General features: G+C 32.1%; 10 protein-coding genes, 3 long non-coding RNA genes and 2 pseudogenes across 13 annotated transcripts; 10 read left to right on the top strand and 5 right to left on the bottom strand.

The window, feature by feature from the left end:
* The first annotated feature begins 1,087 nt into the window (after positions 1-1,087).
* On the top strand, positions 1,088-3,255 carry LOC123895270 (peroxidase E5-like). Its single transcript, XM_045945525.1, has 4 exons — positions 1,088-1,407; positions 1,514-1,705; positions 1,814-1,979; positions 2,605-3,255. Exons 1-4 carry the CDS (start codon positions 1,189-1,191, stop codon positions 3,081-3,083), a joined length of 1,056 nt encoding a protein of 351 aa, XP_045801481.1. The 5' UTR covers positions 1,088-1,188; the 3' UTR covers positions 3,084-3,255.
* Positions 3,256-10,247: 6,992 nt separating this feature from the next.
* On the top strand, positions 10,248-23,984 carry LOC123896247. The gene is made up of 9 exons (XM_045946660.1): positions 10,248-10,477; positions 11,413-11,604; positions 12,204-12,369; positions 12,885-13,352; positions 19,973-19,997; positions 20,146-20,407; positions 22,644-22,835; positions 22,913-23,078; positions 23,247-23,984. Exons 1-9 carry the CDS (start codon positions 10,262-10,264, stop codon positions 23,729-23,731), a joined length of 2,172 nt encoding a protein of 723 aa, XP_045802616.1. The 5' UTR covers positions 10,248-10,261; the 3' UTR covers positions 23,732-23,984.
* An 8,726-nt stretch (positions 23,985-32,710) lies between these two features.
* On the top strand, positions 32,711-35,735 carry LOC123897661 (peroxidase 15-like). The gene is made up of 4 exons (XM_045948378.1): positions 32,711-33,103; positions 34,225-34,416; positions 34,729-34,894; positions 35,086-35,735. Exons 1-4 carry the CDS (start codon positions 32,882-32,884, stop codon positions 35,571-35,573), a joined length of 1,068 nt encoding a protein of 355 aa, XP_045804334.1. The 5' UTR covers positions 32,711-32,881; the 3' UTR covers positions 35,574-35,735.
* Positions 35,736-46,958: 11,223 nt separating this feature from the next.
* On the top strand, positions 46,959-48,580 carry LOC123897662 (peroxidase E5-like). Its single transcript, XM_045948379.1, has 4 exons — positions 46,959-47,177; positions 47,274-47,465; positions 47,562-47,727; positions 48,068-48,580. Exons 1-4 carry the CDS (start codon positions 46,959-46,961, stop codon positions 48,550-48,552), a joined length of 1,062 nt encoding a protein of 353 aa, XP_045804335.1. The 3' UTR covers positions 48,553-48,580.
* A 6,700-nt stretch (positions 48,581-55,280) lies between these two features.
* LOC123896246 lies at positions 55,281-227,610 on the bottom strand (annotated as a pseudogene).
* Positions 55,948-58,877, top strand: LOC123898807 (zinc finger BED domain-containing protein RICESLEEPER 2-like). The gene is made up of 4 exons (XM_045949821.1): positions 55,948-56,073; positions 56,430-57,699; positions 57,776-58,518; positions 58,647-58,877. The coding sequence occupies exons 2-4, from the start codon at positions 56,433-56,435 to the stop codon at positions 58,683-58,685; spliced, it is 2,049 nt and encodes a 682-aa protein (XP_045805777.1). The 5' UTR covers positions 55,948-56,073; positions 56,430-56,432; the 3' UTR covers positions 58,686-58,877.
* On the bottom strand, positions 89,508-90,851 carry LOC123898819. Its single transcript, XR_006805441.1, has 3 exons — positions 90,826-90,851; positions 90,470-90,534; positions 89,508-89,834 (listed from the first exon to the last, which is right to left on the bottom strand). It is a non-coding gene; the product is annotated as an uncharacterized LOC123898819 (long non-coding RNA).
* Positions 92,097-94,493, bottom strand: LOC123898818. Its single transcript, XR_006805440.1, has 5 exons — positions 94,391-94,493; positions 94,125-94,201; positions 93,602-93,684; positions 92,562-92,773; positions 92,097-92,320 (listed from the first exon to the last, which is right to left on the bottom strand). It is a non-coding gene; the product is annotated as an uncharacterized LOC123898818 (long non-coding RNA).
* On the top strand, positions 97,548-100,485 carry LOC123898817. Its single transcript, XR_006805439.1, has 4 exons — positions 97,548-98,058; positions 98,430-98,526; positions 99,333-99,422; positions 100,242-100,485. It is a non-coding gene; the product is annotated as an uncharacterized LOC123898817 (long non-coding RNA).
* LOC123898815 (pathogenesis-related protein 1-like) lies at positions 177,685-178,245 on the bottom strand. The gene has a single exon (XM_045949829.1). It carries the CDS (start codon positions 178,243-178,245, stop codon positions 177,751-177,753), a length of 495 nt encoding a protein of 164 aa, XP_045805785.1. The 3' UTR covers positions 177,685-177,750.
* Positions 188,911-199,214, top strand: LOC123898806 (annotated as a pseudogene).
* On the bottom strand, positions 206,645-207,198 carry LOC123898816 (pathogenesis-related protein 1-like). The gene has a single exon (XM_045949830.1). It carries the CDS (start codon positions 207,191-207,193, stop codon positions 206,708-206,710), a length of 486 nt encoding a protein of 161 aa, XP_045805786.1. The 5' UTR covers positions 207,194-207,198; the 3' UTR covers positions 206,645-206,707.
* A 3,887-nt stretch (positions 227,611-231,497) lies between the features above and the next one.
* LOC123898813 (peroxidase 15-like) lies at positions 231,498-233,287 on the top strand. Its single transcript, XM_045949827.1, has 4 exons — positions 231,498-231,794; positions 231,984-232,175; positions 232,292-232,457; positions 232,600-233,287. The coding sequence occupies exons 1-4, from the start codon at positions 231,576-231,578 to the stop codon at positions 233,082-233,084; spliced, it is 1,062 nt and encodes a 353-aa protein (XP_045805783.1). The 5' UTR covers positions 231,498-231,575; the 3' UTR covers positions 233,085-233,287.
* A 15,576-nt stretch (positions 233,288-248,863) lies between these two features.
* On the top strand, positions 248,864-251,319 carry LOC123898811 (peroxidase A2-like). The gene is made up of 4 exons (XM_045949824.1): positions 248,864-249,199; positions 249,548-249,739; positions 250,352-250,517; positions 250,647-251,319. The coding sequence occupies exons 1-4, from the start codon at positions 248,975-248,977 to the stop codon at positions 251,126-251,128; spliced, it is 1,065 nt and encodes a 354-aa protein (XP_045805780.1). The 5' UTR covers positions 248,864-248,974; the 3' UTR covers positions 251,129-251,319.
* A 1,132-nt stretch (positions 251,320-252,451) lies between these two features.
* LOC123898812 (peroxidase A2-like) lies at positions 252,452-254,563 on the top strand. Its single transcript, XM_045949825.1, has 4 exons — positions 252,452-252,777; positions 253,011-253,202; positions 253,515-253,680; positions 253,892-254,563. The coding sequence occupies exons 1-4, from the start codon at positions 252,553-252,555 to the stop codon at positions 254,368-254,370; spliced, it is 1,062 nt and encodes a 353-aa protein (XP_045805781.1). The 5' UTR covers positions 252,452-252,552; the 3' UTR covers positions 254,371-254,563.
* The last annotated feature ends 8,604 nt before the right edge of the window (positions 254,564-263,167 follow it).

The following is a 263,167-nucleotide window of genomic DNA, read 5'->3' as shown; positions in this document are numbered from 1 at the left end:
TATTTCTCTTTCGGACTTAACTCTTTTTTTTAAAAAAAGAAAAAGAAAAAAAAGAAGATATATGCATGCCCTTTACATATACAACAATATATGATTTAAAATCTTAATCACAGATAATTTAGATTTCTTAAAGTCAATACTTTTTACATTTTTTATATTTAGACAAAATTTTCAGATATTTTTATCTTTACGGCAGACATAAATACATTTAACATGCAACATTTTCTCTTTCTTAATAATTTTTGGTTAAATATATAGGAGAGTTTAGAAAACTCAAATGAAAAGAATCCATATCCCCTAATCACTTTTAAAGTTACTAGCGGGTCAGGCAAGCACGGAAGCGTTCCGTGCTTGCCTGTGTCTAACTTATGTCCAATTAAAAAAGATATGCCTTATCTTATATACGATGAGTTTGTTAATAAAATATTTTTACTGCTAAGAATATAGATGTGCCTTTATTATGGTGAGTTTGTTAATAAAAGATTTTTATTGCTACTAAAAAAATCAAGGGTATTTTTGGTATTATAAAAAGTCCACACCAAAACTCGTGTATCCTCTTTATACATAGTATAGATATAGATATAGAATAGAATATATATATTACCTTCGTCCCTAATTATAAGATCCTGTTTGACAAACATGTACTATTTATTTTCCTTGTTTTGACCGTATTTTTTTTTTAATAATATATAAATATAAATATTAGCATATAAGATCTTGTTCAATTTGTTTTGATGAGTATTTCAAAATATTAAATTTTTATATTTTTTACTAATAGACCATTAAAGATATTAGTGATCAAAATTGTGCATTGGCGTATGTGCAGTGGTCAAACAAGATCTTATAATTAGGGACGTAGTAGTATAGATTTCAAAGGAAAAAAAAAAGATTACTAGTATATTACAAGTGTGTGGTGTTGAAATTCAAGGTGACAATTTTTACTTACGTCTCCCTAAATTGGTGTATATATATTATATACTATTTATTATTTTTTAAAGACTTGATATAGTATTTACAAAAATGATTACTAAATTACAAGTGTGTCTTAAATATTAATATTATATTCTCATCAAATGTCTTTCATGGCAAGCACAAGCCACCTCCATAGTCCTATAAATAAAGGCACATTTCTGGCTCTCAAAACACATCAACTTCAAACACATACATATAGTTCTGTAAGGGGTAAAAATGAATTCCCTTAGTCTCATAGCAACAACACTCTGCTGCATAGTTGTGTTTGGAGGATTACCCTTCTCCTCAAATGCACAACTTGATCCATTCTTTTACATCAAAACTTGTCCCCAATTGCATTCTATTGTGTATAAAATCTTATTCGACATTTCTAGGACGGATACTCGAATGCCAGCGAGTATCATCAGACTTCACTTTCATGATTGTTTTGTTCAAGTATGTATTAATTCTTGCTTTGTATTTATCATCCATCCCTAAGTTAATTATTTAATTTGCATAAGTTGAAAGAGCTAATATATTTATGAAATTATGAATGAAATAGGGTTGTGATGCATCAGTTTTGTTGAACAAGACTTCGACTGTTGTGAGTGAACAGGATGCTTTTCCAAATATCAACTCTTTAAGAGGAATTAATGTTATAAACGACCTTAAGACTGCGGTGGAAAAAGCTTGTCCTAATAAAGTTTCTTGTGCTGATATTCTTACACTCGCTGCTGGAATATCTTCTGTTTTGGTACATATGTTTAGACGATTATTTTTAGTTTCAAGAAATGTGTTTTATATTATAAGAGACATTTCATCTTTTTAAATTAACTGAATACAAATCTATATATATTCACAGACTGGAGGTCCAGGTTGGTGGGTTCCACTCGGAAGAAGGGATAGTCTTACGGCAAACCAAACCGCTGCTAATATTAACCTTCCAGGTCCCAATTTCAATCTTACTCAACTAAAAAAAGCATTTGCTGATCAAGGCCTCAACACGGTTGATCTAGTAGCACTCTCAGGTAAATATACATGCAATATTTTCTAGATAAGTTATCTAAAATGACAAAAATAAAATTTTATGTCCGACTATAATATTTAGATAAAATAACAGAAGTCTCTTTCAATATAATTAATATGTCAAATTTAAATATAATCGTAAATTATAGTTATGTTATGTTGAAACTTAAACCGAGAAGGAGACTTTTCCACCACTTAATGAATTTAGCCTATGCAAGTACGGTTTACTCAAATATAAAATAGAAATGTTTTGTTTTAAAAACAAAAATCAATTGTATTCAAAAATAATAATTTTTAATTTATCATTGAAACTAACTTGCTTTGACTTTATATATTTTTTAAGACAAATATGGTAGCATCCCATTGATCAAGGTATTCACACACAAATAGTTGGTTTTATCAAAGCAGTAAAATATTTATTCCACGTTTTCACCCAAGTTTTTTTTTTTGTTTTTTGAATGGCGTTTTCACCCAAGTTTAAATCCGGGTCTTTACAGTGTATTGTGATTTATAAAAAATTTCATATCTTGCTTAATTAAGTACCAAAAATAAACCTCACTTTAAATTTTTCTTTTAGGCCTAAAAGTTTTGTTGGGTGAGACTTATATGTATACACTTCAATTTCAGGTGCTCATACATTTGGAAGAGCACGTTGCCTTTTCATTGTTGATCGATTATATAACTTTAGCAATACTGGTAAACCCGATCCAACTCTTGATACAACATACCTAAAAGAATTGCAAACACAATGTCCAAGAAATGGAGATGGAAATAACCGTGTCAATTTTGACCCAACTACTCCTGATAAATTGGACAAGAACTTCTACAACAATCTTCAAGTTAAAAAGGGTTTACTTCAAAGTGACCAAGAATTGTTCTCAACGCCCGGTGCAGATACCATTAGCACTGTCAATAGTTTCGCCGCTAACCAAAATGTTTTCTTTCAGAATTTTGTGAATTCAATGATTAAAATGGGTAATATTGGTGTGCTTACCGGAAACAAAGGAGAAATTAGAAAACAATGTAACTTTGTTAACAAGAAATCTTCTGAATTGGATCTTGCCATAGAATTATTAGAGGGGGAGGATATGGTTAGTTCAATCTAAATGAATGTTGGTTACTTTAGTTGAAATATGGTGATTGGAAGTCACTAATAAAGAAGTGATGGCTATCTAGGTACATTTGTGCCATGAGCTATTGTGTGTTATGTGCTTTGTGTGTGTAAGATAATCTTCTTTCATGTAATGTTCTTAATAATACCCAATCTTTCTATCACAATTTGTTTGTATTTGTTCCCTATTATCGACTATGATAGGAAGTAGAGTTAAATTGCCATGGTATATGGTTGGAATAATTCAAGACGGTCAAGTGAATAGAAAATGTGTAGAAAATAATAATTAAATATTTCAATTATGAAACAAAAAATTGTATAAATTTATAATTAGGATGGTGATTAATTAGTTCCATTGAAAATAGTAATTGGTTAACTAAAATAGTGAGACTAAAAGAGTTTCTAAGCAATGCAAGTTGAAGTTCAATTGGTTTAAACATTTTGGACGATGAATTTTAACTTAGACCATTAAATAAAAATTCAATACGTAAAACACCCCCTTTCAATTGGGCTTATGCTAAATATATGGTTGGAATATTTGAAAAAATTTGGGCTTATGCTAAATATTTGAAAACGGAATCAGATTCCAAAACGGTATAACAATATACTCTGAATTTTAAGAAATACTTTGCTTGAGTTCTAAAATTTGAGCACCTCCAATAGCATATATATATATATATATATATATATATATATATATATAAAGATTTTACATGCTCGAATTTTATAATTTTTACATTCAAATTTAGAATGAAAATGCCTCTTATACTTTTTTTAAGCCAAAAGAAGGTTGGTAGTAGAGAGCTAACCAACCCAAAATATGTTATGAAAACGAGCAAGGATCAACAAAACAAAATGAGGGGACATAGACCAAAACTCCTTCAAGAGTTACAAAATCTAAAACTAGGAATTTCTAACTTGTTTTTGACAAAACTATCATTAACAAACATAGGTACAACTTGCTAAGAGGTTAAAGTGGGAATAGAACAGCCAAAATTAGCGAGAGAATCAATCATTTTCGCATTGTGCCATCTATTTCTTAGAATCCAAGAAACATTTGAGTTTATGTTTTTGAAAGCTAGCGGCACCAACATTGAGTCGGTCTCTAGCTAAATATTGTTCCAGTCTTATACATATCTGAAATATCATATTTTTATATGTTCAACATCTAGAACTTGAAACATATTTTTTATTGAGATAATTCTAGTTCTATCACTGGAATGATCAACAATTTTAAAATAACATAATTTTCAATTTTAGACCTTGTCTGACTTTTCATTGGCGCGGGAGAATCACAAGGAACATTAATATCTTTTTTTCTTTATATAAGCAAAGAATGAATTATAAGGAGTACAAGGGGTACCCAACCCTTACAATTCTAAAAGAAGCCATTAGATGCTAAAAATGCAAGATAATAGATCTTTACACCAATCTGAAAATACAAGAGAAGACTTAGAAGCTATTCTCCCAACAAACCAAAACCAGGAGATATAAATAATTTGATCCACTAATGATTGCAAGTTAATGACATCTCCTCTAAACATTATATTATTACGGGCTCGCCACAAACTTCATGTGGTTGCCAGTCAAATTACATGTCGAGCTTTTGCATATGACTTATTCTTCACCAAAGCACCAAAGGAGATAAAGTGCTTCCAACAAACTTCAAAGGGGATAAAATCCACATTCAGCCAGACGAAAATTCTCTTCCAAATTTATTGCGAAAAAGAACAATTGAAAAACACATGGTCAATATCTTCCTCTTCTCTGAAACAAAAAGCACAACACAACTCACGCGGATTAACAATAACACCTTTTTTCGCCAACGCCATACGAGTTGGTAGTCTAGATAATAATAATCTCCATCCAAATATACTCACTTTAGATGACATGTCATTTGTCCAAAATTGATTCAAAGCTTCCACCTCGTTCTTTTCAATTGCCAAAGTAACAACACGAGATAGTAAGAACACATACGTCGAATGGACCGAGAACTGGCCGGTTTGATGTATGTTCCATCTAACGCTATCTTTGTCATTCGGGTAAGGGAAAAATCCTGTCAACAAAGTGTCTAACTCTTGCGCTAATTCCTGCTCAGCTGTAGATAAGACCGAACTCCATTCCATCTTCCACACTCAAGTGTGATCTTGCCACATACCACTAGCACCTACCACTATATTTGGATACAAAGCTTTATTGAACAAAATAAGGAATAAACTCTTAAAACAAACTGGTCCCAACCAAACATCATGCCAAAATCTCAAAGAAAGACCATCACCCAACACATTGCTCACGTTTTTTTTTTAACCAATCTCCATTCACAACTCCCCCAATCTTCATTATATCGCGTCACCACAATAAGGAACATTAATATCTGAAACAATGTAAACAACTTAAGAAAACCTAACTATCTTAGTAAAAACATGTTTAAAGTTTTCTAGAATCCCCTTTCAAAAAAAGAGTTCTCTAGAATTCAAAATAGATTTCACATCATAGAACTTGAATGTGTAATACTCTTAAATATCAACGTATAAATTATATACTCAAACAATTGCACGATTTAATGATTATTTATCCCTTCAGCCTTTTGATATAAGAAGAAATTCATTTTTCATATAAATGAAAAAAAATTATAATAAAAAGGTTTTTTTAATTTTTTTTTATAATTGATACCGAAGTATTAACAATGTAAGTAATTTTTTTCCTCCACAAGGTGTTTGTGATCTTCTTAGAAATGTCGTAATAAGAATAACCTTCTTTTTTTGTTAATAGTTTTTCTTCTTAGTTTAGTTTTTTCTTTCTTTCTAGTTTCTTATAAAAATGTAACAAATCTTTAAACTTTTGGAACATATCAATTAAAATAAAAATATAATATGTACTTTCGTAGAAAAGAGAAAATAGTAGCATGTCTTTTAGCTAGCAAAGCATATTTTGGGAGGTGGGGGTCAAGACTTTATCACCCACTTCAAGTGTAGACTATAATTGAACTCATATTTGATGGGTATGATGTAAAAAATACCTATGATATTTTTTTTTTAATAACTCGCATATTAAAAATATATATTTAATTACAAATATTTTTTTAAATAATAAATTACATTAAATTAAACTAACCTAATTTATATTTGATTAATTTATACATATAATTATATAAAATATCATCACACTATTATCTAGTAATGTTTTGGCACACACGGGTAAATAAAAATGTAAAAAAATATAGTGCTCTAGTTTCTATTGTTTTCATCTACATTGCAATGAAGTTATGAAGTTTTTTCTTCAATTTGCCGGGTTCTTTCTACATTGTTGAGTTGCATTTCATTTCCTTTTTATTGAAAAATTAGGATGTAACATAAAGAAACTTATCAAAGAGTACTTTTTTTTTGGCAAATAAAATATATTTATAAATATAATAACGAGAAAAATACAAGAGAAAGTTCATAAAATCAAGAGGTATCAGTAGTACACTCCACCCAAACCTAACATTCTCAAAGGAAAACAAACGAAAAAACGATACAAGGAAACAATGAGACACACCACCAAAAAAATTAGAATCCTTAAAAAGCACCACCACGAGAAAGAACATTCATCAGAAAGAGAGAGGCAAGGAACAATCACAAGTAGGACAAAGCAACAAGATGACCTCTAATTTCCCTGACCAATCGACACCCAACATGACACCCAAACAAACTCTACCAGTTCCAGCATAAAATAGGTGATGCCCCACTCGTGAAAGGACTTATCAAAGAGTACTAACCAACACTATATTTCATAACAAAAATTATACAAATACGCAAGCAATAGAATATTGTCTAATATTATTTGAATTAGCATAACATTTGAATTGTAATTAATATAAAATGTTTTTGTACAAAAACTAGAAAAATAAATTATTGAGCAAATTAAAAAGATAAATTACTCAAACGAAAAAAAAGAAAGACTAAACTGCTACAGAAAATAAGATAAATAACCACAAACGAAATTTTTTTCTATAGTTAAAATGTAGATAACGAATATGAGCATAATATAAACTTAAAGTTGTTAACCACACATATATAAATTTAGATAATTTTTTTTTTAAACCGTAAATATAAAGATTAGTGTCATTATACGCTATCAATATACTATACTACCCTAACCATTAACATCCCTAACCAATAAACTATAAGTGTTTCAAATTAAACACAATAAATCAATTTTGATGATGAGTTCAAAATCTCAATTTGTCCTATACTTTAGCAAGTGACTCACCTATTTTACCACCCACCCTCCCCACTTGTTTTATTTTGATTGGATGGTTAATTCATCGATATATGATTTGTTAGATGGTTATATCACCAAGATATGCTTAACTTGACTTTGTTTAGAAGACTATACCTAATCTTTAATGGTGACAAGGATGGTTGCAAACGATTGAACAATTAATAGCAAAAAAGAAGATAAGCAGCCCATACTATAAAAGGAAGGCCAAAATAAATGTCACTATAACATAGATTTCTTCAAAAATGAATAGCTAGTACCATTTTCAATATGTAATATTACGTTTTTTTTGTCTTTAATACTTTGGTTAGCAATTCAAAATTCATCCGTAAGTTAAGTAAAATCTGACTAATAATTGTTCATATAACATGAATCGAATTCGAGTTCTCCGAACAATTTATCCTAGAGGAAGTTTATTATAACCACTTGAACCAAATGCTTTGTTAAAATCATTCTCAAAGTAATAAGTATTCACTTTTTATTTGTGGTAGTGTAGTGAAAAGTACATTAATATCTCATATTTGTTGAAATTACTAATTTTTTTCTTTTATTGATTGCAACTAACTGTTATTGTTTCTTTCTCAAGTGAGGTAACAAACTTATACCAACAAATAGCAAACATACTAACTAACTATGTTTCAATTAAGCAAATAATTTTATTACAAAAAATATTACTTGATGTAAAGCATATTTTAGGCATGGGTTACTCACAACAAACATAAATTTAAAAGTTAAAAGCTAAACATGTTTTAAGAATAGATAAAACACACTTAGTACGATGTGTCTTAATAGATAAAACATGTTTGGAGGCTGTACCAAAAATTAGGCCCAGTTGAATAAATTAACAATGCATAGATATGACAAAGAGAGAAAAGCCAATGCTAAAAATAAACAAAAAATGAGTGAGGGGAAAAATTAAAAATGCATCTATACATAGACTAACACGACTATATAGTATTTAGTCAAAAAAAAAAAAAACGACTATATAGTATATTTTAATGCAACACGTACCATTTGTAGAATATAAACAAAATCTATACATAGACTAAATTTTATGTTTTCGATAATATAATTACAAAAATAACAACTACATTAAGTTAATCCTTCCTTTTCAAATGTGCTAAAGTGTATACGCTTCATCATAAAATATTTTAATCCTAACTTTGTAAAGTACTCTAAAACAGTATTTGATTTTATGAATATTTCAAAAATATTTTTAATTTTATTAATATATTAAGTTAGTCTTTGTATTTAGATTCTTACTATAAATTTAATATTTATTTTAGGATTGAAAAAGAGTTGAGTCGAACCTTTCTGAGTCCGACTTATCTTGATAAGAATTGGTTTGACTCAAAACTCAGCTCGAGTTTGACACAAACTCTTGTTTCAGCTCGATTTAGGATCGTTTAGAGTTCACGATCAGTTTGGTTCTCCTCGTGAGATTCAGTTTGTTTTCAACCTGAAATTCAACTCAAGAGTTCAACATGATTTTTTTCCTTCTATTTATTCTCCATTTTTTTATATACACTACACTAAGACTATTTATTTTTCAAATTTGTAAAAACTACATCGTTATACATGACATGACGTTGTTTATCAATTTTAATGTTACTCATTTATCTTATAATTGTTAGGTGTTTGTCTTAGTTTTTTAAAGTATTACAGTAGAAACTCTTTAAATTAATAATGTCAGGATCAGAGAAATTTATTAATTTAGAGAGTTATTAATTTATCGATAAATTAATAATTATTAATTTAAAGAGTTTTTAAGTAATTATACTTTACATACCAAACAAAAAGGCAAATTAGTCTATGTCTCTTAGAATTACGTTACAGCGAACCTTGGGACTCAACGTAAATTAGTAACTACCGTGTTCCTATGCATTGGAAATCAATAATGACTTTTGAAGTACGGTAAATGTAAACAAGAGGAACAAATGTGTTCAATATATTTTTTTCAATTTCTATGAATTATTAATTTATGATTTTCTTGGGATCGAAAATTATAAAGGGGATTTCCCGAAAAATTATTATCTTATTATTTTATTAAGTTTTTCAATTTTTTACATTGGCCCAAGTCGGGACTGGACAAAATTATTATTTTAGAGAGTTTATTAATTTACCGAGTATTAATTTAAAGAGCTGAACTATATATAGCTCAAGTTCAAGTCATTTAGTTAACTTAATTTTCACCTCGAGTTCGGCTCATTTGATTCATGAAACAAATTCAACGAATCAATTATCGAATCGAGTCTCAAACTTTGTTCGAGTTGACTCGGTTCATTTTCAACTGTGACCTATTTTTAAATTAACTTACTATCAACTTAATTCTTAACATATTCTTAGAACATCCTTTTTAAAATATTCATAATGTTCGGGATCTATTTAAGAACATCCTACCAATTAAATTAAACATCAATTTGATAGTTTATTCTATTCTAAAGATACCAAATATAATTAATATGAGAATGAGAGAGTATAGTCTTTTTTTATAGAAGACAGAGTATGTACTCTATTATAATTATGGAGGCAAGGGGAATAGATTAACATAGTATATATATACTCTATTCCCTCTAAAGATACCAAATATAATTAATATAAGAAAATATTATGATTTATTTATTTTGGTGTTAATTTTTCGATTTCTAAAAATATTTTCTAGTAATCTGAAACTCAATCAAGAGGTAAATAAAATCTGAACAAGAATTATTTCATTTAGGAATGATTTGTTTATTAATTTTTTGAAGACTTGATAGTAGTAGATTAAAGAACATGATTTTAATTTACAAGTGTACCTTAAATATATTGATATTATATTCTTAATCAAATGTCATTCATGGCAACCACATGCCGACCATAGTCCTATAAATAAAGGCACATTGTATGCCTAATCACATATAGTAAGGAGTAAAAATGAACTCTCTTAGTCTCATTGCTCTTTGTTGTGTAGTGGTTGTGTTTGGAGGGTTACCTTTCTCCTCAAATGCACAACTTGATCCATTGTTTTACAGCAAAACATGTCCTCAATTACAGTCCATTGTTCAAAAAGTCTTAGGGGATGTTTCTAGGACGGATACAAGAATGCCTGCAAGTATCATCAGACTTCACTTTCATGATTGTTTTGTTCAAGTATGTATCAACTATTCTAACTCCAGTCAATAAGTATTATATTCTGTTAAAAAAATCAATATTTTTTTTGTTGGTCTGTATAGCACAAATAGTAATTTTACACACCATATAGTACAAAAGGTAAATATTTAGATCTCTTAATCATTTAATTTAGAGTTTGATTTTTGTCGAGTCGAGATCCTCTCTATTTTCTATCATTTCCATTTTTTCCATTATCAAAGTTTTTAAATGATTTTTGGTGTATAAAACATATTTGGACCCACTTAATATCACATTTTTGCATTTATATTCCCAAAACTATATAATAATGAAGGAAATGGAAAGAATGAGAAATGAAGAGGATCTTAACTCGTACAATAGTTCTTTCTTTCTTTTTTTTTGACTAAAGTACAGTAGTTCCTTAGTTGATAAAAAAATAGGATTTTTACACAATCATCGAAGATGCTCTTATACAATTTTAGCAACTTTATGTTTCTTTCAGCACATGCAAACAAATAATAATTTGGGAATGAATGATAAAATAAATTATATACACACACACAAAGCATATATAATAATATAGTGCTAAAAATATATTCTCTAACACACACATTTTTCAAATTACATTCTTTTTTTTTTTTGATACATTTTCAAATTACACTCTAAATTCTACTTTAACGGTACTATAATAACTGTCGTATTTGCTTTGCCAAAAAAAGTCACTTAGAGCATGCAACATGAATTTTCAATATTATTTTAATTGATTTCTTTTTCTATTGTACTACTTCCTGGTTAATAATTATATTCATAACTTATTATTTTCAACCTTATATCCATGAGAATGAAGTAGATAAATTCTATGTAGTTTTTTTTATATATATATATAATAATTAATCTATGTAATTTTTGAGAGGGATCACTAAATAACTTGATATTAATATATACGATTAAAACAGGGTTGTGATGCATCGGTTTTGTTGAACAAGACTTCTACTATTGACAGCGAACAAGATGCTGCTCCAAATAGCAACTCCTTAAGAGGATTGGATGTTATCAATAACATTAAGACTGCAGTGGAAAAAGCTTGTCCTAATACAGTTTCGTGTGCAGATATACTTACACTTGCTGCTGGAATATCTTCTGTTCTGGTACATATAATTAGCTAATTATTTTTAGTTTCAAGAAATAAATAAAATCATAATATTGGTATTAACATAATGGTTGCACCTATCAAATAGTTACAAATTGACAAGAAATATATTGAATATCTTAAGATCCAGAGTTAGACCCAACTCAACCCTACAAAATCGGTTGATAAGGTTAAGATTGTCTTCACTTATAAACATATATTTAGGTCATCTCGTAAAGGATGTGGAACTCTTAACAAACCCTGGCCCCTCAAGCCCAATACTAAGGAGTTTGTTGCGCGAATATAAATGGTGGGTGTTCTGATAAAAAAAAACCTGATAGTGTGTTATCCGCTGTATTGTGGAGGAGACTTTTGTACCATCTTAGAATTGAGATTGAGTCTAACTCAACCATACAATATCGGTTTGTAAGATTAATATTGCCCTCACTTAAAAATAAATATTCAGGTCATCTCGCAACGAATGTAAAACTCTTAACAGAATAAAAAATCCAAGTCCATCGTATTTTAAAATTAATTATTCCATTTCAGACTAGTTCAATGTCTAAGTTTGTTATACATTTTAATTAGTTAAGAATACAAATCTATTTATGTTCACAGACCGGAGGTCCAGGTTGGCTGGTTCCACTTGGAAGAAAGGATAGTCTAACAGCAAATAAAGATCTTGCTAATCAAAACCTTCCAGGTCCCTCTAATTCCCTTGATGGACTAAAATCTGCATTTGCTGCTCAAGGCCTCAATACAGTTGATCTAGTATCACTCTCAGGTATATATACTTGCAATGTTTTCTAAATAAGTTGTCTATAATTGCAATAATAGAATTTTTTATTGAATAATAATATATAAGTAAAATAACACGAATCTCTTTCAATATAATATCAATTCTCAAATTCAAATCTAATTATGAATTTCAGCGATATTGAAACTGAGACATTTTCGGCCACCACTTTCATGGGACTTTATACGAATTAGATTATGCAAGTATGGGTTACTCCAATATAAAAACTAGATGTTTTTTTAAACAAAAATTAATTGGATTCAAAAAATTAAATTTTAAATATAGTCATGAATTTTTTATATTTTAGTTTATGTAAAAGTTTTATTTGAATTCCGTCCTTGAAAACTCAATAATTGTTATTTTTTATTTGAATTTGCAAATTCAAATAAAAGTTACGGTTTTAAAAATTTAATTTTTAGGCATGCAAGCCTCACTTAAAAGTTTGTTGCTATGCCTGAAAATTGTGTTGGGTGAGACTTATATATATTTACTTATAATTTCAGGTGCCCATACAATTGGGAAAGCTCGTTGCCTTTTCATCACTGATCGATTATATAACTTCGACAATACTGGTAAACCCGATCCAACACTTGATAAAACATACTTAAAAGAATTGCAAAAACAATGTCCTCAGAATGGAGATGGAAATAACCGTGTCAATTTTGACCCAACTACTCCTGATAAATTGGACAAGAACTTCTACAACAATCTTCAAGTTAAAAAGGGTTTACTTCAAAGTGATCAAGAATTGTTCTCAACACCAGGTGCAGATACCATTAGCATCGTCAATAGTTTCGCCAACAACCAAAACGTTTTCTTTCAAAACTTTGTGAATTCAATGATTAAAATGGGTAATATTGGTGTGCTTACGGGAAAGAAAGGAGAAATTAGAAAACAATGTAACTTTGTTAACAAGAAATCTTCTGAATTGGATCTTGCCATAGAATTATTAGAGGGGGAGGATATGGTTAGTTCAATTTAAATGAATGTTGGTTACTTTAGTTGAAATATGGTGATTGGAAATCACTAATAAAGAAGTGATAGCTTGGTACATTCGTGCCAAGAGTTGTTTGTTGTGTGTTTTGTGCTTTATGTGTGTAAGATAATCTTCTTTCATGTAATGTTCTTAATAATACCCACTTTTTGTGTTACAATATCTAATGCAAATGTTGTTCAATAAAAAATATCTAATGCAAATGTTACTTAAATAACAACTCAATTATACTATACCTCAAAATCAACTCAACTACTAAAAGACTATTTCAAGGGATATTAGGGAGAGTGTGTTGCCAACAGAAATTCCACATTAAATAAAATAATCCTTTAATTAGGTGCTAAAATATTTCAACAACTTCACTATCAAGAGAAAACAAAAGTATTTTTAACTATAATTTATTTTTTTAAGTCTACCTTTAGATCAGTTTGCCACCTATTAATACTATCAATATTAAAAGAAATTAAAATAGCCTTGTTGACACCCTATTTTGTGCTCCTTCTTATAATATGAATATGATAAACCCAATTACAATTGGCGTATGGCTTCTTTAACCCAAAAACATTAAAAAAGGATGAATATTAAAATAAATATTGCAAAAATTCATAAAAAATAAAAATAAAACAGAGTCAATGAATGCGACATCATGCACAATATTTTTATCGAGAATTATAAGATTAATTTGATGATAAGATGAAAAAATATATTAATGAAATGAATAATAAAGTTGATCTCGAATTTTATATTGTCACCACCATCCAAATAGCATGGATAAACAATAATTTTGATTTTTAAATGTGTGAGACACTGTCATTATAATATTTAAATATATCAAAATTAAAAAATATCTTAAATGTCTCGTTTGAATGTAATTTTATAGACAAAATTAATCACCATAAAATATATTTTTAAGAACTAAATTAACTAATTCAAAATACATTTTAAAATCAAAGGAGCTTAAAGCCCATCTTGTGTATTGTGGTATTGTTCTAGATTTAGACGTCATTTGAATTATTTTCATTTAGTAACAATATCATTGGCTGAGATGCATAGGTTGGGTTGATCAGATGGCACCGACAATTGTTTGGCTTTGAAAAAAAGTTCATGAGTGTTGTACGTACTTTGTTGGAAAATCGTATTTTTGCAGGTTGATGATTATGATACTTAGAAATGAACCTTAGGAGACAGTGAGCGACATTTTCAGGGACTAAAATGACCGTTTATTCTCGATTGAAGTCTATTCAGCGATAGGAGTTTATTGCTTCTTAACTCACGTCACTCAGGAGACTATCTTGGTGCACAAAGATATTATATGGAATAAGTTTGTTCCTTTGAATGTTTCTTTCTTCGTCTGGAGACTTATCGACAATAAATTTTCATCAAAGGATAATCTGTATCGGTGCGACATATTAAACATGAATTCTTTGTTATAGACAAGTGGTAGTACGTGGTAGTGATGAAATAATTTGCTTATTGATTGCGAATATTTTGGTATTTGTGGAATGCGATATATCCTTGTTTGGTTAAGGCTCGTGCTATTCAATTTGACGACTCTCATTCATTTAGCAAAGATATTAGTAAGGGTTTAAAGGTTCTATGATTAACTTGTTGGTAAATATGAAAGATAAGGAACAACAACTTGTTTGAAAATAAGGTGGAAACATTCGAGCAATTGGTAGATAACAGGTTGAAATTATTGCATCGCAGTGGTTGAAGATTAATAAAACGGACTTTAGTTGTTACTTTAATCTTTAGTAGATAAATTTTATAGGTTGTTTAGGTATCGTGCTACTTGATATATTTTGTTTAATTTTTTGAGGGATTTAATTTTTTTAGCTAGAAAGCATATTTGGAGATCCATGAATTCTAATTCAACTGATTAAAAAAAGTTGAAATTATAAGATCAGACGTCATGTTTAGAATTCGAACTTCGAATCTCTCACATACGTATGTGAGTTTATAATGATTTTATAATTTCATCTATAAAAAAAATTGGGGAAAGGAGGGTCGTGACTTTATCACCCTCTAATAAATTTAAATGGTAAAGTTCAAAATCACAATTCATTTGATAATTAAGACTATAGCAGACTAGTCCCACACCCGTGCGATGCACGGATGTTATGCGGTATTTTATATTATAATGTTGAAAAATCATTCGTATAATAAATTGAAACAATAAGTATTATTATGAAAATTATAATAATAACATCAACAACAATAAAATAATAATAATAATAAAAAAAAAGTTATGTAAATATAAGATAAATATTAAAGATGTGTTTATGCATTTCGAAAAGATTACAATGGATCTTATTGCATCTACCAAAATAAGTTGGTAATCCATAAAATGTCACTATGAGAACGGTTTGTGGTCATACGCATACATTGTGTATTTGATTCTTAATTGGACACTATATATATATATATATATATATATATATATATATATATATATATATATATATATATATATAAGATTAATTAGTGCGTATAATTTAATAAAAACTATTATTATTAGTTGACCGGGTGTATAATGAAAAGTCATAGGTATATAAATGTAGGCATGTATAGAGATGACAATGATGTAAGTAGAAGTGATGTGGCATTACTGAGTGGTTTAATTGGATATAAGTGGCTGACGTGGATTAGGGTTAGATTAGTGGAGTCTAGCTAGACACTTACCCTGCGATGCACGGGTCTTATGCGCTGTTTTATCAAAAAAATATTTGTATAAGTAGTAAATTTAAAATTGAAACAACAGGTATTATCAAAATAATAGTAACAATAGAAGTTATCTAAATGTGATATAGATGTTAAATATGTGTTTATACATTTAAAAAACTTATTTATACATAACATTTGAAGTTACTTTGGTATCTTCTTCGTTAACATTGGTTAGCAATATCTTTAATCCATTCTTTAACTATGGAAATGACAACATATAATTAACCTTGGAAAATAATTGATGTTGTAACATAAGTTTTTTTATATTATAAATTTCATTGGAGGATTCTGAGTTGGATAAACTACTTCATTATCCCTTACCAGAAAACTACTTCATTATCGAATTTGACATTTATATTAATTTGAAACTTATTGGAGCAAAGATAAATCAACTTAACTCATACTCAAAAATCGAATATCATAAAAATCATACAGGGCATAACATCCATTAGTAAATTTTATTTTATCTAATTTTTTACTAACATTAGGAAGTAGTCCTGACAATCGACCAACTCCTTATATACACAAAGATTGGACAAAAGATTATTAGCAAAAACATTAACTATTTTGGAAAAAAACAATAAAATACACAAAATAATAAAATGAAAAAAAATTAAAATGAATAATAACCCAAAACAACAACAATAATAATAATAATAATAATAATAATAATAATAATAATAATAATAATAATAATAATAATAATAATAATAATAATAATAATAATAATAATAATAATAATAATAATAATTACAATTAGTACCCCACATTAAATGGATGTAAGTGGATGATGTGGCTAAATAAAAGGTTTTGATTAGTTTATGAATTAGGGTTTAGATATGCAATTCCACAACTATCTAGGATTTATATATATAGATATGGATAATTTCTTTTAGAATCAGTAGTTGAGTCTAACTCAACCCTATAAAATCAGTTTGTAAGGTGAAAATTGTCTCTTACTTATAAATGCATAGTCAGCTCAACTCACATCCGATGTGAAATTTCTTGACACACCTCTGCACGTCTAGCACTACATATTGGGCTCGGTGGGTAAATGGTGGGTGGCTCAATAGTGGGTGACCCAGCGGATCTTGAAGAAACTCTGATACCAATTTAGTATTATTGAGAGTTGGACATAATTCAATCCTTACAAAACCGGCTTGTAAGGTGAAAATTGTTTTTTATTTATAAACTCATGTTCACACCAATTCACATTCGATGTAGAACTTCATAACAATCACTAATAAAAGATAGAAATATATTAAATAAATAATTTAAAATTTAAGTTAGTTTAGAATTTATATTAGTTGGTTCAATAGATACATCTATATATTTTTTTGTGTGAAGTATATAATATGGTGGTTAAAAATTTTATCCTTAAAATAAAAAAGTGGTATGTCCAAAATTCGAACTTAAATTCCAACATATATATAATATAATATGGCAAATGCTAAATAGTGCCTCCGGGGCACTCTTTAAGTCCTTAAATAGTAAGTTTTTTATAGAATTTTTATGGAAATACGTAAAGTCAACACATTGGAAATTAGAGTGTTTAATTTTTTAAATAAAAAATTTCTTTTAATAGAATACTTAAAGAGTGTCCCGAAGGCACTAGTTAGCAAGACCCATATAATATTTCTAATGATTGAGATAAATTTACTGACACATTTTACCACACGGTGCTTAGCTTGTTTTACTTTATTTGGACGGTTGTGTCACCGAAATATGCTTTGTTTTAAATGGTTATATCACCAAGATATGCTTGACTTGACTTTGTTTAGATGACTCTACCTAATCTTTAAAGGTGATCGACAATGATGGCTTCAAACAGTTGAACAAATAATGGCAAAAAAGAAGATATCCCATATTACTCCGGTCTCGTTTGTAAGTAAAAATTCTTTTTTGGACATTTATTAAAGAGTATTATTTTTATCTTAATTTTATATGATATTTTTATTGAAATTCTTAAAATAACATAACAATATAATATTAAATATGAATCGGGACTCTAAAATCATGTTAAAAAATAGAACGGGTACTTTTGAAAGAATTGCATTAAAAGAAATTGATTTTAGTAACTTTTGCTTATATTTAAGAGCAAAATATTTTGTTGATTTTTGCTTATAAATAATGTCGGAGAAAGTACTAAAAAAGAATATCTCGAGAAATTATAGCTTCGTCATTTTTTAAATAAAAATGTCACCATAACAAAAATAATTGTCTTAAAATAAATAACATTTTCAATTCATCCTAATTAATACTATGTTCATTATTTTCTAAAAGTATACTAATATTATCTCTAACAAGGGACCAATGCAACTTGCAACTTTGTGTCCGAGCTTTGGAAAGAACGTCTTATTCTAAAGCAACACGTATGCTTTGTTAAATTTTATACTTCCCACCATGCCATTTAAAGTAAATAAATTACGACTACTTTTAAAATGTAAATTTTTTAAAAAAAATTACGTACAAATTTGGGTCGTGCCGCCCACGTGTAGGTTCAACTTACTTTTTTTTTTTTTTTGGTTTTGAATTTTGATACAATGGATTTCATCGGAGGACAATTATGTCGATGTCAATTGTCAATTGTGGTTGGCTAAACTTTAATATGGGTCCACACATACCACTTGGCACTTGCAATTTAAAGGGTATGAAATACATTATTTAATTAATTAATTTAAATAAAATTTAATTTCACTTGGCTCCAATGGATTTAAAAAAATTTGTTTTATTGAATTTCAATTTCAATTTTTAATATAATATTGATGATTTTGTTAATAGATATACATAGATTTTGTATATAAGTTAGCTGTAACTTGAAGTTATAATTTTGTAGTTTAAAATTGAAATCGTTTTCAGATTTATCTTTTTGGGTGTCTTTGGTTTAAATGATTTTATTAAATTTGAGTTGTTTGGTTGGATTATTTGGAGAAGAGAGAGTAAGAAAATGAATGAAACAAAATCGGAAATTGTCCCTCAATCTAAAAGAGGAGGGATTTTAAATGGAGATGATATGTGTTTTAATTTTTTATTAACCACAATCCACTTCAGTTGGTTTGGTGGTATTAGATTGAGATCTGAGAGTATGCTTCTCCTTAAAGTTTTGGGTTCGATTCTTTTTTGTGTCAATTTGGATGAACTAATTTAACTTATTCAAAAATTTGTTTTTATTAACCATCATGTTTTTAATGTAAAAAAATGTCCTATTAATTTAAAGTTCAGCCACGAGATAAATAAAATTTAGTTAAAAATTTATTCTCACCAAAAATTAAATTTGAATTATTCCAAACAATTCATCATATGAGAGCTCATCAACCACTTAAATTCAATTTCTTAATTTTTACGACATAAATATCATATTATTCAATGTGATCTTAAATATAACAAATGTAAAAAAAGAAAGGTAATTTTATATATTTTTTTCTCCATTTAAATCTTTCTTTTATCTCACGGAAAACAAAAACACATCTCCTCCTAAACACAAATGCAAAGATTTTAAAAAATTTCCTTTTCTTTTTTCCCTTTCCCTCTCGCTTTAACCAAACATAGCTTTTATCGAGTGTCTCCAAATATAACTTATTTTTTATTTACCTCTCCCATTTTTACTATGATAAAAGAAGTTTCATTTATTAATAATTGAGATATAATAATAAGGTATATATTATTAAAATAAATGATTAATACTTTAGTAATATATGTATATCAAATGTCAAATAATATGATGAAACAAATAAATGCTCTAAACATAATACTTATAAAGTTATAATACGAAACAGAGGAATTTTACCAAAAGAAAAAATGAAACAAAGGAAGTAACTTAGATAAGATTGCAAAGAATTCTTCTCATACATTTGAACTTTGCTATATTTTCAGAGTTTATATATGGAACTCAAATTAAGTTCACAAAAACTTAACATAATTTGGATGAGATGACAAAATTGAGCGCAGACAAAAAAAAAAGATTGTTGCCATACTATTGCAATTTGCAAACTCAAACTTTACAAGTCATGGCCATTAAAATATAATTTTATAGCCTATAAATAAAGGCTTGGTTTATGCTTAGTCACACTCACAAACAACATCAAAATGAACTCCTTTGGTCTAACATTAACAGCTCTATGCTGCATAGTTGTTGTGCTTGGAGGGTTACCCTTCTCCTCAGATGCACAGCTTGACCCTTCCTTTTACAAAAACACTTGTCCTAAAGTCCATTCCATTGTTCGTGAAGTCATAAGAAACGTTTCTAAGACTGATCCTCGTATGCTTGCTAGTCTTGTTAGACTTCACTTCCATGACTGCTTTGTTTTGGTATGTATATATAATATACTCTCTATATTCATTCTTTCTCCATTAGTAACATTTTGGATCGAAGATATGTTCGATCTGACAATAACACCACTGGCACTCACAAATATATAATAGTTATATTGGTATTGACATGTTAGTGTTAGGTTTAGTGTCTGTGTTCTTTAGTCGAGTACTTCAACTTAACATATCTAATTAGGATTAATTTATAAGGTTAGATATGTTTTTTGATGTTTAAATATAGAAAATTTCATTGACAAAATCAAATTAGTTCATAATGTAATGTCAAGTACAAGATATTGCTATTGAGTGAGAGGCTACTATATAAAAAATCATTCATTTCCGGTCAATAAATAAATAAATAAATAAATAAAAAATCATTCATTTGAATTGGGCCACACCTAAAGGGGTAAATATGTTTACTCACAAGCACAGCTGTAGTCCATAAATATATGTTATGATGCGTGTCATTTTTATTTTTATTTTTTGAGAAAAGGGTTCTAATTAATAATTTAATATTCGATTGCAAAATAAATAAAGAATGACCTATATAAATATTTCTTCTTAAAATTGAACTGGAGCTGAACAATTTATCCTAAAAAGTTTATTATCCACTTGAATTCAATCACTTGATTATGATGAGTGTCTAACATACCATCAGATAAACGCATCAACGAAAATATTTCTCAAATTCTATCGTAAAGTCTTTTTGGTTTTTGGTTTCTTCTACTTATTATTTTAAAGTTCAAACAACACACTGCTAAAATAATACAAGGGTAAATGATCATTTACCCCCCTGCAAAATAAGTAAATTTTCGTTTACCCCCCTATGCAGATTTTTTTTCTGTTTACCTCCCTGCAAAAAATAGATTCACTCATTTTGCCCCCTGTGTGTACAGCAGGACATGTGATTGTGCAAATTTGCTGACGTGGCTTGTACACGTGGAAAAAACATTTATATTTATTTTTAACTTCCACGTCAGATAATATTTTTTTCAAAAAAAAAATTTAAATGTTTTTTCCTACAAAATTAATAAAACGAATTTTTTTTCCAAAATAAAAAGAAAATCCTACAAATAATTTTTTTTTCCCTACAAATAGTTTTTTTCGTACAAAATTATTATTTTTTTCCTAAAATAAAAAAAACGAATTTTCATATTTTTCTCCCAAATAAAGTTTATTTTCAAAATAAAGATATTAAAAAATTATTTTCAAATCTTTTTTATTTAAAAAAAACAGAATCTTCGCCGGTTTGCTTCCACCGTCGTTATCATATTCGTCGTCATCTTCTTCAATCACCGGAATCGTCTTCTACTTCGTTATTGTCTTCTGCTTCCTTCTATTTTTCTAGTTTTAGGACAAATGATTTTGGTATAAGAGGAAAATACGAATAATGTTTTGTTTTTAAAAAATAAAGATCATGTTTTTTTAATTCAAAAAGATTTGAAAATAAATCTTTAAAGTTTTTATTTTGAAAATAAACTTTATTTTGGAGTAAATATTTATTTTGGGAGCAAAATAAGAAAATTCATTTTTTTTGTTGCAAATTTTTTTAAATTCTTTGTAGGAAAAAAAATTACTTTTTTGCAGGAAATGTTTTAAAAAATTTTGTAGGAAAAAAAATTTATTTGTAGGATTTTTTTGGGAAAAAAAAAGAAAATCCGTTTTTTTATTTTGTAGGAATTTTTTTTTAAAAAAATATATTATCTGACGTGGAATTTAAAAAATAAATATTAATTATTTTTTCCACGTGTACAAGCCATGTCAGCAGATTTGCACATTCACATGTCCTGCTGTACACACGGGGGGCAAAATGAGTGAATCTATTTTTTGCAGGGGGGTAAACAAAAAAAAAATCTGCATAGGGGGGTAAACGAAAATTTGCTTATTTTGCAGGGGGGTAAATGATCATTTACCCATAATACAAATATATGTACCAAAAAAAAAATAACACAAATATTAATTAGAAAAATTTAGTGAGTAAAAACGAATTTGACTATGATTTTGTAGCTAAATTTTGTTAGAGAAATTTAATTTTTCAGTCACTAATTTTTGTTGATCATTTTATTTTCTTTAAGTTATGTTTTTTTTTTTTGTCAAGTGATCTATGACTAGAATTTTACCTTTTAAAAGTGAATAAGTGGAGTGTTTAGAGTTGAAACCCCAACTTCTGCATAAAAATGTGATGTCCCTACTAATTTAATATTTACATTATGTAATTAATCTATGTTCGTAACAGGGTTGTGATGCATCTGTTTTGCTGAACAAAAGTGACACTGTCATAACAGAGCAAGAAGCTTTTCCAAATATCAATTCCTTAAGAGGTTTGGATGTTGTGAACAGAATCAAAACAGCAGTGGAAAAAGAATGTCCAGACACAGTTTCTTGTGCTGATATTCTTGCCCTTTCTGCACAAATATCATCTATTCTGGTACACCTCAATCTCTATTATGAAAATCTTTCATTTTGATAAGTGATTATGTAATTAATGCTAGTATGTATTGACAGGCAGATGGTCCTAATTGGAAAGTTCCCTTAGGAAGAAGGGATGGTTTAACAGCTAACCAATCACTTGCTAATACAGCTCTTCCAGCTCCTTTCCACTCATTGGATATACTTAAATCTAAATTTAAAGATCAAGGCCTCGACACAACTGATCTAGTGGCTCTTTCAGGTATAAAATGTTTAATAAATATGACTGTCTTTGTTGTTACAACCTAGTAGTTCGACTGTGAGAACATTTTATGTGTGTATCCAAGTTGGATCACCTACGGGTTTCCACACTTTTCCGTTCTGCATGTGTTATGTGTTGACCATTATAATAAATATGTTTCAACTATAGGTGCTCATACATTTGGAAGATCTCACTGCTCTTTATTCGTTGATCGATTGTACAACTTTAGCAGTACAGGAAAGCCTGATCCAACTCTTAACACAACTTATTTACAAGAATTGCGCAAAATATGTCCTAACGGTGGATCAACAAACAACCTCGCCAATTTTGACCCAACCACTCCCGATAAATTTGACAAGAACTACTACTCAAATCTTCAAGGTAAAAAGGGTTTGCTTCAAAGTGACCAAGAGCTTTTCTCAACATCTGGTGCTGATACCATTAGCATTGTCAACAAGTTTAGTGCCGATAAAAATGCTTTCTTTGAGAGCTTTGAGACTGCAATTATTAAAATGGGAAACATTGGTGTCATTACTGGGAACAATGGAGAGATTAGAAAACATTGCAACTTTGTCAACAAAGAATTTGCTAAACTTGGTCTTATCACTGTGGCTTCTGGAGAATCAGAAGAGGGCATGTCTAGCTCGTTTTAATTATATTAGGGGTCCCTACACTTGAAATGTAGTGAATGAAAAAGTACTAATAAAGAAGATATAACTAGGCATATTCATGGCATGTGTCATATAGTTATTAGGTGTGGTGCTTTGTGAGTGAAACTATTTGTATATTTGAATTAACGATAAAGTTTGATAAAATCACGGTCATACATTGATTTTATTGAAACTTTAAAGTGCTAATTTCATCAATATCATCATTAATTTAAATATGCATGAAGTCTTTTTTTAAGTTGTGTTTATATTCAATTTTCTATTTCTTGTTTCAGACTTTCTTTGGCATAAATTAATGGGTTACATAAGTAATTATTTATGTGCAAATTAATCCACAAATGATTGAGTGTGTTTAAATTTTTTATTTATTTTATAAACATTGCTTATAAAGGAGTACTCCATGTTAGGAATAGGCTTATGTGCTTAGGCTTAGTGGTGTGTGGCTTGGCTTGTGCAGCAAGCAGCATGTTGCAGGCGCGCGCGCAAGGCTGGCCTGGCCTGCTGTTGGGCTTGGGCTTGGCTTGGCCAATTTGCTAGTCTAAACAATTGAGTTGTAAATAAGCCTATATAAGGCATTGCCTATGATGAATAAGATGAGAGATTCCACTTTGCAATTAACAAGTGGTATCTAGAGCCTAAAAGATCTCAAACCTGAGAAAAGAGAGAAAACTGCAGTTTTCTCAAGAAAACCGTTATAACCGTTTTTTTTTCGCGCGAGCTTCTTCTTCATCTTCAAGCTTCTTCTTCAAGCTTCTTCCTTGATCAATTAATGGATGAATCCAAACACTCACAGTCTCGTGTTCCAAAGTTTGATGGACATTATGACCATTGGTCAATGCTCATGGAGAATCTCATTCGTTCCAAAGAACTTTGGTCCTCAATTGAAGATGGAGTCACGGTGGCACCTGCAAACGCCACAGCTGAAGAAATTCAAGCTGCTAATGCTAGCAAGCTGAAGGATTTGAAGGTGAAGAATTACTTGTTTCAATCGATCGATCGTTCCATTCTTGATACGATTCTTGATCGTAATTCCTCCAAAAGTATTTGGGATGCGATGAGAAGAAAGTATCAAGGTTCTACAAAGGTAAAGAGAGCTCAGCTGCAAGCTCTGAAGAGAGAGTTTGAGGTTCTTGAAATGAAGGAAGGAGAATCTGTGGAAGATTACTTTTCAAGAACCCTAGCTATTGCAAATAGAATGTCTGCACAAGGTGAAAGATTGCAAGAAGTTGCAATTGTTGAAAAGATCCTGAGATCCATTCCAATAGAGGTCGAGGAAGAGGTAGACAAAGCAAAGAGATGGTTGAATGCTACAACTGTCACAAGCTAGGTCACTATCAATCTGAATGTCCAGATTGGGAAGGTAATGCCAACTATGCTGAATTTTATGATGGTAATGAAGAATTATTGCTTATGGCTAAAACTGAACAGCAATTCTCTGATACAATTGGAAAATCTGAAAATTGGTTTCTAGATTCTGGTTGTAGTAATCATATGATAGGACACAAAGAATGGCTGTTTAATTTTGATGATAGTTATAGTGACTCTGTGAAGTTGGGGGATGATTCAAAGATGCCTGTGAAAGGGAAAGGCAACATCAAACTCAGCATTAATAACATTGTTCATGTGATTAGCAATGTATATTATGTGCCTGGTTTGAAGACCAATCTTCTGAGTATTGGTCAGATACAGCAAAAACAAGTTTCAGTGGTGTTTAAGAATGATGAATGTAAGGTGTATCATGATGATAGAGGCTTATTGTTCACTTCACACATGTCTAAGAATAGAATGTATGTGATCTCTGCACCTGTTATAATGCCTATGTGTCTGCAAACTGCCAAGCAAGAAAGCACCCAGCTATGGCATGATAGATATGGCCACTTGAGTTTTAAAGGGCTCAATACCTTGTCTAAGAAGCAAATGGTGAGAGGTCTACCTGAGCTAGAAGACTCTGATGAGAATTGTAGTGATTGCTTGACTGGTAAGCAACACAGAGATATCATCCCTAAACAAGCCAATTGGAGAGCTAGTGTGAAGCTTGAGCTCATTCACTCTGACATCTGTGGGCCTATATCACCTCAATCCAATGGTGGATGCAGGTATTTTATGACATTCACAGATGACTTTAGTAGAAAGACTTGGTGTTACATGTTAAAAGAGAAATCTGCTGCATTTGAAGTTTTCAAAAGTTTTAAAGCATTGGTAGAAAAAGAAGCTGGTTGTCCTATCTTATGCCTTAGATCTGATAGAGGAGGAGAATACACCTCTAATGAATTCAATGATTTCTGCAGCAATGAAGGGATAAAGAGGCAATTGACTGCTGCATACACACCACAGCAAAATGGTGTGTCTGAAAGAAAGAATAGGACCATTCTGAATATTGTAAGAAGTATGATCAGTGCTAGAAAGGTACCTAAGTCATTTTGGCCTGAAGCAGTCAACTGGGCAACATATCTTATGAACAGGAGCCCTACTTTTAGTGTTAAAGACATGACACCTGAAGAGGCTTGGAGTGGTAGAAAACCATCAGTAAATCACTTTAGAGTGTTTGGTTGTCTAGCTCATGTTCACATACCTGACAGTCAGAGAAAGAAGCTTGACAGCAAAAGCAAGAAATGTGTTTTGCTGGGAGTAAGTGATGTATCCAAGGCCTATAAACTCTATGATCCAATTGACAAGAAAATAATCACTAGCAGAGATGTTGTGTTTGAAGAGTCAAAAGGATGGGAATGGAACAAGCTATCACAGACACAAAGTACATATAATGATGACTGGTCCAATGATGATGCAGAAGATGATTCAGTTCATGAAGATATTCCAATTGAGCCAGTCAATGAAGGTGATGTAAATGCAGCAGGCAACAGTGAAGATGATGACATGATTATAAGTAATAACACCAGTGATAGTGAAGATAATAGTGATGGAGTAACACAGCTTCCTCCTAGAATCAGAAAACCACCAAGGAGTCTTGACATATATGTAACTGAAGAGATGCAGAAGAAGAAAGAGAACTTCATAATCTAGCCATCTATAGCACTGGTAAAGATCCCAACACTTATGCTGAAGCAATGAAACTTGATGTTTGGAGGGCTGCTATGGATGCTGAGATGGATTCAATCAAAAGAAACAACACCTGGGAGCTCACTTTGTTACCAGATGGATGCAATGCCATTGGTGTGAAATGGATCTTTAAAACAAAATTTAATGAAAAGGGTGAGATTGAAAAGTACAAAGCAAGGTTGGTGGCTAAAGGCTACACTCAGAAACAAGGCATTGACTACAATGAGGTGTTTGCACCTGTGGCTAGATGGGATACAATCAGAGCTATACTGGCTCTTGCAGCTAACAACAGATGGAATGTGTTTCAGTTAGATGTGAAGAGTGCTTTTTTGCATGGAGATTTGACTGAGGACATATATGTGGTTCAACCTGAGGGGTATAGTAATGGCAGCAAGAACATGGTGTACAAATTGAAAAAGGCTCTGTATGGATTGAAGCAAGCCCCTAGAGCTTGGTATAGTAAGATTGAAGCTTATTTCAGTTCTGAAAAATTTGTGAAATGTCCCTATGAGCACACTTTGTTTGTTAAATATGGAAAGAAGGATGAGATACTCATTGTTAGTCTCTATGTAGATGACTTAATTTTCACTGGAAATGATGTCAATCTAATAGAAGACTTCAAAAGCTCCATGAAAGGTAGATTTGCTATGACAGATTTGGGCAAGATGAGATATTTCCTTGGAGTTGAAGTAATTCAAAGCAGTGATGGTATTTTTATGCATCAACAGAGATACATTGCTGAGATTTTGGTTAGATTTGGAATGGAGAGCTGCAACAAAGTTACTAATCCAATAGTGCCTGGGTGTAAGCTTGTCAAAGATGCAAATGAAAGAATAGCTGATGGTACTACATATAAGCAAATGGTAGGGTGTTTGATGTATTTGCTGGCTTCAAGACCTGACATTGCTTATTCTGTATGTTTGGTAGCTAGATTCATGGACAGGCCTACTGAGATGCATGTGATTGCTGTAAAAAGGATCATAAGGTATCTAAAAGGAACACTGGGATTAGGAATTTTGTACAGAGCTGGTTCAAGTGAGGATCTGAAGCTCATTGGCTGGAGTGATTCAGACTATGCTGGTGATCTAGATGACAGGAAAAGTACTAGTGGGTTTGTGTTTATGCTTGGTTCATGTGCCATCTCCTGGTCCTCTAAGAAACAACCTATAGTGACTCTTTCCACAACTGAAGCAGAGTTTGTATCAGCAGCATCATGTGCTTGTCAAGGAATATGGCTTAGGAATATTTTGAGTTACTTGAGAGTGAAGCAACCTGAATGCACTATGATCTACTGTGATAATAGTTCTTCCATTAAGCTTTCTAAGAATCCTATTATGCATGGTAGAAGTAAACATATTGATGTCAGGTATCATTTCCTTAGAGATCTCACTAAGGACAATGTTATTGAGCTGGTGCATTGCAGGTCAGAAGAACAATTGGCAGACATCCTCACCAAGCCTTTGAAGTTTGACAGTTTTTGCAAATTGAGGGAGGGACTTGGAATTTGTGATCTGAATGATTTTGTAAAGTAAATTGTATCTGTTGGGGATTCAATTTAAGGGAGGGTATGTTAGGAATAGGCTTATGTGCTTAGGCTTAGTGGTGTGTGGCTTGGCTTGTGCAGCAAGCAGCATGTTGCAGGCGCGCGCGCAAGGCTGGCCTGGCCTGCTGTTGGGCTTGGGTTTGGCTTGGCCAATTTGCTAGTCTAAACAATTGAGTTGTAAATAAGCCTATATAAGGCATTGCCTATGATGAATAAGATGAGAGATTCCACTTTGCAATTAACACTCCAATCCTAAACAAAGGTCAAGATATTTTCCACGAAATATTGTAATTAGACATTTTTAACTAAAGAAATGTTGGTTGTCACGAACAAAAACTTCGTGAACAGTGATATGATTGATCAATTCCACCACAATCCACATGTGTTATGTTTAATTTTCGCCAAAGAGCAAGTTGATTGCTCTATAAAAGAAAAACACAGATTAGTTTGTTGACATATAGCGGGTTTTTTTTTAACTAAATAGACTTGATAAGAGATTTCCTAATGATAACCTTGTTTATGGGTTTTACAACAACAAACTTATCTCTGTGTTCGTAAAAAAAAAAAAAACTTATCTTTGTAATTTTGTTACGAGCTCTTTGTATTAGCTAGTTTCCATGTAATTAAAAATTTGAATTTAAAATAGTTCAATTTGAAACGGACTCGAAGACTTCAAAAAAGGTCTTCCTCTCCTTCTTCAGTTCTTCTCCTCCAAGAGACGGTATCTCTTCTCCGTCATCTTTTGATCGGAGAACATCTATTACGCATGTGTGTCGCAAAACTAATTATTGCGCAAACTTTCTTACCAATAAAGAATGTACTCCCTCCGTCCCAAAAAGAATGACCCATTTTGAATATATGCACTATTCATATATATTGTTTTGACCATATTTTTCTACTAATAAATAAAAATAAATATTAACATATAAGATGTTGTTAGATTCGTCTCGATGAGTATTTTCAAAATATCAATTTTTTATAATTTTTACTATTATACAATTAAAGATATTAGTCGCCAAAGTTATGCATTGACATGCGTGTTTCGGTCAACTGGGTCATTCTTTTTGGGACGGAGGGAGTAATTTTTTAATGATTTAATTAAGTTTAACTTTTTTTCAATTGTTTCTATTGTAATGATGATAATAGAGGTGTTTCTTTAACTTGATTAATTTCTTAATAAATTCCTTCTTTTCATAACAAAATAAAATTTTACAAACTTTTTGGTTACCCCTTTTACAAACATTATTCCTTAAGCCCTCAATCCTAAGTAACACATGAATTATACTTTCACTTACTAGTAGAATATAGTATTAGATATTCATGAATAATCATGATATAGGCAAAATCTACTTTTGTGTTACTAGTATACTAAAATGCTTTTGTACCTAATGTTTAAACTTTAAAGGTGGCAATAATGATTGTACCATAACAGAACGTTGTGGTAATAATGAAAAGATAAGTCTACATAGAAAAATCAAAATGAAGGTGTAGAAAAATGAAAAGGAGAGCTCTTTACAGACCAACAACTTGGTGGACAGAGATTGGAAACCATTACTGCTTCCTTTAATGCACCACTACTTTCCAACCCTATCTCACCACTTGAGGATATCAATTTGCACATAAGCCGGTGCTATTTTTTATTTTATTTTTTAAATCGAGTATATATGTGCGCAATTACAAAGATCAATTTTTCGAATTTTGCTGTTCTTATTTAAAACCAGGATGTGGATTTAGAAGAAACAAATCATAGGTCTAACTAACGAGTGTTCCTAAGAGCATCCACAACGGAGCTACTCATTTTTTAGTACTTAAGTGAGTCATACGTGTACAAATCACTAATTTATAATTTTTTAATAATAGTACTTAATAAGTATTCAATTCCTCCATCCCAAAACCTCTTAAAAAGTTCTAAATTTGTCTCACTAATAACACATCTCTTCAATAACTTTACATCATTATAAATGAGTTCCACAAAAATTATATAGATACTATGTCTTATTGCAGAACCAATACTTATTAGGTATCATTATGTTTTTGCTCTGATGGGAGTACCTATTAGGTATTAATACTTAAAAATATTAGTACTATCATTGGAGATGGTCTAAACACTCTTTAAGAATTTTATTTAAAAATTTTATCTATTTATTTCAGAAATTAAAACACTTTAATTTTCAATACCAGATATATTTTGTACCGGTGAAGGGCACAAGGCACAAACTGACCGTTGAAAAACAAAAAATTCGAATACTTATTTAAAAATCCTAATACCAATTAATTTTTTTTTGTTATTAAAATATCTTTTAAAAAATATTTTAAACGGTTTATCAGAAACAAGTGGGGGTGCAACATTTATATGTATTGTGGGGACAAACAATTGTCACTATTTCTATCAACATATATTCTCTTTTCTAAAAGAATTTGAATTTTATACTCTTTTTTTTTTCTATATTATTAAAATATACAATTTTCTCTTTTGAGAAGTAAATATGTAGAGTAATAATTTATTATTTATTTTTTTTTCATTTTAGATATTCTAAACTTTAAATCTTCTCCCTTAAATAATTAAATAAGGTAATAAATTTTATTTTATATTTATCAAGTAGCTTAATGATTAAAGATTCACCACTTGAGTTCGAACTTTAGTCCCTACTAATTTTACCTGATCGGAATCGACGTAGCCTATGAATGTCCTCCGCATCACAGTTGTGGTGAAGGGAGGGTTGTACCTGAAGACACTCCAACACTCAATTTAGTTTATGCGTGAAATGAATATTTTAGAGATAGAATGTAAAGTAACCTATTTTTGCATGAGAAAATTTATATTCCAACGAATTGCCAAGACCATTAATGTGAAGACAAATACAATGTCCTCGCCATTAACGGCTGTCGGAATAACGATTGAGAAGTCATGATTGACAATAAATGTCAATTATTCTGATGTCGACCCCGTCACGGAAGGCTGACTTCCTTGACCATTGGAGAAAGAGACGCGTTCTTGGGCCTCTAGTGGGTTGGACTGAGTTCGACTGTCAGATGGTTGCAATCCTTGTAAGTTGGATCTCAAGGTTCAGTCCAAAACATCTACCAACAGAGTTATGCTCACAAAAATAAAATATATTTTATTATAAAGTAAATTTTAACTCATTCCAACACAAAAAATATTGTAAAAATCATAAATAACTATTTTTTATTATAACAATTAACTTTAATCCACCCTTTAATAATTTTAAAATTTTTGTCAATTTGTTCAAGTTTTTTATTTTAACTTTTAATCAAATAAAAAATAATTTTTTGACATGTATTTACTTTCATAGACTAAATTCAAAACAAATCCGTGCTACCCGCGTGACGCAGTCCAGAAAAAAATGCGGAACCATTAGTTTTGGTTAAGATACAGTGGATTTCATTGAGTGACAATGAGTTACATCGATCGTGCGATTGTCTTGGTCCCCACACATCATGAGAGTAGCACACTAATTATATATATTTTACAAATTTAAATTTAGGACGAGAAGAGAAGATAATGCAATCTTAGCAGCGACGGATTCAGAAATCAATCACACGGAGGGTTGAATTTCTTTTTAATAATAAATAATTGAGGTAAATATATTTTTTGTCCTTATAAAATAACGAGTTTTGATGTTTAGTCCTATTAAATTTTAACTGAAAATATCCTCTAAAATCTTGTAGTTTGATAAGAATAATCCCTATTTTCAAATATTTTTACAAAAAATTGATACTTTTAGTCCTCAAAATAATTGCTATAAAATATAAATATGAACTAAAAGTAAATTTTTTGAAGGATAAAATTTAAAAACTCTTAATTTTATAAAGACAAAAAATATATTTAACTCAAAATTATAAGATAAAATCACAATAATTTATTTAGAAGCACCTAAAATAAGAGTGAGTAAATTAAAAGGTGTCATTAGCAACTCATATACATTAAAAATTATATATATTAAACATATATGCATGGGGGAGGGGGGGTTGGAGCCCCTGCTTGCCCCCCTTGGGTCCGTCCCTGAATCTTAGAGAGTATTTAGAATTCTCCGATAATAATATTAACAGAATAAAATTTAGATTTTTTCTGAAGTGGATAAAATAGAGGATAGAGATTTCATAATGATAAATCGGGTGGACCCAACGTTAAATTGATCTTAGTCCAATCTAAAACTTGTACAAAATAAAACTCAAATTCAAAATTTGTATCGTAGACCTATCTATTTATCAGTAAATTAAGTCTATATTTTAGAAAATTACGGTGAATCATGGTATAGTATAATAATATTAGAGATAGGTTAAATCTTTGAAATTGAAAGTATAGCACAATATGCTAGTGGTACTATTTGGACCTTTGTTTTATTCGGTCAATATTTGCACCTCAATGTGTAGTAATAAACTAATAATAATGTTCTCACTGCAACCACACGCCTTTACTAGGAGCCATTCATGACTCATACCCATTTTATGTGTCTATAAATAAAAGCTTATAATATAATCAATATGCACATTCTCACTCTCTCATAACAACAATGAACTCTCTTCATGTTATAGCAATAGCTTTGTGCTATGTTGTGGTTGTGTTTGGAGTGTTACCTTTTTCCTCAAATGCACAACTTAGTCCCTCCTTTTACAGCAAAACTTGTCCTAATGTTAGTTCCATTGTTCGTGAAGTCGTAAGAAATGTTTCTAAGACAGATCCAAGAATGCTTGCTAGTCTTATTAGACTTCACTTCCATGATTGCTTTGTTCAAGTATGTACACTTTCTTCTTAATTCATATTCATTTGATTCACTCATTCACCACCATGTTTTGTGTTTTTGGTTAGTGAATTGGATATATATGCTATAAATTTTACGCGGATAAGTTGTAGAAGATAAAAATTAGAAGAAATATAAAGATAAAAATAAACATACGCGATTAGATTAGAGACCGAGGCAAAGTATTAATTTGAGGGAGTTTAACTGAAGTTTCAATTTTAAAATTAATGTAAATATAATCTTATATATTTGGCATTTTGAACCTCTTGAATTAATTTTTTTGCACAACTAGCCCAAAAGATTTAAGAACTCAAGTTTGAACCTCTAGACTAGAGTCATACTCTACCATTATATATGATGTATATGTATTTTGATGTTCAAATAATACGACTAATGAAACTATTATTAGATTAGATCTAGGTAAAATGACTGGTCTTCGATATGATTTTATTTTCTTAAGGGTTTAGACTTTCATGACATGGTGAGTCATGCTTTAAATTTTTATGTTGAGGTGTTCACGGTTAGTGTCCTAGTGCTTTTGTTTTTGGTCAAGATTTTATTGATTGAAATTTATGTAGATATGTTGATCTTTTGTGGAGCCTACATAATTTAGTGACATCTAATTAAATTTTAATCAATAAAGAATGTATTTTTCAGAGTGTGTTAAAAATTGTGTGGAAGCACTCTAATTATATTAGTTGAAGGCAACATGTAGAAACAAAAGGATCAAAATTTGTTACTATTTTAGGAAAGCAATTTCCCACCTCAAACATCAGTCATTCAAAACTCTGTTTTTTTGGACATTGTTTAAAATTTAAAACTATGTTATCTAATGTGCTTTGTAATTTTTTTTATACATACCGTAATTAATAATTAATTGTTAATGTTATTATTTTTTATCTTCACCGAAACTTGAACTTGAAACCTTTAATTCTTTTCATCCTTAGCTCAAAGTTCAAACCAATTGAACTTGTTTTCTAATTCTAATACATGAAACAATTAAGTAATCAAAATATTGCAAACTGAGTTTTGTTTATTACTTGTAAAGTAGATAATTTTGATTAGGCTTTTTTTATAAAAATATTGTCTAATTATTTGATCCATTACTATAACAGGGTTGTGATGCCTCAGTTTTGCTGAACAAAACTGATACCATTGTGACAGAACAAGATGCTTTCCCAAATATCAACTCTTTAAGAGGTTTGGATGTTGTGAACCAAATCAAAACAGCAGTGGAAAAAGCTTGTCCTAACACAGTTTCTTGTGCTGATATTCTTGCACTTGCTGCTGAATTATCATCTACTCTGGTATGTATACCCTATCTTATATTATACTCCCTCATGTTTTATATATAATCAAAAAATTCTTTTTCAGACTCATATATATACCATGTCTTATATTCAATGAATCTGAAAAAGAAATCTTTGCTTATATATATATATATATATATATATATATATATATATATATATATATATATATATATATATATATATATATATATATATATATATATATGAGACCAAAAGAAGTATAGTATTTTCATTTATCCATAAAAGAAGTATAGTATCTTTGCTTTTCAATGAATTCTGTTGTTGTTCTATGATGAAATAATACAGGCTCAAGGTCCTGATTGGAAAGTTCCTTTAGGACGAAGGGATAGTTTAACCGCCAACCAATCACTTGCTAATCAAAACCTTCCGGCTCCTTTCAACTCATTGGATCAACTTAAAGCTGCATTTGCCGTTCAAGGCCTCAACACTACTGATCTAGTTGCTCTCTCGGGTATGTAACATTTGGTTTTTAATAAAATATATATGAAATTGCCCTGACAGTCTTTTAAGTTATTTTAACGAAACTTAAATTGATCCATTAAGTTTTTGATTAAAAAAAATTCTATGTGGCTATTATAGTGATGATGTGAATGTTGAAACAATAGTATATGATTATTGATCTATATATGTTTCGATTTTTAGGCGCCCATACAATTGGAAGATCTCATTGTTCTTTATTTGTTAGCCGATTATACAACTTCAGTAATACTGGAAATCCTGATCCAACTCTTAACACAACTTACTTACAACAATTGCGCAATATATGTCCCAACGGTGGACCTGGCACTCCCCTCGCTAATTTTGATCCTACAACTCCTGATAAATTTGACAAAAACTATTACTCCAATCTTCAACTTAAAAAGGGATTGCTTCAAAGTGATCAAGAGTTGTTCTCAACATCGGGTGCTGATACCATTAGCATTGTCAACAAATTTAGTGCTGACCAAAAAGCTTTCTATGAGAGCTTTGCGGCTGCAATGATTAAAATGGGAAATATTGGTGTGTTAACTGGGAACAAAGGAGAGATTAGAAAACAATGTAATTTTATTAACTCAAAATCTGTTGAATTAGGTCTAGCTAATGTGGCTGAAACAGATTCATCAGAAGAGGGTATGGTTAGCTCAATATAAATGTAGTGATTAGAGGCAACTAATAAATAAGCCATAACTAAACACATTCATATGGTATGTGTTAGATAGTTATTAGGTGCTTTGTGAACAAAAATCTATTTGTATTTGGAGTCTTTCTCTTTGAGTTGTATTTCATAACTAATTTAACCTTTTTCTTTCTTATTTTCAGACTTGTTTTACATTGATACGATTTACATCACTAATTATTTATGGATAAAATAAATAAATAAATTTGGATGCAAAATAAAAATGACTTCATCCTTATAAAATAATACACAGTAAAGAGATGTCAATTTGCATATGTTAATGAAATTTTCCGTGAGAACTATCTATTTGTAGCTCCGAAATTGGAGATTTTCCCCCCACAGAAACAGAAATGATGGGAAAAGTTGCTCCGAAGACATTTTGGGCCGGGGATCGAGGAAGTAGTTTTCGCCACCGCGGATTTCCCGACCCAACCGTATTATTTAAGTTATATATAATTATACAACTTTACATTTTTTCTAATTACTTTTTATAAAAAAATAGTTAGTATGTTAAAAAACAAAGAGTCTATCAGTAGGGTGATCATCTTATTTTCTTGTTTCACTACACAACTAACCTTAGAAAAGTGCACCAAGTACATATACAATTTACACACTATCTACTCCTCTTATTTTTTCTGTTATTGATGGAAAAAATGTTTTTATTTTTTTAAAAGTTACTGATGTCATGCTTTTGATCGAAAAGTAAAGTTTTTATTTTTTTATTTTTGATGTTCATGGACCTCCGTGGGTACCATGGAGATCTGTGGGGATGGCGATGGAGAAAAAAATTCTCCCATAAAAAAGATCGAGGACAGGAACAAATTTGAAGGTGGAGCGAGAAGCGGAGAAGCATCCTTCGCACATTCCCTTCCCTGCCCCATTGACATAAAAATTATGGATTTTTATCCAAAACTGGTTAAGGAGATTTACTTTTGACGTTGTTTCGAATATTTTGTCTCTTCCAATCTTGAGATCCAACTTGCATTTATTTTACTATAAAATTTCTCGTTCACTTTGAGCCAGTGTTTTAAAAACCGGACCGGCCATCGAACCGGCGAGGCACTAGGTCATTGGTTTATTGGTCGAACCACTGGGTCACTGGTCGAACCACATGACAAACTAGATTAAATCGTATTAAATCGGTAGAATGAACCGGTCTCTATATAGTTATTGAACCGATCTATATATATATATATATATATATATATATATAGTTAAAAAAATTCATAAACTCATAATGTCACATGTTCTTAAATTCAAATCCTAAACATCGTCGTCATACACATTAAAATAGTACAAAATACAAATCAAAATAAGTTTTAAACATCAAACACAAATAAGTTTTAAACAATGTGTAATTGTAACATAAAACATAAACGGAATAACAAAGTATGTAATAAAATAATAAAGTGTCTAATATATATTGAACCGAGTCGGTTGTACAATTTCGTCTCTATAAAAAATTAAAATTTAAATATAAATTAAACTGTATAAATATTATTTATGATATCATCCCATCTATCATTAATCAATTAAAAAAATTAACTTGTCAAAGACATAAAAGAATGTTTAGTTTTTTCTTTTAGAAAACTTTTAAAAGAGTTGAAATTTAACACAAAAGAAAGAAAAAAACTTAAGTGAAGGAACCCGTTTGGAATCGTCATATTTTATCCTCAAATAAAACCATAGATTCTATTTTCTTGAAAAGAAAAAAAAGAAAGGAAAAAAAAAAACGTGAGCGAAGTAAAAGGTTGGTAAATTTGTTCAAAAGCAATAGTTTGATTATATATATATTTGAAGGCAATTTAAGAATCAACAATTTCTACTGGCGTCGTGGTTGAAAGCCTGATCCAAGCTTCTTGTTGGTGGGCCGCGCGTGTACGATTCCCATCCTAGGCAAATATTGAATTTTTTTCCAAATAAAGCTGCACGTGTTTGACCGGTTTAATTAAATGTTGACCGGTTCAATTGCAAACCGAATCAGTGATATGTCCGGTTGCCGGTCGGACCGGCCGATCCGGTCCGGTTTTTAAAACACTACTTTAAGCCTTTAAGTTTTTTTTCTCACAAAAAAGTTACAAAAATTCTATCTATTTTTCCTCCACTTTTTCTCTAAACTCTCAAACACAATCTTAGAATTAGATAAGATTGAAGGGAAAAATCTATTCTATTTTTTATTTTTTTATAATTAAAATATAGGTACTTTGTTTACCTATTGTTTATAGGTGGCAATAATAATTGTACCATAAAGAAAACAGTTGAACTAATAATAATGGTAAAGATATATATGTGCACATAGAAAAACCAGAACGGTTTCAAAAATGAAGACTATAGTCAATAAAGATTATTAGATCAAAACAACATCAACATGGTGTCCGAAGTTGTAAGGCACTCATTACTTTAGTGCAACACTGCCAACCCCACCTCACATCACATTAGGACGATGTTGATTTGCATATCCAAGTGAGAATTGTGTTGGGACCAATGTTTCAAAAATCGGACCAGACCGGCCGGTCCGACCGGCAACCGGACATGTCACTAGTTCGGTCTGCAATTGAACCACTCATGCAATTGAACCGGTCAATATTTAATTAAACCGGTTAAACACGTGCAGCTTTATTTGGAAAAAAAATTCAATATTTGCCTAGGTTGGAAATCGAACACACGCGGCCCACCAACAAGAAGCTTGGATCAGGCTTTCAACCACTACGCCAGTAGAAATTGTTGATTCTTAAATTGCATTCAAATATATATATAATCAAACTGTTGCTTTTGAACAAATTTACCAACCATTTACTTCACTCACTTTTTTTTTTCCTTTCTTTTTTTTTTTCTTTCAAGAAAATAGAATGTATGATTTTATTTGAGGATAAAATATGACGATTCCAAACGGGTTCCGTCACTTAAGTTTTTTTCTTTCTTTTGTGTAAAATTTCAACTCTTTTAAAAGTTTTCTAAAATAAAAAACTAAACATTATTTTATGTCTTTGACAAGTTAATTTTTTTAATTGATTAATGATAGATGGGATGATATCATAAATAATATTTATACAGTTTAATTTATATTTTAATTTTAATTTTTTATAGAGACGAAATTGTACAACCGACTCGGTTCAATATATATATTAGACACTTTATTATTTTATTACATGCTTTGTTATTCCGTTTATGTTTTATGTAACAATTACACATTGTTTAAAACTTATTTGGATTTGTATTTTGTACTATTTTAATGTGTATGACGACGATGTTTAGGATTTGAATTTAAAAACATGTGACATTATGAGTTTATGAATTTTTTTAGCTATATATATATATATATATATATATATATAGATCGGTTTAATAACTATATAGAGACCGGTTCATTCTACCGATTTAATACGGTTTAATCCTGTTTGTCATGCGGTTCGACCAATGAGCCAGTGGTTCGACCAATAAACCAATGACCCAGTGCCTCGCCGGTTCGATGGCCGGTCCGGTTTTTAAAACACTAGTTGGGACTATCTCATTTGAATTTTGGAGTGAATTATGTGAGGGGTGGGTTTATTTTTCTTTACTTTGTTTTAAAGAAGTTAAATGAAATTAAATATATATATTAACACAAAATCAAACAAAAAATGTGCATAATATAATAGAAAATACAAGAGTTTAAAAAGAACAACATAAAAACACGTACTCTCCATTATTCATATCTACATCTCAAATAAGCCATAAGATTATATTACCACATATTCAAACCAAACTTAAAATCTTTCATTTATTTATCTTGTTAAATTAAGAATACTATAAGATATTTTTAAAATAATTAAAAGAATAATATAATTAATGAACACAGTATTTTTTTTTGGTACATTGGCTAAAAAGAAAAAGACAAAAAGAAAACTAAGCTCTAGGGTGGAGTACCCTTAAAGCATCAGACAGAAGAATGCTCTTTAAAGCTTCAGGAGGGGACTCCCAAATTTTTATCTTGGTATCATTCGCCGAACCCAACTTAGCAAGCCAATCAGCACTGAAGTTTCCTTCCCTGAGAGAATGAGATAAAGTAATGTCCCAATTCAACTTCAACATATCCTGGATGTTAGTAATAACAACAGCGTAGCAATGATAGATGTTATGTCCCTTCAAAATAAGATCCAAGACTGTTTGGGAATCCGAATAACACAATGCTCGAAAAACCCAAGTCTCTCGCAATCTTCAAGCCATGGTAAATTGCCATAAGTTCCGCAAAAGTATTGTCTTTTAAGCCCAAGTAGCCACTGAAACCAATGATCCAGCTACCATCGCTTCTACGGATTAAACCTCCAAAACCGGTTCTGCCCGAGGTGCCCAAACAACTACCATCCACATTTAAAACATATCCCTCTTGTCGAGAAGGATGCCATGAAATCCATCTCATGGAATCATTAGTCTGAATTGAACCAGGAAAGCAAGAATGAATAATATCAGCAAGTTTGTGCACTTCCAACACAATTTTGTACAAACTGATGTTTTCTTTACCAACACAGACAATATTCCTCGCTCTCCAATTCCACCACAACGCTGCTACAAATAACTGAGCACCTGAACCTTTCACATTATTATTCAGCCAAAGATCAAGATTCATTTGACTATAGAATTCACCATTTCGAAAGCCAATAGCATCCCAAATACGAGCAGCATCTGGACAATCTCTAAGGCAATGCAGAGTAGTTTCTACATTTGCTAAACATCTGGAACAAATATTACTTTGGGCAAGATGTCGATGATGCAACATATCAAGAGTTGGAATGGAATTATGACAAATACACCATATAAAAAATTTAATTTTTTCCGGTGCTCGAAGATTCCAAATCCATTTCCAAGACTTATTGTTAGGATTTTCTTGCTTCTTTTTCAACAACCAGCTATAACCAGAAGATGCAGTATAAACACCATCCAGACTACCATTCCAAGTAAAACAATCGGGTACACCAACGTTCAACATAGGATGAAAATTTGAGATGAGATTCTTTATGTCAATCGTCAAAGGAGTGTAAAGCTGCTTTAAGTGCCAAGAATCATTAAAAAATACATCCTTAAGGCGTAACTGACTATCCTGAATTGCCACATAATCTAATGATTTGCAGAGAGGATCCTTAGACATCCAAGGAGTGTACCAAAAAGATGAGTTTCCATCACCAATCCTGTAATAAAACCCGTCAAGGAGGGCTAATTTAGCCTTAGAAATTGAATTCCAAATAGGGGAGCCAAATTTCCTTTTGCTATTGAGAAGAGGCCTATTGTGTAGATACTTGTCTTGAAGCATGTGAACCCAAGGCTTATCAGATTGTTGTTGCAACCCCCAAACCAATTTACCCAACATTGCTGTGTTTGCTTCTCTTGCAAGACGTACACCAAGGCCGCCATCTTCCTTAGATTTAGTGACCACATTCCACCCAACTAAATGAATCCCTTTGTTGGAGTTGCCCTTCCATATGAATTTTCTAGTCATCATGTCAATTTGAGAGCAAATAGATGAAGGGAGCCAACTAATTTGCATATAGTAAGTAGGAATCGAATTCATCACCGACTTCGCTAATGTGACCCGACCAGGCTTAGAGAGCAGCTTATTTTTCCAAGAAGCCAACCTACTATTTAATTTATCGATGATAAAGGCAAAGTCAGCTTTCTTGACTCTTCCGGTAACCATAGGGAAACCAAGATAATTACCTAAAGAATTTGTACTGCGGATGGAGGAGAGATTAGTTATCTTGTCCCTTTTGCTGCGGGGCACACCTTTGGAAAAAAGAACTCTAGACTTTACACAATTAATCTTCAGCCCAGAAGCAATGCTGAAGCTATTAAATAAATTGGCGATGGTTCTCCCTTGAGCACAAGTGGCTTTTGAAAAAAGAAGGACATCATCTGCAAAAAATAAATGAGAAAATCTAGGTCCATTCTTAGAAATCTGAACGGGGCTCCAAGAATTCTTCTGCACAGCTTCAGAGATAGCAAGAGAAAGCTTCTCCATACAAATCACAAAAAGATAAGGGGAGAGAGGATCCCCTTGTCTCAAGCCTCTAGTCGGAGTGAAATTCGGTAGTCTTTTCCCATTCCAAATCAAGGATAAAGATGAAGAACTCACACAATGCATAATAAGTTTGATAATTATCGGAGGAAAGCCAAAGTCTAGCAAGCAAGATCTCAAATAGTTCCAATTCACATTATCATAAGTTTTCTCAAGGTCAATTTTGAAGGCAACATCCCCTTTCTTCGATTTAGATTTATTCATATGATGAATAATTTCTTGGAGAATAATTGCATTGTCACAAGTTCCCCTACCAGGAAGAAAGCTGCTCTGAAAAGGGCCAATGATACTATCAAGCATAGGTCTCAATCTATTCACGAGGACCTTAGTAATGAGTTTATATAAAGTATTACAAAGGCTAATGGGTCTGAAGTCCTTGAAGTGCTTAGGACAATCAATTTTTGGAATTAAACAAATAAGAGTCTCTGCTAATGAGGGATTAAAATAACCTGTGTTAAAAGCTTGACTAACAAGGTTATAAATGTCCTCACCAATAATATGCCAATAACGACGGAAGAAGATCCCTTGGAACCCATCCGGACCGGGAGCCTTGAGCGGATGCATTTGATTGAGAGCAGCAAGGACTTCTTCTTTAGAGATTTGTTGAAGTAAGGTCGAGGCTTGATCTTCATTCAGCTTGGGAACATGATCAATATCAAACACAATAGTTTGATTGTTAGATATAGGAGCAAACAAGTTCTTGAAAAAATTATTGGCCTCCTCTTGCAGAATAATATCATCTGTGCACCAAGCACCACAAGGTAAAGTGAGACCATGAATTTTATTTCTTTTCCTTCTAATGATCGTTTGAGCATGGAAAAATTTAGTGTTTTTATCCCCAAATTTAACCCATTTTTCTCTCGACTTTTGGTACCACAATAATTCCTCTTGATACAAAACCTTGTCTAGCTCTTCCTGAAGTTGATGCTCAAGCATAATAAGTCTGGCTGAATCCACCTTCTCCATGGATCTTTGAATACCCCTTAGTCTATTCTCCAAATTACGCTTTCTTTGAAAGATGTTACCAAACACTTCTTTGTTAAAAATAATGGAATCTTCTTTAATAGCATTAAGGGCAGCCACCGGAGCTCCCCTCTCTTTAGACCACGCATTTTTAATCACTTGCTCATACTCAGAATGACTCATCCATGCTGCTTCAAATCTAAAAGGCTTCGCCCCTCTAGCAATAGGAAGCCCTCCACAACGTAATAAAATAGGATTGTGATCAGAATTTGACCTGCACAAAGTCTCCAAGAAAGCCTCTGGAAAACTAAGCCTCCACGATAAATTAGCCATCCCTCTGTCTAGTTTTTTAGCAATGCTCCTTTGCCCTCTGCAATTTCGGTGCCAAGTGAATTTTCCGCCTACACAGTTCAAGTCAATGAGGTTGCAATTGTCCATCACTGAAATTAACCCATCAGCTCTATTTTGATGAAAGTTGCCTCCTCTTTGTTCCCCTGGAGCAATAATTTCATTAAAATCCCCCATTAAAAGCCTCTCTCATTTCCTTAAATTTTAAACGTACTTAAATTTTTATTTTTTTTTAGTGTTCTTAATTTAAAAATGAAAAATAAACCCTCTCTCATTTCCTTTCTACAATTAAATCATCTCTACAAGGACTTCCGTCCATAACATTTTGCCAAAATATTCTAATATTCGTGAGTATATAAATATTTTATAGTATTTGGCATGAAGAGCCATTTTAATTTCTGACAAATTTTTTGCAGGTCAATTCAATTTCTAAAAAAAAAAACTCAAATTAATTCCTTCTATTTTAATATACTTATAACAAATTAGTCTCTAGTTCGTTATAACAGAGGGACTAATATGTCCCTAGTATAAAAATATCAGAGATTAATTTAGATTTTATTTTTGTTAGAGACTAAATTGTTCCGTCAAAAATTTGTGAGGTATCAAAATGAGTTTTCAATCTTGTATATATTCATTTTTTTGGACAGTAATGTGTATAAATTTATTTTGGGATAAAATAAGTTTTCTATCTCTAAAAAATATAGCGAATTTTGATTTTAGTCTGTAAAAATAAAAAGCGATGTTTTTGTCATTCCAAAATTTTCCATTTTTGGTCCTTAATAACCAAATTATGTACATGTTAATATCAATATATAATCCATGTTCAAGACATGTCCATGTTATATTCATTTATTATGTCAAAACTTTGTATCACTATATTATGTATAAAAAGTGTCAAGGAATGTCACATTGAGAATGCAGCCTCTAAAAACTGGTCTTATATCTTTGGCTAGAGTTTGACTCTAAGCTTGTTATCAAAACCTTCGCCAATCCTGCTATGGTGCCTTGGAAAATCAGGAATCGTTTGGCTTAATATTATGCACTTTATTGTCACCCATATTTTTGGGAAGAAAATCATTCCATTGTCACCCATATTGTCACTTCATGAATTTTAGACTTTTCTAGGAACAAAGTATACGGCTTTCTTATTGGTTTTTATCTAATATATTTCTAGGGTTGTTGTTGCTAAAAAAAATGTCAAAAAATAAAATATAAAAAACAAAAAACAAAAAAATTTAGGGGCACGGAAATATCCCTTTATTATTTTTAGGATAAAAAATAAATTATTTAACCCTTTATTTTATATATGTGATGCTTATTGATGTTATAAGACCCACGATAATATTTTAATATTTATTTGTTTGATTTTTTTAAGATGAATGATTGGGTCTTAGTATGGACGGGTACGAGAGACGATTCCCTCAATTTTAAATTTTACCGGAGAGCAGTAGGGATCTACACCCTTAAAATTCAATTTATCCATTTTTTAATTTTTGAATCAAAGGTCAGGTTTTTACTTGATTCCTTAAGTAACGGAGAGGATCTGCTCTCGATGGGGACAAGGGAAAACTCCCGAATGGAAAACGTGAATTGAGTGGGGAATGAGGGCTCATGGAGTGGGGTACTCCTCACTAATATCTCGTTGGTATTCGTAACCTCGCCCAACACACGATTAGTGAGCTTATTTTTAATAGGGTGACATCTACAATATTTCGTGATAATATGCAGGTGACATATTCTCATTGGTTGATGGCAAATATTCTCGAATTATCAAGGAGCAGTGTAGAATGCGAAAGTAGAGACAATTTGCAGAATGACTGTCGTAGAATGCTTGTAGCTATATATCCCCTTTTTCTTGTAGTGTTTGCACTTTGTTTGGATAATAAAAGAAAGTAAAGAGAACTCAAGAAAGAGATAGAGTAGAAAATGAAATATTATTATTAGTGGCCACACAGGCACGTTTCGTGTTTGTCTGTGTGATCCAATTTGATGAAAACAAAAACGTGAATGATTTGATGAAAACAAAAAATATTGAAGTTATTTTTTGTTTGAGGGTAGAAGTTATTAAGATAAAATTATTAAAATAGAAGTTAAGAAGAGGTTAAAAATATATTGTTAAGGGTATGATGAGAATTAAAAAAAAAAAGCTACATATAAAAAACTTAATTTTCCCTTATATAGTATAGATTTGTTTGTTGGTGCGGATGACTAGAAAGTATATAATCGAAGGCGTGTAGTCACTGAACTAAAAAATTATTCGTAAATATTGCACAATTTTTACAACCGATTCTTCTGGACGATAAATATGTCGAGGCTATAATACATGAGAAATAAACACCAATATATCTCAGACTTTCTCTCTAAAATAATTATTTTTTTTATAAGCTATGTTATGGTGTACCAACTTCCATCATCATCTACCAAGTCTCGTTTGTTAAATTGGTATAATGACAAGTAGAATGAGAGCCTAAAAAGAAATAGGGTTTTTTTTCTCATGTCTCGTTTGTTAAATTGGTCAATGAGAACACAACAACATGTCATTTGTCCTTCTTATAAGAGCCCCCTAGCTAATATATATTTTAGTGACTTAACATTATAAGTACCACTATTTTAAAATTTGAATAGATGATCGACCTAATCAAATCACTGAGTTGGTTGGACCCGTGGATCACTGGTCGGACAACATGACTATCGATATGTCTATATATATATATATATATATATGTATATATAATGTAGATGCATTGTTTTCAAACATCATGATTTGGCCTAGTGTAGTGGTTAGATTTGTTTATTGTATAAAAAGGTCCTTTGTTTGATTCTATGCCGGTGTAATTTGGCATTTTTTCCGAAAAAAAATTAATCCAAACTACAGACTGATGCTGTTTAATGTCGGTTCTTTCGGTTCCCCAATCCGACAACCGGTCCTTCCAACTCACACCGGTTTTCAAGTATAACCGATTTCCTTGTCGATCGGCCGGTTCGGTCAAATTTTTAAAACTGTGACTAGTACATGTCAGAGACCATAAGAGCAGTTAATTAATTTGATTTTTTATTCAGCCATACATCAATATAAGAACGGGTTACTTACATTGAGAGGAAATATATGAGTAACTCATGTACTATAAGTCTGGTATATATCATTTGGAGACATGGTGTTGTAATTCTTGATCTTTAAAGCATGGCTTATGCTTTATGGGTCTTTATTGTGGAATAAATTCTCTTAGCTTTTTCAAAAAAAACTCATGTACTATACTAAGACATAAGATACATAAGAATGTGGAACATGTACCCCTCTCTTTTATTCTCCACCTTATCTGTAGCCAAAAATATTCTTATGGTTGGAGGGAGTAAATGTGTATAGTAATTAGTACTCCCTCCGTCCCAAAAAGAATGACCCAGTTGACCGAAACACGCATGCCAATGCATAACTTTGGCGACTAATATCTTTAATTGTATAATAGTAAAAATTATAAAAAATTGATATTTTGAAAATACTCATCGAGACGAATCTAACAACATCTTATATGTTAATATTTATTTTTATTTATTAGTAGAAAAATATGGTCAAAACAATATATATGAATAGTGCATATATTCAAAATGGGTCATTCTTTTTGGGACGGAGGGAGTAATAGTGTTCTCACCCCAATTAACCACACATCCTTTATACTAGGAACCATTTATGACTCTAATTCATTTTATATAACTAGTACTATAGGCTCTGTGAGAATGTGCAAATAGTTACTTTATTAATTATGCATCAGATAATTTCTACGGCTACTATGACCTATAAGTCCTATAACTCTTTTTTTAAATGTCAAATTTATTTTATTGTTGGCTTGATAAGGACAACTTGGTTGATAGTAATAAATAAATACACACTCATGTGTAGGATTTGAGTCTAATCCATTTATGACTCTAATCCATTTTATATACACATTCTCACTCTAACAACTCTCACAACAAGTTTCAAGAAAAAAAACTCTCACAACAACAATGATCTCTCTTCGTGTTTTAGCAATAGCTTTATGCTATGTGGTTGTGTTTGGAATGTTACCTTCTTCCTCAGATGCACAACTTACTCCATCTTTTTACAGCAAAACTTGTCCTAATGTTAGTTCCATTGTTCATGAAGTCGTGAGCAATGTTTCTAAGACAGATCCTCGAATGCTTGCTAGTCTCGTTAGGCTTCACTTCCATGACTGCTTTGTTCAAGTATGTATAATTTCTCTTCTTCATATTCAGCTTAAGTGTGTATAATTTCTTACTTTTTGTTTTACTACTAATTCCATCTTACTTTTTTTCTCACAGGGATGTGATGCCTCAATTCTACTAAACACTACTGAAACCATCATAAGTGAACAAGATGCTCTTCCAAACATCAACTCAATCAGAGGATTAGATGTTATTAACCAGATAAAATTTGCTGTTGAAATTTCTTGTCAAAACACAGTTTCCTGTTCGGATATTCTTACCCTAGCTGCTCAATCCTCTTCTGTTCTGGTATATAATCTCTTTCTATGATATATTTTACATTTTCATTCTTACAATATTAAATATTAAACACTGATTTTATTTTACCTATGATGAAAAATACAGGCTCAAGGTCCTAGTTGGATAGTTCCATTAGGACGAAGAGACGGTTTAACTGCCAACAAAACCCTTGCCAATCTTAATCTTCCTGCTCCTTTCGACGTATTGGAGAAACTGAAATCAGCATTTGCTAAACAAGGCCTCGATACAACCGATTTAGTAGCACTCTCTGGTATTTTTTTTTTTTTTACAGTAAAAAGAAATGATGTTAATGTTATAAAAATTCCCACATGGTAGTTTTAGTGATGATGTTAATGTTACTGATGTTAATTATTAATTTATATTACACGATAAAGATGTTATTTCATTTCATTTATAGTTTGGAAGTTTTTTAGTTTTTCCTATTTATTAGTTTACATTTGTTACTGTACTTCAAATTTTTATTACTTTGTATATAAATTAATAGCAACTCTAATTGTAATAAATTGAGTTTTTACTTAACAATGAGAATTATTACATCTCAATTCACCAGGCTCTAATATTCAAGATTTGTGTATATATTTTGATTTTAGGTGCTCACACATTTGGAAGAGCTCGCTGCGGTTTATTTGTTAGTCGGTTGTACAATTTCAACGGCACTGGAAGTCCCGATCCAACCCTTAACACCACATATTTACAAGAGTTGCGCAAGGTGTGTCCCAATGGTGGACCTGGCACAACCCTTGCTAGTTTAGATCCTATTACTCAAGATACATTTGATAATAAGTACTATTCAAATCTTCAAAGTAAAAATGGTTTGCTTCAAAGTGACCAAGAGCTTTTCTCTACATCTGGTGCCGACACCATTAGCATCGTCAACAAATTCAGTGCTGACCAAAAAGCTTTCTATGAGAACTTTGCAGCTGCAATGATTAAAATGGGCAATATTGGTGTCATTACTGGGAACAATGGAGAGATTAGAAAACATTGTAATTTTGTTAACAAAGAATTTGCAAAACTTGGTCTTATCACTGTGGCTTCTGGAGAATCAGAAGAGGGCATGTCTAGCTCTTTTTAATTAGATTAGGGTTCTACACTTGAAATGTAGTGAATGAAAAAGCACTAATAATTAAGAAGATGTAACTAGGCATATCATGGCATATGTCAGATAGTTATTTGCTGTGCTTTGTGAGAGAAAATCTTTTTCGTATTTGGATTTTATATTTGTTTTCAGCAATCAATTGAATACAAAATACTACTTAGGAAGAATGGCTCGTGCTCTTGAATTTTACTCGCAACGACGAGGGAAAAATATCCTTCGAGAGATCTTTCAAACTACGACTTAATTATGAATATCAAACTCGTGACATTTTTTAATGAGTCCAAACAAGTAAATCAACAAATTTGTCCTTGACTTTATAGAACGCTCAAATATATCTCTAATTTTGATTCTGACTATTTTAAAATGTCTCTAATTCTGCCGAATTTTACTTATAAAGTTATAATAGTTCACATTAGAGTATGCTAGGAAATAATTAAATTGATTGCAAATGGATAAATTTATGGATTAATAAATTAACAGTAAGTTATTACAATATACTTTTTGATTCTTTTAATTTTTTATTTTTGACCCAAAACTTTGATTTTTTAAGAAATCAGATTAGTGATATTTTCTTATTAATAATCCTATGGTTCCCAGGAAATGACCCACAAACCACAATAATCTAGAGTTCGACCGCGAAGTAAGTAAAATCTGGTCTTTCACCCAAGAATCGAACTTTAAAAGGCTAAAACATAATTAAATTATATTTATTTTTTTTTTCTTAATACATGTGCAAAAATTTAAGAAGATGAAGTAATAACTTAATTGATATAAGTGGTTAAATATAAGAAGTAATTTAACAATTTAATAATTCAACAAATTTTTTTTTAACAATTTAATAGAGTTTGTGACCTTTTAAAATATTCATAACTTTAAAAGAGCTCTACAAAATCATAGATGAATTAATTTGGTGATTTTACACTATTCCAAATTTCTTTATCATTTTAAACAATTTATCGTTGGTGATGGACACCAACATTTATTTCTTCGAAAGTAAACGCTAACAACAAAATTAATTTGGGAGGCTAAGATAAATAGGACTAGTACATAGCTCAGTAGCTCACGAAATTTCCCAGAACTTCTCCAAAGGTGAAAAGGAAATTGACAGGCTAAAATAAATGCTATTTTTTATCGGTTGGTTGTGATCTTAATTTATTAGGATTAGGATATTAGGAGTATAGTTTTTTTTTGACGCAATATGGACATATAGTTTTTTTTTTTTTTTAAGCAATTTGGATATATAGTTGTTCTCCCTGATCAATATTCCCTATGTCATTCCCATGATCCCATCTATTACAAAATATCGTGCAAATTTTATTGGAAGTTATCACTTGATATACAAATTTTAGCAAAAAAATCATCGCGACTGTGTAAATCTTACGAGAAGATATCTCCCAACAATGGTTTTTTTAGTCTGGATAATCTAAGGGGCCAAAGAGCAACCATCTTTCATTACATGCTATAATATTCATTGGCCTCATATGTCACTCCTAGTATATTGGTTTTTTTCTCTTTATTCTTTTCTTAAATGAGTATGTGCGGCTAAACTCTGAATTATCAGACATTTTCCTTTATAAATCAGAGGATTAATATTAAAAATAAACAATTGAGTATGCGTGGAGCGCTCCTAAATAAGGAGTCGAGATACTTATGATCAACCAAAAATTTTCCATGAATGAGTAGTGTATTTCAGATAAGGTTGTGTGTTATATAGAAGAAAAAAATGTAAAGTTGTGACATGCATAATTGGATACATATACTACCATATACTTTTGTCAACAAGTTGTGCATCCTTTTCAATAAATTCAATAAATAAATGCGTACGTTAGAAATATTCAATATCCACGTTCATGCAATCCATTTTTAGTTTTCGTCATTGACTTTCTTTTCAACTTTGCATCTACTTTTAAGAATAGAAACAAAGATTTTGTTGTTGTTGTTGTTGTTTACCCCTCACATCACCATATGCTTTGTGAAAATCATGTGTTCTCCACATATATAATTCATCTTTCTTTGTACCAAAAATGATAAAATAGTTCATATGAGGGCAAAAATATGTGCAAGTCGCTGTCTATCATGAGCAGGTACATGTTGAAATTAATGAATAGATACTTTTTCTTTTTTCATTTTGAATCTTGTACATTTTGACATGTTTGAAGATTTTGTATTACTGTTGATTTTTTAATTCAAATCATAATTTTGTATGATTTTTTGAACCGATAAAGAGAAGAAAAATACACTCAAATTACCAAATAAAAATAAACATTCGCCAAAAATATGGAAATTATGCAAGCTAATGGTTTATAAAAAAAAAAGTAAATTTGTATATGTAAGTAACGATATTTTTGGGGACCGTTCTATTTGGCGTCTGAATCGGGCTCGTTAATTATTCAGAGCCCGCGGTTTATCGGATTTCGTCCCGCAGCAAAAAGAAGATCGCATGGGGGTCACTGTGGCTGAATGTAGAGCAGTCCGCCCCCTACTGCGTTTGATAAATTACAGGTGATACATTGATTTTACTAAAACTTTAACGTACAGTATAATTTTTGGTAATGTTATGGTGATTTCAATTTTCTATTTCTTGTTTCAGATTTTCTTTGACATAAATTAATGGGTTACACAAGTTATTATTTATGTGCAAATTAATACACAAATGATTAAGTGTGTTTAAAGTACATTGGATACAAAATAAAAATTATTTGCTTGCATCCATTTCTTTTTGGGCCCAACTTTGCTTACATCCTTTTATTCGTAATGAAACTAATTTTTTTAAAGAGATGGTTCAATACTCAAGTCAAATATTTAATAATTTCAATTTATAAATATAATGTAAAACTATTCATTTGATTTATTCTTGTATATTGACCTATAAGATCTTGCATATATAAATGGAGGTAATAGTATTTTTGGTCATTTCATTAAATTAATATTCCCTCCAACTTTTGTTCCATTTTTAAGAGGAACACTTATTTGAGGACGTCACAACACAAGCCATTTCACTTTGTTTGGTGAATTAGCAAAATGCAATCATAGTAAGCGAATTCGTCATATAATTTGGCCGGTGACGACATGGAGTATCTGGCGTACGCATAATAATATTATTTTTAGAGGAGACTGTATCAACATATCATCTTTAGTGGAGCAAATTGTTTATTTTTCTTGGTTTTGGTTTATAGGCCGAACAAGGAACAATGTTAATTTAGTTTTTTCTAAATAACATAATAATCCTTTAGATAGTTTTCAACGCATCTAAAGTGATCTATTCTGAATTGTAAGGGTTGAGTACCCATTGTACTCCTTATAATTCATTTTTTGCTTATAAAAAAAAAAGAGGAACACTTATTTGTGGGTCCACCAAAAACTTTCTTTTCATCTTGTTTTATTTGGAAAAAATAATGGAAAGCGGAAGGTTCCTCCTATTTTTTCTCCACATCTTTTCTTCTAGTTTCTTTGAAATTAAATCAACCATCATATTTTTTAAGTGGTGATATATTCTCAGTCTGAACAAACTTGTGGGCAAAACTATCTTTTTAAAATGGATAAAATTAATAGTTACTTATTAGATCTTTTTTCTCCCTTTATGATGGTTTGAACTCTCAATCTCTCACATTTGTAACCCTTTTGTTCAAGTCGATTGAACAACTCAACCCACCACAGTATTATCTGATTTAGGTTAAACTATAAAGTAATTTATCTTTTTATAAATCGTTTGGTCAAGAATTGTTCCCATCATAAATTGAATTTAATTTGGATTCTCTCGAACTATTCATATTAGAAAAAATTCATTAATCACTTGAGTTTAATGTCTTTGTTGTGCTATAAAATGAATTTTATGATTGAAAATTATAAATTTTGATTGTGATTTTTTTTTCAGTAGATAGACGAAATGACAAACCATTGAAAACTCAACACATACAGGGTTGATGGACTGTGGTTTGAACCTCCAATCATAAAATTCATTTCCTAATAATTTTGATATTTTCGCCGGTTAAAATAGAAGTTACAGATGATTGTGATTGTATTGTACGTGATCCGTAAATAAGAGATGTGACCTTAGTTTTATTGTAAATATTTACATCTTAATAAATTACTGGACAATATTCACACAATTGATGCAACCACAAGCCTATAGTACTAGTTATATTCATTTGTAGTTCTATAAATAAATGTTCACACAATTGACTGCAAGTTGCAACCACAAGCTTATAGTACTAGTTATAACTTATATTCATTTGTACTACAGTTCTATAAACAAATGCACATAAAAACTATGAACTGCCTTGCAATATATTTATCTCCCTTGAAATCTCCAAAACATTTCATTTATTTATTTATTTATTTATCTCCCTTGAATTATTTATATACTATGACCATGTCCTATATATATGACCTTTCCTATAATTCTTTTTCAATATGTCAAATTAATTTTATTGTTGGCTTGATAAGGACACCTTGGTTGATAGTAATAAATTAATTTTATATGTCAAAGGAAAAGTGTAGGATTTGAGTGTAGTAGTCTGAAATTTTATACTTCTTTATATTTAAAATTTGTTGATTTGGTAATTAAACTATTTGATTTTAAAAATTATGATGTGAATTTCTTTAAAATAATTTACCTTATACTATTTGCGCAAGTTGTGCCGAAAACTAAAATCTCATAATCCAAAGAAAAAACTGCAAAATTTGAATAAGCATTTTATTTGATGTACTAGTTATAAATGTGTCATATTTTTTAAAGACAATAATCAAAGTTGAGTTTATTTTTTAATAAAAATTTAGATAATTGAACTTTGATCATTCATCACTACAAAAAACAAGCTCTTTAGCTACGGTCAAAACTGTTGCTAAAACTACCATAGACACTGGCTAAAAAGATTATCTCGGGTGGCTTATTGGGACAATGCAAAATTTAGTCATGGATAAATTTGGTATATATTTGACATATATAAAGCGTGGTATCATTTTTACAACCATGGGTATTCATCAATTAGTCATGGTTAGACCGTGGATAAAGGCCAAATTTTTTGTAGTGCATCAAAGTCCGAACGACCTCTAAATTTTAAAAACACTAAATATTTATTTATACATTATATTTCAACAACAAATTTACGCTGTTTATAAATAATTGATTTTCCATGTCTTGTAAAATATTAATTGACTCTTTATTGATTGACTAATTTTTAATGGCTAAAAGTAAAAATTTAGAAAAATCAAAAAATAACAAAACATACGCTGAATTCTTGATAGTTTGGAGAACTTAGAAAAGAGGGATATTATTTGAACAACTTGTTTAAACAACTATGGAATAAATTTTCTTTTCCTCTTTTCTTATTGGACAATATAAATATTTAAATTTGTCTTGGCCTATTGTCAATTTTTTTTGTCATGGCCTCTTGAAACATGAAGTATTTTATTATTTTTGGTATAAACAAAGATGATTTTTTTTTGGGTACAAAAACATAAATTATACTCTGTGGAGAAAATGCTTTTCACAAAGCATATGGTGATGTGAGGGTTTAAAAATTATTTTATTGACATGAGATGTACAACATTTCAGAACTTGTTGACAAAAATATATGTAGGAGTGACATATGAGGCCAATCAATATTGTGGCATGTAATAAATGATGGTTGCTCTTTGGTCTCTTAAGTTTTGCAAGGACAACCAATGTCGCTGCCATAACTAGTGTTTCGCAATAACAAAGATTTTTGCCGTATGATGACTATTGTCGCTGCAAAATGTATTTTTGTTGACAACTAAAGTCGCTGCAAAAATGTATTTTTGTCAACAACTAAAGTCGCCGAAAAATTAGTTATTTTTTTCAACAATATAAATTGTTGTTTTATCTTTAATACCTCAACAACAAAATTAGATATTTGTTATTTTTATAAAAAAATTAGCATCGATCATCTAATTTTTGTTATTCAGGGTGCTTAAAGAGTACTTTGGGAGCACTGTTTAACATTTTCCTAAATTGTTTATATTGTGGTAAGAGATTTGTTGGTACATAAATTTAAGTTTTGATTTGAAACTCATGCTATTCAATCAAGTTGGCCTACATGCATTACCAGTAATATAAGTTGGTCTACATGCATTACTTAATATAAGGACTATTATAAGTAAAATTTGACATAAACAAAGATATTTTTGAAATATTAATATTTATTTGAGAGTGTCTTATATAAAGTCAAAGATGAATTCGTTGTTTTAATCTTTTGGACTCCTTAAACAAGTGAGACAAACAAGTTTGATCTTTGTCTCTTGCGTGTGAATAAAATTCAGTTGGAGAAAAACAATTTTGTGACTTATATGCACAAAATTAATTTGACGTTTCATAGTCAACTCGATGATTAAACATAGCCTAGCTTAATTTTGGAATTTGTTGCTCATAAATTTTATATCTATTATAATGAAAAGGTTGTGATGCGTCAATCTTGCTGAATAACACTTCTACAATTGTGAGTGAGCAAGGAGTTGCGCCAAATAACAATTCAACAAGATGTTTAAACGTTGTAAATCGAATCAAAACCGCAGTAGAAAACCTTACAGGTCCCTCTTTCAACCTTACTAGTCTAAAATCCGCATTTGCTACTCAAGGTTTCAACACTACTTATCTAGTTGCACTCTTAGGTATAAAAAAATATGTGTATATATGTGTGCGTTGCGTGCGTGCGACCTTTGAAAACAGTCACTGAGCTAATATATTACATGATGATTTCTTGTTGGAATTCCCATTCACAGCATAATCCAGTTAAAACGCTAATATTTCCCATTTTTATCATTGAGGCTACAAAATTTTCAAAGAAGAGAGTTTGATTATTGATGAAATTGTTGACAATAGAAATAGTATCAGCACCACTTGTTGAAAAAAAGCACTTGGTCACTCTCAAACAAGTCGTTACCATTTTGGAGATTGGAGTAGTAGTTTGAGTCGAATGCATCTGGAGTGGTTGGGTCCAAATTGGCGAGGGTGGCATTAAGTCCGCCATTGGGACATATTGATTGCAACTAGAGGTGGGAAGAGGCCAGGCCGGCCTACATAAGCCTATGGCCTGGCCTATTTAAGCCTGGCCTGGCCTGGCCTATTTAATAAAAAGGCTAGGCTTAGGCTTTTTAAAAAGCCTATTTAATTAAATAGGCCAGGCCCAGGCTAATAAAAAAGCCTACAAAGCCTGATAGGCCGGCCTATATCTATGTATATTTATCAAATATATTTTTTATTTTTATTTTTTATATCCTTGGAAGTTGGAAGACCTTACACAAAAAACAAATCCTTTTTTTTTTTTTTGACGAAAAAATAAACAAATCCTTGGAAGTTGGAAAGATTTGCTTTTTATTTTAATGATGATTTAATTGTATTTTCCAAAATTCATTCAGGTCACGTAAAATAGAAACTGAAGGGACTTTTTCAAAATCTACTCTAAGAAAACCCTAACTCGCTCACTCAAGCAGAACGGCAAAAGAAAAAATTTTCATTGAAGAAACTACAACGATTCGGTAAGTCGATAATCAATTGTTATACTTTAGAAAGCTTTGGTGTTTCTCTCCCTGTTGGCGTTTTTTTTTTCTTTTGTTTTTCTGTTGTAAATTTTCTTTGGATGTTTAGGTATTGGGAGACTCCTTTGTTCCCTTTGGCTACTTTCTTTTCCTTCTTTTTGCTTCTTCTCTTGTACTTCTTGTTTGAGAGTTGATTATATTTTGAAGGGACATGATCACTATTATTATTATTATTATTATTATTATTATTATTATTTCTACAAAAGGGTGACTGTATTTTTGTTACTAATTTAGGCTTATTCCAATATTTTTACTTACTATAACATATTTTAAGTCATGGTTTTTACTTTGTCCAGCAAATGGCTTCACCTTCAGACAGAAGTGACAAACAACCAGAAACTGGCACAAACCAAAATAATCAACAACCAGAAACAGACACAAATCAAAATAATGAACAACCAAATACAGTTGTTGGGAGAAAGAGGAAAAAAACATCAACTATTTGGGAAGATTTTGATGAAGAAACTAAGGAAGGTGTGAAGAAAGCCGTTTGCAAATATTGCAAGTCAGAATATGCTACTGGGGGATCGGGAGCTAGCACTAGTCATATGAGAAGACACATCGCGGCTTGCCTGAAAAAGAAGATGCATGAGTCTACTCAAAAGAAACAAGCCACCATTCCATTTCAACCTTCGAAATCAGGAGGTAACCCCTTTATTACTCCTGGTGCCAGATATTCAAATGAAAAGATGCGAGAAATACTTGCAACTGCTATAATGGTTCATGAATATCCTTTTAGTGTTGTAGAAGATGATATTTTGATGTGGGCTTTCGAATATGCAAACCCAGATTTTCGTAAATTTTCTCGTAAAACAACAAGTAGTGATTGTATGGCATTATTTGAGAATGAGAAGAAAGAGTTGAAGAAGCTTTTAGAAAGTGTGAGCAAGATAAGTTTAACCACAGATATGTGGAAATCAAGTCATCAAGTAGTTGAGTATATGGTTATCACAGGACATTTCATTGATGCTGGATGGAATCTTCAAAAAAGAGTTTTGAGTTTTGTGAAAGTGCCTGCACCAAGGCGTGGTATTGATGTGGCCGATGCTATATATAAATGTTTGAAAAGTTGGGGGATTGAGAATAAGGTTTTTTCAGTATCTGTTGATAATGCTTCTTATAATGATTCATGCTTAAGGTATCTTAAAGATTATTTATCTCTAAGTAGTAAATTAATCCTTGACGGCTCTTTGTTTCATGTAAGGTGCTGCGCACATATATTAAATTTGTTAGTGCAAGATGGCCTTAGTAAAATCAAAGACATCATTTTCAATGTCCGTGAAAGTGTCAAATATATTAACCACAATGATGCAAGACTGAAGGCATTTTGTGATGTGGTTGAGCAGAGAGGTTTAAAAGAAAGGAAACTCATCATTGATTGTCCAACGAGATGGAATTCTACCTTTAATATGTTGTCAATTGCTTTGAAATTTAAGATTGCATTTGCAGCCTACAAAGAAAGAGAGCCTCATTATGATTTGGCTCCTTCACCTGAAGAATGGAACAAAGTTGAGAAAGTTTGTAAACTTTTAGAAGTATTTAATCGTGCTACTCATGTGATCTCAGGTAATTTATCACCTATTTATTTTTTGTACTTTATTATTCTTATAATTGTTTAATATAACTACTATTTTAAATGTAGGTAGTGAGTATCCGACTGCAAATTTGTATTTGTCAGAAGTTTGGAAGGTCAAACAAATACTTGATAATGCGGATGAAGATGCAGATCTATTTATGAGAGAAATGGCAAACCCAATGAAAATAAAGTTCGACAAATATTGGGGGGAGTGTAATCTGTTGATGTCTATTGCTAGTGTTTTGGATCCTAGGTGCAAATTTCATATGGTGCGTATATGTTTTCCCACATTATATAAATCAAAAGAAGTTGCTGACGCGAATATAAAGAAGGTCAAGTGTTCATTGGAACAATTATATGATGAGTATGTGGCTCTAAGTTTGGAAGAGTCTTCAGCTACGGCTAACTTGGATAGTACTAGTAATCCATCATCCTCCCAAGCTAATGCTGCAGTTGTCAGAACCGGGTTTGATGAAATTATGAGTATTATTCAAGAAAATGAAGCCATTCCTCCAAAAAAATCAGAATTGCAAGATTATCTTGATGAAGGTCTTTACGTTCCTAACAGTACCTCCTTTTGTGCTTTGGACTGGTGGAGGAACAACAGCATGAAATATAAGATTTTGTCTAAGATGGCAGTTGATATACTAGCTATTCCAATCTCAACTGTGGCATCTGAGTCCACATTTAGTGCTGGAGGTAGAGTTATTGATGAACGTCGCACTAAACTAAGTGAAGATTCTGTAGAAGCTCTAATATGTGGTGCGGATTGGTTCCGTCATAAGTATAATGTGAAGAAAAAATTACAGGTTATTCTTTTTATTTGGATATGTTATTAAGTAATATTTATTCATTTTTATCATTTTGTTTTTATTTATTTTAATAGTATTTTTAAGTCTAATAACCAATATATATCTATTTTTTTTTTGTTTTGAAGGTTGAAAAAGAAGAGACACATATCATCTTGAAGATTTGATATCACTTTTGTACCTCTCTTGGACTCTAAAAGTGTTTTGCTAGTGTGTGTTTAAGGAGCTTTTGATACTTGGTTCTAGAATTGAAGATATTAGATCTAAGGAGCTATTATGAATATGTTATTTAGCTTTCTAGAGTTTTGGTTTTCTTTTTTAATGTTCTTTTAGTAATTATGTAATTTTGAAGTATGACATTGCTATTATCATGCAAGAATGTCATGACAATCTACAGACTAGATATGCAATTTTTAAGTATTGGGTTGTTTGCTTATCAATTTGCTTGCCGCAATTATAATTTGGAAGTGATTTGCTGTTGTCTTTTTTAAAAGAGAAAAAGCTTCACAAACAGGCCAAATAATATATAACAGGCTGCTTAGTATAATTAAAAACAGGTTGTGAAACAGGCTTTTAAATAGGCTTTCAGGCTAGCCAGGCTTTTTAAAAGGCCAGGCCAGGCCAGAAAAAAGAGCCTATAATAGGCCATAGGCCAGACTCAGGCTTAAAAAAAGCATTGTAGGCCAGGCTCAGGCCTTTCAAAGCCTGGCCTGGCCTGGCCTATTTCCACCTCTAATTGCAACATTTGTAAGTAGGTTGTGTTGAGTGTTGAATTGGGATTGCTTGCGTTGCTGAAATTATATAGTCTATTGACAAAGAATTTACACTGACCTCTACCAATTGTATGAGCACCTGAAATGTTTTCACCTCAAAACATATACAATTAGACACACATACAGATGCATCATGTAATATATTAGCTCAGTGTGATTGTTTTCAAATCTCATCAAGAATGGTTGTAAAATAGTTAATTAAGTTGATAATAATTCATCCATTTTTCTTTTAAAAAGTCACAAACACACGACGCAAACGTATATATAAACATATTTTTTTATACCTAAGAGTGCAACTAAATCTGTGGTGTTGAGACCTTGAGCAGCAAATGCGGATTTTAGAAGAGTAACGTTCAAAGGGGGACCTTTGATTAGCAAGAGTCCGATTTGCTGTTAGACTGTCTCTTCTTCCAAGTGGAACCTTCCAATCAGGACCTTGAGCCTAGAAATTGTATGTCGTTAGAAAATATTGAAAATCACCGGCAAGAGAGAGATGCCACATCTCTACACAAAATCTCAAAGAATTGTGCGTGCGTGTGAGCGTATGTGTGCGTGCGTGTGTGCAAATCTCTTCCTCTTCGCACCTCTGAATGCACAATTGTTTTTCTTTCCTGAGAACAACCCATTTTTAATATAGACTAACATTTTTTGCTTGTGATTCTCTTTTTTTTTTCTAACGTCATACAATACGTGGTCTCAAGGTCCTGATTGTAAAGTACCACTCGGAAGAAGAGATAGTTTAATAGCAAATCAGACTCTTTCTAATGAAAACCTTCCAGGTCCCTCTTTCAACCTTACTAGTCTAAAATCCGCATTTACTACTCAAGGTTTCAACACTACTTATCTAGTTGCACTCTCAGGTATTAAAAAATATGTGTATATACGTGTGCGTTGCGTGCGTGCGACCTTTCAAAATAGTCACTGAGCTAATATATTACATGATACACCTCTATGCGTGTGTTTAATTGTATATTTTTTTATTTGAAAACATTTCAGGTGCTCAAACAATCGGTAGAGGTCGGTGCAAATTCTTCGTCGAAAAATTATATCATTTTAGTAATACTGGCAATTCTGATCCAATTCTCAACACAACCTACTTACAAACACGGAAATCAATATGTCCCAATAATGGACCCGGTACCATCCTCACCGATTTGGACCTAACCACTCCTGATACATGTGACTCCGCCTACCACTCCAACCTCAAAATTGGAAAGGGCTTGTTTCAGAGTGATCAAGAGTTGTTTTCCACATGCGGCGCGGACACCATAGCCATTATCGATAGTTTCGACAACAATCAAACCCTTTTCTTCGAAAACTTTAAGGCCTCAATGATAAAAATGGGTAATGTTGAAGTGTTAACAGGATCTCAAGGTGAAATTAGAAAACAATGTAACTTTGTTAATGGAAATTCTGGTCTTGCTACAAAAGTCACTAGAGATTCTTCAGAAGGTGGGGTGGTGTTAGCTCATACTAAGTAATTTAATTAACACAAGTTTCATAAAGAATGTATTAATTCTAGAGGCACATATATGTTGTGTTTTCATGTGGTGAATATTGATAGATTTGTACTTTGTACTCTATGGCCATTGATGTAGTATATTGTTAAATTGTTTAAAATGGTAAGAAATTTGAAATGGCTTACATCGATCAACAAATTAATCTATGATGATTTATCATTTAAATTATAAATATTTAACTTTATTAAATTTTTAAATTAGACCTTATAATTAACTTTTTTTTTTTGGGTACATAATTAACCATTTCTATCATTAACTATTATTATATTTTAACAACTAACTATGAATTTGATCCATAAGCTTAATCACTTATTCGCAACAAATCTGTAGCTAACTCTGTTTTATTACAAATGTTTTGATTTGTAACTTTATAGGTGTTCATATAATTGGTAAAGTTCAATGCCAATTCTTCAAAAACCGTTTATATGATTTCAACGATACTAAAATCTTGATCCAACTTTGAACACAATGTACTTACAAACACTGCAATCTATTTGTCGGTACCACCCTCACCAATTTAGACCTAGCCACTCCTAATACATTCTAATCCGTTTACTACCCCGACCTCAAAATTGGAAAGAGCTTGTTTTAGAGTGATCATGAATTGTTTTCCACAAGCAGCGCGGACACCATAGCCATTGTCAACAGTTTCAACAACAATCAAACCCTTTTCGTTGAAAACTTTAAGGCCTCAATGATTAAAATGGGTAATGTTGAAGTGTTAACTAGATCTCAAGGTGAAATTAGAAAACAATGTAACAATATTGTTAATGGAAATTCTGGTCTTGCTACAAAAGTCATTAGAGATTCTTCAGAAGACGGTGGTGTTTGCTCGCACTAAGTAATTTAATTAACACAAGTTTCATAAATAAAGATTGTATTAATTTTTGAGGCACATACAAGTTCGCTTTCATGTGGTGAATGCTAATACACCATCGTAGCTAATCCCAAAATTTCTTGTAGTGTTAGTTTCTAGTCTTATAGGACTATTATGAGTAAAATTTGACATGATTAGAGATATTTTAGGGTGTTCTAGAAAGTCAAGGACAAATTTGTTAATTTATACTTGTTTGAACTCCTTAAACAAGTGTCACGGAGAAAATCTATCTTGTGAATTATACTCTCATCCCAACCATCTAAAATGTTTTGCATCTTTGTCTTCATTCTCTGCCTTATGGAGTATTTTTTCCCATTCTCATTTTTGTGAATCCCTATAGCTTTGACAGGACTGGCGTCATCAATTCTTTTTAAAATAAGGAGAATGTTAACATGTGCATCAAGGGCACATGTTAAGGAAACAAAAATAGAAAGTATTAAATGTTAAAGCATTAAATTTTAACTTTTTAAGCATTAAATTTTTGTATCATTAAATGTTAAATTTCTATATTAAGATACCTTAACATGTGCCCTATATGCACATGTTAACAACACCCTTAAAATAAATGTCAAATTTCTATTATTTTAGGGAGCCCCTAATATGGACCCCAAATTGAAAGGACTATTGGTGGACCTCAACAAATGACCTGTTGTAGCCGGTCACCATTTCGGAAGAAAAAATTCTTCATTTCATCTTCTTCAACACTCAAAATACAACGATCGTTCAATAATCTATCTTTGTCTAAGTAGAAAATGAAAAGGTTCAAACTCTCTATTTTCACTTGTCTCTACTTTTCTTGAAATACTCATTTATGGAAAAAATTTGGTTGATCATAAGTATCTCAACTCCTATTTAGGAGCGCACACACTTATTCAGAAAAGGTGAAAAGAAATAAAATTAAATATTATATATTTTTTTAATATTTCATTGTTATGTACTCTTTTCGGTCCTTAATATAAAAGTAAATTCACTTTTTAGATATATTGAAATATTGATGTATCTAAACCGGAGGAAGTACTTGTATAATGGGGTGAATAAAATTTGTTTGGTCACAACCACAAATAATTGTGATCATACAAGACTTTTCCATTATTTTAAGTGTACTATGGGGTGAATAAAATTTGTTTGGTCACAACCACAAATTAAAAAGATTTGGGTTCCCGGCATCCCGCACATTGTTTCTCTCGAAAAATTGAATTAATTATTTTATTAATATAAAAGTCCAATACGAAGCATCACAATGAAAATATTCTGCCATCTGTAAAAAAAAAAAGGAAAATGCTAAACAGTGCCCCAGGGGCACTAGTTAAGGATACAAATATAGAAGTTTTATCTCGTAAATTGTGCATTCAATGTTTTAATGAAGTGAAAAGTTATTCTCTCTCATCATTAACTTTATCATTTGTTTCTTTTTTTAGTATGCTTAACTAGTGTCCCATGGACACTGTTTAGCATGACCCAAAAAAAAAAATGAAAACATTCTGCCAATCTTTTAGAACGGTTGCAGAAATTTTATCCTGTTAATATGCTAGAAAATTGGACGAATAAGAAATACAAAGTCCGTAAACCACACACTCCAAGAATCTATATATGAATAAGAAACAAGTAGGAAATTTTTCCATTTCTCAAAAGATATTATTTATATAATTGATTTTTTTTTGAAAAAATAAATAAATCAATTATATAAATGAACGCCTTTTAAAAATTATTGATATTACTTAAATATTTATACAAAAAATAAATAAACAATATGAATGTTTATTTGCGTGTATCCGTAACTTATTTGTAATTGTGCATATAAAAGTATTTCCAAAATCTACACCATATAGCCAATAATTATTAGGTCGGACATTATAAGACAAAATACACAAAATAACACCCAAAAATCCTAATACAACACAAGGAGTCATAATAAATAGATAAATACAAGTCTTTTTTAATTATTTCTATTAAAAAAGTGCTACATGATATCAATAAAAATATTCAAGTCTTTTTTTTGAAGGAAATACAAGTCTTTTTTTAAGGAAATACATTTTATGTATTAAAAAGAAAAATATAAAAATAAATAAATTGGTTGAATAAAAACTAATGTATATATTGAAGGTGACCTATAAGACTATTTTACACCGTCGCTATACATCTTTAATTTTCTCTGTTAATATTTTATTATTAGGGTTTTTTATGCAAAAATAGAAGATGTACTGACAATATAAAATGATTTTTTCACTAACATCCAATAAAAATGTTGTATTCCACCAAATTACAAAGATTAATAGTTTTTCATTGAATAAAACTGTGAAACTAATACTAATTTACACCATCTGTCTATTTCCATTAAACTCTTTTTTTATTAATAGATGTGACATATGATGCCAACGAATATTGTGGCGTCTAATAAAATGACATCACAAACCGATAAAATCTTACTAACATTTGATATTTTTCGGACAAAATTAATATACTATAAAAATGACTTTTTGTATAATGTACATTATTATATCAATCGTTAGTTGGTTCAGTGGTGATTGATGTTGGACTTGGTAGGGAGGATTACAATTTGATCCTCCGCAACTGCGATCGGAAAGAAACTTAAACCACTTAATATTAGAACTGAGCCACAAATCAAATTAACGATCTATTAGATCGGATACTTGTGGTAAAAAAAATATATACGATGTTTTCTCTCCCCACCCCCCGTGATTCTTTTATACCCCCTGAATTTCCAATTTTACCCTTGCAAAAAACTTCGGTTTATAGAAACCGAAGTTTTTTTTGCCTTGAAAACCGAAATTTACTTTGAATTTGTACTAGAAAAAATTCAGTTTCTGCGAACCGAAGTTTTCTGCAAAGGCAAAATCGGAATATTGGGGGTATAAAAGAATCACGGGGGGTGGGGAGAGAAAACATCAAAATATACACTATGGAGAAATATCTCGCTTTAGAGTTGGATGGATTTCTGATCAACAAGAGGAGAAGAGCTATTGTCCATTTCTCTTGTCCTTAGCTTTTGGATGATTGGGCTCTTTATTTTAGCCTGGCAATTTCCTTTTCTCCTTTGAAGAGGTTCTGGGCAATTTCCCATGAGCTATGTACTAGTCCTATTTTTAAAAAATGGAGCAATATTTTAAAACTTATATGGACCTCCCAAAATAATTTTGTTAGCGTTATTTTATAAGAAATAAATATTGGTCTTCGTCACCAACAATAATTAAATTGTTTAAAATGATAAGAGATTTTAACTCGAATAAACTATAAAGTTAGTCAATGATGATTATGTAAATCACTTTTAAATAGGTCACTAAGCAAGAAATATTTTAAAAGTTATTGATTCTATTAAATTGTCAAATTTGTATATTCATATTTAACCATTTAGTATTAATTAAATCCTTGTATATATTTTTTGTAACAAAAAAAAAAATTCCTTGTATTTTAATAACTTACTATGAATTTCGTTCATAAGTTTATCTACCTACTATTAATTTAGTCAATATAATCTTAAAACTTATAATTAAGGACTCTTATGAGTAACATTTGACAGAGTCAAAAACTTAATTATACTATATACATATAAACAATATCATTGATTAGGCTTGACTCGCGTTTTAGGAGTTCACCACCGCTCTTTATTGTTTCCAAGGGAAAGGGGAAAAGATCGAACAAAACCCACAAATAAACATGCAAAACTAAAGAAGCAACAAGCAATGCAATAAGAGATCAAGGTACAGGGGTTAATTATGCAAAGAGGAGGTATTAGCACCCTAAACATCTATAGTACTCTATAGGAACCTTTTGTAATATATATGTTTTTGGCTAAAGTTGTTTGCTTGTAAATGTTTGGGGAGATGAGAAGAGAAATATCTTTTTATTAATTTTGATTCGGAAAGACATGAAAATCTTATGCCTACGTACCAATGAAGGATAAAAACCTCGTAGTTCGGGGTAAAAATAACAAAGTGGTTTGTTTGATTGTTTTTAGGAGAAGAGACAAGTTGTCATCTTAAGTTAAAACTCTTTTAATCCACCACAAGCATGATGAAGATTGATCTTTGCTTCACAATAGGGAAAGGCTCCAACTTGGATATAAAATCAGCAAGTATGCCACTAACTCTCCTATAGGTGGAAAAGAATCAATATCTTTCAAACTAATGTTATGGGGACTTTGAATTCTCAACCATAGATGACTCATGTCTAATCACTTTGAGAAAAAGTTTTAAAGTCAAAAGCAAAGTGGCAAAAAGTTTTGAGTGAATTTTTGTGTTTTTTAGCTTTTTGTGAAAAGAGTTTGTTTGATATACTTAAGATGTCTTAGCATTTATTACAAAAAAGAATTTTTGAAAATGCATGGACCTAAGTCAAAGTTTTTTTTATGAAAGAGGTGCAAGTTTGAAAACTAGGGTTTGAAGGATATGTAATAAAAGATAGACAAGATATGCAATAAAATACACAATATGCAAACACATGACAAAAGTCAATACACATCATTTTCCTTGGATTTAAACAAAATTAAATAATAAAAGGGTAGTTTTAATATGTTGAGAAAACTGCCCGGAGAATAACTCATGACAATATTTATTTTAATATGTTAGTTAACAAAGAAAAAAAGAAAAGAAAAATATACCAGATAACTGGAGGAGAAATTGTTAAGACAATGACAAGAAAGTAAATAAACCATAGTTAGTGAGTGTGTGATCTTTTTGGTGTTTTTATTATTTTTTGCATTTTTATATATTTTTTGAGTTTTGAAAACATAAATAATATATAAGCAAAAATAAACAAATAAAAATGACTTGAATTAAATAAATAAGTAAAAAGAAATTAAAAGGGAAACGGAGGTGCAAACCGAAGTAAGGAGTGGAAATAGCCAACATGGGGCAAGGCCCAGTCTACCAGGGCCCATCTTCGTTCAACAAAACACAACAAAAAGGCCAGGGCCAAATCTGGCTGTCTGAGGGATACGATGGCTCTCATCTGATCTGAGATGAAAGGATCTAAGCCGTCTGATGACGATCAGTGGCTGTGATGAAAGATCTTATGGCGTGCTGCGATAGACACGCGCACACAGGATCTGGTTTGGTTTAAATACCCAAAACCATCCAATTTTTTCATGTAAAATGATATGTAAACACATTTATTTGACAAAAATATAATAAATATATTTTTTTGATTTTTTTAATATTTTTTTACATACCTCGTTTTGCGTGCTTTTGAGTGGAAAGAAAATTATGTTAATTATGTGTCTCAAAATTTGTTTTTGAATAACACACATCTTTTTTCATTCTTTCTTTTCTTTTCTCTCTCCTTCTCTCGCTCTCTCAGTTCTTTCTCTCACTCATGTTCTTCATGAACAACAAGAACACCGGTGGTGTTCATATTTTCTTTGGTGGAGTTTGAAGAATTTGGGAGTGAATGGTCGATGGGGAGGAGCAGCATTGCTGCTGTGTTTTTCTTTGGATTTCCCCTCCCCCCCCACCCCATTTTCTCTGAATTATTGGCCTCTATTTATAGAGGGAATTTGAGGCTTGGACCATTGGATAAAAGGGTGTTATTTGGATATTTTGAGGCGCATCACAACCTCTTGAGCTGCATAAAACAATCATAATACTAGTAGTTAACTTAAGATGACAACATACAAACAAGTGAAATTGATTATAATTAAACAGGAATGCTAGTAGTTAATTAGTACAAGAAAGTTATAATACTAACAAGATAATGTCCTTTGACTCCTCAAATAGAAAGCATACATATTAAAATGACATGAAGGTGTCTATTAGTGCCACCTAATCACAAACACTAATAGTAAATAAATTATAACCATAGGTAACTTCATGTCATTTTAATGTGTATTTTTTCTATGTGAGGAGTTGGAGAACATTATTTTGTTAGTATTATGACTTTTTTGTACTAATTAACTACTAGGATTCCTGTTTAATTATGATCAATTTCATGTGTTTGTAGGTACTATGCACTTCTTTTTTTTTTTACAGTTCGTACTATGCATTTCTTAACAGCTATATCAATTAAAGTTTTTAGCATATCATTGGTTTTTAGCTATTTGAGAATTGATTTTACATGTCTTGTAAAATATAAATTGACTCTTTATTGATTGACTAATTTTTAATGGCTAAAAGTAAAAATTTAGAAAAACCAAAAGAGGAGTGCTAGCAACACACTCTTTAATAAATACACTCTAACACACTCTCTTCTATTGGTTAAAATTTATATGGGTCCCATAAAAGTTATATGGGTCCACATTTTTGTGTGGGACCCAAGTGAATTTCAACCAATAAAAGAGAATGTGTTGGAGTTGTTTGTTAAAGAGTGTGTTGCTAGCATTATTAAGCATATACTGAATTCTTGATAGTTTGGAGGATTTAGAAAAGAAGGATGTTATTTGAACAATATTTGTAAACAACTTTGGAATAAATTTTCTTTTCCTCTTTTCTTATTGGACAATATAAATATTTAAATTTGTCTTGGCCTATTGTCAAATATTTTTTTGTCTTGGCCTCTTGAAATTGAAACATAGTATTTTATTATTTTTGTTACAAAGAAAGATGATTTTTTTTGGGTACAAAAAGATAAATTATATATTTGGAGAAAATGCTTTTCACAGAGCATATGGTGATGTGAGGGTTTAAAAATTATTCTATTGACAAGAGACGTACAACATTTACTTATTGAAAAGGATGCACAACTTGTTGACAAAAGTATATATGGTATTCTGTATTCATATGGTTGATCATCATATGTATCTCGACCCAGCCATTCAATATATATATATATATATATATATATATATATATATATATATATATATATATATATATATATATATATATATATATATATATATATATATCGACTCCTTATTTATGAGCACGGCGGATACTAATATCTATTTTAAAATGAATCGTTTGATTCTTAAAGGAAAGAGTCTGACTGCATAAAAAAAAAAAAAAGGAAAGAGTCTGATAATTTTAAGTTTAAGAAAAGAGAAAGAATTTTTTTTAAGGGCCCTGTTAACTAGGAATCTATCAATATTTTTATACCGTTCGCACATTTTTATTAATTTTTATTTTTATACTAGGAGTGACATATGAGGCCAATGAATATTGTGGCATGTAATAAATGATAGTTGCTCTTTGGTCCCTTAGGTTGTTCACAGTAGAAAAAAATACTATCGGATATTTTTTTTTGGTAAGATTTATATATCAGGAGATTTCTCCAAATAAAATTTGCACTTACAAGAGATTTCTTCTGATAGATGGAATCATCGAAATGACATAGGGAATATTGATCAATTTTAGGGAGCACAACTATATATTCTTTTTTTTTGTACAGTAAAAAATTTAACTTCGTTCATTCATCAAAACATTTACAATACAAGATGGTATGTAACCCAAATTCCTAATCCAATGTAGTGCTTCCTTCAAGCTCCAAGCTTCGGCTTCATGAGGTAGAAGGCTACCTTTCCTCCAGATGGTTTGTGCTCTACTAAAATTTTCATGATCATCTTGATGCACATATATAAAAATAGCGGCATAACGTTGCACTTGAACGTTCCTTGCTCCGGGGCTGTCCAAACATAATTATTGATTACAGTTCGTTGTTGTCCACCTGTTACAACTACTGCACCAGCAGGTTCACACTGTTGTTCTCGCCTTCGAGCTCCATAACGCGAACAGTCACCTGCATAATCACCAATAACAGCTAGCCTGTGTTGTCTCGGCCGGCCAGCTGCAAAACAGAACCTGCATCATTTCCTCTTCTAGCGTGCACCTGCTTCCATTGAAATAAATTGTCCCTTGCAAGTTGATGCAAAATCGAAGGTCGATGCTCAATGTCCTCCCATAATTTTTCATCTCTTCATTTTCAAATACACCAAACCAAAGTGTTGGGTGGGTTCACTCCCCAAGTGGGGCCCACGCCAATTAAAGAAAAAAAAAAGAAAATAGAAAAAGAAACAAAATAAAAAGGGGAGGTGTTAAAAGGATTTGGGTTCGACTTGTTGTGGCCCATGTTGGCATTGCCTTGTCACGTGAAGACAAGAAGAATGAAGGGATTTTAATCCCTAGTGTCACAAAACAACAATACAGAGAAACACAACAACATCAACAGCAGCGCAGCACTAAGAGAAGAAAGAAAGAAAGTGCTTCGACGGCAACCGGGAGTAGAGAGGAGATTTGTGATTCAAGTGATAAAGTGTTGCTTGGTTTAAGCAATAATTTGAATGTGTGTTTTCTATCATTTAGATAATTTTATTGGTTGTTTAAATCTATCGATAGGTTGTGTTAGTTTACCCACTTGTGTGGAAGTTGAGTTGTTGTTTGATTCCACTTTAGGTGATGATTATTGGTATTCCTAGTATTTACTAGAAGACTATTGTGTACCCATTATTGATTTATAGTGGAAGAATTATCTGGCTAGGCCCGTGGTTTTTTATTCTCTCACATTGAGAGGATTACCCACGTAAAATTCTGGTGTCTGATATTTATTTTATCGTCGTTATTATTTTGCTCTGCTATTGGAATTTTCTGGTTGCCCATTTAATTGCACAAGTGGTTGGGAGAGTTAATTTCGCATCTTAAAGAGACTATTTAGTCTGGTTTCCACAACTTAGTGGTATCAGAGTCAATGATTTGACAAAGGGTTGAACTGACTCCTTGTATCGAAAGTCTTTCTGACAAAGGTGGTCAGGCGGCGAGCCCCGTTGAGCAGCGGCAATGGCGGTACAAGTGTAGTGTAGCTGAAGAAGCTTCTGCTCGAGGGGGAGCATATCCTATAGTGGATGGACTCACACATGAGGGGGAGATTGTTGTGGCAAGTGTGAGTGGTTAAGTCTTACATTGCTTAGAAAAGTGGAGGTTGAACACTTTATAAGTGGGAGGACCCATAAACCTAACACCTTAAGGTTTTGGGTAAGAGTGTGGTGTCCAACTCACTTGTGAAGTTGTTCTTGAGCCCAATGTGGATGATCCCCCTGACTGCCCCCTCATGATGACCCAACAGTGGTATCAGAGCTTTGGTTGATTTGTTTTGTGCAATTTTAAAATGGAGAAAAATTCAGAGCCGAATATGATTAAGTTGAACTCTTCCAATTACACACTTTGGAAGACTCTCATGGAAGATCTGTTATATACAAAAGATTTGTATGATCCCATTGAGGAGTATTTAAGAGAGTTTTATAAACTAATGTTACGGTACTTTAAGAGAGTTTTATAAACTAATGTTACGGTACTTTTTTCAATAAGGGTATTTAAGAGAGTTTTATAAACTAATGTTACGGTACTTTTTTTTTATCAGTAGAGTTTCATGACGTGGCATAGAGGGTATCCAAATTGATGATACTGGTATCTTAAATAAGGTACCGTATCATCAATTTAATGTTATTATTATTATTAGGCTTAGCTACACATTTGGTCCCTTACATTTATTTTAGGTTTCAATTTGGTCCCTTACGTTTAAAAAGTATCAATTTGGTCCCTTACGTTTATTTTAGGTTTCAAGTTAGTCCTTTCCGTTAGTTTTGTCACTAACACCGTTTGAACAGTACACGTGTCAGCGTGTCCAAGTGCCACGTGTCAGTCCACATAAATGACCAAATTGAAACATAAAATAAACGTAAGGGACCAAATGTATAGTTAAGCCTTATTATTATTATTATTATTATTATTGTTATTATTATTATATAAATTCAATTTAATAACTTTTATATATGTCAAAACATTAGCGTTTGACATTCAATGGGCTCTTGATCTTCCTTTTATTTTTTTTCTTTCTTTTTTTTACTAATATTAATTTAATGATATTTCATATTATTCTATATATCTATATATTACACAATTTTTATTTGTTTTGTTCTGTTATATATTTTATTTGTTTTCAATCAAATGGATTCTAATATATAGAATAATAATAACCTTCAAGCTTACATGAATTTGTTCCAAAACCAATCTCCTACCAGTAATAACTTCCAAAATTCTCCTTGAAAAAACATCAGAGCACATATTCACAAAGGAGAGCACATATTCATGAAAAAACAAATCACCGAAAACATAAAGAGGATACATGAGTTAAGGTCATTGAAAACAAATCACCATTGGAGATGCTCTAAAGTCATTGAAAAGAGGGTTTAGAGCCCAAATAATTAAAATGTTACTAGAAGGTAGGGGCGGACAGAAATAATGAACCGCCCAAACACAGTAAAACCCGGAAAAAAAAAAAAGAGTCATTCGGTCAGATGGGTCGCACATGTATTTATACTATACATAAAGAGGATACATGAGTTTTGGTGTGGACTTTTCATAATACCAATAATACGCTTGATTTTTTTTAGTAGCAATAAAAATCTTTTATTAACAAACTCACCCATAACATAAGACATACTATACATAAAGAGGATACATGAGTTTTGGTGTGGACTTTTCATAATACCAATAATACGCTTGATTTTTTTTAGTAGCAATAAAAATCTTTTATTAAGTATTAACAAACTCACCCATAGACATATTTTATTTAGTAGCAATTTTTTTTATTAACAAACTCACCATAACATAAGACATATCTTTTTTAAGGCAAATGCTAAATAGTGCCCCAGGGGCACTTGTTAAGGATTCAAATTTAGAAAGTTTTACTTGGAAATAGTGTAGTCAATACAACAAAAGTTTATATTTTGATGTTTTCTATGCACAACTTTTATTTTTTTTCTTCTTTTGGTTCCTTAACTAGTGCCCCGGGGACACTGGTTAGCAAGACCCCTTTTTTAATTGGACATAAGTTAGACACAGGCGGGCGCAGAACGCGCTTGTCTGGTCCGCCAGTTTGGATAAAATCGGTTCTAGTCGGTTTATAGCAGGCGTGTGCGGATTTAAATTTTAAATTCCTAATCCATCGGTATCCGACCTGCCCCGAACATATGTAATAAGTGAGGACAATTAATGCTCATAAGTTGATAGTTTGAGACATTGTCTTCAAGTCCTTCACTCCCAATCCCCCCCATGAGAATTGAGAATGAATTTCGTTACAGGAAATAGCAGTAGTGTAGCCGCAACTTAATCAAGTAAAAAGATATATATATATATATAATTGAATTGTATCATGATATTCTCAATTGCTCCAAAAGTGGAGTTAATATACCACTAGGTGGTTACACGAGAAATTGTGGAGTGTACAAAACGTGACACCTCACCTAAGGAATGGCATAAAATAAGCTGATATTAAAAATGAATATTAAAAATAAGTGGATATAACTATACAAGATAAATGACTGATATATGTGATATAGGTTGTTAATTTGATGTTAGCTGGAGTTGTTAATTTGGTTTTGGTTGGTCTTTTTTGGTTGTATAGTTTTTCTTTGTTTTGGGTCTTAGTTTTGGGATTTTTTGTTATTGTGTTTGAAGAAGTGGGGAAGGATCCACATTTGTTCCATCCTTTGATTTTATCTTTATGTTATATTATATATGTTGGTTGAAATTTTAGGATTTACAAGTATTTCTCCAAAACTTGTGAAAACAAATAAGTGCAACATATTTGATATAGTTTATAAGCTTTTGAATGTTGGCATTAGTCTTGCCGGTAGCAATTAATTGCAAGTGTGAAACGTGTTTTTTCAGCTATGAATTTAGTGAAGGGTCAACTATGTAACAAAATGAGTGGTCAATAGTTAAATGACCGAATTGTAACTTATATAAAAAGAGATTTTCTTGGAACAATTGACAATGATATTAGTTTAGCTCATTTTTAAGAAATGAATAGTAGATGATTTCCATTGTTTATATCTTATTTTTAGTATAAGTTAATTGATTGTTTCGTTAAAATTTTTGTCACACCATAATTTTATGTCTGGAGGCCCTGGGCCGACCTACACCACAAAAATTCCTTTGTAGAAGAAGAACAATGGCTTTTCGGATAAGATGGCTTATGAAAACTGTTTATACGAAAATAATTTGATTTGATTTTATCTTTGTAATAAAAATATCTCATTCATAAGCGCTCTATGATAAACACTTATAATAATAAGTTGCAAATTACATTGTTTATCCAAACATAAACTTTATATCACACAACTAAGACTGATAAACCAGGTTGGTATGCAAGTTACATATGATGAACTAACATAAAGCTTATTGTAAAATTTAAAAACATTAAGAACAATAAAGCACTTAGAATGGTGTTTGGCCAGGAATGTTGCCAGGAGGGTCATAATTGCATGTAACGAATGTTCCTCCATTATCACATGTAACTTTACCACATCCAACACGTTTTGAATCTTCCCACATCACCTGAGTATAATGACTACAATCACCACCATCACATTTGTTAAAATAGTGATTATAGTGAGGTCCCTCGGCCACCCACAATTTCACTGCATCGGCGCCACTGATGAAGCTGGCCGTCACCAGGAGATTTTCTCCGTAACGGCTGCCCGAGGGGATCAATTTACAATCCTTGCGTTGATTTGCATAGTTTTGTGCAAAAGTAGCAATTTTGTTGTCCCAAACAAGGTTTGAGGGTTTGAAAGTAAAAATCTTTGATCTTTCTGCATTGTGAGCATTTACATAATCACTTGGTGAGTCTTGCCTGACTTGGGCATGTGCAACGTGACTACTCACATTGAGTATTAATCCCAACAAACACAATACAAAAAATGAATTCATTTTGGTTCTTAGTGTTGATGATAAATGTTGAGGCTCTTGTCATGTATTTAAGGATTTGGATTCTCAGCTGCTGCTAATCCTGCTGCATAATCCTAGCCCTTTATTTAGTCATTCACACTAATCCATATTAATACATATCATTATCAACAGAATCAAGCACATTAATTCAGCGTATAAATTAGGCATGTATTAGCCGTTATATTGACCTTGACAAATTAAGAAAATAGATAATTCTTTTGATAACTAACAATGATTTGTTTAATAAATGCATACTATATTACTATTAGTACTCAATTTTTTTATAGCAGTATTATTCAAAAAAAAATATTACTGCAAGTATCCTGTCCGGTCAATTGATTTCAGTCCTCTCTTGATCGCAATTGTGTGAGGTTGAATTGTGATCCTCCCTACAAAATTCAGCGTAAGTCACAATTGGACAAACAACTACCGATTACTAGTAAAAGGAAGCTTAAGTAGCTTCTAGACAAGCATTGTGCTGATGTGACACTCTAAAAAATTCCTAATTTCCATTATTAAAATTTAATAATATTATTATTTTATATCTTTTTTAATTAAATTAATTAAATTGAAAAAAACTAATACATCAAATAGAACTATTTTTCAAGCAAAAATGTCATGTGGCATTCCTATATGCATTCTGCTATCAAGGCTCTCATATTATTTTCGCATTAAAGGCCATATTTTCATAACAAATGAATTAAAAATAAATATCATTTATAATATATTAATTAGGCATGTATTAGCCGTTATATTGACCTTGACAAATTAGAAAATAGATAATTCTTTTGATAACTAACAATGATTTGTTTAATAAATGCATACTATATTAGTACTCAATTTTTTTGTAGCAGTATTATTCAAAAACAATTACCGCAAGTATCCTGCACAGTCAATTGATTTCAGTCCTCTCTTGATCGTAATTGTGTGAGGTTGAACTGTGGTCCTTCCTACAAAATTCAGCGTAAGTCACAACAATTGAACAAACAACTACCGATTACTAGTAAAAGGAAGCTTAAGTAGCTTCTAGGCAAGCATTGTGCTGATGTGACACTCTAAAAATATTCCTAATTTCCATTATTATAATTTAATAATATTATTATTTTATATCTTTTTTAATTAAATTAATTAAATTGAAAAAAACTATTGCATCAAAGAGAACTATTTTTCAAGCAAAAATGTCATGTGGCATTCCTATATGCATTCTCCTCTCAAGGCTCTCATATTATTTTCGCATTAAAGGTCATATTTTCATAACAAATGAATTAAAAATAAGGTGAGCACTCCGGTACACATATTATGTGGATGTGTACCGGTACATTGTTGATGTGTATAATTTTAATTGGTCCACATATAATGATAATTTAACAAGTCATTTTGAAGATTTCTTTAAATAGAAGTTTTCTAAATTACTCTTTTAATTTACAAAAATTTTAAATTGGGAATTATTGTAATTTAGAAACCTTAAAACATGTTTCCATAATTTCAAAAGAAATCAAAATTCCTTAAAGATGTCTCTTTCTCTCTCGTGTGTCTTTGTTCTCCTTTTTTTTTTTTTTGGATACTTATTTTTAGGGATTTAATATGCGTATATTTTTTTTTACATCAATTTCTTTTATTTTTTGAAAGTATAGCACCCCTTGAATTCATCCTTCAAGTGACAAGAAATTTCATCCTTCAAGTGAATTCGTGGGATAACCGAAGTTCGAACTCCGACTCTCTATATATATAATGCAATGTACTACCAACTGAACTAAGCTCCCGGACGTTAATCTATACTATACTATAATTAATAGAACTATTTTTCAAGCAAAAATGTCACGTGGCATTCTTTTTTTTTTTTAATAAGCATTCCTATGTATATGCATTCTCCACTAATATTATTTTTGAATTAAAGGTCAATTTTTTTACCACCAAAATTCAGCCCACTAAACTGTCTTATCTTCGTTCGAGAGTCAATTCTGACATCAAGCGAATGAGTGATTCTAGTCCCCTCCTAATCGCAGTTGCGATGAATCGAACCGCGATCCTCACTAGCTATCAAATCCAGCGCCAAGACCACAGGACCAACTATTTACATACAAATAAATTAAAAATAAATATCATTTACAATATATTAATTAGGCATGTATTAGCCGTTATATTGATCTTAAACAAATTAAGCAAATATTGAATTCTTTTGATTACTAATGATTTGTTTAATAAATGCATACTATATTAGTAACTAGTTAACGGGTCATTAATTTTTATTTGATATATAAGTGTGCAATTATATTAAGGTAGAAAATTTATTGTTTATAAAAAAAAGTTATTTAGAGTTAAATATTTAAAAAAATTATTGTATAATATTGTCTATTATGTCTGTTAAACTAACCTATATAAGTCCATATTATGTGCCCGAAAAATCTATAAAAAAAAAACATATCAATTTTTTTCGTAAGGATGTAAACCATAATTCGTTAATTTTATAAGAAAGAAAAACATATTCAGCCTTAATAATTTAATCATTTGATTTTTTCTAATTACACCCTTAAAACATCCGCTTACACCCAATATATCATGTTATTTTATCGTAATACCTAAATTGCCCTTAGTCTCAAATTAACTACAAATCTTATATTTTCATCTTCCAATTTATTCACTTTTCTCGCTGACATCCATTGAAGGTTAAAAAACTTTTGAGTTTTGATAAAAGGTTAAAGTACATAATTTTTTCATTAAAGTTAGATTGCCCAGTAAAGTGAAATTTTAAGCAATTTCATGTGTTTTTTTATTACGTATGTGTAAGTGAATTGAATTAACATATATAATGTTTTAAGTTGAATGTAGAGTTTTATTACATCTAAGTGAATTAAATTCACTAAGGAATTTTTAACTTCCTTTGTTCATGTTTGCTATATGAGTTGTTTTTCCTTATTTTCCTTCATTTCATAAATAAAAAGGATAAGATAAATGGATTACCAAACAAAATCTAAAAAACGGGGTTAATAAAAAACATGATTCAATGGAACCTCCCCTTGTTTCGTTGTCATTTGAGTCTTTTGTTCCCTTTTCATAGATGCTTCCAAATCTCCCATATCAGATTCCATAACATGATACAAAGGAGATATTTAATTTAAGAAATGGAATCGATCGATATGGAGGTTGAAAATGGAATCATAGAAAAATGAAAGAAAAAAATTGAGAAAAAGAGGAAAGAGAAGACCTAAAGAAATTAGGAATGGTAATTAGTGAAAATTTAAAAAGAAATTAGGGTATTTTTGTCATTTTGGGGTGTAACCTGGAATTTATAGGGTGTAATCAGAAAAAATCTAATCATTTTCCATACGAAAGTTACTTACTCCCTCTCTCCCAAAACAAAGATATGTTTGACCACATTTATGTTTACAAATGCACATTTTTGATTGTTAATATTGTTAGTTATGTATTATTAAAAATTATAAAAGTTGCATATTTTGAAAAGGCAAATTATAACATATGCCCCAAGGGCACATTTTAAGGTGAATTTAATTAACAAATATCCCACTTAATTTATTTCAAAAATAGCAATAATCAACTTTATTAATTAAAAGATATGATCCCCTATATTTATTACCTATTTAAGAGAATTGAAAATGCAAAATATGATATGCTGCCAAATTTGATTTATGATCACTCGCTTGGTAATACGACCATAATTATATGCATCCAATTTTTTCTTGGTTTGTTAACAATCGGGCTTATAGTACTCCAGGTAATACTTGTTTTTTTTTTTTTTTTCGGTGAACAAAATCGAGTATTATAGTATTATTTTGTAATGGTAACGATTGTTAGGTACTATTTTAGTTTTTGAATTGCTAATATGTTTTAGAATTTTATAATACTTACTATAATTTGTTTTTCACTTAAAAAGAAAAGTTTTGTAGCAAAAAAAATTTGATCAAGCGTCTGATCATACATCAAGTATTTGACAAGTATTATATATATATATATATATATATATATATATATATATATATATATATATATATATATATATATATTTTGTAATTAGGCAAGTATTATATTTGTCTATGCAATTTTCTTAAAAGGGTAATAAATATAGTGAATCATGTCTTTTAATTAATAAAATTGATTATTGCTATTTTTGAAGAAAATTAAATGGGATATTAGTATATGAGATATTGTTTGATTTGTCTCGATGAGTATTTTCAAAAGGGTTATGCTAACATCATGTTAGCATAACCCTTTTGAAAATACTCATCGAGACAAGTCAAACAATATCTCATATACTAATATTTGCATCTATATATTATTAGAAAATATGATTATATGATCAATTCAAAGTATATCGTATGAATAATACACTAAGTCAAAATTAATTAGGTCATTTATTTTGAAAAGGAGCCGCTATATATTAAATTCTTAAAGTTAAACAATGTGATCTACAACAAATAAAATACATTAATACTTTGGTCGATTAATTCTTTCAAAATTATTTACTTTTTTTAGGAAACATTAATACTTTGGTCGATTTGTTTTCAGATATATTTAGAAATTAGAAATTATATGTACTATGTTTAATGCGTATATTTTGTATTTTGTATTATGAATATTCTTAAATTGTCTTTTTGTATATGAATGTGTTTATTAATTCTGATTTTATAGTGTTACCTCCGTCCCTAATTATAAGACCTTGTTTGACAAAAATTTATTATTCATTTACCTTATTTTGACAGTATTTTTTTAATAATATATAAATGTAAATATTAGCATATAAGATATTGTTCAATTTGTTTTGATAAGTATTTTTAAAATATTAAATTTTTATAATTTTTACTAATCGACAATTAAATTTTTATAATTCTTATAATTATGGACGGAGGTAGTATTAATTTTTGTATAGGGTCTCAAAATTAATCTATATATTGATACATATCTGATAATTTTTTTTGTAAGTCAAAGGTTTCCATTTAAGGGATTGACCTCTCCCAACAAATGCTTCTCCATTTGCATCGATCAAGGATCAAACCCGAGACGAAATGGTTATACATATATGATATTTTATTCATACTAGCAATATATAACTATTATTATAGGGTCTAAAATTTTTAACTCGAGACCCTGAAAATTCTGACAAAATTTTTTTATAAAACTTCTTAAATTACTCATTTGAGTCAATGGGTAGGGTACTATAGTACCCATCCCCATACCCGCAGATTGAAAAAATACCCGTACACATCCCCATACCCGCGTGGGTAACAACTTTTGCCCCCGTCCCCATACCCTATGGGTACCTAGGTACCCATACCCGTACTCGTTACCCGCATTTTTATTAAAAATAAATTGATCAATTATAAAATATCATATAATTTTAATAGAATTAAAAAAATTTCAAAGATTTTAATATTGACTAATGAAAATTATAAACAAAATTATTACTAACTTTATGTTAAAGTTCATATTTATGTTAAATATTCACATTATTTTTATATTATGTTATAAATAAATATTTTTATGAAAAATATGTAATAGTTTAGTAGAGTTGTATTGTTTTAAATTGATTTACATATATTAGAATATAATAATATAAATAAAATAAATAAATATATATTATGCGGGTATGAGGCGGGGTGGGTACTAAGGTACCCGTACCCGCACTCATACCCGTTCATTTTTGCGGGTAATTACCCATACCCGTGCCCGTACCCAAAATGCGGGTTTTTACCCTACCCGTTGTGGGTAATTTTTGCGGGTACCCTCTGGGTATGGGTCAAATTGCCATCCCTACGTTTGACTAATCTATCTATACTTTTTTTTTTGTAATGTAGTCTAGGGACAAGAAATTCCACCCTTCAAATGAATTTGTAGGATGATCGGAGGAGTTCGAACAGTGGATTTGTGGGATGACTGGAGTTCAAACTCTGATCCCTAACATATATAATGTAATGTGCTATCAACTGAGTCAAGCTCACAGGAAAACTAATTTATACTATACTATAATTAATAGAACTATTTTCAAGCAAAAATGTCACGTGGCATTCCTTTTTTTTTTATAAGCATTCCTATCTATATGCATTCTCGTCTAATATTATTTTCGAATTAACGGTCACTTTTTTTCCACCACCAAGATCCAGCCCACTAAACCGTCTTATTTTGTTCAGTGGTCATTCTGACATTAAGTCAAACTTGCTGGCATACGAGGATCTTGCCTAGTAACATTCCACATAATATCTTGAACAATAGTATGCGGTTGAGGACACAAAATCTCAAAGAATTGTGCGTGCCTGTGAGCGTATGTGTGCGTGCGTGCAAATCTCTTCCTCTTCGCACCTCGGAACACACAGTCGTTTTTCTTTCTTGAGAAATCCATTTTTATTACATATAAATTTTATTGCAATTGCATATAATATAAATCAGAATTTATTATATATCTAAAGTTAATACTAGAAATATATAGTCAAGTAGAGAAGTATGGAGGAATATAGATTCGTCAAAAAAAAGTATGGAGGAATATAGGGAATTTTATGGTACATTTGATAATTTTCAATGTACCGGTATATCAGATATTAAAATGATAGGTAAATGAATTTTTTTTAATTAAATAATTTTTTCTATCATTAAAAACATTATAATAACCAGATATTATTTATCAAAATTGTCAAAAATTTGATATCTATATATATAATTCCTACATAGTTATCCTAATGCTTATCTAAACCCTAATCCACTTAAACCAATCAAATTTTTTCATTTAGCCATGTCATCCAATACATCCAATTAAATCACTCTATCATGCCACATCACTTCTATTTCTCTCTAAAACTCAATTTATTAGTTAATTTAATTCTTGTCCCTCTTCCAATGTCTATCAATCAACATTTATGTATCAGTTTCATTTTCCTTTTCATATTGCACCATTTATATGCATTATCTTTTCATATGCTCTTTTCAAGTTTTTTTTTCTTCCTTAAATGTGTCTATCCCTTACCCCTATATATATATATATATATAGGCCTATATATATATATAGGGGAGGGATCAAATTACACCGGTGTAATTTGATCAATAATTACACTCATTAACAACCCTTGATTTTATTTTGATCTAGTGGCTATTAATTAGTCACTTATAAAATCACAACATTCTATATTAATAAATTAAAAGATCTCTTTTTTTTTTTCTCTTACCCTCTTTTTCTTTCCTTTTTGGTTTTTATTACACCTTACTCTTCTGTTGTGCCGCCATATTCCGCCAAACTGTCGAAATCTCTTTCTTGCAACTTGCTACAAGCATCACTAACGTTGCTCAAAACTTGGTCAATAAAGCATTTACTCATTAAAAGAATTAGGCACCTTTCGTACCAAATCATTCCTTCACATTAACTAAATTATTTTTTACATAATACCTTCACTAATATTGAATCACCCATGCGATGCAATATAAGTACATATATGTTCCTATGATAATAAATTGGACAAAAAATAAATTGTACAAAAGTATGCCCAAAAATAATAGATGATAAGCCAAACAGAGAAAAATAATAACCAAAGGAGAAAATAAAAAAGGAAGGTAAAGAAATAAAAAAAGGAAAGTTTTTAATTTATGATTGAAGTTATATGAGTCTATAATAACCACTAGATCAAAATAAAATCAAGGGATATTAATGAGTGTAATTTTTTTAAAGTTACACCGGTGTAATTTGATCCCTCCCCATATATATATATATATATATATATATATATATATATATATATATATATATATATATATATATATATATATATATATATATATATATATATATATATATTATCTTCATTCATGCAACTTTTATGTTTTTCTTCATTTGTCCAAATTATGTGATTATTTGTTACCATTGTTTTGTAATATTTTCTTTTTGGAGATGATGGATGACAATCATTCTTCTTCTTCATAATTTTTGTTTTAATCTCTTTCTTTTAGTGGTTTTGGTATTTTTGTGATGATTACACCCATGGATTTTTTTTTCAAAACTAAATACTTCGGATTAATTTGTGTCATTTTTCTTTTCATATGATTCATTCTCTTTTACGAATCTGCAGGTATTTTGTGAGGAGTAATTCAAATTAGCATTCCTATGGTAATTATAAACCGACATAATTATCTATTACCTATGTATCATTTAAAATTTGTCATTTTAATTTGTCATTTTTTTGTCAATTAAGTGATCTTCTATATTAACTTCCAAATAATTCAAGGTGTGAGTCAGATTACCGATCCCGTTGTTCTTCTGTTAGCCGATTATTTAATGCAAACAAAAAGAATGACTATTGAGGAGTTAGTTCATCGAATCCCCTATTTATAGATTTATAAAACTAAAAGCTCTAATTAATTATAAATTTGATATTTTTATTTGTGGACTAATTAAGCGAAAACACTTCAACCATGCTATGATTGGAGTTTGAATCTCGGATTCTCTATTTTATTATTTTAATAATATTTATTGTTTCAATTTCTCCAATTATAATATAAAACAACGCATCACACCCGTGCATCGCACGGGTTTTTGAATTTTTATTCCTTATAATAGTCAATATTGAATTTATTTATTAAAAAATTAGTGAATTGCTTGTAAACAGTGAAATTGTGATTTTTCTTGTGATATTATTATTTCTAAAATACAATAATCGGCTTAATTCATAAAAATAATCGTTAATTTATCAATTTAACGACTTAATGCACTGATACATTCAAATTGATCGACAATTCTATGTACTCCATAAATGAGAGACGTAACCTAAATGTCAATATTTACATCTTAGTAAATTAATTGGACATTGTTCACATAATTGATTGAAAGTTGCAACCACAAATCTATATTTTCTCCCGCCTAATTTATAAGTAAAATTCTTCTATTTTGCACTTATTGAAATAGTTGTTGTAGTATTTACTAAATTATCATTTACAATATATTAAATATGTATTGAAAATATGCAATCATCTTAAAAAGTGGATAATTAACGAGGATTATTTTACGAACAATAGGATTTAATAGAGTTAAATTTGGTAACTTTTGTTTATATTTAAGGTCAAAAAAAATTATTTACTTTTCTTATAACTAAGGCCGGAGGGAGTACTAGTTATATTCATTTGTATTTCTATAAATAAATTCTTATAATTAATTAAGTAAGCAAGTAATTATTTGCACATTCTCATTTTCACAAAAACCATGAATTGAGTCTATAAATTCTATTTCAACTAGCAGGAATTTCAAAATTGTTAAGTCGGACGTCATGATTGAATTTCGAACATCAGTCCCTCCATTTTGGATGCGTGAGTTTTCAATGTCTTGCCATTTCGTCTATGTCCCAAAAAGACTATCAACTGCCTAGCCAATTCTTTGTTATGTGTTCTTTTTTAATGGTAAACGATTTTATTGATAATTGGATAAAGTATAAGAGGTATTCTACGTACACCGATAGTACTCTACACAAACGAAAAGAACCCCAATCAAATATATATCATTTGATCGGTCTAAATCTATATATAATTTGAGCATGCTTGGACCGTTCTCCAATAATATATATCATTTGAGAAAGTGACAGGTTTGTGCGTTTTGGTTAATGGGTGCAGAAGAGAGATTTTGGCTTCTTCTACATGGTTCAGAGAGTTGCATAAATTGGGGGCTAGGGTTTTGCTTAATCGCGCGAGGGAGGGAGATGCTTGCCAGATTTGGCTCGCGTGTTTCTGTTTGACTCATGTGAGGGAGTTGTAACTTGTACGCGTGTAAATTTTTTACTCATATATAAGTGTTTTTTTTTAAAGCAAAATGGGCCTTTGTGATATTGGATCAAATAGGATCCAAGGATAGCAAAAGAAGAGGGAAATTCAAACATTTAAATTTACTTCCAATTTAAGCAACCAAGTTGGACCTCTAAGTTTAAAATGGTAAAAAATTTTTATTTGAATTGGCAAAGACAAAAGTCACTCTTTTATTTACTTCAAAAGTTTGAATTTGCATCCAACTCATGCATCCAACTAATGCATCCAACATGGCAAGGAAACTAAAAATGGAATGGAAATAATATTATAAAACGATGATTTGGTAAGGATGTGGTTAGAGGTGAACAAATAAGCAAATTTGCCCAAACATGGGTTTGAGTTTGTATATTATTAAGATAAGATAAATGACTAATATCTGTGATATAGGTTGTTAATTTGATGTTAGCTGGAGTTGTTAATTTGGTGTTGGTTGGTCTTTTTTGGTTGTGTAGTTTTTCTTTGTTTTGGGTCTTAGTTTTGGGATTTTTTGTTATTGTGTTAGAAGAAGTGGGGAAGGATCCACATTTGATAAATATGGTGAAATTACGCTTGCTAGATTTGCTTCAATCATTTCATTTTATCTTCATGTTATGTTATATTATATATGTTGGTTGAAATTTTAGGATTTACAAGTATTTCTCCAAAACTTGTGAAAACAAATAAGTGCAACACATTTGATATAGTTTATAAGCTTTTGAATGTTGGCATTAGTCTTGCCGGTAGCAATTAATTGCAAGTGTGAAACGTGTTTTTTCAGCTATGAATTTAGTGAAGGGTCAACTATGTAACAAAATGAGTGGTCAATAGTTAAATGACCGAATTGTAACTTATATAAAAAGAGATTTTCTTGGAACAATTGACAATGATATTATTTTAGCTCATTTTTAAGAAATGAATAGTAGATGATTTCCATTGTTTATATCTTATTTTTAGTATAAGTTAATTGATTGTTTTGTTAAAATTTTTGTCACACCATAATTTTATGTCTGGAGGCCCTGGGCCGACCTACACCACAAAAATTCCTTTGTAGAAGAAGAACAATGGCTTTTCGGATAAGATGGCTTATGAAAACTGTTTATACGAAAATAATTTGATTTGATTTTATCTTTGTAATAAAAATATCTCATTCATAAGCGCTCTATGATAAACACTTATAATAATAAGTTGCAAATTACATTGTTTATCCAAACATAAACTTTATATCACACAACTAAGACTGATAAACCAGGTTGGTATGCAAGTTACATATGATGAACTAACATAAAGCTTATTGTAAAATTTAAAAACATTAAGAACAATAAAGCACTTAGAATGGTGTTTGGCCAGGAATGTTGCCAGGAGGGTCATAATTGCATGTAACGAATGTTCCTCCATTATCACATGTAACTTTACCACATCCAACACGTTTTGAATCTTCCCACATCACCTGAGTATAATGACTACAATCACCACCATCACATTTGTTAAAATAGTGATTATAGTGAGGTCCCTCGGCCACCCACAATTTCACTGCATCGGCGCCACTGATGAAGCTGGCCGTCACCAGGAGATTTTCTCCGTAATGGCTGCCCGAGGGGATCAATTTACAATCCTTGCGTTGATTTGCATAGTTTTGTGCAAAAGTAGCAATTTTGTTGTCCCAAACAAGGTTTGAGGGTTTGAAAGTAAAAATCTTTGATCTTTCTGCATTGTGAGCATTTACATAATCACTTGGTGAGTCTTGCCTGACTTGGGCATGTGCAACGTGACTACTCACATCGAGTATTAATCCCAACAAACACAATACAAAAAATGAATTCATTTTGGTTCTTAGTGTTGATGATAAATGTTGAGGCTCTTGTCATGTATTTAAGGATTTGGATTCTCAGCTGCTGCTAATCCTGCTGCTAATCCTGCTGCATAATCCTAGCCCTTTATTTAGTCATTCACACTAATCCATATTAATACATATCATTATCAACAGAATCAAGCACATTAATTCAGCGTATAAATTAGGCATGTATTAGCCGTTATATTGACCTTGACAAATTATGAAAATAGATAATTCTTTTGATAACTAACAATGATTTGTTTAATAAATGCATACTATATTACTATTAGTACTCAATTTTTTTATAGCAGTATTATTCAAAAAAAAATATTACTGCAAGTATCCTGTCCAGTCAATTGATTTCAGTCCTCTCTTGATCGCAATTGTGTGAGGTTGAATTGTGATCCTCCCTACAAAATTCAGCGTAAGTCACAATTGGACAAACAACTACCGATTACTAGTAAAAGGAAGCTTAAGTAGCTTCTAGACAAGCATTGTGCTGATGTGACACTCTAAAAAATTCCTAATTTCCATTATTAAAATTTAATAATATTATTATTTTATATCTTTTTTAATTAAATTAATTAAATTGAAAAAAACTAATACATCAAATAGAACTATTTTTCAAGCAAAAATGTCATGTGGCATTCCTATATGCATTCTGCTATCAAGGCTCTCATATTATTTTCGCATTAAAGGCCATATTTTCATAACAAATGAATTAAAAATAAATATCATTTATAATATATTAATTAGGCATGTATTAGCCGTTATATTGACCTTGACAAATTAAGAAAATAGATAATTCTTTTGATAACTAACAATGGTTTGTTTAATAAATATTAATGCATACTATATTAGTACTCACACTACAAGAATACATTGATTTTAGGACGGATTTAATATTCACTTACCGGCCGTTTTAGCTGCCGGTAAGTTTGTGGTCGTCTAAGCCGCCGCAAAATGAAGAAAAACGGTCACAAAATTAAAAAATATAATTTTGAAACGTATCAGCCACTTACCGGCGACCGTAACTGCCGCAAAGGTTCCATTTATTTACCGGCGGTTTAGGCCTAAACCGCCGCAAAATACAAACTGCAAGTCTTGGAAATTGGTCCAAAACTTAGCGACCGCCTAGGCCTCCGATAAGTTGGTCGAAATTCAGAAAAACATACTGTTGTTACTTTTTTTTTATATTTCTATATCATTTATTTATATTAATAATTATAAGGCAAATGCTAAATAGTTCCCCCGGGGCATTCTTTAAGCCCTTAAATAGTAAGTTTTTTTTATAGAGTTTTTATGGAAATACGTAAAGTCAACGCATTGGAAATTGGAAAGTTTAATTATTTGAATAAAAAGTTTCTTTTAATGGAATGCTTAAAGAGTGCCCCGGGGACACTCGTTAGCAAGACCCTAATTATAATTGTTTTCTATTAGTTAATGACTTAATTCTATAATTTTTATTTTCAATTGGAGCTTGTTGAAAAACGTGCAAAATCTTTTCCAGTACACATTATGTTCACATCTTCTAGCATTCATTCACTTTCCTATAATCTTCAACTCCAACTACCCACCAACCTTGTTCTTCCACAATCAATACACTCACTCCACACCACAACCACAATTAGGGGTGGCAAAACGGGCCAGGCCCGCCGGGCCGATCCGTTTGACCCGCCATTTTTGGCGGGCCGGGCTGAGGTTTTCGGCTCGCTACCTTAAGGTGGCCCGCCCCCGCCTAACCCGCCTAAAAAACGGGGCGGGGTGGGGCGGGGCGGGTTAGCCCGCGGGCTTTTTAATTTTTTTATAATTTTTTGCTTTAATTGAAAATTGGGCTTGGAATGAAAGCCCAAATCTCAATCCAATGTTCTCTCATATAAAACTTCACTTCCACCGTATGCTCCCTTCTTCCAAAATTAGGTTTCATTCATTTCATCCGCCGTTTTCTCCCTTCTTCCACTTCGCCCCGTGATACTCAATCCACTCCACCGTCATTCTATTCCATCTAGCCACCGCTTTTGTTTTGTTCTTCTTCCTTCTCCCTTCTGTCACTACGACATCAACTGAAGCATCATATGTTTATGACATAGATGATGATGAAGATGATTGATGAAGTGTTTGTGATGGAGAGCTTTTGAGATTAATTAATTGCTGCTAGTTTTTTATGTTTTGTGTCCCTGAATTTCCTTAACTATGTTGTGGTCTTTGACTTTTTGGTATTGACATAGTTGTAATTTTTTGAGCCATGTTTTGGTGGAACTGGATGCATCACAGGCTGTTTGCTTGTTTCAAATGGGAATTATCACTTGCTAGTATTTATCCTTTTATCTTATATTGTAATGAATTATTTATTAACTTAGTTGATGTTTCTATTAGTTTAATTAAGGGTAATTGTAAGAAATTACTTATTAACGTTTCTTGTAGTATTTTTTTTAACATCAACTAGGAGGTAAGAATTGTGAAGTTATAATTCAAATAGTTAAAAAAAAAAAGTATTTGGCGGGCCGGCCCGCCAACCCGCCAACCCACCAATAAACGGGCGGGCTTGAGTTGTTGAGCCCGGACACCTAAGTTGCCCCGCCCCGCCCCGCCCCGCTTTTGGGCGGGCTTAAACGGGGCGGGCCTAAACGGGGCGGGCATGCCCACTTTGCCACCCCTAACCACAATTAGTATCATCTATTCATCCTTATGCACACAAAAATTAACCACCATCGATTTCCTTTTGCGCAACATTTCATAGATAATTAAATGGGTCAATTTAACAAAAATGAGAATTCGTAGCTATTAGAATTATTATAGTTTTATTGTCAAAAAAAATAGAAAAGAATTATTATATTTTTTTGGCAGTGAGTTGTTTAACCCTAAGTATACTTGATTACACGTTAATTTTTAGCAGCGTAAAAACATATTTTCAATTTTCAATTTATACCCTTTTTCATATTAGCGTAAAAACATACTAGTACTAATATCCGGACCCGTGCCAAGCACGGGTAAAAATAAAACTACAAAAATAAATATTTTAATATTATTTTTTTTATAATTATCAAATAAAAAAATGCTTAATAAGTCACACCGAATAGTTTTGTCTTTAAAAATGTTAGTTTTTAATTTGCATACAAATTAAAATGCGTATAAATAAACAATGACTTATAATTCCAAATAAAATTTAATTTTGGACCAAAATATCAATTTTAGAACGGAGAACGTAAATTTTACTTTGATGAAAATATAGAGATCAAATATACATTTAAATTAAGTTTAATTATAAAAATAACTTAACACAATTCAAATAATAACTTTCAATCCGAAACTTCACCTACACAAAAGATATATTATAGTGAATTTATAATGCTCAAATAATTATTATGATATTACTTGTACTATTGTTTGGTAGCTATAATTTAAAAAGAAGGTTAATACCAAAAAACTCAAAATCAATGTACCTAATTCTTATACCAATTCAACTCGGTTTTACCAAATTGTTATAATGGTTCAACTCGGTTTGATCTTCCTTCTTAAGTCGAATCATGAACAATCCTAGTTATGAGAGCGAAAATATAAAACTCATGTTGATGAAGCAATTAATATCAGAAGAATGATATTGAGGACATTTACTATAACAATAATACTAAATAGAGTCACTCACATATAATGAGTGTAAATAACTATAAGTACATTGTTTTTGGGGTCAATCAGAAATACACTCTTAAATATGGTACTAATAAGAACGCACCACAACATTCACAAATATGTATAGATATTTTTGAGCATAGGACTCGGTCTTACAAAAATAGAGAAACACACATCTGATCTAATTGATCCACTTCATAGAGAAACAACAAAAGGGTAGCAGAGAAGCCTGTAAAATGTTGGAGTCTGTCCAGCAAAACAAAATTAGTTAAAATAACACTGAGGTGGAGTTACCCTCAGATTTGTGTTGTAATTACGGTGTCAGGGAGAGCCATGCCATGGATTTATCAATTGTCTTATTAATGATTATTGCTGGATAAGTTGTTTGATATGGTGCCCTATCAACAATTCTGTAGAAACACAGTCATATATAGCTTGAGACTGTTATAATCTATCACTCTACTTAGGTTTGAGACTAACCCAACTTCACAAACCCCGATGAATATAGGATAAGCTCTTATGTCACGATAGGTTCTATATCAAATTCAATCCTACAAAACCACTTATCTTAATCTGTGTAGCACTAACACTTCTAGTCGAATCTGTGTCTGTTGTCTGACATGTGTCAAGTGTCCATGTAATTATATTTAATTATTTTCTTCAAATTATTATTACCAGCATCGACATGTTCGTGTTAGTGTTGTGTCTAGTGTTTATATCATTGATCTTTACTAAAAAGCCCATCTAGATTCTAGACTTTATTTCTAACTGTCTTGAGATTTGAGTTTTTTTATTTTCAATAAGTGAATTTTATTGACAAAATATCAAACAATCAAATACATTAAGATTTTCATCATTTGATTGAGAGATATATGGCTTACCTATTCTTCCTTTTCTCCAAGAACCGATGAAGTGAAGCTTTCCTACTTCTTAGTCATTGGTAAATCTGAATATATAATAACAAAAGTCATGAATGCAAAACACACAAAATAAAACCATAAAGCCATATGATTCAAATCAAGCATATCCTCTAAAATATTATACATCCAAATAAAAGCAGCATAGTTGCTGGTAGAAAAGACCATAATATCCTTGGCTTTTTCATCTGAAATATCATCAAGCACAATCATAGCCATTTTGAAAAGATTGCAAATAACCATATAAATGGTTATAGCTCAAAGATTTAATGGATACATACATAAACAAAAGTTCTAAAAGGAAAACAAATTGAACGCACCGCTTCAATTATGTTTGAATAAATCTGCATAAATGAATAGAAAAAATTCAATGACCTTAAATGAATAGATGAAATGGTCAAATTTTGGATTATAAAAGAGAACTTCTTTTAGCATTATACATGTGAATGTAAAAGAAAACAATCCCAAATGAGTTTTTAGCATGAAGGGGACGATGTGAGATTGTTTGACGGTTCTGTGCTGCGTGAAGAGGAGTATGGTGTTGCAATTTGAAGACTACGACGATTTGAGGACAAATATGGTGTAAGCGGACAATGGCAAGAGAAGGAGATCATTTGAGAAAGACGGCATGAGAAGGGAGACGGCGTGAGAAGCACTGAAGCAGGATAATAGGGTTTTGAGAATGTGTGTACAGAAAGAAGAAAATTCAAAATAAGGGACTTTTATTTTTCAATTAGATTTTGTGGTGAGTAATGTAATAGCTGGACTTTTAATAAGGAGTAAATGCAATACTGACTATTAATCCTAGGCCACTCATTAATTTATCCAAAGAACTTTCTGTAACCACCTTTTTACAATTAATCGTAGGCCACTCAAGACATTCCTTCAACTATTTGAGGTGCAAAATTCATTGGTGCACAAACAATACCAGAGAGGCAATATATACCATAAATGAAATATTTGACTTTCAATCATTTTGCACATACTACATGTTCACCCCCTTAGTTTAAAGACCCATAAACAATGAACAAATTCAGGAAAAAACTCTAGAGTCGGTAACAAAAAAGAAACACGTCAACTTAGAAAACTTGTCACCTGGTTCTTGATAGGATAGACGACTCCGTTGTTATCCTCATCAAAATCCTCCAGAAAATTATTGGAAGGGAGTATGGGAGCCTTTTGAGAGTGAGTTATAAAATTCAGAGCAAACAATGTTAGTATGTTCTGAATATTTATAGTTGGGACCTGCATAGTGAACTCCATTAATGAAGATAGAAATCACATTTAGAAGTCTGTTAAGGGAAATGAAAGAGAAATATAATAATAGAAATAATACCCCGATGATTAACATATCTAGTAGAGAAGGTGAAAGACGATCCTCTAAAATAATTGAATTCGGCCACCATGTGCATACCTAATCAATTTTTTAGGATGGAGTGCAGTTTGGATTTCTTTTGAAGAGGCAAAATAGTGAGTGTGACAGCATTATGCATAATCAAAATAGCAAGTTGCAATACCATCAAGACAACATCAAATAAGCAAAATAAGTTAAGCTTAATCAATATGAGTAATTAAATCAAATTACGATAAATTGAGATGTGAGCATGAAAGGCTAAATAGCATTTCCCGTAAAAAAAAAAAAAAAACATAATCCTCAAATGGTCTTCCCTTAATTGTCTTATAAAAGTATCCTCAAACATAATGCCTCAACTTGTAACTCTATTCCCCTGTGTTCTTGAATAATTTTGTTTCCACCTCATTCCTAACCATCAGCCCCTTGCTGCACCATCCACTAATTTCCCTTCACTACACATACTGTAAAAAACAATCCATTTAACATCACATTACAATCATTCTCCAAACACTCGTAAAACTGAAATTAGAGTGGCAAGAACTAAAAAGATTGTGGTTGAAAGAATAAAAACAAATGCATGAAACAAAAAAATCAAGAACAAAGGCAAGAACCCAGTTTCTTTCATACTTCACAAAAACAAAAACTGAAGAACAATAACAATATAAAAATGAAAGCGAAAACATCGATTGTCACTTTTTGTACCGTCCGATATAGCAAGGACAACAGCGACTGCTCTGTGATTATCACGATTTGAGGAATAAGACGGAGCAAGGTGACAACGGCAAGGAAAAGGAGAAGCTAGTTGTGGTTTGTGCTGCGATTGCTTCTTTACCAGAGCAAGAAGTTCTTCTTCTGTTGCCAAAAATGCTTTAGGATAACATCTGCTGACATTCCCTGATTTTCTGAAGTGAACTCTGCATTTAGATCAGCTAAGAATTCAGAAAACATATTAACCAAGTAAAGGAAAAAAAAGCATATAAGTATATGAAGGAACAAAAAATAATATGAAATTTATTAATCATTTACGTCACTATACTTGGGCTACAACTTGAGCGAGCAGGTTAAATAGATAAAATAAATATTCTGCAAAGTCGTGGTCAATCGATCGCCAAGAGCAAGTGCCTAGCGGTGACAGTTTGAAAACAAATTTTATAACCAATGATAAAATCATTTGATCACAAAATCAGTTCATCCCGTTGAAATTAGTTACAATCCATTGGATGCCATCCACATATAATTCCATAAAAAAAAATATCATAAAAATCCTGAACAATAAAGACGAAAACAATCATACATTGACACAAAATGTGCATTTTAGAAATACGTGGATAAAAAATTAATCATACATGGCACTCGACATTTTGCAAAAACAATAATTAAACCTTATCCCACCATCTATGTGAGTTACATAAGTTGAACAACTAACAAAAATCAAAGTTTCAATAAAACTATTCATAGATGAAAAGAAGAACGAAACCCCTCTATAGCTAAAGATTGTAAGGGTGAGAAATCAAGTTATGCCAATTAAGACCACCACTCATGGAATTTGAATCAATTTTCAATTAAACAATGATAGCCAATTAAGAAAGTAATTGGAGGTTCTTTCAAAACCAAACTATAATTTAAAGAAAAAACTTGCAAATAACATTCTTAGTTTCCTATTTTTCTAATCATACCTTCTTTTATCAATCTTATAGCTTTCCGATTCATAATGTAATTAGTTTCATCGATTTGTCACTCACCATGACCATCTTGAGCAGATTCTCTTAGCGACTTACCATCTCTCGATATTGCTTAGCTTTCTTCGTGCCAATCAGAGAGATGACTGCGTAAAATGCAAATATCAGAGATGTTGATGTTCGAAATTCAAAGTCTTCTAAAGGATGACTTTCAAGTATACCATAATGGGGTAATAAGTTCAAATATATAGCATGTGGCAAATTAGAAAAAACAAATCAATGGAAGAAACATCTGAATTCTTATGTTGTATTTCAACTGCTAAAAATATCATATTCACTATGTCATTTACTCAACTTACATCCTCATAGTCTACATATATAGATTAAAAATGTCAGTCTACATATATAGATTATTAAAAATGTCCATCTTTCTCAAGTAACATGATTTTAAGATGGACACTGAGATATTTACATAAAAAAAAATAGTAACAACAAAAGAACTATAAAATCTCAATGATTCATAATCCAAATACACCGATACACAAAGATATACATAAATTTGAATGAACAATCATTATAATCATACCTCTTCTTTCAATAATCAAGCAATTATGTTCCCTTGTCTATTGGATCAGATAGTAAAACACAATATGTAGATTAAACCTGGAATTTGTAAACAAAACCACACTATTATGTTTCAAAAGAGAATTTCATAAATTAAAATAAAATATCAAATCAAATTTTATTTGTAATCATTAATCTACAAATCAATATATTTAAAAATAAGATTCATTTATTCTAATTCTAAATAATAAACCTTAAATAAAGAAAAGAAGGAATGAGAAAACAAACATGCCTGCATTCTCTGGATCATGCGGCGAAATCTTTGTTTCATAAGAGGATTTTGAAGCAGCATGCAGCCCATTCTTTTTTGTGCACGTTCATCCAACTATCTATATTTATTGACAATGAAGAAATTGATTAGGTACAATCTAGTGTCTACCGACTCTATCATACCACCTTTTGGTTATAAACTATTTACATTTCAAGCCACACTAGTCTCACACCCGTGCGATGCACAGGTGTTATGTTGTATTTTATATTATAATGTTGAAAAATTATTCGTATAAATTGTAACAATAAGTATTATAAAATGAAAATAATAATAATAATAATAATAATAATAATAATATAAAAGCGATGTACTTATCACTTCCTCCAACCAATATATATATTCTTATATGTATAGAGAATGAGTACGGACCATCAAAATTGAATGAAATATGATAACGATAATGGTTATATATTTCAATCCAATAACCTAACTTTTTGCATAACCTTCACTCTTCTATACAATTATAATGTAATTAAGTCAATAATGTATACACTCTTCGTATTTTTTCGTGTGACTAAATTATAAACTCTTTGTTGTTTCTATGAAAACGGTTGACATTTAAATGGGATAAATGTTGAAAGAGAATCCAACTATGTTCATCTTCATTGTCACTAAGGAATCTATATATATTCGTATAAGTATTATAACAATAAGTATCAATAAGTATTATAAAAATGATATATCTTCATTGTCACTAAGGAATGTTATAATAATGTAGAAAAATGTAACATCTTGTGACATCAATTTTTGGATAATTGGAGAAGCATAATTCTTTATTATTTATTATGAGATTGATATAATATAAAAACAAAAAAATAGAGATGAGAATGATATAATATAAGGAAGTGATGTGGAAACAAAAAAAATAGAGATGAGAATGATATAATATAAAGAAGTGATGTGGCATTATTGTGTGATTTAATTGGATGTAAGTGGGTGATGTGGATTAGGGTTAAGATGGATAGTAGGAGAACTATCTAGGAATTATATATATATGCAACTAAGTTAACTCTAATTTTCTTTGCAGTTTAGGCGAAAACTTTTTCACATAGCTTTATTAAAAATAATTAGAAATTTGTCAATCATGGGAATCGAACCCGGATCACTTATCACTTACTTAGAATAAAGTCTTTCAACCACTAAAGCATATATATCAATCAATTGTGATTAAAATTATGTCATCAAAGTGTTAAGCATCTAGCAATATTATAATTTGGAACAAATTTTTGACTCACATCTTTGACTCACGTTAATGGTTATAATGTGGTTGCATATTTCTTGGATAATCAATTATCATTAATCAAATAAGAAAGATTTCATAGGACAATTAAGTCTTTCGGCGGAAACAATTTGTTCATTGTGGAATATCAATTTTTTAAGCGAAGCATCGCTGTTCTATATATTCTCATCCACCACTCATACTAACATCTTTCACAATATTGAAAACTATAAAAAAAAAAAAAATTATAGGATTGTTTGTACTTTCATGTTTATGTAAGTTGGTGGAAATAAATTAGACAATAAATATTTTTGATTTTTATGCGTATGAATTACTTTGTTTATTAGCTCAAAAAGATATAATATTACTTTTACAATTACTTTGTTTATATTTGTTGTAATTTATATATGTTCGTTTGTTTTAACAAGGTTTCGTTCCAATTTTCCTTCTCCATACTCATCGAGCCGTTCTCCAATGGAGCTTCCAACATTCAATTTGAACCTTTAATTGCGGTCAGAGGTAACTTTTTCTCAATCTGCTTTCAAGACCAAACGTGTTGCACAAAGAAGGTGGAGTTAAGCTAATTGGCCATGTTGATAATGATTTAGGCTAGGAAACTAATTAATGTTCAAATTGGTAACCTATCTTAATTCTTAAGTGCTTCAAAATATATGTAGATAGAAACATTTTAGGCTTAATTACACTTTTGGTCTCTTATTTTTATTTTAAGTTTTAAATTGGTCCCTTATATTTTAAATATTTCAAGTTAGTCCCTTATCTTTTCTAGCGTTCAATAAGTTATTCTCTCCCGTCAAATTTTTGACTAACACTGTTAGATGTGGACACGAGGCAAAAGGAAAACATACGTGGACATTACTTACCCAGTCATGTGCCACATCAATTTCTTTTAATTTTAAAATAAAAATAAAACAAAAGCTAAAAATAAAACAATTTAAGTATTGAAACTTTGCCTTCCTTTTTTAAAGAAATAGAAGTAGGCTTTGGTTTTGAATGGTAATCTTGATGTACATGTTTTTTATGCTGGGGTAGATGTTCTGAAGCGAGTTTTGAGCACAAAGTTAAAGGAATATAGGTACATTTTCATTAAAGCTTTCTAGTGGAATATGAGTCTCATTTAGTTCATGTATTTTCTGAGAGAATATGAGTCTCATTTTTCTATTCCAAAATAAGAAATCAACATCTATAGCAGTTGCAGATGATAACCAGACCATTCATCCAGTTGATTAATATTCTGCATAATAGAAGCAAAGTTATTGAAACAACTAATCATCGACTTGATTATTATTCTACAAATCTTTCAGGTCTGATCAGTCATTGGCTTGATTAATATTCTACATTTAATTACAAGATTTTATTGACTTGTGTGGTGGGTCTCGTGAAATGAAAGAAAACCAACAAGAGAGAATGGTTGCAACTCATTTTGCCAAAGGTATGTTTTGTAACTAATACTGATATTTGGTCTATGAATCAACTTATACTTACTGCATTATTCAAACGATTTATTCTATAGTTGAGCTAACGAGAAAAACTAATAAAGACATAGTTGGTAACATCATACTCTAACATTCGATACTTAAAAGAAAATATGAATTACTTGATAAATGAATCATTTGTTGTACTTGGAATGATCCGTTGTAACTACTACAAAATTGAGCTTTAATAGCGCATATTTAATAGCGCTTATTTAACAAGCGCTATTAAAACATAACACGGAGCCCTTATAACAGCGCTTTTTGTAGTAAACGCTATTAAAACCTTGAACTCAGGTATACTATTATAACGCTTTTGTAAAAGGCGCTATTAAAAGTTAAAAACGCGAACTCTTTAATAGCACTTTCGAGAAAGCGCTATCAAAGTTGATACCCTATAATAGCACTTTTGATATAAGCGCTATGGTTAATGAAATAAATAAAAAATAATTTGTGGTTGGTGGGTGTCGAACCATTGACCCATTGGTTGATGAATAAAAAAAGGAAATAGAGATAAAAATTAAAAAACTAAAAACATTCCCCATTGTTCTTCTACTCACCTACATAGTTCCTTCTACCCTTCTCCATAGTCCCATCGCTCCTCTTCTCCATTGTTCCTCCACTCTCACAGCAAAATCTCATCAAACCCTAAATCGTTACACTCTTGTTTAACCTCCATCTCCGTTGAACCCTAAATCTCGTGATTTCTCTCTCAAACCAACACCTCACTATCGAACCCTAATTTCTTGCTCTCAACATCTTTGTTGTTCTCACCTCCTTCTTATACTTCTTTTATGTGTGTTTCAGGTTATTGCAAGAAAGGTCGAGAATCAATATACCTCGAAGGGAAATTCTCAATGTAACAACCGTTATATCTCCACATTTTCTATACTTTTCGCCCCTGGACCTGTACAAGGTCAGTCATTGATTTGATTGATACACTTTGTAATAACTGACGGTTGTATTGTTATTGTTAATTTTTATTTGATTATTATTAGTATTTACAAAAATTATTAGATTATTTTGATTTCGGCAAAGACAGGGGGAACTTTAAACATTAAACAGAAGGAATCACTCCCTAAGCTTGATTCCAGCATAGACAGGGGGAACTTTCAATTTCAAGCCTGGTTTCAGTTTTAATTTTTATTTTAATTTCATTGATTCAAACTGTATGGAATTGTTAATTGTTAATGTTTTAATAATTTCTTGCTCTCAACACCTCGGTTGCACTCACACCCTTTTTCTACATCTTTTCTATATCAAGAGGCAATTCCTGTTTCTTTACAGGATATACTAGTTGGTGCATTTGAAAGGGTTATTATGGTGTGACTTTGAAATTGAAATATAGGCCATTGTAATAAGCTTACATTGTTCCTCGAAACCTGTAAGTTTTGTTTCATGATGCATTGTCCATAGATATTCTTTCTCTTTTTTTCCTTTGGCTTTTACTGCCTTATTATATTATTTGTCTTCATTCCCTTGTTTTTACTGCATTCTTCTGTTTGATGTGGCTACAACAGATCTTGCATGATTGACTTGTTTGATAGTTGATAAAAGGTTGACTAAGGGTACAAAGTGTTGTATCAAATGAGATTGGTTGATTAAGAAACCTTATTGTAATGTTTATGTTTTTACGTTATTGTTTGTTTAGTTTATGAATTGATTAATGAAACTTAGTTTGGATAGCAGGTTACAGTACCTTATTTAATGGTTTTAGGCCTTTTGAAATGAGTAGTAATTTCTTGTGTGACTAGTAGTTCTTTATTTAACATTGGCTATGAGTTTGCAATTTTATTGGCTTGTATATCATTTGACAAAGTCATCTAAATGTCTTGACTTCTAGCTACTAGCCTTATAGGTCATATGACATTTTACTTTGAGATAAATCCTTCCCCATTTTATCCATTCCTAATCATTTTATGGACTGACTTCTAGCTCTTCCTTTCATACTCTTACTCTGATTAGATCTTAGATTTACTTTTGTGAAAAAAATTTGATAAAGCTCTGGGTTAAAACTTAGGAATATAGATATTCATGTTTTAGGCAATTGCTTTCACTGCTGCTCTATAAGTTCAATTTAGACACACTTGAAGGTTCGATGATATCTCTATGTTTAATGATTGCAGTAAATATATAAATATATGTCGAGAAGATAGGTAGTTGACTTTTTTGTTGGGTTAATGTTCATAGATTGGACCATATGTATGGAGGACATATAAGAAAGCTTTTGACGAAGTTTTGCAAATCTATTCTGCTATAAGAGCTTCTGGTGTTGAACATGTAAGTGTTTAATTTTCAAAAGAGCTAATTCACCCATGATGTCTACTTACATTACAATAGACAATTAGTTTGTCTTCCTCATCGACGGCATTAAGTAAGCTGACATACTCAAAATCTGTGTAATATTAAGTTTGCGATTTGTCCGTTGTAATATTCATATGGGTTCATATAGAATGGCTATTGTCTTTGACTAAGTAATAAAACAGTTCATATGAGTTTTGTAGTCATTCAAGTGAGAGGGTTGAATATTATTAGCCTTTGGATTAAAATAAAAGGTGGAGATTAAAATACTCATTAAAAGAAACATGTGATATCTGAACTTTGAATATACACGCTTCCAGCAGTTATACAAAATATTGCTGGGATGAGAATTGTGTTAGGGAAAAATTAAATAGATATAGTGTGCAAAGACAAAGATAAAGTATGTTCCTTTAGATCTTATGTATCAGCAAGAGTTCAAGTAACAAGGACAGAGTTCAAGTAACACTAGATTTTATTTAGTTTTTACTACCAAGAATTGATTAGAAATATAGTCCCAGGAATGACTACATGTTCTTATATTTTAGTATATTTGTGTTATTATGTTACATGATGGACTGTCGTCTAGCCTTAGGATCAAATTTATCATATGTTATCACATGTTTGAACTTTGAACAAATGAAATATATTTTTGAGCAAAACAAGGTTCTCATGGTACAATTAAATATAAGAAAAATGAAGAAAGTGAATTAAGTGCTTATGTATGTCCTATTAATGCTTTTTTTTTTCTTTCTGGTTTTTAACATGTTTCAAGATTTGTCTCTGCTCCCCTGTTTCTAGATATTTAGCTGACGGTTTTAGCCCTTGATGTTGGATCACTTGTAAGTCCCCTGGCAGGGTGTTTTTCTGGTGGTGTTTGCGGCTGCTTTTGTCCTCTTGCTATGTGCGGCGGCTTTGCGTTTTTGCTGTTAGTTATGTTGAGTTGTAATGTCGTGTATATATAGATAGGATCGATCATTATATATTGTTTATGAATTGTTTATGAGATGTGTATAACTAGTTTTTGGATCAATACAAATGATTGATTGATCATGTTATATGCAATGAAATTGTGTTGAAAATTGAATGTATTTTCTTTTGATACATGTTCTGTTCATATTTGCATTATGAGAAGAATGAATATGTATAGTATTGAGTTAAAATAACCTCTGAATGTATGTTTACGTTAGCAGAATTATAAAAAACAAAATACAATTGAAGACTTATAATAGCACCTTTTTAAACACCGCTATTAAAGATCTGACCTATAATAGCGCTTTTCGGTGCGGGCGCTATCAAATCTTGTTTATTTCGAAAGATACTACAGCGCTTTATGTTCGGGCGCTATTAAATACCAGCCCTATAATAGCGCTTTCTTAAAAGGCGCCATTAAAACATGTTTAAAAAGCCTGTTGTAACAGCGCTGAAGTAGTATATGATAGCGCTTTTTAAAGTGTTATTATAAGTACATACCTATAATAGCGCCAACATTAATAGCGCTTTTAAGTGCTATTAAAGACCAAAATAAGTGCTATTAAAGCCCTTTTTTGGTGTTTTCTTGAAAATGTACTCTTTTAATATCGTTGACTGTGAGCATGCTTGCTATGTGTGTTTAATGCAACAGAGACAACATGCTTGGAGAATATCAAGGATGATGACATTCTTGAGCAAGAGGACAAATATGTTAGTCCTATGATCAGACTCTTCAGAGAAGTATAATACTCGTCATTGTCACTTCAAAATCTTGGTGAAGCTTGATCTTTTCAAAATCTCGCTTCAGCTTCAGAACTTGTCTTCTATTTAACCAATCTTCAAAACTCATTCTTCAGATGCAGAAGGTCCTCTTGATTCTTCTTGAGATATATTGCTCAAAATTTTGACTTTGTTGGATCAATCGTTGTTAAATTTTTTATAGAATACATTAAATAGATATTATTTGAACATATTATTTTTTTATAAGAATTTAAATTAGCTGACCCAATTGGCACCAAAGATAATCGAACCTTAAACTTTAAGGGGGAACACATTTTCAGATCCAAGTCAATATCACCAGACCGATGCAAGTGAGTTTATAGAAATTTGATATTTTAAAAATATACATCGAAACAAATCAAACAAGATCTTATATGATAATATTTACATTTATATACTTTTAGAAAAATACGGTCAAAACAAGACATATGAATAATGCATTTAGTCAAAAAAGGTTTTATAAAATGGGACGGAGGAGTATAAATCATACTTCCTTTAAAATGAACCGATCTGTATTATTTGTTTGTCCTGTTAGACACACGCCTCACATTTTCATGCCTACGAAAATGACCTATAAGGTGAAGATTGTTTTTAACCTGTAAAGACATGTTCAGAGCCTCTGATCGATATCGTGATACCATGTTAAAATTAGAAGTTTGGCCTAACTCAACTCTACCAAACTGGTTTGTAAAATGAAGATTGCGTCTCAACTCATAAACTTATGTACGTCTAGACCATCTCACATCCAATGTGATAAAATCTAATAAAAAAATGAGATTCAATCAAAACAAACAATACCAAACCAAAAATTAAAAAATAAATCAAAGGATAATATTCTCTCAAACCAAATGTCGTGAGTTCAATGATGAAAATTAGATCGGAATATTGCCAGCACCATTTCAGTTTGAAAATGAGCAATGGGAGCATTGACCACATTTCTGGTGAAAATAATTCTTAGCGCGTTTATACCAACAAATAAATTGTTTTATAGCTTATTAACCTAAATCAAATGGTATTGCAGTGGGTTGGATTGTTCAATTAATTACTTGAGCAAAAGATTATATGTGAGATAGATTTAGAGTTCAAACTTTGACAAAGAGAAAAATATTAATTTAACAACTACGGACTAATTATTAATTTTAGCCGTTTTTCAAAAATGGTTTTGCCTAAATCGGAACGTGGGCAGCACAAGTTTTTTTTTTTACAATGAGTTGGAGATCGAACCCAAAACCTATAACATATTGCCAAAACTCCTCATAACTAGACTAAACCTAGTGGCTTTTGGATTTGGGCAGCACAAGTTTGTTCAAACTGAGAATATGCCAATTTGCTGGCACTCTCTACCACTTAAAACATATGTTTGATTTAATTTCAAAGAAACTATAGAAAACGAGTTATAATATATTAGTTTGAGTTAGGTCCGCATTAGTTTACGAGTTAAACGGATGGCCTGCGGACTATTACAAAATAAAATATAAAAATCACTTTTTATAAAAAACATATTAAACTAAAAATTTGAATTATAAAATTCTTTTTTTTTTAAAAAGTTAAAAACACTATTATTGTTAATAATTATATGTTATAACATATATATGAATTTATCATTTTTTTAAGTAACAATTTAAAAAATAGTTTGTATCATTTTTTTTAATAATAAAATAAATGTGTATTAGTCATTTTGTATTTAGGTGTAGACAGTTTTTTAGAGAAAGGTTTAGATTTGACATGAGCAGAATATAAGTAAGATTTTTGCTTTCCGTCCCCCAACATCAGCTCAGTCCCCAAAAAATCAAGAAATACCCCTGAATTTGGTATTTCGTAAAGTTAGGAACCGAAGTGTTGTTAAAAACTACTTTCCTCGTAAAACATGGATTTGGTATCTAAATACCGGAATGTGTTTACGTTAAAAAAAAAGGGGGTTTGGTACTGTTTACAATGATTTTTGGTAAACAAGCGCTAGTTTAATTTTAATTACTTGAAGGATCAACTAGTAAATCCTAGAACATATTTATGTGTTATTTTCTAGAAAAATATCAATGTTCATCATTTTTACTTGAACATTTATTGTTTGGTTTGCATTAAATGCATTAAAAATAGACTGCTTCGACGAAGTCGAATGATCATATTAAAATACAAAAAAAGATTAAAGGAAATTTGCAGAAATTTATTAAATGAATTGCAAATAAAAGTTAAAGAACCTGAAAATAAATTGCAATAGAAGGATAAAGTGCAGAAACTTTACTAATAATTAATTTGAAAGATTACATGACATTTGAATGTAAATGGTGGTTGAAATCCATCTATATTCGTCCCTTGAACTCATTTGCCACCGGGGCGTGGGTGTTGTAAGACTTTCATAAAATAGGATTCCACCATCCTTAATACATAGAAATTACAACTATTTATAAAAAACTAGCAGGACACCCGTGCGTCCGCACGGGAGTCGCGGCGTTGCCGCTCCTCACTTGGTAAGATGAAAGGATATAATATTTGGTAAAAAAAAATAGAAAAAGAACAATGGTAAAACCATCACAAAAAAACTTTAGGTCTCCGTATTAATTTAGGAATATAAATATAGATAATATAGAAATTATGAAGAAAAAAAATAGGCTACCTTATTAATATATTAGTAAAAACATAGGTGTTGAAAAATCACAAAAAAAAACTTATGTCCATGTATTAATATATAAGTATAAATATAGTCCCGTAAAAATTGTTAAAACATAGGCAATCATATTAAAATGTTAGTGAAAATATAGGATAGGTCTCGCAACAGTCATCAAAATAATTAGGTCATCGTATTAAATATGAGTATAACCAGAAAAATTGTAAAAAAAATAGACAACTTAATTTTTATTTTATTTTTGTTTCAAACAACTTAATTAATATATAATTAAAAGTATAAGTCCCGTAGAAACCACACAAACAAAAAAAATTTCATATTAATATATGAGTTTAAATATAGGTCCCGCAGATGTTATAAAAGAATGAACAAACTTATTAATATGAGTAAAACACATAGGTCCACATGTACCAAAAAAAAAACACATAGGTCCCCAGAAATCACACAAAAGATTAGGATCTCGTATTAATATATAATTATAAATATAGGACTAAAAAAATAGTAAAAAATTGAAAACTTCACTTGATAACATAAAATAGTAATTTATTGGGAAGTAGATTAAAAGATTAAAAAAATAGAAAGATATAATAATATTTGGTAAAAAAATAGAAAAAGAACAATGGTAAAACTATCACAAAAAAACCTTATGTCTCCGTATTAATATTTGAATATAAATGATAATGTAGAAATTATGGAAAAATAGGTTACCTTATTAATATATTAGTAAAAACATAGACCTTGTAAAAACCACCAAAAAATTAGGTCCTTGTATTAAATATATGAGTATAAATATATCCTTTTAAAATTATTAAAAAATAGGTAACCTTGTTAATATGTTAGTGAAAATATAGGTCTCACAAAAATCATCAAAATAATTAGGTCACCGTATTAAATATGAGTATAACCCGTAAAATTGTAAAACAAAATAGGCAACTTAATTAATATATAAATAAAAGTATAAGCACCGTAGAAATCACAAAAAAAAAGTTTCCATATTAATATATGAGTATTTTATAGGTTCCGTATATGTTATAAAAGAATGGACAAACGTATTAATCGTATTAATATGAGTAAAAAACATAGGTCCCGCATAAACCACACAGAAGATCAGGTTATCGTATATTAATATATGAGTAAAAATATAAGTTCACAAAAAATAGTTAAAAACTGTAAATTTTATTAATAAGAGTAAAAACATAGACCCTGCGTACGTGTATGATATAAACTGTTGTTGTTTTGTTTGGCACACCTTGTGCCAATCAGGGCTCATTATTAATAATAAAATTCATTTTAGTTTGTTAAAAAAAATACACAGGCACCGCAGAAATCACACAAAAGATTATATCCTTCTGTTAATGCATGAGTATAAATATATGTCAAGAATGAGCAACCTTATTAATATATTAATAAAAAAAATATATGGCTCGTAAAAATGAACAAAATAATTAGGTCCTTGTATTAATATTTGATCTAGTATAACCCGTAAAATTATAAAAAAAATAAACAACTTTATTAATATATGATTAAAATTATAAGTCTCGTACAAATAAAAAACAGGTTATCTTATTAATTGATGAGTATAAATATATAGTCCTACATAAATTATTAAAGAACATGAAATCTTATTAATAAGAGGAAAAATATATGCCACTTTTTGCTTTTTCATAGCCGCCCCACAACAACAACATAATAAACCCTACTTTTTGCTTTTTATTCTTGTTCATCTTTTAAAGAGGGGTGATTTTGGAAAAATTTTGATCTAAAATCACCCCTTTTTGATTGTTTTATATATTTTTTTTATTTAAATAAGTGATTTTTCACACATTCTTATGTTTCATTTGAGTTTTCTTTTGTTGTTCTTGTCTGATGTTGTTTTAATCCCGTCTTAGTGCAGAGGTTTTTTGTCTTGAGTTCGCGTCTTGGTACGGTGTCCGGTTTAATTCCGTTGTAGTACAATGTTTGTTTTGTTCAGATTTGCAGATTTGCTCCGATTCAGATTCAGTGCAAATTCACACGTACTATACTTACTTGAATAAATGAATATTGTTTGTTGTTAGTCTAAAAAAAAAAGAAAAACATAGGTCCCGTAGGATTCACACGAAAGATTATGTCCCCATATTAATATATGACTATAACTCGTAAAATTATAAAAAAAATAAACAACTTTACTAATCTACTATATAAGAAAAGAAGGTACATAATCAATTCCTAATTTGCCCCTTTTTCATTTTTTGACACATAATCAATTCAGGGTTATTTTGTGTCTTTATTAAAAAAAGTTAGTAGAAAAATGCTAAAAAATTTCTTAGTAGGAATTGAACCCTTAACCTTTTAGTTACACTTCTTATTAGATTTACCACTAAGCCATATGAATTGAACCCTTAACCTTTTAGTCCTACATCTTATATTTTGACAAGTGTCTTATTTAATAACTTGCTATATCTAAGATTGACACATGTCCCTTTGAATATCCTCTAATATCTTCTTCTTAGGAATTGTTTTCTTGATCGAAGAACCATGTCAATATTCGACTCTTTGAATGACTTCTTCCAATGTGTTATAACACATGTCACTTCTTTTTGAAAATGAAGCCTTCGACAGCAAAATAGTTTAGTCGAATTCCACATAAAATGACTAACTTCGACAAATCACGTTCCATGCTCATCCAGTCGAAATGAGTTTTCTTCTTCTATTCAAATTATAACACCAAGTCAAAATGAACATTATGAATATTATAATTTTGGTGTCAACAGTACGTAAATACTAAAATGTATATTTCTCCATATTGCAATAAATTTTATATGTAATAAAAATGGATTGTTCTCAGGAAAGAAAAACAATTGTGCGTTCCGAGGTGCGAAGAGGAAGAGATTTGCACACACGCACGCACACATACGCTCACACGCCCGCACAATTCTTTGAGATTTTGTGTAGAGATATGGCGTCTCTCTCTTTCCTTTGCCTTTTCAAAAAAATTCTTGACGAGATTTGAAAATAATCACTGAGCTAATATATTCAATGATGTATCTATATGTGAGTGTTTAATTAATTTTATATGTTTTGATTTGAAAACATCTCAGGTGCTCATACCATCGATAGAGGCCGGTGCAAATTTTGTGTTAATAGAGTGTATAATTTTAACAATTCTGGCAATCATGATCCAACCCTCGTCACAAGCTACATCCAAACACTGAAATCAATATGTCCCAATAATGGACCCGGTACCACTCCCACCAATTTGGAAAGGGCTTGTTTCAGAGTGATCAGGAGCTGTTTTCTCAAGTGGCACAGACACCATTGCCATTGTCGATAGTTTCAACAACAATCAACTTTGAAAACTTTAAGGTCTCAATGGTTAAAATGGGGAATATTGGAGTGTTAACATGATCTCAAGGTGAAATTAGAACACAATGTAACTTTGTGAATGGAAATTTTGATCTTGCTTCAAAAGTCACCGGAGATTCTGCTGAAGATGAAGATGGTGGTGTTACTGTTAGCTCATACTAAGCCTCTATGTGTTAGCTCATACTAATTTTGAACTTTGTTATTGGACTTGTTTACACTAGTACAAAAAGGGGTATCTGATTTTTGCATTAACTTTTATTTAAAATAATGGGGATTCCACGTCGGTTTTTCCATTTCCCCGTAGTGAAATATGAATTTTTCACGTCTGTTGAAGCTGAATAACAGTAGTGGTATGTTTGGTTTCCAAATTTTTAATTAAAAATGGGGATTCCACGTCGGGTTTGCAAATTCCCCGAAGTGAAAAGTGGGGATTTCACGTCTATTCTTTATCAAAACTGACGTGGAATCTATTACTTTTTTAAAAAAATAGAAAATTTGCTACTGAAAATTTGCACGCACGCACGCACACATACGCTCACACGCACGCACAATTCTTTGAGATTTTGTGTAGAGATGTGGCGTCTCTCTCTTTCCTTTGCCCTTTCAAAAAAATTCTTGACGAGATTTGAAAATAATAACTGAGCTAATATATTTAATGATGTATCTATATGTGAGTGTTTAATTAATTTTATATGTTTTGATTTGAAAACATCTCAGGTGCTCATACCATCGATAGAGGCCGGTGCAAATTTTGTGTCAATAGAGTGTATAATTTTAACAATTCTGGCAATCATGATCCAACCCTCAACACAAGCTACATCCAAACACTGAAATCAATATGTCCCAATAATGGACCCGGTACCACTCCCACCAATTTGGAAAGGGCTTATTTCAGAGTGATCAGGAGTTGTTTTCTACAAGTGGCACGAACACCATTGCCATTGTCGATAGTTTCAACAACAATCAACTTTGAAAACTTTAAGGTCTCAATGGTTAAAATGGGGAATATTGGAGTGTTAACATGATCTCAAGGTGAAATTAGAACACAATCTAACTTTGTGAATGAAAATTTTGATCTTGCTACAAAAGTCACCGGAGATTCTGCTGAAGATGAAGATGGTGGTGTTACTGTTAGCTCATACTAAGCCTCTATGTGTTAGCTCATACTAATTTTGAACTTTGTTATTGGACTTGTTTACACTAGTACAAAAAGGGGTATTTGATTTTTGCATTAACTTTTATTTAAAATAATGGGGATTCCACGTCGGTTTTTCCATTTCCCCGTAGTGAAATATGAATTTTTCACGTCTGTTGAAGCTGAATACCAGTAGTGGTATGTTTGGTTTCCAAATTTTTAATTAAAAATGGGGATTCCACGTCGGGTTTGCAAATTCCCCGAAGTGAAAAGTGGGGATTTCACGTCTATTCTTTATCAAAACTGACGTGGAATCTATTACTTTTTTAAAAAAATAGAAAATTTGCTACTGAAAATTTGCACGCACGCACGCACACATACGCTCACACGCACGCACAATTCTTTGAGATTTTGTGTAGAGATGTGGCGTCTCTCTCTTTCCTTTGCCCTTTCAAAAAAATTCTTGACGAGATTTGAAAATAATCACTGAGCTAATATATTTAATGATGTATCTATATGTGAGTGTTTAATTAATTTTATATGTTTTGATTTGAAAACATCTCAGGTGCTCATACCATCGATAGAGGCAGGTGCAAATTTTGTGTCAATAGAGTGTATAATTTTAACAATTCTGGCAATCATGACCCAACCCTCAACACAAGCTACATCCAAACACTGAAATCAATATGTCCCAATAATGGACCCGGTACCACTCCCACAAATTTGGAAAGGGCTTGTTTCAGAGTGATCAGGAGTTGTTTTCTACAAGTGGCACGAACACCATTGCCATTGTCGATAGTTTCAACAACAATCAACTTTGAAAACTTTAAGGTCTCAATGGTTAAAATGGGGAATATTGGAGTGTTAACATGATCTCAAGGTGAAATTAGAACACAATGTAACTTTGTGAATGGAAATTTTGATCTTGCTACAAAAGTCACCGGAGATTCTGCTGAAGATGAAGATGGTGGTGTTACTGTTAGCTCATACTAAGCCTCTATGTGTTAGCCCATACTAATTATGAACTTTGTTATTGGACTTGTTTACACTAGTACAAAAAGGGGTATCTGATTTTTGCATTAACTTTTATTTAAAATAATGGGGATTCCACGTCGGTTTTTCCATTTCCCCGTAGTGAAATATGAATTTTTCACGTATGTTGAAGCTGAATACCAGTAGTGGTATGTTTGGTTTCCAAATTTTTATTTAAAAATGGGGATTCCACGTCGGGTTTGCAAATTCCCCGAAGTGAAAAGTGGGGATTTCACGTCTATTCTTTATCAAAACTGACGTGGAATCTATTACTTTTTAAAAAAAATAAAAAATTTGCTACTGAAAATTTGCACGCACGCACGCACGCACACATACGCTCACACGCACGCACAATTCTTTGAGATTTTGTGTAGAGATGTGGCGTCTCTCTCTTTCCTTTGCCCTTTCAAAAAAATTCTTGACGAGATTTGAAAATAATAACTGAGCTAATATATTTAATGATGTATCTATATGTGAGTGTTTAATTAATTTTATATGTTTTGATTTGAAAACATCTCAGGTGCTCATACCATCGATAGAGGCCGGTGCAAATTTTGTGTCAATAGAGTGTATAATTTTAACAATTCTGGCAATCATGATCCAACCCTCAACACAAGCTACATCCAAACACTGAAATCAATATGTCCCAATAATGGACCCAGTACCACTCCCACCAATTTGGAAAGGGCTTGTTTCAGAGTGATCAGGAGCTGTTTTCTACAAGTGGCACATACACCATTGCCATTGTCGATAGTTTCAACGACAATCAACTTTGAAAACTTTAAGGTCTCAATGGTTAAAATTGGGGAATATTGGAGTGTTAACATGATCTCAAGGTGAAATTAGAACACAATCTAACTTTGTGAATGAAAATTTTGATCTTGCTACAAAAGTCGCCGGAGATTCTGCTGAAGATGATGATGGTGGTGTTACTGTTAGCTCATACTAAGCCTCTATGTGTTAGCTCATACTAATTTTGAACTTTGTTATTGGACTTGTTTACACTAGTACAAAAAGGGGTATCTGATTTTTGCATTAACTTTTATTTAAAATAATGGGGATTCCACGTCGGTTTTTCCATTTCCCCGTAGTGAAATATGAATTTTTCACGTATGTTGAAGCTGAATACCAGTAGTGGTATGTTTGGTTTCCAAATTTTTATTTAAAAATGGGGATTCCACGTCGGGTTTGCAAATTCCCCGAAGTGAAAAGTGGGGATTTCACGTCTATTCTTTATCAAAACTGACGTGGAATCTATTACTTTTTAAAAAAAATAAAAAATTTGCTACTGAAAATTTGCACGCACGCACGCACACATACGCTCACACGCACGCACAATTTTCTTTGAGATTTTGTGTAGAGATGTGGCGTCTCTCTCTTTCCTTTGCCCTTTCAAAAAAATTCTTGACGAGATTTGAAAATAATAACTGAGCTAATATATTTAATGATGTATCTATATGTGAGTGTTTAATTAATTTTATATGTTTTGATTTGAAAACATCTCAGGTGCTCATACCATCGATAGAGGCCGGTGCAAATTTTGTGTCAATAGAGTGTATAATTTTAACAATTCTGGCAATCATGATCCAACCCTCAACACAAGCTACATCCAAACACTGAAATCAATATGTCTCAATAATGGACCCGGTACCACTCCCACCAATTTGGAAAGGGCTTGTTTCAGAGTGATCAGGAGTTGTTTTCTACAAGTGGCACGAACACCATTGCCAATGTCGATAGTTTCAACAACAATCAACTTTGAAAACTTTAAGGTCTCAATGGTTAAAATGGGGAATATTGGAGTGTTAACATGATCTCAAGGTGAAATTAGAACACAATGTAACTTTGTGAATGAAAATTTTGATCTTGCTACAAAAGTCACCAGAGATTCTGCTGAAGATGAAGATGGTGGTGTTACTGTTAGCTCATACTAAGCCTCTATGTGTTAGCCCATACTAATTATGAACTTTGTTATTTGACTTGTTTACACTAGTACAAAAAGGGGTATCTGATTTTTGCATTAACTTTTATTTAAAATAATGGGGTTCCACGTCGGTTTTTCCATTTCCCCGTAGTGAAATATGAATTTTTCACGTCTGTTGAAGCTGAATAACAGTAGTGGTATGTTTGGTTTCCAAATTTTTAATTAAAAATGGGGATTCCACGTCGGGTTTGCAAATTCCCCGAAGTGAAAAGTGGGGATTTCACGTCTATTCTTTATCAAAATTGACGTTGAATCTATTACTTTTTAAAAAAAATAAAAAATTTGCTACTGAAAATTTGCACGCACGCACGCACACATACGCTCACACGCACGCACAATTCTTTGAGATTTTGTGTAGAGATGTGGCGTCTCTCTCTTTCCTTTGCCCTTTCAAAAAAATTCTTGACGAGATTTGAAAATAATAACTGAGCTAATATATTTAATGATGTATCTATATGTGAGTGTTTAATTAATTTTATATGTTTTGATTTGAAAACATCTCAGGTGCTCATACCATCGATAGAGGCCGGTGCAAATTTTGTGTCAATAGAGTGTATAATTTTAACAATTCTGGAAATCATGATCCAACCCTCAACACAAGCTACATCCAAACACTGAAATCAATATGTCCCAATAATGGACCCGGTACCACTCCCACCAATTTGGAAAGGGCTTGTTTCAGAGTGATCGGGAGCTGTTTTCTACAAGTGGCAAATACACCATTGCCATTGTCGATAGTTTCAACGACAATCAACTTTGAAAACTTTAAGGTCTCAATGGTTAAAATTGGGGAATATTGGAGTGTTAACATGATCTCAAGGTGAAATTAGAACACAATCTAACTTTGTGAATGAAAATTTTGATCTTGCTACAAAAGTCACCGGAGATTCTGCTGAAGATGAAGATGGTGGTGTTACTGTTAGCTCATACTAAGCCTCTATGTGTTAGCTCATACTAATTTTGAACTTTGTTATTGGACTTGTTTACACTAGTACAAAAAGGGGTATTTGATTTTTGCATTAACTTTTATTTAAAATAATGGGGATTCCACGTCGGTTTTTCCATTTCCCCGTAGTGAAATATGATTTTTTCACGTCTGTTGAAGCTGAATACCAGTAGTGGTATGTTTGGTTTCCAAATTTTTAATTAAAAATGGGGATTCCACGTCGGGTTTGCAAATTCCCCGAAGTGAAAAGTGGGGATTTCACGTCTATTCTTTATCAAAATTGACGTGGAATCTATTACTTTTTAAAAAAAATAAAAAATTTGCTACTGAAAATTTGCACGCACGCACACATACGCTCACACGCACGCACAATTCTTTGAGATTTTGTGTAGAGATGTGGCGTCTCTCTCTTTCCTTTGCCCTTTCAAAAAAATTCTTGACGAGATTTGAAAATAATAACTGAGCTAATATATTTAATGATGTATCTGATGGATAATTTTCGCAAGTGAACGAATTACCACGTAGTAATAAAATATCGATCCACAGGGATTGTGTGATTAAACTAGTCTAATAGTGTTCATAAACATTATACAAGAAATACACATAAATTGGGGGTATGTTGAGTGATGAATTGTTAGAAAACGTGCTTTGATATAATGGAAAAGCGAGGTAGAATCATCGGAATCACCTAGTCTATAGCTAAACCACATGCAATCTACTATATCATAGGAATTTACTCAAGTGTTCACAACTAGATCGACAAATTAGTGAATCGCAATCTCTTGTCAAAATCCACTTTATTCGTTGTCGATACTTCCCCGATCTCTCGGGCGGAAGCTACCTACAACGAATGATATTAAAGCGCGTCAATCGTTCGCTACACTCTATGTCTCAATCTCTCGACCGGAAACACTCGAGTGCTCAATGCAATTTAGTTCAGAAATTAAATCAATACTCTCGCACGTGACTTAACTCAAAATCATTACAACACTAATGAAGGATCATAAAGCATTAAGAGACGAATTGCATTAAGTAAACACTATTAACAGAGTAAATCCTTACAATTAAGCAGATTACATGAAATTCATCTACATCCTAAGCTATCCTAGATCCTACCTCCACAAGGGATTTAGCTCCTCATGTTGCAGAATTTCCCAACCCTCTAACAGAATTATGCAGAAACCATATATACTGAACGCAATCACGCCGCGCGCCAGATCTATCACGCCGCGCGTGGTTGCAGATCCATCAACTACGCCGCGCGTGATAACGGTATCACGAGGCGCGTGATCAAGTCAGAGAGCAATCCACTTCTTGAACAAGGCTTCACGCCGCGCGTGATCAGGTATCACGCCGCGCGTGATCAGAGTGAAAAATTTGGCTCCCTGTGATCTCCATCACGCGGCGCGTGATGGGCTACGCCCCCAGCGTAGTGAAAATCAGCACTTTCCTGCAATTTTTCCTGTTTTCTTGCAAAACAAGTAATCAAGCTTATGATTAGATTTCTCTTATATTTATTGCTAAAAACCTACTAAAATGCATCTAATGTTGCTAAAATAGGCCCGGAATAGAGAGTGTGACGATCCGTCATCACAACCCCAAACTTAAACCTTTCCTTGTCCTCAAGGAAACAACTTTTACCTCAAGCTTTTGTGTCAAGACCTTGGCATTTTCCTTAAATTCACTCGAATCATACATACGTGAGAATCACCTGATGATCAATGATCCACCTGCAAACAATGCTCAATCGCACAATCGTTCCCGCAAGACATTTTCAAGTAGTTCACACTTTTCGACCAAGGCTCTATGATTTCATCACACTACTTACATGCACTCTTCAGTTTTTGGTACTTCACTCAAATCAACACATCAATGCAAGTCAACAATAATTTTGCAAGTAGTCTAAGAATTCATTCGGTTCACTTTGTGCACACACATTAGAGGTCTTTTAGGGTTATAACGTGGCTTGGCTAGGGTGGATGGTGACATTTTGGATAAGTAGTAGAAAAACTTGGAGTTAGATCCCCCTATTAGTCAAAGAACAATTTCATAAACCAACCCTTATTCTTTTGAAACATAGTGGACTAGAGAACATTTTTAAATCATCAACAAAGTTTTGCAATTCTTTTGAATTCAAGGCTATCACTTCTTTTAGTACTTCTTTTCTATTTTTTTTTTTTTTTTTTTACATTCATCTCTTTTTTTCATTTTTTCATTTCTTTTCAACATATCTTTCTCTAAGGCCTTGAATCTTTGAACAATTTTAAATTTTTCAACCAAAACTTTATGTAAGTTCTCTAGTACCCTCACCCCAAACTTTATTTGTTGCTAATTCCAAAGAGCAACCCCAAACTTAGTGGTGAGCAATGCGCATCAACCACTAATTAGGTGCCTAACCTCCAAGAAAGTCATTCCTTTTTGTTTTTCATCACAAATTTTCTTAAGGTTTTGCCAAATAACATTTTCTTTTTCAGCTCAAAATGGTTAAGCAAAGGATAAATATATGTAAGGGTGGATAGAAAGGCTCAAAGGTACCAAGGAACATGCCTCGTGTGTGCTACAAAAGTACCAATCAAATAGAAAGACGACAAGCAAAATCGAGAGACAATACAAGAGTGGATATCACACATAGAAGAAAAAGGAGTGTTTGGCTCAATACCTCTCGGTTGGGTCGAATCAAAGAACCGGTCAAAAAGTGTGCGTTCCCTTCCTTTGCCTCTTGATCACATGAGTGCAACAAGCTATTGCACTGCAGGTTTCACATATCACACACGGAGAAAATCAAGCAATTGATACTCAAGTAACAAGAAGGAACATGCCAAAGTATTGAAACAAACTCTAAAAGTAAAAATCATTCCACAATCAAACATGACAAAGTTCAAATTCACGGTTAAAATAGTACAATCCAGCCAAATCCAAGCAACATCAAATTATTATTACAAACCAACAAAAGTAAAGTAAACGAAAGTAAAAGTAAAGATAGAGTAGTAGAGTAGTAGCAGCAGAAAATCATAACCAACGACGTCACATGGTGTCATCCGGCTGGCCAGTGAAGTAGTTTGTGAAGGGGCTATTCAAGTTCAGATTCAGCCCGTCCACATCCAGCATCTCCCTTTCCATAGCAGCTGCCTCATCCTGCTCAACCCGGCGGCGTCTCTCGATCTCAGCCAACTCAGAAGTTCTCAGACCCGAATTGTAAGCTTGTCTGGCCTGGAATGATGTCAGCTCCCTCGCCTGATGTGCCCCCCAATCGGCATCATCCGGATACAAAGTCCCAAAAGTAGGAGGAGGGAAGGTAGAACGGTACGTCATCGCCTCGGTGTACATGGAAAAGGCGGTATCAAAGTAGAGATTCGGCAGCCCGGAGTATTGTGAAATTTCCATCTGATGCAACATCGAAGCCAGCTGATTCATATCATGAGAATAAAGAGGAGGGGCCGGCTCCGGCATCCCTTGAGACTCATGTACCGGATCCCCCTGTTGATCCGGATGATTACCTTCTTCAAACCGATTAATCTCTTCTTCTTCCCTCAAGGCTTCCTCCCTTGCAGCATTCCCCTCACCTCGGGGCACAATAGGACCTCTCTCAAATTTTTTTATGAAGTAAGATAATGACAAAGGACGAACAGGATGAAGATCACCTTCTTGCACATTCATTGGAACATTATTCGCCCTACACAACGCAGCGATGAGATTACAATGTCCCAAGGTAAAAGTAGGATTCGGATGATTGGCTATCTCATGAAGATCTTTTTGTAACCAATACCCAAGATTAATGTACTTCCCTTCAACCAACAATCGGACCGCGTAAGCATTATCAAGCTGAATCTCTGAATTGTTACCAACAACCCTCACATTCTTCAACCAGAATTCACCCAAAGCTCGGTGAACGGGATTAAAACTTGTTAAGCTCAACCTTCTAGGGAGAGAAGCTGGTGAGTGTGCCAGCCACATTGCTCCCGGTCGACACACCATACTCTTCAGTTCCTCCCTAACTTCGATACCACTCTTGTCGATCCTCTCTCTATCACGCAAGAATTCACACACACCTCCCGCAGCACAACCAAGCAGATTGTTTATAGTTTCAAAAGAATAACTCACCTTAACACCCCTAACCACAGAAGTATATTCCGGAAACATAGGTTGATCCGGTAAATAGGCATTTGCAAAGAACTCCCTAGCCCACATCTGATTGCCAGGATTAACTTCATCTTTAATCATCAACTTATTAAACTTCTCCCATCCCCTAGACTTGATCTCATTCCCTATCTCAGCTACACCATTCAGCAAATCCTCACCAAAACCTTTCTCTTGATTAATAGTAAAGGTTCGAATTTGTGTGTACCTTCTCTCATGCACTTCACTGATGAAGTGAGGGTGGACCTGTGGTCGAGTAGCATTGCTCCGGCGAGGAGGGGAAGCTTGAGCGGACCGAGAGGATTGGCCTTTGCTTGCACTCATCTTGGTTCTTGCTTTCTTTGGTGGCTCTTGTGTTGGATTAGCATCACTCTTCTTCTTCCCTTTTCCGGTTAGCCGTGTCAACATGGTGATATTAGGAAGGTTGAAATGGGTCAATTTGGGAAAGTGGTGAAATGAGGAATTTGGAGTGAATTTGAAGTGATTGAAATGGGTTGTTTGTGAATGTGAGGAAATGGGATGATTGGGAGTGATTAGAGATGAAATTGGAGAGGTTTGGAAGATGAAAATGGGTTAACAATGGGGTTTACCGTGTGAGAGGGCGTGTGGATTGATGATGGGATTGATGGAGTGGTTGAGAAGATGAAGAAATTCAAATTTGACACGCTTTCATGTGCAGCCACGCCGCGCGTGACCCCTGTTACGCCGCGCGTAGTACCAATTGTAACGGTCAAGAACTTCTTCATAAGGACCACGCCGCGCGTGATGACCATTACGCGGCGCGTAATCACTAGTCAGAGAGTCCATCTTCCTCCAGGTTTTTGCGCAGCGCGTGATACATTCCCACGCCACGCGTAATGTAATCAAGAAAACTCCTTCCTCTGTGCTGAAGGATCACGCCGCGCGTGATTGTACTGCGCCCCCGGCGTAGTAGAGCTATATTCTGCACTGTTTTGCTTCCGTCCTTGCTTCTGCTGCATACCTACCTACATACTTCAAAAACAAAACACACTAAAACATTAGAACCTGTTGGGTTGCCTCCCAACCAGCGCTTGTTTAACGTCCCGATGCTTGACGTTCCATGCCCCTAGGGGCTAAGGAAAGGTAGTGCCACCATGTGGCAAGTAGTGTGCATTCCAAGGTAACTTAAGAGCATCTTTAACAATATGATCATAAACCTGGATTTTAAAACATTGTGGGTCTCCATCATCACACTCCATCTTTTCAAAGACATTGAATGTGACCTGCTGATCATCGGTCCTTAGCATGAGCTCACCCATTTCCACATCAATTAGGGCACGGCTAGTTGCTAGGAAGGGTCTACCAAGGAGCAAGGGCTCCCAATCCCGAGTTTCTTCTATGTCTACAACCACAAAATCTGCGGGAAAAACAAACCCAGCAACCTTAACCAATACATCATGGAGAATCCCTTCCGGATGCACAATCGATCTATCCGCCAAAGAGAGACTCATCTTTGTCGGCTTTGCTACCGCTCCCGGTATTTTCTTCATCATTGATAACGGCATCAAATTTATGCTAGCACCTAAATCACACAACGCCTTTTCAATAGTGAGATTTCCAATAGAGCATGGAATTGTAAAGCTCCCCGGATCTTTCTTTTTCTGAGGTAGCTTCCGTTGGATGAGGGCGCTGCACTCTTCCGTCATACTTACCATTTCGTCATCTAACGGTTTTCTTTTCTTTGTAAGCAGCTCCTTCAAAAACTTTGCATAACTTGGCATTTGTTCCAATGCCTCAACCAATGGTATAGCCATCTCAAGCTTGTTCAACACCTTCATGAACTTCTTGAACTCCTTCTCTCGCTCAAGATTCTTAACTTTCTTTCTCCTAGGGTAAGGCATCCTAGCATATGGTGATTCATCAACTCCCTTACCTTTCTCAACCTTCTTGCTCTCTTTTTCTTTTATCTCCCTCTGTTTTTCAACTTCTTCTTTCTCATCCTCACTCATTTCCACTTCCTTAGACATATTTTCATTTTCTACTTCTCCCTCATGTCTCTCATTTTCAACTACATCCTCTTGCTTATTTTCAACCTCTCCCTCATTGACTTTCTTTTTCAAGGGCTTCTCTACAGCTGGCCTTTCCGGTATCTCTCTACTCCTCAAAGTGATTCCATTGCAAGTTTCATTTTTCGGATTATCATGAGTATTTCCACCGAAACCTCCTTGATTTTGTAACATCGAAAACTGTCTTGACAGCTGACCCATTTGCACCTCCAAATTCTTGATAGAAGCTTCATGGTTCTTGTTAGAGGTTGCTTGACTCGATTTCATCGCTTCAAAGTTGCTTTGGGTCATGAGCATGAACTGATTTAGAGTCTCTTCCATCCTTGATGGAGGCCTTTGCTGCTGTTGCGGTGCACCTTGACCTTGCATACCGTTCCCCCACCCGGACCCGTTGTTATTGTTGTTGTACGGCTTCCGGAAATTGGCTAAGTAGCGAGCTTCCTCTGAACCCTCCGGGAAACATCCGCCATTTGGGTGGTCCTGCAAACAAAAATCACAGCGCACATTGTCAATTTTACCTATTGGAGAAGATTGAACTTGTGGATTGGACAGCAGCTTCATCATTGCTTCCATTTGGCTAGTCATTAGCTTTTGCTGTGCTAATAGTGCTGTTTGAGTATCCAATACCAACACTCCGCCTTTCTTTTTGGCTCCTCTATCATTAGTAGCTCTATACTCGTTTTGAGCCATACTTTCCACCAACTCTCTTGCTTCAGTTTCGTCACGGTTTTTCAACGAACCACCGGCTGATGCGTCAAGTATCATTCGCGTTTGAGCCCTCAAACCTTGGGTAAACATTTGCATCTGATTGTGGCCATCGAAACCGTGATTCGGACACCTTTTAAGACAAACTTTGAACCTCTCCCAAGCATCATACAGCGTTTCCCCATCCGCTTGCTCGAAGTTGCTAATTTCGGCCCTTCTTTCCAAAAACTTATGAATAGGGAAATAGCGGTCTAAGAACTTCCGCTCCAGCTGTCTCCAAGTCTCAATAGTTCCGGCTGGTATCGTATCCAACCAATCTTTAGCACGGCCGGTGAGAGAATGCTTGAATAATCTCAGTCTTTTGTCCGATTCACTCACCCCCGGTGGGCGGATCGGTATAGTCGCAAGCTTCATAGAAGTGAGACAAGTGTAGGTTCGGGCATTGAGCTTCCGATCCCGAATAAGGATTCTCTTTTAGGGCGGAGAGGACCGTGTTCTTGATGTCAAATGAGACAGGATTCGCCGGCTGAAAGCCTTGATTTGCCAACGCGTCATTGTCTCTTCTCCCATAATCACCGAGCGTACGCCTTTGTGGTTGAGGAACCGGTGGAACCTGCTCTTCTTCCATTGTGGCTGAAATCTGTCCTTGACAGTCAAATGTATCCCTTAGCAAAGTTGTTCCCCTTGAAGCTTGAGCTTCCCTTGTTGCCTTCCGAATTGCGCGAGCTGTCTTTTCAATTTCTGGATCGAACTGCAGCGCAATGGAACCTGTTCTCCGCATGCACAAGGAAACACACAAGTAGAACGCTCCGGGAGAAAAATATAAAACAGAAAAATAAGGAAAACACAGAAAATATGAACACTATCGCCTTGTCGAATCAATCACAATCCCCGGCAACGGCGCCAAAAACTTGATGGATAATTTTCGCAAGTCAACGAATTACCACGTAGTAATAAAATATCGATCCACAGGGATTGTGTGATTAAACTAGTCTAATAGTGTTCATAAACATTATACAAGAAATACACATAAATTGGGGGTATGTTGAGTGATGAATTGTTAGAAAACGTGCTTTGATATAATGGAAAAGCGAGGTAGAATCATCGGAATCACCTAGTCTATAGCTAAACCACATGCAATCTACTATATCATAGGAATTTACTCAAGTGTTCACAACTAGATCGACAAATTAGTGAATCGCAATCTCTTGTCAAAATCCACTCTATTCGTTGTCGATACTTCCCCGATCTCTCGGGCGGAAGCTACCTACAACGAATGATATTAAAGCGCGTCAATCGTTCGCTACACTCTATGTCTCAATCTCTCGACCGGAAACACTCGAGTGCTCAATGCAATTCAGTTCAGAAATTAAATCAATACTCTCGCACGTGACTTAACTCAAAATCATTACAACACTAATGAAGGATCATAAAGCATTAAGAGACGAATTTCATTAAGTAAACACTATTAACAGAGTAAATCCTTACAATTAAGCAGATTACATGAAATTCATCTACATCCTAAGCTATCCTAGATCCTACCTCCACAAGGGATTTAGCTCCTCATGTTGCTTCGTTCGCGTCCTCCCTTCAACTTCATGGCTTGAGAATCCATGCTATTGATGTGCTTGGAGCTATCCTCTGGAGTCTTGAATCCCAATCTTGAAGTTTCCAAACCCAGAATGTAGATCAAAATTGCAGAATTTCCCAACCCTCTAACAGAATTATGCAGAAACCATATATACTGAACGCAATCACGCCGCGCGCCAGATCTATCACGCCGCGCGTGGTTGGAGATCCATCAACTACGCCGCGCGTGATAACGGTATCACGCGGCGCGTGATCAAGTCAGAGAGCAATCCACTTCTTGAACAAGGCTTCACGCCGCGCGTGGTCAGGTATCACGCCGCGCGTGATCAGAGTGAAAAATTTGGCTCCCTGTGATCTCCATCACGCGGCGCGTGATGGGCTACGCCCCCAGCGTAGTGAAAATCAGCACTTTCCTGCAATTTTTCCTGTTTTCTTGCAAAACAAGTAATCAAGCTTATGATTAGATTTCTCTTATATTTATTGCTAAAAACCTACTAAAATGCATCTAATGTTGCTAAAATAGGCCCGGAATAGAGAGTGTGACGATCCGTCATCAGTATCTATATGTGAGTGTTTAATTAATTTTATATGTTTTGATTTGAAAACATCTCAGGTGCTCATACCATCGATAGAGGCCGGTGCAAATTTTGTGTCAATAGAGTGTATAATTTTAACAATTCTGGCAATCATGATCCAACCCTCAACACAAGCTACATCCAAACACTGAAATCAATATGTCCCAATAATGGACCCGGTACCACTCCCACCAATTTGGAAAGGGCTTGTTTCAGAGTGATCAGGAGTTGTTTTCTACAAGTGGCACGAACACCATTGCCATTGTCGATAGTTTCAACAACAATCAACTTTGAAAACTTTAAGGTCTCAATGGTTAAAATGGGGAATATTGGAGTGTTAACATGATCTCAAGGTGAAATTAGAACACAATGTAACTTTGTGAATGGAAATTTTGATCTTGCTTCAAAAGTCACCGGAGATTCTGCTGAAGATGAAGATGGTGGTGTTACTGTTAGCTCATACTAAGCCTCTATGTGTTAGCTCATACTAATTTTGAACTTTGTTATTGGACTTGTTTACACTAGTACAAAAAGGGGTATCTGATTTTTGCATTAACTTTTATTTAAAATAATGGGGATTCCACGTCGGTTTTTCCATTTCCCCGTAGTGAAATATGAATTTTTCACGTCTGTTGAAGCTGAATACCAGTAGTGGTATGTTTGGTTTCCAAATTTTTAATTAAAAATGGGGATTCCACGTCGGGTTTGCAAATTCCCCGAAGTGAAAAGTGGGGATTTCACGTCTATTCTTTATCAAAATTGACGTGGAATCTATTACTTTTTAAAAAAAATAAAAAATTTGCTACTGAAAATTTGCACGCACGCACGCACACATACGCTCACACGCACGCACAATTCTTTGAGATTTTGTGTAGAGATGTGGCGTCTCTCTCTTTCCTTTGCCCTTTCAAAAAAATTCTTGACGAGATTTGAAAATAATAACTGAGCTAATATATTTAATGATGTATCTATATGTGAGTGTTTAATTAATTTTATATGTTTTGATTTGAAAACATCTCAGTTGCTCATACCATCGATAGAGGCCGGTGCAAATTTTGTGTCAATAGAGTGTATAATTTTAACAATTCTGGCAATCATGATCCAACCCTCAACACAAGCTACATCCAAACACTGAAATCAATATGTCCCAATAATGGACCCGGTACCACTCCCACCAATTTGGAAAGGGCTTGTTTCAGAGTGATCAGGAGTTGTTTTCTACAAGTGGCACGAACACCATTGCCATTGTCGATAGTTTCAACAACAATCAACTTTGAAAACTTTAAGGTCTCAATGGTTAAAATGGGGAATATTGGAGTGTTAACATGATCTCAAGGTGAAATTAGAACACAATGTAACTTTGTGAATGGAAATTTTGATCTAGCTACAAAAGTCACCGGAGATTCTGCTGAAGATGAAGATGGTGGTGTTACTGTTAGCTCATACTAAGCCTCTATGTGTTAGCCCATACTAATTATGAACTTTGTTATTGGACTTGTTTACACTAGTACAAAAAGGGGTATCTGATTTTTGCATTAACTTTTATTTAAAATAATGGGGATTCCACGTCGGTTTTTCCATTTCCCCGTAGTGAAATATGAATTTTTCACGTTTGTTGAAGCTGAATACCAGTAGTGGTATGTTTGGTTTCCAAATTTTTAATTAAAAATGGGGATTCCACGTCGGTTTTGCAAATTCCCCGAAGTGAAAAGTGGGGATTTCACGTCTATTCTTTATCAAAACTGACGTGGAATCTATTACTTTTTAAAAAAAAAAAATTTGCTACTGAAAATTTGCACACACGCACGCACACATACGCTCACACGCACGCACAATTCTTTGAGATTTTGTGTAGAGATGTGGCGTCTCTCTCTATCCTTTGCCTTTTCAAAAAAATTCTTGACGAGATTTGAAAATAATAACTGAGCTAATATATTTAATGATGTATCTATATGTGAGTGTTTAATTAATTTTATATGTTTTGATTTGAAAACATCTCACGTGCTCATACCATCGATAGAGGCCGGTGCAAATTTTGTGTCAATAGAGTGTATAATTTTAACAATTCTGGCAATCATGATCCAACCCTCAACACAAGCTACATCCAAACACTGAAATCAATATGTCCCAATAATGGACCCGGTACCACTCCCACCAATTTGGAAAGGGCTTGTTTCAGAGTGATCAGGAGCTGTTTTCTACAAGTGGCACAAACACCATTGCCATTGTTGATAGTTTCAACGACAATCAACTTTGAAAACTTTAAGGTCTCAATGGTTAAAATTGGGGAATATTGGAGTGTTAACATGATCTCAAGGTGAAATTAGAACACAATGTAACTTTGTGAATGGAAATTTTGATCTTGCTACAAAAGTCACCGGAGATTCTGCTGAAGATGAAGATGGTGGTGTTACTGTTAGCTCATACTAAGCCTCTATGTGTTAGCTCATAAAATCGGAAAATACGTTCCGAACCATTTTTTTAGTGTAAAATTTACACTATAAAAAATTCGAAAAACGTTTTCCGAATTGCTAGGAGGGTAGGGGAGAAAGTGAGTGGGTGGGATGAGAAAATTTCATTTTTAATTCCTTCAAGTGGCCCAAGGCCCAATTGTTATTAGAATCATTATGGAAACCTTAGCTCTATTTAAGTGTACTGATGTGCTGCCTCCTTAGAGGATCATGCTTGAATGAATGAAGTTGAATTAATTTAGTTTTAAATTTCTGCCTTTATTTTTCAGTATAATCTTAGTAATTTTGATCTATATGGGTGGTTCGACTACTATGGTATTATGGTTAATTTAGTGTTGAGAGAATTCCAACAAGAAATCATCATGTAATATATTTGCTCAGTGACTGTTTTCAAAGGTCGCACGCGTATATACACATTTTTTTTTTATACCTGAGAGTACAACTAGATTAGTAGTGTTTGATTAGCAAGAGTTCGATTTGTTGTTAAACTATTTATTCTTCCCGAGTGGAACTTTCCAATCAGGACCTTGAGTCTTGGAATTGTATGTCGTTAGAAAATATCGAGAATGACCGGCAAAATTGTATGTCGTTAGATATAAGAGTTGAACTCGGGACCTTTTGGTCTCAAAATCACTTCCAAACCACCACACCATCGGCACAAGAAACCGTGTTAGGACAAGCACTTTCAATGCGGTTTGGTTTCGATTCACAACATCCAAACCTCTTATTGAAACATACCAGAACAGAGGAAATTTTAGTCGCAAGTGCAAGAATGTCAGCACTAGACACAATATTGGGACAAGCACTTTCCAATGTTGTTTTGATTATTCACGACGTCCAAACCTCTTATAAAGTTATTGTTTGGGAAAGTTCCTTGTTCACTCACAATTGTAGAAGTATAGTTAATTTTGTTAATTTAATGCAAAATATGAGTTAAGTTTACTATATTACCTTTTGAAAAGTGATTTATGTCTTGGAAATCACATAAACTTTTGAAAAGTCAAATGATTAAATAAGGATATATTAGGAATAGTAGTATTAATTAGTTTAAAAGTAGTTGGCTTTTGCTTATATTTGTATCCAAAATTTGAAGTATTTTTTTTCTTATATTTGTGTTCGGAGGGAGTACTTCTTTATATCTAAAATGTGTCGATTTGATAATTAAATTATTTAACAAAAAAAAGTTATGATGTGAATTTCTTTAAAACAATTTACCTTACACTATTTGTGCAAGTTGTTCCAATAACTTCCAAAGCCACAAATGCAAAACACAAAAAAAAAAAAAAAATAGAAATTTCAGATTCCACGAACAGAGGTTTCTTTCCAAAATCGATACTTGAGACACAACAAATAAAACTAATAAAAAATAGCCAACAACAAATACACACTTTTATTTATCTTCAAAAAATTGCTAATGGATTAACCAAGTCCTTTAATACCATGTTAACTATTGAGATTATTCAAAGAGAAAAGGAGGCTAGGGTTTGCATTACAATAAACCAAAAAACATAAGGAACAAGAGTTACAATAGAGTATATAAACTAGAGATTATAAAAGACTAAACTACCCCTACAATAATAATATAACTATCAACTATTATTTAACAGTGTGCTTGTGACATTTTTAAAAGAAAAATGGATGAATTATTATCAACTTAATTGACTATTTTACAACCATTCTTGACGAGATTTTTCTGCAACCCCAAATTTTAAGTGTCCTATTATACTTTTGTTAGTTTGGAAAGTGCTTATTGTTGGATTCTCTCAATAACAGGACCAGATATTATATAGCACTAACTAGATGTTAATAGTTTTATTCTACTGCATAATTTCGATTGTATAGGAGGTCTTAGGGTGAATAAACTGTTGGATTGTAGTTGTGGGGTATTAGAGCTTTTTGAAAATTGTCTTGTAATGGTGTCATTAAACCTTCATTGTACTGGTGTGTGTCTTTTTGTTTGTACTGGTGTATGACTTGTTCCTTGAATTTCTCCCTCTTAGTACACCTTGTACTTGAGGGTTGCTTGATTAATAAAACTTTCCTTTGCCTTTTCAAAAAAATCCTTGATGAGATTTGAAAATAATCACTCAGCTAATATATTTAATGATGTATCTATATGTGAGTGTTTAATTAATTGTATATGTTTTGATTTGAAAACATCTCAGATGCTTATACCATCGATAGAGGCCAGTGCAAATTTTGTGTCAATAGAGTGTATAATTTTAACAATTCTGGCAATCCTGATCCAACCCTCAACACAAGCTACATCAAAACACTGAAATCAATATGTCCCAATAATGGACCCGGTACCACTCTCACCAATTTGGAAAGGGCTTGTTTCAGAGTGAACGGGAGTTGTTTTCTACAAGTGGCGCGGACATCATTGCCATTGTCGATAGTTTCAACAACAATCAATTTTGAAAACTTTAAGGTCTCAATGGTTAAAATAGGGAATATTGGAGTGTTAACATGATCTCAAGGTGAAATTAGAACACAATGTAACTTTGTGAATGGAAATTTTGATCTTGCTACAAAAGTCACCAGAGATTCTGCTGAAGATGAAGATGGTGGTGTTACTGTTAGCTCATACTAAGCCTCTATGTACATGTTAGCTCATACTAATTTTGAACTTTGTTATTGGACTTGTTTATTTTATTTTAGTATTAATTTTAATTCCTTCGAGTGGCCCATAGCCCAATTGTTAATTAGCTCTATTGGCCCATAGGCCACTTGAAGGAATTAAAAATACTACTAAAATAAAATAAACAAGTCCAATAACAAAGTTCAGAATTAGTATCAGCTAACACATAGAGGCTTAGTATGATCTAACAGTAACACTACCATCTTCATCTTCAGTAGAATCTCCGGTGACTTTCGTAGCTAGATCAGAATTTCCATTCACAAAGTTACATTGTGTTCTAATTTCACCTTGAGATCCCGCTAACACTCCAATATTCCCTATTTTAACCATTGAGACCTTTAATTAGCTCTATTTAAGTGTAATGTTGTGCTGCCTCCTTAGAGGATCATGAATGAATGAAGTTGAATTTTAGAATTTCAGTTTTAAATTTTTGCCTTTATTTGCAGCATAACCTTAGTTTTGATATGTATGGGTGGTTCATCTACGTAGTATGGTTAATTTAGTGTTTGTGTTCTTTGACCTGCTAGTGAAGGAGTTATATAAAAATGTTACTGTATGTAATAGAGAGTATTGATATTCCAATAGAAGAGAGAATAACCTGTGTGATTTTCGATAATGATTCAAGGCAACTGCTGATGTTAAGTAAATTGAGTTAAATTCTTTGTTGCTTGTAACAGATGTTACCAAGTTAGTTAGTTAGTTTTGATTGTTATAAGCAGTTTTAGTTGGTTGTAACTCATCTTCATCTTGTACCTTGCAAGATCTCTTTCATGGCATAGGCATACTTAGCTCACTATACCTACTCTTTTACAACAACGAAGATGAGAATTTCAATTTGGATGATTCTTTGTATATTTCTTCGTTGAGAGTTTGCGGCAGATTGTTATTTCATTATGTTGCTTTGATTATTTGAGTTCACCGGCATTGACAGTAGTTATTGGTGAGATTGCAGTCGATTTCCATCTTTACATCCTGATGATATGTTAGCTCGCTGTGATGTGACTGACGGTGGTTTCCACCATTTTTATGCAAGGGAAGAGAATTTTGAAGATTGTAGCTCTCTTCAATTCTTGAGGTTTGTCTACATTGTTCATCAGATTTTGTTGAAGGTTAGGCTATTTGATTTGTCGGTTTGGTGGTGTATCTTTCGATTCTTGGAGTTTTGCAGAAGATTCCGTTTGATTCATTTCCAAGACCTCTTTCAATGGATGATTTGATAGTTTGATTGTCTGATTTTTCTATGTGTTAGTGTGATACAATTTGTCATTAATTTTCTTTTAAGCTCTAATGAAGTTTGGACAAATATGCATCAGCATCAGAGGCTGTTTTTGGATCAATTTTAGCTTACATTTTTTTATCAAAGATTCATTGGCTTTGAATATTCTTGAAGTATAGCTCCAGCAGCATTTTGTGTCACTTTTGGATTAATGCAAGGCTTGTACTTTTCCCTCGGATCAATTATACTTGCTGATAGTTTTGTCTGCAATTGAAGATTGAAGACATGTTTTGTTAAAACCGTAGCAGAAGAGGTTTAGAAGTTTACTTTGACTATAAGCTACAACTGGCTCAACCTTAGTATAACTGTCATGCTTAACTGTTAAAGTGTTTGTTAGGATTAGTTATCTAACTGTTTTGAGTTTGTATCTTTCAAGTACCTCATAGTATATTAGTGAGGGATAGTAAAACTTCATTTTTGGCTCTATCTGCGCCTAACAGTTTCTGCATTCTTTGCTTACGATAGTGTTAGTTTTCTTCTACAATGGTGAATCACTCCTCACACTAATAGGTAAATATTATAACAAAGGGTGACGTGGCACCAATTGATAGGAGTGTGTTTTAAGGGGTGTGTTTCAGGATGTGATCCTAGCACTCCTCACACTTATAATATAAGTTGCAAATTAAATTGTTTATCCAAACATAAACTTTATATCACACAACTAAATGCAAGAATACCAAAGCCAAACCTATAGCCCCATCTCTAGACACGAAAAACCTTCACTCACCACGTTGTATCTAAAATTTTAAAAATGCTACAATTTTTTTGATGGAATAAAATATTCTTTGATACGGGGTCAATTCTGACATCAAGTGGTTCAAGTCCTCTTTCGATCACAGTTGCGAGAGATCGAACTGTGGTCTCCCTACCAAGTCAATGACAATCACCACTAACGCTAATTATTAATGATTGGTTAATTAATTTTATTTTTGTCATTATTCATAGGTTTAACTATCCTATATATATATATAGAGTCAGGATCCGTTGACACCAACTAGTTTGACACCAAATGTTACACCTCTCAATAACGTTTTAACCGATATAAATTATATAAAATTCACCGTTGGATTGAAAGTTTACATCATATAGATCATTTGTGTAAAATTTCAAATAAATCCAAAATCATTTGATATGTTATTGAGATACATCAAAATTAACGGTTTTTGTATTTTTTTAAATGCCGTTAATCTTTATGTGTCTCAATAGCATATCAAATGATTTTGGATTTGTCTGAAATTTTACACAAATGATCTATATGATGTAAACTTTCAATCCAACGGTGGATTTTATAAAATTTATATCGGTTAAAACGTTATTGAGAGGTGTAACATTTGGTGTTAAACTAGTTGGTGTCAACGGATCCTGACTCATATATATATATATATATATATATATATATATATATATATATATATATATATATATATATATATAGGGGGCTGCTAACTTAGACCCAGTTGGGTCTAAGTTAGCAAGGTGCACCTTTTCAGTTGGACCAAAATACCCATTCTTTTTAATTAATTAACCAAATTACCATCAATGGACGCGGATCCAGTGTCACGCGCGTACCGCAGGACCATGGTTACAGGCCGTTGATTTCCATCAGACAGCCAAGCACTGATCTCATCAAGACTGTCTGATCAATCAGAAATCCCAGATCATCCGAATCCATCAGATTCCAGCGCGTGCACCACACTGGATTACACCCTGGAGAGAGAAGAATCTACTTTTTAAAAGCAGGACACGTGTCGCTGTCTGATTGGCTGGGCGTGATTTTTTTCCATTTAATACTTTGAACTCAATTATTTCGTTGTAAATTAATTTTTTATTTTTTTTTTATACCAAAATTCATAATTTTTTTTTCTCTACAAATAGAGACTTGGTTCGTTTGATTTGGACACAGAAAAAAAAACCCAATTTTTCACTACCTTAATCTCATTTTTCACTACCTTACATCAACTCACTGAAACCATTCTACCAGGAAAATGGTTTCAGAGTACAAATCTCTGAAACCATTCTACCAACTAAATGGTTTCAGAAGCAAACACAATTAATAAATTACTCACTGAAACCATTATACCAGTAAAATAGTTTCAGAGTACAACTATGTGCAACCATTCTACAAGCTAAATGGTTTCAGAAGCAAATAACTAATAATCAACTTACTGAAACCATTCTACCAGCAAAATGGTTTCAGATTACAACTCTCTGAAACCATTGTACCAGATAAATGGTTTCAGAAGCAAACACAATTAATAAATTACTCATTGAAACCATTCTACCAGTAAAATGGTTTCAGAATACAACTATGTGCAACCATTCTACCAGTAAAATGGTTTCAGAAGCAAACATTAGTTTTTAATTACCGTTTTATCTCATTTAATTAACTAAAAATAGTTTCAGGTCTCCAAAAATTTCATAAAATATACCAAAAGTTCCAGAATATTATCTACTATTTTCCTGGTATAATAGTTTCAGTGAGTTGGTTGAGTGGTGCGTGTTAAATTACAACACACAAGTAACGTATTTAGTAGACAAAAAATGAGATTAAGGTAGTGAAAAATTGCATTTTTTTTTCGGTGTTCAAATCAAACGAACCAAGTCTCTATTTGTAGAAAAAAAAAATTATGAATTTTGGTATAAAAAATAAAAAATAAAAAATTAATTTACAACGAAATAATTGAGTTCAAAGTATTAAATGAACAAAAATCACGTCCAGCCAACCATTGTGTGACACGTGTCCTACTTTTAAAAAGCAAATTTTTCTCTCTCCAGGGTGTAATCCAGTGTGGCGCACTCGCTGGAATCTGAAGGATCAGGATGATCTGGACTGTCGGATTGATCAGACAGTCTTGATGAGATCAGATGTTGGCTGTCTGATGGAAATCAACGGTCTGTAACCATGGTCCTTCGGTACGCGCGCGACACTGGATCCGCGTCTATTAATGGGTATTTTGGTTAATTAATTAAAAAGAATGGGTATTTTGGTCCAATTGAAAAGGTGCACCTTGCTAACTTAGACCTAACTAGGGTCTAAGTTAGAAAACCCCTATATATATATATATATATATATATATATAGAGTCAGGATCCGTTGACACCAACTAGTTTGACACCAAATGTTACACCTCTCAATAACGTTTTAACCGATATAAATTTTATAAAATCCACCGTTGGATTGAAAGTTTACATCATATAGATCATTTGTGTAAAATTTCAGACAAATCCAAAATCATTTGATATGCTATTGAGACACATAAAGATTAACGGCATTTAAAAAAATACAAAAACCGTTAATTTTGATGTATCTCAATAACATATCAAATGATTTTGGATTTATTTGAAATTTTACACAAATGATCTATATGATGTAAACTTTCAATCCAACGGTGGATTTTATAAAATTTATATCGGTTAAAACGTTATTGAGAGGTGTAACATTTGGTGTCAAACTAGTTGGTGTCAACGGATCCTGACTCATATATATATATATATATTATGAGTTAGGATCCGTTGACACCAGGTGTCAATATTTATTTTGACACCAAATAATATCCGTTGATTTGTTTTGATCTAAAGGCTTAAATTTATTCGCTAAAAAAAGTCATGTGAGGAGATCTCTTTAGATCTTTTATCGTCTGGTTTTACTCTATCCCCTTTTCTCCTGAAAATAATTTGACGTTGAGTTGCATTGCTTCATCGGACTAAAATAAGTAAACTTCATTGTTACTTTGTGTGTAGAAAACCTTATAAAGAACAATTTGAAATAGCCACTACATAGGACAATTTCATTGTCAAGGAACTGCGATTAAAAATGTTGGAATCACACAAAACTACAAAATTCGCAGCGTTTCACATAACCAGTTAACCACTGTGACCCAGAATGCAATTAGGAAGCCATTAGCCATCCTTGACAAGTAAATTACATGGGTATTGAAATAAAATAAGATCGAAGCCGCCGTGATGGAGTGAAATAGGTCAAAAAATTCTTAACAACAAAGATACACTATATGACCCTCACGTGATTTTTTTAGTGAATAAATTTAAGGCTTTAGATCAAAACAAATCAACGGATATTATTTGATGTCAAAATAAATATTGACACCTGATGTCAAAGGATCCTAACTCATTATATATATATATATATATATATATATATATATATATATGGGGGAACTTCAAGTGAGAGGAGAGTTTTATGGTGAGAGATGAGAGGAATAAACAATGACCATCAGATCAAATTGTACGGTGGAGATTAAAAGTTCCACATAAAATTAACCGCACATAATTTCTACAACCTTCCCCTTCCTTGTTCTCTCGGAAATGGTGGTTGATTCTTCCCTACAATTTCTCTCAGCAAACCTAGCAAACTGGGCAGAAAAATAATACGCTAATATCTTGAAACATTATTGCAACGGGTATGGCTATCCCAATCTATGTCAATTTAAGACACAATTCAACTCCATATCTCCAATGATTTTGTGCATTCCAATCAATAATAGCCATGGATTTTTTTTTGTTGTTGTTGTCAAACCTGAGTTTATTTCTTATTAGATGCAAAAGTGGAAATTGGAAAGCATACAAAAAGGGTTGGGTTAATTAGATGCAGGGAAATTGTTTTCGTATTCCTTGTTTCTTTCTTTATTCCGATGAGATGAGACTGGTTAACGGTTTCCAGAAAATAAATGGAGGAGATGGATAAGAGTGGGAGACCAAGACGAGAAGACGGTTCACTGCGGAGGGAATATACAAGAGTAATTAAATCTTAGCTGTGTATTATCATCCAATGGATGTTAATCATCCCTCTCATCTCTCATTATAAGACATGCTCTCACTTGAAGTGCCACATATATATATATATATATATATATATATATATATATATATATATATATATATATATATATATATATATATATATATATATATATATATATATAGAGGATGTATATTATGAGAATGACAAAGTTATATGAGAATATGAGAATGAATTTTCAGCCATTTGATTAAAATGAAGGGTTGAGATTAAAAGATTCCACTAAAAACCTGTTTTCATATACTTCACACAATTGTTCAATTGCACAACACACTCTCGCCGTTTCACTTTATTTCAGCAGCTATCACCATTTTTCACCATTGATGAAGCTATTATAAAGGTAACAAATTCAAAGCCTCTCCCTTAATGAATCAGGTTCATTGCTCACTGTTCTTATTATGTTTGTGACTTTTTGAATTTGGGTTTCCTTCAAAGATTCATATAGAATCCCATAAATCCCATCAACAAGTCTCTAAATCCCAAAATGATTAAAAAATCGAAATTAGATTATTGAAATTTAAGAAGAAGAAGTTGATGAAGTGTCGGGTGAGGAATTGGATATGACAACGATCGGGAGAGGAATCGTATGAAGTGAATTGTTATCACTTTCCTATTGTTTTTTTTCAATCCTTCAACAATCGGAAACGGCAACCCATTCTCAAGCCGGCGAACTACGACGACAATAGGGAAGAAAGCCACCGGTCGGAACTAGTGGTGGAAAGGGAAGAAGAAGAAGGGTCAGATCTGGTCGTGAGAGAGTGATGAATATGGTGGGTCGTGGACTCGTGGCTATGTGGAAGAAGAATAGGAGATTTGGGTACATTGCAAAAAGAGAGGCACACGTTAATCTAAGCCATAAATTTTAATCTAAAGGCTGAAAATTCATTCTCACATTCTCATATAATTTGTCATTCTCATAATATACATTCTCTATATATATATATATATATATATATATATATATATATATATATACTCTCGATGATATCAATTAAAGACAAACATAAATGAATATAATTATGCATAATGACATAAACACTCTTTTTCTTTTTCGTTCAAAATGATAGAAATATTCTATTCTATCAAGATCTGAAGTTCATATTGTCCTCGAAATCTAAAGTTTATATAATTGTCACCACTCTCACTGGAACGAGGCGGGGGGTTTCAGGAAGGAGAATGGGTGCTAGTGGTGTTTTTTCTCTTGTTGGGGAAGGGTGAGAGAGTTTGTTATGAAGATTATTTCTTGGAATGTTAGAGGGCTGGGAGGCCCTGAAAAGAGGAAGGAAGTGCGTAAGATGGTGGGGGAATTGAAACCCTTCATTCTGTGTATTCAAGAAACTAAGTTGCAAATTTGTGATACTTTACTTAGCTCGACTCTTTGGGGTAACTCCTCGCATGGTTTTTCTTATCGTCCATCGGTTGGGGCATCTGGAGGGCTTCTAACTTTGTGGGATTCTTCGGAGGTGGAGGTGTGGTCGACTGAGAGCCGAGAGCATGTGTTGTGGTGTCATGGGCGGTTCTCAAAGACATGGGAAGAATTTTATGTGGCAAATGTCTATGCGCCCTGTGAAGATGGGGCTAAGCAAGGGCTGTGGGATCTTCTTTCGGTGCGGCTTCACTTGCTGGCAGGGAAGAAGGTGTGTGTGTGGGGATTTTAATGCGGTCAAACACATTGATGAAAGACGATCGGTTAGGGATGGGCATCGATCCTCGGATCATATTCCTTTTAATCGGTTTATTGAAGATAACACGTTGATTGATCTTCCCTTAATTGGACGTAAATTTACTTGGTTTAAAGGGGATGGTCGCTCGATGAGCCGTCTTGATAGGTTTCTTCTCTCAGAGGAGTGGTGTTTGAATTGGCCTAACTGTAAGCAAATGGCCAAACTAAGGGGGTTGTCTGATCATTGTCCTTTGGTCTTGTCTGCGGATGAGGAGGATTGGGGGCCAAGACCGTCGCGGATGCTTAAGTGCTGGAAAGATATACCTGGATATAACTTGTTTGTCAGAGATAAGTGGAATTCGCTCCAAGTCGATGGTTGGGGTGGTTATGTTTTAATGGAAAAACTTAAGATGATTAAGGTGGCTTTAAAAGAATGGCATAAGACTCTCATAATCTTCCTAGTCGTATAGATAATTTGAAGATCAGGCTGGCATCTCTTGATGAGAAGGGGGAGGAAGATGATATCTCTGAGGAGGATCTCGTTGAGCTTCATGGGGTTTCGCATGACATTCACTCGCTTTCTAGGTTGCACGCTAGTATTAGCTGGCAACAATCTCGTTCATTGTGGCTCAAGGAAGGCGATGCAAATTCTAAGTATTTTCATTCAGTTTTGGCGAGTCGTCGTCGAAGGAACGCTTTGTCCGTCATTCAGGTTGATGGGGTTACGTTGGAGGGTGTTAATCCTATTAGGCAGGCGGTGTTCTCGCATTTCGAGTCTCATTTTCAGGCTCTTAATGTGGATAGACCTAGGGTTGACGACCTTCAGTTCAAGAGGTTAAATCCGATGGAGATTGGAGGTTTAACCAAACCTTTTTCGGAGAATGAAGTGAAGCTAGCTGTGTGGGATTGCGATAGTTATAAAAGCCCAGGCCCTGATGGAATTAATTTTGGCTTTATTAAAGATTTTTGGGCTGAGCTTCGTGGCGACGTGATGCGTTTTCTTTCTGATTTTCACCGGAACGGTAGGTTGACGAAAGGTATCAACTCGACTTTTATTACTTTAATCCCCAAAATGGATAGTCCTCAAAGGCTGAATGATTTTCGCCCTATTTCGCTTGTCGGAAGCCTCTACAAAATTCTGGCGAAGGTTTTAGCTAACAGGCTGCGTCAAGTGATTGGTAGTGTTATATCTGAGTCTCAGACTGCGTTCGTAAAGAACAGACAAATTCTTGATGGCATTCTCACTGCTAACGAGGTGGTGGATGAGGCGCGGAAGTCTAAAAAGGATCTTTTGCTGTTCAAGGTTGATTTTGAAAAAGCTTATGATTCGGTGGATTGGGGGTATCTTGATGCTGTTATGGGCAGAATGTCTTTTCCGACTTTGTGGAGGAAGTGGATTAGAGAGTGTGTTTGTACGGCTACGGCTTCGGTGCTAGTTAATGGCAGTCCGACTGATGAATTCCCTCTTCGGCGAGGGCTTAGGCAGGGTGATCCGCTGTCTCCTTTCCTTTTTCTTTTGGCGGCTGAGGGCCTTAATGTGCTTATGGAAGCTATGGTGGCGCGTAATTTGTTTCAAGGTTATAGTGTTGGTGGATAGGGGTCGGTCTCGGTGTCGCACCTTCAATTTGCTGATGATACTCTCTTGATGGGGGTAAAAAGTTGGGCAAATGTTCGGGCTTTGCGGGCAGTTCTAGTGCTTTTTGAGACTATGTCTGGCTTGAAGGTTAATTTTAATAAAAGTATGCTGGTTGGCGTTAATATCCCTGAGTCCTGGTTATGTGAAGCTGCGTCTACTCTCTGTTGTAAGGTGGGAAAGATTCCTTTCCTTTATCTGGGTCTTCAGATTGGGGGTGATCCGCGACGTTTGGTGTTTTGGGAACCGATGTTGAATCGTTTAAAGACTAGATTGTCTGGGTGGAAGAGTCGCTTTTTGTCTTTTGGTGGTCGTCTGGTTCTGTTAAAATATGTCTTGACCTCTTTACCTGTCTACGCCCTTTCTTTCTTCAAAGCTCCCTCAGGTATTATTTCCTCTATTGAATCTCTTTTCATTAAATTTTTTTGGGGGGGTTGTGAGGATTCTAGGAAGATTTCTTGGGTTAGTTGGAAATCTGTTTGTTTGCGTAAGGAGTATGGAGGCTTGGGGGTTAGACAGTTGCGTGAGTTCAACATAGCGTTGCTGGGGAAGTGGTGTTGGAGGATGCTGGTGGATAGAGAGGGTTTGTGGTTTAGAGTGTTGGCAGCGAGGTATGGGCTTGAGGGAGGTAGTCTTCGGGCGGGAGGTCAGAGAGGATCAGTGTGGTGGAGGGAGCTAGTGCGTATTAGGGAGGGTGTTGGCGAGCAGGAGGTAGTTGGTTTAGGGAGCATGTCTCGAGGAGGGTGGGGGATGGGTCAGATACTCTTTTTTGGACAGACCCGTGGTTGGATGGGATTTCGTTGAGGGAGCGGTTTGGACGCCTTTTTGAGTTGGCTGTAACCAAATCTCGGTCAGTCGCAGATATGTTTGCTTTAGGGTGGGGGGCAGATGGTGGGGCGTGGGAGTGGCGGAGGAGTTTGTGGGTGTGGGAGGAGATGTTGGGGGAGTGTCAGTCTTTACTTCTTGACATTTCTTTGCAGGATCAGGCTATTGACAGGTGGCAGTGGAGTCTTGACCCTGACACAGGTTATACGGTTGGGGGAGTTTATCAGCATCTGACGTCTCAGGATTCAGTTACTTTGGACGATGCGAATAACCTTATTTGGCATTCTCAGGTTCCTTTGAAGGTTTCCATCTTTGCTTGGCGTTTATTGCGGGACAGGTTGCCTACGAGAGCAAACCTGGTTACTCACGGCGTTTTGTCTCCTACGGTTGCTACTTGTGTTTTTGGATGTGGAGTGACTGAGTCGGCTCATCATTTATTTCTCTCATGTAGTATTTCTGGATCGCTTTGGGATTTAGTTCGCGCCTGGATTGGTATTTCTTTGGTGGACTCCACCTCTCTGCGTGATCATTTTGTCCAGTTTACGGCATCATCAGGTGGTTCTCGTGCGAGACGGTCCTTTTTGCAGCTTGTGTGGCTCGCTTGTGTTTGGGTGATATGGACAGAGAGAAATCATCGGTTGTTCAAAGGCTCAATAGGCACACCTCATATTTTATTGGACAAGATCAAGCTCTTCTCTTTCAGGTGGTTGAAGACGACGAACATCACGTTAGCTTTAAACTACCATAGCTGGTGGTCTAGTCCATTGTTGTGTTTGGGTCTTGTATGATTTTACTTTGATTGTATCTCTCTGACTCTCTTGTATTTTTATAGTCTATCTTGGTACGCCTTGTGCTGGGGAGGCTGTTATTGTTAATATATATCATTTTGGTTTCTTCAAAAAAAAAAATTATTTGTTGCTATTTTCTCTAAAACGATTTTTTGAAAACCAAAAAATAACACCTCTCGATCCAAGCTTCGATCCAAGCTGCGGGGACAGGCTTAACTAACCTATTTTAATGTGTACCAAAGAATATATTCACCTTTTAGTATTGTATGTATACTCTTGATGATACCAATTAAAGACAAACAAAAATGAAAATAATTACAAATATAATTAGGCATATATTCTACCAAAAAACAATAAAATAATTAGGCATATATAATTAGGCATAATGAATGAAATATTCCATTCCATCATGATCTAACGTTCATATATTTGTCACCACAAATAAAATGGCAGAATTTGCAAGACTGATAAACGAGATTGGTATGCAATTAAGTTACATATGATAGAACTCACAAAAACCTTATTGTAAAATTTAAAAACATTAAGAATAAAAAAGCCCTTAGAAATATGGAAACTGGCCAGGAATGTTGCCAGGAGGGTCATAGTTGCAAGTAATGAATGTTCCTCCATTATCACATCTGACTTTGCCACATCCAACACGTCTTGAATCTTTCCAAATCACCTGAGTATAATGAAGACAATCACCACCATCACATTCATTAAGATAGCGACTATAGTGAGGTTCTTCATCCACCCACAATTTCACTGCATCTGTGCCACTCATGTTGCCGGCACTCACCGCGAGGTTTTCTCCGTGATGGCTGCCGGAGGGGATCAGTTTACAATCCTTGCGTTGATTTGCATAGTTTTGTGCAAAATCAGCAATTTTGTTGTCCCAAACAAGTTTTGGAATTTTGAAAAGAAAAATCTTTGATCTTGCTTCATTGTGAGCATTCACATAATCACTTGGTGAGTCTTGGGCATGTGCAACGTGACCACTCACGATGAGTATTAATCCCAACAAACATAATACAAAAAATGAATCCATATTTTGGTTCTTAGTGACACTTTCAGAATGCTAACTGGTGTTTGATGATAAATGTTGAGGCTCTTGTCATGTATTTAAAGGGATTTCTCAAAATTTCTTCTTTTTAAGGAACTAGTATCCGGACCCGTGACAAGCACGGGTTAAAAAGTGACTATAAAAATTAAGATTTTAATATTTTAAATTTCATAATTATCTAACACAAAAAATGATAAAATATCAAATTTTTTTGTCTTTAAAAATCTGTCTAACAAATTTTGCTACTTCAAAAATTAAAATGCCAATAATTAAATAATGACTAAAATTTTGGAAAAAAAAAGCCCAAAAAATCTTTTTTTTTTAATAAGGGATCTAAATTTTACTTTTATGAAAATATGAAGACCAATATACATTTAAATTTATTTTTATTACAAAAACAATTTTACACAATTCAAATTTGATGCGCACATAAAATAAAGTAGAATAGTTACATTCGAAGATCATTTTTTTATTTCTAAACTTTTGACTTTCTGCATTTTATTTAAAGTAAAATAGTTACACGTGAATATCATCTTTTTCTTACTGTTAGCCTGTCATAATTCGGTTCCTGCTTTATCCTTACTCAATCATCGGAAGTTGGACACTTCCTCTATTTTTACTCGATGTGACATCCAAGAAACGACTTTCCTTCATTGTGTTTAGGACTATACAATGACTGAACTTTCTTCTTTTTAATTGACCCACATGATTGGCTCAAGGTTGGCTCCATGTGTCCCCAAGCTAATTCCTTCTCGGCTGGTGTTTGGTGTATATGGAGATATCATAATTTAATTTATTTAAACAATGAATCTTGTCCTTAAATCAGCTATCCTTCAACATCCGGAGCTTGATCGAGATTTTCACATCTTTTTTCTCCTCTAATCACGTTAGTACAGGTTCATCAAATGGAACAATGAAAACTTCTCTTGTGTGGTCCTCAACGTTGACGGTAGTTGTTTAGGTTCCCCGATTAGAGCTAGTAATTATGAGGATCTTATCAGATACAATTTATATTTTTACTTACCAGACTTTTCTGGATTCATTTGTGAGTCGTCTGACATGATGCTTGTGAAACTTTATGTTGTTTATAGAGGTCTGTTGGCGTTGTATGGTTGGCCTCATTTTGCTAAAACATGTGATCTTTTCTGATGTGGAACTACATGCTTCCACCATCCAGTATAAGCAAGATGTTCGGTACAATGCTTCAACATTGGATACCACATCCAGTAGGCCGGGCCTGTGTATGTTGAGATCTCGCGCCTAAGTTCTAAATATGGAATCCACAATAAATGGTCGTTTGTGATAAGGAGCGTTGTCACGCTTAATTATTAATGGATCTCGTGATCAAGTGTTGCTTGTTAATCAGATCTTCAAGTTAAGGAAACAAAACATTTGAATTAAAGATTATTTCTTGAAAGGAACCATTAATCATGCTGAGCTATTGAAGCCTAATTGAAGACCTAGCCTGAGCTCGTGAAGGTTATTTAAAGAAGGTTGACTCCATTGTTCAAATCACTGAAACCAGATTTGAGTCTTACAAAGCGTGAGTTTAGGTTTTAGTATTGTGTCTATTGTGTTCTAAGTCTTGTGTTGATTTTCCACTAGACTAGGAACTGTGTGTTTGTGCATTGTAATATCTCTGGAGCTTCTAAGCAAGGAGATAGTGTGTGTATACCATTCCAAAGCTTTTAAGCACGGAAGTGGTGTGTGTGTTTTATGAAGTGTGTCTTCACATATTAAATCTAGTATTGTACGATCACAGTGGCTGTGGTCAAGAGGAGGTGAGCGGAGGTTCTCATACCTAGGTGTGTCTTAGGTAGGATATAGCACGGGTGGTGATTAGGTGAGAAGTCATAAACGGGAGGTTTATTGAGGGCTTCAAACTATTACTATCATAGTGGATTCACTCCTGGATTGGTATCCCCCAGAGTAGGCTTATGCTGAACTGGGTTAACAAATTACTGTGTTAATTTACTTTCAGTTTTGTTTAGTTTATTATTCCTTGTGTATGCGCTGTTGGATGTTGGATCATTGATTCACGCGTTAAAAGTGTACTATAGTGGTGAAGCGTTGAGTACAACATCTTAATACTAGTGTGCCAGAATTTCAATTGGCATCAGAGCAGGCACCCTGCTCGAAACTCAGGGTGAGCTTCAGGGACGAAAATTTCTGGTGAGATGGACAAGGAAGGAGGAACGGTTTCTAAACCACCACTGCTAACTGGGCCTGAGAACTATGACTACTGGAAAGCTAAGATGATGGTGTTTCTTAAATCCATTGATAGCAGAACTTGGAAAGCTGTAGAAAATGGATGGGAACCCCCTATGGTCATTGATAAGGATGGAAAGGTAACAGGTGAAATCAAGCCTAATAAAGACTATTCCAAAGACGAGGATGACCTAGCTCTGGGAAATTCAAAAGCCTTGAATGCCATATTCAATGGGGTGGACATCAACATGTTCAGACTTGTTAAACGATGCACTGTAGCCAAACAGGCGTGGGAAATACTCAGGAAAGCACATGAAGGAACCAACAAGGTAAAGCTGTCCAAACTTCAGATGCTTCGCACAAATTTTGAAAATCTGAGTATGAAGGAAGAAGAGACTATTCATGATTTTCACATGAATATTTTAGAATTTGCAAATTCATTTGATGCCTTGGGAGAACCCATATCAGATGAAAAGCTGGTGAGCAAAATTCTCAGATCTCTACCTAAGAGGTTTGACATGAAAGTAACAGCAATAGAAGAATCTCAGGATCTGGCCAACATTCAAGTGGATGAACTAATAGGCTCACTTCAAACCTATGAGATGAGCATAAACCAAAGAAAAGAGAAGAAAAACAAAAGTTTGGCTTTTACTTCTAATACTACAGAAGATGATGAGATAGATATGGAGAGTGATGAAAGTTTATCTGAAGCCATGGTGTTACTTGGTAGACAGTTCAACCGTATCATGAAGAGGATGGATAAAAGAAATAAATTCAATGGTTCAAACACCAAATCTGACTTCAACAATAAGTTCAATGGTCCAAGCACCAAATCTGACTCCAACAAATCTGTATCTACTCAAAGGAGAACCAGAAGTGATGACAAAAGTACTTCATCTAGAGGAGTTCAGTGTCATGAGTGCGAAGGATTTGGCCATATCAAATCTGAATGTCCTACTTTTCTGAAGAAGAAGAAGAGTCTTGCTGTTACTTGGTCAGATGAGGATGATTCAGAAGAAGATGAAGGTGAATCTGCTAAACTTGTCAATGCATTGACAGGTGTCTATGAATCTGATGCTGAATCATGCGATGAAACATCATATGAAGAACTTCTGGCTACCTATAAGGACTTATTCATCAGGAGCAATGAATTCTGCAAAGCCTTGGAAAAACAAAAGGAGACAAATTGCCAACTTCAGGTCGAGAAGAATGAATGTCTGGATATAATCAAGACTCTCAACAAAGAAATTGAAAAGCTGAATGAAGACTTGGAGTATGCTAGAAAACAAGCTAGAGTCTTTGCATCAGGAGAAGAAAAGTTTCAAGCCATGCTGCTTAAACAAAGTGCTGGTAAGAAACCTATTGGTTTTGATTACGAGATAGTAGATCAAGAAATGGGTTACAACAAAGCTACAATCACTACCCCCATTGAGAAAACTTTTCCTGTTAGTGGTGGGTTACTACCTCCTCATCCTCCCACACATCAGGGAACTGACACATGGTTAAAACCCAAGCAGCATGTCCAGAATAACTCGATGCCTCAACACATGCCTCACCATCGATATAACAGGTCAAGGTCGAAGACTAAAAGAAGGAATTGGAGGTGTCATTATTGTGGTAGGAAAGGGCACATTAGACCTTATTGCTACAAACTGTACGGATATCCACAGAATTCACGGCCACTTGAACCCAAATCTGAGAACGTGAATGTCAAGAAAGAGTGGAAGAAGAAAGAAGATGGTGTAAGCCTGATAGCTCATACTTCACTACGGGCATCATCTAGACAAGATTGGTATTTTGACAGTGGATGCTCTAGACACATGACTGGTGTGGAAGGGTATCTAGCCAACCTAAGGTCCTATGCCACAAGCTTTGTAACATTTGGAGATGGAGCTAAGGGTGAAATAAAGGGAATTGGGAACCTAATTGATAATGGGTTACCAAACTTAGACAATGTTCTGTTAGTAAAAGGACTTACAGCAAATTTGATCAGCATCAGTCAACTATGTGACCAAGGCATGAAGGTGAACTTCACTCAATCAGAATGTCTTGTTACAGATGAAGAAGGAAGACTGATAATGAAGGGGGTAAGGTCCAAAGATAATTGTTACTTGTGGGTGTCTGAAGAAGGAAATTATATGTCTACCTGCCTCATAAGCAAAAATGAGGAAGTCAAACTCTGGCATCAAAAGTTGGGTCATCTACACCTGAGAGGAATGAAAAAGGCCATAGCTGAAGAAGCAATCAGAGGATTACCCAAGCTAAAGATAGACGAAGGAACAATATGTGGAGAATGTCAGATAGGCAAACAAACCAAGGTGGCACACCCAAGGCTTCAACATCAATCTACTACCAGAACACTTGAACTGTTACACATGGATTTGATGGGACCTATGCAGACTGAAAGTCTTGGAGGAAAAAGGTATGCTTTTGTTATGGTGGATGATTTCTCTAGATTTACGTGGATAGACTTCCTTAGAGAAAAATCAGATAGTTTTGAAACATTTAGAAACTTATGTGTACAACTTCAAAGAGAAAAGGGGTCTGTCATTATAAGGGTCAGAAGTGATCATGGAAAGGAGTTTGAGAATAGCAAATTCTATGATTTCTGTGCAGCAGAAGGTATCCAACATGAATTCTCTGCTCCTATAACACCACAACAAAATGGTGTAGTAGAGAGAAAGAATAGAACCATTCAAGAGTCTGCTAGAGTAATGCTTCATGCCAAGGGTCTTCCATATCAGTTCTGGGCAGAGGCTATGAGTACAGCCTGCTACATACACAACCGTGTGACACTCAAAAAGGGAACATCTGCAACCTTGTATGAATTATGGAAGGGAAGAAAGCCAACTGTGAAACACTTTCACATTTTTGGGAGTAAATGCTACATTCTTGCTGACAGAGAACCAAGACGAAAACTTGATCCTAAAAGTGAAGAAGGTATATTTCTGGGATATTCCTTGAATAGCAGAGCCTACAGGGTCTATAACACAAAAACCAAAGTCATTATGGAAACGATCAATGTTGTGATTGATGATGCACCATCCACTCAACCATCGGATGTGGAAACAGATGTTGAACCATCTCCTGACAACTCTGAAGAGATGACACAAAGTGAAAAGTCTGAATTAAAAGGTGATGAATCTGATCAAGACTATGTACCTGCCCCAGCAAAAGCACCATCTATTAGGACACAGAAGAATCATCCTAAAGATCTTATCATAGGTGATCCAGACCAGGGCATTGCTACCAGAAGAAGGATTGATGCTATCTCAAACACCTGTTTTGTATCAAAATTTGAGCCTAAAAACATAAAAGAGGCTCTTACTGATGAGTTCTGGATTGAAGCAATGCAAGAGGAATTGAATCAATTCACTAGAAATGAAGTCTGGGACCTTGTTCCAAGACCACATGGAGTAAATGTCATAGGCACTAAATGGATATACAAGAATAAGTCTGATGAGAAGGGTACAGTAACAAGGAATAAGGCAAGACTGGTAGCTCAAGGCTACACTCAGGTGGAGGGAATTGACTTTGATGAGACCTTTGCTCCCGTGGCAAGACTAGAATCCATAAGGCTGCTTCTTGGTGTAGCTTGCATCCTCAAACTCAAACTCTACCAAATGGATGTCAAGAGCGCCTTTCTAAATGGGTATCTTCATGAAGAAGTATTTGTTGAACAGCCCAAAGGTTTCATAGATCCAAATCATCCGGATCATGTCTACAAACTGAAAAAGGCTTTGTATGGCTTGAAACAAGCACCAAGGGCTTGGTATGAAAGGTTAACTGAATTCCTGATCAATCAAGGATACAAGAAAGGTGGAAATGACAAGACCTTATTTGTCAAAGAAATGAATGGAAACTTGTTGATAGCACAGATATATGTTGATGACATAGTCTTTGGAGGGATGGCGGAACCGATGGTCCAACACTTTGTGAGACAGATGCAGTCTGAATTTGAGATGAGCTTGGTAGGAGAATTAACCTATTTTCTTGGATTACAGGTGAAACAGATGGAAGACACAATATTTGTGTCTCAAAGCAAGTATGCTAAAAATATCATAAAGAAGTTTGGCATGGAAAATGCTGCACACAAAAGAACACCTGCTGCCACACATCTAAAATTAACCAAGGATGAGAAAGGTGTAGATGTAGACCAAAGCACGTATAGAAGCATGATAGGAAGCCTACTGTACCTCACAGCAAGCAGGCCTGACATCACCTTTGCTGTTGGTGTATGTGCTAGGTACCAAGCTGAGCCAAAGATGAGCCATCTTACACAAGTAAAAAGAATCTTGAAGTATGTCAATGCAACTTCTGATTATGGAATAATGTATTCCCACACCAACAATGCTAGGTTGATGGGATATTGTGATGCAGATTGGGCTGGATGTGCTGATGACAGAAAAAGCACCTCTGGTGGATGTTTTTATCTAGGAGAAAATCTTATCTCTTGGTTTAGCAAGAAACAAAACTGTGTTTCTCTATCCACTGCAGAGGCTGAGTACATTGCAGCTGGGAGTAGTTGCTCCCAATTATTGTGGATGAAGCAGATGCTTAAGGAATACAATGTTGAACAGGATGCTCTAACATTGTACTGTGACAATTTAAGCGCCATAAATATTTCAAAAAATCCTATTCAGCACAGTAGAACAAAGCATATTGACATTCGTCATCACTTCATCAGGGATTTGGTGGAAGAGAATATTGTGAAATTGGAGCATGTTGCAACTGAAGAACAGGTAGCTGATATTTTTATCAAAGCTTTAGATGCAAATCAGTTTGAAAGGCTTAGGGGCAAATTGGGGATTTGCCTATATGAAGAATTATAGCAGTTAAGCCATTATGTGCGCGCAACCGTTTTTTTCTCTAAATTTCAACTATTGGCGCACATAAATCAAGGAAAGACAAAAATAACTTTCCATAACTTCTCAATTACACGCTATCATCTCTCATATCATCATTATTCCTTTCCAAAACCTTCAACTTCCTCTGAACTCTTTGCTGCGATCTGCAAATACAAACCATCATCGCAAATCATCAAAAACTTCAAAAACCTCAACAATTCCCGTGTGAAAATGTCTCAATCCTCCGGTTCCGCTCAGATCAAAAACAAACTTGTTGATGCTGTGAAAACAAGATCAAAAGCTAAGAAGGAAGGAACAACTGTTGTGGTCGATGCGATGCCTATATCAAGTATTCCTGCAACTACTTCTAAGAAGAAGAAATCTGCAAAATCGTCTAAGAAAGTAAGTGAATCGTCTCCCTCAATCTCTATTAAGTCTGATTCTATTAAGCCTAAGAAGAAGAAACCCCAATCTCCTGTAAAAAGGGGTTTAAGCATGTCTGATCTGTACTTAAATAAGGATCTTTCTGAAACTGCGAATGTGGAATCGCATGATGTTGCCTCCGGCAAAAATGCGAATGTTGAATCGTCTGTTAAGTCTGTGTCTGAAAAGGTGAATCAAGAAAACCCTTCTGTAGAGGAAAACCCTAGTTCTGTTGAAACCCTAGGAAAAACCCAAAATATTGCTGAGAATGTTGGTGTGAGCAATAATCCGAGTGTTCCTGAGAATGTGACAGTTCCCCTGAATGTCATAACTGATGCTTCTGAAAAATCTCAAGAAAAGGCTGTTGTAACCAATGCTCCAACCGGTGTTGAACCATCCTCTATACCAACTGATGCTGAGCAGGATGTTGAAGCATCCAAAGGAGGATCTAGCCCACATGCTAACACTGCCACTGGGTCGTTGGGCAGTGGATCTAATACTGAAGCTTCCACTGAAGAGGAAGTAAACAAAGAAAGTACCCCTGAAGATGTGGCTGATTCTGAGCCAGAAAATGAAGCTGGTGAAGATTCTGAGAAAACCACCAATGAAGAGCAGGACATAGTAGATGTTGATGAAGTCTCCTCTGAAGAAGATCTGCAACCTCCACCTACTCAGAAAGGAATTGGGAGAAGACTGAGAAGCAGGACCACTACACCTGCACCTGCTGTTACTACTACCCCTGTTGTCACCAAGAAAGCAAAGGACACCACTCTGAAGCCTGTCAAGTATGGTCCTAAGAAAGGATGGAGCAAGCCTATACCTCCTCCTGAAAAGAATAAGGGTGTGCTGAAAAGGAAGAGTGCACCATCAAGTGACTCTGAACTTGAAGCTGAAAAGGATGACTCAAGCATCAAGCCTCCTGCTAAGAAGGCTATGTCTGCTAAGAAGGCCATGCCTCAATTTGTTGCTCCTGACATTGAAGACTTCCCTTGTGACAATGTTTCATTTCATCTTCCATCTTATGCTCAACGATGGGGAATCATTTGCAAAAGAAGATTGGCTCTGGAAAGGGAACTAGGCAAAGATATTCTGGAATGTGAAGAGATTGTAAGTTTGATCAATGATGCTGGATTGATCAAAACTGTGTGGGGCTTAGGCTCCTGCTATGAAAAGCTGGTTAGGGAGTTTGTTGTCAACATTCCTATAGGTTGTGACAATCCCTTGGATAAGGAGTTTCAGAAAGTCTTTGTTCGAGGAAAATGTGTTACTTTCTCCCCAAGTGTGATAAACAGGTTCCTGGGTAACTCTGATGAGCCACACCCTGATATAGATGTGTCTGACAATGTGGTCTGCAGAACCATCACAGCTGATAAAGTGAAAACCTGGCCCAGGAAGAAGAAGGTACCAGCTGTCAAGCTAACTCAAAAGTATGCCATCTTGAATCGCATTGCTTCTGTCAACTGGGTCCCTACTACACATGCATCCGACATTGCAACAAATCTGGGTAAGCTCATTTATATGATTGGTACTGGTACTAAGTTTAATACTGGTCAATATATTTTCAATCAAGTTGTGCAGCATGCCAAGACCTCTGTCACCAAGCAACCCATTGCATTTCCAACCCTAATCTGTGACATCATCTTGTCCCAACATCCAAATATAAGGCATGAGGATGAGTCTGCTAAGAAAAGGGCAACTCCTCTGGCCATTCATCAGAAGCTGTACAGTAAACAGCATGCTCCAGATATTGCTGGACCATCAAATGCTGCTGCTGACACTCCTATGACAAGGAAGGAGATGATTGCTATGCTGGAAGCAAACTGTAAGGAGCTAGATGAAAAGAAATTGCAGTTTGAAAGGATGATACATGCTCTCAGGGTTGAAGAGGCTGCAGCTCAAGCAGCTGATGCAGATGATGATGGCTCTAGTGGTGAAGAAGAAGCTGACACAGATGTTGAAGGAGAAGAAAATGATTCATCTCCAAGTGCTTCTGTGTAATTTTGATGTTTCCTCGTTTGGATTTTTATTTTGCATGTCTGTGGGCTGAGCCCTGAATTTAGCACCGAGTGTGCATGGTTTGTAATATTTTGTCTGCACTTTCTGTTCTGCTACTATCTGCACTGCTCTTGGATACTATTTTATGCAGTTCCTTTTTTTGTCTATTTTGTGGCTAAAAAGGGGGAGTAGATATTGTATGTCATAATAGGTTGCTGAGGTTGATGTGCCACCAGATGCTGGATCATCTGACTAATCCCTATGCATGAATTAAGGGGGAGTAAGATGAACTTGGTACTCGTTTCTATTTTTGAGGGGGAGCAATATTTCTTTTCTGCTTAGCACACAATGTGCTACTGCATGTTGAAGCATCATCTGTTCCTGAGAATTTATTTTTCTCAGCTTTGAGGAAATTTATTTTTCCCCAGTGTTTCTTTTATGAGAATCGTATACTCTCTATTGGCAAATTCCTGTGAGGCGAGTTGTGTTCACTATTCCGCTGTTGCATGCCTCTGAAGTTCTAAATTGATACATATTAAATATGCTATTTTTATATGAGGGGTTATTAAAACAAGCATGTTAAATTGATCTACTTTACTTCATGACTGTGTGCCTACGTTGAGTTGAAGAAAGGTAGCTTGTGTATCTCTCTAGAAAGGTTGAAATAATCTTAGGATGTTTTAGCCAAAAATTGCCAAAGGGGGAGATTGTTGGCGTTGTATGGTTGGCCTCATTTTGCTAAAACATGTGATCTTTTCTGATGTGGAACTACATGCTTCCACCATCCAGTATAAGCAAGATGTTCGGTACAATGCTTCAACATTGGATACCACATCCAGTAGGCCGGGCCTGTGTATGTTGAGATCTCGCGCCTAAGTTCTAAATATGGAATCCACAATAAATGGTCGTTTGTGATAAGGAGCGTTGTCACGCTTAATTATTAATGGATCTCGTGATCAAGTGTTGCTTGTTAATCAGATCTTCAAGTTAAGGAAACAAAACATTTGAATTAAAGATTATTTCTTGAAAGGAACCATTAATCATGCTGAGCTATTGAAGCCTAATTGAAGACCTAGCCTGTGAAGGTGTGAAAACACAAGAAGGGGGGGTTGAATTGTGTTTTAGCTAAGTTAAAACTTTTTCAAGTTCTTAACTCAACTACGTTAGCAGCGGAAAAATAACACAATAAATAACAATAGAGAGAGAGAGAGATCACACAAACAATTTATACTGGTTCCTCTCACAAAACGAGAGTAGTCCAGTCCCCTTGCACTTCCAAGGGATTTCACTATAATCACACAAGATTACACCTGCTCAAGCACACAAGCAAGAGACTTCTCAACAATGCTTAAGCACACAAGCTTAAGACTTCACACTTAAGCACACAAGCTTAAGTTTCACACTTAAGCACACAAGCTTAAGTTTCCTCAAGAATAATAAAGTATATAAAAATATACAAATGCTCTTAGATGAACCTAAAGAGAGCAAATACAAATAGTACAGAGTATTTGACAAAAGTGCAAAAACACTTAAGAAGGTTCAGAGCTTGTATATCACAAAATTCAGAGTTTGTTCAGCGCACGTTCAAATGATGATAATTGTTATTTTTGTTGTAGCTGAATCTTCTAGTATATATACCACTAGAAAAGAGTCGTTGCAAAAGGAACCGTTGGAGTTGATAACCTTTTGTCTTCAAGCAGTCTGTCTTGATGCAGTTTGGTTGTATCCAAAACTAAGAAAGAGTTTCAGGTACTTTGACTACTGCAGAGAAGACTTTCCTTATTCAGCTAACAAAACTGAAGACCCACGTTCTCAAGTTAGGACAGACAAAACAGGGACAGCTGAACTGATCAGACTTGAGAGGTCCTTTTCTTCATTGGTAGAAGAGTTGACTTGTAAAGAGAATCTTCACAGCTTTCAAAGAGATCTTCAGAGTTTGATGAAGCTTGTAGACAGACAAGAAGTTCTGAAGACTTCATCCTCTGAAGGTTGTAACTTCTGAAGTCCAACATCTTCTGAGCGCTTGTGAACTTCTGAATTCACATCCTCTGAACTTCACTCAGGACTTAAATGATGCTTATATCTGCGCACTTAAAATAAATTTTTAGTCCATTCAATTGTTAATTAATACTTTGTTATCATCAAAACCTTTATAAATTTAGGGGCAACCATTTTCAAATCAATTTTGTTCCAACAATCTCCCCCTTTTTGATGATGACAAACATAAGTATTAATTGACAATTGTTGTTAAATTAACTTATCATGTTTCTCTTAGGTTTATGAGGTTTGCAAGCTCCCCCTAAGGTTGATACTCCATAAAGTCTGAACTTTATGTTTTATCCATGATATTTTAATTTAGTATAAGATTAAGATAATTTTGAAATAAAATAAGTTTCATATCTTTCTTCAGAGTGAGAGGTTTGCAAGCTCTCCCCCTAAGTCTCATAAGGCTAAGTTAAAATTGCACTCTTAACTTATCCTTACTTATGAAATTTATTTTAGTTTCAACTAACTTAGTCTCCACCTTGAAATACGTAAAACAACTTAAACGTAACAACTTTTAACATAACAGATAAAAGCGAGATAAAAGGCGTGGTTTCAGTTTTGGAACATATCAATTAATGCGTAACTACTCCCCCTTTTGTCATTATCAAAAAAGTAAAACAAAGTTATATAACCAAGACAGTCAAAAAAAGAAGAGTGGTAGTTACAAAGGTGAATTAAATTCACAAACGAAAACCAACGCGCTCAAAGGTTTATAAAAAGTGAACGAGTTAACATGCCTTCTTCACGTACAAACAAGAGTAAACAAGGGAAGCAAGAGAAATCAGGAATAATGAAAAGATTTAGTTTACGCATCGCAGAGTTTAAGAGAAAGAAAGAAGGCGAAAAACGCGAAGACGAAGAGAAGAAGAAGGAAGACAACAAGAAACCACAAGATGCTGAGATAATAATCATCTCATCAGATTCTGAAGCTGGAGAGAATGAAGATGATGCTGACTATGTTGAGTTCTTGGCTAGCTATGTTCCAGAAGAGGAACAAGAAGAAGAAGAACAAGAGCAAAACCCAGATCCCATTGAAATTTCATCAGAGGATGCTGAGGAGAAATCAGAGATTTCTTCTGAGTTTTATCCATCTGATTAGGATTAGGTTGTCTTTTTCTTTTTCTTTTTACCAATGTACTCAACATGGTTAGAGCATTAATAAAAAAATTTTCGTTTTAAAAAGCATCTTGTTTTCTTATGGTCTTATTCAACAAACAAAAAAAGATAGCACAAGCAAAACAAACAAAACATATAACAAACCACATAATCAAGAAAATCAAACATAGCTTAAAAGAAAATTGTTCAGAGGATAAACAGATAATAAAGAAAGAAAACTTAAAAACAGGTGCATAGAATCCTAGGGTTTCTTAAGAAGGGCTAAGAGTTGGTCGAATTTATCATTCAAGGATCCCACATTGGAAACTAAACCATCCACCTTGGTTTCCAATGTCTCTTGAGCAGCTCTTTGACGCTCTAAACCTTCTTGCTGTTCCCTCAGGGCTTCTTGAAATATTTGCAGCTGATCCGCCATAACAGGAGCTTGATCTTCAATCACAGGTTCTGGTTCTTCAACCAAAGGTGCCTTACCTTTATCAGAGGGTTCACCTTCCTCTGGATAATCTATCATCAGGACATCATCCTGGTTCAGCACATTCAGCACATCCTCGCCTGTGGTATCTTCATTGTGTAGCTCATTTGCCAACTCAGCAACTCTAGCAGCAGCTTCTTCCAGACGTTCATTCTCAATCCGTTGATCCTCAAGACGTTGCAGAAGAGTAGAATCAACCCAGCAATCTTTGAGTTCAGACATACGCCTCACAGCAGCAGCTATAGCGACAATCTTAGCAAGCTCATGCTCTTCATGATTGAATGGTGTTAACCTTTTCAACTCAGCCCTAGCCAAACTGTTCCTCATGAAGCTTATACCATCCAGATCCCGCTTACCAATAACAGCCTTAATCCCTTCAGCAGCATCATCCAAAGCATTGCAAATCCTTGCCTTAATGCTTGAAACTTCTAGGTCCACATCAGAAGGACAAACTAAGAACCTGTCCTTTATAGTAGATAATCTAAGCAAATCTTCATGAAATTGAGTGGATAGATTACTGAAAGGGTTGGATGATGAGGGTGAAGGATTGGGAATAGTAGAGAGAGTAGGTGTTTCAGGAGTAGGGTTATCAATAATCACAACTTCTGCTTCTGAAGGCTTGGGAGCACAAGTGTGAATACGCTCAGGAGAAGCATGTTCAGCACTTGGGTTAGGATGGGGTTCAGGGGTTGGTTCAGATGATGAGATGTCAGAAGTTGATTCAGGGTAAATATGTTCAGGAGATGGTTCAGGAGATTTAGGTTCAGGAGATTTATGTTCAGGGGTTGGTTCAGGATGTGGAGAGGATTGTTTTGTGGGAGAGGTTGGTTTAGTGACAGGAATATCTGGTTGAGGTTCAGATGGTGGAATGTCAGGTTGAGGTTGAGGTTGAGGTGATGTAGGTTTAGGAGGTGAGCTAGATTTGTGTTGAGTTTCATGAGAAGGAGGGTGATTATTGAGAGGGTCAGGGCTCAGATGTTTTTCAAGTTCAGATAGGGAGTTATCAGAGGTTGGAATATCAGAGGTTGGTAAAATAGTTCTGAGAGGTTTGGTGTAACCTATTCCAATCTCATTTTCATTGAAGATAAACTTAGTAGATTTACCTTTATCTTTGGAAGTAGGAGCAGGTCTTTTCCTCAAACTAGCAGCAAGAGTCTCCTCATCAGATTCAGTCTCATCTTCTGATGTAGATCCTTCAGATGAACTGTCTGAACTGTCTTCCTCAATAACAATAGGCTCTTTTGAAGCTCCTTCAGCAGCCTTGGTAGCAGATTCTTCATGCTTCCTCTTAGTCCTTTGCTCAACAATAGCTTTTTCTACCTTAATCTTCTTCTGAATCAGAAGATCTGGCTTAGGAAGATCAGCTTGAGCTTCAGCCTTTCTCTTTGGTTTCCTCTTAGGGTTATACAAATTCACAGGAGCAGGAGGAACCATACTTCTGTCCACAACAAAACCTTCTTGTCTGAGCACTTCCAAGTAGTCCTGAATGATGTGCTCAGCATCAGCTTCTGAGATAATTGGATATCCATCCACATACAGACGATCCTCAAGCCTAACAATGAACTCTTGTGGGGGAGCAACAGGCTTAGATGCAATCAAACGCATCTTGGACAGAAAATTGGCGTTCAGAATTTCTGGATAAAACTTCTTCTCAACCAATTCAGGGTGGAATTTCTTCAAGTTCTGAACAACATGACCTTGATGCAGAAGGTCTGACAACAGCCTAGGATAAACTATAGTAGTTTTCCTCTGAGATTTACTTGCAAGAATGGCTTCACAAATCCGTTCAAAGAAGTAATCTCCAAGATTAACCTTCTTTTCTGTCAGAAGGAAATACAGCAGATGACGATGAGTCCAGGAGATTGTATCAGTCCCACCAACCCTTGGACTGATAGCTGCTAAGATGATCTTGAAAAGTACTCTACATTCATCAGTCAAACCCTTTACTTTTCCTTTTAAGGAGAAGTCTGTGCATATGAGATGCAGAAGATCATCTCTGTATCTTGTATCCTTTTCAAACACATCTAACTCTATCCCAGAGTTAGGTAGACCAAGAAGAGCATTGAAATGAATAGGCGAGAATGCCATGTTCATCCCACAGATATTTGACCTAATCTGTACACCTGTATAATCCAGCAAACCCATTTCCTTCCTAGTTTTACCCTTCAAACTAGGATTCCTTTCTATTGCAGCAAGCTCTTCCTTTTTAGCTTCATGCTTATCAAACACCTTTGCTTTCATCCAAAATTTCTTCAACAAATCTGGATAAATGGGACCATTAAGCATGTCAAAGTACTTATCCCATCCCTGAGTGATAAAGTACTTTTTAACATCAAACCCATTAGCTTGTAGACCGTCAAAATCAACCATCTTTTCTGAAAGAAAAATGAGTTCAGATTCTGGAAACTCCATCTCGTTCCCAACGATCTGAAGATTTTTGAAGATAAACGGTGGAATCCTTTTTGACGAAGAAGACGAAGCACCAGCCATTGTTGGAAATTAGGGTAAGGTTTGGAAAACTAACGAGAGAGAAAGAAAGTGTGTTGGAGGTTTAGAGAGAATATGAAAGTGTAGGTTGTGAGAGTGAATAGTGTGCAAGTGTATTGTGTAAGTTTATTTAAATGAGTACAGTTAACATGAAAATAGCAAATTTGGGAAGTTACGCTAATTGACAGAAAGTTGAATACCAAAAATCATCATTAACCACCCACTACCTGACACACGTAGACCACGTGCAGAAATTTACTCGGTAACTGCTATTTTAATGGACAACTGTTCAGCAGTGAATACTAAACGTTTCCCACTTAAATAGTTCAGAGCCTCTGAGTTATTTAAAATTCTCTATCAGAGTTAAGTACTTCAGAGCTTGTGTTTCAGATGATCTGAATCATAAGTTCTGATATACATAACCTCTTACACTTTAATTGCCAAAAAAAATTTTTCATTCAGAGATTGAAAACATGTTCAGATGTTTCTTTATAAAATCAAATCTTTCAACAGATAAGGCTTTAGTAAATATGTCAGCCCATTGATTTTCAGTATCAACAAACTTGATATCTATAATGCCTCTCTGAACATAATCTCTGATAAAATGGTGTTTAATTTCAATATGTTTGGCTCTAGAGTGTAGAATAGGATTTTTAGATAAATGAATGGCTGCAGTATTATCACAATATAAAGGAATATTGTTACTGCTTACCTGATAATCTTCTAACTGATATTTTAGCCAGAGTAGTTGTGTGCAACACTTAGCTGCTGAAATGTATTCTGCTTCTGCTGTAGACAAAGCTATAGTAGTTTGCCTTTTACTAGCCCAGGAGATAAGGTTTTCACCAACAAATTGACAATTGCCACTTGTGGATTTTCTTTCAATTTTATCTCCAGCATAGTCAGCATCACAGAATCCATTTAGCACATAATCATTGGATTTCTTATAGAGAAGTCCAAGATTAGTTGTTCCTTTCAGATACCTAAAGATTCTCTTTACAGCTGTAAGATGAGATTCTCTAGGATCTGACTGGAATCTTGCACATAAGCAAACACTGAATAAAATATCTGGTCTAGAGGCTGTCAGATAGAGTAAGGAACCAATCATACCTCTGTAGACCTTTTGATCTACCTTTCCTTTATCATCTGACTTGCCCATGTTGGTAGTTGGATGCATAGGAGTATTCATTATCTTGCAGTCATCTAAATTGAATTTCTTCAGAAGTTCTTTAGTGTATTTTGATTGATGAACATAAGTTCCTTCCTTCTTCTGATTGATTTGAATTCCAAGAAAGAACTTCAACTCTCCCATCATGCTCATTTCAAATTCATCCTGCATTATCTTAGAAAAACTCTTGCACAAAGCAGCATTAGTTGAACCAAAAATAATATCATCAACATAAATTTGAATAATTAAAATGTCTTCTTTGGTTGTTTTTCTAAAAAGTGTGCAATCAACCTTTCCTTTCTCAAAACCCTTTTCAAGAAGGAAATTACTGAGTCTATCATACCAAGCTCTGGGAGCTTGTTTCAGACCATACAGTGATTTCTTCAGTTTGAAAACATGTTCTGGGTTTGAGATATCTTCAAAACCAGGAGGTTGCTTAACATACACTTCTTCAGAAATGAAACCATTTAAGAAAGCACTTTTAACATCCATCTGATACAAAGTTATACCATGATTAACAGCATAAGATAGAAGTAACCTGATTGCTTCAAGTCTAGCAACTGGTGCAAAGGTTTCAGTATAGTCAATCCCCTCTTGTTGACTATAACCTTGTGCAACCAATCTAGCCTTGTTTCTTACCACTTCACCTTGTTCATTCAGCTTGTTTCTGAATACCCATTTTGTTCCAATAATGTTCTTGTGTGAAGGTTTAGGCACTAGAGTCCATACATCATTCCTTTGGAATTGATTCAGCTCTTCTTGCATTGCTACAATCCAAGCATCATCCTTCAGAGCTTCATCAATCTTTGAAGGTTCCATCATTGAGATAAGACCAACTAATGATTCCTCATTTCTCAGTTGAGATCTTGTCTTCCTTGGACTATCCTTGTTGCCTAAAATCAGTTCCTCTGGATGTGATGATTTGTATTTGAAGGTATTTCTTGGGGGCTCATCATCTTCAGACTCATCAACATCAGGTTCAGCAGTTGCTTCAGTTCTTTGTTGTTCAGAGTCTGTAGGAACTGTTGTATTCAGAGGTACTTCAGAGAATGGATGTTCTGTGTAGTTTGGAATATCTGAATATTGATCCTCTGATACCTGAAATCTAGACAAACCTTCCACAAGCTCTGACACTTGGTCAGGCTCTTTGTCATCAAATTTGACATGCATACTTTCTTCCACAGTGTGTGTTTCAGAAATATACAGTCTGTATGCTTTTGAGCGCTCAGAGTATCCTATAAAGATACCCTTATAGCCTCTAGCATCAAATTTCTTTAGATGGACTTTGTTGTTCAAGATATAACATGTACATCCAAACTGATGAAAATAAGAAATATCAGGCTTCCTTCCTTTGAACAATTCATAAGCAGTTTTGTTCAACTTAGATCTGATATAGATTCTATTTTGAACATAACATGCTGTGTTTACAGCTTCTGCCCATAAAAACTTTGCTACATTTGTTTCATGCATCATGGTTCTGGCCATTTCTTGCAGAGTTCTATTCTTCCTTTCTACAACCCCATTTTGTTGAGGAGTTCTAGGAGAAGAGAATTCATGCAGAATGCCATATTTTTCACAAAAGTTTTCAAAAGGTTCATTTTCAAATTCTCCACCATGATCACTTCTAACTTTTAAAATAGTGTAGCCTTTTTCATTTTGAATTTGTTTGCAGAAGATGCTAAACTCATCATAAGCTTCATCCTTTGTTCTAAGGAATTTTACCCAAGTCCATCTACTGTAATCATCAACAATTACTAATCCATATTTCTTTCCATTGATAGAGGCAGTTTGAACTGGCCCAAAAAGATCAATGTGAAGTAGTTCCAATGGTCTTGAGGTAGAGACAATGTTCTTAGGTTTAAAAGAAGATTTTGTAATCTTTCCTTTTTGACATGAACCACAAAGTGTGTTTGAGTGATATTTGATTTTAGGTAAACCTCTGACCAGGTCAAGCTTACTAAGCTTAGAGATTAACCTCCAGTTAGCATGGCCTAACCTCTTATGCCAGATCCATTTTTCTTCACTCAAGGTCAAAAGACACATCACTTTTTGTTCATTCAAATCAGAAAGATTAATTTTATAAACATTGTTCTTTCTCAGACCTTTGAATATAATGGAGTTATCAGATTGTTTAGATACAGTACATGATTCCTTATTAAAGACAACTACATAACCATTGTCGCAAAATTGACTTATGCTCAATAGATTATGTTTAAGTCCATCAACTAACCAAACATCATTAATAGATAGGGAGGAATTACCTACTGTACCTGTACCTATTATCTTTCCTTTCTGATTTCCTCCAAAGCCAACAGAACCTCCTTCTTTCATGGTTAGCTTGGAAAACAGTTGCTTGTCACCAGTCATGTGCCTTGAACACCCACTATCCAGATACCATGAATGATTCATGATACTTCTTTGAGTGATAGGCTGTATGAGAAACAACTTTAATCACTACGGTGGAACTCTTTATCATAGTTAATGATAAAGTCATCCCAATATTCTTCCTCTTCATTTATCAAGTTCTGATTGTTAACTTGAGAATTTGTCAGCCATTGGTCAAGGACATAAGCCCTTCTTCCTTTGCATAGAACTTGTTTCCATACTCTAGGTAGGACATATCCTTTCCTAGTTGGTAAATCTGAATGATACATAATTTCAGCTTTTGGTACCCATCTTCTGGGTCCACGCTTGTTAGTCCACAAATGTTTACTGTGTTGTTGAGTGTGAGAGAAAGATTTTGGTTTGGAATAATAACTCTTTTGAAAATGTTTCTTAGTTTGAGTTCTGTTATTATTCCAGAACTTGAATTGTTTATGCTTCCAGAGTTTGTATTTATCACCAGTCCATTGATTTGACTGGTTATATTTACTGACTCTAGACTCATAAATAACCTTAGTCTTATGTTGCCTCTGAGGTTTGAGGTTTGACTTTCTTTTAAAAACTTCTGAGCCTTTAGGTTGACTTTTCTCATGAACTAGAATTCCTCTGGTTCCAGAAGTTGAAGCCTCAGATTTTGAAACTTTCAGAACATCTGAACTTATACTGTCAAGTTCTGAATAGCTTTTATCTTCTGAGCTTTTCTTCCCAGATCCTGAGGAACTTAGTTCCTCTGAGTTGTCATTTCCCAAATCTCTCAGATTATTATCCTCATCTTCCAGAGTACCACATTTCTTTCCTTCTTCACTCTGAGGAACAACATAGTAAACCCAAGATTTTCCAACCTTTTTGGGATAAGTCTTTAGCTTTGAATATGTTCTACCATATTCATAGCCAAGTCCCTCTCCTCTATGTCTCATGACATTATAAACAAGATTAGCAGCTTTGCTCTTACCAAGGTTGAGATGCACAAACTGTTGAAGAGCCATTTCTTGCTCATCAGTAGGTTTGTGACACACAGCACAACCCTTTTCAAGATCATTTACTCTATTCAGAGTTTCTTGATAAAGACCTTGAAAATGTTCTGCTTGTTCAGTCAGAGTGTTAAGGTTTTCTTGTAAAACTTTTTGTTTACTTAACACTCTGAGATGTTTCTCAATGACCTTGTTAAGTGCAGTTATGAGTTGAGATTTAGAGCAGTCAGAAAATACCTCATCAGTTACTTCTGAATCTGATTCTGATTCATCGTCTGAGTCTACATCTGAGTCAGTTGAAGCCATCAGGGCTAGATTTGCTTCTTCTTCTTCCTCAACTTCTTCCTCAGATGATAGCTCTTCAAAAGTAGCCATCAGACTCTTTTTCAATCTGCTCTTGAATTGTTGCTTCTTTGAGCTGTATCTTTTGCTTTTGTCTTTAGCAGACATTTCTGGACAATCAGCAATAAAGTGTCCTGGCTTCTTACAGTTGAAGCAGTTCTTCTGATCATCCTTTTTGCTGACAAAATTTCTGGAGCTGTTACCTCCTCTGAAATTTCTTTTGTTAAATCTGTTCCATTGCTGAAACTTGGTGAATAAGGCAAACTCATCCTCATTCATCTCATCCTCTTGACCATCAGCAGAAGATTCTTCTTCAATATCAAGAAGCTGAGTCTTAAGAGCCTTAGAAGTAGTCTTAGTTGACTGTAAAGCCACTGACTTAGACTTCTTCTTAGTTTCTGAGTCAGCATCCAGAACCATCTCATGGCTTCTGAGATTGCTTATCAGAGCTTCAAGACTCAGAGTCTTGAGATTTTGAGCTTCCTCTATTGCAGTGACCTTAGGTCTCCAAGCAATAGGAAGACTTCTCAGAATCTTCTGAACATGGTCATAGGTTGAATAACTTCTCTTAAGAGCTTTAAGACCAGATACAAGGATTTGAAACCTTGTAAACATAGTCTCAATGTTTTCATCTTGTTGCATAGTGAAAAGTTCATATTGTCTTATCAAAAGACTAGCTTTAGCCTCTTGAACCTTTTCATTACCATCATAGGTAGCACACATAGAATCAAAGATAGATTTAGCAGTAGACTTGTTCTCTATTCTGACATAGTCCTCATGTCTAATAGCACCAACAACAATGTCCTTTACTCTATGATGTTTTGTGTAGATTTTTAGGTTAGCTGGTGTGAGTAACTTTCTATTCTCCATGGACAACCTACCATGTTCATTCAAGTTTTCAAAAGTTACTCCCAACTCAACCAAATCCCACAACTCATGATCAATAGCAGTAATATTGCTATACAGTCTCTCTTTCCACCACTCAAATAATGAAGCATCACCATTGAATATAGGGGCTTTTCTGTTGCCACTATGTTCATGTGATTCATTACTTAAGTAGTCATAACCAAAAGCATTTCTAGGACCACCACCAGCACCACTGGCCTCACCTTCACCAGTAGTTCTAGTACTACTATCATCTCCTCCAGACATAGTGTTCTCACAAGATCTTTACTGTCTCACTGTTAAGTGAAAGTAACAGACCAGGTGCTCTGATGCCAATTGAAGGTGTGAAAACACAAGAAGGGGGGGTTGAATTGTGTTTTAGCTAAGTTAAAACTTTTTCAAGTTCTTAACTCAACTACGTTAGCAGCGGAAAAATAACACAATAAATAACAATAGAGAGAGAGAGAGATCACACAAACAATTTATACTGGTTCCTCTCACAAAACGAGAGTAGTCCAGTCCCCTTGCACTTCCAAGGGATTTCACTATAATCACACAAGATTACACCTGCTCAAGCACACAAGCAATAGACTTCTCAACAATGCTTAAGCACACAAGCTTAAGACTTCACACTTAAGCACACAAGCTTAAGTTTCACACTTAAGCACACAAGCTTAAGTTTCCTCAAGAATAATAAAGTATATAAAAATATACAAATGCTCTTAGATGAACCTAAAGAGAGCAAATACAAATAGTACAGAGTATTTGACAAAAGTGCAAAAACACTTAAGAAGGTTCAGAGCTTGTATATCACAAAATTCAGAGTTTGTTCAGCGCACGTTCAAATGATGATAATTGTTATTTTTGTTGTAGCTGAATCTTCTAGTATATATACCACTAGAAAAGAGTCGTTGCAAAAGGAACCGTTGGAGTTGATAACCTTTTGTCTTCAAGCAGTCTGTCTTGATGCAGTTTGGTTGTATCCAAAACTAAGAAAGAGTTTCAGGTACTTTGACTACTGCAGAGAAGACTTTCCTTATTCAGCTAACAAAACTGAAGACCCACGTTCTCAAGTTAGGACAGACAAAACAGGGACAGCTGAACTGATCAGACTTGAGAGGTCCTTTTCTTCATTGGTAGAAGAGTTGACTTGTAAAGAGAATCTTCACAGCTTTCAAAGAGATCTTCAGAGTTTGATGAAGCTTGTAGACAGACAAGAAGTTCTGAAGACTTCATCCTCTGAAGGTTGTAACTTCTGAAGTCCAACATCTTCTGAGCGCTTGTGAACTTCTGAATTCACATCCTCTGAACTTCACTCAGGACTTAAATGATGCTTATATCTGCGCACTTAAAATAAATTTTTAGTCCATTCAATTGTTAATTAATACTTTGTTATCATCAAAACCTTTATAAATTTAGGGGCAACCATTTTCAAATCAATTTTGTTCCAACAGCCTGAGCTCGTGAAGGTTATTTAAAGAAGGTTGACTCCATTGTTCAAATCACTGAAACCAGATTTGAGTCTTACAAAGCGTGAGTTTAGGTTTTAGTATTGTGTCTATTGTGTTCTAAGTCTTGTGTTGATTTTCCACTAGACTAGGAACTGTGTGTTTGTGCATTGTAATATCTCTGGAGCTTCTAAGCAAGGAGATAGTGTGTGTATACCATTCCAAAGCTTTTAAGCACGGAAGTGGTGTGTGTGTTTTATGAAGTGTGTCTTCACATATTAAATCTAGTATTGTACGATCACAGTGGCTGTGGTCAAGAGGAGGTGAGCGGAGGTTCTCATACCTAGGTGTGTCTTAGGTAGGATATAGCACGGGTGGTGATTAGGTGAGAAGTCATAAACGGGAGGTTTATTGAGGGCTTCAAACTATTACTATCATAGTGGATTCACTCCTGGATTGGTATCCCCCAGAGTAGGCTTATGCTGAACTGGGTTAACAAATTACTGTGTTAATTTACTTTCAGTTTTGTTTAGTTTATTATTCCTTGTGTATGCGCTGTTGGATGTTGGATCATTGATTCACGCGTTAAAAGTGTACTATAGTGGTGAAGCGTTGAGTACAACATCTTAATACTAGTGTGCCAGAATTTCAAGGTCTTACATTGGCCAAAAATTTGGCTATTGAAGAACTTGTTTGCTACTCTGACTTATTACTCTACATCAAATATTGAATGTTAATATTCAATATAAGTATAATATTACAAAACAAATAAAATTCAAGATAAAGCTTGTTATAGTGATTATAACGCAGAACTTAAAATCATGAAACAAATCAAATGAAACCGATTCGGTGGTAAGATTAAACATTGGTCTTGGTAGTGGAGTTTGGGTAAAAATCTTCGAGCTATTGTCATTTATATGAATGACTTTTTTTTTTGAAGGAATCTATATGAATGGCTTATGACACATATAGAATGTTAACTAAAGGCAAGATATTAAGAATTGTCACAACTAAAGGCAATAAAATGACACATATATGAAACTACAGCCGATTGACCACAATGTACAAAGCAAATAGAACAACATGTCATTTTCTTATAACAACAATAATAAAATATACAAACACAACAACACCAAGAACATATCCACATGAATTCCATTCCAAAGCTTGACATTTTCCTATGTCAATCTTATTAGTGAGGTGATTTCTAATAAATATGTTATATTTCAGTACCTTCCAAAGCTTGACATTTTCTTCTTCTTCTTATTTCCACTCAGTTATTCACCAGAACATATCCACATGAATTTCATTCATCTCTTTGGGTAATAACATGTTGCCAGCATAATGTTGCGCAAGAGTTGAAATACATCTTAAACATTTCTTGACAACAACTCCACTTTCTAAAGTACACCTTCCACCGATTTAGAAATCACATCATTGTTGAAATCAAATCACCAATGGTCTCTTTGACTCAAGGACAACATAAAAAAAATAGAATTTAAAATCTGGATACTTGTTCTTGATATTAGCACAAAAGTCAGCTTATGAACTATTTTTTTAAAATAAAATGAAAGTGCAGTGACAAAATGAAAGGTTTTTAAATTAGAGAGACTAAAACTCAAATGACCCGTAAGTACATGGACCTTTTGCATATTTAAGCCCCAAACGAATTATGTAAATTATGATTTTGCATAAATTTAATTATATAATTTGCTTACATCATATCCTGCGGGCTGCACTAATACTACGCTGAAATTCTACCCAACTCAAACAATGAAAGTGTTAAAGTTGTTGATTATGAATTGTTGGAAACACATCTAGAAATTAGGTCTCAAATTTCAAGCTATAATCCTGACATCAGCTTTAGAATTATGTTCGATGTGACTCAAAATTTGCAAAGTTAAAAGAACATAAGATCTTTGTGCAAAACTTGTGAAAACAAATAAGTGCAACACATTTGATATGGTTTATAAGCTTCTGAAGTTGGCTTTGGTCTTGCCGATAGCAAATGCAAGCATCAAACATGTTTTTTCAACTATGAAATTTTTTAACGTGTTTTTTTTAGCCACACCAATATGTCAGGTTTGGATCCGCCCTTGTACCTGAGAGAACTTGATGCATGCAATGGATTTAAAGAAATGAAAACACAGATAGAAAACTATTCAAGAGAACTTGAAACACAGAATTTGAAGCATGAAGAGAAGAACGATGGTTTTGTTGAAAAAAAAAATTGCAACTATTCTTTGAACTCTAAGGTGTTTCATGTTTTAGAGTAAGTATCATCCTGTCTACCTTAAATCCTTTTTAATAAAAGTTAATATAAAAATGAATTTGAATATATTTTTTAACGGAATTATTTAGGATCAAAGTAATTATTTAGGAATATAATAACATTTGATTTTTTTTCTAGATAACACATTTACATTTCTTTTTTACCAAAAGTCATTTAAAATTTGAAATTGAATTGACTAATTAAAAACCATTCGTGACTCATTAAGTCTAGGATATTTCATTATTATATTCTTATTGCATCTGAATAGTTTTTCCCTTAAAAAAAATCAGAAGAATCATGTAGTGTTTTTTTTTTTAAGAATCATGTAGAGTTTGACATGTAGAAGTATATGATTAGTATGTTGACAGAGTGTTAAAAAAATTTGCATTAGAAGTAAAAAAAAGAAAGAATCATTGATTATTTTGATTATGTATAGAAAAACTGACAATTTGAAACAAAAAAAAAAAAGAAATTGAGAATATCTGATTTTCGTTACTTTAATTCATGATTCTGAATAATTAATTGAGAATTGTGACATTTATTGTAGTTCAATTTTTAATAAATGTCGATTATTAAGTTGAAAAAGTTATGGTAGGAGAAGTCAAGTCAAAATTATGAGACATAATTAAGTGTTTTTAATTTATAATCATATTCAAAATTCACATGTATTTGAATTACAAAATTGGTCTCAATTTCACTCTTTGTTCAATTATTCGGTAGAGTAAATCTTGTGACAAAAGAAATAAAACATTCTGATTTTTTTTTTTTTTTACAAACAAAAGAGTGATTTATTCTAAGTTAATCATCTTATAGAAGAATAAAAACAAATTTTTATTTTCTAACAAAAGATTTATCTGCATTAATTTATCTATATTTTCTTCTAACATGTCTCAAAAGTCTTTCATCCATTTTAATCTCCTTGTTGTGATCATTCTTCACACGAGTCCGGATAATCACATTTGCTAATAGCATAACCCCCCTTTAAAAATATTAGGAATAAAAAGTGTTAGATAAATATTATTAAATATAAGAGTAAAACAATATACATATAAAAAAGTACGATAAAAAAGTATAACAACAATGGGATGGTAAAAATGGTGGTTGTTGTAGAAAATTAATTGATTAATATACCTTTATATAGATAGATATATGAAAGATGGTTTTAGAGATGCATTATAATATTAAATAAAATTTTGTGTAGTACAACCATGTGATCTGACATATTTAATTTTATTTATGAATGAGATGAGATTAAAATTGATTAGTAATTGATGCTAATTTTAAGGTATAAATATTTTAAATATTTTCATTTCATAAGTTTTCATTTAATTTTGTTTCTTCAACAATAGTGCATAAAAGATTTTTTTTTTCTTCTTGTAGTTGGATGTTAATTTGATGATATTTCATATTATTCTATATATTACACAATTTTTATTTGTTTTGTTCTCAAGTCATTTTTTTTTGTTTTCTATAAAATAGATCCTAATATGTATAATAATAAAAAAATTTCATTATATATTTCTCGTCATATTTATGAATTTTTCACCATTTTTATTTATTGCCATGTATTTCTTATTATATTTAATTATTAATTTATTTATCTACTTATTTATTAAATTAAATAATTTTTATTTAGACAAAATATAAAAATAAATATAGAAGGGACCGCTTATTATTAATGTATGAATCTCAAAAAGTGGTATTACCATTAGGGCAAAATATGTATGAGTTGCATAAATATGATACCCAAAGTGGTAACACGTTTTCTTTTAAATCTAAAAATGAGATTTGCTTTATTGTTTTAGGTAAGTAGTAACATGTTTTCTTTTAAATCTAAACAATATGTATGATGCTCTAAATAAAATAGAAGTCTCCGTGAAAAGGCAACTAATTGCAACAGGTAAGTAGTAACACGTTTTCTTTTAAATCTAAAAAAGAGATTTGTTTTATTGTTTTTGGTTAATACTACCTTTATTGCTAAAAAATTATTGAAGGAATTATTTGCATTCTTTTCGTTAATATATTTTAATTTATTGTTTAAAATATTATTAAAGGAAATAATTTTGGTTTCATTTCCCTTAATGTATTAAATGTAATTCTTAAATTAAGAAGGAATGGATTACCTTATGAATTTTTAAATTAAATTAAAACCATACATAAATATAATTAAATTGAAATGTTTATATAATAAAAGAATATTCTATATTCAGAAATTTTTGATATATTACCGAAAAAAAATCAAACAATTTTGAAATAGCATTTACCAGCTAATATGCTATAATAAAGATTATCCTTTTTTTAAAAAAAGTTTTTCATATAGTTCGATGAATATTTTGGGTACAAAACTACAAATGTCAAATAATCTTATGACACATTGTTTTGTATATTTTTACGGTACATTGTTTTATATTTGATTGTTGTCAAATATATAAACATTTTTTTAAAAAAATATATAAATATAATTTAAATATGCAACTTTTTTTTTATATATATGTTACTATTAAGAACCATGTAAAATAAAAACTTACTAAGAGCGTGTATTTAACTTTGGGCACATTGAGTAAAAAAAAAAAAACTTTGGGCACATGTGTAATTTAAATATTGTTTTATATTTGTCATTACTATTGAAATAATTCCAATCCTCCCAACAAAATTAAATTGTGAACTTATTTATCAAAAAAAAAAAAAAGAGTATTATAGTATAGTCATATAAAAAAATATTATAGTATAGACATTTTCAATCTTTACATTACACAAAATATTGGATGTAGTTCATTCAAGACTCATAGAATGACGGATGTAAACAAAACTTTTGCACATTTTCGTTAATCCATTACTTCAAATAATCATACATGTTTCCTTTATAGGTGTGATGTCAACGAATTCACATGTCAAATTGATAGGTTGTCAATTTGTTCATTACACCTAAAATCAAGAAATTTATTCAAAAGGTTAAATAAGATTCGGACCACCACTTTTCTAAAAGCATGGTTCTTGCCTTCCTCTTTCCTTTCAAATTTCGTACGTAGGAGATCAAGACACACTTGTATATTACCTATAAACACATATGTATGTAAAAAAAACATAGGTATCCGGAAAAAAAAAGAAGAAGTATAGGTAGAGAGAAAACAATCAAGAATAAAGATGATCAGAAAAAACTACAAACCTTTAAAGAAATATTCTAATATATGATCAAATATTTATTTCCAAAAGCTAATGAATCTGCATAAAAATTTGAATAAAAGAATGGTGAAACAAAAGAAAGGATAATTGAAAAAAAGAAATATTTGAAATTTAAAAAATGCAAATTCATGCCAATATATAAATTAAAATGAGAAACAATAAAAAAGCAAGAAGAAGAACTTGAGGCAGTGAGCATCAGAGCATGATTTAATTTGTTGAATAAAACTTTATAGGAGACTCACTATTTATAGCTGTAAAATAATAACATAAAAGGTAATAATAATAATAATAATAATAATAATAATAATAATAATAATAATAATAATAATAATAATAATAATAATGGAACATAATAGTAGAACATAAATATAGAATGTTGCTTAATTTATATTTGGTATAATCCAATTCTTTAATATTGTTTAATTTTCTTTAATGTTGTTTTGACAGAATTGTAAATCAGTAATCATATTTGATCAACAATCATACTTGATCAACAATTTCCAAATATATGCGTGTGTTCTTTTTCAAATCATAATTGTGAAAATAATTTAGTTAACACATCTACTATTTGGGAGAGATAAAAAATAAATACAAAATAAAACGCCTTTTACATTTATTTTTATCACAAATACAAAATGAAACACATTTTTTTTAAGTAAAAAATAAAAACAAAACAAAACGCTTTTTTTTTTATAACCATATAAAAAAAAACTTTTTTATTTGAGTAAAAATAAATTTATATGTGATAAAAATATAATATTTAATATTTATAAAATCAAATATGAATGTACATCATTATTTGAATAAAAATTTATAAAATCGAATATGAATGTTTAATATTTAAATGGATAAAAATAAATTAACTTATAAAATCGAATATGAATGTTTAATATTTAAATGGATAAAAACAAATTATATTTTCACTAATCAAATATGAATTGTTTATAAAATATATTAATTTAGTTAATTTAATTATTAATTATTATAATAATAGCATTTAATATCAAATGCATGAGAAGAGGAGAGAGAAAGACAAATAAGTTTGGCTTTTTACATGTTATAGATAAAAATATAACTTTTTTTATTTTTTGACAATATTACTCAATTTTAAATACGATAAAATATGTAGGCTTAGGCCCTCATCATTATAAAAAAAAAACGTAAAATATGGCAAACTTTGACTGTAAATATTAAATGCATATAAATTGTACCTTAATGTTGTGGATTTTTTTATTTTTTTTTCGGTTTTCATGTTTGTAGATAATTTGTTGATCTAGGAATGTGACGGTTTAATTGGAAAAGTGCTCAAATATCTAAAAACGAAAATTAGGGTTTTTTTTTTGGTAATTCTTATCTACCCATTATATTAAAATCACCTCTAAAACAACTAGCGATGAATAGTATTACTCTTTTTTTTTTTTTTAACAATAGTATTACTCAATTTTAAATCCATACAATATGGGAAAGTTGACTTTATACATTAAATTCCGTTTGATTAATCTATCTACACTTTTTTTTTTTTGTAATGTAGCCTAGTGACAAGAAATTTCATCCTTCAAGTGAATTCGTGGGATAATCGAAGTTCGAACTCCGACTCTCTATATATATAATGCAATGTACTACCAACTGAACTAAGCTCCCGGGACGTTAATCTATACTATACTATAATTAATAGAACTATTTTTCAAGCAAAAATGTCACGTGGCATTCTTTTTTTTTTTTAATAAGCATTCCTATGTATATGCATTCTCCACTAATATTATTTTTGAATTAAAGGTCAATTTTTTTACCACCAAAATTCAGCCCACTAAACTGTCTTATCTTCGTTCGAGAGTCAATTCTGACATCAAGCGAATGAGTGATTCTAGTCCCCTCCTAATCGCAGTTGCGGTGAATCGAACCGCGATCCTCACTAGCTATCAAATCCAGCGCCAAGACCACAGGACCAACTATTTACATACAAATAAATTAAAAATAAATATCATTTACAATATATTAATTAGGCATGTATTAGCCGTTATATTGATCTTAAACAAATTAAGCAAATATTGAATTCTTTTGATTACTAATGATTTGTTTAATAAATGCATACTATATTAGTAACTAGTTAACGGGTCATTAATTTTTATTTGATATATAAGTGTGCAATTATATTAAGGTAGAAAATTTATTGTTTATAAAAAAAAGTTATTTAGAGTTAAATATTTAAAAAAATTATTGTATAATATTGTCTATTATGTCTGTTAAACTAACCTATATAAGTCCATATTATGTGCCCGAAAAATCTATAAAAAAAAAACATATCAATTTTTTTCGTAAGGATGTAAACCATAATTCGTTAATTTTATAAGAAAGAAAAACATATTCAGCCTTAATAATTTAATCATTTGATTTTTTCTAATTACACCCTTAAAACATCCGCTTACACCCAATATATCATGTTATTTTATCGTAATACCTAAATTGCCCTTAGTCTCAAATTAACTACAAATCTTATATTTTCATCTTCCAATTTATTCACTTTTCTCGCTGACATCCATTGAAGGTTAAAAAACTTTTGAGTTTTGATAAAAGGTTAAAGTACATAATTTTTTCATTAAAGTTAGATTGCCCAGTAAAGTGAAATTTTAAGCAATTTCATGTGTTTTTTTATTACGTATGTGTAAGTGAATTGAATTAACATATATAATGTTTTAAGTTGAATGTAGAGTTTTATTACATCTAAGTGAATTAAATTCACTAAGGAATTTTTAACTTCCTTTGTTCATGTTTGCTATATGAGTTGTTTTTCCTTATTTTCCTTCATTTCATAAATAAAAAGGATAAGATAAATGGATTACCAAACAAAATCTAAAAAACGGGGTTAATAAAAAACATGATTCAATGGAACCTCCCCTTGTTTCGTTGTCATTTGAGTCTTTTGTTCCCTTTTCATAGATGCTTCCAAATCTCCCATATCAGATTCCATAACATGATACAAAGGAGATATTTAATTTAAGAAATGGAATCGATCGATATGGAGGTTGAAAATGGAATCATAGAAAAATGAAAGAAAAAAATTGAGAAAAAGAGGAAAGAGAAGACCTAAAGAAATTAGGAATGGTAATTAGTGAAAATTTAAAAAGAAATTAGGGTATTTTTGTCATTTTGGGGTGTAACCTATAGGGTGTAATTAGAAAAAATCTAATCATTTTCCATACGAAAGTTACTTACTCCCTCTCTCCCAAAACAAAGATATGTTTGACCACATTTATGTTTACAAATGCACATTTTTGATTGTTAATATTGTTAGTTATGTATTATTAAAAATTATAAAAGTTGCATATTTTGAAAAGGCAAATGATAACATATGCCCCAAGGGCACATTTTAAGGTGAATTTAATTAACAAATATCCCACTTAATTTATTTCAAAAATAGCAATAATCAACTTTATTAATTAAAAGATATGGTCCTCTATATTTATTACCTATTTAAGAGAATTGAAAATGCAAAATATGATATGCTGCCAAATTTGATTTATGATCACTCGCTTGGTAATACGACCATAATTATATGCATCCAATTTTTTCTTGGTTTGTTAACAATCGGGCTTATAGTACTCCAGGTAATACTTGATTTTTTTTTCGGTGAACAAAATCGAGTATTATAGTATTATTTTGTAATGGTAACGATTGTTAGGTACTATTTTAGTTTTTGAATTACTAATATGTTTTAGAATTTTATAATACTTACTATAATTTGTTTTTCACTTAAAAAGAAAAGTTTTGTAGCAAAAAAAATTTGATCAAGCGTCTGATCATACATCAAGTATTTGACAAGTATTATATATATATATATAGGGAGTGTATCTGGTGAGAACTGATAATTATTGTAAGAAATGAGAACTATTAATAGTAACCATTAGATTTAATTGACGTATCAGATTAAAATCTTCCCACTCGCTTAAAATCTCATGTGATTTTATTTGGGCAGATTGAAAAATCTTCTTATATATAATCTTTCCTAATTCATTTGCAGCTCCTTCAAAACTTACCTGAATAAATTTTTACTTCTCTGTTCAATTTTTTAACACAACAATGTCGTGATACAATTTTCTCTTAATTTCACGAATATAGTTTTTTTTGTATAACCAAAAGCATTACGCTTAATATATATACCACTGGTTCTTTTGCAAAAAATTATTTAGAAACACAAAATATCAACCTAGGAGTGCAATTCAAACAACATGCAACCAATTAATCAATTCCATACCGTCAACAACTTTGTCACAAATTAAAAATTCACAAGTACTTGACTCGATGCCTCTCCTCAAGAAAGCACCAACATGACTTATGTGTTGCTGTATTTAATTAATTGTTATGGTAATTTTTCATTTTGTGTAGCTGAACAAATGCACACATCTTCGGTTAGAATTATTGTCCATTTTCTATCTCAAAAACCTCAAACATGAACACAAAAAAGCCAAGAAAAAAAAAAACTAGAAAGACAAATATCCAATATTTTCTTAGAGGGAATTGAACAAGCCGAATGAATGTTCAAGTGTTAGAATAGAATTAGTGAACAGTTTCTGAGTTAATAATAAATTGGCTTAAATGCAGTTTTGGCCCACCATGTTTCACAATTGCTTGATTTTGGCCCCACACATTTCAATTGCTTGATTTTAACCCCCTAAGTTTCACAATTGCTTGATTTTAGCCCTCCAAGTTTAAATTGCTCGATTTTGGCCCCCCAAGTTTACCCCCTTTTGCATTTGCTAGCCCCCCGTTGAATATTTTGATTAAAAATTGGTTATGTAGCATTTTAAAATTAAATAAGTATTTTAAAATAAATAAATAAATTACAAATTGTTTTTTAAAAATAAATTATAAAATATTTTTCTTATTATATGTAGTTTGTAAAATAATTTTGTTATATAAAAAAGTAAAAAAAACATTTTATGAACTATTTTTTAAAAACTTTGTAAACTTTTTTTTAAATAAAAAATAATTATTAAACCTTTTATTAAAAAAACAATTTTTAATACATTTTTATAAAAGCAAATATTATTATTTTTTAATTTTTTTAATTAAAACATATTTTAAATTTTTTTTTTAAATGTCACATAAGCAATTTTTAGTCAAAAAAGTCAATGGGGACCAGGAAATGCAAAATGGGGTAAACTTGGGGGGCCAAAATCGAGCAATTGAAACTTGGAGGGCTAAAATCAAGCAATTGTGAAACTTAGAGGGTTAAAATCAAGCAATTGAAATGTAGGGGGCTAAAATCAAGCAATTGTGAAACTTGGGGGGCCAAAACTACATTTAAGCCATTAAATTAAGAAAGATTATAGGAATAAATTAGGAAATATTATATCTAGGAAGATTTTTCAATCTACACAAGTATGATCACGTGAGGTTTTATGTGAGTGAGATAATTTTAATCTGATATGTTAGTTAAATCTAAGGGTTATTATCAATAGTTCTCATTTCTCATAATATTTATCAGTTCTCACCGGATATACTTCCTATATATATATATATATATATATATATATATATATAGAGGATGTATATTATGAGAATGATAATGATATATAAGAATATGAGAATGAATAATAGCCATTGGATTCAAATGGGAGGGTTGAGATTAAATTAACTATTGTGAGTCATATCACATCCAACCAAACATTTTCTTCTTCTCAATCTCTCGATCCTCTCTTACCCATTCCCGTCCGTTCTTTTTCCCTTTCCTTCCACCACTAGTTCCGGCCGGTCGTTTTCTTCCCTACTCTCGTCGTCGTTTTCTCTCCCTTATACTAGTTTCGGGCGTTATCTAAAAGAAGCAGACAGAGTGGCGGTGGTGGCGATTGAAGGGCGGTGGTGGTGGGTTGAAGTGGAAGAAGATGAAAAGTTGGAAGAAATAATAGAATAATTAATCCTTATAATCGACCTATCAATTGCTAATATTGGCTGTTGGAAGCAAAAGTTAAATCCCCAAATCTTAATCAAAACCTGCAAAAATTTAAAATCATCCCCAATTTATGAAATTTGATTCAAATCAAAAGACAAAGACCAAATCAATTTCAATATGTCACATAAACAATTATAGAAGAAGAAATAGAGATAGATATGGGTATTAATGTGGCTGACGAGGTGATAATGAAGGAGAAAATAAGGATGCAGGAAGATGAAACGAAGAAGAAGAAGAAGAGGTGACAAAGAAGGAAGAGAGAAGGTGATAAATTACACTGTCATGTGGTACATCTTTAGTGTTTTAATCTCAACCATTCATTTTAATCTAATGGCTTATTATTCATTCTCATATTCTCATATAACTTTGTCATTCTCATAATATACATCCTCTATATATATATATATATATATATATATATATATATATATATATATATATATATATATATATATATATATTTTTGTAATTAGGCAAGTATTATATTTGTCTATGCAATTTTCTTAAAAGGGTAATAAATATAGTGAATCATGTCTTTTAATTAATAAAATTGATTATTGCTATTTTTGAAGAAAATTAAATGGGATATTAGTATATGAGATATTGTTTGATTTGTCTCGATGAGTATTTTCAAAAGGGTTATGCTAACATGGGCACATGTTAGCATAACCCTTTTGAAAAAACTCATCGAGACAAATCAAACAATATCTCATATACTAATATTTATATCTATATATTATTAGAAAATATGATTATATGATCAATTCAAAGTATATCGTATGAATAATACACTAAGTCAAAATTAATTAGGTCATTTATTTTGAAAAGGAGCCGCTATATATTAAATTCTTAAAGTTAAACAATGTGATCTACAACAAATAAAATACATTAATACTTTGATCGATTAATTCTTTCAAAATTATTTACTTTTTTTAGGAAACATTAATACTTTGGTCGATTTATTTTCAGATATATTTAGAAATTAGAAATTATATGTACTATGTTTAATGCGTATATTTTGTATTTTGTATTTTGTATTATGAATATTCTTAAATTGTCTTTTTGTATATGAATGTGTTTATTAATTCTGATTTTATAGTGCTACCTCCGTCCCTAATTATAAGACCTTGTTTGACAAAAATTTATTATTCATTTACCTTATTTTGACAGTATTTTTTTAATAATATATAAATGTAAATATTAGCATATAAGATATTGTTCAATTTGTTTTGATAAATATTTTTAAAATATTAAATTTTTATAATTTTTACTAATAGACAATTAAATTTTTATAATTCTTATAATTATGGACGGAGGTAGTATTAATTTTTGTATAGGGTCTCAAAATTAATCTATATATTGATACATATCTGATAATTTTTTTTGTAAGCCAAAGGTTTCCATTTAAGGGATTGACCTCTCCCAACAAATGCTTCTCCATTTGCATCGATCAAGGATCAAACCCGAGACGAAATGGTTATAGATATATGATATTTTATTCATACTAGCAATATATAACTATTATTATAGGGTCTAAAATTTTTAACTCGAGACCCTGAAAATTCTGACAAAAAAAATTTATAAAACTTCTTAAATTACCCGTTTGACTAATCTATCTATACTTTTTTTTTTTGGTAATGTAGTCTAGGGACAAGAAATTCCACCCTTCAAGTGAATTTGTAGGATGATCGGAGGAGTTCGAACAGTGGATTTGTGGGATGACTGGAGTTCAAACTCTGATCCCCAACATATATAATGTAATGTGCTATCAACTGAGTCAAGCTCACAGGAAAACTAATTTATACTATACTATAATTAATAGAACTATTTTCAAGCAAAAATGTCACGTGGCATTCCTTTTTTTTTATAAGCATTCCTATCTATATGCATTCTCGTCTAATATTATTTTCGAATTAACGGTCACTTTTTTTCCACCACCAAGATCCAGCCCACTAAACCGTCTTATTTTGTTCAGTGGTCATTCTGACATTAAGTCAAACTTGCTGGCATACGAGGATCTTGCCTAGTAACATTCCGCATAATATCTTGAACAATAGTATGCGGTTGAGGACACAAAATCTCAAAGAATTGTGCGTGCCTGTGAGCGTATGTGTGCGTGCGTGCAAATCTCTTCCTCTTCGCACCTCGGAACACACAGTCGTTTTTCTTTCTTGAGAAATCCATTTTTATTACATATAAAATTTATTGCAATTGCATATAATATAAATCAGAATTTATTATATATCTAAAGTTAATACTAGAAATATATAGTCAAGTAGAGAAGTATGGAGGAATATAGATTCGTCAAAAAAAAGTATGGAGGAATATAGGGAATTTTATGGTACATTTGATAATTTTCAATGTACCGGTATATCAGATATTAAAATGATAGGTAAATGAATTTTTTTAATTAAATAATTTTTTCTATCATTAAAAACATTATAATAACCAAATATTATTTATCAAAATTGTCAAAAATATAAAATTTGATATTTTTTGAATTTTTATTCCTTATAATAGTCAATATTGAATTTATTTATTAAAAAATTAGTGAATTGCTTGTAAACAGAGAAATTGTGATTTTTCTTGTGATATTATTATTTCTAAAATACAATAATCGACTTAATTCATAAAAATAATCGTTAATTTATCAATTTAACGACTTAATGCACTGGTACATTCAAATTGATCGACAATTCTATGTACTCCATAAATGAGAGACGTAACCTAAATGTCAATATTTACATCTTAGTAAATTAATTGGACATTGTTCACATAATTGATTGAAAGTTGCAACCTGTTCTGGACTGGGCTAAGGGCTGGCCCAATCCCTTCTGTCCGACATTTGGGCATAGCCCAATAAGGGGAGACTTCCCCGACACGTCAGCCAATGACGTGTCCTGCTCGACTTAACGGATTAGCACCACGTTAACCACGTGCTCATACATCCGCGCATGTTTACAATATATTAAATATGTATTGAAAATATGCAATCATCTTAAAAAGTGGATAATTAACGAGGATTATTTTACGAACAATAGGATTTAATAGAGTTAAATTTGGTAACTTTTGTTTATATTTAAGGTCAAAAAAAATTATTTACTTTTCTTATAACTAAGGCCGGAGGGAGTACTAGTTATATTCATTTGTATTTCTATAAATAAATTCTTATAATTAATTAAGTAAGCAAGTAATTATTTGCACATTCTCATTTTCACAAAAACCATGAATTGAGTCTATAAATTCTATTTCAACTAGCAGGAATTTCAAAATTGTTAAGTCGGACGTCATGATTGAATTTCGAACATCAGTCCCTCCATTTTGGATGCGTGAGTTTTCAATGTCTTGCCATTTCGTCTATGTCCCAAAAAGACTATCAACTGCCTAGCCAATTCTTTGTTATGTGTTCTTTTTTAATGGTAAACGATTTTATTGATAATTGGATAAAGTATAAGAGGTATTCTACGTACACCGATAGTACTCTACACAAACGAAAAGAACCCCAATCAAATATATATCATTTGATCGGTCTAAATCTATATATAATTTGAGCATGCTTGGACCGTTCTCCAATAATATATATCATTTGAGAAAGTGACAGGTTTGTGCGTTTTGGTTAATGGGTGCAGAAGAGAGATTTTGGCTTCTTCTACATGGTTCAGAGAGTTGCATAAATTGGGGGCTAGGGTTTTGCTTAATCGCGCGAGGGAGGGAGATGCTTGCCAGATTTGGCTCGCGTGTTTCTGTTTGACTCATGTGAGGGAGTTGTAACTTGTACGCGTGTAAATTTTTTACTCATATATAAGTGTTTTTTTTTAAAGCAAAATGGGCCTTTGTGATATTGGATCAAATAGGATCCAAGGATAGCAAAAGAAGAGGGAAATTCAAACATTTAAATTTTACTTCCAATTTAAGCAACCAAGTTGGACCTCTAAGTTTAAAATGGTAAAAAATTCTTATTTGAATTGGCAAAGACAAAAGTCACTCTTTTATTTACTTCAAAAGTTTGAATTTGCATCCAACTCATGCATCCAACTAATGCATCCAACATGGCAAGGAAACTAAAAATGGAATGGAAATAATATTATAAAACGATGATTTGGTAAGGATGTGGTTAGAGGTGAACAAATAAGCAAATTTGCCCAAACATGAGTTTGAGTTTGTATATTATTAAGATAAGATAAATGACTAATATCTGTGATATAGGTTGTTAATTTGATGTTAGCTGGAGTTGTTAATTTGGTGTTGGTTGGTCTTTTTTGGTTGTGTAGTTTTTCTTTGTTTTGGGTCTTAGTTTTGGGATTTTTTGTTATTGTGTTTGAAGAAGTGGGGAAGGATCCACATTTGTTCCATCCTTTGATTTTATCTTTATGTTATATTATATATGTTGGTTGAAATTTTAGGATTTACAAGTATTTCTGCAAATTTTGTGGAAACAAATAAGTGCAACACATTTGATATAGTTTATAAGCTTTTGAATGTTGGCATTATTCTTGCCGGTAGCAATTAATTGCAAGTGTGAAACGTGTTTTTTCAGCTATGAATTTAGTGAAGGGTCAACTATGTAACAAAATGAGTGGTCAATAGTTAAATGACCGACGAATTGTAACTTATAGAAAAAGAGATTTTCTTGGAAGAATTGACAATGATATTATTTTAGCTCATTTTAAAGAAATGAATAGTAGATGATTTCCATTGTTTATATCTTATTTTTAGTATAAGTTAATTGATTGTTTCGTTAAAATTTTTGTCACACCATAATTTTATGTCTGGAGGCCCTGGGCCAACCTACACCACAAAAATTCCTTTGTAGAAGAAGAACAATGGCTTTTCGGATAAGATGGCTTATGAAAACTGTTTATACGAAAATAATTTGATTTGATTTTATCTTTGTAATAAAAATATCTCATTCATAAGCGCTCTATGATAAACACTTATAATAATAAGTTGCAAATTACATTGTTTATCCAAACATAAACTTTATATCACACAACTAAGACTGATAAACCAGGTTGGTATGCAAGTTACATATGATGAACTAACATAAAGCTTATTGTAAAATTTAAAAACATTAAGAACAATAAAGCACTTAGAATGGTGTTTGGCCAGGAATGTTGCCAGGAGGGTCATAATTGCATGTAACGAATGTTCCTCCATTATCACATGTAACTTTACCACATCCAACACGTTTTGAATCTTCCCACATCACCTGAGTATAATGACTACAATCACCACCATCACATTTGTTAAAATAGTGATTATAGTGAGGTCCCTCGGCCACCCACAATTTCACTGCATCGGCGCCACTGATGAAGCTGGCCGTCACCAGGAGATTTTCTCCGTAACGGCTGCCCGAGGGGATCAATTTACAATCCTTGCGTTGATTTGCATAGTTTTGTGCAAAAGTAGCAATTTTGTTGTCCCAAACAAGGTTTGAGGGTTTGAAAGTAAAAATCTTTGATCTTTCTGCATTGTGAGCATTTACATAATCACTTGGTGAGTCTTGCCTGACTTGGGCATGTGCAACGTGACTACTCACATTGAGTATTAATCCCAACAAACACAATACAAAAAATGAATTCATTTTGGTTCTTAGTGTTGATGATAAATGTTGAGGCTCTTGTCATGTATTTAAGGATTTGGATTCTCAGCTGCTGCTAATCCTGCTGCATAATCCTAGCCCTTTATTTAGTCATTCACACTAATCCATATTAATACATTTCATTATCAACAGAATCAAGCACATTAATTCAGCGTATCAATTAGGCATGTATTAGCCGTTATATTGACCTTGACAAATTAAGAAAATAGATAATTCTTTTGATAACTAACAATGATTTGTTTAATAAATGCATACTATATTAGTACTCAATTTTTTTATAGCAGTATTATTCAAAAAAAATTACTGCAAGTATCCTGTCCAGTCAATTGATTTCAGTCCTCTCTTGATCGCAATTGTGTGAGGTTGAATTGTGGTCCTCTCTACAAAATTCAGCGTAAGTCACAATTAGACAAACAACTACCGATTACTAGTAAAAGGAAGCTTAAGTAGCTTCTAGACAAGCATTGTGCTGATGTGACACTCTAAAAATATTCCTAATTTCCATTATTAAAATTTAATAATATTATTATTTTATATCTTTTTTAATTAAATTAATTAAATTGAAAAAAACTAATACATCAAATAGAACTATTTTTCAAGCAAAAATGTCATGTGGCATTCCTATATGCATTCTGCTATCAAGGCTCTCATATTATTTTCGCATTAAAGGCCATATTTTCATAACAAATGAATTAAAAATAAATATCATTTATAATATATTAATTAGGCATGTATTAGCCGTTATATTGACCTTGACAAATTAGAAAATAGATAATTCTTTTGATAACTAACAATGATTTGTTTAATAAATGCATACTATATTAGTACTCAATTTTTTTGTAGCAGTATTATTCAAAAACAATTACCGCAAGTATCATGCACAGTCAATTGATTTCAGTCCTCTCTTGATCGCAATTGTGTGGGGTTGAACTGTGGTCCTTCCTACAAAATTCAGCGTAAGTCACAACAATTGAACAAACAACTACCGATTACTAGTAAAAGGAAGCTTAAGTAGCTTCTAGGCAAGCATTGTGCTGATGTGACACTCTAAAAATATTCCTAATTTCCATTATTATAATTTAATAATATTATTATTTTATATCTTTTTTAATTAAATTAATTAAATTGAAAAAAACTATTGCATCAAAGAGAACTATTTTTCAAGCAAAAATGTCATGTGGCATTCCTATATGCATTCTCCTCTCAAGGCTCTCATATTATTTTCGCATTAAAGGTCATATTTTCATAACAAATAAATTAAAAATAAATATCATTTATAATATATTAATTAGGCATGTATTAGCCGTTATATTGACCTTGACAAATTAAGAAAATAGATAATTCTTTTGATAACTAACAATGGTTTGTTTAATAAATGCATACTATATTAGTACTCACACTACAAGAATACATCGATTTTTCGATGTATTTAATATTCACTTACCGGCAAAATGAAGAAAAACGGCAACAAAATTAAAAAATATTATTTTTGAAACGTATCAGCCACTTACCGGCGGCCTTAACTGCAAAAGTTCCATTTATTTACCGGCAGTCTAAACCGCCGCAAAATACAAACTTGAAATTGGTCCAAAACTTAGCGACCGCCTAGGCCGTCGGTAAGTTGGTCAAAATTCAAAAAAACGTACTGTTGTTACTTTATTTTTTATATTTCTATATCATTTATTTATATTAATAATTATAATTGTTTTCTATTAGTTAATGACTTAATTCTATAATTTTTATTTTCAATTGGAGCTTGTTGAAAAACGTGCAAACTCTTTTCCGGTACACATTGGCACTGTTTGGTAAGTCCAATTTATAGCTTATTGAACTAGCTTATAAGCTTGTTTGAAAAAATGTGAAGTGTTTGGTAACGAGCTTCTCTAACTAGCTTATAGCGTTTTTTGAGATGCTATTTCAAGTAGCGTATGAGCTTATAGCTTATAGCTTTTTCATTTTATTCCATATTTACCCTCATTTATTTTATTTATTTATTTTTAAAAAATTATAATAACCACCCACTAACACTTACAAAAAAAAAACTACCCACTAACCATGTATTTTTATGTCATTTTGTACTTACAATAGCTAAATTTGCCAAACACTTTAATTTTATTCTACCAGCTTTTCAGCTATAAGCTATCAGCCATCAGCTATCAGCTATAAGCTAGCTTTTCAACTATAAGCTAGCATATCAACTATCAGCTAGCTTATAGCTTATTTTTACCAAACAGAGTTCACATCTTCTAGCATTCATTCAACTCCAACTACCCACCCACCTTCTTCTTCCACAATCAATACACTCACTCCACACCAACCACCATTAGTATCATCTATTCATCCTTATGCACACAAAAATTAAGACTATCAATTTCCTTTTGCGCAACATTTTATAGATAATTATATTAAATGGGTCAATTTTCTTATGATAATAAAACAAAAATCGGAATTCTTAGCTATTAGAATTATTATAGTTTTATTGCCAAAAAAAATAGAAAAGAATTATTATAGGTTTTTTGGCAGTGAGTTGTTTAACCCTAATTATACTTGATTACACGTTAATTTTTAGCAGTGTAAAAACATATTTTCAATTTTCATTTATACCCTTTTTCTTATACATTATGGTAAGGCAATAGTTAATATGCATAAGTCTTTTCTTATGTATGGTGCATAAGTCATTCACAGTCACCAGATGATTTTACACATGTAATAATCATAAATAAAGAACTTTATATTTTTGCTTGCTCAATTTCGGCTACATTTTACATGCGATTCGATCATCGATTTCGAAACTTAATACCGGAAACATTCATAAAATCGAACGACGATCAAAACGGTATAAAGAACGTCGAGTTTCGTTGATTATTGAGGGAGAACGAACCGGGTGACGAATCGGGTCGTCGTGACCCGTTTCTGCAGAAAATGGGTGATGAAGATGATGAACAGTGACGCGCATCCACGCCCACTCTCACTAGCGGCGCGTGGGGGCGCGTGCGGTACCAAAGAGACTCCAATTTTTTTTTCTATTTTTACTTAAAAATAGTAAATAATTTTCTGAGAATTTTGGGACCAGTTTGGTATTTTTCTGAGACCTGGAACTATTTTTAGTTAATTAAATGAGGTAAATATGCTTTTATAAATATAAGATATTAATAAAATTTTCCCAAAATTTTATTTAGGGTATTTTGAATTATTTGGAACGGTTTGGGATACCTCACTTTCTTCGGTTTTATATCGTCTTAAAAATTTAAATTTATTTCACAATTTTTATTAAGGGTTAAATATGTTTTTGGAGAACAACTCTTTAAAACCATTCCACCGCAAAAATGGTTTCATACCGTTATACACTGAAACTATTAGTCTAGTTAAATGGTTTCATGACGTTATACACCGAAACCATTATTATAGTTAAATGGTTTTATATGAGCATTAGTGTCAAGATGTTATACACTGAAACCATTAGTCTTGTTAATTGGTTTCAAGATGTTATACACTGAAACCATTTGTCTAGTTAAATGGTTTGATACTGTTATACACTGAAACCATTATTATAGTTAAATGGTTTTATATAAGCATTAGTGCCAAGATGTTATACATTGAAACCATTAGTCCTTTTAATTGGTTTCAAGATGTTATACACTGAAACCATTTGTCTAGTTAAATGGTTTCATACTGTTATACACTGAAACCATTATTCTAGTTAAATGGTTTCATAGCGTTATACACTGAAACCACTAGTCTTGTTATTTGGTTTCAAGATGTTATACACTGAAACCATTAGTCTAGTTAAATGGTTTCATAGCGTTATACACTGAAACCATTATTTTAGTTAAATGGTTTCATATGGGCATTAGTGCCAAGATGTTATACATTGAAACCATTGTTATTAAGTAAAACATCACATAACCATTTTACAAAACCATGCTACATAAAGCAAAAAATCATATAAAGCAATTAGGGTTAGTTTAGTTGAAAATTTTTTGGATAGTATGCATGAGATATTGGATTCGATCATTTCTTTATTGTAAAGAAAAATTGATATATATATATATATATATATATATATATATATATATATATATATATATATATATATATATATATGAGTCAGGATCCGTTGACACCAACTAGTTTGACACCAAATGTTACACCTCTCAATAACGTTTTAACCGATATAAATTTTATAAAATCCACCGTTGGATTGAAAGTTTACATCATATAGATCATTTGTGTAAAATTTCAGACAAATCCAAAATCATTTGATATGCTATTGAGACACATAAAGATTAACGGCATTTAAAAAAATACAAAAACCGTTAATTTTGATGTATCTCAATAACATATCAAATGATTTTGAATTTATTTGAAATTTTACACAAATGATCTATATGATGTAAACTTTCAATCCAACGGTAGATTTTATAAAATTTATATCGGTTAAAACGTTATTGAGAGGTGTAACATTTGGTGTCAAACTAGTTGGTGTCAACGGATCCTGACTCTAAATTAAATTGTATGTTTGACAAGTATGCTTTATATATACATGAACCATTCGTTATTATGTTGGGCTTCGAGGGGGTGTATGACGAAAATTAATAATAATAATGTTCTCACCCCAACCACACACCTTTATACTAAAAAAAATCGTTAATTACTTACAAATACAAATTTACTTCTCTTTTTTGATAAACCATTAACTTACATAATTTCCATATTTTTGGTGAATGTTTATTTTTATTAGGTAATTTGAGTGTGTTTTTCCTTCTCTTTCTCGGTTCGAAAAAGCATACCAAATTATGATTTGAATTAAAAAATCAACTGTAATACAAAATCCTCAAACATGTCAAAATATAAAAGATTCAAAATTAAAAAAGAAAAAGTATCAATTCATTAATTTCAAGATGCACCTACTCTTCATGATATCATACACAGCGACTTGCACATATTTTTCTCTATAGTTAGAATAATGAAAATTCTTATTATTAATTATTAATCCATTCAAACAACTAAATCTTGAAATGAAATGCAAGGACCTTCACCTGCCAATATTTATTTCTCTCTAGCTATAAATAGATATCATGACACATTATGTGGTATTCACAAGTTAATTTCAAAGTTCAAAACTTGAGAGAAAAAAATATGAAGTCTTCTCTTCGTCTCACATTCACAGTTCTATGCTGTCTAGTTCAACGATAATCTAGTGTTGTTACTAATCTCAATGGTTAGAAGGGATTCTGAATTAATGTTTAACTTAGGTTACAAATTGTTTTCTTAATCTGCTTTAATTCACTATGTACTATTGTTGTGTTATAGTAAGAACGGGGCATTTGTAGTCTGTGTTGGATATGCCTTGAAATCTCAGTTACAAGAAGTCAGAAAAATCTTTGTTGAATCTTTTTGCATCTTTGATGTTTTGAAGATTTTTTGGGAAAAAATATATTTTTTTGGAAGACACTCTGACTTTGATTTGTTTTATTTTAAAACAGATTTGTTACTAATTTTTTGGCATATATTTTTCTATAAATAGGGAGTGCTTTATTCATAGAAAAATTGAGAGAGAGAGAGAGAGAGAGAGAGAAAGGGAGCAACAATGTAGGGTTTTCAATTAGGATTTGCCGCCGACACAAGGCTAGGGTTTTAGAGAGAAACAAGAGGGGTTGTCTCTTGGTATAACTCTAGGGTTGGGCAAAGGGGATTGATTACACCTTGAGAAACACTTATCAAATTGAGTCTCTTGGCCACGGGAAGAGATTCGGGATTTGGGTAGAATTAGGATTAATTCTTGTAACTCAATTGGAACTCTTTGTAAAGTTACTCGTTTGATATAGTGGAACGGAGGGGCTGCTCTCTCCCCCAGACTAGGTCATTATTGGACCGAACTGGGTAAACAAATATCGTGTTCTTTCTTCTCCTTTATCTTGTTTATCGGTTATTATTATTATTGCTTATTCCGCTTAATTATTTGGTTGCCGTTCTATTGCTCCACACATCAAGTTCTTTTATTGGTGTGATTTTAAGACGAATTCTCAACAATTGGCGCCCACCGTGGGGCAATCGGAACAATTTGAAGTGAGCACCATGGGTTCTAAGTCGGATATCGAGGGACTTTCCGAAAGCAATTTGGAATTGTGGAAAGTGAAGATGGAAGCAATTTTAATGTTCGGGATGATGGGTAAAACATGGAGTGTTGTTATCCGATGCCTCGAAGATAAAAGTTAATGGAGATGGTGAAGAAGACGGTCGGCCTGGAGAGGCGGTGGTAATAATACTCGGGTTACTTCTGAAACAACAACTTTATTATGAGGATGCGGAGGTGCTAGTGGAAGTTGGGAACCAGTGGAGTATTGAGTCAAGAACTTTGGATGCTCCTTTCACATGTGTTCAAAGAATGAATACTTTGAGACTCAAGAGTTATTTCAAGGTGGAGTTATTCATCTTGAAAACGGAAAACTTGAAGGTTCAAGGTATGAGTTTAGTTTGTCTTACGAAGTTTGACAATCGTGAGTTTTTTTTACATGATGTGAGGTATGTTTCTGAACTTAGATACAAAGATAGTTGGTATGCATCTTTAACTAGTGGTGACTCTCATAATGTGGTTGAGTTGTGGGACTTCGGGTGGACCTGTTAGTGACATGAGTTTAGTTGGACTAGTGAACAAGGTTTACTAGGTGTTGAACTGAACTGGAATTGTTGGAGACTAACAATAGCTTGAAGTATGTTTCAGAGGAGTTGAATAGGTCTTGCGTGTTACAAGGTGGAGATCATGATGGGTATACTTTGGTGGAAACTCAGTTTGAGGTGGAGTCTTCCAATAGTGGTAGACAATCAACATTAGCTCTTGGCTATCTAATCGGAGATAGGGAGGAGAGTGGTATTGTTGAACCAAAGGGGATGACCATGGAGACCTTGTGGATTATGTTTCAATTGTGGCTGAAGAAGTGCAAGACCTTGAGAGGATCTTCAGGGAGACAATTGAAAGCAACATGTGATCAGACTTGGTAACTTGTGAGACTGCTGGAGGTAGTTGGATACAAGGAGAGTTTGATGTTGCAGCTTGTGGAACCGCCTAAAATTCCAAGGTTGGTTTGGAGCCAAGCAAAACTTCGAGAGTACGGAAGGCATTCCGGGGTCGAAGAGTGGTGAAGGCTTGTAGGGCTATCGCAAAATCCCATGGATAGTCGGAGGCAAGCGACTCTTCAGGAGGACGGAAAAGGCACAATCCGGGGGTTGAAGAGGGATGGTGGAGCTTGTTGAGCTATCTAAAATTCCGATGATAGTTGGGAGCAAGCGTTTCTTCAGGGAGGTACGGACTTGACCAGTTCGGAGTCTGAAGAGCGTGCGGTGAATCTTGTGGGGCTACCTAAAATCCTATGGTAGTGGGATGCAAGATCTTCATGAGAGCGGAAGGCATTCCGAGGATGAAGAGGGAGGTACAATCAGGTGATCTTGAATGGAAGATTCAAGATGGAGAGAGCAGCACGGTGGTTGATGGGATCACCATCGATTTAAAGGCAAGGTGGAGAATTGTTGGATATGCCTTGAAATCTCAGTTACAAGAAGCCAGAAAAATCTTTGTTGAATCTTTTTGCATCTTTGATGTTTTGAAGATTTTTTGGGAAAAAATATTTTTTTTTGGAAGACACTCTGACTTTGATTTGTTTTATTTTAAAACAGATTTGTTACTAATTTTTTGGCATATATTTTTCTATAAATAGGGAGTGCTTTATTCATAGAAAAATTGAGAGAGAGAGAGAGAGAGAGAGAGAAAGGGAGCAACAATGTAGGGTTTTCAATTAGGATTTGCCGCCGACACAAGGCTAGGGTTTTAGAGAGAAACAAGAGGGGTTGTCTCTTGGTATAACTCTAGGGTTGGGCAAAGGGGATTGATTACACCTTGAGAAACACTTATCAAATTGAGTCTCTTGGCCACGGGAAGAGATTCGGGATTTGGGTAGAATTAGGATTAATTCTTGTAACTCAATTGGAACTCTTTGTAAAGTTACTCGTTTGATATAGTGGAACGGAGGGGCTGCTCTCTCCCCCAGACTAGGTCATTATTGGACCGAACTGGGTAAACAAATATCGTGTTCTTTCTTCTCCTTTATCTTGTTTATCGGTTATTATTATTATTGCTTATTCCGCTTAATTATTTGGTTGCCGTTCTATTGCTCCACACATCAAGTTCTTTTATTGGTGTGATTTTAAGACGAATTCTCAACAGTCTGCATGGTTAATATTTAATTAAAGGTATAGTATAGTTAATTGGTTTAGCTCTAATGCAAATTAGGATAATAATGTTTCAAGGTTGTACGGGCGAATTCATCTAAGTTAGCATAAATTAGTATATATTTTTGTGTTTTTATATATAAGTTAGCATAAATAAAGAATAAATTCAAAATAAACACAAAAATTAACAGTAATATTTAATATTTTAAAATTTGGACCGACCCATTCAAATATTGTTAAATTAACAGTAATATTTAATATTTTATTCACATTCGAAGTCTCTGTCAGAAAGAAAGGTGATTAGTAATGAATCTCTTATGCATTTTTGAGAGTTAGTTATTATAAAGAAAGGGTATTTTGGGGTATTTGATTTAATTATGACTATATTTTAATTAGAAGGTATTGAATGCGTTAGAAAGTTACAACTAATTTGCTAAAAAGATAAATAAGATAAAATAAAGGTTAAATTGCACTTTTGGTCCCCTAAGTTTCAAAAAGTTGCGATTTTGATCTCTTATGTTTTAAAATAGCACTTTTTGCCCCTTATTTTTACCCCATTTTGCAAAAGGTCAATTTTGACCAAATTAACACTGATGTGGCAAGTCATTTATCAAGCTAAGAAAATGACATGTCATACTAAGATTTTTTAGCAATTTCCATGGCTAATAAATCCTAAAAGGGAAAATTGAACCCTAGTGTTAAGTCTCTATTTTGTAGATATTTTAGCAAGCTAAGATTATTGGTGAAGTTTTGTAAGGTGAATAGGATGTTAAGCAATCTTAGTATTTTAACATATCAGATAAAAAGTTTTGGAATTCATCGGACTTCTAAAATTTACCAATAATCAGGGCAGACCTTATGAGATTTATTGCGGTTTTTACCATGACCCTAACTATTTTGAATGTACAAATAGCGGTGTTCACACTTTAGTTGAACAACAACGCCAACAACATCATCATCAACAACTTTCAACAGTATCATAGAAGTAAATGACATGCTACTTCTAAACTTACGGCGGCTAAGTTTGAAAAGAAGGGTTGTTAATCAATGTATGAATGAAAATTTGGTTTAACAGGGAGTGATAATTAGAAGGGTTGTTGATGGCAACGATGGATTTTTTTATTAAGATAATTTTTTTTATTTAATTGAATTTTAATATATAAATAAAATAAATAATACAATTACTCAAATTAATAATGACATGGAAAGTTTTTTTTTTGCCCATTCATCATTGCCACATCAGCAAATACAATGCCACATCAGTCAAATAAGAGGGGGACTAAAAAAAATGTTGATTTTTAAAATAGGGGAACCAAAAAGCTGAGTTTTAAAATAGAAGAATCAAAAATTCAAAAATATCAAAATAAAGGACCAAAAGTACATTTAAACATAATATTATTTTTTGGCTTAAATGCAGTTTTGATCCCTCAAGTTTCACAATTGCTTGATTTTGGCCCTCCACATTTCAATTGCTTGATTTAACCCCCTAAGTTTCACAATTGCTTGATTTTAGCCCTCCAGGTTTCAATTGCTCGATTTTGGCCCCCAAGTTTACCCCCTTTTGCATTTGCTAGCTCCCGTTGACTTTTTTGACTAAAAATTGCTTATGTGACATTTAAAAAAAAATGTTTTAATTAAAAAAAATGAAAAAATTAATAATATTTGCTTTTATAAAAATGTATTAAAAATTGTTTTTTTTAATAAAAAGGTTTAATAATTCTTTTTTATTTAAAAAAAAGTTTACAAAGTTTTTAAAAAATAGTTCATAATTTTTTTTTTACTTTTTTATATAACAAAATTATTTTATAAACTACATATAATAAAAAAATTATTTTATAATTTAGTTTTTAAAAAAAAAATATTGTAATTTATTTATATATTTTTAAATACTTATTTAATTTAAAAATGACACATAACCAATTTTTAATCAAAAAATTCAACGGGGGCTAGCAAATGCAAAATAGGGTAAATTTGGAGGGTCAAAATCGAGCAATTGAAACTTGGAGGGCTAAAATCGAGCAATTGTGAAACATAGGGGATTAAAATCAAACAATTGAAATGTGGGGGGCCAAAATCAAGCAATTGTGGAACTTGAGGGATCAAAACTGCATTTAAGTCTTATTTTTTTTACTTTAACAAGATAATAATATGTTCAATACATGTGTTTTTGCCTCAAATACATACAATTAAATTATTAAGGTATATTGTATTAAAAAAGAAAATTCTTAAGGTAATTATACCGAACAATACAGTAATACTTAATTTTTTTATGGTAATTACCGCTTAATTTTTTTACAAAATAAAAATTATTTCACATATACTGTAATATTTTAGTCATTATGAAGGAATGAGTGGGTTGGTTGATAAAGAATGTGAATGGCACGTGTAGTTGTTTATAAACTCGTCAAATAGAAGACAACACAACAGAGACTCGCGTGTTCTTTGTATTTTTCTTTTCAGCACCAACACACAAATAGTCACACCACAATCAAAGTATCTACAGTACTAGTATATATAACTATAACTTCCAATCTCAATTTCTTAGATCCAAACTTCACAATTCAACCATCATCATCACCATGGCAACAACCGTCGATTGCTGCGCCACTCAACTCATTGACGGTGACGGAGGTTTCAACGTCACCGGTCTCGATAACTTCATCAAAACTTCAAATATGTTTTCCTGTGGTCTTTCTTATGCCGTTGTTGCTATCATGGGACCTCAAAGTAGCGGTTAGTTTTTTCTTCTTTCTTCTTTTATTCAATTTTCAGTTTATGTTATTTGCTGATTCGGATTTAGTTATTTCGAACTTCAATTTTTGCTTGATGTTGATTATGAAGTTGTTGAGTTTGAAATTGGATCGAATCATCAATGAGTTTAGTGATTATTAATAGTTTATTTGTGTTTTGATTGCGTTTAACTAGGGTTTAAGTTGGTGATTTAACTGGAATGAAAATTTTAGTTAGGTTTTTGATTTGATTGAACTTTCAAAGTAGCGGTTAGTTTCTTCTTCTTCTTCTTCTTCTTCTTCTTCTTCTTCTTTTTTCATTCAATTTTCAGTTTAATGTTCAGTTTCTGTTATTTGCTTATTAGGATTTAGCTTTTTTTTTTTTCCTTCAATTTTTGCTTGATGTATGATTATGAACTTGTGCTTCAAATTGGATCGAATGATCGATGAGTTTAGTAATTGTTAGTAGTTTATTTGTGTTTTGATTGCGTTTAACTAGGGTTTACGTTGGTGATTTAACTGAATTGAAAACTTTAGTTAGGTTTTTGATTTGATTGAACTTTCAAAGTAGCGGTTAGTTTCTTCTTCTTCTTTTTTCATTCAATTTTCAGTTTCTGTTATTTCCCTTGATGTTGATTATGAAGTTGTTGAGCTTGGAATTGGATCGAATGATCGCCGAGTTTAGTAATTGTTAGTAGTTTATTTATGTGTTTTGTTTAAGTTTAATTAGGGTTTAATACTTAAGTACGTTGATTCAACTGAAATGAAAATTTTCGGTTAGGTTTTTGATTTATTTGAACTTTGGAAGTGACTTGTGGTGATTTTTTTGTTTCTTTTTTCATTTAATTTTCAGTTTCTGTTATTTGCTGATTCGGATTTAGCGGTTTTTGAACTTAAATTTTTGCTTGATGTATAAATTATAATTATGAACTTGTTGAACATGGAATTGGATCGAATGATCAATGAGTTTAGTATTTGTTAGTAGTTTATTTGTGTTTTGCTTGCGTTTTGCTAGGGTTTAAGTTGGTGATTTAACCGAAATGAAAATTCCGGTTAGATTTTTGACTTGATTGAACTTTGAAGTTACCTATGGTGAAAGTAATTTTTTATAAAAAAAAAATTTACTTATTTTTTTATGGAGGTTTAGTGGATTGTTAACTAATTAAGTTTAAGTTAATATTTTTTTTTTGTTTGTAATGGTTTATGTGTTTTTGTTGTGTGAGCAGGGAAGAGTACCTTGATGAATCATCTTTTCCACACTAGTTTCAGAGAGATGGATGCTTTTAGGGGAAGGTTAGTTTTTTGAATTGATTGAGATATTATTGTTGTGGGTAGAAAAATTAACATTTAATAAAGGAGAGAGATGAAAACTGAAATACTGATTTTATTTTTTGTTGTTATTTATGTTTCTTTTATGATAAATGAGTAATTCAATATCATGTTGTTGCAGATCTCAAACAACCAAAGGTATTTGGATAGCTAAGTGTACTGGAATTGAGCCGTGCACAATTGCTATGGATTTAGAGGGTACTGATGGAAGGGAGAGGGGTGAGGTAATAGATTCTATACTAGATGTTTCTTCATACCCTGTTACAAATATTGTTTTATGCATGGTTATCAAACAAGATTCAAATCGTGAATCGGAGGACCTATTGTCTGAATCGTGAATCAAATCTTATTATGAATCGTAAGATGCATTACCAATTACAACTATGACGTTTTCAAGTGAAAACAAGTGAAATAGAAAAACTATAGGCTAATATATCATCCACTTACCTCAAAAGAGTTTGAGATTCAAATCATAAATCAATTGACAAAATAAAAGTGCTCAGGGCTATGCGAAATTGATAAACAAAAGTGGCTGGCTAGTGGCTACAATAAGTTTAGGTGGTGATTCATTAGAATGGATCACGATTCATCTTAATGTATCATAATTCAAGATGAGATTCATGTTCAAACTTGATAAACACTAGAGAATTCTATCCATTTGATTTAATTTTGTATCGTATCGAGATACAACTAATATCCATCGTAAGATATTGATAACCATGGTTTTATCCACTAATATTAATTATTTTGGATCATTGGTTTATTAGTTATTTTAGATTGCCTTTAGGATATTTGATAAGAACGACTTGACAGTATACGAAAATACTGAAGTTCTCATGTGTTTGGTGTTGACACATGTCAGTATAGCCCAATTTTGTTAACATTTTTATGGATGTTCTAGCTTTACTTTACTGATAAGCCTGTTTGCATATTTGTCTGTTTGTAGTTATGTGCATGGGGTACATATTTGATATTATTGAGCTTTTATGTCTCTTTGTTTCTTGTACATTAGAGCTCACTATTGTTTTATTTTAATTTATCTCTCAGGATGATACCGCTTTTGAGAAGCAGAGTGCTCTTTTTGCTTTGGCAGTATCAGATATTGTTCTGATAAACATGTAAGCTTTTAGGCCTAGAATGGTGCTGTATAATTGTTAAAATGAATGAAATTTTGGGGTGATCCTTAAATTTAAGCACCATGGTAAATTATAAGTTTTTAAGCAACTTTACTTTCAAATTGCAACTTCTTTTTTTGCAGTCCTTAGAAACTAGCTTGACATAAGTCTAGGTGGAATCAAACAAATCTCTCTGTTTAACTTGGTATATTTCATGTTCGTTATATTCTTGCTTGCAACTTATCTACTTGACACTTGGATCATTGACATTGTATGTACACTAGTGGTTGTAGGACAAAATGTAATGTAGTATATTTCATAATGCAAGGTGTGGAAGTAGATGATATACATAATGACATTTTCCTTTTCCCCACGCTTCCTTTCTTTGGAGACAAATTAGTTGTCAGAATTAATCAGAAACTAAAAGAAGCTTTGTTTCTTGGGTTATGTGTGCTTAGAATAGACTTATATCAGACCATTCCATTTTCGACAGCCATTGAAAATTTTATATTGGGATAAAACTTGGGAATTGTTGTATAGGTGCTGTTGATGCTAATTACAATGTACCATGTGGATTTGATTTTTAACTCGACTTTAAATTCGAAGTTGTTCTATCGCTATTATTGGATACATAATCCATGCACTGAAATGTAATCAGAGCAAAGTAAAAACAGCGCCTAAGACACTATATCTAAGTTTTGTCCTTTATTTTATGGACAGGTGGTGTCATGATATTGGTCGTGAACAAGCAGCCAATAAACCTCTTTTAAAAACAGTTTTTCAGGTAGTTTGCATCCATGAATTTGCTTCTGTTTGGTATTCAATTTTAGAATTTATACACTCTGACCTTTCTTTTATTTTTAGGTCATGATGCGTTTATTTAGTCCCCGGAAGACAACATTGCTTTTTGTTATACGTGATAAAACAAAGGTCTATCTACTTTATCCTTTATTGAGAATGCGTCCTTCAGTTCTGTACTTCTATTCTATGATTTCTCATGTTTGTTTCTTTCTTTCTACACAGACTCCACTGGAAAATTTGGAGCCTATTCTAAGAGAAGATATTCAAAAGGTGTTTTTATTTATTTCATTTCTTAGTTTTTTTCATTTATTTGGTTTCTTAAATTATTTAACATCATTTTAAACCTGATATGAATTCTTCAGATTTGGGATTCAGTTCCAAAACCTCAAGCTCATGTACACACTCCTCTTAGTGAATTTTTTAATGTAAGAATATCTATCTATCTCCCTGTTTCACATGCACATTTAATTGTTTATGTATATTATGTGGCTTATGATTAATGACTTCCTTTGAAGGTGGAAGTTACTGCTTTGTCAAGCTATGAGGACAAAGAGGATAAATTCAAAGAGGAGGTACCCTTTTAGTCATCACTTTGCTTTAAGGAGTTTGTTCAACTTTTCTCTTTATTTCTAGAATGATTTATAATTCCTATTGCTTCCAAACTGGTCTCTTGATGGACAATTATTTGGCTATAAATATGCATGCAAATAATGATTTTTTAAATTTTTTGCATCAAAATTTCTTCATCCTGAATTCTATCTTATATGTGCTATGGTGTAGATCACATTGTTACGCTTTTCATACAGGTTGCTCAATTACGACAATGTTTCTACCATTCTATAGCTCCTGGAGGTCTTGCTGGTGATCGCCGTGGTGTTGTGACCGCATCTGCTTTTTCTCTTAGTGCACAACATATGTGGAAAGTCATACGAGAGAACAAGGATCTTGATCTCCCAGCTCATAAGGTTTTCAATCTGTCATTTTTCAGATATAACAGTGGTTTGGTTTCCCAAGAATTTGATATTTTAGGTGCAATAGTGGTGTGGTTTTCTTATGGATTTGCATTTTATAACAGGTAATGGTTGCAACTGTGCGTTGTGAAGAGATTGCTTATGAAAAGCTTAGTCAACTACGTTCTGATAAGGTGTTGATCCATATCCCCTCTACTTTACCCATCTAAATAGCATCAGTTATTTTAAAATCTCTCACCATCTGAATGAATTTGGCTTAGGGTTGGCTGGAGTTGGAGGAAGCTGTTCAATTAGGTCCAGTACAAGGCTTTGGGGAATAATTGAGCTCCATTATTGATACCTACTTTTCTCTGTAAGTTCCAGATGCTGGTTGACTTAATTATTCAATCTCAAAATAAACACGTGTTCAATAACTACTACTTGTTTTGATGTTTAGTTTCTGAGTTAAATAAAAATTTCACCACCCCTAATAACTCACGTGTATGTGTACGAGTCATTGAAGAAGTGTAATAATTATTGGAATTGAATTGAATTAGGGTTGTTTTTTTTTTGACAAGTTTCTTTACCATGTTTGGAGTTTTGGCTAGTTTTGCTTGCTGTTGTGTCAAAAGATATATGTGTGATTAGTAACAACACTCCCTATAAAAGGAAAGAGAGAAACAGATTTGGTTGAATGTGTTACTCTAATCCGCATTTGTCCTGGAAGTTTACATGGATGTAACTAGTCATTAGAACTTATAGAACTATTTGACGTTGAGGGTATATGTTTGGCATATATTAGTTTTTTATTGTTTAATTGTGTCCAAAAGTTTCATTTTTCTTTTTTTTTTTATAATTATTTCCAAATGGTGATAATATATGCTTTCAACAGATATGATGAGGAGACGATCTTCTTTGATGAATCTGTGAGAAATGCAAAACGGAAGCAATTGGAATCAAATGCATTGGATGTAAGGCAGACTGCTACCTCTTAAGGCTTTATTTATATTTTAGTTTTGGGTTATGATCCATTTGGGCTGAATTTTGATAAAGGGACTGTTGAAATAAACTCAAGCCTCTTTTAAAATATCACGCTAAGTCAAACCAGTACTATTTTATTAAAACAATTATTTTGGGTGTAGAGAAGTGCAGAAGTATAGCTGGGTGGAGAATAAGACATCTTAAAAAAACACAATATTGAAGATAGAGTATAATTATATACCCTAAAAAAATGTATCCTAGATCTTTCTTAACGCATTAAATTTTCATATAAATTTTGGTTTTGCTTCAACTTTTCAGATAGTGTACCCTGCGTATACAACAATGATAGGGCATCTACGCTCTAAAGCTTTAGACGATTTTAAGACTAAGCTGGATCAAGCACTAAACAATGGAGAAGGATTTGCTGCATCTGTTCAAACGTGGACTCACTCTATTCTGCTTGAGTTTGATAAAGGATCTGATGGTAATATACATTTTCTTTTTAAATTTACATCAGCTTTCATTTGGCCATTCCCAACTGACATTATTTTTACATTTGCACATTATTTGTACATTTGCTGTGTTGTGTGTTATAAAATATATTATTTAATCTTCAAACAGAATCTTTAGGAACTTATATCATTCTTCAATTCCATAGATATAGAAAGTCCAGCTCCTGATTTGCTTTTGTAGGTGGTCTATTTTTTTTTCTTTCTTTCATAGTCATATAAATAAAAGGAAAGAAAGAACATTACTTACACCTTTACACCAGTCCATATTCATCTCAAAATGCATCATATAAGTCGTTCATTCTTAATATGTCTCCGTAAGGTTGCTTTAGAGGAACATATTCTCTCTTGCATGGTTTTACTTCATATGGAGTTGCTAATTCGTCTCAGCCATTATGTAAACTGTTTTATATAAATGCTCTTTCTTATTTATTGTTTGTTTTATCATTATTTGCATTTTTCAGATGCTTCTGTAAGACAGGCTAAATGGGGTGCTTCAAAAGTGCGAGATAAGCTTCGTCGTGATATTGATTCACATGCTTTAGCTGTGCGCAATGCAAAATTATTGGAGATAACGACTAATTTTGAGGTAATATTTGTTGTTGGTGCAATCACCATCAAAGTCTTTTTCGACTATGTGGGTCCGGCACATAAATCAAATGAAGGGCATTATGAATGAATTTCTCAAATTGACCATATAACTTTAAATCTCTCTCAGGCTCTAAGCTATAAGTTAGTCAATTGAAATTAAAGTGCGTAGTAAAATTAACTATTGAATTAACTGATAAATATAAATGACATCATGACATGAAATGACTTTGTCTATTTTTTTTCTTTTATAAATACTTTGCCCTCTGTTTTTTTTTGTTTATATAAATACTTTACTCATTTTTAAATATATTTATTAAATTAAATAGATAAAACAACACATTTATAGTTTATGGTATAAATTAATAATATTATACTTTAAGCTATAGGCTATAGGGTAAAAATGAGAAGAAAAAAAAGGCTATATGATCCTTCAAGGAGTACCTGAAAAAAGCTATAGGCTAGTGAGTTAAGATTGTTTACTGAACACTTCTCTTTTTATTAAACAAGCTTATAAGGTAGCTTCTTGATGTTACCAAACAAAGCCTTAGTAGTTTGACCTTTGGTTTTTCTTGATCTTCTCTCCTCTAACAATTGGACTACTCTCTATTTAGTAATCTGTGTCTGCAATATATTTGTCAACCACTGAATTATATATATCATTTTGCAGAAACAACTGGCCAAGGCATTGGCTGAGCCTGTGGAGTCCCTCTTTGAAGCAGGAGGAAAGGACACCTGGCTTTCAGTAAGAAAACTTCTTAAACGTGAAACTGAAGCTGCTGTATCAGAATTTTTGGATCGCGTAGCTGGTTTTGAGCTGGAAGAAGAAACTATTGAAAGTATGCAACAAAGCTTAAGAGACTACGCTAGAAAATTGGTGGAGAATAAAGCACGAGAAGAAGCTGGAAAGGTTCTGATTCGCATGAAAGATAGGTAATGTCTGTTGTTGAAAAGATATCTATAGTTAGCTGTAGTATTATACAGTACTTTGTTTACAATTCATTTATTGTTGGCTACAAAAAAATATATCTACTGTTTTTACAAATTTACCCTCAAAGAGACAGAATTAGTTAATGCTTCCATCATAGTATTTATTGTTGGTTACAAAAAAATGTAAATTAATTAGGGGCTTGTAAAAAGGGGCAAAGAAATTTCTCTAAAGGGTCTTACATTTATTACTGGGACAGAGGGAGTAAAATTTGATCGATTTTAAAATCTTGGAACTTGAGAGTTGTAATGATAGTCCACTATTTTCCCTCCATTCCTAATTATATGAAAAAGTGGATCAAACAAAGTTGATGTATTTGGTCCAAATTTTGAACTAAATACATCAAAATCCTTTCGCTCACGAAAAATGTATTGGGCCAAAGCATTTGTTGAAACATTAAAAATACCTTGCTTTAAATAATATAATAATGGTTTTACAAAAAATTTGGTATATTAGCTTATCCACAAAATGAGATATGGTTTGGTTGTTATTCTTATTTATTTCCATTTGTTTATTTTGGAGGGTGCCCTTTACTGCACCTGTACCTTTTCTATTATGATGAAATAAATTACACTGTTCGAGGTGGATGTTATTCATTTTCTGATTTAATTTTGTGACTTACTGGTCTGTATAATAATTTTCAGGTTCTCTACAGTGTTTAATCATGACAATGATTCACTCCCTAGAGTTTGGACTGGGAATGAAGATATCAGAGCTATTACAAGAGATGCTCGCTCTGCGGTAATTGATAGCTACTAGTTCAACGATAATCTCTCAACTTGCTCATACTTGAAATTATATTTGTCAACAACCCTCTTTTTAATCACCATGTATAATGTGTTTTATCATGTAACAGTCTATGAAGCTTCTATCGGATATGGCTGCTATACGATTGGATGAGAAGCCAGATAATATTGAAAGAGTACTTGATCTGTCGCTTATAAACAAAACCAGTGCAGCAGCATCTTCCCAGTATACAGATAGAGAAGTTTCCATGGATCCACTGGCTTCAAGCACGTGGGAGGAGGTACTATATTGTGTGTGATATTTGTGCTTCTACTAATGTCGTTGTCGTAGTTTTCTTATGTGAGAATCTATGTAAAATGTAGGTTTCTCCTGAAGATATACTTATCTCTCCAGTGCAGTGCAAGTCTTTGTGGAGGCAATTCCAAGGTGAAACTGAGTATACAATTACACAGGCTATTGCAGCTCAGGTAAAATCATTAGATCACGTTCTTGTCTACATTTTTCGCTTACCCTTTAATATTTGAATTTTTCTGCAGTTTTGGCTAACTTCTCCGTAGTTTGAGATATAAAACCATTGATACGCTTTAGCTTAAAAGCATAAACACTTCGAATATCCATTATTTGGTAACAGAGCTTCTATGATCAAATTGTTAGCAAGCTTGATGCTTACCACCCCTGTTTTTCAAAAATAAAGTTAAATTCAAAGTACAGTGGTCATAAGCCTTGTCCACACTTCAAGTGAAAAAAGCTTGTGCGTGGGGAAGTGTTAGAAACTTTAACGTTTTGGAGAGTTGGTTCATGACAATGTATACAAATGAAATCATTATTTACGAACTTTTAGATACAATAACAGAAATACAATAATGCATCATTCAATGCGCATGCAAGTCCAATAACCCATGCAAGCTTGCATACTGGATTAACTAATATTTTCTGTAGATAACAAACTAGTCTTGTCTGTCTTGAACACTGTTTTGAAAACTAAGCCACAAATTAAACTAATCGGATTTTAAATTTTAGGTTGAACTTGCAAAATTTCGTGTTTTTGATTTGACTGGTTTAACTAGTCGGATTTTTAAATTTTAGGTTGAACTGTGATTGAATTGGATTATTAAACTAAAGCACCAATCCAGTCTAGTGTTTAAAACGTTGGTCTCATGGCTTTGATTCTTCTGCATCCTTTGCTGTTATTTTCTGTTCTTGTTGCACTTGTCCATTTTCATGATAAAATCGGTTTGGTTGGAGTATTTCTTGCTGGTAATATGACAATGGTGTATGCTACTAGATTTCAGCTTTTTTCTGTTCATTAGCCTTTTTTTTTTACTTTCTGTTTTGGTTAGCTACACATTCTATGAAAATGCATTATTCTCCTCTCTTAAACTTGGAACTAATCTGATTCGAGACATACTGACAAGGTGCTGTTTGCTTTCTTTTTGTTCTGGATTCAGGAGGCGTACAAGCGGAATAACAATTGGTTACCTCCTGCATGGACAATAATGGCAAATTAGCATCTGTGCTTGGAGGGTTACCCTTCTCCTCAGATGCACAGCTTGATCCAACCTTTTACAAAGACACTTGTCCCAATGTTCACACAATTGTTCGTGAAGTTTTAAGCAACGTTTCCAAGACAAATCCTAGAATACTTGCAAGTCTTATTAGGCTCCACTTCCATGATTGCTTTGTTCAAGTAAGTATTTACATAATTTGTTCAGTTTGTTGATTAAACATAAACTTAGTTTCAGTATTTATAGCTAGCTCATAAATCTTATATCTATGTTTATGACAGGGTTGTGATGCTTCAATCTTACTTAATGACACTGCTACGATTGTGAGTGAGCAAGGAGCTTTGCCAAATAATAACACTATAAATGTTAAGGCTACAAAACTTTCAAAGAACAGAGTTTGATTATTGATGAAACTGTTGACAGTAGAAATAGTATCAACACCACTTGTTGAAAAAAGGACTTGGTCACTCACAAACAAGCCTTTGCCATTTTGGAGATTGGAATAGTAGTTTGAGTCCAATGCATCAGGAGTGGTTGGGTCCAAATTGGTGAGGGTGGTACCAGGTCCATTATTGGGACATGTTGATTTTAGTGTTTCCAAGTAGGTTTTGTTGAGTGTTGGATCAGGATTACCGGTATTGTTAAAGTTATACAGTCTCTTGACAAAGAATTTGCACTCATACAATTGGTAGAGGTGAGTGCAAATTCTTTGTCAAGAGACTGTATAACTTTAACAATACCGGTAATCCTGATCCAACACTCAACAAAACCTACTTGGAAACACTAAAATCAACATGTCCCAATAATGGACCTGGTACCACCCTCACCAATTTGGACCCAACCACTCCTGATGCATTCGACTCAAACTACTACTCCAATCTCCAAAATGGCAAATGCTTGTTTGTGAGTGACCAAGTCCTTTTTTCAACAAGTGGTGCTGATACTATTTCTACTGTCAACAGTTTCATCAATAATCAAACTCTGTTCTTTGAAAGTTTTGTAGCCTCAATGATAAAAATGGGAAATATTGGTGTTTTAACTGGATCTGAAGGTGAAGTAAGAACACAGTGCAATGCTGTGAATGAGAATTCTTCTTGATTGGCTACTGTGGTCACCAATGAATCTTCAGAAGATGGCATGGCTAGCTCAGCATAATTAAGGTGGAAATGCAGAGGTTTTATTGCTATGTGCATGTGGTGGATCATTATAATTAACCTCTGTATTATATTATTACTATCTATTATTATGTATATTAAGACTCTTTAATTCCTTCAAGTGGCCTATGGCCCAATTGTTATTATGGAAACCTTAGCTCTATTTAAGTGTACTGATGTGCTGCCTCCTTAGAATATGATCCATATGAATGAAAGAAGTTGAATTTTAGTTTTTAATTCCTGCCTTTATTTTCCAGTTTTCAATTCCTGCCTTTATTTTCTATTGGATGGTTAAGCTTCCGAGTGATTGGATGGTTAAGCTTCTGAGTGATTTGATAGTTTGATTCTCTGATGATTTCGCAATCTAATTATAATTTTGCGATGATCTGTATGGGTGGTTCGACTACGTAGTATGGTTAATTTAGTGTTTATGTTCTTTGACCTGCTAGTGCAGGAGTTATATAAAAATGTTACTGCATGTAATAGAGAGTATTGATATTCCAATAGAAGAGAGAATAACCTGTGTGATTTTCGATAATGATTCAAGGCAACTGTTGATGTTAAGTGAATCGAGTTAAATTCTCTGTTGCTTGTAACAGATGTTACCAAGTTAGTTAGTTAGTTTTGATTGTTATAAGCAGTTTTAGTTGGTTGTTTTGTAACTACTACTAGTTAGTTATGTTCCCTTGACTTGTATATAAGGTGTAACATAGAGCTTGTAAACATTGAGTTGCTTAATACAATTTTTCATTCTTTCTCTCCTTCGTTTGGCTCAATCCGCACCCAAACTCTGCAACTCATCTTCATCTTGTACCTTGCAAGATCTCTTTCATGGCATAGGCATACTTAGCTCACTATACCCACTCTTTACAACAACGAAGATGAGAATTTCAATTTCGCTGATTCTTTGTATATTTCTTCGTTGAGAGCTTGCGGCAGATCGTTATTTCATTATGTTGCTTTGATTATTTGAGGCTAGGGTTAAACTATTCAAAGAGAAAAAGGAGGCTAGGGTTTTTCATTATAATAAACCAAAAGTTATATAGAACAATAGATACAACTAGACAATTACCCGTGCGATGCACGGGTTTTATGCGTTGTTTTATACTATAACATAAAAAATTATCGCACGGGTTTTATGCGTTGTTTTATACTATAACATAAAAAAATTATTTGTATAGGTAGTAAATCTAAAATTGAAAAATAAGTATTATCAAAATAATAGTAACAATATAGAAGTTATCTAAATATGATATAGATATAAAATATGTGTTTATACATTTAAAAAAAATTATTTATACACTACATTTGAAGTCATCTTGGTATATTCTTCATTAACATTGGTTAGCAATATTTTAATTCATTCTTTAAAATATCTCTAGAAATACCAACATATAATTGACCATTGAAAAACAATTGATGTTGGAACATAAAAAGTTTTTTTTTTATTATAAATTTCTTTGGAGGATTCTGAGTTGGATAAACTACTTCATTATCAAATCGGTCATTTATATTTATTTGAAACATATTGAGGCAAAGATAAACCAACTTAACCGCGTACTCAAAACTGAATATGATAAAAATCATGAACATCATACAAACCATCAGTAAATTTTATTTTATCTATTTTTTTTATTAACACTTCAAATTGATTTTTATTTGGATCAATCAAAAGAATGTGACGATGAATTTGCGTACCAAAATCATCAGTAAATAGTCTTGACAATCGACCAACTAATTATATACACAAAGATTGAACAAAAGATTATTATCAAAAGCATTACCTATTATGAACCAAAAATAATAAAATACACAAAATAATAAAATGAAGAAAAAAAATTAAAATGAATAGTAACCGAAAAGAATAATAATAATAATAATAATAATAAAATAAAATAATAACATTTAGTACCACACATTAAATGAATGTAAGTGGGTGATATGGCTAAATGAAAGGTTTTCATTGGTTTAAGTGGGTGATGTGGATTAGGGTTTAGATAGTCAATTGGACAACTATCTAGGATTTATATATATAGATAGAGTATATAAACTAGTAATTATGAAAGACTAAACTACCCTTACAATAATAATATAATTATTATCTAACATCTCCCTTCAAACTCACGATGTGTTAACATGAAGCATCGAGAGTTTGTCAATTAAGAAACGAAAACGCTTAGTAGAATGCGTCTTCGTGAACAAATCAGCAATCTGCAAGGAGGAAGAGATAAACGGCGAAGTAATGGTACCATGTTGAAGATGGTGACGTGTGAAGTGACAATCAATCTCAATGTGTTTGGTACGTTCATGAAATACAGAGTTGTGCGCAATTTGAATGACACTCTTGTTATCACAGTACATAGGGGTTGGTTCAGAAAGAGGGACACCCATATCACAAAGTAACCAACGCAACCAAACTATTTCAGTAGTGGTAGATGCCATAGCACGATACTCAGCTTCTGTAGAAGAGCGGGAAACGACGTCTTGTTTCTTACTCTTCCAAGAGATGAGAGAATCTCCAAGAAAAATACAAAAGCATGTGGTAGACATACGGTCAGTAGGATTACCAGCCCAATCAGCATCAGAGTAAGCACGTAACTCTAAGGAAGAGGATGATGGAAACAAAAGACTCTGAAATTGAGTTCCCCGAAGATAACGGAGAATACGAAGCACGACTGTCCAATGTATTGTAGTGGGAGAAACAACAAACTGACTAACGACATACACTGCATAAGCAATATCAGGTCTAGTAATAGTAAGGTAGACCAAGCTTCCAACCAAAGTACGGTACAAAGTAGGATCCGGTAGAGGAATCCCATCAGAGGGATATATTTCACATTCAACTCTAAAGGACTATCTACTGTTCGAGTATCAGAGAGACGAGCTTGCTCAAGAATGTTTTCAATGTACTTGGATTGAGATAAGAGATAACCCTTAGGAGAATAGGCAACTTCAATCCCTAAGAAGTAGCGAAGAGGGCCTAAATCCTTCATTTCAAATCTTTTAGCTAACTGTAATTTCAACTCATTAATTCCACCAACATCATCACCTGTAATAATCATATCATCAACATATAAAGAGAGTATAATACGACCATGATAAGTTGTCCTAACAAATAAAGCAGAATCGTGATCACTAGAGCAGAATCCAAGAGATCTAATCACAGTAGAGAACTTCTCATACCAAGCTCTTGGAGCTTGTTTCAAACCATATAGCTTTTTTTAACTTACATACTTCACCCTGATTATGAAAAACACCTGATGGAGGTACCATATAAACTTCCTCCTGAAGATCACCATTTAAAAACGCATTTTTAACATCCATTTGAGAAATATCCCACTGACGAACAGATGCAACAACAATAAGAGTGCGAATAGTGGTCATTTTGGCCACAGGAGCAAATGTTTCTTCATAATCCATACCATATTGTTGAGAGAATCCCTTAGCCACAAGACAAGCTTTGTAACGCTCAACTGACCCATCAGACTTGGTTTTAATCTTGTATACCCAACGAGACCCAATTGCATGTTTTCTTGGCGGAAGAGGTACTATGTCCCAAGTATTTGTCTTGTGCAAAGCTGCAAGTTCTTCAGCCATAGCTTTTTTCCAAAGAGGATCAAGAATAGCTTCTTTATAGGACGAAGGCTCAGACAAACTATGAATAGAGGTAAGAAAAGAAGCAGAATAAATTGAATAAACAAAATCAGGCAATTGAGTAGACTTACGATCACGAGAAGGATAACGAGGAGGAGGTGGTGGAGGTGGTGCAGTATGAACAACAGTCAGAGGAGGTTGTTGAGTAGTTGATGGGACAAAAGGGGCATATGTATCTGGAGTAGCACTAGTATCATCCCTGCAGTTCTCAAAATTACAGTCAGTAGAAATATCATTATCGACACCGAAAGGATCAATATTCGTTAGTTCAGACAAGCTAGGAGTATGTGTATTAGACGAAAGAGAGAAAAATGGTATGTGCTCAAGAAACACAACATGACGAGAAACATACAATTTTTTACTTGAAGGGTCATAACAACGATAACCCTTTTGACCATCCCCGTAGCCAAGAAAAACACATATCACAGAACGAGGAGACAGTTTATTTCGTTCTACTTGTGGGAGAAGAACCAAACAGGTAGAACAAAATACCTTCAAAGAAGAATAATCAGGACTAGAACCATACAATTTTTCAAAGGGAGACAAACCTGAGGTGACCGACGAAGGAATCCTATTAATAGCATGTACAGCTGTGAGAATTGCTTCACCCCAAAACTCACTTGGAAAAGAAGCAGACAACAAAAGAGAACGAACAGTTTCAACAATATGACGATGTTTTCTTTCAACAACGCCTTTTTGCTGAGGAGTATCAGTACATGAGGTCTGGTGAATTGTACCATCATAAGCAAGCAACTCAGAGAATTTATAAGAAGTATACTCACCACCTTCACAACGGAAACACTTTATAACAGCATTATGTTGAGTTTTAACCATAGCACGAAACTTTTGATATATGCCGAAAAACTCAGAACGATTTTTCATTAGATAAACCCAACAATAACGAGTATGATCATCAATAAAAGAGACATAATATCTAGAACCACCTTTGATAAGGACCGGTGATGGACCCCATACATCAGAATGAACTAAATCAAAAGGTGCTTTGGACATAGAAGTACTTTTATTAAACGACAAAGCAGAAAATTTAGCAAGTTTGCAATCGCAACAATCAGAAATATCACTAATTTGCAATTTTCCCAAAGCTCCAGTAGAGGCCAAGTATTTTAATCTAGATGCAGAAACATGACCAAGACGAGAATGCCACAAATAAAAGTTAGAAGATGATAAATTCAAACGAAAAAGATGATAAATCAATGGAAGTAGAAGTTGAGGCTGCAGTATCTGGAACTCTAAGCTCATCCAGAACATAAAGTCCCACATGTCTACGACCTTTCCCAATCAACCTCCCTGAATGTTGATCCTGCACATGACAATGAGTAGAAGAAAACGTAACAGAATATCCAGAATCACATAATTGACTAACAGAAGCAAGACTCAAAGTAAGATTAGGAATATAATAAACATCAGAAAGAGACAAATTAGATGTGGACACTGACCCAATTCCTACTAATGGCATATGAGTGCCATCGGCAGTCATAACTGAGATGGATGATGTAGAATTTAAAGACAAAAAAGACTTACGATCATATGACATATGATGCGATGCTCCAGAATTAAGGATCCATATCGAGGAAATACTTGAATAATTAGAAGGGGTCAAACCTTTAATAGAGGAGACAGACGTTGCATGTGGCTGGGTGGCGAGAAACTTTTGGAACTGTGCAGCAAGATCAAACACTCTTGAAGTAGTCTTTTGTGGATATACATGATCAATACCAATGCCAACAGGAAGAGGAGCAGCCAAAGACATTGCCATATTATCAAACAATCAAATGAACCAACAAACAATTATTTCAATCGTAGAAATCCAACCAATCACCAACAATGCCAAAATAATAGAGCCAACCAATAAGGAATTCAATCAACAATATACCAACCAACCAATTAGAAATTCAAATTGCTTCTTAATAGAAATATCACAAAGAATTCAAATAAAAGCGAACAGTCAGTTAATCAACCTTCTAAACAATAACAAATCAAATCACAAATTGCAACAAACTAAATTAAACGGAACAGAGACATGGACAGAAGACCAAAATACCACACGGTATTATATCAGCATCACATTCGTTCTAAATCAAACAAACCAGCTTGCAAATTTCCAATATATATATACCTCTTCCCCTTTCTTAAAAGCAAACGAAACCAACAAAAAAAGCTACAAGTCCAAAATTTACCACAACGGAAAAATCACCAGTAGAGAGATCAAAGCGCGCCAGCAAAAACTCAACCAAATTTATTCTCATCAGATTTTCGACAACAAATATATTCCCAATTTTTGTTGGGAACTCGACAGCGACGGAATGTTCAATGCGGATCGAACCTTGCTCTAGATACCATGTTAAACTATTCAAAGAGAAAAAAGAGGCTAGGATTTTCCATTATAATAAACCAAAAGGTCATATAGAACAATAGATACAATAGAGTATATAAACTAGTAATTATGAAAGACTAAACTACCCTTACAGTAATAATATAATTATTATCTAACAATCCAAAGCACAAACTGCACTTCATTAATGGTTCTCTCCCTCGTCCACTTGATGATGATCGTGATTCAATTGTGTGGGATCGATGCAACACAATGATTATGTCTTGGCTGAGCAACGCAGTTGAACCTGAGATTTCACAAAGCATTGTATGGATGGACACAACATCAGAGATATGGAAAGAATTGAAGAACCGTTTTTACCAAGGTGATGTTTTTCGTATTTCAGATATTCAAGAAGAGATTTACACCTTGAAACAAGGTGATTACACCATTTCTGCTTATTACACAGAGATGAAAAAATTGTCAAGCCACTGCCAAGATGCGTGAATACAGAGATGGTGACCATTTCTCACTACCAAAGTCCAGTGACAATCACCACTAACGTTAATTAACGATCGGTTAATTATTTTTATTTATGTTTGTCATTATTCATAGATTTAACTATCCTATTATTAAGTCATTTATTTTGAAAATGAGCGAGTATGTTAAATTCTTAAAGTTAAACAATGTGATCTACAACAAATAAAATACATATGGTCTAATGTGAGAAATGATTTACTAGAGGTCTATTATTGGTATCCAAGTTACATATGATGAACTCGATCACATAAACCTTATTGTAAAATTGAAAAACATTAAGAACAATAAAGCATTAATTAGAATGGTGTTTGGCCAGGAATGTTGCCACGAGGGTCATAGTTGCAAGTAATGAATGTTCCTCCATTATCACATCTAACTTTGCCACATCCAATACGTCTTGAATCTTGCCAAATTACCTGAGTATAATGAAGACATTCACCACCATCACATTCGTTAAGATAGTGATTATAGTGAGGTTCTTCATCCACCCATAATTTCACTGCATCTTTGCCACTCATGTTGCCGGCACTCACCGCGAGATTTTCTCCGTAATGGCTGCCGGAGGGGATCAGTTTACAATCCTTGCGTTGATTTGCATAGTTTTGTGCAAAAGTAGCAATTTTCTTGTCCCAAACAACATGTGGAATTTTGAAAGTAAAAATCTTTGATCTTGCTTCATTGTGGGAATTCACATAATCACTTGGTGAGTCTTGGGCATGTGCAACGTGACCACTCACAGTGACTATTAATCCCAACAAACATAATACAAAAGATGAATTCATTTTGGTTCTCAGTGTTGATGATAAATGTTGAGGCTCTTATCATGTATTTAAAGGGATTTCTTAAAATTTCTTCTTTTTAAGAAATAAAATAATTTTTCCTTTTTTAGAAAACATTAATCTTTTTTTTTTTTTTTTGCAATAGAAACATTAATACTTTGGTCGATTTGTTTTCAAATATATTTTAAAATTATAGTATTATATTTAATGCGTATATTTTGTATCATGAATATTCTTAAATGAGTTTAATTGTTGTGCACCGTCAGTGTAAATTTTTTTTACACATATATTCAATAATGTGCTGCCACATCATTTAATTAATGTGACACATCATGTGTTTTTAAATATCATACATGATTAATCGGTATATTAATTGTTGTCTTTTTGTACATGAAGGTGTTTATTTATTTATTTTTATTTTTTTGATAAGCACGTGAATGTGTTTATTAATTCTGATTTTTGTGTATGAATGCTATAACTGAAATCCCATCTTTCACCAATAAATTGTAGGCCATATTTTCATGACAAATGAATTAAAAATAAATACTCCCTCCGGTCCTATATATAAGGAACACATTGAGAAAAACACATATCAAGAAGGTTTATTATTTTTATTAAAAATTCTAAAATGATAGTAAGCACACACTCTCTGACACACTCTTTTAAAAGATACTCTCACCTATTGGGCAACATCATCAACTTTTTTAAATCTCTAACCTGCTACCGGTTATTCACCTTTAACACTTTCCTTTTTTTTTTTCTTCTTTTTGTTTCCTTTCTTTTCATTCTTTTGAAATTGAATCGTCATCATCATCTATTTGTCAAAACAAATCGTCATCCCCATAGCGAAATACGTCTTGTATATGAACACCTGATGTTAGTAATACGTCTTGTATATGTTATCTCTTTCATTTTAAGAACATTACAAAACTCAATCTTTTTCTTAAAGATGTGCAGAGGAAAAATTGTCCCATGTAGACCCAGATCTCAACCTCTTTGTTCATCTCCAACAACACAAAAGTCGAAGGTTGAAAGTTAATGGGGTTTTGTTCATAGCCAAAGATCTGAAAATCTCTTTGGACATCACGTTTTCCAGCAGAAATAATAACAACTTCAATTGATTTTACAATCCTTTTGTCAGTCCCCTCAACTATACTGATAGTGATGTTACTTTGATTTAACATTCTTGTTGAAGGATAATGCTAGATTGTGGGTACTGGGTAGTGGTGCTAGAGGAGGTTAGCGGTGACCGATAACTATAAAAGAAGAAAGAGAAAAATAAAAAATTAAAGTTGTTCAACTTGGGTAATAGGTTAACCGGTAATGGATTTAAAAAAATTGATGATGTGGCCCAATAAATGAGAGTGTGTTTGAAAGAGGGTGTCAAAGAGTGTGTGCTTAGCATTGCTCTGTTCCAAAATTAATTTTGGGAATGTGTCTGTGTAATTAATACATAACATTAGAATAGGTTGCATTTTATACAATTTAATAAGGGTATATAAGGCATTATCGATTTAATAAAGAATAAATTTAAAAAATATTTCTTATAAAAAGGACAAAAAAAAAATTTCAAAGTGTTCCTTATATATAGGACCGGAGGGAGTATCATTTACAATATATTAATTAGGCATGTATTAGCCGTTATATTGGCCTTTAACAAATTAAGAAATTATGTTAAAAAATAAATTAAGAAATTATTTAATTATTTTAGTCAAATGATGAACCAAATGTTGTAGCGTGTGAGTATAACATTAATGCTAACCTGAAGCGTGCTTATTTTTTATATCATATCTTTGGAAGATTTGTTTCAGATATAATTTTGTGCTTATCTAACAAGCCAAGACGTGCCTTCCATTGCAAGTTACCTAAGGCAGTTTGTTTATTTTATTCTGTCCAAAAATATGTTCAATATTTTTGGAATAAATCAAATATCTTTTTTGGAGGGAATCTTTTCTTGAAGAATTATTTGAAGAAAATATTTGTGAGCTGACCATCGCTTTTCCGGCTGTCAAATATATTTGATGCAAATATATTTTTGTGCTTCAAGGAGGTTGTTACAAAAATATATATTTATGGTCAACAAAAATATTTGATGCAAATATATTTGTGGAAGATTTAATTTTGAAATATATCCACTGGAAGTTTCTTGGAGAAGAAGTAACTTTGAAGCCCAAATCCACGAAGCTTTGTCTATTTAAAGAAAGGTGCATAACCTAATTTGTACACCGAAACCGAATCATAAACGAATATCAAAGATGTAGTCTTTTAGGGTTTCGTGTCTTTGAGCCACTCTCTAGGTGAGTTGGTGTAAGTGAACCACTCGGGTTGTGAGATGGTCACTATGTCCTCACTCAAAAACCCGTAGGTAATGAGTTGAGTATTGTACTTGGAGGAAGCTTGTAAGCAACTCCAAATTATGAACTTAGTCAAGGGTGTTGGCTAGCTATTTGTCATTGAAGTGTGTCTTCATCGTTGTTCAGGAGAGTGTCTCCATTCTGTTGATATTGAAATCCTTACTGGTTGTAAGGTTGAGGGGAAGTGAGCAGATGTTCTCATATCTAGGAGTTCCTAGGTAGAAATTAGCATAGGTAGTGATTAGGCGCGAAGTCGTAAACCGGTGCGTTTGCTGAGGGCTTCAAACTAATATTATCATATTGGATTTCCTTCTTGGATTGGTATCCACCAGATTAGGTGACGTTGCACCGAACTGGGTAAACAAATAACCTGTGCTATTTATTTTCCTGCACTTAATTTATTTTTAACTTGTATATTGTGTCCTGTACTGGTACGAGATGTTGTAGCATCTTTCGCAGCATCTTTCCACCAGCCTGCCAGAATTTCATTTATAATGAAGAACAGTTGCAAAGTGTGATGATTCTGGCTAGTAATCATCGACAACATACGTACATACGAAAAGCCTTATTCATATGTTACCCTGGCACATGCAGCCCCAACATGCTACTTTTCCATGAATCCTTTACTTTTACCCACCATTTTTTTCCAGGTTGATCGTCAGTTTCTCTTGGTCTTGTTTTGGTGGTCATATTCTCTGTTGGTCGTGATCTTAATTGGTTTGATTTATTTTTGGGGTTAATTTGTAACAAGCTTAAAGCTTAGTAAACTTTAGCTTGAGGGGTAGTGTTATAAATTTATTTTATTTGGCATGATTTTTGTATTTTGTTTGACAAACTCATAATACTTCTTGTTGATGCATCATGAGTTTGAGAGTATATAGGTGTTAGCTAGATATTAAAATAATAGGCTCTTGTTGATGCATCATGAGTTTGAGAGTATATAGGTGTTAGATAATAAAATAATAAGCCATGGATCCGAACTAATTTATGAGTTTGTAGAGGGAAAAATCTGTCTCCTCATGCCTAAATGGAAATATACACTGTTTTGTAGAAATGAGATTTTTGGTTATGAGATTTCGCTTCGGTTTTTAGTATATAATTGTAGTGAAAAAATCATGGGCGTGAGATCTCGCTTCGATTTTTGTTATAACTAAAGTGAAAAATTAAAGGACAAGGGATTTTACTTTGATTTTTTGTATAACTGAAGTGAAAAATTAATTAACACGGTTGCATTCTTGTAATTACTTTAAAATTTGTTTTAAAGAATTCCAATTCAGGCTTTTGGTTCCACTGATGTTATATCTCTTACCTTGAAAATTTAGAAAGGTTTTGTTCGATCCCACGCCCTCAGAAACCCCAATCTCTCTCCATCTGTCATCTCTCATTAACCTAATATCTCTCATCTTCATCTCCTCGTCTCTCATCTCCATCTCCTTTCGCCTCTCTCACCTCTCAGTCTCACTCTCGCCTCTCACGAATCCTAACTAATCTCACTTCACCTATCATATTAGTATATTGATCTTCACTTTTTTAAAATAAAATTTTATTTGTTGGGAACTGGAACTCACAGGAAATGTAATTTGCTGAAGATTTTTTGTTCAAATCCGTAGGAAATTCTGTAGGAAATAAGCAGATTTCTAGTAGTGAAATATAAAATCTACTTGAATCCCATCACTAAATTTAGTGATAGATTTCAAGGCTAATGCTACGAAGTGGTCCACCGTGGACAAGTGATCTACCGAATATGAATTTTACCAAATTCACTGTTGGATTGAAAGTTTATATCGTATAGATCATCCATAAATTTTTTAAAACTTTTTGAAAATCATTTGATATGTTGTTGAGACTCATCAAGATTTACGTTATTTAATAAACCGTTAATCTTGATGTGTCTCAATAACATACGAAATGATTTTCAATTTTTCTATGGATGTCGATCTATATGATATAAACTTTCAATCCAACAGTGGATTTTGTAAAATTCGTATTCGTTATAATGTTATTCATGACTGTTCCACCATGAACCACTTGATGAAGTGGTCCATATTAAAATTTACCTAAATTTCAAAGCCATGTTTGGTCTAGTGGGATGCGTTTAGATAATATCCTAAAATTTTTGGATTAGATCCTCAGCTCCGTTGTAAAAAAAATAAAAAATTGTGATAGATTACAATTTTTTTTTTTTGTAGAGATGTAAACCATAATTAATTCGTTAATTTTATAAGGAAGAAAAACATATTCAACCTTAATAATTTAATCACTTTCCATGCAAAAGTTACTTATGTTAATTTCTTAAAGTTAAACAATGTATCTAAAATCAAACGGCTTAAATACAGTTTTGCCCCCCTATTTTGATTAAATCGGAATTTTACCCCCCTGTTTTAAAACGCGGACTTTTACCCCCCTGTTTTATAATTTTTTGGATTTTGCCCCCCCCCCTAAAATTCTGCTTTCGAGTCACAACTTCAAAGTTTCGCACGCAACTCAATTTGGATCAATAATTCACCAAAAGGATATCAAAATGACCGTAATCGAGTTATCTTTCCACAGAATCAAACCCCACTAAATTTGGAGTTACAAAAAGAGATTAATTACCGTTTTAGTGAAGGTATGTCCCCCAAACATTCTGCACAAAATCTGCTTTCGAGTCACAACTTCAAAACTTCGCACAGAATTCCATTTGAATCCATAATTCATCAAACGGATATCCAAATGACCGTAATCGAGTTATCTTTCCACAGAATCAAACTCTACTAAATTTGGAGTTACAGAAAGAGATTAATTATCATTTTAGTGAAGGTCTATCCAAATCAATTATTGTATGGAACTACTACTGGTATTTTTGTCATGCCTCTCACCCTGTAGCTCATTTTTCAATAGTATTTACATGTCCGGAAAGCTAACGAAATTACCCTTGTTTTCATTTAAATTTTGTCAAATTTGGAGCTACGATGTGTTTGTTAGTCAATGTTGAATTTGAAGGTCATAAGTAGATTTCTGCAAAATTAGTAATTAGACAGACCTTCACTAAAACTGTAATTAATCTCTCTTTGTAACTCCAAATTTAGTGGGGTTTGATTCTGTGGAAAGCTAACTCGATTATGGTCATTTCGGTATCCTTTTGGTGAATTATTGATCCAAATTGAGTTGTTTACGAAGCTTTGAAGTTGTAACTCGAAAGCAGATTTTTGCAGAATTTTGGGGGACATACCTTCACTAAAACGGTAATTAATCTCTCTTTGTAACTCCAAATTTAGTGGGGTTTGATTCTGTGGAAAGATAACTCGATTACGGTCATTTAGATGTCCGTTTGGTGAATTATTGATCCAAATTGAGTTGTGTGCGAAGCTTTGAAGTTGTGACTCGAAAGCAGAATTTTAGGGGAGGCAAAATCCAAAAAATTATAAAACAAGGGGGGTAAAAGTCCGCGTTTTAAAACGGGGGAGTAAAATTCCGATTTAATCAAAACCAAGGGGGCAAAATTGCATTTAAGCCAAATCAAATATATATCCATTAAAACGACATGTTTTTTTTTGAACGGCACATAAACCTTATTGTAAAATTTAAAAACATTAAGAACAAATGAAGTGAATATACAAAAGAAAAAAAACTCTTAGAATGGTGTTTGGCCAGGAATGTTGCCAGGAGGGTTATAATTGCAAGTAATGAATGTTCCTCCATTATCACATCTAACAACTAACAAGCTAAGTATATTGATATTTCTCCACCTAGTACAGCTAGCTATGAGCTGTCATGAACTGTTAGGATCTGTTAGAGTTGTTATGCAGTTGTAACCACCTATAACTGATTTTCCCTCTGTTTTCGTTGTTTCTATCCTACCTTGTATATATATGCACTCTATGTACATTTTGTAACTCAATCAATGATAATGACATTGGAATATTTTATAATATTTCTTGTGGGCAAATATCTTTATATATTATTATATTAGCTATTTATTAATTAGGAGCCTTAATTAATTAAGTGATCGAATAAAGTTAAAAGGTTAATTAGATTTCTATTTAGAAATTAATTAATTAATTGGATATGGGCTCAATAGGAGTGCATGTCAGGATGACCCATTTCGGAATAATGGGAACCCTAATTGGTCATCACACTATATATAGGCTATGGTCCCCAATATACCGGACACACCGCATATTAACTCTTCTCCCCATCTGAAGAGTGTTTAGGGCATAAGGTGTAACAGCCCAGGCCCCACCACCTTAGGTGGTCCCGGCACCGCCACCTCACGATCTTCTCCACCCCCCCTCTCTAGTAGAGTTTTTGCCTTCCGTGGGAATCGAACCATGTACCCTGGGGTTCAAGTACATGTTCAATGCATTCCCACTACCAATTGAGATTGAACACGTACTTGAACCCCAGGGTACGTGGTTCGATTCCCACGGAAGGCAAAAACTCCACTAGAGAGGGGGGTGGAGAAGATCGTGAGGTGGCAGTGCCGGGACCACCTAAGGTGGTGGGGCCTGGGCTGTTACATAAGGAGTCCCGGTTGAGGAAGAACCACAAGTCAACGGGTGATTGTCATCCGGTTATCTTTCTTTGTGTTTCAGGAATGTTTATCTCATGGATTTGTCATCTAGATATTCCTAATACTAATCCTTGATAAATCAACATGTCGTAGATCATGTTTTTATTCATATGCTCTTATGTTTATTTTGGCTTCCGCACTGAAGTAAGATTATAAATTTAATCTTTATTATTAAGCGCATGTATATGATTAAATTATTACGTTAAATTAACAAATGATTCACTTTACTCAGTTTTATCATCTCTTCCTTTAATCTCTCTATATGGTATCATTGATAAATTGCCATTTTGTGTGATTACTGTCATTTTGCCAAACAACATAAATTTTGCCATTTCCTTCTAGCACTAGCTTTACTTCTAAACCTTTTGATATGATACATGTTGATATTTGGGGTCCATTAGCTATTACCTCTATTAATGGTTACTCTTATTTTCTTACCATTGTTGATGATCACACACGATCGAAGGTGAACACATTTTATAAATGGTTAAAGATGAAATACAAAATCATCTATATATTCTACGTACACCGATAGTACTCTACACAAACGAAAAGAACTCCAATCAAATATATCTCATTTGATCGGTCTAAATCTATATATACAATCGCATTCATCCATTATTTTTCATTTTGTTCTACCTCTTTCTCTCGCATCGCTCATCCATTTTTCGTTTCTATTTCTTCTGATTCAATTTTCAAACTGAAATGGGGCTGGCAAATGGCAATGCTCCTCCAATTTTCATCATTGAACTCACGACATTTGGTTTGAGAGAATATTATCCTTTGATTTATTTTCTTGTAATTTTTGGTTTGGTACTGTTTGTTTTGATTGAATCTCTATAAATTTTGTAACAGAGATTAATCATAGTTAAATTTTAAATGACAATAAATTTTTTTAACCGATAATAGTAACCCATATGTTAAAGATATACTCCCTCCGTCCCAAATTATAAGGGAAAAATGCTCATTTTTTTTGTCCCAAATTATAAGGGAAAAAATCATTTTCAAGAATGTTTTTCCCTTATTTTCATAAAATTAAATGCAAATTGCATTTAATCCTATTCAACTTATTCCAAGAAAAACCCACAAAAATATATTTCAAATTATCATGTTTTACATTTTCTTAATAAGTGTGATTTTTTTATTTTCCCTTATAATTTGGGACGGAGGAAGTAGTTAGTTAATAGTTAGCAATTAGGAGGATTAATTAGTAGTTTCTTGATGTCTATATATAGGCTTTGATGTAATATTTTACTCTCACTTTTCTCATTTGTACTATATATTTGTGCACTATATATGACCAATGCATGAGAGAAATAACCAATAAAAACAAACAATATAACTAGATTTAAATTTATATTTGGTATACCCACAAATTAAACTAATTTTTATCTAATATTTTTTCACATATGAATCTAATTATATAACTTGTTCTTGTTCTTATTAGTTGTTAGATAAATATCTTCAATTTTTCAGAAGATAATTTAGGGGGAAAAAACTTTAAAATAAATTGAAAAATAAACAAAAATAAATAAAATAAAAATGAATAGTCCGCCGTCACCCAAAGTATGGCACATAATGGGTACCCTATACTCCTATAGCATCGATACTCAATCAAACTTTAAAATACTAGTACTAGTATTTATGTTCATATCAAAATTAAAATCCATCCATCCATATATAACTTGAGAAAATAACATCATGAGGATTTCTCATTTCTATCCCACTCATTTAGCCTTCCACGTTAGCATTTCTGAGGGCAGTTTAGACTAAGCATATTTATTTCTTTGACTTAAACAAATCTGAGTTAAAGTACAAGGAAATACACTTTTTGTTTACTTTCCTTAGCTTTTGCTGACCGATGGGACTGTGTCCTTCACAAAATACTCTTTTTAATTCCCACTCTTTTTTGTATTTGAATTTCAAATGCTTCATTATCCTCACACTATCTCATTTCAATTTCATTATCTCACCTTTCTCTGGTTTTATTTTCCATCTTCTTCTCTTCTCTCTTTATATTTTTATCTTCAACTCTATTTTACTAAGGGGGTGTTTGTTTCAAGGTTAGGAATAATATTCCTGCGAATATATGGGTTGGAATAAATATACCCATGTTTGTTATAAGGTTGACATGAAATTATTCCTGGATATGAAGTTTCCTTGGAATAAAATAACTTCCAATAACTTCTCTTATTCCCATGATTTTATTCCCAAGGAAATTGGTGGGAAAGAAAAGTTCCCATGAAAATGGGAATACATTTTAAATTAGGGGTGATCGCGGTGCGGTTTGGTTCGGTTTTGAGCATAAAAGTCATCCTAACTGCGAGATAAAAATGCATGCGGTTCGGTTTGGTTCGGTTGATTTTTAAAAAGTCATCCAAACCAAACCAAACCAAACCAATGCGGTTTGGATCGGTTCGGTTGGTGCGGTTTAAAACATAACGATTGTACCGAACAATTTTAAGCATAAAAAAAAAAATAAAAAATTGAAGTTCCAAAATAACATTGTAGTACCAACAAAAATTATTTATCCAAAATAACATTATAGTAACTTATAATTTTAAATATATAAAAAAATTGAATTTTCAAAATAACATCACGGTACCGATAAAATTTGTTTATTTAAAATAACATTACAACACCAAAATAAAATTTCAGTACAAAAAATAAAAACAACTTGAAGTTCGATTAATTTGGTCGACTGACTTGGTAATTGGGCATGTATATTGGAATATAAATATATTTTCTTTTACGATATTGGAATATAAATATATAATAGTAACTTAATGCGGTTTTTGCGGTTATCCGCGGTTTTTGCGGTTTTTGCGGTTTGCGGTTTTGCGGTTTGCGGTTCAGTAAGAAAGCCATCCAAATACATCCAAACCAAATGCGGTTTTTGCGGTTTTCGGTTTGGTTTGGTTCGATTTGCGGTTTTACTTTTGGATTGGTTCGGATACGATCACCCCTATTTTAAATAACTTCCAATAACTTCTCTTTTACCCACTTTTATCAATAATTCCTAGGAATGTAGTTAATATAAACCAAACATGTTTTTTTAAAAATACCTGGGAATAAAGTTCCCATTATTATTTCCTGGGAATATAATTTCTGGGAGTAAAATTAACAACCTTGAAACAAACGCTCCCTAACTAACATAAATTTTATTTTGCAGGAACATCTATAGTTGTTATTGAAGAAGAAGTACATGGTAAATAAATTTATTCATTTAACACTACCGTTTTTCTCTTTAGGTTCATTTTCATTACCACAACAGATTATACATAAAGGTATGATATTCTCTACAACACAAACTTTCTTAGATTTATGATAGATTTACATAAAGGTATTGTAGATTTGGAATAAAATAAATTTAAGATGAAAAAAAAAAAAATATATATATATATATAGCTTTGATACTGTTTGTTGTAAAAGAATAGAAAAGTTTAGAAATATGAAAGACAAAAATAGGCCAAATATGAACTTTTTCTTATATGCAAAAATAAATAAAAAATAGGTAAAATATAAACTTTTTCTTATACGCAAAAAAAAAAAAAACAGATCAAACCATATCTATTTATTTTTCTTATTAAGATATTTCACTAATCAATGCGATAATTTCTTTTTTGTTTCTGGGAAACATAAAGACTACAACTATGAGGAGAAAACAAGAACCAATATTTGATTCAGGTAAAAAAAAAATATTACTAACATTCAATACTGTATTGTTTTTCACTATTAATTTTCAATTTTCTAAAGAATAAAAACAACCACTAACATTTTTAGCTTGAAAGAAAACAAAAAAAAATATGTTGCAGAAAAGAAAAAAAAAAAAAAAAGCTCAGTAGGTTTCAAACAAAAAATGGCATTGATGTATTGTATTGAAAAGAATAGATCTAGAAAGAAATAGAAGAATAGATCTAGACAAGTTGAGTTTGTAACTTGACAAGTTGAGTTTGTAACTTCAGCCAGTGGCGGAGCCAGAAATAGTATTAAGCCCGGGCACAATTTTAATCACAAATGTACAAATATTTATTGGTTTAAGGTTTTTGGATCGATCGGACGGTTTTAAACTAATAATATATATTACTTATATACTGAAATTATAATAAAAGTAATTAATTTTAAGAATTTCATCTAAATATTTGATTTATAATAATTACATAAGTAAAAGTCATAAACTCCCCACAATCCTACATGTAAAAGAAAGTAGAATTACAACATATTTTACATAGTTGAGATTAACACAAAAGAACAATATTTTTTTGGTATTTTGCGTTATACTTAAGCATGAGGTAAAAAAATTAAACTCAAATAAAAACAATAATAATACATTTATTTACTATTTTTACCGTATATAAAAAGGGAAACAAAATTGACATTTTTAGTATTTTTTATAAAGATTTTTTTGTGATTTTTAGATATGTTCAATAAAGAAAAGAACATAAAATTAAACCAAAATAAAAGAAAATAAAACCAAAATAAACATAGGAAGCTGGGAGTTAAACACAAGCCCCCTATGTGACCAATTCATCACCCAGCCACTGAGCTAGTGCGAACACTTTTGTCTAAGTAATGGGTCATTAAAATATATATTAAAACAACCCTTTAATCTACTGTTCATCATCTTCAACCTCCGAGCAACCAAAACCATAAATCGTATTTTTCATTCTGGCACCAAATTGGACAAGTAAATATACCATTTTGCTCGGAATTTCATGGGGATTATGAATATACACTTAAATTTTATTAATTCTTACTCAAACATTCGAATTTTCAGATTAAAGTAACAACCCTAAAAAAAAAATGGGTGCCGAGCCCGAGTACGTGCCAGGGCATGCCGGGTGGTGGATTCGCCCCTGACTTCAGCATGTACGTGCCAGGGCATGCCGGGTGGTGGATTCGCCCCTGACTTCAGCATGTACGTGCCAGGGCATGCCGGGTGGTGGATTCGCCCCTGACTTCAGCATAGTTATTGTTACTTTTGTTAAATCCAAATATAGACAATCACTTTTTTTCCAAAAAACTAAAAATTAAAATTGTAGCAGGAACTCAGACAAAGAAGACATCCTCAGATATAAAGATGAAAGAACAAAATAAATAGCATGAGATGTAGCAATAACAGAAACAATTATTTATTTTTTTCCGGCGGGGCGGTGACAATTTCCGGCATGGTGGATACAATTTCCGGCGCGGTGGTTATTTGCAAAATATTCCGATCTTAATTATTCTTTGTGGGTTTTGTAGAGGAGAAGGAGGAGAGTTTTTTTATGGTGATGATTTTTCAAAAAGTGGTGTTTGATGATCGATCTCTAGATCTAAAAAAATGATAACCACCACTCTTAGAAAAAAAAATAAGAGAAAGATTATGAAGAATAACGTTTAACAGGGTGATAAAGATGAGATTTGATGGTAACAAAACCAAGTGGGAGGGATTTAAGGGTTGCCGGCGGCTAGGGTTTGTTTGTAGGAGAGAGCTTTACAAAAATTCTTAGTATGTGTTTGGTTTCACGTTTCAACACCCCAAACGTGAGTTTGAAAGGTCAAACGTGGTTTCCCAACAAAACTTTATGTTTGGTTTGAATACAATAAAAATTGATTCTATCCTAGACTCACGTTGAACCTGAAGCTGCAATTCGGAGCTTCTGTGTCTACTTTAATTGATTCTGAGTTTTACTTTATCTTTTCCAATCCTTCTTCCCTTATTACCCTTTTTGTCTTTTTGTCCGTCCTGATTTGTTGTTCAAGAGGAAATATGTCAAAGAGAACAAGGATTGTAGGGACTCTACTGATAAATCGTTGCTTGCAAAATCAATTATGCCACTTATTTTCCTGATTCAACTATTTTCTTCATGGTATTTTACTGTTTATTTGCTACAGTGCCGCTGCCTCAAGGTTAGAGATGAGAAATTGGGCTTTATTGACCCGTTCCATTTAACTGTTAAATCCAAAGCCCCATCATTAAATATAAAGTAAAATAAAACAAGAATTATTTTTTTACTTAAAAATTGTTTTTTCTTTTGGTTAGTTACAAATTGTTTTTTTTTACGAATAATTGTTTGTTACTACCCAAAATAATTGTTTGTTAATTTTTTTTATTAACCAATGGGTAATATTTCTATTTATTAAATTTGAAAATATTTATAAAATTATACAACATAAATTTAAATAATTGTTTAATATTGAATAAAAAATTGATCAATATATATAAACAAATATGTTAAAACCCATTTTGGTCATTTACACACTCAAAAACAATTTTGACATAAAAATATTCAAACAACATATTTATACAAAATCACTTCTTGTGAACATATCCAAACATAAATTACTTTACATTCAACTCACTTTTACTCAAACTCAATTCTCCAAACTCAATTCTACCAAACTCAATTCTAGTCACCGCTAAACCAAACACACACTTAGTTGAAGATCGAGAGAAAGAAATTAACAAATGAGTAGATTGTAAGCTTATCAAAAAAAAAAAAAAAAGAAGAGTAGATTGTAAATTAAACTCTTATGTTGGAGTTCACGTGAAATAAAATACTATATGTAGACAAAAAAAAAAAAAATCAATGATATGGACTTCAAATAAACTTCAATTGAGCTATGGACTTCAAAACAAAAGTTAATTTTTAATTCAATTAAGTTAAGTTAATTTTCAATTTTAAATACAATTAATTTAATATAATATAAGAATATTATGGTGAGAGAAAAACTTCCACAAAAAAATATTATAGAGTTTAATGGAGATACATTGACAGTGTAAAATAATTTTACACGATCATTCAATGAAATATTATCAATTTCTCATGTAACATCAAAAAGAATTTAATTTATATACGTCAATAGTACGAACAAATTGCAAAAATACAAAACAAATATTTATTATTGTCAAAAAAATACGGGATATATATACACAGGATAACTTATGTCGATCAAAATTTAAATTAATTATTATACACACGACAAGTTGTCTTTGTCTTCGATAAAAACAAAAGTTGACTTTGATAAATATTCTAAAGTCACTGCTATACACGGGACAATTGTCGTTAATAAAAAATTAAAAATTAATTAATATTTTGAAATAACTATTATACACTTGACTACTCATAAAAAATCAAAAATAAATATTGTACACAAAACAGGTTGTTAATAAAAAAATTAGGCAAAATTACACTTTTAGGTACCGTTTGACCTAGCTTTTTTTTTCTTTTTTTTTCTTAGAAGTAAGAAGCTAGGTCAAACAACCAATTTTTAAAAGCTCTATTAAGAAAAAAATAGCTTCTATATTTTAAGAAAAAATATAATATATGATCAAACATATCTTTTAACCTTATTATAAAAAGATAAAAAAAATAACTTTTAACCTTTTTTTATAAAAAAAAGTAAGATTTACCAAACAAATTTAATTTTAATTTTAAAGCTATTATTTCTAACTTTGATCCTTCTAAATTTCCAGTTTTCAATTTTAACTATTATACATGAAAAACAAATTGTTGTCGGTGAAAATTCTAAATTAACTATTATACACAGGAAACAAGTTGTTGCAGATGAAAATTGAAATATTACTATATATACACGGGGATCAAGTTATTAACTATTCCTTCAACAACAAAAAAAAAATTATTAACTATTATACACCATAAACAAGTTGATGCTGATGAAAAAATTTAAATAACTACTATGCACAGGAAACAAGTTATTGTTACTGAAAATTTTAAATTAAATATTATACACGGGGAACAAGTTGTTGCAGATGAAAAATTTAAAATAACTATAAAAAATTATTAAAATTAACTATTATACACGATGAATAAGATGTTGCTGATGAAAATTTAAATAATTATTATACATAGAGAACAAGTTATCAACTTTTTTTTTTTGGGTACAAATTATCAACTATTATACATAGGAAACACATTGTTGTTAATGAAAATATTTAAATAACTACTATGCATGGTGAACACATTGTTGCTCGTGAAAAAGTTTAAATAACTACTATTTCTTAATCAAGTTTTTGTTTTTTTTTTATTATTATTATTATTATTTTGCTTCTTTCAAATTATTATACTTCAATAAAAAAATATTTGAGCATTTTTTAACTTTTTTTTTTGACAGGGCATTTTTTAACTTAATAATTGCAACATAGAGTGTTATTTAAATTTTATTATTACTATATAATCCCAACACACTTCTCATTTCATTTACTACTTAAAAGATATTTCACTTTTCTAAATAATATTAATACTATAAAAAATTAGACTGTTATTTAGATAAATTGTCTTTTTAGATACATTGCACGACACGTGCAACCCATGAGAGAACACAAATATCTCAATACTAAAATTTTATAACATACACAATCAACGCGACGAAACACCCAGTACACACATCCAGTACATGTGCACAAGTTATAACTTATTAAATATATTGTATAAGTGTGTTTATTTTATAATATATGCCTTTATATTTAACTACTTTTTTATATTTTAATAGCAATTTCTTAAATTAAGCAATAATTAAGATTTTTATAATTTCATTAAATTAAACAACGATATTTTTGTATCTTTATTAAATATATAAAAATAAACAAATCACTCGACTTGAACGCACGGAACGCGCGTCCCGTGCGGATGCACGGGTAAGTTCCTAGTTTACCCGGAAAAGTGTACATGTCATATCAATTATTGATGCCAAAATTTATGTTCCAATGACATATTTTCAATAGAGGTGTGTTATTCAAACACAAATTTTGAGACATAAAATTAACACAACTATCTTTCCACTCACAAGCACACAAAACGAGATATTAAAAAAATCAAAAAAGTATATTTGTTGTATTTTTGTCAAATAAATGTGTTTACATAACATTTTCCTTTTCAATAAATGACCGAGAAGTGTTCCCACAAATTGATTGCAACCACAAAGCCAATACTAGTACTAGTACTAGTTATGAGTCATGGCCATTTTTATGTCTATAAATAAATGCTTATAATTATTTACACATTCTCACCCTTAGAACAACAATGAACTCCATAGCAACTTCTCTATATTATGTGTTGTGTTTTTAGTTTTGGTTGGAGGACTACCCTTTTCTTCAGATGCACAACTTAGCCCAACATTTTACAGCAAAACATGTCCTAATGTTAGTTTCATTGTTACCAATGTCTTAACAAATGTTTCTAAGACAGATCCAAGAATGCTTGCTAGTTTTGTCAGGCTTCACTTTCATGATTGTTTTGTTCAAGTATGTATATATTCCTTCATCCTATAGTGTGAGTCTAAGGATTAGGTTATTGAATCCAAAAAAGTATTTGAATTGAAAATGTCAATTATTGAAGCTTTTCTATCACTAGTAGAAATTTTTAATATTCCTTTTTTGAAATTTTTAATATTTCTAGCATTTTGAGGTGCGAAGAGGAAGAGATTTGCACGCACGCACACATACGCTCACACGCACGCACACATACGCTCACACGCACGCACAATTCTTTGAGATTTTGTGTAGAGATGTGGTGTTTCTCTCTTGTGGATTTGGAGCATTGGCTCCGTTGTTCAGGAAGGGGTCAAACTTAAATCATTCTTGAAGCTTTAAAATATTTGAGGCTTAATATGGTTGCTTAGTTAAGAACCCCATAGGGAAAACCCTATTTTCTTGATACGCTCTCTTGTTCATGCCACATTTCACCTCTCTCCAATTCATTTTTTCCATACTTGATTGCTTAGGTGAATTGAATTGAACGAATATCATCATTTATATATATATTGAGAGAAAAATGGGTTGTCATCAACAAAATTAAATAGCAAAATGTACTAAATGTACTCAACTCTTGATCACTTTGAAGCAACCCCTTTTTCACCCGGAGATAGGAGTAATAGTTCTTGTCAAATTTATCGGGAGTCATTTGATCAAAATTGGAAAGGTTAGTGTCAAGTCCACCGTTGGAACATATTTTACGCAATTGTTGTAAATAAGTTCTGTTAAGAGTTGGATCCGGACTTCCAGCATTGCTGAAATTGTACAATCGACTAACAAATAAAGAGCAGTGAGCTCTTCCAAATGTGTGCGCACCTCAAATCGAAAATGCTGAGTTTAGTTTCTCCAATACGTCGAAAGGAGCAGCAAGATTAAGATTGACAAGTGTTAGGTTGGCAGTTTAATGGAACTATCCAACTAGGACCTTGAGCCTGTATTTTTCATCACGGGTAAAATAAAATCAGTGTTGCTCTTGTTGTTAAAAAAAAAAAAATCAGTGTTGCTCTTTGTTAAAAAAAACAGTGTTGTTCTTCTTGTACAAAAATAAAAATCAGTGTTGCTCTTCTTGTTAAAAAAAATCTGTGTTGCTCTTCTTGTTAAAAAAATTGCTCTTCTTGTGAAATATGTAGTAGTTAATATTTAATGTAGAATGAGATTATATACCAGAACAGAAGATGATTGAGCAGCTAGTGTAAGAATATCGATCCAAACACGAAACTGTGTTTGGACAAGAACTTTCAACAGCAGTTTTAATTCTGTTAATCACATCTAATCCTCTGATTGAGTTTTTGTTTGGAAGAACTTGTTTGTTCACTTACGATGGTTGCAGTATTGTTGAGTAGAATTGATGCATCACATCCCTATGAGACAAAGAGTAAGATGGAATTAGTAGTAAAAAAAAGAAGGAAGAAATTATAAATACTTAAGCTGAATATGAAGAAGAAATTATACTTACTTCAACGAAGCAGTCGTGGAAGTGAAGTCTGATGAGACTTGCTGGCATACGAGGATCTTGCCTAGTAACATTCCGCATAATATCTTGAACAATAGTATGCGGTTGAGGACACAAAATTAATCTCAAAGAATTGTGCGTGCGTGCAAATCTCTTCCTCTTCACACCTCGGAACGCACAGTCGTTTTTCTTTCCTGAGAACAATCCATTTTTATTACATATAAAATTTATTGCAATTGCATATAATATAAATCAGAATTTATTATATATCTGAAGTTAATACTAGAAATATATAGTCAAGTAGAGAAGTATGGAGGAATATAGATTGGTCAAAAAAAAAGTATGGAGGAATATAGGGAATTTTATGATACATTTGATAATTTTCAATGTACCGGTATATCAGATATTAAAATGATAGGTAAATGAATTTTTTTTAATTAAGTAATTTTTTCTATCATTAAAAACATTATAATAACCAAATATTATTTATCAAAATTGTTAGAAATATAAAATTTGATATTTTTTGAATTTTTATTCCTTATAATAGTCAATATTGAATTTTTTTTAATGAAAAATTAAAAAATTAGTGAATTGCTCGTAAACAGTGAAATTGTGATTTTTCTTGTGATATTATTATTTCTAAAATACAATAATCGGCTTAATTCATAAAAATAATCGTTAATTTATCAATTTAACGACTTAATGTACTGATACATTCGAATTGATCGACAATTCTATGTACTCCATAAATGAGATACATAACCTAAATGTCAATATTTACATCTTAGTAAATTAATTGGACATTGTTCACACAATTGATTGAAAGTTGCAACCACAAATCTATATTTTCTCCCGCCTAATTTATAAGTAAAATTCTTCTATTTTGCACTTATTGAAAAAGTTGTTGTAGTATTTATTAAATTATCATTTACAATATATTAAATATGTATTGGAAATATGCAATCATCTTAACCAATGTTTTAAGAACCGGACCGGAGATCAAACCGGTAAGACCTCTGGTTCATGGTTCAACCGGTTCAATCGGTTAAACCGTTGTTAAACCGTTATTGAACCGGATAATTAATAAATATATTAAAAAATGTTTGAATATATGAATATAGTATTAATCATAACCTATAAAGTAAAATTCATAAATAAAACTTAGAAGCAAATAAAAAATTCATAACAAAATTATTATAAAAAATATTCATAACCAACTTGACAACAAAAAAAAATTCATATAAGAAAAAATAAGTTAAAAAAAACATAATAAACTTATTTGATGAGTATGGTAGAGAGTAGTTAAAAAAAAAAGTGATTGGCCTTATGATTCACATGAAAGATATTAGGCCCAATAGGTTTATTTAAAAGCACATAACCCTAATTCTTATTCACTTGATCTTTCTTTAGCCGTCACACTGCTTTGCAACAACAGTAACTTCTCAACAGAGAATGAAATAGCAGAGAATCTATTCATTCAAGATGGTGTTTTGAAGCAATAAAAAGGATATACATGATGATCTCTCCACTCTAAATTCTCTTCTTTTATCTCACAAATCCTATATTCCTTCTTTTTCCATCTATACAATGTCAGATCCAATATTCCTCCACTCTTATGTTTTCAGTTATGGCAAATTTTTGATGTGAAAATGGATTATTTTTTTTTTAAATTTCGTTTTTTTTTAACTAAGAGAGAACCGGCCGGTTTTTCCGGTTTTCCGGTTCTCCGGTTTTCCCGGTTCATACCGGTTTAAAGCGGTTCAAAGCGGTTTTTCTCCGGTTTAGAGGACTAGCGGTTTTGGGCTTTCATCCGGACCGGTACCATGCCCGGTTCATGGTCGAACCGGCCGGTCCGGTTCTTAAAACATTGATCTTAACAAGTGGATAATTAATGAGGATTATTTTACGAACAATAGGATTTAATAGAGTTAAATTTGGTAACTTTTGTTTATATTTAAAGTCAAAAAAAATTATTTATTTTTCTTATAACTAAGGCCGGAGGGAGTACTAGTTATACTCATTTGTATTTCTATAAATAAATCCTTATAATTAATTAAGTAAGCAAGTAATTATTTGCACATTCTCATTTTCACAAAAACCATGAACTGAGTCTATAAATTCTATTTCAACTAGTAGGAATGTCGAAATTGTTAGGTGGACGTCATGATTGGATTTCGAACATCAGTCTCTCCATTTTGGATGCGTGAGTTTTCAATGTCTTGTCGTTTCGTCTATATGCCAAAAAGACTATCAACTGCCTAGCCAATTCTTTGTTATGTGTTCTTTTTTAATGGTAAACGATTTTATTGATAATTGGATAAAGTATAAGAGGTATTCTACGTACACCGATAGTACTCTACACAAACGAAAAGAACTCCAATCAAATATATATCATTTGTTCGGTCTAAATATACATAAATATTATTTAAACATTAAAACCCAACAAAAATACCAACAAAAATACGGCGCTATTCATATATACCTTCATTTTTTTTATTTTGTTTTATTTTCTTCTTCTCCGAGTTACTACCTTCCTTCCTCCTTCCATCACTGAATCACTGGCCGTCAACACCACCACCATCACTGTTAGCATCGCCGCAGATCTGGAGCAGTGCTAGTGTCTTCCATCGTCCTCCATCACAGCCACTGCCACCACCGTCCTCACCACTCTGATCACTCGTCGGATCTCTCTCTAGCTATCAGCTCTCTATCCCCCTCCGTCCACGACATCCGTTCTCACCACCACAATCTTCGACCTCCACCACCACCGCCCTCGTCTATCTCACTCTCCAGATCTCTCGCCATTTGTTGTTGTTTCTAAACCGGTGTACAGTCTTTGTTTCCTTAGATTTCATAGATTCATCTCACTCTCATCGATGTTTTTCTTTTTTGTGGTTTCGATGGAGACAACAATGGTGTTGTTGTGGTTGGTCGGAGATACGGTGGTGGTGATGAATGCAGATCCGGTGGTGGTCTTTGAGGGAAAGAGAAAGGACATGAGTGGTTTGACAAACTTAGCCTTGTTTTAATTATGGAAATGACAGAAGCTGTAACACCCAAACCCATTAATACATTTATTATGGCTTAAAAATTTCTTTTCTCAAAAATGATGCAGCGGATAAAATAAAGTTATAGACTTAAATCAATTGATTGATAAATTGTTGGTTCGAGATATTACACTCCTCTTTACGAAAATAATACTAAGTTAATTAATTAACAAAACTCGCTTTATACAAAATAAATCTTCTTTATAAAGATACATTTTCCAAAGTAAATACAAATAGTCATGAAGACTCTATATACTAAATACAACCCTTTCCCGTGTCATAATCAGAGCGGAGCTTCACCGACGACTCGACATCGATAACCACAAAACCTGTGAATCTGGACCCCCAACGGTCCAGCACATAACACATAAAAGAGAGTTAGACAACATACTCAAAATATACAAGTGTAAGTAAACTATACTTAAACACTTCATCAATGCATATTCATATCTCATGCATATACTTCATTTATCACATCTAATTAGGAGTTACAACCTAATTGTACTCACACTTCATTTATAAGCATACATCATTAGTCTCATTTAATTATAAGCTACGAAAGGTTATAACCAAATATCAATCATAATTCACAATATATTGAAGCCAATTACATTTAAAATCATCGGACAATCAACACATACATCAAGTCTAACACACATAGACAATTATCACAAATTCCAAACATATGTGTCACATATCAAATATCAAATAATGTACACATATCCTAATGCAATCTAATGCCACAATCTTCATGCTATGTCCCCTAGACATATCTAATGCATGTGGTACCATCTTCTTTATTAGAGTATCTCACCTCTAATATCCTTCTTTATCGGATAAATATAATCCGATATCCTTCTTTATTGGAATATCCAATATCACATATATTCATGAATGCATGTATGTATTTCATGAATTCACTCACAATCAATAGCATTAAGCTCTTCATTTACTAATGTGGAACACTATCCAACATTACTTCTTTATTAAGATAACACTATACCTTAATATCCTTCTTTATTAGAATAACATACTCTAATATCCTTCTTTATTAAGTTGATTAACACCTTAATATACTTCTTTGATATTTAAACAAACATCATCTACAATCATCAACACATACAATGCATTCACTCACATTTTTAACACAATACTAATAATATAAGTAAAGTGTATTAAGCATGCATTTTATCATAAAACAAACTCCGGAATCGGAATCTACGCTAAAAATTGGGTAAAATACATAATATAACATGTTAGAACCCTCAAAGTCATTCAAATTTCAAAACAGCAAAGTGCTGTGCTGTCACGGTGGCTTAGCGAGCCGTAGCGAGCATCAGCGAGCTGTTCGCTGAGCGAAGGCTCAGCGAGCTTCAGCGAACCACACCAGTGGATCACCTGCTCGTGGCGAGCTGCAGCGAGCTGTGGCGAGCTGTTCGCCACACGTTCGCTGAGCGAAGGCCTAGCGAGCGCCTCCTGACAGGAAAGTTCAAAACCTGCGTTTTTCCACTCTAATCACCCAAAAATCTCATTTTTCATGTTATAAATCCCAAATGAGTTGGTATTCAAGTAGAACAAACATATCTAAACACAAAAGGACGGTTCATTTCACCGATCTACCATTTTTACTAAGAAAAAGTAGAGATTTAACACTTTTACTCAAAACTCTCAAGAACACAAAGTTCTTGAGTTTAATCATCTATAAACTTCGTTTTTATCCAATAAATTCATTCATACATCATGATAAAAGCATGTTAAACATGTTATGAACCTTAGAATCGATTTCCATTAAGAAAATCCATTCACAACTAAAACGAAAATGGGGTGGAGGAAGTTCGGGTGAGGAGAAATCGACATTCTCCCCTTCCTTGTATCACCCACGAATATGAAATCTACTCTCTTACCTTGGATCGACGAAAGCTCAACGATTGCTCCAAGAATCCCTCCTCCAAGCTCTTGCCCTAGCTCTCCTCTTGCTCTCCCTTCTCTCTAGCTCTCTCAAGAACAAAGAAAAATGAGACTTTCTCTCTCTAATGGGCTATATAAACCGCCCCCTTCTCATGAGACAAGGCCCATTGGGTTTGAGAGAATATTATCCCTTGATTTATTTTCTTGTAATTTTTAGTTTGGTCCTGTTTGTTTTGATTGAATCTCTATAAATTTTGTAACAGAGATTAATCATAATTAAATTTTAAATGACAATAAATTTTTTTAACCGATAATAGTAACCCATATGTTAAAGATATAGTTAGTTAATAGTTAGTAATTAGGAGGATTAGTTAGTAGTTTCTTGATGTCTATAAATAAACTTTGATGTAATTTTTTACTCTCACTTTTCTCATTTGTACTATATATTTGTGCACTATATATGACCAATGCATGAGAGAAATAACCAATAAAAACAAACAATATAACTAGATTTAAATTTATATTTGGTATACCCACAAATTAAACTAATTTTTATCTAATATTTTTTCACATATGAATCTAATTATATAACTTATTCTTGTTCTTATTAGTTGTTAGATAAATATCTTCAATTTTTCAGAAGATAATTTAGGGAAAAAAACTTTAAAATAAATTGAAAAATAAACAAAAAATAAATAAAATTAAAATGAATAGTCCGCCGGCACCCAAAGTATGGCACATTATAGGTACCCTATAGCATCGATACTCAATCAAACTTTAAAATACTAGCACTAGTATTTATGTTCATATCAAAATTAAAATTAAAATTAAAATTAAAATTTACCCGGAAACTTGGGTGACTTCTAAGGTGAGGGCTCTATTAAGTCCCTCACCGGTGTACCACTAAACATAACCGTTGGATTAAAAAGGTCATCGGATCTTACAACGCATCACACACACAATATTTTTACTTCTTTCATCTTTCTTCATTCAAATTGTCGATCACATTAGTGACCTCCCAACTATCCACCTTCTCCCAAATCACAACAATTTACTCCTTTTCTCTTTCTTTGTTTACCTTGAAATTATTGTTGTGATATGACAATGAATTTTAAAAATCTTCAAAAATGTTGATCGAATGAATATTTGGATTCAAAAATTGGAGTTTCGAAAAAGTTTTGATATTAATTTGACGCAATTGGATTTTAAGGAATTTTTTTCTGTTAAAATCTTGTGACCAGGGAATTGTGTTGGTGTCTTGGTGATGGCTAAAAGGCTAAAAAAAAATTAAGAACCCTACGATTGTAATCCTCACCTATACTGATATCATGGATGTTTCTAATAATTTCAATTCTTTAGGTTACCAAACATTAGTGGAAGAGGGCGAAGAGACAAAGACAATCACGAATCCAATTCAACAAAATTCAAAAATGGGTTTACGATGTTTATGGGAGATAGAGAGTGAGATCAGGGGAAAAGAGAAAAAGGGAGATTCTCTAGTGTAATATTAACTAATGAGATCCTATAGTCTTTTTTAATTCAAAGGTTACGTTTAGTGGTTCACCGGTGAGGGACTTAATAGAGCCCTCACCTTAGAAGCCACCGGAAACTTGTACATATCATATTAATTATTGATGCCAAAATTTATGTTCCAATGACATATTTTCAATAAATGACTGAGAAGTGTTCCCACAAATTGATTGCAACCACAAGCCAATACTAGTACTAGTACTAGTTATGAGTCATGGCCATTTTTATGTCTATAAATAAATAAATGCTTATAATTATTTACACATTCTCACCTTTAGAACAACAATGAACTCCATAGCAACTTCTCTATTATGTGTTGTGTTTTTAGTTTTGGTTGGAGGACTACCCTTTTCTTCAGATGCACAACTTAGCCCAACATTTTACAGCAAAACATGTCCTAATGTTAGTTCCATTGTCACCAATGTCTTAACAAATGTTTCTAAGACAGATCCAAGAATGCTTGCTAGTCTTGTCAGGCTTCACTTTCATGATTGTTTTGTTCAAGTATGTATATATTCCTCCATCCTATAGTGTGAGTCTAACGATTAGGTTATTGAATCCAAAAAAGTATTTGAATTGAAAATGTCAATTATTGAAGCTTTTCTATCACTAGTAGAAATTTTTAATATTCCTTTTTTGAAAGTATTACATACTACTATTAGTTACTATATATGTGATATATAATTTTCACAGGGATGTGATGCATCAGTTTTGCTGAACAATACTGCTACAATTGTTAGCGAACAACAAGCTTTTCCAAATAACAACTCTTTAAGAGGTTTAGATGTTATCAACAAGATCAAAACTGCTGTAGAAAGTGCTTGTCCTAACACAGTTTCTTGTGCCGACATTCTTACTCTTGCTGCTCAAGCATCCTCTGTTCTGGTATATATAATCTCATTCTATATATATTGCATTTTCATTCACCGGGGAATTTCAAATGCAATTTTTAAATATGATGTTTATTTCAAGAAGTTCATTATCTTTGAAAATTAATACAGGCACAAGGTCCTAGTTGGACAGTTCCATTAGGGAGAAGAGATAGTTTAACTGCAAACCAAACACTTGCTAATCAAAATCTTCCTGCTCCTTTCGACGCATTGGATAAACTAAAATCTGCATTTGTTGCACAAGGCCTCAATACTACCGACCTAGTTGCACTCTCCGGTATGTTATAAAAATGTTCACGTGGTGTTTTAGTAACGATGTTGATGTTACCAAAATATAAAAATAATATAGAAGATGATTTTATTTTTTTTGGTTTAATAATATAGATGATTATTGATTTATATATATGTTTCAATTTTAGGTGCACACACGTTTGGAAGAGCTCACTGCTCTTTATTTGTTAGTCGATTGTACAACTTCAGCAATACTGGAAGTCCGGATCCAACTCTTAACACAACTTATTTACAACAATTGCGTAAAATATGTCCCAATGGTGGACCTGGCACAAACCTTTCAAACTTTGATCCAACAACTCCCGATAAATTTGACAAGAACTATTACTCCAATCTCCAAGTGAAAAAGGGGTTGCTTCAAAGTGACCAAGAGTTGTTCTCAACATCCGGTGCAGATACTATTACCATTGTCAACAAATTCAGCTCCGATCAAAATGCTTTTTTTGAGAGCTTTAGGGCTGCAATGATTAAAATGGGTAACATTGGTGTGCTAACGGGGACCAAAGGAGAGATTAGAAAACAATGCAATTTTGTTAATTCAAAATCGGCAGAACTAGGTTTAGCTACTATGACCCAAGAATCATCAGAGGATGGTATTGTTAGCTCAATATAAATAAATTAGGGCCATTGTACTTGCAAACTTGTGACTAGTTGCCACTAATAGTAAATAAAGTATGACTAGGCACCTTCATGTCACTTGAATCCCTATGCTTTGTATTGTGAGAGGAGTTAGAGGACATGATCTTCTTGGTATTATGAGACTTTCTTGTACTATGATTCCTGTTCATAATCAATTTCATGTTTCCTTGTTTGTGACATGCTTTTGCAAAATTTTATGATCCTTGTGTTTGTACTATGATTCCTGACTAACCCTATAAATCAGTTTTTAAGGTGGTGATTGTCTCTACTTATAAATCTATGTTCATGTCATATCGCATTAGATATGGACTTCTTAATAGATATGTCAAATAAAGTTTTGAGTACATTTAGCACATCAGTGGTTTCAAAATTAGTAATAATTTGCTAAGAACTAAGAAGCTAGTTTGGACAATTTTACTATCTACTTTTGTTGACACCCTTTTTTTCTCTCAATATAAATGATGATATTCGTTCAATTCAATTAACCGAAGCAAGTATGGAACAAATGAATTGGAGGGAGGTGAAATGTTACATGAATAAGAGAGCATAGCAAGAAAACAGGGTTTTCCTTAAAGGGTTGGTTGTTAACTAAGCGACCACATTAAGCCTCAAATATTTTTAAGCTTCAAACCTAATTCTATTTCACTTTAAGTGGTATGAAAGAAAAGTAAAAAAAAAAAAAAAAATTCCTTTTTCATTTGGTCGGATGGAAAGTGAGAGGAAAGAAATATTCCTATTTATAAAATGACAAAAACAACATTATGATAAATGAGAAAAACAATGTGTAGCATATACTATCTCCGTCTTTATGTAAAATTTCATTTTCCATTGAGAAAATCACAATGACGAATGTGCACCACCTCCCATCATCATCTACGTACCTCGACTGTTTGGATAAAGCGGCTATAAGAATGAGAATTCAAGAAGAAACTAAGCTTTTCTCTCCATATTGGTGGATTTTAAGGTGGAGAAGTTATGTATTGTTTGTTAAATTAGTCCTTAAGAAGAGTGACGGAGCCAGGAATTTCGAATAGAGGGGGCACCATATATTTAAATTTGTAGCATTAAATATATTATACATTTTATTTTAAAGAGTAAAAATATACATCACAAATGTTCTCTACGACTTGCTATCTTTTAAAAAGATTGAATGAGTTTCTCATTTTCAACTCATTTAACCATGAATCACCCATGCGATTTTGCAACTCATTCTTGATAATCTTCATAGCAGAGAAAGCTCTTTCAGCTGTTGCAGTTGCGACAGGTAGTATCAAAGATAACTCTAAAAGCAAATATACTAACGGATAAACAATATGTTTTCTTGTCTCCACTAACTTTTTTATACTAAGATCACTAATCCCCTCTAATTCTGAAAATGCATCTTCAGAGCTTACATCTATGAACTAATTTTCAAGCTGAGAATCGAGAGCTAATATTTGAATAGGAGAAAATTCTGAAGGATAAAATTGAGTTAAACGAAGCAACTTCTTCTTATCAAATGCAGAAAATGAATCTCTTGGACTTAAACAAGATACACAAAGAAGCAACTCAGTACCCACTTCTGTAAAATGATTATTCAACTCTTGTAGTTATCGATCAATCACTTGATAGAACAATTGAACTTGAAAGTAATGTAAATTAGAAACTTTCTCTAAGTTGCGCTTTGACTTTTTATATGTCTGATAGGTATCATCCATAATGAAACTTCATGATGTAGTGTGTACAACTTCATGATGGTCACAAAATAATGAAACTTCAAGTGTAGTGTGTACAACTTGAGTGTCACGTGTGTACAACCTGAGTGTATTGATTGGTTAGAGTGGAATATAAGTTTTCATAGTAGTTTCCTATTGGATGATAAATTGATGTGGGCAGGGCCGGCCCTGTGGGTGTGCAAGGTGAGCCACCGCACAGGGCCTCAAATATTTAGGGGCCTCAAATTGTTTATACCGGTCTATTAAAAAATTTATATATGTAAAAAAAAATAATGACTTTGTTACTACTAAAAATATTTTAGTACTAAAAAAAATTAATAGACACACTCTTAATTTTATAAGTAACTTGCGGTTGATTGTAAAAAAAGAAACTAACATTTCAAGAAAGTTTTTGTTCACGAAAGAATCGTAAGTTGATAATGATATTAGATTGAAGATGTATTTTAATGTTATTGATTAAAATATGTCGCTTTTAGATGTTATTTACTATGATGACTATTTTTTATGTTATTTACGATTCAAATAGAGAATAACTTTTAAAAAAAAATTGTATTTTTTATTAAAAATCTATTTTTAATTTTCAAACAGGGCCTCCAAATACTCGGGACCGACCCTGAATATGGGCCTAACTAGTCAAGTGTTCAACACATACATACATACATACATATTCCATTAAAAAAAAATCTTAAAATTTAGTGCAGACCTATGCCCACACAAAACACAATGTTGTACATGCCTCCGTCCCTGCTTAAGAACAAATTAACATGTCATTTATCCTTCTCAGTATCCACAATATCCACATCAGCATTTTTCACTGATCGGTTGATGTCAAGGACTAATTTACTAATATAGCAAAAAGTGAATGATTTAATTAGATTTTCGATGTAGTTAGAGATCAATATGACAATATACATTGTAAGGATTGAAATGGTGATTTTCGTGAATGTATATCTAGTCGATAGATAATAGTATTTTTGGTCTTCTCATTTCATTAAATTCATATTCCTTCCAACTTTTCTTCCATTTTTGAGAGGAACACTTATTTGTGGGTCCACGAAAAACTTTCTTTTGTCTCGTTTTATTTGGAAAAGAAATAATGAAAAGTGGAAGGTTCCTCATTTTTTTTTTCTCCACCTTGTCTATCTTTTCTTCTAGTTTCTTTCGAAATTAAATCAAATATGTTTTGTAACCAAAAAAAAAATGAAATATGTTTTAAGTGGTGATGTATTCTCAATTTCAACAAACTTGTGCCGTCTACGTTTCGGTCGGTTAAGGTAAAACATATTTTCTTTTTACAATAATAAAACAATTTTGTTTTGTAGCTCTTCTTTTACTGGTCTACGTTCGTCTTGAGCAGAGATCTGATTTCGTCGTCTCTCTTTTATCAGTCTACGTTGGTTCTTGAGCAAAGACCTAATTTTTATTAATAATATATTTATCGTTCAAAAGTAATAATAATAATAATAATAATAATAATAATAACCATTTTTTTAAAACGGATAAAATTAATAATTACTCATTAGATTAATATTTTCTCTTTGTCATGGATTGGACTCTAAATCACTTACATTTGTAAATTTTTGTTCAAGTCAATTGAACAACTCAACCCACCGATGTACCATTTGATTTAGGTTAAGCTAAAAAGCAAAAAAAAAAAATTGGTATAAATGATATGGTCAAGAATTGTTCCTATCATAAATTGAATTTGAATTTCTTCCAATCATTTTGATCTGGACGAAATTCATTAATTATTTGAGCTCAATATTTTTGTTGTTAACTATAAAATAGATTTATGACTGAAAATTATAAACTTTGATTGTGATTACTTTTTGTTTTTAATAAACGAAATGAAAAACCATTAAAATATTAAATAATATGTTCAACATACATGAATTACAATAATATTGTTTATGCATGGTTCATCGACAAAATCTATCTTTTTTTTTTTACAAAACGACAAAATCTATCTTTATCGCAATTTTACTTTTTTTTTTAATCAAACTTTAAATTATAGAGTCTCATTTTTACTAGAAATTGAAGGAATGAAAAGGAAATAAAAAAAATCTTTTAGTTGCCGTGCCTTCTTTTTTCTAAAATTATTCATTAATTAGTACCATCAAATAATTAAAGCTCGAGTGTACGGGTCCAACTTTCTTACTTTTCCGTACTAGTAAAAGTAAAGTTATGTTAAGAAAAAAAAAAAAAAAAGTAAAGTTATGTAAGTGAACAATAGTTATTCTAAATAATAAAAAAATGGCTTTTTTAAATAAATGGTCAGAAATTTAATATTTTTTTGCGTATAAAAAAATTTAGTTTTTTTGGTACAAGACGAAGAAAAAAGGAAAACACAAGAAGAAAATTATCTAGTAGTCCCAGTAACATCAGCTCGCAGGAAAAGATTCATTCCATCCAACGGAATAATGTTAGATCTATAAAAAAAATTTAGTTTGAGAAAAGTACCTATTTTATATATTTTACAAATTTTTTATCGAAAATTAATCATGACAATAAAAATTTTGAACCAATAATAGTATCCTAACAAGGTTAGATCTATAAAAGATGCCTAATCTATAACTTTTTTACTTTATGACCCGTGTATAAATTGTCTTTTGTTGGAATGTGTTTAAAGTATTTCAATCAAGCATCGTAACGTGTTAGAATAATCTTTGTATTCCATGTAAACACATTAATAGATCAAAACATTGTACTATATGTCTCATTCTATAATAAATAGTATTGCATTTTCATTCACCACATTGAATCCCAAATGCAATTTTTAAATGATTCTATTTCTATGTATAAAATAATTTATGTCAAATATAATGTCATCATCTTTGAAAATTAAATAGATACTTCACAAGCCTAAGAGCAACACTCATTTTGCCTATGGTGAAATACTACAGGCACAAGGTCCTAGTAGGAGACTCATTTTGCCAACCAAACACTTGTTAAGAAGTCTCACATCGGTTGCGATATGGCCTGACTAAGTGTTTATATACTAGAGGCAATCCTCACCTTACAAGCCGGTTTTGTAAGGATAAGTTAGGCCCAATACTCAATTCTAAGATGGTATCAGAGCCTAGCCACGATTCGCTGGGCCACTTCATCGGGCCGCCTGCAATTAGGTTTCTGATCGGGCCCTCCACCATTCATATCCGCGCCTCAAGCCCATAGCGCTTGGCGCGAGCTGGGGTGTTAAGAAGTCTCACATCGGTTGCGGTATGGCCTGACTAAGTGTTTATATACTAGAGGCAATCCTCACCTTACAAGCCGGTTTTGTAAGGATGAGTTAGGCCCAATACTCAATTCTAAGATGTGTTAGAAATAATATAAAACCATTGATATGACTCTATCCTAACACCTTAAGGTTTTGGGATAATCGGTTATTTGACATGGTATCAGAGCCTCTATGACTAAGTGGTCTAGAGTTCGATCTTCTCTCCCCTCACTTTCTAATTAAAAAGTGGAATTTAAGCATATGGTAGGTGGGCCTATGCATTATCCACGCTTCAACCCCAAGTGGGCTCTTGCGTGAGGGGACGTGTTAGAAATAATATAAAACCATTGATATGACTCTATCCTAACACCTTAAGGTTTTGGGATAATCGGTTATTTGACATGCTATTCCAAAAAATTATGTATATGTTTGAAAGATTTGTTTTCAAATAAGATATGTATATGTAAAATTACTTTTAAATTTGCGTTCCTTTAAATTATTTTGCTGTACGTAATTAACTAATTAATTCTTTATGTTTGTTTTCCAAAGTAATATATTTTTTTAACAGTAAATATATTATTAATAAACTAGGTTTTTATACAAGACAAACAGAGACCGATAAAAGACCGATATAAAAGTACAATTTTTCTTTAATGAGGTTGGTCGTTTTTGTGAGTTTCAGTTAAAAATTGCCTTGGTGGTTTTTTTTTTTGTTGTTACATTCATGATTGTTTATTTACGATAATGATGTGAATATTATGGCAACATAAAAATAATATACTCCTTCCGTTCTTTTTTACTTGTCGTTTTAGAAGAAAAAAAATTGTTTCAAATTACTTGTCGTTTTGAATTTAAAGTTATATTTTGTCTATTATACCCTCATGTAAATTCCAAATATTTAGAAGTAGTTGTTGAAACCGTAAAAGATTTAATATATATTTTCTTTTAATTTTTTTTTGTACATAATATATTAATTTTTTTTGTATATGATATATTAAATTTATTAGAAAGAGAAAGTGTGTGCAAAAAAACAAGGCAAATGCTAAATAGTGCCCCCGGGGCACTCTTTAAACCCTTAAATAGTAAACTTTTTATAGAATTTTTATCGGAATGCGTAAAGTCAACGCATTGGAAATTGTAGTGTTTAACTTTTTTAATAAAAATTTTCTTTAAATAGAATATTTAAAGAGTGCCCCGGGGGTACTCGTTAGCAAGACCCATTATTGGTGAATTAAAATAAAGGTATAATAGGAAGATAAGGTGCAAAAATACACTTTCTTAATTTATTTATTTTCCTAAAACGACAAGTAAAAAAAAACGGAGGGAGTATATGGTTATTTATTTATATATGTTTCAATTTTAGGTGCTCATATATATATATATATATATATATATATATATATATATATATATATATATATATATATATATATATATATATATATAGGGATGGATCAAATTACACCGGTGTAACATTTGAGTAATGTTACACCGCTCAATAACGTTTTAACGAATACAAATTTTACAAAATCCACCGTTAGATTGTAAGCTTATATCGTGTAGATCATTTATGTTAAATTTTACAAAAATCTAAAATCATTTGACATGTTATTAAGAATGATCAAGATTAACGGTTTATGCGTTTTTATTAAATACCGTTAATCTTGATCATTCTTAATAACATGTCAAATGATTTTAGATTTTTGTAAAATTTAACATAAATGATCTACACTATATAAGCTTTCAATCTAACGGTGAATTTTGTAAAATGTGTATTCGTTAAAGCGTTATTAAGCGGGTATAACATTACTCAAATGTTACACCGTGTAATTTGATCTATATATATATATATATATAACACTCAATTTTATGGGCATATCTGAAGTCAAAGACATGTTTCGTGTTGAGACACAACATGAAATTTTATATCGAAATGACAACAAAATGAACAACCACAATAGAAATAAATGCACAAATATAATAATAAAGTCAAAACTAACAAAACATATCTATATATATAATTCCTAGATAGTTCTCCTACTATCCATCTTAACCCTAATCCACATCACCCACTTACATCCAATTAAATCACACAATAATGCCACATCACTTCCTTATATTATATCATTTTCATCTCTATTTTTTTTTGTTTCCACATCACTTCCTTATATTATATCATTCTCATCTCTATTTTTTTTTTTATATTATATCAATCTCATAATAAATAATAAAGAATTATGTTTCTCCAACTATATATATAATTCCTAGATAGTTCTCCTACTATCCATCTTAACCCTAATCCACATCACCCATTTACATCCAATTAAATCACACAATAATGCCACATCACTTCCTTATATTATATCATTTTCATCTCTATTTTTTTTTTGTTTCCACATCACTTCCTTATATTATATCATTCTCATCTCTATTTTTTTTTTATATTATATCAATCTCATAATAAATAATAAAGAATTATGTTTCTCCAATTATCCAAAAATTGATGTCACAAGATGTTACAATTTTCTACATTATTATTGAATTATACCTCTCCAATTATCCAAAAATTGATGTCACAAGATGTTACACTTTTCTACATTATTATAACATTTCTTAGTGACAATGAAGATGAACATAGTTGGATTCTCTTTCAACATTTATCCCATTTAAATGTCAACCGTTTTCATAGAAACAACAAAGAGTTTATAATTTAGTCACACAAAAAAATACGAAGAGTGTATACATTATTGACTTAATTACATTATAATTTTAGAGAAGAGTGAAGGTTATGCAAAAAGTTAGGTTATGGGATTGAAATATATAATAACCATTATCATTATCATATTGCATTCAATTTTAGTGTGTCGCCTATGCGTTGCACTAGGCTGGCGCACCCCACAAAAAAAAAAAATTCATTCAATTTTAATGGTCCGTACTCATTCTCTATACATATAGGTATATATATTGGTTGGAGGAAGTGATAAGTACATCACTTTTATATTATTATTATTATTATTATTATTATTTTCATTTTATAATACTTATTGTTACAATTTATACGAATAATTTTTCAACATTATAATATAAAATATCACATAACACCTGTGCATCGCACGGGTGTGGGACTAGTTTCTTAAAAAATTTCAAACTTCGTTTTTGTTAAATTCAAGCTTCAGACAGGGCAGTAGATTATGTTATACACTAATGAATTGTTTGATATATGATGACTAATAATGCACTAAAGTCTAAAGATTTAGATTTGATCTAGCTAACTTAAAGTTTGAACAATCTAACAAATTATCATGTCAACACGTGGTTATCATATGGATCATGCTCCTCTAAAGTGAACGATTCACTTTAAAATGTAAAATAAGTAATATCAATTGTTATTCGATAAATTTAAGATGGATATTATATATACATTATAACAAATCATGAGGATGTTACGATCATATTAACTCTTTATTGTCTGACTTTACACTTTACTCATTTTAGAGGACGCAAATTTTATCGCATTAGGTATATGCATGCAAATAATTTTGCTTGGTCGGTTAGCTGACTTTACTACATGCAAAATTTCATCAACAAGCTAGCTCGATCGGGAGACAAACAAGACAGACAAATTAGAGTTGGTTTAATTTCAACTCAAAGATCTTGAGCATAAGATTTCTTGCTTCTTCCAAATGTACAAGTTATATCTAGAATATTTATATAGTATTATGCTTAATTGAAGTTTATTTATCATTCTTTTTGTCTTTGATAGGTAAGTTGGTTTAGCATTAATATTACATATTCTTTGATGATCTACATGTACTTTAGATTGTTACTTGAGTGGATAGTGCAATCCATCCTCTATGTTGTCGGTGTCGAATGTGTGGTTGATTTGCTTGACCTGTTTTTTTTGGTATGGTATTGGTGACTGTCTGTTCGCCTGAGGCTCGATTCTGTGGTAAATGCTAGATTCTCATAACGTAGGTGGTAAACTAATATTTGAAACTCAAATTGAGATGTATTCATATTTAGTGAAAAAAACATTATATAAAAATTTGGTCTCATTAAAAATTAAATTATAGTGAAGGCTAATAATGTGAATGTATCGACATACTTGATCTTTAAATTAAAATTAGAGAGTTTTTATGATACATTCGATAAATTCAAATGTACCGACACACTTTATCGTTAAATTAATAAATTAACAATTATTTCAATGAATCAAAAATACTATTTGCTGACTATTATATCTTAGAGAAAATAATTTCATGGAAAGATATAAATTTTTATTTTAAAAGCATTATACTAAGTTTTTACATTTTTCATAAATAAAATTCAATATTCACTATTATGAGCAATAAAAATTTTAATTTTTTTTGGACAGTTTTGATAAAATAATATTTAGTTATTATAATTTTTTAATTGATAGAAAAAATAAATTCTTTCAAAAAACACTCATTTATCTATTAATTTAAAGAACTATCGTACCAGCGATTATTTTAAAAAAAAAAAAGCCGCCATAAATACACGGAGACATTTTACCGGCTGCTTTAAATCTCCAGAAAATCATCTTAATTTTTTTGGTCAAGAACGTATTTGTGGCGGTTTATGACCGTTGAAAAATCAGGCTCAATATTCTGAACTAAATACATTTTTTAAATTTTAAAACTAATTTCATTATATTTTTCAAAATTTTAAAAAAATTTCAATTTTTAGTCAAAATTTTCAAGCAGGAGCTAGCAAATGCAAAACAGGGTAAATTTGGGGGTCCAAATTCGCACAATTGAAATTTGGAGGCTAAAATTGCACAATTGTCAAATTTAGGGGGTTAATCGAAACTTATAGTATCTCCAATAAAAGTATCATAGAGGGTTTCATAGACTAATGATACAATGCTTTTTTTTATCATTGGAGTTTCATGACGTGACATTGAGAGTATCAAAATTTATAATATAGTACCTTAAATAAGGTACCGTATCATCAATTTAATATTACTTTTTTTTATTAAATCAAATTGAATAGCTTCTATATCTATATAAAAAAAATATTACAGTTTGATAATTAAATGGCCATTTAATCTTTCTTTCTTTCTTTTTTTTTTATCATATTTCATATTATTTTATATATTACATAATTTTTATTTGTTTTGTTCTCAAGTCATATTTTTTATTTTTGAGAATAATCAAAATTTATTTCTATAGATTTGACAAGAGAATAATCAGAATTAATTATTTTATTTTTCATTATATATTTTTGTCATATTTATGTATATTTCATCATTGTTATCTATTGTTTTGTATTTCTCATTATATTTAATTATTAATTAATTTATCTACATATTTATTAAATTAGATAAATTTTTATTTTTATTTAAAAAATATTAAAAAAATAAATATTAAAATTAATGTATGATACTCTCCAAATATTTGTCATCTTTAAATCCATTTATTTTAAGAAAAAAATTCCACACGTTAACACACGGCGATTGTTTTGTTTATATCGATCCCCGCAAATTACTGGTTTCTATAAATAAAGAAGACATATGTCATCAAACACACGTAAGGAAGAAGGGAGTGATGATACTAATTACTGAAAGTCTCCATCAGATTCCTACTATCACCATGTCCTATATATATGACCTGTCCTATTATAAGTCTTTTTTATATGTCAAATTAATTGCGTCAAAAATAAAAATATGTCAAATTAATTTTATTAAAATAAAACTGCAAATTAATTATAAATGTGTCATATTTTTTAAAGACAATATAATCAAAGTTGAATTTACTATTTATTTTAATAAAAATTAGATGAGTTGAACTTTTGTTTTTGTAAATTTGAATATCCTTTGTGGAATACTAATTCCTCGAATTTTATATGAGATTCAAATGAGTAATAAACTCTCTCTAAAAAATTTAATATTGTTGTTGCATTTTTAAGCTAGGAATCGAACTCAAGACCTTAGTTAAGCTAAGAGATTCGCATCATCTCATCTAAGTTAAGCTAAATGAGTTATGAAAATTTTTATGCCGCTTATGGAGAGAGTTGAGTTTACACTAACTCTTGTAAAATATGAGCTAACTCTTTATTAATTAGACAAACTTTTAATGTCTAAAATTAAAAATTTAGAAAAAATCGAAAAATAACAATTAAAGCATTCTGAATTCTTCATGGTTTGGAGGATTTACAAAATTAAACCTATATAAATATTCAAATTTTTTTTGTCCTCTTGGATAAAATAAAAGAAGGAAAAAGAAACACGAATCGTTTTATTATTTTTTGGTACAAAGAAAGAAGAATTTGTTTTTTTGGTACAAAGAAAGATGAATTATATATGTGGAGAACATGCTTTTCACAAAGCATATGGTGATGTGAAAGGATTTAAAAATTGATATTCCGAACAACAAAATCTTTGTTTTTAGTCTTAAAAGGATGCAAAGTTGATAAAAACAGTGATTAGAGAATGACCAAAAGCAAGTCAATGACCAAAAATAAAATTGATTTCGTGAACGTGGAGTACTCCATAAACAATGTACCGTGTTTTTCTTGTTCTTGCTTTTCTGACATTGATGTCCAATTGAATATTGAATACTCCTAAGGTATAGTATATGCCATATGGTATCAAATTATGCATGTAAGGAGTAGGGACAACTTTACTCTTTTTTTTTCCAATATAACACACAACCTTATCTAAAATATAGTATTCATTTGGAAAAAAAAATTGGTTGATCATAAGTATCTCGACTCCTAATTTAGGAGCGTGCCGCACATATTATTAGTCTTTTATTTTTAAGAAAAGAGATTATGATAATTATTTATGAAAAAAGAAAACAAAATTAAAGAATTGTGTTAACCAGGGATCATCGATCTTAATATGTATTTTTAAAATAATTATTTAATATGTACTTTTATAGGTGTGTTCAATTGGTGTATCCAAATAGTTGTGATCCTATACAAGACTTTTCCATCATTCTGAGGAGTGAATAGAACTTGTTTGGTGACGACTCTAATTAAATTAAATGAATTTGGGAGCACACAAATTAATTTTATTGGACCACACGCCTTTAGTAACATTTTAACGAGTGTTACATAAAGTAAATGTTACTAAAAGATTTTAGTAATATTTTAGAGTACTATTAGTAACATTAAATGTTAGCGATTTAGATTTTTTTGTAATACTTGAGATTATCATTAATAACATTAAATAGATGTTACTACTTATTTTTTTTTGCAATGAATAGATGTTACTCTCTTCGGTACTATATATAAGAAACACTTTGGAAAATTTTTTTTGTACTTTTTATAAGAAACACTCTTTAAATTTATTCTTTATTAAATAGATAATCTCTTATATACCCTTATTAAATTGTGTAAAGTGCAACATATTCCAACGTTATGCATTAATTACACAAACACATTCTCAAGGTTAATTTTGGAATAACACATAATATTTTAGAAATTTTAATAAAAAAATAAGTCTCCTTGGTATGTGTATTTTTCTCAATGTGTTCCTTATATATAGGACCGAAGGGAGTACTACTTTATACCATCCGCGCGTGCATTTTTATTAAACTTTTTTTTTTGTACTGCAAGTGATATATGAGGCCAACAAATATTGTGCATTCATCTAATAAAAGATAGTTAATCTTCTGCTCCGAGATTGCTCAGATTAGAAAAATACTATTGAGAGATATCTTCTAGTGAGATTTACACTGTCGGATAATATTTTTTAGTAAGATTTATACTATTAAGAGATATCTTTGAGTAAGATTATAGAAACTAAATGACTAATTATCTAAAAGATTCTAGAAACTAGGGCTATGTTTGGCAAAAATAGTGGTTGGATGATAAGCTAGCTTATAACTTATAGCTGATGGCTGATAAGCTAATTGAAGTGTTTGATAAAATTAGCGGTTTAACTGACTGATAAACGTAAAATGACATAAAAAGTCATTCTTAAGATATAATAAAATCTCTTGTAATTTTTTTTATAAAATCTATATCTAATTAATATTTAAGATACTTCAAAGTTATTTAAATTTATTAATTTAATATATCTTTTATATATTATTAAATTAAATTTTATTCTTTAAAATTTTGTTTTAAATTTATTTTCATTTCAATGATTATACTTTATAAAAAAAATTAAACATAACATTTTTTAGGTTTTATAATATTTAACATTTTTTAGGTTTTTATAACAAATATTACGTACAGGTAATAACAAGCAATTTCCTTATACGGAGTAACATATATATAAAATGATAAATCAAAAGTAATACTAGTATAAAAATAAAACGGTGATAATATAGGGGTACTTACAGCAACGCTTCAGGAATAAAAATAGGGACAAGTGTAAAAAAATAATACGGTAGAATAATGCTAGCAACACACTCTTTAACAAACACACTCTAACACACTCTCTTTTATTGGTTGAAATTCACATGGGTCCCACACAAAAATGTGGACCCTATGGGACCCATATAAATTTTAACTAATAGAAGAAAGTGTGTTAGAGTGTGTTAGTTAAAGAGTGTGTTGCTAGCACTCCTCTAATACGGTATATAACATACTTATTTTGTTTTCAATTGTAATAAATTTTAAAGGATAAAAATGTATTTAAGATAAAAATAAGGATAAAATTGGAATAAACAATGATAAGCTAGAAGCTATAAGCTCATAAGCTACTTGAAATAACTTTTGGAAAAGAAGCTATAAGTCAGTAAAATAAGTATAAGCTCTTTCTAAAAAGATTGTTACCAAACAGGTCTTTTAACTTATAAGCCATAAGACATAAGCTATAAGCTAGCTTTTTAGACTTGTCAAACAGACCCTAAATGACTCGGTAGAAAAAAACTAAAAAAACACATGAGAAACACAACTACCATCTATTTAAACGGATTCAAAATAATATCAAAACATTTGTTATGTTCAGAAAAAATATTTAATCGGATAAATAATATCTTGCAGAAGAGTTGAAGGGATTTCTTAATAACACAAGAGGAGAAGAGCCATTGTCCATTTCTCTTGTCTTAACCTTTTGGATGATTTAGCTCTTTATTTTAGCCTGTCAATTTCCTTCTCCCCTATCGAGAGGTTCTGGGCAATTTCCTGAGCTATGTACTAGTCCTATTTTAAAAATAGAGCAATATTTTAAAATTTATATGGACCTCCCAAATTAATTTTGTCGTTGCAAAACATCGATTAGTTTTTCTCTCAAACTAATATTTCTCTTTATCATACATTTAGAAAGAAAAATCAATGTACAGATTTCTTCGCTAAATTTTGAGCCTCCGCTAATACCAATTTTTCTACTTGTCAGCATTAGTTTTGAAGAATAAGTCAAAAAGAAAAAGCATTATTTTTGAAGAAATAAATGTCGGTCTCCATCACCAACAATATATTGTTAAATTGTTTAAAATGGTAAGAAATTTTAAATGGCGTACATCACGAAATTAATCTATGATGATTTATCATTAAAATTATAAATATTTAACTTTATTAAATTGTTAAATAAGACCTTATAATTTTCTTTTTTAAAAAAAAAAAGGCAAAAAGAACTTTATTAAATTGGCATGAGGCATACCTTGAAAAGTCTCATACAATGCAAAGACTCTTGCTGTTTAGGCAGCTCTTGACTAATAACAATACTAAGAAACCAAGACACACATTCCAACCCTTTATTCACAGTCCACAGAGCTACCCCAATGACAGAGTAAGCAAATTTGTGTATCCTTTCTACAACAGATAAAAAAATTAATAGTCTATTAAAACTAATACACCAAGTAATATCCCTTAAGCATGCATGTTGGTAGCATAATTTCATGGCCACCAAAAATTAAGTTGATGAAAAATCCTCAAAAATAATAGCACCAATAGCAGACTGCAAATGGAACCGGCCGGCGAATCAATCTCGGACACCACGGCATCTCGGCCTGTGCCACACAAATAAGCGACAGCCAATCAAAGATAATGAACTAGCTCAAATGCTCAATCTCTTCAGCCGAAGTCAAAGGGGCACAGATTTTGAAGATCAACTGAGGTGCCGAGACGATGCCAATCTGCAGACGAGTAATATCCCACAGGCAAAACAGAAATTAAATTTAACAACCAACTATGAATTTGATCCATAATGTCGAATTTCTATTATTTTAAATCAAAACTAGTAGTAAACAAAATTAAATTGTAATCATAAAATAAATAAAAAATTATAACATTATTGTCGGTTTATAACAACAACAAATATCACATATAAACAAAATTTATACACATATGTCGTGTGAAAATACAAATAAATAATATATATATATATATATATATATATATATAAAAACAAAAAAATAAAATTATTATAATAAAGTGTTTGAGAATGGAGTTTCTACATACAAATACAAATTTACATCTCTAGATAAACCATAATCTTGCATGTCTCACTATAATTAATTTACATATTTTTGGTGAATGATTATTTTTTTTGGTGAACTGGTGAATGTATATTTTAATTTAGTAATATGAGACTGATTTTCTTCTCTTTCTCGGTTTAGAAAAGCAATATCAAATTATGACTTTGAATTAATTGTGACACATACCTTTCAAACATGTCAAAAATATTCAAATTTACTATATACAGCTATACAAGACTCAAAATGAAAAAAGAAAAAGAAAAACAAGTATAGTCATATTTTAACTTTTTCATTAACGTATCAGCTCATGATTGATAGCGACTTGCACATATTTTTCTCTAAGTTATTTAAAAATTGAATATTATTAATTTAAAAATATATGTCAATATTATTAATTTATACAACTAAATCTCAAAATTAAATGCAGGGACCATGCATTCACATGCCAATATTTCTCTCTAGCTATGTATAAATAGATGTCATCCACATATGTGTGGTAAGCACAAGTTAATTTCAAAGTTCAAAACTTGAAAGAAAAAAAATGAACTCTTCTCTTCACCTTACATTGACAGCTCTATGCTGTATTGTGGTTGTTCTTGGAGGGTTACCCTTCTCCTCAGATGCACAGCTTGATCCTTCCTTTTACAAGAACACTTGTCCGGATGTTCATTCGATTGTTCGCGAAGTACTGAGGAACGTTTCGAAGACTGATCCACGTATTCTTGCGAGTTTTATTAGACTCCACTTTCATGATTGTTTTGTTCAAGTAAGTGTTTTAATTTTATATAACTGCACTTCTTCATCACTTTTAATGATTTTCTAATTAAGGTCATTTTTTAGTTAATGTTAGTTTTACAAAATCATGTAAGACGACACCATGTAATTTTATTGAAGTTTCAAAATGCGCACAAATAATTTTATAAACTAACGAGTCATTTAAATATGTAAAAAATTAATTTGATATTTCATAATCACCTCCATGTTTTCACCTATACATTTGGAGTAATTAATTTCTACCAATTTCTCAATAAGCTAAAAACATTACATAAAGTCTTGCTTAATTTTATGTATTTGTAGCTCATAAATTTTATATCTATGTTTATGTTTATGAAAGGGTTGTGATGCCTCAATCTTGTTGAATGACACTTCTACGATTGTAAGCGAGCAAGGAGCTTTCCCAAATAACAACTCAATAAGAGGTTTGGACGTTGTGAATCGAATCAAAACTGCAGTGGAAAGTGCTTGTCCTAATATAGTTTCTTGTGCCGATATTCTTGCACTTGCAGCTGAAATTTCCTCTGTTTTGGTATGTTTCATATCCTCTATGTATTGAGTAGTTGACATTTACATTTTTCTAGTTAAAAAAACATAAACAGTGAATTCAAAATGCACTCTGAGTTGAAAATCCTTCCCATAAAAAAAGAGTATTATCATTTTAATAAAACAAAATTATTTGCTGGACTTTTCTTTTGATGGAAAATTATTTGTGTAACTTCATTGGTATTATCTGTCTTGCAGCACTTGTTTAGTTCATAGAATAAAATAAGAAGTAAGAACACTAGATAAAATAAAATAAAAAATCAATAAAATAAGAACAATGTTGTACCCGTGAGCAATGTTCAGTTGGTAAAAATATCATATTATGTATATAAAGGTTAGGGTTGAACCCTGGATTCCCCACTCATTCACCTTAAGAGATGATTTCTAGTCACTAGTTTACTTGATAAAAAACATGTGTTACTAGTAGTTTAATCAAATTTTTCTAGTAATTACTAAGTATTGATACAAATTATTCATCATTATTCTACCAAAAAAAAAAGTATTCATCATTGTCATAAATGTAAGTTAAATAAATGATTTGAAAGTTACCCTTATATTAGCGTAGACTAATAATTTTTGCTTGTGATACAACTTGCAGGCTCAAGGTCCTGATTGGAAAGTACCACTTGGAAGAAGAGATAGTTTAACAGCAAATCGGACTCTTGCAAATCAAAACCTTCCAGGACCTTCTTTCAATCTTACTAGTCTAAAATCTGCATTTGCTGCTCAGGGTCTCAATACTACTGATCTAGTTGCACTCTCAGGTATAAAAAAATATGTGTATATATGTGTGCGTTGTGTGCGTCTAACTTTTTAAAAGGAAAATGGATTAATTACATTATGCATCTATATGTGTGTCTAATTGTATATGTTTTGATTTGAAAACATTTCAGGTGCTCATACAATTGGTAGAGGTCAGTGCAAATTCTTCGTTGACAGATTATATAATTTTAGCAATACTGGCAATCCTGATCCAACTCTCAACACAACCTACTTACAAACATTGAAATCAATATGTCCCAATAATGGACCCGGTACCACCCTCACCAATTTGGACCTAACCACTCCCGATACATTCGACTCTGCCTACTACTCCAACCTCAAAATTGGAAAGGGCTTGTTTCAGAGTGATCAAGAGTTGTTTTCCACAAGCGGCGCAGACACCATAGCCATTGTCAATAGTTTTAACAACAATCAAACCCTTTTCTTTGAAAACTTTAAGGCCTCAATGATTAAAATGGGTAATGTTGGAGTGTTAACCGGATCTCAAGGTGAAATTAGAAAACAATGTAACTTTATTAATGGAAATTCTGGTCTTGCTACAAAAGTCACTAGAGATTATTCCTCAGACGATGGTGGTGTTAGCTCATACTAAGTAATTTAATTAACACAAGTTTGATAAGAAAGGTACCTAGTAATAAAGAGTGTATTCTAGAGGCACATACATGTTGTGCTTTCATGTGGCGATAGATTTGTACTTTGTACACTATGACCATTGATGTGGTGTTGTAAGATCTGTTTTCCTCTGTTATGATAATTATTATATATGTGTCATATATTTTGAGATATGGTAAGCACATTGAAGAATTTAATATACCTTGATGACTTGACTAACTATAACTATTCTAAATTTCTAACTAATAATTATGATATCAAATAATTAACATTTTTTTATTACAAAGAGGGGTTGGAGCCCAAATAATTAACATGTTACTAGCAGCAGGGGATTCAGATATAAATTATTAGTGAGGTTAATATTTTTTTATCAAGAACTAAATTATATTAAATTTACTAATAAAATTATAGCTAAGGGCATCGAACCACATGAAATATTGTACAGTACTTGATTTTTTTCAACGGGGCAAAACAATTAAATGAACCAAACACTTTGTGACAATGTGAACTTGTGTTGGAATCAAGACAATGGCATATACCTTGATAAAATTAGTTAGGAGAATATTAAAGGGCATAATTTAAATTGGTTAGCATCATTCTGGAAACTAGTTTGGTTTTGCATGTGCACATTATTTTTTAAACTAATGTTAATCAATTTATATGTTTTATTTTTTTTGAACAAATGTTGGTCAATTTTTTAAATCTTCAATACAGCATACTTGGTTGATTAAATTATCCATGCGTCTCTCTCTTATTAAGATTAAGATTTTGATTTGTAGCATAAGTTAATTTATATGGTGGATAAACTAATTGATAATAGATAAGTTAGCTGACTCAATTTATAATGTTTAGTAAAATTAGTGGTCTAATTAGATGATAAATAAAAAATAACATTAAAAAATATTTATTTAATTAATATTTATTTTTTTTAATTAAGAACACAATAGGTAAAATAAATAACATATATGTAAAAGCATAACAATGAAAACAACTATAATGAATAAGAATAAAAGAGTTAAATAAGTAAAAAAAAACCAAAGAATTAAAGTATCCTTCATATAAAAATTAAAATAAAATAAAATAAAATAAAAAATTAAAAAAAAATAAAAAGCAAGATTCAAAATGAAAAAAGGAAAAAGAAAAAAGTGTTGTCATATTTTATAACTTTTTTCATTGACGTAGCAGTTCATTTCAACATGTACCTGCTCATGATAGACAGCAAGTTGCACATATTTTTCTCTATTATTGAAAAATTAAATATTGTTAATTTAAACAACTAAATCTAGAAATGAAATGCAGGGACAATGCATTCACATGCCAATTTTTCTCTCTATAAATAAATAGATATCAACTACATATGTGGTAAGCACAAGTTTTAGAGTTCAAAACTTAAGAAAAGTTATAATGAATTCTTCTTTTCATCTCACATTGACAGCTCTATGCTGTGTAGCATTTGTACTTGGAGGATTACCCTTCTCTTCAGATGCACAGCTTGATCCTTCCTTCTATAGGGATTCTTGTCCGAAAGTTCATTCCATTGTTCGCGAAGTAATAAGGAACGTTTCTAAGACAGATCCTCGTATTCTTGCCAGTTTTATTAGACTTCACTTTCACGATTGTTTTGTTCAGGTATGTATTTACATTTTTTTTTATTAATTAGATACATTTTTTAGTCAACGCTAGTTTGACAAAATCACAATAAGATTAACATACACTTGTGATTGTGTTGAAGTTTTAAAGTATACGTAGTGATTTTATCATTTGATCAGTCATCTAAATATGGACAAAGTTAATTTGACGTTTCATAGTCAAAACTCAATGATTAAACACAAAGTCTTACTTAATTTTGGTATTTTTGAAAGGGTTGTGATGCGTCAATTTTGCTAAATGACACTTCTACAATTGTGAGTGAGCAAGGAGCTGTGCCTAATAACAACTCAATAAGAGGTTTGGATGTTGTGAATCGAATCAAAACCGCGGTGGAAAGTGCATGTCCTAATACAGTTTCTTGTGCTGATATTCTTGCACTTGCTGCTCAAATTTCCTCTATTCTGGTATGGACCATAACCTAATTGATTGATGTATACTTATTTTTCGTTGTTTTAATCAAATCAGTATCAATTAACTCATCTTTTTAATTATAAAAATTATGAAGATCATTAACATCTTGATGTAAGAGACGACATTTGTAATCGTTGTAATTTTTAATATTTCTATCAATATAGTCCATTGTAGACCATGTTCATATTAGAGTTTACCATCAATGATATATTAAAATCCAAAATGTTGCTGGTAAATGTTGATGTTATTTTTGCTTTCCTTTTTTGCTTGTAATTATCATTTTTTTAACAACATATAATCTACAGTCTGATGGTCCTAATTGGAAAGTTCCACTTGGAAGGAGAGATAGTTTAACGGCAAATCAAACCCTTGCTAATCAAAACCTTCCAGGTCCATCATTCAACCTTACTCAACTAAAATCTGCATTTGTTGCTCAAGGTCTCAACACTACTGATCTAGTTGCACTCTCAGGTATAAAAATTGTGTGTACGCACACGTCTTTATCTTTTTAAAAGAAAATTGAAGAACGGAGGAATTATGATTAACTAAAGTGACACCATTTTGACCATTTTATAAATGTCTTTAGAGATATTTGAAAAGGTTATTGAGTTAATATATATACTTCATGATATATCAATATTTGTGTGTCTAATTGTATATATTTTTATTTGATAACTTTTAGGTGCCCATACAATTGGTAGAGGTCAATGCAAATTCTTCGTAGACCGTTTATATAATTTCAGCAATACTGGAAATCCTGATCCAACTCTCAACACAACCTACTTACAAACACTACAATCAATATGTCCCAATAATGGACCTGGTACCACCCTCACCAATTTGGACCTAACTACTCCTGATACATTTGACTCCGCCTACTACTCCAACCTCAAAATTGGAAAGGGCTTGTTTCAGAGTGATCAAGAGTTGTCCTCCACGAGCGGCGCAGACACAGTTGCCATTGTTGATAGTTTCAACAACAATCAAACCCTTTTCTTTGAAAACTTTAAGGTCTCAATGGTTAAAATGGGTAATATTGGAGTGTTAACTGGATCTCAAGGTGAAATTAGAACACAGTGTAACTTTGTTAATGGAAATTCTGGTCTTGCTACAAAAGTGACAAGAGATTCTTCAGAAGATGGTGGTGTTAGCTCATACTAAATAATTTAATTAACACTAGTTTCATAAGAAAGGTACCTAGTAATAAAGAGTGTGTTAGAGGCACATACATGTTGTGCTTTCTTGTGGTGAATGGTGATAGGTTTGTACTTTGTACACTATGGCCATATTTGATGTAGTGTTTGTAAGATCTGTTTTGCTCTGTTATGATAATTATATGTCATATATTTTGAGATATTGGACAAAGGACGTTGAAGAATATAATACCTTGATGAATTGACTAACTATAACTATTCTAAATCTAACAATTATGATATCAAATTAACTTGTTGCAAAGTTGGGTTTAAGGTTTCAACTATTTCAACAATTCTATACTAGCTAATTTAACCTAAAAATATGAAGGTGTATATTAAATTGCAACGTGCACTTTTTCTATTTAGACTAAAAAATTATTAATATTTACTCCCTCCGGTCCTTATTATAAGGAACACTTTGGGAAAAAAATTTGGTCCTTTTTATAAGAAACTTTGACCAATTTTCAAATGTTCTAAATGTTCAATTTCACTTATGCCCTTATTTATTATGAAAGAGAATTTAAAAATAAGTAAGTTAGTTGAATAAAAAGTAATTAAATAAGGGTAAACATGGAATAAATTTAAATTTATAAGAGTATTAAATGAAAATAACTATGTTAAATGTGTTTCCTTGGTCTGTGTGATTTTTTCAAAGTGTTCCTTATAAAAAGGACCGGAGGGAGTATTATTTAAAACTAGTAAATTGAATGCTAGCTATGTAAATTTTATACGAAATAAATCCAAAAAGGATTAATTATTTTAATTTTGAGGGTGTTGTTAACATGTGCATATAAGGCACATGTTTTAATGTCATTTTAGAAATTGTAATAGAAATTTTACACAAAAACAAGACAAAAAATTAACTTCTTAATAAGCATAGTATTTACTTACAAAAGAGATCGGAGGAGGAAGTAATATATAATTGATGTGTTGATTTTCTTCGATAGGCAGAACAATTAAATAAACCAAACATTTTTGACAAAAAGACAAATGTACACCATATATCCAAGCAACAAGCAAAAAACAATGTGAACTTGTGTTGGAATCAAGACAATGATAAGATTAGTTAAATTGGTTATCATCGTTTCTGGAAACTTGTCTTGTTTTGCATGTAGTAGACATTATAGTATGTTGGTCAAATTTTAAAACATCAATACAGCACACTAATTGGTTGATTAAATAATCTAAATGTCTCGTATTAAAGTTTTGTCCGGTTGTAACATACTCCTTCCGTCTCATTTTAAAAGACCTCATTTGATTAAATGTATTATCATATGTCTTGTTTTGATCGTATTTTTCTAAAAGAATATAAATGTAAATATTATCATATAAGATCTTGTTTAATTTGTTTCGACGAGTATTTTCAAAATATCAACTTTCTATAATTTTTACAGATAGACAATTAAAGGTATTCGTAATCAAAATTATGCAATGGTGTACGTACAGTGGTCAAATGGTTCTTATATTTTGGGACGAATGGAGTACTTCATCCGGTCATTGTTATAAATAAAAAATTATTTTTTTAGTGTATATTAAATATTTATGTATTTGATTTATATTATAAAATGAAATCTTTTTTTAGTACTAATTTTTCAATGATCTTACAAACTGTTTTTTTGTTTATTTATAATAGTGACCAGAGGAAATATTTTTTAGTTGATAAATTAGTTAGCGCGTATAAGTTAACTGCTTCAATTTATAATATTTAGTAAAATTAACGATTGAAGTAGTTGATAAATAAAAAATGACATACAAAAATATTTATTTCATGAATATTTAATTTTTTCAATTAAGAATAACATGGGTAAAATTGAGTAGAAATTATAAATTATAAGTTTTAAAATTGAGGAACAACTTTTTTTTTTTTTGAAGAAACCAAAATGAGATATATTAACATAAACAGCCTCCCCAGCACATTGAGGAACAACTTATTATCCTCGTCATCAATTCACTTGTAAACAATTAAGTGGGTTTTATTTCCAAAAAGAATATTAAAAACATGACATGTTACCTTATTAAAAACATAACAATATTGTGAGATAGAGATATAGATGGAGTGAGATATGCACGATTAGGTATGAGAAGTCTAAAGGTTTAGGTAACTGATTAAAGTACCTAAAGAAAGATTAAGAAATTCTTATACCCAATAAAGTCGGTTCTAGATATTCTTTATTATAAAAGAAATGTAACCAAAAAAAAATATTCCAAAAGAAATTATTCAAAATTAGAATGAACTACTATAAAGCAAATATTTTATCTTAATCCCTCCGACCCATTTTATAAGACCTTATTTGACTAAATGTACTATTCATATGTCTTGTTTTGACAGTATTTTTTTAATAGTATATAAATGTAAATATTATCATATAAGATTTTGTTTGATTTGTTTCGACGAGTATTTTCAAAATATCAAATTTCTATAATATTTACTAATGGGCAATTAAATACTCCCTCCGTCCCAAATTATAAGGGAAAAAAAACCATTTTTTTTGTCCCAAATTATAAGAGAAAAAATCATTTTCAAGAATGTTTTTTCCTTATTTTCATAAAATTAAATGCAAATTGCATTTAATTTCTCCTCTCTCTCATTTTCTCAATAAACAACAACCAATAAAAATTATTTTTACATCTTCCTATGCAACTTATTCCAAGGAAAACCCACAAAATCATACTTCAAATTCTCATGTTTTACTTTTTCTTAATAAGTGTGATTCTTTTATTTTCCCTTATAATTTGGGACGGAGAGAGTATATTCTTAATCAAAGTTATGCATCGATATATGTGCAGTGGTCAACTAGTTCTTTTTTTTTTTGAAGGGTCAACTAGTTCTTATATTTTAAGAAGAATGGGGGATAATTGTATTCGATCTTATAGCATAAAAGTGTGCAAAGAAAAAAGGAAAAGTAGAAAGAAAGAACCAGCAGACAAATACTCCCTCCGTCCCAAAAAGAATGACCCATTTTGAATATATGCACTATTCATATATATTGTTTTGACCATATTTTTCTACTAATAAATAAAAATAAATATTAACATATAAGATGTTGTTAGATTCGTCTCGATGAGTATTTTCAAAATATCAATTTTTTATAATTTTTACTATTATACAATTAAAGATATTAGTCGCCAAAGTTATGCATTGGCATGCGTGTTTCGGTCAACTGGGTCATTCTTTTTGGGACGGAGGGAGTAAGACCAAAAGAATCAAACAACTAGGTAAGGTAACAACTAGGGGTAAAGAACCTAGCAAAAGTTGTTATTACTAGTATTGAATATTGACACTGATTATAGACTTTACTAGTATTTAGGCTCAGTTTAGCAAGACAAAAAAATTAACTTTTAACTTTTGTTTTATGGTTTATAAGCTAAAAAACTTGTTTGATAATAATCTTTTTAAAAAGAGCTTATAACTTGTTTTATTAGCTTATTTTCCAGAAGCTATTTCAAGAGTTTCTGAGTTTATAGTTTCTAACTTATCATTTTTTCTTCCTCTTTTACCCTTGTTATTTTATTTAAAATTTAATTTTATCCTTTATAATTTATTATGATTTAAAATAAAATTGTACATTTTATGTTAATATATACCATCCCATTTTTTTAAATAAACCATGCTTATTAATTTTTTGACGCAACCATGCTTATTAATTAGTACTTTTTTTTTTTTACAAAATTTGTAACAATTTTTAAGTGCTAATTGAGTTTTTATTTTATGTTGCTCGCTTTCGGAAAACAATTATGCTGCTCAGTGTTTTAGTTATAATATAACCCTTATTATTATTATTATTATTATTATTATTATTATTATTATTATTATTATTTTTGTATCAACTCAGTGTTTTAAATTGTACGTAGTACGTATACTCTTTTTATTAATAGTACGTATACGTATACTCTTATTATGTATACTTTTATTATTATTGATTTCTACCAAAATTAAAATAAATAAAAAACATTAATAAACATTCAATATTTTTCTGTTAGTTTTTAGAAAAACCATGACTATAGAAAATAAAATTTAAACAAAAAAAGTAGTTTAATAATAAAATATAAGAAATATATTAATTAATAAATTTAAATTACTATCTTAATTAACAATGTCTTTTTATGTCTTTTTACATTTATCATCTAGTTGAACCGCTAATTTTACCAAACACTTCAATTAGTTTATCAACTATAAGTCATCAGCCAAAAGTTGTCAGCCATCAGCCAAAAGCTATCAGCTAGCTTATTAGTCAACCGCTATTTTTGCCAAACAGAACCTTAATGGGCATAATTGGGACAAGTTTTGTATCATAGATAGTAGTTAATGGTCAACTAGTCCTTATATTTTGGGATGGAGAGAATATTTAATGGGCATAATTGAAACAAAAAAACTTATTAAAAAAAATATTCAATTAATAAGTTTTTTTGTTTTCACCACCAATATTCAGTTCACTTGACCGCTTAATCTAATTCATAGATCAATTTTGACATTAAATGGTTTCAACTTCCTCCTAATCAAAATTTTATTATTGAATAAATATGTCACATTATGTTTTCTTTAATTAAATAATGAAACTTATTATCAATATTGGTAAAAATAAACGTGTACATGGCAAAATACTTCATGGCGTTAAAAAGAAAAACTTTTGTTACTAACCTATTACTATATGTCCATTTTACTAATTATCCCAACGGATCTAACTAGGGGTGCTCAAATCCAAACCAATCCAAATAAAAACCGATAGCCGATCCAAAAAAACCAAAAACCGCAAAAAACCGAAGTTTTTTGGATGTTCTTTTGTGAAACCGCTGGATCGGATCGGATTTCGGATTGATTTCTTAAAACCGATCCAAACCGAACCAAACCGCATACATATATTTTAATATTTATTTAGACTTAATTAATAAAATGGTCCTTTAAAGACATTTTTGGTTTCAGATTGGTCCCTTAAAGAAAAAAAGGTTCAAATAGGTCCCTTAAAGAAAAAAAAGTCCGAATAGGTCCCTTAAAGACATCTCCGTTAATCAGTTTGGTCCCTAAAAAGAGGTCTAAATAGGACCAAACTGATTAACGGATATGTCTTTAAGGGACCTATTCGGACCTTTTTTTCTTTAAGGGACCTATTTAGACCTTTTTTTCTTTAAGGGACCAATATGAAACAAAAAATGTCTTTAAGGGACCATTTTACTAATTAAGCCATTTATTTATCTTTTTATTAGTATAAATATATATATATTGCATTAACCTTTTTTTTCCATTTTAAATTTTGTTAATACTATATGTTAGTTTAATTTAATCTATTTTAAATTTTGATAATACTATATGTTAGTTTAATTTAATCTATTTTTTTTACTTTTTATATGTTTCGAATATAATTGGTAATCGTCATTCCAAAATATTAATTTTCAATATATTATATGTCATATTTTACATCAAACTTAATATTTATTTTGTCAAAAATGTCAAACTATTATTTTGTAGTGTTTTTTTATAATATTTATATTTATTAAAAAAAATTACAATTTATAATTTGGATATCCAAAAACCGATCCAAATTAAACCGCATAATATTGGATCGGATTGGATCGAATTTTTTTTATTTGTCATCCAAAACCGAACCAAACCGCAAATAAATTTATTTTTAGATCGGATGAGTTTTTACCTCAAAACCGATCCAAACTGAACCGCGAGCAACCCTAGATCTAACCACTATATTAGAGAAGTCAAAAGTGTTAAATTGGGTCACATGTATCCTTTTGTGTCACATGGCCAAGCATCAAATGGATCTCTTGCATTTGTTTTCTTGGTCGGAAACAGGAGGGAGTTAAGACTCAAAGGGATCTTAGATCCCAAGATCACAAATATCCAATCAATAAATGACATTTTGAGTGGGTTTGGTTTATCATAAGTTCCTGCCTTCTTCGTACTCTTGAATTTTAAATAGGAGAATGTTAACATGTGCATATATGGCACATGTTAAGGTAGTAAAAATAGAAATTATGTCTTAGAATTTGTGCATTTTAACTTTTCAAGCATTAAATATCTTGTATCATTAAATGTTAAATTTCTATATTAAGATACTTTATCATGTGCCCTATATGCACATGTTAACAATACCCTTTTAAATATCAAATTAAAGTAGAGTAGTACAGTATATATTTCAAATTACGTGATTGGCGTTCAATTTAGTAGAGAGGATCACATAATATTATAGTGGTAAAAATTAGACAAATAATACATGAAATCACCTAATAAATTATTTAATTAATCATCATACACCCTCTCCCAAAATATATATTTCTTTGATCTAGTAGTTAAAAAAAGGCTTAATTAGTAAAATGGTCCCTTAAAGATATTTTTGGTTTCAGATTAGTCCCTTAAAGAAAAAAAGATTCAAATAGGTCCCTTAAAGAAAAAAAAGACCGAATAGGTCCCTTAAAGACATCTCAGTTAATCAGTTTGGTCCTATTTAGATATCTTTTTAGGGACCAAACTGATTAACGGAGATGTCTTTAAGGGACCTATTCGGACTTTTTTTTCTTTAAGGGACTTATTTGGACATTTTTTTCTTTAAGGGACCAATCTGAAACCAAAAATGTCTTTAAGGGACCATTTTACTAATTAAGCCTTAAAAAAAAAAGACAGATTTTAAATTCTGCCTTGAACTGGAGCACCATCCTCACACCTTAAATTTTACATTATAAAAAAAGTGGGGGATTATACTAACTTCCTTTTTTTTTTTTTTTTGCGAAATCGAGCCCCTAACTTCCTTATCACTTTACTTCTTATCATACTAACTTTTTTTTTTTAGAGTGTGTGTAGATTTCACATATAGTACTTATATTTTGAAGAAAAAAAATCAACTATTAACTTTTTAAGAAATAAAATTAATATACTAATAAAGGTCTTAAGGGTAAATGTTGGCAAAATTCCTATTAAAAAAATATATTTATGACTTGTTTTACAAAATTTTATTTCTTTAATGGTATTTTCTCCAAATTTTTATTTTGTTTTAAGTTTTTACATATATCAATCCAACCAATAAGTTTTATTATTTAATTTTTTATAGAATTATTTATCATTTTTTATAACATCCTCAACATTAATTAATTGACGAAACAATAATTAATTGCATTGAAATTTGAAAGCAACAAATAATTTAATGCTTTGTGGTACAATTTTTTTAAGGCAGGTACAATATTTTTTTTAATCTGTAGAATATTAATTATTTATTTTGGGACAAAGAACATTATTATTTTAATTATTTTAATTGCTTTATAAAAGTTTTGAATAATGCAGAACTTGTACGTGAGTCACAAAATAAAAGTGTCTGTGGTTGCATATGTCCCACTTCACCTCACAACACGAAAGTATATAATTTCAAATACTTGAGGGGTATGTTTAATTACAGTTAATTAAATTCTAATATGGACCTTGGTGGAACAGTCACGAATAATATTATAATGAATACGAATTTTACAAAATTCACCGTTGAATTGAAATTTTAGATCATATAGATCATCCATAGAAAAATTTAGAAAAATTGAAAATCATTTTATATGTTATTGAGACACATCAAGATTAACGGTTTATTAAATAACGTAAATCTTGATGGTCTCAATAACACATCAAATGATTTTCAAAAAAATAAAATTTAAAAAATTTATGGATGATTTATACGATATAAATTTTCAATTCAATAGTTAATTTTTTAAAATTCATATTCGGTAGATCACTTATCCATGGTGAACCACTTATAAAGGTGGTCCACCATAGCATTAGCCTTAATTACGAGCATTTTTCACACGGGACACATTCTGTCCGAAATCTGTGTGAAAACAATTTTCCATTCAAAATTTGTGTGAAAACTATTTGAATTCCGTCTAAAAATTCTTTTCAAAGCTGCCATTTTTCTAGTAGTAGTGATCATTTATTGACATGTTACATGTGTATTTTTTTATTTTGACAAAATGTTACATGTGTATTGAATATAGACGAGAGTGGTATTTGAATATAATGTTTTGTTTTACACAAACAAACTTATGACATTTATAAAAATGACAGTGTAAGTAGAAAAAACATTAAAAGTATTGTCAAGCATGTGATAAAGTTGTTTTAAGAAATGTAACCAAAAAAAAAAAAAATTGTTTTAAGAACTTGTTCGCTGGACTTCTAACAAATACAACTAAATTATTATTATTATTATTATTATTATTATAAAAATGGAGTAATGTTCTACAATCTTGTATGATCACGCCGGTCCAAGGATCAAGCAAGCAAAGCAAGGGTTTTAGGCCTCAAAATTTTGAACTAAACAAGGTTTCGAAAAAATTTCATGGGATTATAAATATATAATACGACAATTAAATTTTAAATATTTTTTTAGTTGAATTGATAAAGTTAAATGCTACAAATCATCCTAAACACAAGTCCAACTCTTAACCTTAACAATATTCAGTTTTTTATTTATTTTTATAATGTTATATATAATTTTTTATTTTATAAGGCCTATCAATTTTTATTTTTATTTTCAAAATTTTCCTTAATAACATAAGGCCTATCAATATAATTTACTTTAGGCCTCTTACTAGGCCGGTATTTCTCTCTCCAAAAATTACTATAAAAAAAATAAAAAATTACAGTCAACAAATAAATACTACTCTGTCCCAAAATATAAGGGAAAATTGGTCAAAGAAAGTTGATGTATTTGGTTAAAAATTTGGACTAGATACATCAACTTTGGTTGACCAATTTTCCCTTATATTTTGGGACGGAGGGAGTA

The sequence above is a fragment of the Trifolium pratense genome, linkage group LG7, assembly GCF_020283565.1.
Source record: "Trifolium pratense cultivar HEN17-A07 linkage group LG7, ARS_RC_1.1, whole genome shotgun sequence".
Classification (NCBI taxonomy): domain Eukaryota; kingdom Viridiplantae; phylum Streptophyta; class Magnoliopsida; order Fabales; family Fabaceae; genus Trifolium; species Trifolium pratense.
Note: the sequence above shows the minus strand (reverse complement) of the source record. Positions and strands in the feature narration are given on the sequence as shown.

Excerpts from the sequence above, each read along its gene's own strand:
- LOC123895270 (XM_045945525.1), top strand. The coding sequence starts at position 1,189 with ATGAATTCCCTTAGTCTCATAGCAACAACACTCTGCTGCATAGTTGTG. Across the intron at positions 1,408-1,513 it reads TTCATGATTGTTTTGTTCAA|GGTTGTGATGCATCAGTTTT; the intron begins GTATGTATTAAT and ends TGAATGAAATAG. Across the intron at positions 1,706-1,813 it reads CTGGAATATCTTCTGTTTTG|ACTGGAGGTCCAGGTTGGTG; the intron begins GTACATATGTTT and ends ATATATTCACAG.
- LOC123896247 (XM_045946660.1), top strand. The coding sequence starts at position 10,262 with ATGAACTCTCTTAGTCTCATTGCTCTTTGTTGTGTAGTGGTTGTGTTT. Across the intron at positions 13,353-19,972 it reads AGAGGGGGAGGATATGGTTA|AGTTTATATATGGAACTCAA; the intron begins GTTCAATTTAAA and ends CTATATTTTCAG. Across the intron at positions 22,836-22,912 it reads CACAAATATCATCTATTCTG|GCAGATGGTCCTAATTGGAA; the intron begins GTACACCTCAAT and ends ATGTATTGACAG.
- LOC123897661 (XM_045948378.1), top strand. The coding sequence starts at position 32,882 with ATGAACTCTCTTCATGTTATAGCAATAGCTTTGTGCTATGTTGTGGTT. Across the intron at positions 33,104-34,224 it reads TCCATGATTGCTTTGTTCAA|GGTTGTGATGCCTCAGTTTT; the intron begins GTATGTACACTT and ends TTACTATAACAG. Across the intron at positions 34,417-34,728 it reads CTGAATTATCATCTACTCTG|GCTCAAGGTCCTGATTGGAA; the intron begins GTATGTATACCC and ends GAAATAATACAG.
- LOC123897662 (XM_045948379.1), top strand. The coding sequence starts at position 46,959 with ATGATCTCTCTTCGTGTTTTAGCAATAGCTTTATGCTATGTGGTTGTG. Across the intron at positions 47,178-47,273 it reads TCCATGACTGCTTTGTTCAA|GGATGTGATGCCTCAATTCT; the intron begins GTATGTATAATT and ends TTTTTCTCACAG. Across the intron at positions 47,466-47,561 it reads CTCAATCCTCTTCTGTTCTG|GCTCAAGGTCCTAGTTGGAT; the intron begins GTATATAATCTC and ends TGAAAAATACAG.
- LOC123898807 (XM_045949821.1), top strand. The coding sequence starts at position 56,433 with ATGGCTTCACCTTCAGACAGAAGTGACAAACAACCAGAAACTGGCACA. Across the intron at positions 57,700-57,775 it reads TGCTACTCATGTGATCTCAG|GTAGTGAGTATCCGACTGCA; the intron begins GTAATTTATCAC and ends TTTTAAATGTAG. Across the intron at positions 58,519-58,646 it reads ATGTGAAGAAAAAATTACAG|GTTGAAAAAGAAGAGACACA; the intron begins GTTATTCTTTTT and ends TTTGTTTTGAAG.
- LOC123898815 (XM_045949829.1), bottom strand. The coding sequence starts at position 178,245 with ATGAATTCATTTTTTGTATTGTGTTTGTTGGGATTAATACTCAATGTG.
- LOC123898816 (XM_045949830.1), bottom strand. The coding sequence starts at position 207,193 with ATGAATTCATCTTTTGTATTATGTTTGTTGGGATTAATAGTCACTGTG.
- LOC123898813 (XM_045949827.1), top strand. The coding sequence starts at position 231,576 with ATGAACTCCATAGCAACTTCTCTATTATGTGTTGTGTTTTTAGTTTTG. Across the intron at positions 232,176-232,291 it reads CTCAAGCATCCTCTGTTCTG|GCACAAGGTCCTAGTTGGAC; the intron begins GTATATATAATC and ends AAATTAATACAG. Across the intron at positions 232,458-232,599 it reads CGACCTAGTTGCACTCTCCG|GTGCACACACGTTTGGAAGA; the intron begins GTATGTTATAAA and ends TTTCAATTTTAG.
- LOC123898811 (XM_045949824.1), top strand. The coding sequence starts at position 248,975 with ATGAACTCTTCTCTTCACCTTACATTGACAGCTCTATGCTGTATTGTG. Across the intron at positions 249,200-249,547 it reads TTCATGATTGTTTTGTTCAA|GGTTGTGATGCCTCAATCTT; the intron begins GTAAGTGTTTTA and ends TGTTTATGAAAG. Across the intron at positions 250,518-250,646 it reads TGATCTAGTTGCACTCTCAG|GTGCTCATACAATTGGTAGA; the intron begins GTATAAAAAAAT and ends AAAACATTTCAG.
- LOC123898812 (XM_045949825.1), top strand. The coding sequence starts at position 252,553 with ATGAATTCTTCTTTTCATCTCACATTGACAGCTCTATGCTGTGTAGCA. Across the intron at positions 253,203-253,514 it reads CTCAAATTTCCTCTATTCTG|TCTGATGGTCCTAATTGGAA; the intron begins GTATGGACCATA and ends TATAATCTACAG. Across the intron at positions 253,681-253,891 it reads TGATCTAGTTGCACTCTCAG|GTGCCCATACAATTGGTAGA; the intron begins GTATAAAAATTG and ends GATAACTTTTAG.